At 38.0% G+C, this 257,045-nt stretch overlaps 10 protein-coding genes, 4 long non-coding RNA genes and 3 pseudogenes across 36 annotated transcripts in view; 9 read left to right on the top strand and 8 right to left on the bottom strand.

The window, feature by feature from the left end:
• Window positions 1-18,739: 18,739 nt before the first annotated feature.
• Window positions 18,740-20,220, top strand: LOC148935994 (uncharacterized). Its single transcript, XR_016139919.1, has 3 exons — window positions 18,740-19,560; window positions 19,650-19,799; window positions 19,971-20,220. It is a non-coding gene; the product is annotated as an uncharacterized LOC148935994 (long non-coding RNA).
• An 18,135-nt stretch (window positions 20,221-38,355) lies between these two features.
• Window positions 38,356-47,201, top strand: LOC148935993 (uncharacterized). Its single transcript, XR_016139831.1, has 2 exons — window positions 38,356-38,479; window positions 45,517-47,201. It is a non-coding gene; the product is annotated as an uncharacterized LOC148935993 (long non-coding RNA).
• Window positions 47,202-48,980: 1,779 nt separating this feature from the next.
• Window positions 48,981-67,749, top strand: nonC (serine/threonine-protein kinase Smg1). Of its 4 annotated transcripts, none has more exons than XM_089079398.1 (16): window positions 48,981-49,073; window positions 50,246-50,528; window positions 50,621-50,835; window positions 50,932-51,184; window positions 51,314-51,443; window positions 51,514-52,852; window positions 52,954-53,110; window positions 53,222-53,750; window positions 53,879-54,066; window positions 54,147-58,076; window positions 58,233-58,506; window positions 61,558-61,820; window positions 62,072-62,348; window positions 62,445-64,356; window positions 64,529-65,512; window positions 65,596-67,749. In XM_089079398.1, exons 2-16 carry the CDS (start codon window positions 50,305-50,307, stop codon window positions 65,778-65,780), a joined length of 10,860 nt encoding a protein of 3,619 aa, XP_088935524.1. In that variant the 5' UTR covers window positions 48,981-49,073; window positions 50,246-50,304; the 3' UTR covers window positions 65,781-67,749. The 4 variants fall into 4 exon arrangements, with proteins under 4 accessions (XP_088935524.1, XP_088935525.1, XP_088935523.1 ...); XM_089079399.1 differs by lacking the exon at window positions 48,981-49,073 and adding an exon at window positions 49,142-49,203; XM_089079397.1 differs by lacking the exon at window positions 48,981-49,073 and adding an exon at window positions 49,210-49,402.
• LOC105428589 (methanethiol oxidase) lies at window positions 58,619-75,579 on the bottom strand. Of its 6 annotated transcripts, none has more exons than XM_089079408.1 (9): window positions 74,909-75,579; window positions 70,075-70,235; window positions 69,813-69,992; window positions 69,425-69,728; window positions 69,099-69,359; window positions 68,600-68,936; window positions 68,363-68,485; window positions 59,404-59,566; window positions 58,619-59,283 (listed from the first exon to the last, which is right to left on the bottom strand). In XM_089079408.1, the coding sequence occupies exons 2-9, from the start codon at window positions 70,189-70,191 to the stop codon at window positions 58,942-58,944; spliced, it is 1,827 nt and encodes a 608-aa protein (XP_088935534.1). In that variant the 5' UTR covers window positions 70,192-70,235; window positions 74,909-75,579; the 3' UTR covers window positions 58,619-58,941. The 6 variants fall into 6 exon arrangements, with proteins under 6 accessions (XP_088935534.1, XP_088935533.1, XP_088935532.1 ...); XM_089079407.1 differs by lacking the exon at window positions 74,909-75,579 and adding an exon at window positions 73,343-73,485; XM_089079406.1 differs by lacking the exon at window positions 74,909-75,579 and adding an exon at window positions 70,521-72,305.
• On the bottom strand, window positions 74,264-79,483 carry LOC105428591 (sodium-coupled monocarboxylate transporter 2-like). Of its 3 annotated transcripts, XM_011640983.3 has the most exons (8): window positions 79,045-79,483; window positions 78,516-78,861; window positions 78,072-78,226; window positions 77,822-77,962; window positions 77,138-77,246; window positions 76,809-77,030; window positions 76,211-76,707; window positions 74,264-75,935 (listed from the first exon to the last, which is right to left on the bottom strand). In XM_011640983.3, exons 1-8 carry the CDS (start codon window positions 79,266-79,268, stop codon window positions 75,839-75,841), a joined length of 1,791 nt encoding a protein of 596 aa, XP_011639285.2. In that variant the 5' UTR covers window positions 79,269-79,483; the 3' UTR covers window positions 74,264-75,838. The 3 variants fall into 3 exon arrangements, with proteins under 3 accessions (XP_011639285.2, XP_011639284.2, XP_088935538.1); XM_011640982.3 differs by having other exon boundaries at window positions 74,264-76,707; XM_089079412.1 differs by lacking the exon at window positions 76,211-76,707.
• A 213-nt stretch (window positions 79,484-79,696) lies between these two features.
• On the bottom strand, window positions 79,697-109,782 carry LOC105428592 (uncharacterized). 7 transcript variants are annotated; one of them, XM_089079401.1, is made up of 6 exons: window positions 90,568-90,666; window positions 82,871-83,064; window positions 82,607-82,757; window positions 82,302-82,533; window positions 81,771-82,166; window positions 79,697-81,289 (listed from the first exon to the last, which is right to left on the bottom strand). In XM_089079401.1, the coding sequence occupies exons 2-6, from the start codon at window positions 83,034-83,036 to the stop codon at window positions 80,267-80,269; spliced, it is 1,968 nt and encodes a 655-aa protein (XP_088935527.1). In that variant the 5' UTR covers window positions 83,037-83,064; window positions 90,568-90,666; the 3' UTR covers window positions 79,697-80,266. The 7 variants fall into 7 exon arrangements, with proteins under 7 accessions (XP_088935527.1, XP_088935531.1, XP_088935529.1 ...); XM_089079405.1 differs by lacking the exons at window positions 82,871-83,064; window positions 90,568-90,666 and adding an exon at window positions 108,899-109,782; XM_089079403.1 differs by lacking the exon at window positions 82,871-83,064 and having other exon boundaries at window positions 90,508-90,666.
• Window positions 106,882-108,823, bottom strand: LOC148935992 (uncharacterized). Its single transcript, XM_089080468.1, has 2 exons — window positions 108,502-108,823; window positions 106,882-108,201 (listed from the first exon to the last, which is right to left on the bottom strand). The coding sequence occupies exons 1-2, from the start codon at window positions 108,800-108,802 to the stop codon at window positions 107,846-107,848; spliced, it is 657 nt and encodes a 218-aa protein (XP_088936594.1). The 5' UTR covers window positions 108,803-108,823; the 3' UTR covers window positions 106,882-107,845.
• Window positions 109,783-110,386: 604 nt separating the features above from the next.
• LOC148935991 (uncharacterized) lies at window positions 110,387-135,799 on the bottom strand. Of its 2 annotated transcripts, XM_089079418.1 has the most exons (6): window positions 133,663-135,799; window positions 133,106-133,258; window positions 126,629-127,022; window positions 111,771-112,009; window positions 111,519-111,710; window positions 110,547-110,668 (listed from the first exon to the last, which is right to left on the bottom strand). In XM_089079418.1, exons 3-6 carry the CDS (start codon window positions 126,644-126,646, stop codon window positions 110,632-110,634), a joined length of 486 nt encoding a protein of 161 aa, XP_088935544.1. In that variant the 5' UTR covers window positions 126,647-127,022; window positions 133,106-133,258; window positions 133,663-135,799; the 3' UTR covers window positions 110,547-110,631. The 2 variants fall into 2 exon arrangements, with proteins under 2 accessions (XP_088935543.1, XP_088935544.1); XM_089079417.1 differs by lacking the exons at window positions 126,629-127,022; window positions 133,106-133,258; window positions 133,663-135,799 and having other exon boundaries at window positions 110,387-110,668; window positions 111,771-111,901.
• LOC105428611 (uncharacterized) lies at window positions 114,564-189,868 on the top strand. Of its 3 annotated transcripts, none has more exons than XR_016139821.1 (4): window positions 114,564-115,392; window positions 126,056-126,129; window positions 189,346-189,559; window positions 189,730-189,868. XR_016139821.1 is itself a non-coding variant. In XM_089079414.1 (4 exons), the coding sequence occupies exon 1, from the start codon at window positions 122,717-122,719 to the stop codon at window positions 123,335-123,337; it is 621 nt and encodes a 206-aa protein (XP_088935540.1). In that variant the 5' UTR covers window positions 121,848-122,716; the 3' UTR covers window positions 123,338-123,928; window positions 126,056-126,129; window positions 189,346-189,559; window positions 189,730-189,868. The 3 variants fall into 3 exon arrangements, 1 of the variants encoding a protein (XP_088935540.1); XR_016139822.1 differs by lacking the exon at window positions 114,564-115,392 and adding an exon at window positions 119,230-121,812; XM_089079414.1 differs by lacking the exon at window positions 114,564-115,392 and adding an exon at window positions 121,848-123,928.
• Window positions 189,869-191,739: 1,871 nt separating this feature from the next.
• Window positions 191,740-194,059, bottom strand: LOC105428594 (uncharacterized; annotated as a pseudogene). The gene is made up of 5 exons (XR_003096766.2): window positions 194,012-194,059; window positions 193,032-193,128; window positions 192,171-192,699; window positions 191,976-192,091; window positions 191,740-191,894 (listed from the first exon to the last, which is right to left on the bottom strand). The product of XR_003096766.2 is annotated as an uncharacterized LOC105428594 (transcript).
• UQCR-C2 (Ubiquinol-cytochrome c reductase core protein 2) lies at window positions 194,016-196,559 on the top strand. 2 transcript variants are annotated; one of them, XM_011640990.3, is made up of 7 exons: window positions 194,016-194,165; window positions 194,591-194,671; window positions 194,805-194,996; window positions 195,076-195,292; window positions 195,368-195,799; window positions 195,939-196,160; window positions 196,288-196,559. In XM_011640990.3, exons 2-7 carry the CDS (start codon window positions 194,601-194,603, stop codon window positions 196,372-196,374), a joined length of 1,221 nt encoding a protein of 406 aa, XP_011639292.2. In that variant the 5' UTR covers window positions 194,016-194,165; window positions 194,591-194,600; the 3' UTR covers window positions 196,375-196,559. The 2 variants fall into 2 exon arrangements, with proteins under 2 accessions (XP_011639292.2, XP_011639291.2); XM_011640989.3 differs by having other exon boundaries at window positions 194,591-194,730.
• A 412-nt stretch (window positions 196,560-196,971) lies between these two features.
• Window positions 196,972-199,708, bottom strand: LOC105428612 (nucleolar protein 11). The gene is made up of 4 exons (XM_089079411.1): window positions 199,272-199,708; window positions 198,443-198,974; window positions 197,342-198,372; window positions 196,972-197,109 (listed from the first exon to the last, which is right to left on the bottom strand). The coding sequence occupies exons 1-4, from the start codon at window positions 199,401-199,403 to the stop codon at window positions 196,981-196,983; spliced, it is 1,824 nt and encodes a 607-aa protein (XP_088935537.1). The 5' UTR covers window positions 199,404-199,708; the 3' UTR covers window positions 196,972-196,980.
• Window positions 199,132-206,777, top strand: LOC148935990 (uncharacterized). Its single transcript, XR_016139826.1, has 4 exons — window positions 199,132-199,255; window positions 205,449-205,544; window positions 205,603-206,393; window positions 206,655-206,777. It is a non-coding gene; the product is annotated as an uncharacterized LOC148935990 (long non-coding RNA).
• On the bottom strand, window positions 206,387-209,155 carry LOC148935989 (uncharacterized). The gene is made up of 3 exons (XR_016139825.1): window positions 207,843-209,155; window positions 207,336-207,476; window positions 206,387-207,243 (listed from the first exon to the last, which is right to left on the bottom strand). It is a non-coding gene; the product is annotated as an uncharacterized LOC148935989 (long non-coding RNA).
• A 20,250-nt stretch (window positions 209,156-229,405) lies between these two features.
• LOC105428599 (uncharacterized) overlaps window positions 229,406-257,045 on the top strand; it is a 70,664-nt pseudogene continuing 43,024 nt past the window's right edge. Inside the window, exons 1-3 of the transcript XR_016139987.1 lie at window positions 229,406-230,508; window positions 230,582-230,822; window positions 248,878-249,009. The product of XR_016139987.1 is annotated as an uncharacterized LOC105428599 (transcript). The remainder of the gene's footprint in view (window positions 230,509-230,581; window positions 230,823-248,877; window positions 249,010-257,045) is intronic.
• Window positions 230,822-236,511, top strand: LOC148935988 (uncharacterized; annotated as a pseudogene).
• On the top strand, window positions 234,020-245,385 carry LOC148935987 (uncharacterized). The gene is made up of 3 exons (XM_089080317.1): window positions 234,020-234,041; window positions 238,502-238,672; window positions 244,678-245,385. Exons 1-3 carry the CDS (start codon window positions 234,020-234,022, stop codon window positions 245,292-245,294), a joined length of 810 nt encoding a protein of 269 aa, XP_088936443.1. The 3' UTR covers window positions 245,295-245,385.

Raw genomic sequence — 257,045 nt, 5'->3', positions numbered from 1 at the left:
AAAAATTCAAATTAAAAATAAAAATAAAAATTAAAAAATTAAAAAATAACTAAAAACACAAACGTCGTTTCGACCTTATGTTAGGTCTTCTTCAGTGCAGTATTATGTATATATATGACCCGTTTATTTAACCCGTAATAAAAGAAAAATATTAGAAAGAAATAAAATGGCACCATTTTAAAAATTTTATTTTCCGATTTTTTCGAAATTTTTTTATCTTTAAAGTGTAAAATAAATAATAATAAACATTTTGACTTTAGTGTGGGTCAGACGATAGCCATATGCTTTAAGAATCTTTTTGGTTTTTTTGTTTCAGATGAGCAGAACAGCTGCAATCATGGGCACTGTGCAGCAGCTTATTTTTTTCACGATCTCACAAAAACTATTATACAGGGCTTATTTTTTGCAATATTACAATAAAAAAATTCTGAAAGATACTTGAAATGTGTACTAATATGTAACAGAAATCCTGATTTGAATAGACCTTATGAATTTTTCAGAAAAAATTCATGAAGATAGCCTAAAAATCAAGCTTCTAGAATCCTCCCTTAAGTCCCGGTCTACAATAAGTGATTTAAGCACAGTTTAACCAGTTATGACAGTAGCCGAAATGCTGAAAAGGGTATAAAATTCCAGTGCGCATGCGCCAAAAATTTAATCCACAATATGGCCACAGTTTGACTGTGATATGGCTGTGTTTACTAATTATCGAGAAGAAGTATCGTAAATTATTAAAATGAATGGATATACTTGCGCTGTAAAAAGTTGCAAGAACAATACAGCTAGAAATAAGAGAATTAATTTTTTCAAATTTCCAATATATATATATATATATATATATATATATATATATATACATTGTGGCGGTCACTGCCACTCCGGCCCATCAACAAGCGCGCCGGCGCGCGCCGCCGCGCGCTGCCGCGCGCCGACATTGTGGGCCCGCGCACGGGAGTAATCCACGCGCTCGCCGCGAGATGGCCAACCGCTCGAATATCCATTCGCGCGCGGAATTCGTTCCCGCCGTTATATAAGAGCGGCCAGCACCACTGCTCAGCATTACCACCTCAACGCACTGGAGCCCGCGCACAGCTTAAGCTAGCACTGAGGCCTGACCGCTTGCGGTCATTATACGGCCTTTTGTAAGGCCGGCGTTACCGACCACTATAGATAGTATTCCCCCCTCAATGGCCGCGCACGCCATCCAGGACTTCCTCTACCCTACGACGCGGCCGCGCACGCCGTGCCTCTTCTCGTCTGAGTTCTCTTCAGCAGCCGTATACGCCGTTGGACGTGACTCTTGGTACACCCGCCAAAAAGCGACCGACCGCGCCGCTTTTCCCGTCACCGGAGGAGCGCCGCCCCGGGACCAGGACTTCGTCACCACGTCGGGACCGTCTCTTCACCGCCGACTTCGTGGCCGCATCCGCCCGTGCCCGAGCAATCTGCTGGCAGCCATCACCGCGGGGAGACTTACCCCCGCTGCCACCAAGGCCAACGCCGAGCGGACATTTCACCGGCCAGGAGGACTGCGAGACACCTCGGCATCAACGCATCCCGGACCATCGGCGACTCCGCGCCGGCCAGAGCCCGCGTCGCCTGCAGTAAGGGGCAACCAACGCCCCCCGGCCTCCAGGGAAGAGCAATTGGTGGCACTATTTGGCGCCCTTTCAACATCGTCTTCCTCAGCGGACAGCCACACGTCAGGGCTAGCACGGACACCGCTCGGCTCCGCGGACCTGTCCGCCTACGCCGGGCCATTCCCTAAGCTTTCCGGCCCGCAGGGGCCCGCTCAGCGAGCCGTCAACACCATTGCGGACAAGGATCTCACCGCAGATTGCGGCGCATCACCGCCCGCCTACTCCAAGCTTTCCCGGGCAGCGTCCAGAGGACTCCAGACATCCGTGGCGCCTCAACCCACTCGATCTCGGAAGCATCGTCGCAGGGACGCCGGGACCACCGACCGACCTCCTACAGCATCACTACGCAAACGGAAGCCCCGCAGCACGGTGAAAGCTTGCTGCCCACTCGCGCCAGGTCCACGCATCACGGTGGGGCTGGTGCTCGCGAGAGGCGAGCACAGCGCCTCCGCGAAGGGCCACGCGATTCCTCCACACCGGGCCGCACGCCAACCACCCGAGGGACGCAAATCCCCGCGTCACGCCCGTGACATATCTATTCTCTTTTTGTAGTTATCCGTAGAAAGAAAATATACAATGATTCTTTAAACATCGCCTCCTTTGGATCTTGGGAACCTGCACGACAATCTCCATTCCCCTCACACTTGCCTCCATTTTTCCGCTTCGCCTGAACGTGGACTGACGGGAGCTTGCAGAGAGGAACATCGAGCCTGTTTCGTCAAATCCACTCACAAACAACCAAACAACCACATTTGGACCGACCCACAACATAAAATAATATTAATAAATTTTATCTTTCAAGATCTTTTGGAAATTTGAAATATATATATATATATTTTGAAATATATATATATATATATATATATATATATATATACGAGGGTCGTTCGATAAGTCAGGTAAATTTTTGCGAGATAGCGCCACAATGAACTGTATAGTATATGATCAGAAAGTAACACTATTCAAACTGCCTCATATCAAGTTTCAACCAAAAGCGACACTTAGTTTACATGTGATAAACGTTGGAAGTGAGCATGGCAGCAATTGTCGTAAAATGGAGAAAGACGAATTCCGTGCAGTGATTAAACATTTTTATTTAAAGAAATGGATGTCTGCGCAGATTAAAGCCGAATTGGATGAAGTTCACGGATAATCTGCACCAGCATTGAAGACCGTTTATTTTTGGATTAATGAATTCAAAAGGGGCCGAACATCAACCAAAGATGAAGCGCGTCCCGAACGTCCAGTTGAAGTCACTACGCCAGAAATGATTGAAAAAATCCATTGTATCGTCATGGAAGATCGCCGAATGAAGGTGCGTGACATAGCCGAGATTGTAGGCATCTCAGTAGATAGGATGCATAGTATCCTGCACAAAGAATTAGAAATGAAAAAACTTTGTGCATGATGAGTGCCGCGATTGCTGACCATCGATCAAAAACGCATGTGAAAAGACATTTCGCAGCAGTGTTTGTCGATGCTTAAGCGCAAGCCACAAGATTTTTGGCGTCGATTCGTGACCGTAGACGAGACTTGGATCTATCACTATACACTCGAGTCAAAACAGCAGTGGACAACGCCTAAATGTGCGCCGAAGAAGACAAAGACTGTTTTGTCGGCCGGGAAGATAATAGCCATTGGGATTCCCAAGGAATCATCTTCATTGACTACTTACAGAAGGAACTCAAACAGTCACAGGAGCATATTATTCTACAGTTCTCAGTGACTCGTTTGTACGAAGAGCTGAAAACAAAACGGGCGAGATTGGCGCGCAAAAAAGTCATCTTTCACCATGACAACTCCGACTCACACCTTCACAGTCGTAATGGCAAAATTGCATGAATTAAGATCGAATTGCTGCCCCATCCATCCTATTCTCCTGATTTGGCCTCTTGTGACTTCTTTCTATTCCCAAACCTCAAAATCTGGCTTGGGAGAAAGAAATTTTCGTCCGATGAGGAAGTCATCGCTACTGTGGATGTGCATTTTGAAAGCCTCGAGACTTCCTACTTTTTTATATATATATGTGTGTGTGTGTGTGTGTGTGTGTGTGTGTGTGTGTGTGTGTGTGTGTGTGTGTGTGTCAAGTTGCGCGGCAGAATTTGGTGAGACATATCGCGGCGTTCATGATTCTTAGAAATTCGGCATTGTTTCGCGGATGTCGCTACCGATCAGACAATAACTCCAAATTCGCCGAGGCATTCTCCCCTTTCTCGGAGTTGGGAAACAATCCACGTGCCGAGCAGATGTCTCCGAAACACTTTCACACTCGGCGTTTGTTTAGGCCTGTTCTACAATGCGTTGTGTGTCGATGTCGTGAGTCGTGGACCGTAAAAATAGGCCAATCACAATCAAATATTCTTCCCACATTCGTCTGTAATTGGTGCATTCTTACGGCTTACGATTCACAACACCGACAGACGATGTTTTATAGAACAGGAATTAGATGGATCTATTCTTTTGTATTTCACCGTCTAGAGTATTTGTTATATCTCTACAAGAGGCTTGTACTTTCTTTTGTGTGAGTTATTCACGATTTTCCGAGCAAAAGACGTAACAGTAACTTTTAAGAGAAGAATGCTACAGGACGATTGCTTCCGTTATATTCTTGTTCTAAACTTGCCTCAACAGCTATGTCGGATTTGATAAACGTTAAAGGTGCAGACTCGATGGGATGAGATAACAATGTGGCTTGCGATAAGTCTTCTTTACAGTTCTCAAAAGTTTGTGTGGCTTCGTGAGTCTAGTGGTTGATTATTCCTTATTTTATTATCCTTGAGGTATCCGAGGTAGCACTGTTTGATTCTTAGCGGCATTCTTTAAGTGTCTGCGATAGTAATTCATCTCAAAAATTCATCATTCTCAAAAATCTTCGCAACTATAAAAGCCATATCAAACTACCGATTATGCAACTATGGTTACCGATTGACGATTCTATTTCAGCCAATCACAATGTAGCAGGTCCTAGTTACGATCAATGATTGATAATAATAGAATCATCAATCGGCAACCATAGCCGGACAATCACTAGTCTGATATGACCTTTATATTGTTTTAGCCTGGAGAATTCCATGATAGCTTTCACTTTTTGCTGTGACAGTTTAATTACTTCTGGGAAGATTAAATAACCAAGGAATTCGATTTCTGAGACGCCAAAAATACACTTCACGGATTGATAGTTGACCGGCTTTTTGCAGTCTTGTGAAGACTTCACGTAAATGTTATTCTTCTTCGTCTCTCGACGCGACAAGAATATCATCTATATAACAAAAACAAAATTCTAGATTTTGCAGGACCTTGTTCATTAACCTTTAAAAGGTTTGAGCTGCATTTCTCAACCACAAGGCCACAAACTCGGAGAGCCAAAAGGGGTAATCACTGCGGATTTCTGTATGTTCTCTTCAGATTGGAACTTAATAGTAGGCTTTAGTTAAGTCAATAGAAGAAAATACTTTCTTATCATTTAATCCGCACGTAAAATCATGGATATGAGATAAGACGTATCGATCATGTGTTGTAACAGCATTTAATCCCCTATAATCACCGCACGGCCTCCATTGACTTTTTTGTTTCTTGGGGACTATGTGAAGAGATGAGGCCCATGAGGGCTACTCGATGGACGGCATATTCCGGCTTTGATGAGATGAATTCAGCCTTCGCTATCTTGAGTTTTTCAGGTGGCAATCTTCTGGGGCGACTCGCTACTGATGGGTTTGTTACTATATGGTGATGTATTCTATATGGCTGTATTTTCGGTTGTTGTATTGGCTTCGTTAGGCCTGGAAATTCGTTGAGAATTGTGTGCCAAATAAGAAGGAAGGGTGTGCGTCACGGCGGGACCCGACCACGAATCAGTCGTGAAAACTCGTAATTATTTTGCGAAAAAATACCTCAACCAGGAATCGAACCTGGATCTCCTGCTTACCGGGCAGGCATCTTATCCTTTCGATTACAGAGACATGTGATGATATTTATCGCAAATAACGTGTTTAGAATAACACATCAACAATAATACACATATACATATATCACAATATATATATATATATATACATATATGTTCTCTCAAATCCTCACGACCGATACTCCACAGAGATGGTCCTAGTCGATGGATGCAGGTTGGATTGCAGCGGTGACACCTTCCAATGCCATTGACAAATATTTGATATTTGAAATTAGGATTGATGGTTTGAATGGTGATTTGTTTCGTCCAGCACCGTACTCCTAAAATGGTACAAGTGATGCTAACAATACAATTAGTGATGCTGCCTACTAGACGTTTACCTTTTATATCCACCAGTAACTCATAATGCTCTAGCAAATCTGCGCCTATTATGGAATGAGTAATCTTGGCTATACAGAAAGACCACTTAAAAGAGCGGCGGAGACCTAAATTCAGTAAGTAGTTTCTCTCCATAAGTGTTTGTGGTAGATCCGTTTGTTGCGTACAGAAAAGTCGTTGATGCAGTACCTTTTTGACAAATTGTTTTGGCAGCAACGATATATCCGCCTCGTATCAATTAAGAACTTTAAACCTGAATTTTTGTCAGTAACATGGAGTTCCTCCAGCATCCTATTGTGAGTTTAGAATCCGTCGTTCAGGGCTACGGACGACGGTCGTTCTAGTTTTTCGATCTTGTCAAATTGTTTTTCGTGCATCGCAGAGTGGAACACATTTCGAACGTCATCACCGAAACGTCGATGATAATAGCATTGTTGTCGCTTGTGCTTCGTGGCTCGACTGCGTGAACGGCGACGATTGTTCTGTCTATTTGTTGAATGGCTTTTCTTGTTTATTTCAGAGACTAGAAAAATTAACTCGCTTACCTATTTTGTGAGTTTTTGTATAGCGTCCTCTTGCCCGGAAGCAATAGCGGTGACTTCTGCATGCCAGGTGTGCTCTAAAGCCTTATCTGCACATTCTGCAAGTTTCTCTAAGCTGACATTATCAAAAATAATGAGTAATTCTTGTATTCTCATTGATAAGCGTTGCAATCATAGCGTACGTAATAAATTTTCCGACACGTTCGAGCCCGCTAAGGTCTTCATTTCTCTCAACAAATTGGATGATTCTTTGTCATCTAGTTCTAATCCTTTTAATAACTTGTGTAATTGTTTTTCTTCAGAGTTAAATCTATTAATGAGCGCTTGTTTTAGATGTAAGTATTTATCTTGCGCGGATGGTGATTCGAGGATATCTGATACTGTAATCATCGTTTTGTTCGTCCAAATGTCGAATAATTGCACTATAACAAATATCATCTGACCTAACGCCGTGAATTCGCTTTCGAGCTGTACGAACACAGGGTCGGGCGATTTTTTCAAAAGGTTGGCAGTCTTACGTTCCTGAATTCTGAAGCGTGAGCTTGCCCACGCGAGATTATATTTAAAGGAGGCGGCGGTGACGGCGTCGCCATATTTTCGATGTTAAACGTTGAGCTTCCGCTTTTTTCACTACGAGGTACTTTCAGAACCTTGCTGTGTCGCGCCTTTTTCGGTGTATGAATCAAAGACATGTTACAATCGTTACCAATATGTAGCGGTTACGTGATTTTATGAATTGAATGTACTCGTGACCTTTTTATAATGTTGCGAGGCAATCTACTTAATGTGACTCGACCTTGTAACATGCTGCATCCCAAGGATTCTGACTAATCCAAGAATTATTAATTAAGAAATTAAAATAAATAATTAAAATAATAAGAAATAATGCGCGCTCGTACCGATTGCAACTGATGTGCAATTCGGCAAGGGCGCTGATTCCGATAACAACGTGTCGAAACGCTGACGTACCAAACAACGTTTCGATACGAGGCGCTGAGGCGTAACAGCAATAAAAAAATGACGAGAGCAATCAAGCTAGGCTCAGAATTAGAGGCACGGACGTACGAGTACCGACGCGTAGAAGTAGTGCGCGCATAGGAATACTAAGAAAGTGTGATAGTTCTCAGATGATTCGTTAATAACGAACACCAAGTATTAAAATAAAGATCGTTTATTCAACAATCAAGTGACTTCTTCTCCCCCCTTCCTCATCTTCCTCTGATTGCGCCCGGAGCGGCACAACAAATTGATGGCAGCGGTGGGATTCTGAGTGCCGGAACTGGAGGAAGTAGTCATCACATCCCTCTCGAGACGTCCTGGAATCTGAAAGAAAAAAAGAACAAAATTGAGAGCAAGTATCGCGCCATCCAGCAAGGACATCCGGTAGAACAGCCAGCGAGCGTATCAGCGACATCGGAGAAGGCGCCGACCTACCGCAATAAGCGAGCACGCGTTACAGCATGCGAGTAGCGACCGTAAGTCATAGACAACAAAAGCGAATACGCAATAGATATTAAGAAGAGCGATAAAATAGATATCGAACAAAGAGACCAATCGAACATTTGCCAAGAGAAACGCGTCGTAGTTATATGGTAATACAGGCCGTACATTTAATCCGCGTCCTCCGAGCCCCGCGCAGGCGGAAAATACATGCGATCCACGCGATAACGTGACTTAAACGTCGTGACTTAAACGATTATTATTACGATAATTTAGAAAATCAAACGGAGTTACTTCCTAATATCGTAATCGAGCGCATGTACGCTTAGCGACATTGATAACAGCGTACTATCGAGTAGCGAGAGACACGACGATAACTTACTACACCCGACAGACGCGAGTTTTGATGTAACGATACGAACGCAAGCAACCGCGGAGAATTTTCGCTGATCGTCCTACAATAGCAACGTATTCGATCCGACTAAATTCCATACTACTTCGCGAGACGCAAGCTGGATAGAAATGGCAAATTAGTCGTCAGGCACGCCGTTATGATCGATCGCAGAAGAACGACAAGTAACTAACATAGAGTTAGATGATGAAGCAAGGGAAATGAAAGCCACTCTAAATCAACCATACTGGAACGATCCTCACCAACCAAAGAAATATCGCAAGACTCATGTGACATAATGTTAACCAAAATACTAGAGGATATGCGAATGCTACAAAGCCGTACAAAACAGCTAGAAATGACAATCGGGAATTACAATCGGGATATTGACGAAGAATAAGGAATCAAACGGAGATAGTATATGGACATACGATGAACGACGTCCGGAATTCGCGAGATTTCGTGAACTCGTACATGAGATTAAAAGAAGTCCGCCATATGATTCCGGAGTTCGACGGAATTTTACACAAGCTACCGGAATTCCTAAGCGCGGCATCATATCCCATAAAAAACACGAATTCAAGAGAGGAAAGCACGTTACTAGAAGAGATATTATATACAAAATTAAAAGGAAAGGCCATGATCGATTTCCAAACGCGAGATATACGCGACTTTGCAATTAAAGCAAGAACTGGAAGTGTACTATCTTAACAAAAAGAACACTACATTTGCAGTTAGAATTCAATACACTGAAACAAAAGCCGGGAGAATCGGCAAGATTGTTTAGATTATGCTCAGATAAATTAGCTATGGAATTGTATGAATCCATGATCGAAGAACGACAAGGCAAAACAGAAGCAAAGAGGGCGATCTTAGAAATTATACAACAACAGGCCCTATATAACTAAAAATTAGGATTACAAGATGATATAAAACTGTTAGTGCGTGTGCAACATTATATGACATTGCAAGACGCCATAGCCGGCGCAAGCGCGGAGGAAAAATTTAAGGGATCAACAGGAAATTTTAGGCGTCCGAAAGCGAATATACTCCATCCACTTATTCGCGAGAATAGATTACAGCAATTGCTCACAAATGTGGAAAAACAGGACACTACGGCCGAGATTGCCGAACGAATAAATATACGAGTCGATTCCCCCTATTGCAGTCAGACAGGCAGCCGCGTATAAATACAATGAATAAATATTACACGCACTGCAAGAAAGCAGGACATAATTGTGCAGAATGTTGGGTACTTCACGGCAAAACCGAAAAAGGGACCACTCGCCAAATCAAAAATAATAACGCGAATAAAATACAATGATAAAAATGGGAAAGATAATGGGGGGAAAGATAAATCGTAAAAAGAGAGCACTGACTCAGCGTCAAGCAGCAGTAGCAGTGATGAAAGCGACAGATCGAAGGCCAGGGCTACACGCGCAGCCGGAAAGTATCAAATTACACAAGTAACACGAAGAGAAGCAACGGGCTAGAATTGATAACACTACTAATAAAAGAAGCAAAAAAAGGGGAAAGCAACTTTTTTGCTAGACATCGGTGCTACCCTCACCTTAATGAAAATTGGAAATTTCAAAAGCGAAACTCCAGTGCGTGAGAAACGCATTGCGGCGTGATGGGACATAAGATTCACGTTAGGAAAAGTAAAACTAATTATAAAAATAGGAAAAGAAAAAATTCGCCACTCAGTATACGTAGTCAGAGACGATTTCCTCATGGATTACGAGGGAATATTTGGAATTGATTTCCTAGCCAAAGAAAAGGCAAGATGCGACGGGAAAAAGATACTAAGTATTGGCAAAACAAATTTGAAATTGCAACCATATCAAAAAGTATTGCTGAAATCACGCAGCGAAACAATAATCGAGGCATTTATCAATAGAAATCAGGGGGGATAATAAGACAAAAGCAACCGAAGTCAGGAGTATTTATCGGATGCTGCCTGGTGGATCCCAAGCAATTCACTCATTGTTCTATAAGCATAATAAATACGATAGAAGAATCTGTTGAAATAAGCACATCAATGGACACATCATAAACTTAGAAGAGATAGAAACACAGAGCGCTGAAATGCTCAACACGGTGAAAAAAGACACCGAGACGAATAGACGAAAGGAGAAAACGAATACGAGAACACTTACGAACAGATCACCTGAACATTGAAGAGAAAAAAACGTTGAAACAAATATGTGATGATTATTGCGATATATTTTATTTGGAAGGTGACTCATTCTCGCATACAACCGCGGTGCAACATGAGATCACCACGCGCGCAGATAGCACACCGATCCGACCGTACCACCTGCCCGAGAAGCACAAGGTAGAAGTGAATAAGCAGGTAAAGAAAATTCTCAAGGAAAAAATTATCCGTCCAAGCATAAGTCAGTGGAACGCGCCAATATTGGTCGTCCCGAAGAAGGCCGATGCGTCCGAAATATCTAAACTACGCATTGTCGTAGATTTCCGGAAACTAAATAATTTAACGATAGGAGACTCGTTCCCTTTATCGAATATCATGGACATCCTCAATCAATTCGAGAATGCGAAATACTTCTCGACGCTAGATCTCGTGTCGGATTACCATCAAATAGCGATGCACAACAAAGATAAAAGCAAAACGGCTTTCTCCACGCCGTATGGACATTACGAGTTTAATCGAATGTCCTTCGGGCGTGTCGTCCAAATATACAAGGAATCTGATGCCCTGCATTCCCGCTAACACCGAATTCATTAATCGCTGAAACGTGGCGGGCGCATTAAAAATGGAAAATTGGAAGAATACTTAAATTGGAAGAATACGATTATAAAGTAGTACATAAGGCCGGTAAAGGCAATGCTGATGCGCTTAGCAGAAATCCGATCACGCTCGGCACACAGATAAATAACGTCGAGCGCGACAAGGAAGAGCGCGAATACAATAAGGAGGAAAAAGAACAGATAATGTAGAAGGGAGGGTGTGCGTCACGACGGGACCCGACCACGAACCAGTCGTGAAAACTCGTAATTATTTTGCGAAAAAATACCACCTCAGCCAGGAATCGAACCTGGATCTCCTGCTTACCGGGCAGGTATCTTATCCTTTCGACTACCGAGGCATGTGATGATATTTATCGCAAATAACGTGTTTAGAATAATAAATGTCAACAATACAATGATACATATATATATACATATATTACAATATACATATATACATGTATTTTTTCGAATCCCCACGACCGGTACTCCAGAGAGATGATGGTCCTATTCTCTCGATGGATGCAGGTCGGACTGCAGCGGCGACACCCTCCAACGCCATTGGCAATATACAAATAATCCTCCTGGAGCATGACAGGAGAGATTGCATCAAGCATGGCTCGAGCCTCCGACCGTCAAGCGGAGGCTCTCGTTATCTCTCTCGAGTTAAAGGAGTTGTTCCTTCAAAAATCTCCGCTCGGCGCCTCCGCCAGTCCCAGCATCCGTCTCCAAGGCCCTGATATACAGGACCTCGGAGGCGGCCAGCACCTGCGTCGTGGCATTCCATAGGGACTTGACGCAAGTGCCCTTCAAATTTTTGGAGGTCTGCGCGATCTTCCTTATCACCTCCACCTTTCCGAATCTGCCTCCTCATGGAAGCGGTGGAGTCACCTCGCCACTTGCTCGCGAGGGCCTTCTCTGACGCCTCGGTACCATCGAGCCTCTTCCCGGGCTCCGGGTGGGTCTGAAGGTCGAGAGCCGCCTCAATTGCGGTTTCCTCCTTCTCGTCCCGCCTTTTGCTCCTCCTCTCCGCCAGCTTCTCGGCTGTAAACTGACCGGCGTGGGCGGAGTTCTTAGGTAGGCGACCCCTTCCATCCTTTTTTTTCTTTTTGGGGAGGTGAGGGGTCGATGGCGCCGACAAACCCACGGAACTTGTCTCGCCGATTACCTCGATATTGGGGTCCTCTCCCCCTGATAGCGGCTCCTCAGCCACCTTCTTGGCTTCCCCCCCCCCCAATTGAGGCGTGCGACGTCCGTGACGCTCTCGACTTCGCCGACGGGGACCGCGATTGCATGTTCGCGTCCCCGTCTTTGTCCCGGGCCCTCGTCCTAGAGCGGGGGCCAGACTTGCGGGCCGATACCGGCGTCGGCGGCGGGACCAATTTCCCCTGCGATGTTTGCAGGGGCGGGGGTGGGTCGTCCCCTGCCCCCCTTAAGCGGAGAGTCTCCGCGTCTGGGGTCATCCTGAGCCCAGCCTCTAGAGCATTGGGATCCTCCCGTTTCCCTATTACCGCCTTAAAAGGGCGGCTGCCCTCTTCAGCAGTAGTTATTTCCACTATAGGGCCCGCTGACAACCCTGAGTTTCGCCCGTCATCAGATGACGACGCGGGGGGAGCCGGGACTTGGGGTTCATGTTAGCACAACCTAGCACAGAGCACAACCTAGCACAATCGAGAAAATTTAAAAAATCGCAAAGTGGAGGCCTAGCCTAAAATATCGTTTTTTTCATTTTTTATGACATTTTTTACATTACGGTTTTAAAATTCGAGCACAATGTAGTACAAACCTAGCACAATTCAGCACAACTCTCAAAATAAGTTATTTGTAAAGTGGGGAGCTAACTTCTAATAGGTATGTATGGGCATCGAGTAAACCTACCTACAGCATTGATGGCACTGCCGAAACCATACTACACGTATGATAACTACACGCAAGAATTAAAGGAACGACTCCGAGCCACACAGAAACTGGTGAAGGGACATATCCGGGAGGCGAAACAAAAGGCAAAGAACTATGCCGGTAAAAATATTAATAGCAAAACTTCAAGATAGGAGATAAAGTCTTCTTGCACGACGAAGCAGTGCGTCGAGGACGATCGAAGAAATTGGAAGCACCATGAATAGGTCCGTACCAAGTAATCGAAAAAATTTCAGATGTGAATTATAGAATCAAACAAAAATGAAAAATCGTGATTGTACACGCGAACCGACTCAAACTATTTATTGAAAATTAGAAAACGGTCGCACACGACGGAACAATCGCGAAGGAAGTTAGAAGAAGCATTAGTAGAAGCGAAAATATAATAGGGTTAATAAATAAAATTAAAAACATACCAGTTGCGGCGACGCAGCACACGCACAACTCACCGTAGCGGCACAGACGCGGATCCCCAGGGGGTCGCGGGGGTATCGCTTTTCGGTCCATCCCGTGGACCTCGTGTCAGCCGCCATTTGCTGGGCTGCCAGCAGCTATGAGGCACGCACGCATTCATAACACACGACGGGAGTATCCCGTTTGCACATAGCATAACGCATGTTTAAAAAAACTTTTGCTACTATAGTATATTACTACTAGATTAGATACAAGCTAAAACTTTACGTAGCCACATGCAACAACAGACTGAATCAAACAATTTATTATATACACTTCACACAGAAAATGCACGGGTAGGATTTATCAAAAAACAATCCGATGCTCTTCGCAGGACGCTCTTCGCGCGGAGGAATATAAATAACACGATTCCCGCCGAACAGATAATGAAGAACCGCTTCATTTCAAGGAACTCATACCGAGATTATAATAAATCATACTGTACTACATGCACATGCAAAAGAAAAGGGAAGAGAGAGAGAAAAGAAAGAAAAAATGTATAAGCGACACACGAGAAATAAAAATTATCATAATATTACGATGGCAACACCTCCACATGTCGTACCCCGGTAGTGTCACAAACGATGACCAAAATCCGATCCAGCGGCTAACGAATCATCGACTAACCCAGGACTCCCGTCGGGAGGTACGTGTGCCTTGTCCCATGGAATACACATTTCGTCGCACCACATCGTTCATATCACGCGCGCGGAACCGCAACGCGACTCGAAGCCAATAGGCGCGATCGCGACGCGCACAGGACGTATAGAAACGGGTACATCCGTTACAGCACGTACAAAACGTGGCGATAATAAATGAATAACAGCCCGGCGTGAAAGCTACTGATGAACTAGCATGCACCAAGTAGCATAAGGAAAAAAAATTAAATAGAATAAGGAAGTGTAATCCCTGATCTTTCAGGATGTTGGCCATTCATTGGCAATTATACAGCGCCGATGCTGACTCCACAACATCGTACGTGCTGAAAAAAATTTCACAACAGGCATTTATTTCGAAAAAACAGGTTAATGAACCAGGTACAAACGACCTCGAAATTAGTAATCACTGGACATCAATGCGGTGAAGAGAAAAGAACGCAACAGATGGAAAATTATATAGATCAAACCAGCGAGCGATGCAAGAGCATCATTGGACCCGTCCAGTTTACGTGTTAAAACATAATGCAAATAATGCAAAAGGACAATTCAAAATTAACACAGCTGCTAACGCGACTGAGAACTATCTATTACACTAGAGATAGCAAACGAGGACTAATAAACGCGATTGGCGCAATAAGCAAAACGTTATTCGGCACCATGGATGCCGAGGACGAAAAACATCTCAATGAACGATACAAATGCTGCAAGAAAACCAACAGACCTTATAACACGCGATGAAAATGCAAATCAAAATTATCAACGCCACAATAGGGCACATGGACGAAAACTTATTATTACTGCGGAAGATAATGACGGACTTGACAAAAGACGTAGAAAACACAATCGACTATTTGTCACTGACCAAAGACGGGATAGTACACACGTGACTATTACCGTTGGAAAAAATTGTAACAGAGCTGCGAGAAGCAGCGACCCAATTGATCGAGGGCTTACATTTTCCGTTTACAATACGGGTGAAAAACTGGCGTATGATCCAAAAATATATAACGATAAGCGCATTATAAATTGGACATTTACACGATTATTCGTTTCTCGATAATTGCGTTTTCCACATTTAAACTAATAAAAACTAATAAAAACTGTCACTACCGGTACGCAACCACGGTACTTTCATTTATAAAAATTCACCCGTTAGTAGCGATAGATAAGGAAAATTATCATTAAATATTACCAGACGAAAACAAATTACAAGTCATATATACAAGACGGACAGCTGTACACATGCGAACGAGATTTTCTTGTCTACCATATTAGCACGAACGCACCATGCGAGGTGCAAGTCTATGTAAACGCACCAGGCCAACTCAAAAACTGCGAACAGCGATGCATAGCATCTAATACATCCTTGTGGATAACATTAATGAAATCAGCATGGCTCAATGATAACAAATCAAAAAATAAATATCCAGTGCGATAAGTCACCGGAACAACGATTAGAGTTAAGCGGCACGGGAAAAATTAATGGAAAATTTAAACTAACAACATCCGAAGTAACGTTAGTAACACAGCGACAACTGCCTTGAAGTCGACTAAAAAAAGTCGACAATTAGTCGGCAAATACTCATTTGTGCTGTGTGGGTAGAGATACTACATCTTTTACAACGTATTAGAGAATTTGATCTACTTTTTTTAAATATTATTAACATTTCCTCCATTGCATCAGAGTCACCACCAGATTCACCGCTATTTGATTCCATTATATGTGTAATATTATTAATTATAAAAACTTTTCCCATTTTCTTATATTATTATATGACAGCGTTATATGCAGTTGTATGCAGTACTGTTCAAATTTACTGCTACTTGATTCTATTATACGTGCAATATTATTGATTATAAAAATTTTTTCCATTTTCTTATATTATTAGAGACCCTTTAGTAAGACTCTGGCGATCACATATCTTTTCAATATTTTGATTTTGAAACGTTTTGATTGTTCCGCCATTTTTTTTCTAATGACGTAATGTCACGTGACATTGATCATAGCGATCATGAGCTTATTTTCGGCGTTTTTTTTTTCTTTTGTTTTTATTATAAAAAGAAAAAAATAAGGGAGAAATTATATATTCTACAAGGTTTTTTGAATGTAATTGCCGAACATAAATCTTCAAAGCATTGTAATCATTCTCAAGATTGTAAACTACTCTCGGAATTTCCTACTCAGTCAAATGTTGATATGTCATACATATCTCAAAAAGTAGAAGAATTAAATTATATAGAAAATAGCGTTTTATATATAGCGTTTTATAGTATCGCTGGTTACATAATAACGAGTATTAAAAATGTGACGCGGTCACCTCGCTCGACGCTCGGATCGGCTCGTTGGTGTCCGGGTTCGAGAGGAGGGGAGACTCAAGCGTACGCGAGCACAAGTGGCGGTGAAAAGATCGTTTATTGGTAGAAAAGTAGATACAGAGTAGGGCAGAGCCGAGTGCTGTCGCAGTGTCGCTGATAGCAAAGCGGAGACGCAACCGATTGGCGTAAGGCGATGAGATGTGCAGGACGGGTGCGGCGTGCGGCCGACAACGGTTTATTTACGCGGCGCGATTACCACTACGGATCTTAGAATTACTGATTTATAACTAGCGGTCTTAATCTCTATCGCATGCACTTATGAGCTAATGTCAGGCGGGACAGTTAGGTATTGCGGGCAGGACTGAGTGCCACGTCGAGCCCTGCCTTCGCAACGGAAACCGGCGAAACCCGATGGAGCTGAGCGAAACCTCAGCCCGTGGAGCGGTGACAGGAGTCGGCGAAACCTGACAGAACTGAGTGTAACCTCAGCCCGTGGACCGGTGACAGGAGTCGGCGAAACCCGACAGAGCTAAGTAAAACCTCAGCCCGTGGAGCGGTGACAGGAGTCGGCGAAACCCGACAGAGCTGAGTGAAACCTCAGCCCGAAGGTAGAGAAAGCTGGTGAAATCCGGCAGAGCCAAGTGAAACCTTGGCCCCGAGAGATAGTAGGTACTGATTAGGTCGGTATCGGGAGTCGGATTGCAAGATGGGATTTGGTCCCGATGTCTCGGCCGGCCGGGCTTATATACCTAGCCGGCGTTCCCCACTGCGCGCCGTCGGTCCGGTGGCGGGGAGTCGGTATCGCGTGGGGGCACCGCGAGCGAGATAGCGTGAGCGAGACGGCGCATGCGACCTACAGGCAAGCGAATGCGATAGCGCAAGTGGTGTACGTGCAAGCGGGATGGGTAGTGCAGGATAGTAAGCCAAGCGTTTATATATATGTATATATTTATGTATATGTATGTATATATATATATATATGTATGTATGTATGTATGCTCGTAACGGCCCTGCCGTTACAAAAAAAAATACACAAAAAAAAATACACTTTGTGAGCAATGTATTAATAGTATAGGTTCTACAAATCGAAATTTTTCATAACATGCAAAATTAGTACGATTAAGAAGTTACAAGATAAAAAAGATAACACTTTATTTTTTGTTACTAATCAAACATTCGAAATATTAAAAAAAATTGGAATATAGTGTTACGACCGAGCGGTGTTCCGTTCGACGCTATCCTCATAAGATTTCCAAAGATCGCTTTCCTGAAGATCGTTATGAGGGTAGCATCGAGCGGAACACTGCTCGGTCGTAACAATATATTCAGAAAATACCAAAAATCTATTTGCAATAATAAGAAGTTTTTAGTTAATAAATTTTAGTTAATAAATTTCTTAATATTTTAAGTAATAGTCACATCTTGCAATATCATAATTTAAATACAAAAATAGCAAACAGATTTGCAGTTTATAGATTAAGGATATCTAATAAAAAAAGAATTATTAAATATAAATATTATGACAGTAAGTCAATGGCAATGCATAATGCAATAAATTAAAATAAACTATTAAACTTATTTATTTATTTAATTTCTTCCTTGTTCATTCAATAATAAGAGTATCATTTTGCACTTATCATTGGTTACATGTTACATCACTGTTACAAAAATATAATTACTGGATAATATAATACTAGAAATTACTTATTTTGAATATTAAAAGCACTAAATAATATTGCTTTTAATAGTTCAAATTGAGTAATTAATCACTACTTTTCAGCATTCGATTTCTATAAAAACGTATGTTACATATCTAAAAATAATTTTGTTAAGATTTTATTAAAAAAAAAATTGTGTCACAATCTACAAAAAATAGAATCTGCCTGAATAATGTTCGAACCGACATGTTTTGTAAGTTTTTCTGAAGTTATGTATGTTCCATCATTTCATACGCGCTAAAGCTACCCCCTCTTAAATTAGAGAAAAATGGCAGACCAATCAAAACACAACACTTCAAAATCGAGTTTCTGATGGCCAGACTCTTACTAAAGGGTCTCTAATATTATTATATGACAGCGTCATCTGTAGTTGTACGCAATACTGTTCAATCCTGTTCCGTTTCCACAATTTCACATTACAGCGAATACAGTGAACTAATGAAAACGGAACGCTTGCATAGCACACTATGACGTCATGCTGGCAGTACTGCCAGTGAATTACGGAAGCCAGTAGCTGCATTTGAAATAATAATCATAAAGCTATAAGTGAAGGTATGTGGCATTGGCCGCAGTGAGATTCGAATCTAAGTCCTCAGGTGTCTAAGACTGGCGCGCTACCACTGCGCTATGCGGGTCATGGTGCTTTTCGTGGATGCTAGATATTAGTTGTGTGAACGGGGGACCGCCACAGGACTCCCCCCTTAGTGGACAAGCTTCGATTTTTCTTCTCTTTTGATGTTACCCGTTGCCCGGTGTGTTACTGCCCAGGGAGATGCGCGATGTGAGGAGGGCACGATTGTCGCTGTGACTCAGTTGTGCGCTATGGTTGCTCCTCCATTGCATGGGCTAGCCGATTTGGATATCGACAGTGACGTTGTGAGCGAACCTTAAAAGTTGAGGTGTCCAGTGATTGGCTGTCTTTATCGATTGGCGATCAGTTGGGCTGGCCGTATGGATGTCGACAGGGAGATGTGCAAACCTCGGCAAGTCCAGTGCGTCCGATGATTAGCCATGGAGAGTCATGTCGAAAGTAGCGAATTTCATTCAAAACCCTAGATACAAACTTTCTGAATATGATTTATTTCTGACACTTGAAGCCAACGGAATGTCTGGCATTCCTAAAAGAGGAGTATTGATGATAATTTATTTTTGAAGAAAAATAATCTTTCTCCATCGAATTTTACTTCTACTCATCTAATCGATAAAAAAACGTCGCAGAAACTACAGAATCCTTCCACTTGTTACCAAACCACCAAAGAACTTTTGATTCGCAAAGTTTGCAGATCTGGAAGAGTCCCAAGAAAACGATTTCGAACCTCCCAGAAACTTGAAATAATAATTGTTACACTACAATGTTTTAAAACTATAACATTAAATATGTTATAAATTTCAGGAACATTTTTCTCATAGATGTAATAAATATTGATACAGAAGATTTTCCAATAAATGTGAGTTATGATATATAATATTTCTTTTTTATATGATATATTTATTTCTTGCAAAAGTAGTACCTAAATAAAAATATTTTCCATTTCAGATATCCTCTAATGTACTTACTTCTATAGAAAATATACAAGAATATACAAAAAGATATACAAGAAGAAACTTCAGAACAAGCATCAGTCAATATCAATAAAAAAGTAACAAGAGATATTCTGAGATATTCAAGAGATATTCTATTCTTCAGGTAATTATTAATTAAGACGCATTAAAACTCTTTGTTACGTGATATTAACAATATTTTATTCGACTTTTCGACATTTTATTATTGAAAAGAACTAATATTAATATTATTAAATTAATATTATTAAACTAATATTATTATATTAACATAATATTATTAAATTAATTTTTTCAGATATTAGCAGCAAGAAAATGAAGCAGAACGTAAAACACTTATTTGAACAGCATACTTCGGATTACTGCAATATTCAGGAGTGAATGTTAAAATTGAAAGAAAAAAAATTAACCATAAGCAAAGAAGAGTTGGAATTTAAAAAAAAGCTCATAAAGAACATATAGAACTTTTGATATCATTGATTAAGAAGGTGGATGAATTAATGAATATTATTCGCACATCCATTCGCTCCGCAATATTTAGAATAATAAAATACACATAAAGTTCTTTTTACATAAATATAAATATATGTAGGAAAAGAATTTAGTTTAAGAAATTTTTTCCATTAAGAAATAAATGTTCACAATAGTTTATTTGAAACGATACAATTATATAAAATTTTTACAAAATGATCGTTTCGAGAATAAGTTATGTACAAGAAATAGTCATAAGTTACGTACAAGAAATAGTTGCGCTCGCGAATCTGTCTACAGTCTAATAAATTTGTATTTCGTTAGTGTCGGTCCACAATAGGTGATTTAAGCTTTAAGAAGTAAGAAATTGACCAATTATAATCGAATATGAAAAGAATACTCGACTATGATTAGTCAATTTCTTACGGCTTAAAGATTAAATACTTATTGTGGACCGACACTTACGCGGCAAAATAACGTTGATTTTAGTCTCTCTGAGTATTGTTCGTCACTCGTATATATATAAAACTCTTTAGTCTCGGATTATTCGGCACTCGTATATAGTCTCTGTATCGTGAACTCTTTGACTCATGTCGTTTTCAATTCGTGAACTCTTTCTCTTAACTCAATTGTACTCTTAGTGTCAGTCCACAATAGGTGATTTAAGCTTTAAGAAGTAAGAAATTGACCAATTATAATCTAATATGAAAAGAATAATCGACTATGATTGGTCAATTTCTTACGGCTTAAAGATTAAATACTTATTGTGGACCGACACTTATGTGGCTCAATGTGGACTCTTTCTCTCGGGATCTTCGCGACGTGCTACGACACCTCGGATTCTCTCGAACGCGATCTCGATCGCATCGATATGATCGACTATCGGTCCGGTACTCGGCACCCTTCATTCTTCCTACATATATTTTCTTATTTTCTTACAATAGTGTTTATTATTTCTTATATAGATAAGATATTTGTCATACAATTTTCATTATACAATTCTTAATTAAGTGTTAATTAATTGGTAAAATATCATTGGATCACTCGATTTCGAGTTTGTTCTTCACGTTCTTTGTTAATATCATCATATGCTATCGATGGTACAATATCTAATTCATCCAGGAATTTCATCACAAAGAATTCCCCATCTGATTGCCATATTATGTAGAACAAGCATTGACGATAAGAGCTATGACAGAAAATATTTCATATAAACATATATATATTGCAACAAATATTAAATGAAAGAGTAACTTTAAACTTATATTAAGAATAATATTAAAACAAAATAAAAGTTAATTATAAAAAATCATAAAATAATAAAATTAAAGAGTAAGATTATATTTACCAGTGAATTGTGGAATATAATGTAAAACTCGTTCCTTCCTTAAGCAACGCCAACGACCTTTTAAAATACCGAAATATTATTTTATAGCCACACGAGTCCGGATATGATGCTCTGTGTATCTTACACCTGCAATTTTTTCTACTTGATTTAACTTTGGTGTCAGCAAAAAAGGTAGAAGAGGATGTGCTGAATTATTTGAAATGTGCAATATTTTTAATCGCTGTGTCAACTTTTGCTAAATAGATACAGAATTAAAAAAGAAGAAAATTATAAATACTTAAAGAAACAATAAACATAAATCAATATGTAAAAATACAAATAATCTTAGCTTTTATTCCTTGTGTGATTTTATATACATTTTTAAGTTCACTACACTATGCACTAATTAAATTTTTAATCTTAAAATATCCCTAAGATAAACGAGAAAAATAATAAACAGTACGTAGTTATAAACGAAAGTCTAGAAATTATTTATTGAATCCAAAAATAGGCGTTCAAGATTTTGTTCGACAGTACATACCACGATGTTTTCTATTGTCTGTACAACTAACACGATCCAAAATATATTTATATTTATATATTTATATATTTATATTTATATATTTATATTTATATATTTATATTTATACATTTATTTATTTACTTATTTATTTACTTAGAAGCCAGCAATTTATTTCACCCTCTCTGTATCTTTGTTCTAAATAAGCAAATATTCTTGATCGTAGTACTCGAGTATCATGTGTTCGATCACCATTATTTACGGCAAGAATTTCGCAGTTGGAATCACAAATTTGAAATTACACATTTATTAATAAAATTAATAAAGTTAATATTAATAAAGTTAATAATTTATTATTATATTATTGTTTATTTTCTATATTTCAGCATCACAGAATACTTATATACTTACAAGTACAACACATTTAACAAATGTAACTTTTTTATGTAATATAACTTTCTATTTATATATAAATAATTTATAAATAAATATTCCCTCTAAGCTTCAAGTGGAAAAATGGCAATATGTGTTCTATCGATTGCTCCAATTACTCCAGGAAAACCATCGTTTCTGAAAAATTTGAAAAAAAATTATTTTAATATATTTATTTTAATATATTTAATATATTTATTTTTTTTCCTACTAATTAAAATTTATATTAAATGTTATATAAAACAAATAGTACATTTACAATATAAAATGATATAAATAATTTATAATGTAAAAGAAATAGTATATCTGTAAGCTAAACATCAATATATCTATACCATATAAACCTAACTAGAAGTTAATATTTATTCCATCTCCTAATAATACAGGACATCCTCAGGATGATCCTGCATAAATCTTAAATGTCCCGGAACATATGTAGGACATGTTTAGGACATTACATTAGACAAAAATTTCTGGACGCCCTATGAGCTAGCAAATAAGCGCCTTATTACAACCTGGAGACGTCCTCGGGACGTCTTCCTCTTAGTCTTAAGCTATCCTGAGGACTTTCTTAGGATGACTTTAGGATGATTTCAGGATAACTTCAGAATATCCCACAAGCATCCTTAGGGACGTCCTGAAAAAGTCTTAAACATATCCGTCCGTAATCCTGTAGATATCTATAATGTAACCAATATTGATTCAGAATATGTTATTATGGTATTTTCAGAATACATTTCAAGACTGTGTCAGGACAATGTCAAGCTTATTAACAATTATTTGTTAAAAATGCGTTATATGTATATATATTGTGACGTGCGCCTTGAGACCGCCCGTCACAAGGGTTAACTAATCCAATTCGGGACATTTCTGGTTCCTGCGTTCACCCGTTAGAAGAGCGAGAGTACAGGCGAGCTACGCGAGCAACGCGAGCTGCGTGTGTAATTGCGCGAATTTCCTTGTCTTTTTTTACTGCCGTTTCGAGTTTAACTTCCGCAGTACTAGATTAAAGCGACGAGATTGACGGCTGCCGCGAGATTTGTATATCACCGCTTGTCACGACGACTGGATATGCAGAGGACACCGCCACCGGTTGCAAGGAACTATCAAGTCATATCGTCCTAAATAGTTGCCGAATTTCTCTCTTTCTCTCTCTCTCTCTCTCTCTGCATACCAATTCCCGTATTGTAGTGCGACATTTTCAGGAGTCAAGAGACTGACCCATACGCGGGGATCGAAGGGCGAGCGAGAGGGAGGCGCCACTTAGGCGCGAAATAGCGAAGAGACCCCACACAGAGGAAGGTGAGCTGAAGGAGAGCACGAGGACGAGTACTCGAACCGGGAGAGACAGCCACCTCTCACCGGAAGGATCGATGTACCGGGAAAGGATCTTCGGAAGTCGTAGGCTCAGCCGAATAAAGGATCGCCGCTTTCGAATCTCGCGAAGTCAGCGGAACATGGGCCATCTAGGATCCGCGCCAAAATCTCAAGGATCTAGCGACTGAGCGCGCCGCGGCGCTGATCGATACGCAGAGAGGGGATGACGACCACCACGGTTCGCGAGGGCAAGGCACTTTCTATTTGGTAGTGACGGTGTGGATGTAGGAGCCAGTGGCCGCGAGTAGTGTCGGTCCACAATAGGTGATTTAAGCTTTAAGAAGTAAGAAATTGACCAATTATAATCGAATATGAAAAGAATACTCGACTATGATTGGTTAATTTCTTACGGCTTAAAGATGAAATACTTATTGTGGACCGACACTAACGAGGAGAGATATCGAGACGAAAGAACGAGGAAAAGGGTTGCTGTCTGGTGAGGCGAACATTCTGATTGTAAAGCCATTGATTTCGCCCGCGGAGGTATCGCGGGGCTAATTCGAAGAAACTTTCGTGAGGAAGCGTTCCTCGCAGTCGCGACAGTATTGCGTCACCACCATTATTCGTCCGGCGAGCCGACCGCGTGTCTTCCTCGAGATATGATTTTGAATCGTTTATAATATCTTTTCTCGTCCTCGTCAACCGCGGAAAGTCAATTTAAATGTAGTACTTGTATAGTTTGTATCTGGTTGCCGCGCGTATGGTTCTGTAAGAGTGAGACAGAATATATCCGCGTGGAAACTCTCTCGTTGTAACAGTTTAACGTATTTATGGTGAGTTTGATTGTCGCCGGCAAAAGCACGATCGAATCTGCAATATTGTTGCAGCGCATTTCCTTTAAGTAGGATATCGTATCGTCATTATATTCTGCTCAGTGTGTGATTTTCATAGGACAAAAATTTTGCTGTTGCGAGATTCAAGAAACTATAAAGAAGCCGTAATGTCGCGGGCGCAAGGATTGATGGGTATAATAAACCGGACCGAAAAAATAAAAGCTGTTCTCGCGTTAAAATAATCAATCTTTGTGTGTGATTTTGATTCCTGCTCTCTCTCGTGCCCCGTTCCGTGACCTCTCCCTCTATCAATTATAACTAAGCGGTCGGATTATTGTTTTCTGCGAATCCGGATTTTATTGCACAACATCCAGCTGCGATTTTCGAGCAAGTAAGTGGCACGTGCTCGTGCCTGGCGCCCAATCTTCCGTAAGTTGCGAGAGATCGTCCTCAGGGGCGACGGTCACAATATAATATATATATATATATATTATATATCATATATATATATTATATATATATTATATATATCATCTTTTATTATATATATATAAAGGGATAAAAATAAGAAGGGAGGGTGTGCGTCACGGCGGGGCCCGATCACGAACCAGTCGTGAAAACTCGTAATTATTTTGCGAAAAAATACCACCTCAGCCAGGAATCGAACCTGAATCTCCTGCTTACCGGGCAGGCATCTTATCCTTTCGACTACCGAGGCATGTGATGATATTTATCGCAAATAACGTGTTTAGAATAACACGTCAACAATACAATGATACACATATATATATATATATATATATATTACAATATACATATATACATGTATTCTATCGAATCCCCACGACCGGTACTTCAGAGAGATGATGGTCCTATTCTCTCGAAGATGATGGTCCTATTCTCTCGAAATATATATATATTGAAAATATATATATATATATCGAAAATATATATATATATATATATTAGGTGTACAAAAAAAGTTCTGAGTTTTAGATTTCATACAACTGAAATAACAATTTAAATTTTATATATCTTCCCGCCCTTTTGCGGTTTTAAAGCATCGACATTTGGCCTTCTAAAATGCCATACGGTTTGGCGTTTGATGCACATAACCTCAAAAATCAGTAGTGTTCACGATGGCAATAATAAAAGAGCATATTCGATTTTCCATCCACTTCGCGTTTCATCTGAAGAAAAATGCTGCTGAAGCCACTGCAATGATTTGTGTTGCATATGAAGAGAACGCTGTAAGTCATACTACATGTAAAAGATGATATAAAAAATTTCGCCAAGGAGATTTCAGTCTTGAAGATGAACCGCGTGCTGGACGCCCTCAAAAGATTGAAACGGACGAATTGCAAACACTGCTGGATATAAACTCTGCGCAAACTGAAAAGGCAGAACAGCTTGGCGTTACGCAGCAAACCATTTCCGTATGTTTACATACGATGGGAAAGGTTCAGAAGGAAGGCAGATGAGTTCCGCATGAATTGTGAAGACAACAAAAATCGTCGGTGTGACATTGCACTCACTTTGCTTTCAAAGTTTCGGAAAAAAGATTTTCTGCACAAAATCATTACAGGCGATGAAAAGTGGATTCTTTATGATAATTCTAAACGTAGAAAATCATGGGTTGACCCTGATCAACCTTCGACATCGCCAAAGCTCAATATCCACACCAAGAAAATTTTGCTCTGTATCTGGTGGGATTGGAAAGGTATGTTGTATTACGAGTTGTTACAACCGGGTGAAATAATCACGGCAGACCGCTACCAACAACAATTGACCAATTTGAGCGATTCATTAGAAGAAAAGAGGCCATTTACTGGCCAAGGACATCGTAAAGTGATCCTGCTTCATGACAATGCTCGACCACATGTTACGAAAACGACTCAGGACTATATCTTTGCGTTAGGCTGGGAACTTCTCCCGCACGCGGCGTATAGCCCAGACATGGCGCCTTCCGATTACTACCTATTCCGATCGCTGCAGCATCATTTGGTTGATACACATTTCGTGAGATTTGAAGAGATACGAAAATGCATTGATGACTTTATCGCTTCGATCGTATGAGCCGGTGAACTTCTATCGTCAAGGAATTCGCAAGCTATCTGAAAGATGGCAAAAGGTCGTTGATGTAAACGGGGAATATTTCGCTGATTAATATTTTTTTGTTTGTTTTTGAATAAAGATTGAATTTTACAAAAAAAAGAACTTTTTGTACACCTAATATATATATAAATATAAAATTTCTTTAAAAACTAATTAATTATAAATATAAATATATATATAAATTATATAAATTAATTATAAATATAAATATATATAAATTATCTTTAAAAAATATTATTTACGTTAAAGAATTTATAGTTTATGTTATATATATGTATACACAGAACAAAACCCTCCAGTAGATGTCCATTAGACGTCGGTCATGGATATTCGAAATATCCATTAGACGGCTATTAAATTTCCAGACGTCTACAAGAAATCTACAGTGGTAGTCTATGAAATTTCTATTAGACGTCTTCCATAGACGTCTGTTAAATGTTAGATAAATCGCTAATAGAGAGTCCATGGAGTCTCGATAGACGATCCACACGGAACAAAAACCTTTAATAGATGTTCATTAGAGATCCACCATTGTAGTGAAGTATTGAAGTTTGTAACTTCCATTAAATGTCCATGAACCCTCCAGAAGACCTCTACAGAAAAAGTTAATAAAAAGAATTTTTTATGATGCTGAACGAAAATATTTCTTTGAAGAAACGAAGCGCATATACATATGTAACGTGCAATGGAACTAATGAAATCTTTTTTTATCTTGTAAATGGCGGTAACGTTATATAATTTTTCCGAGGGACCCATCCTTGTAGTATACAGTCGAGCTTGTTTCACCTACGTGATCGGCTGAAATCAGATACTAGAACAAAGTATAATTAAACTTAGAATTTTGATGTAAAAATATGACAGATCTTCGATCAGTAAATATTATCACATTGTCATAAGATTCAAATAGTCTCAATGTCAATATCCTGATAGCGTGTTTAATTTTTGTAAATAATTCAATTATATACATAAAGAAAAATGATATGTTATATGTTATATGGATTTTTAATATCATGTTCCATGTGAGTAGTTTATAAATTTACGTATATATTCTATTTACTTATTTATATTTATTGATTGTATTAAATTGATTTTATATGTGAGATATTTCTCTTATTCGACAATATATGTTTTCTTGTGTTTGGTATAATTATTTATATACAATTAAATACGAATAAATAAGATATATGCAATAAATTTTTAATTTATTTATAAGTATATATTCTCAATTTTTATCATAAAGTAATCATCTACAAAGGATCTAAAACATCCAATTAAGCTCTGATCTATGGAAGTTTCATCGTGTATCATTAAAACATCTGTAATTCATCCATACAATCTCCATCCATACCTCCATCAGACATCTAATGGAGATTTGGTAGAGCTCCATTAGAGCTCCATCATGGAGATAGTATATTAGGTCTCATTAGAGATTTATCTGACTTTCACCAGTTGGAGATAGATGTAATGGAGGCCGTGGAGGTTATGTGGATCTCTAATGGATGTCATGTTCCGTGTGGGACCATCCACCATGAAGGTTCGCTGGATGGCTGATAGACGTTCCAGGTGGAATCCTAGAGCATCGTCCACCGTGAAGGTTCGCTGGTTAATGGATGTCCACAGTGGAATCTTAGAAGACTGTCTACCGTGGAGGTTCGCTAGACGGCTAATGGACGTCTGTCTGACTTCCATCGTGGATAGATCGTTCGATGGAAGTTTAATGGAACCATGGAGGTTTAATGAACGTCCACTGGAGGTTATGTTCTATGTGGGTATTTTATTTCATATGTTCAAAATAAGAATTTTTATGTTTTGTATAATTAACGAGTTATAATTAATAAAGCTTGATTCATTTATGTATAACGCATTTTTAATAAATAATTGTTGATAATCCTGACATTCTTGACACAGTCCTGAAACGTCCCAGATAGCCAAGTATGATATAGTATATGAGCGAACTAATGCATTGCATGTGTTGCTATATATTTGCTAATATTGAAATAGAACACGTAACGAATACAACAATATGCCTTATGGATGCAATCAGTTGACGAAATTTTAAGAGCAAACAGTCAGCAATAGTAGTATGTTATGTTATCAGCAATATATTGTAACGCGGTCATCTTGCTCGGATCGGCTCGTCGGTGTTCGAGAGGAGGGGAGATTCAAGCTTACGCGAATACAGGTTGCAGCGAAAAGATCGTTTATTTAGATAAAGATAGATACAGAGTGCAGGGCCGGGAGATGTCGCAATGTCGCTGGTAGCAAAACGGAGACGCAAAGCGATTAGCGCAAGGCGACGAGAGGCGCAAGACAGGTGCAGCGTGCGGTCGACAACGGTTTACACGCGATTACGGTGCGGTTACAACAAAAGAACTTAGAGTTACCGGCTTATGACTAGCGAACTTAATCTCTATTGTGTGGTATTTACATGCACTTATAAGTTAATGTCAGGTTAGACAGCTAAGTATTGCGGGTAGGGCCGAGTGTCACATCGAGTCCTACCTTAGCAACAGAACCGACGAAACCCGGTGGAGCTGAGCGAAACCTCTCAGCCTGCGGAGTGGTGACAGAAGTTAGCGAAACCCGACTAGGCTGAGCGAAACCTCAGCTCTAAGATAGAGAAAGTCGGTGAAACCCGGCAGAGCCAAGCGAAACCTTGGCTCTAAGATGCCTGCCCGGTAAGCAGGAGATCCAGGTTCGATTCCTGGCTGAGGTGGTATTTTTTCGCAAAATAATTACGAGTTTTCACGACTGGTTCGTGGTCGGGCCCCGCCGTGACGCACACCCTCCCTTCTTATTTGGGAGGGATTTTAAGGATTTTTTGGTTGTCCGGTGCGTGGCCCTTTATACGCGTCCGTGGAATGTCTGGAACGCGGCGCGCGTTGTTTTTGCGATTTTTTTTTTTCGGTATGATTTGTTAGGCCGGTGGCGCCCTCGGTCATGGTCCGCGTGTTTCGGGTGTGCGGATACTCACGATCGGTAATCGCGACTTTACTGACTGATCGATCCGGGGCTGGTTATTTGGCGATTTGTTTCAGGTGTGCCTTGAGGTCTTGCACATGGACATGTCGGTGCCAGCGTCCGCGGGCATCCCCGTGGGTAGATCGACGGTGACGGGCGAGATGATCCTCCGAATAAGGGCCCTACGAATTTCGGAGCCAGCTTGGCGTTGAACGCCTTGGCCTTGTCGGACAGGACGTGGTTTCTCTTCCACACCAATTCTCCGACAATTCTTCTCCGACTTTTGGCTTCCATTTCCGCCGACGCAGGTTATAATCCCGTTCCTGATGTTGGAAGGCACGAGTCAAGCTCACCCTCATGAGCTCGTACGTCTCTTGCAACCGTCGGTGCGTTGTCTCTGGCGCCGGAGTGTTTCCCGGACGCCGTCGATCCTCTGGGTAAGGTCTGGCGAGTTCCCTACCATGGTTGAGGTAGGCAGGGGTGTGCCCAGTGCTCTCGCTTCAGATCGTGTTAAAGACATATTGGAGGGCGGTGATGTGCTCATCCCACGTCTTCTGCCTCCGGTCCACGTATTGAGCGATCATGGTCTTAATAGTCCGGTTGGCCTGCTCGACCGGATTACACTGCGACGAGTATGGCGGCGCGGTGCGATGTTGGATGCCGAAGGCGGTCAGCAACTTCCCTAGCTGCATGGAATTTAGTTGCGTCCCGTTGTCTGATATTATCCGCTGCGGGTACCCATGGCGGTACACGACCTGGTCGGTGAAGGCCCTGGTGACATCTGCTGCAGTGGTCTTCCGCAATGGCGTGACCTCAAGCCACTTCGTAAATCGGTCCCGTGAGAAGCCATGTGTGTGTCCGTGGTTGGAGCGGGGTAGCGCCCGATTAGGTTGATGGAGACCTACTGTCATAGCGCGGTGACCGGAGTAGTGTGAAGGGTCCCGGTGAGTCGCTGTTGTGACACCTTGTGGGCCAGACAGTTTGCACAGGTGCAGACGTACCGTGCGATTTTCCGGAGCGTCCCCGGCCAGTAGTACTGCTGTGCGATGCGAGCCATGGTTTTGGCGGTCTCCAAGTGTCCGGATGCGGAGTCGTCGTGCCATCGTTTGAGCAGGGCAGCGCGTTCGGGTATCGGCACGCATCGTTTCCATTCCGCGTCGGTGGACATCTCCCGGAAGTCCAGGTTGTGGAGGATGTGCCGGTACAGGAGTCCGTCTCGGTATCTGGTAATCGGGCCGGTCAGCTGGCCGGGTCTGGACGTCTCGGCTGAGAGGGCTCCGGATATCACGGGCAGGGCGGTGTTTGTCATGCTGCGGCGACCTCGGGTTGGCCATCTGATTCTGGGTGCCTCGTCGGTATTCGATCTCAAAATCATGCTGTTATAGTTCGAACAGCCAGCGGGCAAGCCGACCCGACGGGACTTCCAGGCGTTGGAGCCACCGGAGGGACTGGTGGTCGGTGAGCACGGTGAACTGGTATCCCTCCTAGTAGCCCCGCATCCGGCAGATCCTCCAGACTACGGTGAGGCATTCCAGTTCAGTGGCTGTAGTTCTGCTCGGCGGAGTTTAACGTGCGGCTGGCGTATGCGATGACCCGTTCTTCTTCGGCCAGTCGTTGCGTTAGGGACGGCGCCTAATTCGTGTGTGTTGGCGTCTGTCTGCAGGATGAAAGGCAGTTCGAAGTTGGGGCACGCGAGTACCGGAGGTTAGAGCGTCCTTGAGGCGTTGGAAGATCTTGTTCTCGACGGCGGTCCAGGCTCAGCGGACGTTTTTGTGGATCAGGTGTTAGAGGGGCGGTTGAAGTCCGCAATAAAGCATCGATATCACGATGCCAAGCCTAGGAACTGGCGAACTTGCCGGAGGTTGATGGGTGCTGGCGATGGCACTCACCTTTGCGGGGTCAGTGCGGATTCCGCGGTGGTCAATCAGGTGACCCAAGTATCGAAGGCTGTCTTGGCAAAAGTGGCACTTGTCGGCGTTGAGTCGGAGATTGGCGGCTCGCAGGCGCCGGAAAACCTCGACTAGGTGTTCCAAGTGCCTCTTGAAGGTCGGGCTGGCTACGATGATGTCCATACACGAGGACATTGGGTTCGAGTTTTGGCCCCAAGATGGAGTCCTTGGAGGCGTTGGAACGTGGCAGGAGCCGAATGCAGACCGAACGGCATTGTTCGGAATTGCATGAGTTCCCTCCCCGGCACGGTGAACGCGATGACTGGTCTGCTTTCGGATGCCAGCGGGACTTGCCAGTACCCGTTCTTACGATCCAACGTGGTGAGGTATTTGACCATGCAGCTTATCGAGCGTAACCGCAATATGCGGCAAGGGATAGGCGTCCTTTTGTGTGACGTCATTCAATTTCCGGAAGTCGATGTAGAACCGATACATGCCGTCCTTCTTTTTTACGAGCATCACCGGGGAACTCCAGGGATAACTCGATTACGCCGGCCTCTTCCAACTTGCGGACTATTATCTGGCCTGCATGGTCGGATTACGCGGTCGGTACCGCTGCTTAATTGGCTGGTCGGTCGTTAGACGGATCCCGTGCTCGAGGCGATCGGTCGGGCCGCGTACAGTCTTGAAGGCTAGCTCCCGATGGAGAAACTCTCGTAGTCGCTGGTCTTCGTCTGCGGTGCATGGCGTCAGCCCGGCCGAAATCTCTCCTACCACGGGCTGGTCGCTGGTATTAGTGATCGAGGATGCGGGGAGGGCGACCCCGAGTTTAGTCCAGAGATCGATGCCGATTAGGATCGGCCCGCTGAGATTCGGCATGACTTGGAACGTGTGGATCACGGTGCGGTTGGTAATGGTGATCGGTAGGTCTATTGTGTATGTATGATTGGGACCGTGGTGCCGTCGGCCAAATTGATCTGCTGGGCTACTGGGTACACCCCCAAGGGGAGTGGCCGCAGTATCGGGCTCGTTTTGCAATGGCGGGACTCACGAACGAGACCTCGGAGCTGGAGTCGAGCCCACAGATGCCGATCGAATTGGATCTTTAGATGCGGCCTAAAGGCGTAAACTTTATGAGGTTCTGATTCGGGACAGGCGGCGGCCGCTGGTTCCCCGGCCCGGGTGCCGTTTTCTGCCGGGGGGTGGCAGTCTCGGGTGAACACGCCATCCTTGCCACAGTGAGAGCAGAACTTGCGCGGTGGTCTCTTACAATCGAGGCGGATGTGGCCTCGTTGCTTGCACCGCCAACAGCATTCTTCTCTGTTGTAGGCGGCGGTAGCGATCGGCGAGCTAGGTACGCTTCAGGTCGATGGTTGTTCCTCCTTCTGCCGACGGAGGACCCTTTCGTGCTCGGCTGCCCTGGCGCTTAACTCCGCGATGCTGGTGGCTTCTGTTGATCGGATGTATAGCTAGTAACTGGAGTTCAAGTTGTTGTATAGCAAACGATCTTTTTCCTGTGGCGAATAGCCCCCGCAGCGCGCCTCATCATGGCCAGCAGGTCCGTACTGCGCGTACTGATCGAAGAACTCTCCCAGTCTTTGCCTTTGGGCTTGGGCATCTTGATCTCGGGTGGGAGGTACTTTAACCGGAAGACGATGCAGAAGTCCCAGATGGTCCAGTCCTCGTAGTTGTTGCGATAACAAGGAATTTCCGCGCAACATCTCTGGTAGCCCTAGGAGGAACAACTCGTCGGCATAGCGGTAGGATCGCCTCAGCTCCTCTAGTCGTTCAAGGAATGCGAACGGGTCTTTGCGATCGAAGCAGAGGCTCCATTTGCGGATTCGATCTAGGATCGCGGTGGGGTCGGGTAGCGTTGGCTCGACGCGGTCAGAAGTTGGTTCGAGTAGTTTCGGCGTCGCTTTTTTCTCAGTTGGCATGGCGGCGGTGTCTTGTTCGAGGAACAGCTCCGGGTCACAAATTGATGCAGTTGTTGTCGCAACGTGTCAATATTATCGGTACTATCGAGGCCATGGGTGATTCGAAAGGAGAGGAGACTCAAGCTTATGCGAACATAGGCAGCGAAAAGATAGTTTATTTAGAAAAAGATAAATACAGAGTGCAGGGCCGGGAGATGTCGCAGTGTCACTGGTAGCAAAGACGGTAAGCGAAGACGCAAGGCGGCGAGAGGCGCAAGACAGATGCGACAACGGTTTATTTACACGCGACTACAGCGCGGTTACAACGAAAGAACTTAGAGCTACCGGTTTATGACTAACGGACTTAATCTTTATCGCGTGGTATTTGCATGCACTTACAAGTCTTACAAGTTAATGTCAGGTTAGGACGGCTAGGTATTGCGGACAGGACCGAGTGTCACGTCGAGCCCTGCCTTAGCAGGAAACCGGCAAAACCCGGTGAGCGAAATCTCAACCCGCGAAGTGGTAACAGGAGTTGGCGAAATCCGACAGAGCTAAGCGAAATCTTAGACCGAGGAGTGGTGACAGGAATTGGCGAAATCCGACTGGGCTGAGCGAAACCTCAAGATAGAGAAAGCCGGTGAAACCCGGCAGAGCCAAGCGAAACCTTGGCCCCGAGGTAATAGATACTGGTCAGGTCGTGTCAGGAGTTGGATCGCAGGATGGGATCTAGTCCCGATGTCTCGGCCAGACTTATATACGGATGGCGTTCCCCACTGTGCGCCATCGGCCCGGTGGTAGGGAGTCGGTATCGCGTGGGAGCACCACGAGCGAGATAGCGTGAGCGACGTACATGCAAGCGAGATAGCGCGAGCGGTGTGCGTGCAAGCAGGATAGATAGCGTAGGATGAATAAGCCATGTGTATATCTATATATATATATTTACTCTACAAATAGTAACGGCCCTGCCGTTACAATATCAACAACATGTCACCAATAAATGATTAATCATTTTATCTTGAGCATTATGATGAAAACATGACGGCAACAAAACATATATAATGATTTTCATCCGCTGTCACATATATGTGACATCGGATCATCATATGTGATAATCACATCAAACATGAAAATTTATAATTGTAGTTCAATGCTAACAAAGTATTGATAATATGAAATGTCACATAAGATCACACGTTTATGGCAACTTTTCAGCAAAAAGACATATAGTTTTCCAGATTTATATACAAGTTGTAAATATTAATTTCTAATTATACTTACAAATATACATATATTAACCTATACATATATTAAATAACTGATGTATGTATATTTCTACTTTATATTAATCATATTACACATAATATAGTAAAATAAAATAGAAATATAATAATAAATAAAAATTAACAACATTCCCTGATTAATTAATACAATTTTGATTAAATGATAATATAGTTATATTAGAAATGTTTTTGAAACAGTTTGCTGTCTTGAAATCTGTTTAAAAATTTCTTCTGATATAATTTTATTGTCATTTTGTTAAAAAATGCAATTTCTGGACACACGTTGTTGTTTCAAAAATAATAAGTTTATATATTCTCTATTATTTCTTGAACATTGTCAGTGTTGTTTCGAAATATTTACAATGCACAACTCTGGTAAAAATTATGGACAAAAATCGGACAGAAATGGATATGATTTCTATCAGCTAAATTGTAAGCTGTTGATTTTGTCTGTATAAAAAAATGTAAAATAAATTGTAAAATAAACAGCTAACAGAAACCGATAAAAATCTTGTCTGTTCTGTCCGATTCTGTCCGCCATTTTTATCAGAGAAACTGGCACAGAACATTTAGTATATTATCAGCATATGCAGCATTCGTTATTTGGCATATGTTGCCGTTATGTTGTTGTTATGCTATTGAGTGTGGATAGCATACCGATGATGAGTTGTTTTCAAGTTGTCGCCAATTTGCTATCAACATGTTAGTAATTGCGGATGACAAATTGACAATACAAGTTGTCGTTAAGTTGTGAATAGTAGATTGATGCTGACATATTGTCATCGATTTGTTATTATTAAAATTATCATTCCATTGAGTTCAATGCGACAGACATAATGCTGTCTCACCTTGTCCCGAGTTTGTTTAAATTAGTTGTTGCGACTTTCGACTATATGAGCAAATTTGAAATCTGCGATATTTTAAAAATATCATAATATCATGATAACATAGTAACATTCTGGTTCAAGTAGTAAGATGACGCCATTATGACGATAATTTAAGGTCATTTTTCGACATTCGTCATCAGTGTACTAAATAATGATGTAAAATAATGTAACATTTGTCATGAAATATTATCGACATAAATATTATCGTCATTCAATTATCATTTTTTAGATCTTTTTAATAAATAAATAATGAAACATTATTAATTATTATCTTTCTTAATTAACTATAATATATAAATGAGAAAAATATTTCCCATATTTAATACAATTATTAACAAATTCATAAACAAATAAGCAAAATATATACAACAATTTTCATAAGGAAAATGATTCTCATTAAACATAATATAGGTTCACGGTTTTATATATGTAATTAAATTATCTACAAGAATTACATGTGCAATCGAAATTTTAAAATTGAGATTATTTATGCAATATATAATAGTAACATTCATTAACCAGATTTATCATATTTTAAGCCGAAATCCTGTACTCACTTATAACTCACTTGTAAATCACTTATGTCTTTATCTCAGTAACAGGTTTCATCCCAATACAGAGGTTAAGCGATATCAAGCAGGATCTCCAAGTGGATGGACCAGTTTTAGAAACATGCGGTAATAGGAGATAAAAGAGGTTTCATTAATTTCTCTCATTTTTTTTATTTTTTTATTTTTTTCCACTTATTTTCCGTAAGGGATATCACGTATATTATAGATTTTCAATACTAGCAGTCAATATCGGAACACGATCGTTTTCAGGATGTCCCTAAAGTCATTCTGAAGTCATTCTAAAGTCGTCTTAAGAAAGTCCTCAGGATAGCCTGAGGCTGAGTGAAGGACGTCCTGAAGACGTCTCGAGGATGTAATGAGGCGCTCATTTGCTAGTCCACAGGACGTCCTGTTTACGTTTCAGGATCATAATAGGTAGTCCTCAGGATATCTGGCTCATTTAATAAGACATCCTGAGGACATTCTGAGAACGTTCTTGTGTTATTAGAATCTTTACATATATACATACATATATCATAGAATTAGTAATTATTACCCTTGTTTGATTCTTTGAATTCTATCAGTAGTTACAGGAAAACGAATCCAATTATTCAAAACACAATTCAGTGCATTAACAGTTGCATGAAGAGAATGTCTTAGTGATGTTTGTGACATACATGTTAAAAATTCCTGCCTAACACTTCTTTGATGAGATCCTGTTGCAATGAAGTTTAACGATACCAATATTTAAATAAAATAACATAGTGTGAATTAAAAAGGTTAAAAAAATCATTAAGAATTTAATGGTGTTACACAAATGGAAAATTTTTAATTTATTGTACCTGCAATTCATGAGCTATCGCAGTTTTTCGTGATATCTGAAACATAAATACTAATTCTTCAATCAACATACAACATGTATCTTTCGTCAGTCTAACAAAGGGATGACGATGATTTCGGAAAAACTTATATATGTTAAAGTACTCTACTAAAAGAGTATTTGAGTAAAAGGATAGGACGTAACATTTAATTATTTTCGAGAAAAATTGATTTAAAGTTTATTGTGTTTCTTATATACCGACTGCGTAAAAGCCATCGCCGAAATCGAGTAGTTCGGGCGCTCGGCCCTCTACTATCAATCTGTCGACCCGAGTTCCATTCCTGCCTATTATACTTTTTTTTAAATCTAGAAAATATTTATTTATTATATCATTATGTTAAATATGTATGTATATTATTATATAAAATATAATAAAATTATTATTACTGGCAGCTGGTGGTAATTTAGGAGAATCATCATTTTCCAATAATGCTAGTCCAAAAGTTTGTATCAATTGTTTAAAAGTATTTCTTTAAATACGAAAATGTAATAATTTAAAATGTACAATAATAAAATAATATCAAAATATTATTATAAATATAAGATAATATAAATAAAAGTTATAATAATGCAGTTTTATTATTATCTGTTAAAGAAAAACATCAAGAGAATAGGACCATCATCTCTCTAGAGTATCGGTCGTGAGAATTCGAGAGAATACATGTATATATGTATATTGTAATATACGTATATATGTGTATCATTGTATTGTTGATGTTATTTTAAACACGTTACTTGCGATAAATATCATCACATGCCTCGATCGAAAGGATAAGATGTCTGCTCGGTAAGCAGGAGATCCAGGTTCGATTCCTGGTTGAGGCGATATTTTTTCGCAAAATAATTACAATTTTTCACGACTGGTTTGTGGTCGGGCCCGCCGTGACGCACACTCTCCCTTCTTATTTGGGAGATTATTTGGGGATTTCTTACATCGATAAAAAAAACATCTTCAAAGAAATTATTGATTTTTAGATATTGTTCTGAAAGATATCTATTAGATTCGGAAAAAATTAACGGAGACCGACTGGATTTGAACTCGGGATCCCTCGTCTACCAATCCGACACTTAGTCTGCACGACCACGACGGCTCCTCTCTGTTAGCTGTTTATATTCCGAATCTCTTTCATGACCGCTTACGGTCGTCTAATTCTTACAGTTCGGCCATTCTGGTATTACATTCGTCCCGAATGTACCGAGTCTTCCTCTATCGGACTTTTATCCGAAACTTGGAGCTTCTGCTCCCGACTTTCGATCACTTTCTTGAACGACCGACACGACTCCTTTGGAGTACTACTCCACGACTTTTTTCCCGTTCATTTCTCTTGAACGACCGACAACGACTTTGGAGTACTACCCCCGACTTTTTCCGTTCACTCCTGAACGATCGACTTGTCAGGTAACATAGGCTGAATCTTCTCTGAGGTAACATAGGCTGAATCCCACTTCTGAGATTGAAAGATATCTATTAGATTCGGAAAAAATTAACGGAGACCGACTGGATTTGAACTCGGGATCCCTCGTTTACCAATCCGACACTTAGTCTGCACGACCACGACGGCTCCTCTCTGTTAGCTGTTTATATTCCGAATCTCTTTCATGACCGCTTACGGTCGTCTAATTCTTACAGTTCTCTGGCGTGCTATTTCCCAATCAAACTCGTCATTATTAATCTCTTCATCGTTAAAAAAAAAATATTCCATTATTAATAACATATCCATTTGTTATATTCTGCAAAGCTATATATAAAATAATTAAATTTTGCTGTAAAAAAATAATGTAAGAAGACTAAGAAGACCAAGAAGATTAAAAAAAAATAGATAAACAAAAGTATTATTGGACATTGGATTTCTATAAAATAAAAACGTGTGTTAAGTTAATTTACTATAAAAAGATCACATGTAACATGTAAAATTACAAAAAATGATAAAAATTTGGGTCTTGCAAAAATATGCGTTGCACATTTAACTTGATGTTTTTATTTTCATAACTATTTTTTATTTAACAATTTTTTAATAAGATATTTTTATTAACTTTGCGCGATTTTGCACTTTTTCAATATAACTTCAAGCTTTGAAATAGATTATTTTCACAGAAAGAAATGTTTAGTACAAAAAAATATTACAATATATAAATTCCAATTTATTATGAACTTTATTTTATATTTCGTAAAATTATTTAATATTTTATATAAAAAAAATAAAAAAAGAATTACTTTTCAACAAAAATGTTTTTATGCTTCGTTGGTTCACAATGACTGATCCGATCAATGCTGAGACAGAGATCATTGATCCGGATGGATGGCGCCCGATTGCCCACTGTCGATTGGCCAATTTAAAATAAAATTATTTGATTGGTTGATCCGGTAGAAAATCTCCAGGCATTGGTCACTGTAAGTGGCTGTGTCCAATTGCAATGTGGTCAAACAGGACGCTCTCATCCGGATTAGTGGAAAATTTAGAGAGTCTATGAGTGCCACTGCTTTGTCCGATCAGAGATCTGATCATTTGTCGTAAACCTCCAGAGTGCTTACGATAATCCAAGTTCGAGTTAGTTCCACTAGGACCAAAAAATAATACACATATCCATCTAGTATCTTCATAAGTCATAACAATTCAACTCAACTCAACGCTGTCTTATATTTCTTGAGTTGAGTTAGCTGTGATTAGCTGGTAGAAGATATCGAAGCTATTATAAGTAATATAATATATTTATATACTTATATATTGTCTTATATTCTCCGAGTTGAATTAGTTAGTTTATTTACGCAAGCAAATCTGATTTTAAGAAAAAAATGTCTACTGCAGATATATTTACGAAAGAAGAAAATAATGTTGGTATGTGCCTCTTTAATAAACATAATTATATATAAGTTTATTATTATATATAAGTTTTAATTAAATATTAAGATATTACAATAATTTAATTTTGTTAATAATGATAATGTTTGATAACATTTTGTTAATTATGTGATAATAATGCTAAATAGGATAAATAATTAAAATTATAAATATTTTAAATTTGCAAAATTACTTTATTTATAATATTTTCGATATCTTCTACCAGCTAATCACAATTAACTCAACTTAAGGAATATAAGGTATCCCTATGAAAAAGAAAATAACGGAAGGGATAGTAACGGAAAGGAAATATGGTGGGGGGCTAATCAATCAGAATGATTCCGTTTTTTCATGGCCCCATGGTAAACATTTTACGAAACAGATTTATTATGGAATACGTGAATACGTGATTTAACCTGTTATCGGATACATCGTTGGACGGCTTGTAAAGCCACTTTAACCGTTCTCTTCACTCGAGAAGACATCGAAAAAAAAAAAACAATCGTATCCTAAACAGCGTTGAGTCATGATTCATGAAGATACTAAATGGTTATGTGTATTATATTTTTTAATCCTAATGAAACTAACTCGACTTGGATAGAGACTATAATCAGAGATTGGTCACGAAAAAGCAACTTTTGATTGGTCCGCCATCTTTTGGCTATTTCTATTTATTGCCAAATACATTAACTACATTAATCTTAAATTGTAATATTATACTTTAAAAACATAAGCGTTTTAAAGGTAATAAAATATGTATATTTAAACTTTATTTTATATAATTATATTACCAATAATTATATATCAATTTATTAATTTATTATATATATCCTTTAATTTTAACGATTTTAAATTTATTTATTTATTTTTTCCCGCTATTTATCTTTTTCAGCATAAGAGCAAAAATTAATATAATACTATTATACTACTGTTACACTATAATATTTTTAACTTTTTGATACACAATTGTCAAAACGATCCTCTGTGAAATCAATACAATGAATACAATGACAGCTATTCACAAAGTTAGCACAGCGAGAGAAAAGCAGAAAAGCGTCAACAATAAACTTGGAGAAAATTTCGAGAGATGCAAGTATCGATATCATGCTTTTTTTTAGAAAGGATTATTATACATATTTATTATTATAATTATTATTTATTATTATTATTATAAACAAACTTTATTACAATATAAAATAAAATTTAAGTAAAAAAATGAACATCCACCCATTTTTTTATATTGATTATAATTAATTATTTATGACTATATTTTGCAATTTTAGTATCTCTATTATTTAATAATATATTATCACGCTTTCCACGTTTTTAACACATTCACAATATACTTAAATCAATGCACATGCAAAGTAAAAAATATTGCTTGGTTAGAGTGAGATGATGTATATTTCTTTCTTTCTCATAGGATTTAGCCAAACTTGCGGATCAGAAGCTCTGATTGACGGATCAAAGTCGTGGCCAGTTTCTGATTATAGTGTCTCTAGAACTTGGATTATCGTAAGCACCAATAAATAGAGGAGTTAGCGGTCTGGTGTATTCGTTTATGCAGTCACTATCGCAAATGTCGTTCGTTTACTCCGTTTGCGAAGTGACTGCAGCGCAGTTCGTCGTTCGTTTATGCAGGGATGTATCTCATCTGTGCAGCTATCTCGGAAGTCCTACTTTGGATACTCTGCTTTCAGTACTGCGTAACAAACACCAAAATAAATTTTATTAAAATAAGAAGCGAAAAGGGTCAGAAACAAATAAATGATTCAAATAAAATAAGAATAATAAGATATAATTAAAATAAAAATAAAGTAAAATAAAAAAATAAGAATAATAAAATATAATTCACAAAAAATTAATATCTAACTTTTAAATAAAATTCATAGATTAAATATTTTTTATAATATCCATTATTTATATCAATTAAATTTAATATCAATAAAATATCTTTTATATAATAAAAAAATTTTATTATATTTTAATTATTCGAATATAAATTTATGTATAAAATTGTCTCTTTATTTATCATTCAATCAATTGGCTCAATTTCTATTGGAAGATACGATCCGTGCAGTTATTCACGCAATTATCCGTTCGGTAAATTTCGATTACGTAACAAGTAGATGAGAAAGCAGTGGATGCATAAAACACTGCGTAAATGAATGCACCTGTCTAGTATATAGTACAAATGTCTATGGGTGAATTTCCACTGAGCGCGTCATGCGTTGCGTCATCCATTGCGTTAGTGTCGGTCCACAATAAGTATTTAATCTTTAAGCCGTAAGAAATTGACTAATCATAGTCGAGTATTCTTTTCATATTCGATTGGTCAATTTCTTACTTCTTAAAGCTTAAATCACCTATTGTGGACCGACACTTACGATGCGACAAGAGATAAACTAAGTGTCTGTCCACAATAGGTGATTTAAGCTTTAAGAAGTAAGAAATTGACCAATCGAATATGAAAAGAATACTCGACTATGATTAGTCAATTTCTTACGACTTAAAGATTAAATACTTATTGTGGACCGACACTTAAAGATAACATCGTTCACATTAAATGCGTCGCCGCCGCCGCATCGCTGCAAATCAATGCAACACATGAGCGAGCACTAACCTAATATCAAAGTAAAATCATGCATAAACATAACCTCTCTATTTCTATATATATATATATATATATTAATTATATATATATATATTAATTATATATATATATTAATATATATTAATTTGTGCGAGATACTTTGTGCGAAATAAATATCTTAAGATTGGAAGCACCTTAAAAATGTATATATATATATATATATATATATATTGTATATATATATATATATATATATATACAAATATATTATGAAATAAATAATAGAAGGGCAAATGAGAATCAGCGCAATTTACATTCCTTATTACAAATTGAAAAATATGACATATATTTCGACTCTAGTTTGAGTCATCCTCCGTGTATACAAAAATGAAAAATAAAATAAAAATATAAAAATATGGATAAGATGCCGTGTTCATCCGACATGCTCACTAATGTTGATTTCGTTGAATTATGATCATCATCCTTAAGTGTCGGTCCACAATAAGTGATTTAAGCTTTAAGACGTAAGAAATTGACCAATTATAATCGAATATGAAACGAATAATCGATTATGATTGGTCAATTTCTTACGACTTAAAGATTAAATACTTATTGTGGACCGACACTAAAGAGATAGAGCAGTCTTTAAGGGTTGTCGATTATCGGATGGACACGGCTCACACACCGAACAAAGCACGCGCAGGAGTGCAGCACGGTTCGTACTGAGCAGCACATCAACAACGCATCCGTGTGTCTCGAGCTCAAGGCAGTGACTGAACGCAGTGATTCTACGAGTCAACAGCTTGTCATCAAAACAAAGCCAAGATTACAGCCTGCTCAAGACCGAAATGTATGCGTGGTGTAAGAATTCAGTATCCGAATAATCCTGTGAATTCAAGCAATTATTCTTGTCTCTTAATAAAAAGCATCTCTGAAATTAATCGTTTTTGCAAGTTACGTTCACAGTCTAATACTTTCACACCGTTCCAGTCAAATTCATGATCGCAATCTAATTTATGTTCGGTAATGACTGAATGTGTGTTCGTGTTCCTATATGACTCTGGTGTTCATACAATCTTGTTTTTAATTGTCTCATTGTTTGTCCGACATAGCACGCATCGCAGTTGCTGCAGCAGATCTTGTACACTACATTCCTTTTGGACCGCTGATAGAGCGTTCTTATGAATCCTGATCATGCCTCTCAACTTGTTCATACTAAAGGTTAACTAACGTTCATACGCAGGTTTTACGTTAAAATCATCGACAATTTTTTTGAGTTTAATCGCAATTTTCGGAATAAAGGTTAAAGTGATTATTTGTTCCATTGTTCCATGTATTGTATTTGTTGTATTGTTCCATTTTGTTCCTTGTGATTGCGCTGTTGCATTCGACATTCTTGATTTATTTTCTTGCCTGAATAACATTTTTAATCTCGAATGGATATTATCAAAGATAAAGTTGAGAGGGTAATCATTCAATAACAGAGTCTTAATCACTAAATTCAAGTTTTTTTGGTGGTGTTTCGGATGGAATAATAAGAACGCTCTATCGACGAGTCCAGCAATAGTGCCTCTTTTTTGGGCGAGAGGGTGCTGGAAATGAAAATTGAGGTACCTTTCCGAGAAAGTGGGTTTATGAAATCAATCAATCTCGATGTTCTTATTAACAACTTTCAAGGTCAAGTCGAGAAAATTCAATTCGCTCCCCCTCACTTCAGCAGTGAATTGCAACCAAGGATGGTACGAGTTGAACCTTCCAAGCATCTCATCAATCAATCGGGAAGGAATGGCTATTGCAATGTCATCAAAATAGAAATCTATAGAAAAAAGGCAAATGCGCCCTGACATCTTCAAGCACGCTCCAAATCTCTTAATACTAAATCGGCTATGATTGGAAACAATGGGGAATCCATGAGTGTTCCAAAGGTTTGCTTGTAGATTACATTGTCAAACATAAAAAAGATAGAATTTAGGACAAACGAGACTGCATTTAAAATTTCGTCCTTAGGAATGTCGCAATGCTTCGAGATGTCTCCCCAGTGCTTTGCAATATTGTCGATTGATAAATCGATAAGAACATGGTGAACAAAGAGACTGCATCAAAAGACACAAGTGTATGGTCGTCATTCAATTGCATGCCAGACAACTCATTGGCCAGTTTAAAATTATTTTCTGTTACATTTTCATTACATGTGTTGAAGGCTTTGAGATACTTTTTGACAGGAGTTTGTTGAAGAAGGATGCCAAGTTGTACAGAGGACTATCAATCGACAAGACAATAATTCGGAGGGCGCATCCCTGTTTATGTATTTTTGGGAGCCCGTAAGCTCTGGGGAGAATCCCGTCAGTACAGTAGAGGTGCTTATATAAAGTCGGATATGTAATTAGAATTCTTTCAGGTTTTCAGAATATCCCGCAACTTGTCAGTAATAGCCTTCGTAGAATCTTTCGTGATCACGCTATAATGTAGAAAATAGTTTTAAACTGGCCAATGAGTTGTCTGGCATGCAATTGAATGACGACCATACACTTGTGTCTTTTGATGCAGTCTCTTTGTTCACCAATGTTCCTATCGATTTATCAATCGACAATATTGCAAAGCTGGGGAGACATCTCGAAGCATTGCGACATCCCTAAGGACGAAATTTTAAATGCAGTCTCGTTTGTCCTAAATTCTGAAAGATATCTATTAGATTCGGAAAAAATTAACGGAGACCGACTGGATTTGAACTCGGGATCCCTCGTCTACCAATCCGACACTTAGTCTGCACGACCACGACGGCTCCTCTCTGCTAGCTGTTTATATTCCGAATCTCTTTCATAACCGCTTACGGTCGTCTAATTCTTACAGTTCGGTCATTCTGGTATTACATTCGTCCCGAATGTACCGAGTCTTCCTCTATCGGATTTTTATCCGAAACTTGGAGCTTCTGCTCCCGACCTCGATCACTTCTTGAACGACAGACACGACTCCTTTGGAGTACTACTCCACGACTTTTTCCGTTCACTCCTGAACGATCGACTTGTCAGGTAACATAGGCTGAATCTTCTCTGAGGTAACATAGGCTGAATCTCACTTCTGAGATTGAAAGATATCTATTAGATTCGGAAAAAATTAACGGAGACCGACTGGATTTGAACTCGGGATCTCTCGTCTACCAATCCGACACTTAGTCTGCATGACCACGACGGCTCCTCTCTGTTAGCTGTTTATATTCCGAATCTCTTTCATGACCGCTTACGGTCGTCTAATTCTTACAATTCTATCTTTTTTATGTTTGACAATGTAATCTACAAGCAAACCTTTGGAACACTCATGGATTCCCCATTATTTCCGATCATAGCCGATTTAGTATTAAGAGATTTGGAGCGTGCTTGAAGATGTCAGGGCGCATTTGCCTTTTTTCTATAGATATGTTGATGACATTGCAATAGCCATTCCTTCTCGATTGATTGATGAGATGCTTGGAAGATTCAAGTCGTACCACTCTTGGTTGCAATTCACTGCTGAGGTGGGGAGGAGCGAATTGAATTTTCTCGACTTGACCTTAAAAGTTGTTAATAAGAACATCGAGATTGATTGGTTTCATAAATCCACATTCTCGAGAAGGTACCTCAATTTTCATTTCCAGCACCCTCTCGCCCAAAAAAGAGGCACTATTGCTGGACTCGTTGATAGAGCGTTCTTATTGTCCCACCCGAAACCACCAAAAAAACTTGAATTTAGTGATTAAGACTCTGTTATTGAATGATTTCCCTCTCAACTTTATCTTTGATAATATCCATTCGAGATTAAAAATGTTATTTAGGCAAGAAAATAAATCAAGAATGTCGAATGCAACAGCGCAATCACAAGGAACAAAATGGTTCATTTTATCCTTTGTTCTGGAAATTGACTAAACTCAAAAAAATTGTCGATGATTTTAACGCAAAACCCGCGTACTTTAGTATGAACAAATTGAGAGGCATGATCAGGGTTCATAAGAATGCTCTACCAGCGTTCCAAAAGGAATGTAGTGTACAAGATCTGCTGCGGCAACTGCGATGCGTGCTACGTCGGACAAACAATGAGATTAAAAACAAGACTGCATGAACACCAGAGTCATATACGTAGGAACACGAACACACATTCAGTCATTACCGAACATAGATTGAATTGTGATCATGATTTTGATTAGAACGGTATAAAAGTATTAGATTGTAGAACGTAATTTGCAGAAACGGCTGATCAGAGATGCTTTTTATTGAAAGACAGAATAATTGTTTGAATTCACAATCTGATACTGAATTCTTGCATCACGCAAACGTTTCTGTCTTGAGCAGACTGTAATCCGGCTTTGTTTTGTTGACAAGTTGTTGACTTGTAGAGTCACCACGTTCAGTCACTGCCTGAAGCTCTAGGCATGTGGATGTGTTGTTGGTGTGCTGCTCGGTGCGAACCGCGCCGCATTCCTGCGCGTGCTTTGTTCGGTTGTGTGAACCGTGTCTATCCGATTATTGACAATCCTTAAAAACTGTCCTATCTCTTTAAGGATGACATGACGATGCGATCATAATAATTCGAATTAGCGAAATTAACGTTAGTGAACACGTCAGATGAACACGGTATTTGTATCTTTATTTTTTGTATACACTGAGGATGACTCAAATTAGAGTCGAAACGTATGTTATATATTTTTAAACTGTAATAAAGAATGTAAATTGCGCACCATAAACAGCGCTGATTCTCATTGCCCTTTTATTACATCGTATTTAATATCGAGAATCATCTCATTAATATTCAATTTTGATTACTGTCAAAAACAAAGATAATTTAATTTTTCCTTTGGATGTCATAAAAATAACACAATGCTCTGAAGCAATTATTCGATCAAATTATAATATAATTTGCACTAGAAAAAATATTAAAACAATTGTGACTATGAAAGTGTTTAACGATGTTTGTCATACAGAGTTTAATAACAGCGCATTGACAGAACACATTTTGCAACAAGATGTTTGACATCATAAAACGCAACTTATTAAAAGCATAATTGTAATTTACGTTAATTTGTGTTTATTCCACGAGGCTAAGTGCGCTACCGATTCAATACACAAAAAATTATATTAGATGTAAGTTTACAAAATTGATTTATTTTAAACATCAATAAAAATTATTTTCTTAATGGTATATATTAATATTTATTTAATGTATTAATATTTATTTCACTATTACATCCCTATACAATATCATTTATGACAGTTCTTGTCACCTATTGTTCTTTACATCACACTATATATTGCTTGCCTATAGTATCTGTCAATTTTGCATGCGCAGAAAGGACGAGTATCACTCGTATATCTTTCTCTCTCGCACATACTTTGGACACACTTTTGGTGCCAATATTCCCTCTCCATGTCTATATACTCAAAGCGCGTGACGCACTCAGTGAGAATTCATCCTATGTGCTGTCCTCACTAGGAGGTCGATCATGTAACTTTTCCTCTAAGTGTCGGTCCACAATAAGTGATTTAAGCTTTAAAAAGTAAGAAATTGATCAATTATAATCGAATATGAAAAGAATAATCGACTATGTTTGGTCAATTTCTTAAAGATTAAATACTTATTGTGGACTGACTAAAGCGGAAACGTAAAAAGTGAAAAATTTCACGTGAACTTACGATCATGTACAATTTTGCGAGATCATGTAACTCTCAAACGTGAAAATATGAAATTTTTCATGTGAACTTTTTCGCCATGTACCTTAGTGGCGGAAAAGCGGAAATCTAGGGAATTAATAAATATGTTTCGGAATTACAGAAGATTAAGGCTGTTAGAATTAAGTGTATGTAGTACATATACAATTGGTTATTAAAAGATGTATATAATACTGTACCAATAAAATAATTTTCATTAGCTATAAAACCTATGAAAAATAATTTTCATTAGCTATAAAACCTATGAAAAATAATTTTCATTAGCTATAAAACCTATGAAAACTATGTTTCATGATTTCACTTTCCACGCATCCAAGCTACATATATAATCACATATGTGAAAAGTTTCACGTGAAATGTCAAGGTGTGAAAAATGAAAAATAAAAAGTGAAAAAGTGAAAAGTGAAAAATTTCACATAAAGTTACATGATTGACCCCCAGGAAGTCAATAATGATATAGAACCTATAAAACCTATAAAATCTATAAAACTATGTTTCATCAATCATGTTTCATAGGTTTTATAGCTAATGAAAATTATTTTATTGGTACAGTATTATATACATCTTTTAATAATCAATTGTATATGTACTACGTACACTTAATCCTAAGTGTCGGTCCACAATAAGTATTTAATTTTTAAGCCGTAAGAAATTGACCAATTATAATCGAATATGAAAAGAATAATCGACTAATTGGTCAATTTCTTACTTTTTAAAGCTTAAATCACCTATTGTGGACCGACACTTACGCAGCCCTAATCTTCTCTAATTCTGAAGCATATTTATTAATTCCCTAGATTTCCGCCTTTCCGCCACCAAGGTACATGGCGAAAAAGTTCACGTTTTCACGTTTGAGAGAGTTACATGATCCCGCAAAATCATACATGATCGTAAGTTCATGTGAAACTTTTCACTTTTCACGTTTCCGCCCTAGGGGAAAAGTTACATGATCGACCCCCAGTCCCAATGCAGAGGAAAAAAATAAACCTATGGTAGCGTGTACTCTCCAATGATCTAGAGGTATAAAAATTTAAGGCAGTGAACACTGAATGTGTCCTCTTATAACCTCCAAATTAGCATTTTTGCACTTACAATCTATCTTTCGTGAGGCGATACGATACGAAGCGACAAATTTACTGGCTTTGTTCGGATTCTGCGCAACTGAACGCTTATTTACGTGAGATTTGTTCGAGATTTATCCGAGATTTGCCCCAAATTGGTGAGGAGTGATCTAAAGTAAGCTTAGATACGTTTTTTGCTAAAAGTTTCAGGAATGTGGAGCGTAACATTATCAACAACAGATGCTGCGTGTGTGAAAGATGCGTCAATATCAGGAAAAACGCGACTAATGTTCTTTAAATTTTGTCATGACCCGAACTAGCAGTGTCCCACGTGGTTTCATAGGATTTGCGATTTTTACAAAATTTGACAATAACAGCTAAATCGAGCACGTAATCTTAATAGCTACAAAAAAAGAAAAGTTGAAATTAATGATACCTAACAATGTTTTTCTGTTGCCGTAATCTTCTCTTAGATAATTAAAGAATGCTTGTTTAATTTTGCTAAAAGGTTGAAACAGCATCGAATGTATCAAGTAGAAAGTGTTTGGAATTGTATTGTTTTTCGATTGAACTTAACATCCAATACAGATATATATTTTGTGTGTGTGTGTGTGTGTTTATGTAATTTGTGTATGCATACTCACACATACACACTCAGTTGATTTTTGGATCATAATTTTTGATCATTCTATGTAATTGTTTTATACATACATTATTCCAATTTATTGATAAATACAATAGAATTCTTAATATAAAAAAGTATGTCATGTTTTATTATGTATAAGATAAACTTTTGTGTTTAATAAACAAAAATTTAAACTTATATATAATTGTGGAAATAATTTCAAGATAATTATGTGAGATAAAAAGTATATTTATTTATATTTTTAAGTATATATATATATATTTATGTTTCTGTACTGATCATTGAATTTCAAAATTTTTGTTCAATGGTTCAATCATATATCTTTGACAGTTGTATAATTGAGAATCTTTTTCAGATAATCACAAGTTACATCTATAAAGTGTGGGTCATGCAGACCACTTGCAGAGTAATGTAATGAATAGCTGTGGGAACTCTAATACTAGCACGAGGCTACGTGGTTCACGCACTGAGACTCAAGACGAGTCTACAAATCAAGGAGGAGAAATAGAAAAAGAAGACAGTAGCGTGATAAGTGGTTACAGTATAAATGACCTTAAAGTACCACAAAACACTTTGGTCATTTGTCAACGAAACTCCAACTATTCTTCAGATCACAGTTTTGCTAGATTTAAGCCAAGGTTTTTTCTCTTTTCTTTTGTCTCCCAATTTTATTATGATTATATTTTATAGATTAAAAAAATTAATTTGTCATAAAATACATATGTGATAGTGCTGGTCCAAGAAATGAATTTCGAATGGCGCGTGGTAGCAGTTCTGCAGACCGCGCAAGAGGTGGAGCACGTGGTGGGAGAGCTTTTAAAAAGACACTCAGTGAATCAAATTCAGAGTCCAACTATCACTCCACATCTAGACCCAAGTTTCAAGAATCGTTGAAAAATTATGAGAATGCGCAAGGCAAATACTATGATGATAAAAGAGTAAATGGTAATTTATTATATGCGTTTTTCTGGATGTGCTTACTCGTAGGAAAATATTTGTTGTGCATGAATTTTACTTTTTAAAGAAACTCACTTGTTTCAGAGGACTCAAGAATTTCCAAGCTGTTGCGGCGACTGTATCGCGAGGATGACTGTGATCATTTCATGGTGCTTTGTAGACAAGTACAGGAAGGTATCATTGCACCTGAGAATCAACGATATTTACGACGAAACTTGGAAACTACCTGTGAGAGTCTCTTAGATCTTTTGCGTTCTGGTCCCAGTCAAGAGGCAAAGCAACAGGCTGCAAAATGTTTGAGTCAAATCGGATATGTAATAGAACAAGATTTTAAAAGGTATATGTAATCGAGCAACGCGCGAATATTATGAAGGTTATGTTTTGATCTTTACATGTTTTTGTAATTAATATGTAGTAGTGTTTGTAATAGTGCTCAAAATTACAAAATTTGTTTACTTTTTTTTAGATATATGGACTGGATCTTCAGTAAATATTCATTGGAACATAGAGATGATGTGAAATGTTTATTAATGAAGTCACTCATCGAGATACTCAAGATGGATTCCATGTTACTCAAATTGAAGGAATTCTCTGTGGTAAATAATACTTGACTCTTTTGTTTCTAGTATAATGATGAATATTAATCATAATGTGTTTGTATTATAGCCAATGATGTCTCAATTACAATCAATATTAGAAAATGTTGATAGAGCAGATTTATTGGTATCTACTGTGGATGCTATTTTACTCATCATAGATTCCTATCCCGAAACGTTCACGAATCATTTTCGTGATACTGTGGATATACTTGTGGGTTGGCACATCGATTTTACACAACAAAAGTCAGTTGTCGCTTACGCGAGTCGGTGTTTACAAAAATTACATTCATTTTGGATAGCGGATCTGCAGTTTTCTCTGACATTATTAGGCCAATTTCTGGAGGATATGGAAAGTTATGACGAAGAATTGAACTCACCTGAGTCTGGTCGGACTTCGCCCGGTGATGACGGATTCCCGACACCGAGAGAGTGTATTCTGCGAATCACGTCATTAATATCCGTTTTTAACACAGTAACAAAGAGCATAGCCGAGCACTTAAATCCAAACCTTACACCAAACGTGCAGTGGTCTTTCCTAATGAATTGTCTATCAAAGATGCTCAAGACCGTTGTCAAAGCGATCGAATTGGAAGAAGATAATGATACTTGGCCCAAAATATCTAACAACATGGAGAATTTAATTAAATGTGTGAAAAACATGAGCTCGTCGCAACAACACGTTGAAATGCTTTCCAAACATTTCAATAAAGACGAGATTACCGAGGAAAATCTCATCAAGATGATGAAGTCATTGATCTTAAATAAAAAAAATGATAAGAAAAATTCCAAGATAATTTATGATAAAGGAAATGTTCTGTCCAAGGAGAAAGGACAGCTGTTAATAAATGCAATGCTATCGATGGAACCGAAAATTAAATCGATTGAAAATTTGTCGGAAGAAAAGGAAGAATTGATTATAATTGCGAATGAATGCGCCTTTCTGCTCCTTGGTTATCTTCAAAGTCGCGTCGCGAAGAATCATGAGCTTCTCTATAAATTCATCAATCTTCAATTACAGAGAGTCAATATTTTTTGGGACGATACTATTATTTCAATGTTAACTATTATATCAAAAATAATAAAAGAAGTATCTGCGAATTTGCCATTGGAATTGGTGCACACGTTGCTTGGCAAGAGTTCGATGCTGCTAAAATTAAGATTCCGAAATTCTGTACTCATTCAAAATGCGAGTTTGGGAGTATATCATAGTCTTCTAAGTTTAAAGAACATTCCGTTATTACAGGAATCTTACCGCTATATATTGGCGGATTTGGAGATCGCTTATAGACTCATACTACCAGACATGGATAACTTGGTTACTGATAATCCATTGAACGATTTAACATACACGAAAAACGATGTTGAGATTGTAGTTACATTCATATTACGCGCACTTTCGGATATAGGTAAGTGAATATACGTTACCAATGTATTTTAAAACGGGCAATTAATGTGTTCTCTCTTTTTTTCTTTCTTCCCTCTTTTCTTTTTCTTTTTTTTTTTTCAGCAAACGCAAGTAATTCGATTATCGGAATGTGGGCTTTGAAGCCCAGTATATTAGAACTTCTCGCTGTTAAATTAAAACCATATGACACTACGCTGTCCACAGCGAGTCCATTTTTGCAATACAATATCCTATATTTGTTGTACGCGCATTGCTCTAGGTATGATAAAATCTTTCAATAATTGTATAACGGTATATAACTTAATATATCAATATATGTATAAATTTAACATATATCATATATATGTTTATGCATATTTGTTAACAATAGGTACAATCACTTCGTTCCAAGTTCCAATTTAATAACAGATAGCACTGCTTGTCGTCCGATGGATATGTTTCCCGGCACTTTGGATGTACCAACTACATCACCAGCTAGTGGTCATTTATCTATAATTCTCAATCTGATAGCCAAAACATACAACAAGAATGCGCCTGTATACACTGTACTTCTTTTGTCCAATTGGTTGCAAGAGATTTACATACAGTCTGAAAAATATATCGGGATTTTGAGCGAAACTCAGGAGTGCCAGAGTATCATTGCAAGTTTAATCAGTTGCGGTGCTACGACTAACGATGGTATTGCGAGCGCGGTATGCAATCTTTTCAAAACGTTAATGACTGCGAAGAACGTGGTATGGAAGCAAGAGACTTATTCGAGTATCGTAGATTTAGTGACATTGCATTTGACCTCGTGCAATAAAACGATTCGCGAAAAGTATGGCGCGCTGCTAATGTGTATGCCCATTGACATTGTTATATCAAAATTGAACAAGCAATATTTATTCTCAGATACCAAGGTAAGTGCTATCTTTATGAATAAAATAGCATGCAAGCTTATAGATGTAATACCGTATACTGAATGTATTACTGTACTACTGAGTTTTTTCGTTTCATTTTCAAACTTGAATATTATATTATGTCGCAGAAGATACGAGAGATCGAGATCTATTCGACAGAATCGCTGATACTCGCTCAAAGATTACACATGAGAGGTAATAACAACGGGGAATTGCTAGCACAACATTTCAAAACGTACATGGCATTTCTATTGCAAGAACATTATCTCGACGCGTCTGGATTGTCGGAGATATTTACATTATGCTGGCCAGCTGTGTAAGTATCTTTCACTCTTCAAAATTATTTTGAAATAATGTACCGTGACAATTATGTGAAACGCATGTTTTTGTACACAGACCGGAAAACGGGACTACGGCGAGGATGTATGATTTGGCATTAGCAAATTGTTCGTTTCTGTTCTTCTGGAGTGGTTTCGAGGCAGCGCAACACTGCGTACTCAACAAGCTTCGCACTTCTTTAGGGAAACCGCAAGAAACGTTCACTTCGATCGAGAGTGCCCTGAAGATTTTAGCTCGCGAAATATCAAGCCATAATACCGTAGACATAATGAAAAAGGAGAAAGAAACGCAGGGATTAGATCGCATTTTGCACGAGCATACGCGAGTGCGGCTTTTTGTCGAATTTTTGGAACATCTGGAGAGAGTAATTCATAATGCGGCTGATGGTTGCGCGATGGCGCTTTTACCACTATCGAAGCCGGTCAGAACCTTCTTTCATACAAACAAATCAACCTGCAAAGAATGGCTGAATCGCATACGATTAGCCTTATGTGTGGTTTCGTTACATTCGGGCTTGGCGACGAGCGCGTTACGAAATGGTCAGAGATTGCTGGAGGACTTGAGTAATGCTGATAACACGCAAGGCATAGAGTTTGAGAGGGCAACGCTATGGACAGCACAGGCGATGGTCGCGCTTGGCGAAGCGGAAGCATTGCAGGGGCTCTATGTATACACCAAGAGCAAAGAGAGATCGTTCCCGTGGCTGAAAGCTGCAATGGAAGAGGCTGCTGGACGTTACGAATCAGCAACGGGTGCCTATAAACAGATCATCGACGAGCACGTTCACGCTAAAATAAATGATGATGAAAACGGCCGAGCCACGAGACTTGAAAGCGATAACCAAGTGCTAGGCTTCTGCATACAAAGACTTTCCAACTGTTACAAAGCTTTGAGCGATTGGTTCGGTTTGGTCAATTGGAAGTCGCAGGAGACTGATATGCTGGCACAAGACAGTTATGCTATCCTGAAAAGACAAATCACGGAAAATATCGTATCGCAGCAAGCGGATTGTCTAAAAAAATTCGAGGAGGGCGAATTGATCTCCTTGGACGAATTAATGAATTGGAATCTGTTAAACGAAGAAAACAAAAGTAATTGGAGTTGCGCGAAGACGCTGGCCGAGTGCAGTAACAGTTTGATAAACGTTGCACTGAGGATTCGTATTAACGAACTTGACGATTCGATTAACGACTCGTTCGATAACATTATCGAAAGATGTCAGAAGGTCGCAGCTAAAATGATGCAGGACGGCTTGCGAAATGTGCCATCCGAATATCTCAGCGATGCTATACTGCTTCAATATTCCGCGACGGGATTGAAGAATTTGCTACGCGGCAAGAAGAACAAGAACGTTTTCGAGTTATATAAGACTGATAAAATTAATAATATCAACTCGAACATTTTAACGCAAGTTTTGTGGTGGTCCGAGTATCTAGATCAAGCATGTAACAGTACCTCTACGGAAGTGGACAGCCTACGATTGCACATCATCAGAACAGCCAGGAAGGAAGGTAATTTTAATTTGGCGAAACGAGAGATGGTCAAGTACTTGAAATCGGAGCGGGACTTGATTCAATTAAAGAATCCGACCGTTTGCACCTTTACTGAGATCACAAATAGTATGCTAAACGGGCTTGTTCATGTAAAATGGACCAAGAATAGTATGCGCGCATTCAAGGAATTATCCAAGCTATTATACGACATGGAGGATACAAACAAGGCTTTAAAGATGTGCTGCGCGACCGCGCTGGGAATCTCGCAAGCAATCATTAGCGGCGAGCAATCCACTGATTTACGGGAGATGGGAACTAAACTTTTGCTTACCCTGGGTAAGTGGATACAGCAGGACTCGAACGTGAATGAAAATCCTCAGTTGGAAGAGTTGCTCAGATTCGAAGCCATGCATAACGACGGTTTGATGGATAAGTTGTTCGGCGAAACGATCGATCTGATTCCGACATCCGACATGATAATAGGCAAATTAATGCAACTCGGCGTGAATCAATGTCCGGACCTGTCGCGCGCTTGGTCCAGCTTCGCCGCTTGGTGTTACAAGTGGGGGCGGAAGATCGTGGACAACTCCAACTCTGGTCAATTGACAGACACAGATCGAATGAATATACAGTCGCTATTGCCAATGGACATAGCTGAAACCGATCTCAACGTTATTTTCTCTATATTGAGCCAGAATAAAACTATACCCGAGGACGAGGGCGACATCGACACGAATGATGTTAATACATCAGACATGATAGAAAATCAGTTGAGGAACGTACCGTTCTTAAGTCACGCTAGCAACGAACATCTCGGCATGCTGGTCGATATCTGGCGACAGGCCCAGAAGAGAATCTACTCGTATTATGAGCTTTCGGCGAACGCGTACTTCAAGTTTTTGCAATTGGCGAATAATGACAGCAACGAATGCGACACTATCACGGCGACGTTGAGACTGTTGCGACTCGTAGTGAAGCACGCTTTGGAATTGCAAAACGTACTTGAGGCTGGTCTCTCGACGACACCGACCGCGCCGTGGAAGGAGATTATACCGCAATTGTTTTCGAGACTCAGCCATCCCGAGGCCTATGTAAGGACTCAGGTATCCGAGCTGTTGTGCCGAGTGGCGGAGAATTCACCGCATTTGATTACGTTCCCTGCCGTGGTGGGCGCGGTATCAGGTCAGAAAAAGATTTATGATAAGATCGTTTACGAGAAACCCGATGACAAAGACGGCTCGCAGAACGATGTAGACATGAACATCGCCGCCATGGAGGAGCAGGAGCGAAAAGAGAACGAAGAGGAGGAGGATGACGAGGAGGAGATGGCAGAGGAGGAAGAGGACGAGGAGGAAGAGACGACAGCGGAAGTCACCATGTACAACGATGAGCACGAAAGTTTCATGGATTCTTATTTTTCACAGTTGGTTGACTGTCTCTCGAGTCGTATCCAGGATTCGGTGGTTCAAGTGAAGGTACTGGTAAGGGAACTCAGGCGAATCACGTTGCTGTGGGACGAACTGTGGTTGGCGACATTGTGTCAACATCACACGGAGATTACCAAACGATTCGAGCAATTAGAAATCGAGATTCAACGGGTGCAGGATAATATCTGGCTTACAGTTGAAGAAAAGGAGAAATTGATCGCGGAAAAACATAGGATCATTCTGAAGCCGATTATATTTATACTAGAGAATTTATTATCTATGACGTTCGTACCTGCCGAGACGCCGCATGAGAAAAACTTTCAAGAGAAATTTGGTGCTTCGATAGAGGAGGTGATAAATCGACTCAACAATCCCAAGAATCCGGCCAAACCTCAGATAGCCAATTTAGCGTTGAAGCACCTGGAGACCAAGTTAGCGCAACGTGTGCATCGACGAGCCGCTTATTCTCTATCAATGACGGACATTAGTCCTATCTTGGCCAATTTCAGAGACACTTGTATCGCCATGCCGGGCGTTGCGGCCGTCGATAACAAGATCGTCACCATCATGTCGGTCGACAATAATGTTCAAATTTTACCGACGAAAACAAAGCCCAAAAAGTTGATATTCCATGGTTCCGATGGTCACGTTTATACGTATCTGTTTAAGGGGCTCGAGGATTTGCATTTGGATGAAAGGATAATGCAATTCTTGAGCATATGTAACACTATGATGTCGAAGAATAGCGATACCAAGCTCTATAGGGCGCGACATTACTCAGTGATTCCGCTGGGTCCTAGATCAGGTCTCATTCAGTGGGTCGATGGCGTCACGCCACTATTTATACTTTACAAGCGATGGCAGCAGCGTGAATGCGCCGTGATCAGTAAGACCGGTGGAGGCAACTCTGCGATTATGCGACCATCGGAATTGTTCTACAATAAGTTGACGCCGTTGCTAAAGGAGTATGGGATCGGTTTGGAGAACCGAAAAGAGTGGCCTATTCACGTGCTGAAAAAAGTATTGGAGGAATTAATGAGGGAAACTCCGAAGGATCTATTAGCCAAGTTAGTTGCAAATATCAACTATTAGAAGCGTTGGTGCACTTTTCACTCAGACTGCACTTTTTCAATTCTTTCTCTTTCCTTTTTGTTCTTTTTTTATATCTCTGTTTTTCTTTATAGTAGTTTCAATAGTAGTATTTTTAATTTTCTTTTTTGCAGAGAAATCTGGTGCAATAGTATCAATGCTGGTAGCTGGTGGCAAGCTACAAAAAATTATTCCTATTCCGTTGCGGTAATGTCCATTATTGGCTACATTATAGGTTTAGGCGATAGACACTTGGACAATGTTCTCGTCGATCTTAACACTGGCGAAGTTGTGCACATCGATTACAATGTCTGTTTCGAAAAAGGAAAAACTCTGCGAGTCCCGGAGAAGGTGCCGTTTCGGATGACGCCGAACATCAAAACAGCTCTAGGTGTAACCGGTGTCGAGGTGAGTTTCTTGATAAAGGAACGAGAATTTTTTTCAATAAGATGAAGGAATAACGGATGATTTATAATTATTGGACGGTATCTTTTGATTCTAAATTTCATTGAAATCCCAATATTGCTTAAAAATCGCTTCGGAGATTTATTTGCATCTTACTCAGAACTTTTTAATTTTGACCACCAGATGAATGCTTTTCGTGATTGCAATTTTTTATAATGTGTACATTTTGCTTGCAACTTTTTTATTTCAATATTTTTATTTCTTAGAATTAGAAAAAAATGTTTCCAGTTTTTTTTATATACACATGCACATGTACACAATTTGGAAAAAATGAAATATCTTATAATTTTATTCTCTAGTAAATAGTTTTTAACTGAACACGATAGATTTACAAAATTATATGTTTTACTCTATTTTCTTCTGCGTTAGATTGCGTGGTTAGAGATTGGACGAATATCCGTGCAAATTGTTGTGGTGATTATTCTCTGAATCTGTCTGGTCTTTAAGTTCACGTTGTTTCTCCAAATATATTTTAAAGCTCGAATTGAAATTGTCATTAGGCGATTTAAAGTGCAAAATCTTTTGAAAAGCCTTACGAAAGTTGGTATTTTTCCATGCGTATATGAAAGGATTCATCCCGCTGTTGGCGATAGCCAATGCGAACGTAGATTTATACCATATCATTATTGAATGTGTTTTCCAACCAAAAGTTCGCAGGCAAGCTATGACGAAATAGGGGAACCAGCAAATAGAAAAGCAGCCTAGTATCAGCAGCACCACCTACAAAAATCAATATTATTCGTTACTCGATGATTACTTCAATTTCATCGAGTAATGCTTTCAACCCGCTACATACATTATCATTTAATATCATTTAATATTAAAAAAAAAAAGTTATACCTGTACGCTTTTGCGATCGTTTTTCTCAACAAGATTCGGAACAACATTAAGATTCATGCGACGCGCATGCATATGCGCTTCTTTCCAAATTTTCCAATACAAGAGAAACATTGTTATCCAACTGAGAAAAAACGATGGCATTTGTATAGCCACTATGTAGAATCTAACAAAATAACATCATTTATAATATTACAGTCGTGTCTGAAACTGCTTTGAAATAATAAGCATCGATCGAAGAATAACGAACGTTTAACGAATGTGGCAATTATATCGATATGAAATAATAACTAATTAACTAATTAACTAATTAACTAACAACAACAACAACAACAACAACAATAATAATAATAATAATAATAATAATAATCGTTACGCGACTATATTGCACAAAATTTTATTGTAAAATTTTATTTTATTATTAATTTAATTTCTCAATATCGAAATATTGGAGTATAATGGATTATTGTTCATCAGATTGATTATCGGGAACCGGGAATGGGATTGACGAATAGATATTCGGTAATCGAGTAGGATAGTGATAGATGCAGTACCTCGGCAAAACCGTTTCCAATTCGCACACATCCGAGGTGTCGAAGCAATTCCAATATATCGGAATCGACGACACGCCCATGGTGCATATCCAAGCGACGACTATGACCAGTAACACGCGTTTTCTCGTCACGTATCTGTTATAGCTCAACGGATGCACGATAGCGACGTATCGATCTATGGCGATCACTATGAGATTGTATATACTCCCGCCGCATGCCAAGCTGATCATCACGAAGCGCGAGATGCATATCGGTTTGTTGTGATGCAACGTTTTATCCACATAAAATGCCAAATGATACGGTAGCGTTACGCCCACCAATAGATCCGATACCGCTAAGTTTAAAATAAAATAATTTGAAACGATGTTTCGGAGCCTTCGAGCCCACGCGATAGCCAATATCGTTAGAACATTTCCCAAAACGATCGCAATGAACAAGAAGCAATCCATTAAGATCCAAAACACGTGATTACTTTCTTCACCATCAGCGATGTTTGCTTTCAACGAATCGGCCGATACACTCGACGCATTTATATTTGTATCAGCAATGTTGCTCTCTTTCAAATACATAGTTCTGAAAAGGAACTCTTTGAAGCTATAAATATATATATTGAATCTCGAACCGTACATGCGTGTGTACTTATGTAGTATTATGTAGGATTATGTAATCTGAAAATGTCAAGTCTCGACTCGACACGTTAGACGAATTGGAAGAGTTGGGGTATTCTCGAATCAAAGCTCTCGATTAGAGTTTGTCTTGACATGGTCAAATGTGTCGCAATTAAATAATGCACGTTAAATTACTTCAGGATCTGGAGATCTCGTATGAATACATCCATCTGAGAATATATATTTGTAGCACTCGATACTACTTATCGATGGCTATCCGTCTTATGAGAATGTCTCTTTACTCTTAGTTGCGCGCTGTGTAAAGCTGCCATGTAAAACCATGAGAAGAAAGTTTACACAAAGTCTAAATTGCGTACGAAAACGAATATGAAAATGATCAGTTAGCTAATACGCGTATATGTGTATGACTAGGCACTTACCTTTCGTACACGCGTATACACAGACATACACGGAGAGAAACGGGTTTTCGATGATGTTCTACGAAACGTCAAGATACACATCCCGACGTAAACTTCTATGATGTTCTACGAAACGTCGGAAACAAATTAACTTTTTCGACAATCTTTCATTACGAGAAGTAAAACGAGAAGTGATTCACCTCAAGTTCCTTTCCTTCACTTTTTGAGAAAGAGCAAGTTTATTTTATTAATGGCACAACTCATTCGCGATCAGCTGTGCTATTTTTCTCGATAAGAGCGATGCAGATCGATACGAAACGATTTGACAGACACGGCTCGTCGCTACCCGTTTGATCGGGAGTGCTTTTACTTATCTACTCCTCTTGTGGTTCCCTTGGCAAAGAATCGCCACAATTATCAGCTGCTATCAGCTTCGTTCCTAATCGAAAAAGGTTGATGAGAGCCCAAACGAATGCACAATCATGAGTGACGGGTATTTGCGCTTGTTACATTTTTCCAGACGTGAACGGTATATAATGAATGGCATATAATGGAAATCGCTATTTATGTGTTCAGGGTATATTTAGGTTCGCCTCCGAGCATACTTTGAGAGTGATGCGTAGAGGCCGCGAAACGCTCCTGACCTTGCTGGAGGCGTTTGTCTACGATCCATTGGTGGATTGGAGGGCGGGCGCGGATACTAGCATAGCGAGTTATGGCGCTTGCCAAGCCAGAGCGAGATGCACCGGCGTCGGAAGAAAACAATTGGAGCAGGAACTGACACGTGCGATGTTTGCAGTAAGAACGGCGGAGATGCGTGCCGAATGGCTGGCCAATCGGTGAGGGAACGACAATAGGAAACAAACTACTTTCTTAATTTTTCATATTTCGCACTTTAACATATAGAATAATATTTCCATTGTTTACAATATCTACATTCTTTCTCTTTCTCTTCGTTCCTTTTCTTCTCTTTCTTCTCAAGAAAAACTACTATTATTCAGATGATTATCTTTCCAATTATCACTCTTAGTTATTAATCTATATATATGCTTGTTTATATCAACTCACCTTTCGTGGGGTAAAATTGCAGAGACGAATTGGTTAAAACCTTGCCGTTGCTTTGCCATCACTTGAACAGTTGGATCGAAGCGACCGAAGCATCGCGTCAGTGTCAAGATTTATTGCAGGATCGACATCAGCAACTCGCTTTAGTGAAGGAGGCGCAAGCGATGGGTCGGAATCACGCTTTGTATTCGGTAGTGAAGCGATTCAATTCGTTTAAACGAGCGCGAGACTCTCACGAAAAAGCAAGAGCCGGCTTAAAGGAAAAGATAGAAGAATGCGAGAAACAAATTAGCATGCATAACGTAAGTCTGCTCGAGTGCTGAGTTCAAAACTGAATCATCGAAGCATTCGAGCTACATCAGTTTGACACTTTTTTGATATTTTGATTGCAATTTTAGATCGCGCTTGCCGCGGTGCGAGGACCTCAATTAGGACAATGGCTGGCAGAGTTGGGAGCTCTGACTAATCAACAAGATCACGTAGTATTTGATCTTGTGAAGGAGTTCCTGCAAAATGCTGGACAAAGTCAGATGATATTGCAGTGTGAGCAGTCAGAGAACGAGCTGACGCAATTGGCTAGCGATCAGGCTTTTTCCATAAGCAAATGTTTAGAACTGTTGAGCCAGTATTCTGCCATCTGCAGTTTGTATCCTCTCAGCATTCTGTCGCAACATCGTACTGTGCTTTATCACACTTGGGCAAACAAACTGTTAACTTCGGGTACTGTCGAGGTCTGTCACGAGGTCATGGCGCAATTTGAGGCGAATCTAAATCCAATCAATCCCAACAATCCGCAGGTTCAGCAGATAATAACTTTCTCGTATCAGATGGAAGCGATCTTGAACGAGTATAGCGAGAGATACAAGAAAGCTTATGAGAGAACGGTGTCCGAAGGCTTGCCAGAGGCTAGCAACAGGATTGAAAAAGCCTATACGGAGTCCAAGGTTCAAATTACAGGATTTCTGCGACGAGAAAAGGGCGCGGAGAGAGCACTTGAATGCGTCACCATCACCGCGTTGTGTGCCTTGAACAAGCGATATCTGATGATGGAAGGCGCTGCCAAATGCGCCGGAGATTGCTTGGTGGATCTTACCTCTCGTGAGGGAGATTGGTTTCTCGATGAAATGCGTCTGATGTCGTCATTGATCGCCGAGTTGATAATACTGATACCGGAGAGTCACAAGACTAATAACGATCCTAAGATCGCGCTAACCCTCAAGTGTCTCAAAAGCGCCGATTGTATCTATAAGGGTCTACAGGAGCTTAACTACAATTTCCAAACCATTATATTGCCAGAAGCGATGAAGACTATCGTCACGGAGGAACCAAGTGTTATGCGAATGATAAGCGAGCTCGGTGAAATTGTAATAATGACCGGAATACCGCTCAGTGATATTCTGGCGCAGCTCGAGATACACCTCCGATTCACCGTGATGGAAATGGAGAGTCCGCATGCGGTAGTACAGAGCGTAGTGGCTGACATGAGATTACGATTCGAGGCATTGCTATCCCGACAGACGGAAGTTCAAGATTCCAATCAGGAAGAGACTTTAACACCGGGCCAGATGTTGTTGATGGGTTTCAACGGTTTGTTTGAAAAGTTGCAAATGGAAGGTAATTCCCTGGTGGCTATCCTGAGCTCCTTAGATGTACCAATAAATTGGAAAAAAATTGATCAGATACGCGAGGCCAAGGAAATGTCGGCGCCCATATTCAATAAAGCAACTCGACAAGTTCTCCAGGATATATTCTTGATAAAAAGATTGCACACTATACAAGAGTTTTTCATGATGTGTAGGGATATCGCTACCGCGTTCAAAGGCGGACTGGCTAACGTTTACGATGATGAACAGCTCAACAAACCTGTCCGAATGTTTACGGCCGATTACGTCTCGAGGCAATTGCTCGGAGTGACGTCACAGACCGTGGCGGTCGCCCTGTGTTTTCTGCTGCAGCGAATGGGTCTGAATGTAACCACCGAAATCGAACAAAGAGACATCGGAGCAGAAAGCAAGGTCTCGTTGGAGGAGCTATGCCGAAAAATAGTAGATTTGTGCTTGAAAAGAGGATTATTCTCAGGTTCGGTCTTGGCGCAAGCGGGCGCATTGAGCAGCACTTTAGAAAGCGCGTGGCGTCGGAAACAAACTGCTAGATTGGCGCAGCAGAGCGCCGAAGTAGCCAGAGTCAGTTTTCAAAGACTTCAACTTCAGCAGACGGCTTATCATTGGTTACACGAGGACATCCTAATGATGAGGCCCAATATGAATCCAATGAATCCAATGAGTCCGATGCATCCAATGAATCGTTTAAGTGAGTCCTTTAAGCCGTTTATTTACTATACTTACACGATATTTCTGTATTGATATATTCTCAAGTCAAAATACGAATCAAGATTATGTTTTATGTTTTAAAGCATTACCTATCTATTAGTTTTAATGAAACTTGAAATAACAATCTTCTAATTGCTTTTTTTTTTCTTTAGATCGCTCTACTTTCATGTTAGAGTTACGAAAAAAGGCAGCGAAACTGTCCAACTTGCAGTCGCGAGTTTGTGAAGCGCGCGAACAACAACAGAATCTTATCTCGAGCGCTATACAACGTCTCAAGTGGGCTGCCGGCGCCAATCCAGCACTAGGCGAAGTTATGTCCGCGTTCGATAACGCTGTCTTGTCATCGTGTGACAAGTTATCTAGGCAGCACAATCTAGCCGCGATGGTGGTAAGCGCGTGTAATTCAATATTACACTACGAGGCCCTGAGAACCAGGACATCAGAGAGTGTGACGCACGATGCCAATCTAGTCAAATTGATCAAACACTGGGAGGAGAGTTGCATGCTGACGATCAACTTGAATATTACTGTTACCATGATAGAGGAGAGCCTCGTGCAGCTGTTACAACTGGAAAACAACGTGGACGCCGCATGGTTGAAACAGGCCGAAAAAATCGTGTCCGAGGCAATAATCGACACTCAGAAGAAGCTACAGGAGAAACAAGAGGCTCTTTTCACGGCAGAAGACTATTTGAGAGAGCGAGTTATGAATTTGCAAAACGTACTCGCCGAACATCACCGACTGATGTCGGAGGTTAGAGCGTTACTAAAGACAATGGCTAAACAGGAGAATATTGACGGTTTGCAAGATTTTTTATCCGCTTATCGGTCCTTTACGGAAAACATATCGACGGTGGTGAAGGAATTGGAAGCTGAGAATTTCGATTCGACTCACGGCATGGTGATCAAGAACGAATTGGAAGTGATGACAATTAAAGTGCCCAGACTGTACAATCGATTGCTGGAATTTGCAAACGAGCGTAATCTGAATCCGATCAAGGGCACGGAGAAACTGGCGGATAATCTGCCGAAGAAGAGAAGGAAGAGGAAGAAGGGTAAGCTGATGCGACAAAACAGTGTATGTTTGAGTCCGAGAAAGGGGGCACCATTGGTCAGAGACCCGACCACGGGCAAGGGTAAGTAGTCTTCGATCCATCCTCTTATCGATACCTTCGCGATTTCCAAAGATCGTTCATAATTCTTATTTATCTTTTTTTAGCTGTGCAAGAGAGAAATGCTTACGCGCTGAACGTGTGGCGTCGCGTGCGCATGAAACTCGAAGGCCGTGATCCGCAACCGTCACGCAAATACACCACGGCCGAACAGGTGGAATACGTGATACGTGAAGCGCAGAGCAACGATAATTTGGCCTTGTTGTATGAGGGCTGGACACCGTGGGTCTGAACGAACGACGGTTGGCGCTCACGCGCCTCAATGGCTCGACATTCGTCTCACACGGTACTCAAATTCGTACCGTCGTACCTGCGTCGCCCTACGTTGCCGTAGGAGGCAAAACACTCCGCTCGAAACCAGGTGGTGGAGTATTTGGCAAAAACATCCGGGAAACAAGTCGGTTTCTCAGCTTGATTGCGGATCGATCTCTCCGACGCGACAACTGGAAACCTATTATGCCGAGTGCCGATTCTACAGTTGTCTCAAAAATGAGATTGATGCATCTGTGATCTGTTATACTTAACGATTCTTTTTTCCTCCCTCTCCTCTCTCTCCCTTTTCCTTCCCCTCCCCCCCTCTCTCTGCCTGTCTCTTCTTTGAAAGTAAACGAGAACAGATATACGGTATCGAGCACAGATAAATAGTATTCTTTTTGAAGGTCACAAATTTTTGAGAGAAACATAGAATCGGCCACGTATCTTTACCACGCTAATGGTGTAGTCGCGAGAAGTTCGGCTGACGATATTAACAGGAAGTCCGATGACGATGATAAGTCTCGATAACGGTCGTAGCGACGATTACGCTATCAATATTCATTATGTAATGGTTAATACGAGCTTTACCATCGTGTAATGCTATCGCGTCAAAGAAAGAACGCCTGACCTTTTAATCGAGATATGTGGATCAGTGTTTATGCCGATGTAACGTTGCATAATTCTCGATATATGGTGTACATGAGCACACTTGACCATTAATTCAGAATTCGAAATTACATAAAAACAGCATTATTTTTAAACCGAGATAAAAAGACAAAATTATAAAAAGAAAAGGATCCAATTTAACGAGATTAGAATAATCTATTGTTATTGAGTTGTAATTAAGGTTTTTGCTAGTTTACTGTAGCCATCTTGAATCGCATGATGTCAGAAATGAGAAAATACACGAAATGGAAATTCTTGCAAGACACAGCATAGTGGATGTGTTTTTTGATAAAATAATGTTTGTAGTCGATGAAAACGGGTTTTTAACATATACCGAAGCGAAATATAAGTTTTTAATATATTTTAATATATTTTACGAGCCTGTTTTGTCGAACGCAAACGTTATTTTATCAAAAAATATTCGTGTTGCGCTATATCTCGCAAAAAGTATGTTTTCTCGCCACTCATAACTCGCCACGGTTTGAGATGGTGCAGTGGGCTAGCTGGGACCTTGCCAAACCATCTCCAAACTCAAGGCATACGTACCCGTGTGTGCGACCGTACGTATGTATATGTATTAAAAAAAAAAATTTTGCGGAGCGATCGGAATTTATTATCGATCAATGGGACAAAATCATTTTTGCAGTAGGTACACGCATGGCTTTGACAATTTGTCGCGTCTACTTGGTGTTTCAGTTTTACTATTAATATCGGACAATCCGGGCAAAAGAAGAAAGATTTATCAGCCTTGTAGCCAACATTGACACTCGATGTTGTCCTCGCTACTCTCTGGCGTTGCATACTTCGCCCAATCATTTCTTTAAATATCCACATAATCGCGTTAATATTTTTTCACATATTGCAAAAATAATAACAAAGACTCGTTTCTTTTAAATGTTTATCGCTAATTTTGAAATTGTATGCGGCCATTATAAATTTAGTTTAATGTAACTCTTTGGATACTATACACGTGCAGACGCGATATAAAACTTTATTACGGGAACAAGAATAAAATCGATTAACATGGTTCTTAGTGGAAATGCAACGAATTTTCTTTTACGTCGCCACGCAATTTTTGAATAATTTCTAATAGAACATTTCGACAAACTTTGCACAACGAAAGATCACAACTTTGGCGTAAAACAGATTTTATTTGTAGAATAAAAAAAAAAAGATTATCATTCATCATGTAACATTATGTATTTCCATACAATATAAAATCTCTATATTACTTGATTGCAATGCTGGAATTATAAGACTACCATGGAAACAAACGAGAATATTCTGTAAGTATTCTATATTAATTTACCCATCATTCATTTATTTATCCCAATGAAGGAATATTTACGAATAATTTTCTATATACAAAAGGTCTACGAATTTCACTGGAGAAAGGAAGTCATAAAAAATTATGATATAAAAACATGCTGCATCGCTATTCTTGCAAGTATTAAAGTGTCATTAACTCCACATCCAATCCGATCATGAAATTTAGAGTTTCTCCGGTAACCATATATCGGAAGTACAATCTCCACCAGGATATCTATACAAAGATTAATGTGACACGATAAAATTGCTGGCGGTAATAATGCAACAAGCTCTATATCTAAATGAACAATTAATGGATTAAGAGAAATTTATGATAATTTAATTTGCAAAAGCAAATGTATCCTTATCGAGGTTAAAAACTAAAATCGAAATTAGAAAAAGGAAAAAAGAAAGTCAAGAATTAAAAACCTTACGAAATCATCATTGGATAATATAAATTCCGAGAAATTAATTTCTTTTGATTCATTAATTTTTCTAGTAAATTTAAATAAAGTTCTCTTTCATCGATGCGGTAAACTGCAATACATAATTATTGGTAAAAATATCTGGTGGAATATTTCTCACCTCATCTCATGGGCTAACAAAATATCGGTCTTATCGGCGCCGAAATCAACGAGGAATTGATGGTCGAGCTTCATGCCGCCCTTCTCGATGTCGACATCAAGCTTCACCATCGTCGATCCATATCTAAATAGCGCGCCAAGTGTCATCACATTGTTTAAACAAGAATAAAATTTGTAAAGATTTCATATTATATTTAGGAAAAAAAAAAGAAAGGACAAAGAGAAAGATTGCACCTACTTAAAAAGATCGGGATAAAACTGCTTGTCCCACGGTTTAAAGATCGATGTAGTCACGTATAAACGACGTCCGTCTAAACTTAGTTGCAACATTTGCGGAGCACCATACAATCTACGTCCCTTCACGTAGACGGGGTCGGGCTGACGGTCGGTAGTGTCCTCATCTTGCGTTACTCGTATCTGCGAATCGCTCAGTATCGATCCTCCTAGAAAAACTTGACCCGTCAATTTCGGGTTCCTCGTATCAGAGATATCGTATTGTCTGACGTCGCCGTGTAACCAGTTGGATAGATACAGATACTTATCGTCAAGACTGAGCAGAATATCTGTGATCATGCCTGAAGGATGAAAAAAGAAGCGTAAGAGAAAATAGAAGGAAGGAGTCAACAAGCTATTGTCGCAAAAGACGTCGCGATCGCACGAGTTTCTATCGACAATCGTATGTCCGAGTAGTTGCAAAATCTCATTGAAATTTTCAAGGACAACAAAATTCACGATACCTGACATTTGAGGTGCGATCCATCCCTCGATTTTTTTTGACGGTATCTGAATCACCTTTTCGACCTTCCACAAGTTATCATCCGTCTTATAAAATCGGTAAACGTTGGACGTAACCGCACAACCCACGAATCCTTCGGCTGCCATGGGATTATGAAGAAATCTTATTTCAAGAGGCGCGATTCCATCGTCTCCCAGATGGATAGTCTGTTTCAACTTTCGTTCGTTCCACGAATAAACGTTCAAGTTTCTGCCATAGATATCTGCAAATTGCAACTAAGTCACTGCCCCCCCCAAAAAAAATTTCGATTCTTTGACAAATATTTACCAGGATCGTAAACGTCCTTTATAATGAATCCTTTTTTAAAGACACGAGGTGCACCCCATTCCGTAGCGATAAGTGCATCATGGTACGGTTGGTACCAAAAGTCGTATCCGAAAGCTGCTTTTTTATGACCTTTCGTCCAGGTACCTTTCGCTTGTAGAGTCTCCGCATCGACGCAGAAAAATTCGCCCAATCCGTCGCCATTAAGATTTCCCATTGTGGAGATCATTATCTCACCAGTTGGCAAGCAATGCGAAGTATGTGGTGTGGATATTCCGTACTTACGCATCTCCTCCGGTTCCAGAACCTTACAAAATAGAATATCGCATATATCTTTATATATCATATTTGTCTGTATCCTCGCAAAGAGGACTTCATTCACACGTGGTACCTTTTTGATCTTGGGCATTCTTTCCTCACTTGTATCAATCAGATATATCCGATCTGACATCAGACAGGGCAACACCAGGATATCGCGTTTGCGCGACGATCCGTGACAGCTGCTACAGATGTTCCAGCCAGAATGATGTAACTCGTCACCGATCGCTAACATTCTTAGCTTGTGTATTATCTGCATTTCCAAATTTTGTTTCTGAATTTCTTTTTCCGAGAATTTTCACTTAATTTACAAATGCAATTTTTACGTAGAGTACCTGACAGTATGTGGGACTGTCGGGATCGACATCCACGGTGCAAAGGACATCGGCTTTCTGGGGATCTGTGTGTATGCCAATGACGTATAGAAGCTTTTCGCGTGGTCCTTCGAGCATCGCCGCTTTCGGACTTCTGTAACCCGGCCCACAGCCAGAATACGCTACGACAAAAATCATTTTCAAGGGTTAAAATCATGCGATAGATTATGAATTATACAGTGATGATCTCGCCCGAGCATCGCAACTAGGAGAGCCACTGTAAATCTAGAATGAGATCTCTTTATTAGTCTTTCTCTCTCTTTTTTTCATCTCTCTCTCTCTCTCTCTCTCTCTCATTTAATCAAAGTAGAATGATGATTTTGGTATCCAGTGATTGTAGCACTCAGTGATTGTTGCGCTAATTAAATACTATTGATAATCGAATCTATAATATTGCGAGACAGTACCTTTGTTTTCCGCCATCGCGTGATACACCATTCAACAAACTCGAGAGCTACGACTGATTGCTCTCGACCAACTCGGAACTTGACGAAGCGTACAGTTATGTACAGTTTTGATCAAAAACGGGAGAGGGGGATATCGTGTAGCGTTTGTCCTTGAATGCGTGCGTTTTTTAAACTTTGAGTCATAAATAAGCGCAAGATGGAATCGCTCATGACGGAATTGACGCATAGATCCGTTTCACCGATTGAGCAAACCGATTGGGAAAACGAACTGAAATCTTGGGAAGTCATGTTAAACTTGGGTCGAATGATAAGATATAACTACAATTGAAAGAAAAGAAATCAAAATTGCAGCCGAATTATTCGAAAGCAAACATCGTCGAAAAAGAAACACTTTTTATTATTGCAATGCGCGACGAGAGATGATACAAAATGATTTTATTGTCGTCGTGCGCTGATAAGAGATGATTCTATTAAAGAGATGATTTTATATCAAAAGATGATGTAACGCGTGCGACGATGCTATCTCGGGAGCATATAACTATAAGGTAGACTTAACTATACCTAACTATACGTTACGTTACAGTATAGATGACTAAATATACTTGTTTAAATCCACAGTTAAAAAAAGTCGATTCAGTTATCCAGATGTGACGAAAAACGTTCATCTCTCTTTTAATTCAATTCTTTTTGTTTACCTATTATTGTTTTATGAAGAGTTTGAACTTTTTTATGTTATCAGAGACTTGTCTTTTGGATCGATAACTGGTTGTTCAACGATTATACAGGAGAGAGATGAAGCAGACACATACCTATACACAAGATACACATAAATGATTTATTTGCATCTTTTTCCAAGAGAATTATAAAAATAATTACACGTACAAGATCTTTGCGAGAAAAAGATTGTATTTATCTCGCGAATGTGTGTGTGTGTGTGTGTGTGTGTGTGTGGGTGTGTGGGTGGGTGGGGGTGAGTGGGTGGGTGGGTGGGGGTGGGGGTGTGTGCGTGCGCGCGCGTGCGTGCGTGCGCGCGCGCGCGCGGTGTGTGTAGGTGGGTGAGTGAGTGTGTGTGCGCGCGCGCGTGCAACATACATTAAGTGAAAATGTATGTACATATAAAGTAAGGAGAACGCGATATGTCGAATCATGACGCTGATCTGTTTATAATTTATTGATAACACTCAAACAAAGTATATACAAGTATATTATATTACATTTATGTATGTCATACACTAAAGCACTAATGTATCGATCCACCCATATATCATCCATCCATATATAAAAATTCTCAAATTTGTAAAAATGTTTTAAGAATAGACTTTTTGACAAATTTTTTAAACTGATAAATGAATTTACTTTTCAATAATATCTGTATCGTATTAATATGAATCTTTTGATAAAGAGAAATCAGCGAAAAACATTTCTCCGCGAATCTGAACAGCCTGTATATATTTTATATGCGAGCAACTTATAATGCGAATACTTGATACATGTAAATTTGCATTTAACACATGACATTCCGTAACAGAACGTTAATAATAATGTCGTATAACGTTCTACACAATAAAAACTCATACACAATATTTGAATTTAAGTAATATTCGCTTAAATTCGATTCAAATTGTATGATTTTACGGACAATCTATTCTCTCCCTTTTTTCTCTTCTCCTCTATATACATACATACATACATACATACATACATACATACATACATACATACATACATACATACATACATACATACATACATACATACATACATACATACATACATACATACATACATACATACATACATACATACATACATACATACATACATACATACATACATACATACATACATACATACATACATACATACATACATACATACATACATACATACATACATACATACATACATACATACATACATACATACATACATACATACATACATACATACATACATACATACATACATACATACATACATACATACATACATACATACATACATACATACATACATACATACATACATACATACATACATACATACATACATACATACATACATACATACATACATACATACATACATACATACATACATACATACATACATACATACATACATACATACATACATACATACATACATACATACATACATACATACATACATACATACATACATACATACATTTGTAATAACAATACCATTGGCACGATATTACTCATCGATCGCATTTATACTTCATATTCTAATATTCTAGATCTGAAACAACAATTACTATTTGTAAGCGTTCCAGTATGATCGCGAATTCATTAATTGGCCCCATTTTGAACATCTGATTTCTGAAATAGGATGATCGACCTATCGCATTCTCTATTCGTTAAAAATAAACTCTATAATCTATGATATGTTCCACCCGCAATGTGCATTTTTGCAATAGAAATCCTATAGCTTACGAATGATTGCCTTATCAAAACGAGATTAATATATCGTTCTTATCTATTATTTTATTAAATCGATACGATTAGATGTATATCGATTACAAATTATTGGTAATTACGAATTGATGGTAAGCTTAGCAGTTGTAATACACACGGTAGAAGGAATTATCGTACGTGCGCCCAAGCGTATTCTTAAAACAAATTCAAGTATTTATATATATACTTTGTTGATATTGAGAAAAATATTCTCATTAAATTTCTCATTAAATATAAAGCGTAGATTAAACGTAATTAATACATAATTTGGTGGTACATATTGATCTAGTGCTTTCGGCATCTTCGACGAATTATATCCGACGAATTTCTCGAATCGCTCACCGATGATAGTGCGATACGACGAATCGTCGTTTTCTTCTTCTTATCGATTTCCCGCTGGACGCTCGCATATGTCTGTGTTTCTCGTCGAGCAAAGCGCACACCAAGAAGTTCTCCCGGTGGAGCGCGATCAGCCGCGATAAGCGATTCCGCGCGATTCCCGTCTGCGTGGCAATGTCATCGAAGCCGCTGTCAAGTCGATTCAAATGGCCGCTAACATTAGCGATCATGTCGAGGAGCAAACTGTCCCGCCTGCGCGTCTCCAGTATGAGCTTCCTGCTGAATAGGAAGGTCGTTACGCCAACAATCATCAACACTGTTAGCCCCAACAAACTTTTTTGCATCGACGGCACGATCATTTCCAACAAATATCTAAATACATCTTTCGCTCTCTCTCATTGCATCATGTCTCTGATATCGTTTTCGAGATACAAGATACAAAGTCGAGATCTAATTGTCGTCGATCGTCGAAGGAAAGAATAAAATCGTTGGCGATGACGACTACTTTGCACTCGTCACTGCTCCGCGCGAATAATATTGAAAGAAAGCTGCGATTTAATGCTGAAAACAATTTCGATAGGACGAAACTCGCTGGAAACTCAAGGATGTAGGCGTTTAACGACATTTTCATTCAATAACGATCATCATTTAACGACAGAGAGAAACAAATTGTTCTTTGTTGTCACGTCGATGGAGCGAGTCTCGACATTTTTGGATAAATATGAACATCTTCTCCATTCTTTTTCATTCAATTGGATGGTCCTTCACGTTAAGAATCAGATGAGAGATTCAAACAATGATGAAGTTAACTGAGATTAAAACATGTATGTATACACTGATACGACTCATATAATAACCGATGTGCTTTTTTCATTAGCATCGGCCAAACTGAAGACTACTTCTCTTTCTCATTCTCTCTCTCTCTCTCTCTCTCTCTCTCTCTCTCTCTCTCTCTCTCTCTCTCTCTGTTAGGGTGCTCTCGGTTTCTGTTCTTTTTTCGGCACGGGCGCCTACGGTTTTTATCTATTATTAAAGGCGAGGCGCGGCTGTACGCACGGCTGTGCTTCGGCATGCCACCCGTTTTGTCTCTGCCGACTTGCCGATCAAACAACGAAACAAAATTCCACGAACAAAATTCCACGATCAAACCTGTTTGAGCGGATTTCCTCTTCACCGTATTGCATCTATTCAAACAACGATGATTGATAAAACTTTTATGTATCATCGATCTTCCGCGAATGATTATCCATAATATGTCACGTTCGCATTAAAAGTATGACCAGATGTGCGCGTTCAGTGAAATTGTATGAGGCCTTTGGTGCAATTATCTATACCGTAAAAAGATTGAAAGACCGTGTGCAAATCGTGATTCATGATTCATTCTAAATAGATTCGCGATGATTTATTTACATCATTCACTTTTGCATGTCTAACAACGTACGAAAAGAATAATGAGCTTTCCGTGATGTACGACGATTATCGTAACAGCTCCTATTTAGGATCCTCATTTATATAATAGATGGATAGATGAACTATAATCTCTGTGACAGATTAACGCCTGTTATAAACCTTTTATTATGAATATCCCACGTATATGATAAGAATTTTTAGCCTTCGGCCTTTGGTACTCAGTAGCAATCTTTGATGTGTCGATCGCGCATTGACATTTCCGGTGACCGATGGTCCATCACTTGGAGATATTGGCGACGTCACAAGATGAAATGTCATCCGGTCGTAGGAGCGATTAAAAAGCCGCGATTGAAGGACAGCTGTGAGGATGTTGTCAAGCGTATCGGCACTCGTACTTGTTGGACGATGCGAGGTCAGGTCGAGGACACTTGCTATTCGTGAGAATACTCGCCCCACGTGTAGGCGCGGCCATCCTATCTGTGAGAATACGCGGCCATCCCCGAGCAACTCCGATCAACATCTTCAGGGACGTAACTTTCCGTTCACCGTCCAGTAGTTTAATTTAAATTGTTGTGTATCGCGTAACTATCGCTTTCCGCGATTAATCTTTTAATTGTCTTCGATTCCGATCCTTTCGACAGCTGAAACATTTGTTGTAAAAACAACGATCAATTGTTCGGGTATTTTTTTCAATGTCGAGCAAAATTTAACAGTGACGAGACCTCTTGGTCTACTGAAAAACGATCAAAGACATTTCTCATAGCACTCGATCTTTGTTTCCCGTTTCCCAGAAAGTTTCCGGAAAGAACACTGTAACAGTCAATGTTTCATAACGGACGCTGGAAACGGTACTGAGAGATCGAAAAACAACCGCGATCTGGCATGTGTGGCACTAAGATGATTGGCGCATGCGTCTGTTAATCAATAAGAGACACCCCTTGTGTCCAACCATCAGATCCGACTTGGAAACATCGTTGGCGATACGGCGCGGAAATACTTCCGGAATGAAAAAATTATTATTTATTCAATTCAATTATTATCCCTCGAGTTGATCCTATTCCTTTCCAGCTTGCTCATCGATTTAAATAATTACGAATCAAGATTACTTGATTTTTTCCGGCGTAAGCTATCAAGCGGTAGCACATTTCTTAGTGAAACTTCAGCATACCCACGAGAAGGGAGAAATCTGTAAACACAAAGTTTGAAGTTAAACCACAAAAGATGGAAATTGCCACAAAGAGATTCATGTTGATATCCTGATAAGAGTATTGAGAGTGATGATTTTATGCACGCGTATAACAAGTGACATCCTTAAGAGAGAAAGATAGTGATGGAAAAGATTATAATACATTACAATGAAAGACAGACCGAGATTTAACATTCTTTATCTCCTTTAATCGAAAAATTCGAAAATTCGAAAAATAAATATTTCTAAATATCAGGTGTCGTATCATATTGTACCTTTTCATCATCGGCGCAATATGATCGGGATCTACGTTCTCGAGATCCATGCCAAAAACGTAACTCGCGATAGTGCCGATGACAACAACGATCATTGCTCCTATCAAAGTATAATATACGAAGGATATTTGAAACAGTATCATAGGCTCTTCGCCAGAGTCCATCCAAGTAGGCGTTATCGCGGTCGAAAGAGTCTCGTTCAACGGATATGGGCAACCATCCACCGACGTGGGTAACGAATCGTATTTAATTTTGTCGTGTATGGTGTGCCATTGAGTGCCTCCTACCAGCCAAAGCATGACTATCAGACCGAAACAACCGCCAAACAATACGCCTTTTGCGTTGGCCCAGGGTACTAATATTCCTAGCAGGAAAAGGCCCAAGGAAGGTCCGTCGGTCACACCACGCATACTCAGAGCTATTTGGAAGACAGGCCCTAGCCGCTCGACCAGAAACACCAGACCAACCGAAATCGCGCCGGTTATCACAACGATGCTCTAGGGAATGTCCATTAATTGAATTCCTTAAATTCTTAATTTTTTTAAAAAAAATCCTTCCCTTAGGAGAACATAAAAGATTATATTAATCGATCGCTTACCTTCATAATGTTGGCGGCCATAACTTCCTTTCTCGGACTATCTGGGATCAACGGATTTATAAAATCCTCGTAAATGGTGCCGGACATGGTATTTAAGCTAGCGCTCATAGTCGCAAGCGCAGCGCTCACCAAGCCCGCTAGAAATAATCCTGGAAGTCCTGGCAAATGTCCAGCAACATCCATTACGTAATACGGTAGAGTCTGATCGGTGCGGCTAATCGACTGCTCGAATAAAAAGATTTAGATATAATTTTCTACGATTAAGACATCACAATTTTATGTAATGTGATACTCGTTGAACCGTATAATTTGTGAATCATATGTCGTACCTTGGTCAGGAGAGGATCACAATCGTAATATTTGGCGAACATGATTAATCCGGTGAACACGGTAATTAGTTTGACGATTATCATTCCTATTGCAGTAATCGCAATGCTGCTGTATTTGCAATAAAGAAAAACTATTAAACGCATTGCTCCTAAATTCATAAGATTTTCTAAACCAGAGACGAATCTTTTTATCTGATTTGCCATTATAGAGATTCGAAATTTAGTATGCCATTCTGCTACAGAATTAAGCGGAAAAAAATACAAAAGAGACCGCAATTTCATATTTTCTTACTCCAGTCTTACATCTTTGTTATGTGACAAAAATACAGTAATGATAATACAGCCTAACGTTTTTAATACACAAATGAACAAAGTGAACGCAGCCAGAGAGTATAATTAAAAAATAAATGGATAAATGAATAAATGGAAAAATAATTTGGAGTTACTATTTTACCGTATAGTTTTAGTTTTTTTGAATTTTTTTCTCATAGCATATGCTATTTTAAGCAGCTCTAGTGGCACGCATGTCGCGAATTAATCATTTCTCTAAAGAGATGAATAGCGCGGAATGACATGGAATAAAATTGGTAACTAAAAAAATTTGTCATGAGTTTTCTCATGACGATTATGGACAGATTATGGCAAATCGCATTTGGATAATGAAGTCGAAAAAGATTAACTTACTACTTAGCGTCGATTTCTCTAGGCACTGAGAGAAATCGTTGCACTGCGCCTGGATGAATACCGAGATGTCCGAGCCACGTTATCGTCATACCTATAGCCATACCCCAAAAAGTGTTTCTCGCCAACGGGCTCGGATTCATACTATAAAAAAAAAGATATTTTTAAGATTCAATATGATAATATAAATGATACGATAATATAAAACAAAATAAAAAGGAAATTGAGATTTTTGCTTGAGTTTTTATTTTACTCGAAGAAAATGAGACGGCCGCCTTCACCGGAAATCCTCCACACTTTCTCAATGCTGCCGACGGACAGTATCCCCAGTATAAGAACTGTAAAAAGCCCGCCGACGGTTATGGAAAATTGTACGGTATCCGACCATACTACTGCCTTTAGACCACCCTACGTACGAAAATGAAAAATACAAGAAATATAAAATTTCGAAATTTAGAATTGTTCATGTACGCGAAGAGGTTCAGAATGTAGAGAACACAGATTTTGTAATCAAGTGTCAAACGTAAATAATTCGTAACGAGTCGTAAAATATTCCTTTATTTCCTCTTTAAAACGCTGTCACTTGATAATGTTTATAATTATCGATGTTTATAATTATCGAAGTTAAGATTAATTTAAGTGATTTTTCATTAGTAATCGTAATTTCAAGAGTTGATCGCGCGAAGTAAGTACTTACAATGCTGGTATAAATGATGCACACGATACAGAGTATCGGCGTTATCGCGTGAACACTCAGGTTGCTGACTTGTGCAAAAGCAATGGCAGGTACGTAGATGACGATAGGCAGGTACATGAAGAGCGAAATGGTGAATAGCACCGAGGAGAGGATTCTGACCGATCTGGCGAATCTGACTTCAAGATATTCGAAGGTACTAGTTAGCTGCAACTTGTAGAACACAGGCAGAAAGACGTAGGAGGTGATGACGGCGGTGAGAATCGACGTTATCACGCACGCGGCGTATTGAGTCCCGTGACGAAAGACTTCCGCGGGGATGCCCAGCAAGGTGATACCCGAGATATGACTAAACGGTAAATTTTCGCGTTAAATTATAATTTATATAATTTATATTCGAAAAGAATAAAGACAAAGAAAACTCTAAAAAATGTATGGATTAAGAAAAGACGGTTTCGTTAGTCGATTTTGATTTTAGACAGACTCGAATTGATTCGACTCTTTGATTCAAAGAAAATGAGGAGTCACTGACCTTGCTACGATGCTCATCGCGACAGGAAAACATCCCATTCGTTTACCACCTAGAAAATATTCCGTTGGGTTGTTCTGCTTGCTAAAGAAGCCAAAATACACGCCGATGAGAATGCTAACAAACAGCAAAAAGCAGAAGAGCGAGTAATCGAGCCATCCGAATATGAAGCGATTCAAGTTTTCCGTTTGGTTGAACGAAACGCCAGTAGCTAGAGGATTCTCCATCGTTTTTCTTTCGTTTGATCGAAAGTGAATCCCTCGCAACGATTTATCCTGTTTCTAAATACCGAGCCGGTAATGCGATACACGATAGATATAGCTCTTTCCGTCTCTTCGCGTCCGTTACCCCTGGCCCGTTTCATCTGGCGTAAGAAACGAGGAATAAAACGCAATCTGGGGTTGCTGACTTGCAAATATGTCGACATGTGTTATAATTCCACCGTGAGAGAGATTAATTTATAACCGGCACGTACGCGCGTGTGCACGGGACTCGATGACGTAGCATCTTGTTTAATGATTTTGGCATAATTGAGATTGGAATAAACGAAAGAAAGTGACGAGAGTGGTGAACCGCATTGAGAGATAAATTCACACGACAAGTTCACACGGTACGAGATCGAGAAGACGGATGCATCATCGAAGGATCAAAAGGATTTAGTTGTTATATCAATGTAGTTAAGTTTATTAAATTACAGCTAATAGTAATTTGCGTTTATCATTTCAATTTTAATACAGAATAGCGAAATAGTGCAAACTTGAAGTTTACAATCGTATATCAATACTCATGGTAATCGTGGCAATCGCGTATCGGTACTCGGGGTCCATTGTATTCATCGAGCGCAATCTCATCGATCTATCGCTCAATCGTATATCTTTCATTCAAGATCAGTATGTATAACGAAAGATGACGACCGATTTAATCGCGCCACTCTGCGCGAAAAATTCTTGTCGTGATCTTTTGATCTTTTACTTTATTTACACATATACAAGTTTACGATTTCCTACGGAAATTTTCAAGAGAAAACGAAATGTTTCGAAACGAAAGAATCTTAGAATGTTAAACACTGTGTGTGTGTGTGTGTGTGTGTGTGTGTGTGTGTGTGTGTGCGCGCGCGCGCGCGCGCGTGTGTGTGTGTATACACATCAAACCTCTTTTTCAAACTCTGAATAAAAAAGATAACATTTCGCTTGACAAAGATAACATTTCGCGATTACGCCTGATATCACCATATAAGGTAATAGCACAGTAAGATTCGCAGTAAAAGAAACCAAATAGAAATCCGATTCGTCAACGCTGAAGAGAATAATCCAAAGCGAAGACTGACGCTTTTTTGTAGATGCGCTCGTAGAATGGAATTGTGGGGTGGAATCTGACTACATTGTCGTAGAGAAGCCTCCCACGTCGTATCGTCTCCCAACAGCAGAATGTATTGACCGTTCCAATTAATGGCTAGTTTGGCCCGCAATCCCAATGTCGAAGGCGCTTCGATAGCACGAGGAACACAATTTCTTGGCCAGACGGTAATTGACACCCCGAATCGATCGGCGTTACAACGAGTGGAGACTGCGATGTTTCCAGGAATCAAAATACTCTCGACAATGTGCAAATCCAGCTCTGTGACACCGGAAAGAGTGCTCCAGACGGGGAACGGTTTTCTAGTAGTAATCTCGTACGTCTGATGACCTCGCAACATCGCCGCGAATCTCAATTGTATTATGGATTGCTCGTCGCGCAAGAGCCGATGAACGCTATCGTTTAGCGATCTTCTCTGTCTTTGTACCTGTTTATTCGTTGTTTCTGTAACAGATGACTTTTCGTCTCTCAGTTTGCTCGTGACGTACAAGTTGTCTCGATCGAGATTTATGTTTCGGATAGTGCGAGTATCCGGCGAAGCGATCAGGCTTCTTTCGAACAAGGAAAAGTGGCCCTGGAAAGTCTCTCGATCGATCTCTTCGTGATGCCTCTGTCTTCCGGCTCGCTGGATATAACTTCCGGCCGCGGTTATCGCGTATAGAAACATCGTACATCGTGGATCATCGTAATAATCCCATCGACCGGTCCACAATTTATCTCCCGAGTGTATCTGAAATTGACGTTTGAGCCAGATGCCGCCCTCAGAGTTTTCGCATCTCTCGCTGTGCCAGTAACCGCCGATCAACGCGGGTAGAGCCGCTGCTTGGTGAAGAAGAGGCGGACTGAATTCGGTGCTTCGAGACACGCCGTTGCATATCGGGCAATCTCTCGCCTGCATTTAACGTAACATCGGCATTAACAACGCTTTCATGCTCTCGCCCAAAATAAGAAGGGAGGGTGTGCGTCACGGCATAGTCGGGCCCCGCCCGACTACAAACCAGTCGTGAAAATTCATAATTATTATTTTTGCGAAAAATATTACCTCAGTCAGGTATCGAACCTGGATCTCCTGTTTACCGGGCAGGCATCTTATCCTTTCGACACCACAGAGGCATGTGATGATATTTATCGCAATAATGTGTTTAAAACAACACGTTAACAATCAAATATTGCTTTTTTTACATATTGTGAAATACGTGAATGCAATATGTATTTATTAGTTTTGCGCGAAAGATATGCTTTTTTCATTCTCCAAAACAGAATTGCGTTCTGCAGAGTTCGCAAGCAAGAGTTTTATTTGAAACAGTATTAACAGCGTTATACTGCGATTCGAAATTGTAATGACAAATTCAAAAAAGTCCGGGCAAACGTACCGTGTCGGCGCGAACCATCGCTGTCGACTGCAACGAGGTCGGCTTATAATTCCAGCGAGAGTGAAGATTGGATGGGGAACTGGCTAGAAAAAGTTGAAATTGCGAAAGTGATCTGTGATATCGATTGCTGGGAGACAAGCTTTCCAACGACCTTTTCTGCACGCTGAGTAATCTCAATTCGGCAAATTCGATCCCAAAAAATTCTAAGCAGTTTGTACCGAACCGCCTCTTCATGTATGAGTGAGCCTGTAAGGAATTATAGATCGGGCCTTGCCACTGCGGCGTCGCTGAACGTTGTCGCGACTGTTGCTCATAGATCACTTGAGGCACGTAAGAACGCCATCTCGGTTGGGGACCGCAAGTCAGATTCAATCTATGCCCAAACTTATGAGCGACCTGTGAAATAAATTTTCAGTTAATTAATTTTTAACATTTCTATTACTTGGACATCTTACGACAAATCGAGATTCTGTTCGTTTACTTTTTCTCGACGCTTGAGTAAACACTATCCATTAATTTTTAAATAGATACCTGTCGATTTAAAGGTATGATGCTAATAACGTCCACGTGAAATCTTGTTTCGGTAGCTCCAGAAACAATGGCCGACGGTCTTAGCAACTTGATAGAACCCCGAATTATGACAGTATGCGTCGCTATGCTGCATGACTCTTCGGCGTAGTGATAACGTAACAGAAAAAATGTGCCGTTCTTGAAAAATGTATATTTTCTGATTATATACTCCGCGCTAGCTCGCATTTCACATCTGCAACAAAAAGTCATATCCATTCGATTTAAATCACTCATAATAATGAAATCTGTGGAAAATGAGGGATTACTCTTGAGACAGCCATGTGAAATACAATCTGGAAGGGCTATCGTCCACGATTGTCGCGCGATCTTCCTGTTCGATCTTCTTGATGGCCATTTCACATTGCGCCAACGAATTTACAGGCTCCGGATCTTTGGCTAAGGTTTGACTCATTCTCACTGTAAAACAAATAATTCGTTAATATGTGAGAAAGAGAGTAAGTGTGAGAAAGAGAAATGAATAGAGAGCGGAAATGTTTCTTTATGAAACGAGGTGAATAACCAAGAGATACCTCGATCGAAAACTCGCTGATACACACGAACACACCGGTAGACACGCCAGATAAAAGGAAGACCATCTGCCGTGTGAGTTTGCTCAAGCTTTAGGAACCAAACAGGCAATGGGACGAAAGACGAATGTGTCTCATTTATATTGCATTTGCAAATGCATTTTCCCATCGATAAAAGAAGAGTTTGAATCTTCTACCTGGATATTATGATCGATATTTTCCATCAATACGTCATCAAGAAACCAATCGATTTTGCAATTCTCTTGCGGTTCTCTGTGAGATCTCCAAATTTGATAATTTTGGAATCCCTACGTGAAGGATCGGATCACGTCACATGACAAAGATCGATTAGATTATTTTACTGACAACTGACGTGAAGAATCAGTCAGGTGTCTCAAATACATTCGTATCTTGTTCTCAAATCAAGATATGAATTCTTGATGCATTTGTTCAGGACTACATTCGTGATACAAAAGAGGAGAATAGGCAAACACGAATTTAGATGTAAATGTGAAACGTGCCATTATATATGTTTCTCTACTTTATCATACTGAATAATGTTTTTTAAAAGAAAAGAGAACTCTCTTTATTTTATGCCTATACTCTTTAACTAATAATAAAAAGGAATGACTAAAATGTTTAATTCAATACAATTCGATAACATTTAAATTTATTTCCAAGACGCGCGGCGCGTCAAGAGTAAACTTGTAATTACGTAATTAATATACATAGCCGATCAAAGATGTGATATAATTGTTAATATACTTTTCTACACTCACAATTAACAATATAATTGTTACAATACATACAATTATATTGTTAATTGTGAGAAAAGTGAGTCAAAGAAACAGTTTGGTATGTTCTCACAACTATTTAATATTCGATCGACGTATGGCATCTCTCTCTTCATCCTTTCTTCGTTCCTTTATGATTGTTGTAATTGATATTCCAGCTGTGCGTTGGAACTTGGACAGTGATTGATAATACAATAGTGAATCCGACAATGACAACCATGTACAAATGCAACGCAACCCTTCCCAATACGTAACAATTCAAACTTCTTTTTTTTTTTGTTAAAAGAATTCAGGAAATGGATAATTGAATTGAGAAATTTGTTGTTTCTCTATTAAATTTCATTTTAAATTAAAATTAAGTTTGAAAAAAAAGCGCGAAAAGAAGCTTTTATCTAAATGAAAATGTTTCATGTAGCAAACGTACAAAGTATTTCAACTGATATGACATATCACAAAACTATATAGTATTTGATTTTTATTTGACAAATATGATGTTGCTACTAATATGAAGATTTCAAGTTCAATGTAAACATACGTGAAAATAATTGTGTGAAAATAATTTCATTAGAACTTGTTTCTCAAAATGAAATAATTTTAATCCATATTAAATCTAAAGCTATATTATCGCTGCATCTCTACTAGGCGCTTTTACTCTACTGGCGCACACGTGTGATTCATGTGCTTTTACCTCAAGCACATGTGCAATTTTCTCTTTTCGAAATATTCTTTTCCTTTCTCTACAATGTTTCTCTACAATTTTTTCTCTGTATATGTATAATAAAACAACATTTACACAAATCGCGATATTTGCAATAAATAGAGGCAAATTTCTATAAATTTGTTTCTAGAAAAAAATATTACAGTCGTCGCGGGAGTTTATGACAAATCGAATCATTTAAGGCAGAAAAATCGGAAATACTCGGTACTCGTAGTTTATTATTGTTCGATTACAAACTCATTCAAATTCGCGCTCAAACTTTTTTCTTCTTTTTTTCTACCTCTCTCTCTCTCTCTCTCGATTGCATTTCACACGCACGTCACATTTGATGGATAAATACTTACTCATCGACAGAATAACGATGACGACAGGTAATGCCATTGTAATAATCATTTTTTTTTCGTCTTGCTATGTCAATCACCGTGCGACGATCGAGTCGAGAATTAAGAACCAAGAATTAAGAACCGAGAACATGCGTATTCGACCACACGCGCATCCTCGAAGGATTCGTTCTTTGGCGACCTACCCCAAGATGCTTATATAGTCTCATCCCCACTTTGATGACTTCCATAGTTGGACTCGGCCGAGTCCCAATCATATCCAGCGGGGGACCGATGCGCACGAGGGAGAAATTAAATATATTCTCTCTTTTCCTATCTTTTCCCCTGCTTTCTCGAAATATCGAACCGAACCCTGCTGCGAGGGTTTCATATGTTTCGTAGATTTGTACATTCTGACTCGATGGTAGATGGTAAAATACACTCAGATGGCCCACCGAATTCCGCCTAGCGCCAGAATGAATGAAACTTTTGGGAATATCTATATAAATCGTGTCATTTGCGCCGGCTTGCGTCTTGGAACACAGGACGCGCATCAACATTCGACGGCAGGTTGCCCCGATCGACTGAAAAAGATCAGCGAGAGCTGAGGAATACATAAACGTATATTCCACAGTGTTTTATATCGATATAGAGATATTGTATAATCCAACGGATGAATCGCGTCTAAGAATAAAGGAAAATTCGTATTAATGCGTATCGACTCTCGAATATGATTCATGTCATAAGAATTTACCTTGTACTGATTCAATTTTTGTAAAAGCCTCTTCATTCATACTTTTGGCATATAACAAGTGATGAACAACGGCGTAACAACGGATGAAACAAATTATTTAAATATTAAATTGACTTGCGATGCAAGAATACTCAATATAAGAGTTTATTTTTCAAGTATCATTTAATATTTCAATCATCATTTCATTTAAATTTGAAAGATGAGGACCGGACATAAAAATAGACATAGAAAACTTTAAACTCTTGCAACACTTCCTAACTAAAACTAAAAATTACTATATATCAAAGAGAAACAAGAGAGATGCCATGAATATATAATATAATCTCATCTCTGTTGATATCGGACGAGTAAAAAATTAGTTAAATAGTTTGATTCGACCGATTGGTACGTATGTATATACAGTCCGTCAAATAAGAATATGGTCGACTTTACTCATAGTTGGTAAAAGATATGGTTCTAAATCTTTCATAAGTCAATAGATAGAAACTTTATCCACGATGCACTGTCAAGAAAAATTCAGTTGTCGTTGATTTCTTGTAAAAAAAAACACGTTAAGGCAGGAAAATAACGATCCTAAAATCGCAACAAGCTCTGTACCGAGTGGAAGAAGCATCATTACATTGGGTTGGTCATCGCAGACGCCCGATGCAAATCCTATCGAAAACGTGTGGGCATACATTAAGTATAAGCTTCGTGGAAAACGCATGTACACTTCGAAGAAATTATCTCGCGAGATTCATCAAATTTGAAGATCCTTGCCGCTAAAATACGCCATCAATTTGATCAAAAATGTTTCGGAGATGTCAAGCAATTATTAACGCCGGTGATGACTGGACGTATTATTATTAACATAATTGCATCTTTATCCTGATCGAGTACATATCAAATGCATATATGTATTTGAAAATTTTTTTAATAATTTTTTTTATAAATTAATCCGATCACGCTCTTATTTGACTGTAGGTGCAAGCATGCGATAGAAAAGTCGTTTGAAAATTCATAATGTTTGAAAAAGCAAAAGAACGAGAGAATGTGAATTGCAAGTCGTCAGTCGCGAGCTGCGGTCAATTGGCAGATTACACATATGAATTAAAATGAAATTAAGCGAAACGTTGCGTATTCCATAGAGAAACTTCGCGTTTCATGGTTTCGACACAACAAATCGTTCCACTGCGCAATATAACAGGGAGGTACGAGAATAAAACATCCCGTTTTCTTATGCATTGTTTGCGCTGACTGTTTTTCCGATTTTTATATTTCTTTATCGACCGTTCACGGCACGCACCAGGCAACGCGCGCAGGCATGCACAGGGATCATCGACACAATTGAGTCGTTTGCAGTAGTCTCGAGATGGCCGTGAAAATTTACAATCAGATACAATCAGGTACGATAGGTGGTCAGACATCTGCACAAAACTCGCATCTGCTTTCTGCAAAATCTGCAATTACTAACAATCAACGCTGAACGTTTCATAATTCGATATTTTGCCAAATATATACACACATCGTGTGCCTATCCTCGCGAGTTTTCCTTCTTTAATCAATTTTTGTCTTTTTGCGCTATCTTTTATTTATTCTTCATTTTCAGTGGAAAAGATAAAAATAAAATTGAAGCAGTTTAAGACAATCTTTCCTTTTCTCTCTTTTGGTTTCGACACCAGCCATGATGTATGGATCTCATGTACACCGATGTATGCACAGGCACACGTAAGGCCGGTATTCGTAGTCCAGTCTTGTATTTAAGAACGTCTTAAGTAAGCTTATACGATCACCTTATTGGTTGAAATGTAATTTTAAGACGATCTTAAATATAAGAACTAACTATATAAATATCGTCCGTACATACGTTATACATACATGTACATATATATAAAATGATACAGAATTTTTCTACCCAGTTTTATCAGCTCTACCTGCACACAGAAGTGATATAACCGATCCCGGACACCCTGTATATATATATATATATATATATATATATATAAATATATAAAAGTATAAATATATATATATAAAAGTATTTTATATATATATATATATTAGTCAAAATATTTTTTATGCTTCCAAAATAATTATGAGTTATTTAAGAATTTTTTAATTTTAAAGCAATAATAAAATATTCAAAATATTTGTAACATTACTTATATAATTTTGACATTCTTAAAATCATTTTATTCATTCATTAAACAATATTAACATTTTATAAACAATTTTTATTGTTTTTAAACAATTTGCAAATGTTTTAAACAATTTTTAAACTATCAAACTATCAAAGAATATATATCAAATAAATTAATGTATTTTAAACAATTTTCGACTAATTAATTAAATTAAATACAAAGCAGAGTAATGAGAAACGCTTTGACACGATGCAAATGTCTGAAGTGCCGTGCGCTGTTGTGCCGAACCTGATCGCGCGAATTCTGTTCCATTCGTTAACTTCAATAGCTCACAGTTCAAATTCTATTCATCGGATCGCTTTTTGACACAGAGCTTTTCGTCTCAGAATTTCAGGGAGAATACGTTGACAACGGGCGATATGTTGACAATGGTTCTGGGATATCCTGTATATAACAAACTACAATGCGAAACATGACATTTTCTCGGCAAGCAAGATTTTGGTTGCTAAAGTTTTTTATATGAAATAAATTCAATTAATTATATCACCAACTACCTCAATTAATTATATCACCAACTATTCCGCTTTGGTTTAACAGATTTTCAACGTAGTGGCTCTATAATAATTAGATAATCAAAATTTTTGATATCAATTATTAAAATCCCTTATTATCCCCCTCCCTCCCATCGGAAATATATATTGCGAAAAATATGACCTCAGTCAGGGATCCTGAGATGGCCTGCTACACACACACACACACACACACACGCACGCACGCACGCACGCACGCACGCACGCACGCACGCACGCACGCACGCACGCACGCACGCACGCACGCACGCACGCACGCACGCACGCACGCACGCACGCACGCACGCACGCACGCACGCACGCACGCACATACCAATAACATAATGTTCATCCACGCATGAAATGAAATATACATCCATGCTCTTAATAATATAAGATTTCGTATATTTATTCTTGTCCTAATATATTGAACTCACGTAGCACAATAGCGCTTGCAAAGCGCTCTGAAATCGCTATTGATAATGCACTTCTAAAAACTGTTGTCAATTTTGCATTTTTTTCGCGGTTAAATAACTCGATGAATTTCGTTTCACATTGTTATAAAAATGATTTCTAAGTCGTGAAAGTTGCTTGAAGACGTATAATTTGTTTCAAAAAAACTTAAAAATACTTGCTCCAATCATCCCCCGTAACACAGCAGCGCATGCAAAGCACTTTAAAAGCACTATTGAATTTTCAATATTGCTGTTTTGCATAGCTGTGTTATATGAAATGCTTAAAAAGCGCTTTAAAAGCGCAAGATCTTTAGTCAGTATTTCCCAGTGAAAACGATTTACTCAAAATGATGTCAATATGATGTCAAAACTGTTGTTTGTCGTCATGGTGTCAAGGAAATAATTCAATATGATGAAAAATTGAGCCTATGTAGATTGAGGTTATGCAGGATAGAACATTATAGAAAAAAACATGGAAATGAATATTTAAATTAGTTAGTTTAAATTAATTCTAGTATTATTAGAAAAAACTCAATCAATACCACGTTGACATCAAAATGACGGCATTATGATGAGATAATTTATTTTGCTTGGTTATTTTATTAAAACATATTCTCGATGTTATTTCGTAATGTGTATTGTTATTTCTACATTTTTTAAATGTTTAGGTCTTAATTGCGTTTATTGCGTTTTATTACTGAAGATTTTGTGCAGCATGTAGCTGATGTTAAGTTTGAATTTACGTGCGTAGTTCACATTACGTTCGGTACAAAAAACAATTTCACAACTTTTAAGAATCTTCTACTATGATTTTGGTTTATACATTTAGAACTGAGGATCTAAGGACAAGGACCAATCATATTAAAGAATTGTATAATATTTGCTAAGCTGTTTTTCCTATTGAAAGCGGCCATTGTTATCTGCTAACAAAACGTGCAATATATAATGTAATTTTAAGTGTTTAAAAAGTGTTATAAACGCAAAAGCAGGAAACATGGATAAAAGACCAGTAAGTATATATTGTAGTATTTAATCGTATTTGCTTATTTCGTATATTTATTTGACCCGTAATCTATTGTAAGTAATTAAAGTTAAATTAGGTTAACCGGTGTTTCTCAGTGAATATGACATTGTTATTTAATTTATTATAGATTATTATAGGTTGTGTTTCAACATTCAATGCGAATACTGAAAATCTATAGTATATATAATATAAAGTAGTTTATTATATAACACATTATAGAACATATTATAGAAATATATATATATATATATATATATATATATATATATATATATATATATACACACACATACATACATATATATACAATATAAATTTTTAGTGTATTGAATATTGAAAACACAGTTTATAATAATTAATAATAAATTGAACAACAATTTCATTTCATCTTGTAAATACTGCTTAACGTAATTTAACTTCAATCACTTACAATAGTGAACTCACAATGCCAGATAAATATGCGATATGTGTAGCTAATATGTGCAGCAAATGTACAGAGCGTACATAAGATATGACCTCATTCAAATTCATCTTCTACAGGAATAAATTCAAGACTAATATACATATCTATTAATGTAGATTAATTTTAATATTGGTTTAACTTTCTTTTGTCTTTTTTTTTAATTCTAAGAAAAAAAGATAAAAAATAAATTAAATTGAGATTAAAGTTAACCTACATTAGTAGAAATAAATATTAGCTTTATTCCTGTACAGAATAATTGTTTAATCAAATTGACATCAAAGGGACATAATGACAACATAATGACAGTCAGAATCACTATCAAGGTATGATATGCTTTGCAGTCATGTAGCCGTCATTTTGCCATCATTTTAATCACTCTTTTACATTATATTTCTGATCAATTTGATGACACATTGACATTACTTTTGACTAAGTTGTTTTCACTGAATTGTAATCTGTTATATTTAGTATTGTTTTAAGTACGGTCTTAAAATGTTTTATAAACCAATTATCAGAGCTATATTAATATCTTCAGATATTATTTAAGACAATTATTGAAATGAGACTATATAAATGGACTATATAAATATCCGATGGCGTTTTGACAGAAAGAAACGAGCCACTGCGCATGCGCAATGCGATCATGCGTGATGTGCGATTAGCCAATGTGTCGAGCACGTGTGTATCGATCCTGCTCATGCTCGACAATGCTCGACATTGCCTTTTTTTTTTTTACATTAGTGCAAATTGATATTTTTTGATGGATAACCGCAAGTATTGAATTGGTTTTATACATAAGGACAATATTTCATATTTCGTAAAAAGTGTTTCGATGAAAAGCTTATATTCATATCAGAGGTTATTTTTCGAATGCATGTGTTTTTATATCATTGATGATTGCCAAGTTTATTCGTCTCTCACTTCCAATTTCGATGAAATTAGGATTAATTTTAGAAATTAGAATTTTATAATCGTATCAATTATGATTTTCTGTGTCATTATGTTTAGTCGATGACAAGATCCTAATCTTGAATAGTAAAAACTGTAATGTTTAATATTTTGGTTCGCGGAACAGAGTAACATTTTTTTGCCAGATTCTTTCATACATATGAAATTCCCTTTCATTCTTGCTGTATCTTAAAATACATTTGATCTATTCTTAATGAACATAATTTTATTACAAACTAAATCCTATTAGTATTTATTAATTTTTATGCATAATATAGTATTTTTAATCCTTTTTTCAAATGCATGTGCCAAATAATATGAAGGCAATTTTTCAAGATCAAGAGTGACAGGATCTATCAATATGTGACTTAGGAACAATGCGAAAAAAAGATAATTTTACCAAACCCCCTTATTATTCGTTATTAAATAATATAATATTTTTATTATTATAAAGTATGACAATAAATATACAAGATATATAAAATAGATATAAAAGTCTAAATTTTGATACAAAAGTAGATATAAAAGATATATAAGATATATAAAGATATAAAGATATATAATAACAAATATAAAAAATATATTATTTACAACTATTTCAGCTTTTCATATCAAAATCCTAAGTATCTACAGAATACTATAGAAAAAAATGTGTTATAAGCACATTCTAAACGCGTACGACCAACATAACATAAACGCAGTCTTACAGCATTCTTACCACATTTTATTTTTCAAATATTATATGATAGAACCACAGCACATGATGTAATATTGTACAACAGACATAAGTTTACATTATTATACCATGTGTTGTAACTATATCATATAATATATTTGAAAGATAAAGTGCTGTAAAAATGCTGTAAAACTGTATTTATACTGTACTGGTCGTACGCGCTTATAACACACTCATAACGCATTTTTTAATAGATTCTAAGCGTGTTCACAGCGCTATAAAACGGCATTTACTCTGCGCTGGTTAAACGCGCCTTTTTTTAATGGATTTTGAATGCGCTTTTAAAACGCTTTAAAGCGTTAACATGCTTTTAAAGTGTTAAAAAAGCGCTGAATTCCTGCACCTGCATTTGTGCTTTTTTAGCGTCTTTCAGGTACTGTTGTGTTACGTGGGAATCCTATGTATTGAAATAGTATCTGAGATAAAAATGAAGATTAGGGGACCGCCCTTCAATGGCCTTGACCTTGACATATGTTGTCATGACTCTGAGTGACCTTCAAAAAGTTTTATCCGTCGGACGTCCTTCGTTAAAAAGTTATAATCTTAAAAGTTAATTAATATTAATATTAATATTATTATTATTAATTAATATTAGAAGGGCAATATATATATAAATATAATCAAGCATATAATCGGACATGTCACTTCACATGGCACTCCGTACAACTTTCTTCTCACATAGAAAATTCCACAAACAATCAAAATTGTACGTCATATTAATAAATTCATGCAAATGCATATTACAATATGTAATTATCTTACATGTATTAAAGTTTTTTAAGTGCCTGACTGGCTAATATATATTGTTGGTATGATGGTAATATCAATACGATACTGATGGTGATCGTAACACTACTGATCTGTGAAAATCGTTACTGTAATATCTGTAAACAGGGTATCTGTAAGCGTACAATAACAAACATGTCCTTCAACATTGAATTGTAACTGTTGTTTATTTCTATCGACATTTTTCACAGATCGGTAGTACCGGTAGTTTGATATTCAAACTTATATATTTTTTCTATATGGTTTGGAATTTAATTTTTATCAGTGTATCAACATATAGATTTGAATTGAATCCGTGCAGAAAGTTGTAAACCCATGTGGAACCCTGTTTTGTGTTAAAAAGTGTATGCGTGAATCAGTATGTTCTGCCCGCCCTTCGGGGGGCTTCACTACCGAAAGGAATAACCTAACTCAATCCTTATCACTGTAATAAGGGTTGGGTTAGGTTATTCCTTTCGGTAGTGGAATTCTCCCGTAGGGGGAGCGGAACATACTGATTCCACGCATACACTTTTTAACACAAAACAGGATTCCACATGGGTTTACAACTTTCTACGCAAAGTTGAACTTAAATGTATACGTCAAGCGACGGCTAGAATCTTTTGATTGTTACTCAGAATGATGACCTTGACAATATATGTCAACGTCATTGAAATCCGTGAAGCCCAACTTATGCAGTTTTATTTTTATTTCATATGTTTGACTATATCTTATTGCTCTTCTAATATTAATTAACTTTTTATGATTGTAACCTTTTAAGAAAGGACGTCCGACGGATAAAACTTTTTGAAGATCATTTAGAGTCATGATCTTGACAACATATGTCAAGGTCAAGGCCATTGGAGAGTGGTCCCCTAATCTTCATTTTTATCGGTAAAATATCTCTTTCTATAGAGAAAATAGAATTTTGTAATTCAACATAATTACAATGTAACGGCAGGGCCGTTACGTGTATAAAATATATATATATATATATATATATATATATATATATATATATATATAGACGCTTGGCTTATTATCCTGCACTACCTATCCCGCTTGCACGTACACCGCTCGCGCTATCGCACTTGCTTGCCTGTAGGCCGCACGCGCCGTCTCGCTCATGTTATCTCTCACGGTGCCCCACGCGACTCCCCACCACCGACCGACGGCACGCAGTGGGGAACGCCGGCCGGGTATATAAGCTCGGCCGGCCGAGACATCAGGACCAGATCCCATTCTGTGATCCGACTCCTGACACCGACCTGACCAGTATCTACTACCTCTCGAGGCCAAGGTTTCGCTTGGCTTTGTCAGGTTTCACCGGCTTTCTCTACCTTCGGGCTAAGGTTTCACTCAGCTCTATCGGGTTTCACCGACTCCTGTCACCACTCCTCGGGCTGAGGTTTCGCTCAGCTCCACCGGGTTTCGCCGGTTTCCGTTGCGAAGACAGGGCTCGACGTGGCACTCAGCCCTGCCCGCAATACCTAGCCGTCCCGCCTGACATTAGCTCGTAAGTGCATGCGAGTAAGGCTAGTTATAAGTCGGTAATTTGACGATCTTTAGTTGTAACCGCGCTGTAGTGATTAAGCCGTCATTGATCGCACGCCGCACCTGTCTAGCGCTTTGCGTCAACCGCTTTGCGTCTCCGCTTTGCATCTCGCCTCCTGCTGCTGCCAACTACATTGCGACATCTCCTGGCCCTGTATCTATCTTTCGCTAAATAAACTATCTTTTTCACGTCAATCTGTGTTCTCGTAAGCTTGAGTCTCCCCTCCTCTCGAACCCGGACACCGACGAGCCGATCCGAGCGTCGAGCGAGGTGACCGCGTCACAACAATGTACTTTCAGACGTACTTCGCGCCTGTACTTCACGCTCAACAGTTTGCACGCAATTCGATATCTACATGTCACAAAGTCGATTAGATGTTTCGGTAATTTATCTCATAGGGTAAAAAGCTGCTTTATCCATTCTGATTTATCCTACATATACAATCCTGTATATACGATCACTATAAAATTACCTTTTTAAAAAAAGATAAAAAAACGGTAAATCTGCAGCCTCTATAACGCCCCTCCTCACCGATTTTCTCGTAATTTTGTAAATTTGTATATTTTTAAGCGTAGAATATATTCTGAGAAGCAAAATCGTCGCTCAAGTTCCGTTTTTTAAATTTAATTTTAAAGTTTTTTGATATTGGTAAAACAAAAAATGATAATTTAATAATATAATGTGACTGCGCATGCTTATATAGTCAATTTTTCTATGCATGCTTATTAAAAGTTAAACAAATATTCTCTGCTTTAATTAATTGAAAACACATTTATGAATTTAATGATAAATTAATTGTAAAATGAGATATTTGACTGAACAAATTAATAATAATTCTTTGCTGTTCAAGACGTAGTTGGTAATGCTAATACATGTCAAAATTTATTCATAAAATGTTTTGGGATCGCAATTTGACGGATCATAATCGGATGATATTAGTTAATTTTTCATAGTTACACTTCAATTTCTGAAAAAGTTTTACACAACATTTTATCTTTTACTTTGAAACAAGCATATATAAAAACTCGAAAACACTCAATCAAAGACAAATTTTCTTATCTAAATCATAAGGTAATATTAACCTTTATTGACATTTATTAATTCAATTATAAAATATTTTATAAAATATTTATTAAATATTTTTTTATTTTTAGGAATACAGGTAAAATTTATAGGAATTTGGATAACAACGTAGCCGTGTTTACATTTATAGTGTATATTTTAAAGAAATGTTAGATTGAACTTTAATATAAAAAATAACAAAAAAGTAAAATTCATTACTATAACTATGTTTTTAACTGTGTTTTTAATTAATTAAAACTATTAATTAAAACAGAGACTATTTGTTTAGTTTTTAGGAATAATATTTATTGATGGAGGATATAATTCATTAATTATTTTAAAAAACTATAACTTCTCAGTAAAAATAACTTAGTCAAAGTGATGTCAATGTGTCATCAAATTGATCAGAAACATGTCAAAAAGAGTGATTAAAATGATGGCAAAATGATGGCTACATGACTGCAAAACGTCCCATACCTTGATAGTGATTCTGATTGTGTTGGTTGTGATTATGATGTCTGTTTGATGTGAATTTGATTAAACAATTATTCTGTACAAGAATAAAGCTAATATTCATTTCTACTAATGTAGATTAATTTTAATCTCAATTTAATTTATTTTTACCTTTTTTTAATTCTTAGAACTAAAAAAAAAGATAAAAAGAAATCAATATTAAAATTAATCTACATTAATAGAAATGTACATTCTTGAATTTGTTTCTGTAGAAGATGAATTTACTTTTTAGATATAAAAATAAATGAGTATAAATTGAGAAGGAATACAGAATAAAATAAAGACAAAAATATATTAGATTCACACTCGCACGCACGCACGCACGCACGCACGCACGCACGCACGCACGCACGCACGCACGCACGCACGCACACGCGCGCGCGCGCACGCACAATGACAGTAGTTATCGCTTATATAAAACGCGAATTAGTAAACTATTAGAAAAATCTTAATGAACCTTTTATATGAAAGCAATTTAAGTTTTTTATGTAAGAATACTATAATTGCATTCTGTTAGTCTATATAGATTTTCAGTACTAGCAATTACTAACGGAATACAGTTATAATATTCTCACAAGAAGCTATTTAATGCCATTAAATATATATAATCTGTGTAGAGTTTTTTATATTTCTCTCTTTTAAAGTTCTCTCATTTTTTCTTTTAACGCAATCCTTTGAGATTAGATATAGGTCATATCTTGTGTACGCTCTGTACATTTGCGGCACATATTAGCTACACATATCGCATATTTATCTGGCATTGTGAGTTCACTATTGTAAGTGATTGAAGTTAAATTACGTTAAGCAGTATTTACAAGATGAAATGAAATTGTTGTTCAATTTATTATTAATTATTATAGACTGTGTTTTCAATATTCAATACAAACACTAAAAATGTATATTGTATATATATGTATATATGTATATATATATATATATATATATATATATATATATATATTGTCGCGAGCGCCGAGAACGCAATCACGCTCACTGCTGACAAAGCGGATTGCGGCAAGCGATACTTTATCCGACGAATTATTATTTCACCAAGCGATAGCGATTACCAACGCTACCGTGCTAATCGCGCAAATATTGTGTAATCGTTCCACGTGAAGCAACTGCTAACCGGGTTGCGCGGCCCTTACGCGGAAAACCGCCGCGCGACCCAGAAATATACCGCGAACGCTGACGAACATGTTGATGACACGGCAAGGACCGGCCGCCTGGAATAGGATAAAAACGGGAGACCGATATTAGGAGAGGACTCGTCGAGATCCGCCGTGCCGTCACGTCTGTCGCGGTCCGAATTAAAAAGGACAATCTGTATCAAGTGTTAATAAAGTTTATTTAGTATCGAACAAAGTGGTGAGTGCCTCTTTCCCGCCGACTCCTTGATCGATCCCCGAAACGACCCGCACAACATCTCTGGTGGCAGCGGTGGGATCGTTTCGCAGTTACATCCAGTCATCTGGAAGGAACAAACGATCGGAATTCGTCGGAAGGAAAAGGTCGGAAAAGAAGTCGACATCCCTGCGGCGAGAAAGAGCCGGTAGAGCCACAACGCAGAGCATATCAGTGACACCGGAGAAGCCACGACCTACCGCAACAACCAGCGCCACGTCACAAACATGCGAATTGCGAGCGTAATGTAATTCATAGAAAATTAAGGCAAGTGCATTAGATAGCGAGAGAAGCGTGTAGGTAGATGTCGAACGAGGGAGTTAACCAAATTCCTGCCCAAAGAAACACGTCGTGGTTATACAGTGCGTCAGCCAACCGAGCGCTCAGCCCGAGCCCTCCGAGTCTCGAGCAGACGGAAAATTCACGCGATCCGCGCGATAACGTACGCCGCGATTTAAGTAATTATTATTCCGACGATAGTCTGACGAGTCAACCGGAATTACATCCGAACATTGTAATTGAACGCGTGTTTTCACTTAGTGACATAGATAATAGCCTACTACCGAGTGAGAGACGCGACGACGCTCTATTACAACCAACAGACGCAAGATCTGACCATAGCGACGGCATGAACGCAAGTAACCCTAGCCGCGGAGAATTCTCATTGACATCTTACGATAGTAGTGTGTTCGATCCAACCGAATTTTACACCGCCTCACGAAACATAAATCCAGCGGAAATAGCAAATCAACCCGGGCACACCGTTAAAATCGATCGCGGAAGAACAACAAGTAGTAAACAAAAAATTGGACGACGAAGTAAAAAGGATGAGAGCCACTTTAAGCCAGGCACACTGGAAATCTGACCCGGCGGAATCTTCGCACGACACGCGAGATGCAATGTTGGTCGAGTTGATAGAAGGCATGCGAGCACTACAGGGCCGCATAAGCCAACTAGAAGTCGTTAATTACGATCGGAGTGCAGAAAATGACGAACCGATAGAAATGACATACGGGCGTACACGGGACGATGTCCGAAATTCGCGAGATCCCGCACTACGTTTATGAAACTAAAAGAAGCCCGCGATATGATTCCGGAGATGGACGGATCATCGCGGAACCAAGTTCAAAAATTTTTAAACGCAAGCACGTACGCGATGAGCGAAATAAATCCTGCCGACGAAAAATCATTATTAAAAGCGATCTTGTGCACGAAACTAACAGGGAAAGCCATGCACGATTTCCAAACAAGGGATATACGCACGTTCATGCAACTGAAGCGCGAGATCGAGATGTGTTATTTGGCAAAGCGTAGCACTACGCACATTCAGCGAGAGTTTAATATAACCCGTCAAAAACCCGGGGAAAGCTCGCGAGAATACGGACTCCGCGTTGACAAACTAGCAATGGAACTCTATCAATCTATGATAGAAGGACGCGAGCACACCGCGGAGCAACGAAAGGCAATCCTAGATACGATACAAGAATTAGCCCTAGAAAATTTCCAACTAGGATTACGTGACGAGATACAAACAATAGTACGATCCAGGAACTATACGAATTTAACAGCCGCGATGCTAGGCGCGACAGCCGAAGAAAAATTAAAAGGTAGCCAACCTATAAAAATGTACAATAACGAGAAAGCTAGAAGCAACCAAGAACAGTATCGAAACCGCAATCAAAAACTGGAGTGCCACAAATGCGGAAGGCTAGGACATTTGGCGCGCGACTGTCGTTCAAGCCGATACACAAATATCCGTTACCGCGAGCCGAACGACCGGCGAACGTAAATAATATCGAGAAATACTGCTCGTACTGCAAAAAGGCCATAAGCGCGACGAATGCTCGTCATTGAACGGCCGCCCGAGAAAGGGGTAGCCGAGACGCACGAGACAGGATAATGAAAAAAGGCGACAAATAAATACCGCTGTAATAATGAGAAAGAATAAGCAGCAAAGGGGGAGCGATGATCTATCGTTCATAAGCAGTGGCGACGACGAAGAAGAAGAGAAACCGAGAACAAAGATAACGCGAACCGTACGCGAGCATCAAGTGACACAGGTGAATACGCCTCACACAAACGCCACGTTAGACTTGATTACCCTGCCGATGCGAGAGACAAAAAAGGGAAAAACAAGTTTCCTCCTCAATACAGGCGCTACTTTGACATTAATAAAAGTAGGAAATCTAAAAGGAAACACACTAATGCGCGAAGAGCGTTTAGCCCTAACCGGAGTTACGGGTCACAAGATACACACACTCGGAAAGATAAGAGCAACGATAACGCTAGGAAACCGAGAGATACGGCACACTATGTATGTGGTAAGAGATGACTTCCCAATAAATTATGAAGGGATACTGGGACTAGACTTTTTGAATAAACAGCAAGCGAAATGCGATCATGGGAAAAAACAAGTCCGTATTGGCAACACAACTTTCAAACTCTACCCGTACAAGAAAACTATGTTAACGCCTCGCAGTGAAACCATAATTCAGGCAGTAACCGATCGGAATAGCATTGGAATAGTAAATGCAGTCGAAACCAAATCCGGAGTTTTCATAGGAAATTGTTTGGTCATACCAGAAGAAAACGTATGTCCAATAAGTGTGATAAATACCACGGGAGAATCCGTGGAGATAACAACGCCGCTAGTTACGGTGGACGAGATAAAGACAAAAGACGCCGCACACATGTATACCATGGAGGTGTCAAGTAACGAAACAAGCGACGAGCCCATTCAAGCTCGTAAAGAAAAATTGCACAGACAAATGCGAACCGAGCATTTAAATAAAGAGGAAAAGAAAACCTTGCACCAGATTTGCGAAGATTTCTGTGATATCTTCCACCTAGAAAACGACCGCCTATCGTACACTAACGCACATGAAATAAATACGCGAGCAGATAGCGCGCCGGTGAATGTCCGACCATATAGATTACCAGAGAAGCACAAGGCAGAAATAAATAAACAGATAGCGAAAATGCTGGGCGACGAGATAATCCGTCCCACCACGAGTGGAACGCACCCTTACTAGTAGTACCAAAGAAATTAGACGCATCTGGAGAGCGAAAACTATGAATAGTTGTGGATTTTCGGAAATTGAATGACTTAACAATTGGCGATTCTTTCCCGCTCCCGAATATCACTGACATACTAGACCAACTAGGAAACGCGAAATACTTTACAACATTGAATTTAGCATCGGGATACCATCAAATCCCCATGCATGAGGAACACAAACAGCATTCTCCACACCTTACGGGCACTACGAATTTAATAGAATGCTTTTTGGATTAAAAAATGCGCCTGCAACATTCCAGAGACTTATGAATTCCATACTAACCGGATTACAAGGTCTCAAATGCCTAGTCTATCTAGATGACATCGTAATATATGGACCAAATTTGAAAGAGCATAACAAAAGACTAATTGAAGTATTCAAAAAATTAAGAGACTACAATCTGAAACTTCAACCGAATAAATGTGAATTCTTAAGAAAGGAAGTGACATACTTAGGACACATTATCTCCGAAAACGGTATAATACCGGATCCTGCGAAAATAACGGCCGTAGCAAACTTTCCAATACCAAAACGGGCAAAAGATGTGCAATCCTTCATAGGATTAGCCGGGTATTATAGAAGATTTCATCGAGAATTTTTCGAAGATAGCAAAACCACTGACAAAACTAACAAAAAAGGATGAGAAGTTCGCTTGGACAGCAGAACAACAGAACGCATTCGAAATTAAAAGAAAAGTTAACGACCACACCAGTTCTAGCTTACCCAGACTTCACTAAACAATTTATAGTAACGACAGACGCATCCGAATACGCCATCGGAGCAGTATTAGTCGCAAGGGCCAGTAGGCCAAGACCGACCATACGCAAGCAGAATTCTGAATAAAGCGGAACAAAACTATAATACAACGGAGAAAAAATTGCTAGCCATAGTATGGGCCGTCAAACACTTTCGACCGTACCTCTATGGAACAAAATTTCAAATAATTACAGACCACAAGCCATTGATCTGGCTATTTAGTATAACAGACCCTGGTTCACGATTAATCAGATGGAGGCTCAAATTAGAAGAGTACGACTATGAGGTGATACACAAGGCAGGTAAAGGCAATACAAATGCTGACGCGCTCAGCAGAAATCCGATCGCGCCTGACACACAGATAAACAGCATCGAGCGTGAGGGAAGAACGTGAATATAACAAAGAAGACAAGGAGAAAATAATGTACGAATATCATAATGCCCTTCTCGGAGGACATCAAGGCGTAACACGTACCGTAAATCGAATACGACTAATGCACAACTGGCACGGACTAATACGAGATGTGGAAGAATACATCGCCAAATGTGAATATTGCCAGAAAAACAAACTAAGCAAGAAAACCAAAATGCCTCTAGTACTGACCGACACGGCAGAAAGACCGTTTCAAAAATGCGCCCTGGACATCGTAGGACCACGGTCACCATGAAAGGAAATAAATACCTACTAACATTTCAAGACGACTTAACAAAATTTAGTAAAGCAATACCGATATCAGACCAGGAAGCAAACACGATTGCCAAAGAGTTCACCACAAAAATAATATGCGAATTCGGAATACCGGAGACAGTACTGACAGATCAAGGAACGAACTTCGTCAGTGAAATGTTCAAGAATGTATGCACCCTCTTAAAAATAACGAAAATTCAAACAACCGCGTACCATCCTGAAAGCAACGGAGCCCTGGAGAGATCGCACAGGACTCTGATCGAATACTTAAGGCACTATATAAACGAGGATCAAACCAACTGGGATGAATGGATCCCATACGCGATGTTCACGTACAATACGACACCGCATACAGCAACGGGCTATACACCGTTCGAATTGATGTACGGGCACCGAGCAACATTACCTACGGCCCTGGCAACGCCGCCGAAACCATATTATACATACGATAACTACGCGCAAGAACTAAGAGAACGACTCAGAGCCACACAGAAAGTAGCAAAAGAACATATTCGCGAAACAAAACAAAAGGCAAAAAACTATGCAGATAAAAATACGAATACTAAAACCTTCAAAGTAGGAGATAAGGTCCTCCTGCATGACGAAGCAGTGCGCAGAGGACGATCGAAGAAATTGGAAGCACCATGGATAGGTCCATATCAAATAATCGAGAAAACGATTATCAATGCATTGATTAGCCTACCTCTGATGTTAATTACAAAATTAAACAGAAACGAAAAATTACGACGGTGCACGCGAACCGACTCAAACTATTCATCGAAGATTAGCAAACAACGCATACGAATAATTACCCGCAAAAAGCAAAAAGCAAAAGCAGTAAAATAAAGACATTAATAATAAAGACAGCATAAATTAGAGTTAGTAAAAAGAAAAAACTTGTCCCTAAACTTGCAGGATGCTCCTTATGTGGAGAGGAGCAGTACAAGCGACACCTGATTCTCGACATGCTATTGACTGGGAATTGTTCTCGCACCAGCCAGGAATCTACTACGAGGAAATCGGTCAGCTGAGACAGGCTGAATCGGCATGGAAATTAGTGATAAAACTGAGCGCAAAAGAATTGGAGATCAGACATCAGCAATTGCAAGATTATATGGAGGAAACCGCAATACAGTGCCGAAAAGTAATAGACAACGCCCAGTTAGGTTGCCGAAACATTATGAGGATAATAGAAAGAAAAAACACCAAACTGATCACGCTATTGACACAAGTAGAAACGCTATACAAAACGACTGACAAACGACGAGGACTGCTAGATGCGGTCGGGTCGGTCAGCAAAATATTATTCGGAACGATGGACGCCGACGATCAGAAACTAATAGACGAGCAACTGCAAACGTTACGAACAAACGGCAAGGTACTGCAGCACGCAGTAGCAAATCAAATAAAAGTAATCAACGCCACAATAGCGCACTTGGACGAATTAGAAAATACTCTAAATTATAATGAAAATCTGATAATGAGTGCGACAAAACGACTAGAACAACGGTTGACCGAGTCCACACTACAGGCAGATGTAGACGAACACTTACTAATCCTGACAACGATAATGAACGATTTAACGAAGGACACGGAAAATGTAATAGACTACCTGACATACGGGAAAAACGGAATGATACCGACACGACTACTACCCATCAATATAATAACAGCCCTCAAAGAAGCGGCTCCACAATTAACCATGGGATTACACTTTCCTTTTAAAATCCAGATTGAGCACTGGCAGACCATACATACATACATCACTTTTAGCGCGTATTCAGATGGTCCATACATACACAATCTTGCAATTTCCGGTAGTAGCATACCCTACATTTAAACTAGTTAAAGCAATACCGTTACCAGTACACAATCATGCGAATGTATTCGCCTACATAAAAATAAACCATTCCTTGCTAGCTATAGATAAAGAGAATCACCACTACAAATTACTAGAGGAAGTAGAGTTAGAACGCTGTATACGAGAAACAAACACATACACATGCGAACAGAACTTCGCGACATATTATGCGGAAACAGCACCATGCGAGGTGCAAATATATACACATACACCGGGACAGCTCAATTACTGCGAAAAGAACCATATGATATCTAACACACCGTTGTGGATAGCATTGACGGAAGAGCAAGCGTGGCTCTACTCCACGGCACACAAGCAAGAAATTAGCATTAAGTGCGAAAAGCAAATAGAAGAGAAAATTATATTAGAAGAAACCGGAAAAATAAAACTAAAAGATAATTGCAAACTAATCACACCAAACGTAATATTAAAAGCACGAAAAATTGAGGGAATAAAATATATCCAAAACTACCTCCCCGAATACAATATAACATTAGAAATAAAAAATAAAGACACCGATAAGAATAAGCTAGAGAAAACCGACACGTTACGACAAATAATTAAGAACCCCGTAGATTTAACCAAGTTAAGCATAAGTCTAGAAGAAATAAGAGAAAGAGCTATCTAGAAGATAGCGATTATAACTTACTCAAAAATAAATACACTGTATACTCTATGGGAACAGACACCTGCGTAGTAATAATAACTATAATAGGATTAATAACATGGCGCACAAACAAAAACAAAAATAAAAAGCAAAAGAAAAGCGAGACCGCACAGAGGCGCCGCGACGATATGTTATATTAGTCATAAGCACACGATTATATTACAGTTACGCGTCAACATATGTAAACTAACAAATAAGATCACCTTCCATCGAAGGGGGGGAGGGATGCCGCGAGCGCCGAGAACGCAATCACGCTCACCGCTGACAAAGCGGATTGCGGCAAGCGATACTTTATCCGACGAATTATTATTTTACCAAGCGATAGCGATTACCAACGCTACCGTGCTAATCGCGCAAATATTGTGTAATCGTTCCACGTGAAGCAACTGCTAACCGGGTTGCGCGGCCCTTACGCGGAAAACCGCCGCGCGACCCAGAAATATACCGCGAACGCTGACGAACATGTTGATGACACGGAAAGGACCGGTCGCCTGGAATAGGATAAAAACGGGAGACCGATACCAGGAGAGGACTCGTCGAGATCCGCCGTGCCGTCACGTCTGTCGCAGTCCGAATTAAAAAGGACAATCTGTATCAAGTGTTAATAAAGTTTATTTAGTATCGAACAAAGTGGTGAGTGCCTCTTTCCCGCCGACTCCTTGATCGATCCCCGAAACGACCCGCACAACAATATATATATATATATATATATATATATATATATATATATATATATATATATATATACGAGGGTAGTCTGAAAAGTTTTGAGCCTTAACATGAAGATGACGTTACTCATCAAAACCATTCTAGTACTAATAGTATATGCTTTGAAAGATTTTTGTGAAAATTTCAACCATTTTGGACGCTCAGTTGTTGTTTGATAGTTGTTTGTGTCATTCGATGTCAGTGTTTTTGTAAAAATGAAAAAAATTAAATATCGTGCCGTGATTAAATTCTTACATTTGAAAGGCAATACGCCTGCGCAAATTAAAATCGAGTTGGACGCTTTACGGGGACTCTGCCCCATTATTTGCCACCGTAAAAAGATGGGCAGCTGAATTTAAACGTGGTCGTACCAGCTTGGCTGATGATGAGCGTTCGGGACGGCCAAAAACTGTGACCACCGCTGATAACATCGAAAATGTTCACCAAATGGTACTGAACGATCGTCGAATCAAGGTTAGAGAGATAGCAGAGGCTATGAGCATATCGAAAGAACGCGTTTGTCATATATTTACCGAAGAATTGGATATGCCCAAGCTATCCGCGCGTTGAGTGCTCACCGCGCTTGCTCACTTTGGACCAAAAACGAATTCGAATGAACATTTCCAAGGCCCTGTTGGAGCGGTTCAAGCGAAACGAGTCAGATTTTTTGTGTCGATTCATAACTGTAGATGAAACTTGGATCCACCACTACAGTCCAGAGACAAAAGAACAGTCAAAACAATGGATTGGGAACAAAGGGTGAAACCTGCTCCGAAAAAGGTGAAGATGGTTCCATCAGCTGGAAAGTTAAGGCGACTGTTTTTTGGGATAGTCACGGAATTGTGTATATCGACTATCTTGAAAAAGGTAAAACAATAACGGGAGCGAATATTTACGCATCATTATTTGATAAACTGAAGGCAGAAATTGCAAAAAAATGGCCGCATTTGAAGAAGAAGAAAGTGCTGTTCCATCAAGACAATGCACCTGCTTACACCTCGGCCGTCGCCATGACCAAAATTCACAAACTGCACTTCGAATTGGTTAACCACCCACCGTATTCACCAGATCTGGCCCCCAGCGACTTTTTCCTGTTTTCTAAGCTTAAAGTTTCGCTTGGAGGACAAAGATTTTCATCGAACGAGGTCATCGCATACGTAAACGCTTATTTTGCGGAGCAAGACGCCAACTACTATTTGGAGGGGTTAAAGAGGTTAGAGTATCGATGGGAAAAGTGAATCGACTTAAAAGGAGATTATGTTGAAAAATAAAACTATATTTGACCGAAAAAATACTTATTTCTATGTTAGGCTCAAAACTTTTCAGACTACTCTCGTATATATATATATATATATATATATATATATATATATATTTCTATATAAATTATTTCTAATAAACTACTTTATATTATATATACTATAAATTTTTAGTATTCGCATTGAATGTTGAAACACAACCTGTAATAATCTATAATAAATTAAACAACAATGTCACATTCACTGAGAAACACCGGTTAACCTAATTTAACTTTAATTACTTACAATAGATTGCGGGTCAAATAAATATGCGATAAGCAAATACGATTAAATACTACAATATATACTTACTGGTCTTTTATCCATGTTTCCTGCTTTTGCGTTTATAACACTTTTTAAACACGTAAAACTACATTATATTGCACGTTTTGTTAGCAGATAACAATGGTCGCTTTCAATAGGAAAAATAGCTTAGCAAATATTATACAATTCTTTAATATGATTGGTTCTTGTCCTTAGATCCTCACAGTTCTAAATGTATAAACCAAAATCATAGTAGAAGATTCTTAAAAGTCGTGAAATTGTTTTTTGTACCGAACGTAATGTGAATTAATGTAATGTGTAATGTGAATTACGCACGTAAATTCAAACTCAACATTAGCTGCATACTGCACAAAATCTTCAGTAATATCATAATAAAACGCAATAAACGCAATTATGACCTAAACATTTAAAAAATGTAGAAATAACAATATACAATATACAATATACAATATACAATATATACATTACGAAATAATATCGAGAATATGTTTTAATAAAATAACCAAGCAAAACAAATTATCTCATCATAATGCCGTCATTTGATGTCAACGTGACATTGATTGAGTTTTTCCTAATAATACTAGAATTATAATCTAAATATTTATTTTCATGTTTTTTCTATAAGGTTCTATCCTGCATAACCTCAATCTACATAGTATCAATTTTTCATTATATTGAATTATTTCGTTGACATCATGACGAAAAACAACAGTTTTGACCTCATATTGACATCGTTTTGACTAACAAGGAGATGATCCCGATTGTAAAATTCCAAATGGGATGAGCCATAATCAATTTGAAGGAAGAGATTGGATGTAGTAATACGGTAAAATGATCTTCTTCTTCTTATTCCTAAAAATGGCCGAGGCTACCGGATGGTGACCAATACAGGCCACGAGTTCGGAGTGAGAAGGGAGAAAGTCTCCTCTGTTGGTTGCTATGGTATATCACGGTGCCGGTGGGGAGGGGGAGATTTAGCCGACAGCGCTATCGGAAATGGGTTACATATTAGAGGGAGGTTTAAACGAGTTTAGAGCGAGAGATTGGCGGCTTTAAAGAAAGCAATAAACGGCACAATTTGGGGGGAGGATCGTGGATTAATGGCAGGATGTCTGTGGGGATGTGCCTTAGGAGTTCCGGGAGATATTCAAATAGGGGACTTGCGCCCCCGCGAGTATCGGGACAGTGGAAGATTGAGTGATTAATGTCTTATTTTGGAGCTCCACAGGGGCAAGTGCTATGCGCTATAATATTTGTCCTGGCCAAGCTGTAATTTAAATTATAATGATTGCTTCTAATGCGGTTATGGATACGACAGAGCTGCGTGAGAGTCAATGTTTATTGAACTAAGATTTGATTATAGAGTGAAAGAGCTGAGAGTACAAGGAGCCTTTAGAGCGAGCCTGTAAGTCAAGGTAGCATGCAAAACTCTGATGAAATGCTTCATTCGAGCGGCCTAGAAGATTTGTATAGAGAAGCTTAAGATTGTATTTTGTACTGTAATTGCTGCTTGTTTGACGTAGAAGTCTGCTCTTTCGTTGCCATAGATTCCTCGGTGCGCCGGAATCCAATATAGGTTGACTTCCAATCTCTTTTCTTGTGCTTCGAGGTATGCTTTCTTAATGCGAAGGATTATGTAATTTGAGTTATTATTGTATTTGGGTGAGCGTAAGGCTTCTAATATGCTGTCGGAGACAAAGTCTTTTTGATCTTTGCCTGTGAGAATCAGAAGGAGTATTTGGAGGATTGCCCATGCCTCGGCCGCAAAGATGGATGTTTCTGGGGGAGGGGGGTCTCTGGATGAGAGTGATGCTTATTTGTGGGGAGTATATGCCCACACCCACATCCTGTTCAGAGGAGCCCTTTGAGCCATCGTTGAAATAAAAGAAGGAGCAGTGGTAGAATTGTCGAACTTAATTGTTGAATTCTGCGTTGATGATAATAGGCATGGACTATTGACAGAGAATCGATTGTTGAATATTGGATGTAGGTGCTGGATACCTTATGTTGGAACAGACATTCTGGTGGAATCGTGGACTTGTAGAAAATAGCAATCCTGTATGACGAAGGCTTTGAAGAGAGAAGATTTCTTAAGCAAGAAGATTCGTTATGAGATGTTGACGGAATTGTACAACTTGATGAAATAATTCAGAACAGGGTTTTTCCTGAGAGCGAAGGATCTAATTATGTATCTGGCTGCGACGAGCTTGAATCTATTATGCAAGAGGGGCTCCCTAGCTTCTGCTAAGAGTATGTTGATGGGAGTGGAGTTACGAAGACCGAGGGCTGTTCTGATCATTTTGTTTTGTAATCTCGTTAACTTAATGAAGAATGAGTTCATATTATTCCAAGAGAAAAACTGGGAACCGTATTTGATGGAGCTTCTGAAAATTACTCTATATAAAGTTAACATCGATGGAGTGTGCTCTCCAATGTGTGTAGGCCAGGAATGAGAGAATGTTTACGATTTGTCGGCCTCTGTTTATAAGTGAAATGAGGTGTGACTTACCGTCAAGCTTAGAGTCGAGCAGGACTCCCAGGAACTTAATGCTTTGTACTTCTTGGATGACTGATCCACACAAGTGGATGGAGTGTGCGGTGGGGTGTGTCTTTTCCTGGAAAATTGTGAATTTTGATTTAGAGAAGGACGTGTCCAAGCCTCTTGAAAGTAGGAATTTATCGACTTGGTCGATGGCTTCTTCCAGCGTGGTTAAAGCGTTTGGCAGAAATTTGTTTGTTGTGAAAATGGCGACGTCATCGGCGTATTGAACTAGTTGGGCTTCGGTGCTGATGTGGATAGTTAATTTCCTTAGGTAGATGTTGAAGAGAAGGGGACTTAGGATCGAATCCCGTGGAGTTCCTTGATGAGATTGTATATGAAATTGCAGATGTGGGATGGGATATTTAATTCTAGGAGGTTTTCGTAAAGGATGTTGGGGATGACGTTGTCGAAGGCGCTTGTAATGTCCAAAAAGACGCACGGGGTGTATGCATTCGTCATGAATCTAGAAAGGATGTTGTTAGTGAAAATGGTTAGGTTGTCGGCGCATGATCTAGAGGATCTGAACTCGAACTGTGTATCCGACAAGCTTAAGTTTGTCTCAACGTGCCAGCGCAGCCTCGAATATGATTATATGATTCTTTCTAAGATTTTTAGTAAGCAAGAGAGGAGGGCGAATCCTTGTGCCTCCGGGTTTTGGAATAAGGATTACTAGGAAAGCCTCCACGAAGTGAGGAGTTGTCAGCTAGGAATCCGTTAAAACAGTGTACAAGAGCTGAGGCGAAGCAGTCCAGGAGATTGGAGATGATAGGATAGTTTAATTGGTCTAATCCTGGGGCGGAACGGGTTTTGAAATTAGATACGGCAAGTTTGAATTCCTTAATGATAATGGGGTCTAGAAGGATTTTCGAAGTCGGAATCAGAGTGTATGGGAAGGGGGAAGGAGGAGGCGGCGGGAGCAAACAGGAAGAGGAACAGAGTTTGAAGATCATGTCATGGATTGTTGGACGAGGAATGATTAAGAGGGACGGAGAAACAGGGGACGTTGCATCGCTTGAATGACTTAATAAGATTCCACAATTTAAAAGTAGGAGTTTTTGAATCAAAGGAGGAGCAGAAGATTTTCCACCCTGAGGATTTGTTTGTTCTCAAGGTTCTTTTGCAAAAGCTGCAAGGGCTGAAGCGCGCTTAAAAGTGAGGAAGTTTTCAAAGGAAGAATTGTGTCGGTAATCCACCACGGCCATCCGTCGTGAAGACACGGCGTCATCGCACTCCTCGTTCCACCACGGGGGAAGATGCTCCCGGAGGAGGGGTATTCAACCGAGCCGAGAGGGGCGGGACTTGGTAGAGAAGAGTTGTGAGATGCTGTCTTTAATGACGTCAATTATAAGGTTGTAGGTCTCCACCGGTGGCATGGAGTATGTATAGGCGAGGTCGTGTTCTTTGGATTGAAGGTTGTATTTGAGAATGTCTAATTCCTGGGCATTGAGACTGATTTTAGGCAAATTTTTGACTGCGTTTGCATGGAATATTGAGGGCGAGACTGATAAAGAAGTAATCGCTACCTCGAGGAAGTATGGAGTATTGAGTAAAGTGTGCCAACATGGCAGAACAAATTGCCAGGTCGAGTACAGAGGAAATCATGTGGGGGAGAGGGGGGGAGATAGTCGTGGATGTTTTTGTGTTTAGGATGTTGAGGTCCAAGGATTCTAGGCACCGGTTTATGTCCTCCGTCAATCCGATCAATCCGTCAGGCGGGATGATGGGCGTTGAAATCGCCTATAAAGATTGAAAATTTAACCAGAAAGCTGTGATCAAAAATTTTTTGAATAATGGAAGGAGAGGTGTGTTGATTGGGATGTTTGTATACATATTGATTATTATTAGATTGGTCCAAATAAATTTGATCCAAATAAATTTGGATTATTTGGCTTTCTAGGAAGGGATGTTGTATGGTGGAAGAATCCAGAGGAGAGAATTTAATGCCGTTTTTTTGACTAGAGTGAGAATTCCACGTTGACTCGGATTCGAGGCATCGGTCCTAAGACAATGAGTGTTTCTTGGAGCAAGCGATAAGCGGGTTTTCATGTGTCAGCAGGCATTGAGGTTCCTCCCATTTGCCGCGAAGATCACGGCAATTCCAAGAGATGACCTTGAGACTGGGGAAGGGATGTTTATAGGGGGAGCCGTTGTTTGAGGTGGGGGAGTTGGAGGAGAGGAGAGAAGAGCTGGTGTGGCCGAAGGGAGAGGTGAGGGATGTAGGAGTTGAGGGGAGATGAGAGTGGGGGATTGGGAAGGAAGGCGTAAGGACCCAAGCGGGCCAGCAGGAGATAGAGAATGCGATATAGAGAGTCAAGGTCTTGAAAAGAAATGGGGAAATGTGACGGAGGGGAGGAGAAGGAAGAGCTTGAACGTCATTTTCAGGGGTGGATGAGGATGAGTTTAAAAGGGGTGTATGGAAAGGGGAGTGGAAGCGGAGAGGGGGGAAAGAGAAGGGGCGGAAAAGGGAAGAGAGAGAGGGTTGTCTGCTGTTGGGGGCCAAGAGAAGGTCAGAGTGTTCCTTTGGTAGGAGCATGCGGGGGATGTATCGGGGAAGAGGAAATTGGTAGAGGGGGAAAAGGAGGTTTACCTTTGCGTGAAGAAGGATTTTCCCCAGAGCGGTGTAGCCAGTTGGATGAGCCGGAGGGGCTTGTTGAGAGGGAGGCTGGGTTTGATGGTCGAGGCTGAGCTGATATAGAGCGATGAACAGGCGCGCGGGCTGTGTCTGCGTAACTGAATGCGCCGGCAACGGGGGAATAGGCTGATAATTCTGGAAGAAAATCTGAATTAGGAAGAGTTGGGAAGTTCTTGGTGAATTCTCCATTGAGAGCGAATCTGTTACCTTGTGAACGAGAAATTCTTTTTTTTGCATCCCGTAATGAAATGTTTTCCTTGGCTGTCAACGTCTGAGCAGATCGGTGTTCGATGATAATAGGACAAGAGCGATGACCAAGTGTGACCTTTGCAGATGAGGCAGCGTGGTGGATTTTCTTTTTCGGGACATCTTTCCTCTTCTGAATATTTTGAGCCGCCGCAGTATAAACATCGAGCGGCTTGCAGGACTTGGATACATGATCGATCCTGAAGCAGTTGTAGCAAGTATAAGTTTTCGGTATGTATGGGGACATCCCATATTTAACTTTGTAAATGTAAATGAAGTTGGGTAGGCTGCGAAGCGAATTTAATACAAATTGAGCGTGACGGGACAAAGTTAGACAGGTTGTTATCTGGGTCTTTCACTCTTCTGTTGAGGCGGTTGGCGCTGATGATGAGTTTAAAACATTTTAATTTTTAATTCTTAATTTTTAATTCTTAATTTTTAATTTTTAAATTTTAATTTTTAATTTTTTGCTTGGTACACGTCAAAGTTGGCATCCAAACGCGAAATTTTTTATAATGTCAGTTATGTTTTCCTTCAGATATTCACAACATGAAATGTATTTGTAAAAATAATAATTCATTTATAAAATGTTCATGGTGTATGTTCTACTTGTGTTTTAAATGTTTTTTCATTGATTTTCATCCACAAAATTCTACGGCAATGTCAACTTTTTACAAAAAATAATTATACGGCAATGTCATACATATACAAAATTTTATAATAAATAATTAAAATGTTTTAAACTCTTGTTATTTATCATTATTCGATTTATAACGAAAATTGTGCAACAATTAATATTTTAGCTTAAAAAAAGTAAATTAAAAAAATTTTTAAAATATAACATTACTTAAAAAAAAAATTTAACACCGCGGGGATTCAAACTTGCGTCGAATGGATGAAAAAAAAGCCGCGCATCTCAGGCTACTCAGCTACGCCACTTTCCTACTTATCGCTGTACGGTTCCAGTATTTATTCCACAGCTGATCGGACGCCCAACTTTATTTGTAATTTTCTCAGAAACTAAAGTCCATTTACATAAACCATTTTACTGTGTTACTATACTTTATTTCTTCCTTCGAATAAGCTATGGCTTATTCCATTTGACATTTTACAAACAGGATCATCTCCTTGTAAGTTGTTTTCACTGGGTTCATTATAAATTTGTCATTTAATTCATAAATAACAATCAGAGATCATTAATAAAATATTCGTTGAAAAATTGGCTATATAATGAGTATGCAATCATCCCTAATAGCACATGATATCATTCGAATATTCCACACTCGTATTGAAAGTACGTATACCAGAGAACATTCATATGACATCTTGATAGTATATCATTTCTCGTATATTCTTAAGCTCATCTTCAGAATATACCAAATATACCCTATCAGCACATGATCTCATACGAATATTCTGTATTTATACTGAATGTATTGTGATCGTACCGAAGATACTTAGATTATTCATATAAAATCTGTGTAGAATATAATTTGTCGTATCCCAAGTAGCAAGATGACATCATTATGACGATAATTTAAGATTATTTTTCGTCGTTCGACGTCAGTGTACTAAATAATGACGTAAAATAAACGTAACATTTTACGAAATATTATCGTTATAAATATATTGTCATTTAATCGTCATTTTTAATAAATAAATAATAAAAAAACATTATTAATTATTATCTTTCTTAATTAACTGTAATATATAAATACTATCTTTTTTAATTAATCATAATATATAAATAAAAAAAATATTTCCTATATTTAATACAATTATTGACAAATTCATAAACAAACAAAATATATTCAACAATTTATAAATTTTCATAATAAAAATGATTCTCATTAAACACAATAGGTTCACGCATCTATATATGTAATTAAATTATCTATAGGAATTACTCTAATAGCACATGATATCATTAGAATATTCTATACTGAATACTTATACTGAAAGTACTGTGGTACTCATACGTACTATTAGCTAATATACTAGAACATTCATATGACATCTTGATAGTACATCATTTCTCGTATATTCTTAAGCTCATCTTCAGAATATACCAAATATATCCTAGCAGCATATGATACGAATATTCTGTATTTATACTGAATTTATACTGAAAATACTATAATCATACCGAACTAAGATTATTTGTATAAAATCTATGTATCTCAAGTAGTAAGATGATATCATTATGACAATGATTTAAGGTCATTTTTTGTCAGTGTACTGATATACGTGTAAAAAAACATAAAATAAACATAACATAACATAACATTTGTCACGAAATATTATCATAAATATATTGTCATTTAATTATCATTTTTAAGTCATTTTTAATGAATAAATAATGAAATAACATTATTAATTACTATCTTTCTTAATTAACTATAATATATAAATAAGAAAAATATTTCCCATATTTAATACAATTAACAAATTCATATAAAAGTAAACAAAATATATACAACAATTTATAAACAATATTCATAATAAAAATTATTCTCATTAAAAATAATGTAGATTCACGGCTCTGTATATGTAATTTAATTATTTACAAGAATTACATATGCAATCGAGGTTTTAAAAGTAAGACTATTTATATGACAACATAGTAGCATTCATTAACCGGATCGTTATTTTTAAGTCATTTTTAATAAATAAATAATGAAATAACATTATTAATTACTATCTTTCTTTAATTAACTAATTAACTAAATATAATATATAAATAAGAAAAATATTTCGCATATTTAATACAATTATTAACAAATTCATAAACAAGTAAACAAAATATATATAACAATTTATAAACAATTTTCATAAGAAAAATGATTCTCATTAAATATAATATATTCACGGCTTTATATATGTAATTAATTATCTACAAGAATTACATATGCAACCGAGATTTTAAAATTGAGACTGTTTATACGACAATATCATAATATTTATTAAACATATCTATCATATTTTATGCCAAAATTCTGAATTCACTTATATCATCATTTGAGTAGCAGGTTTCATCTCAACGTAGAAGTGAAGCAGCATCGAGCTAGGATTCCAAGTTGGATGGGTGGTCATTTTAGAAACACGCGATGGTACCAAAATAAAAGATATTTCATCACTTTTTCTTATTTTTTTAAAATTTTTTCATTTTTTTCACTTATTTTCCGTAAGGGGTGTCACGTATATTATAGATTTTCAGTACTAGCAATCAATATCGGAACGCAATCATAATCTACTGAAAACTTCCCGTTTTCATCCTTTCCTAATACTATCATCATTCGTAGCGAATATTCGCGGCGAAATTCTATGGAAGGTGTTACCCCGGACATAGCAACGTACTTAGAACGTACTTAGTCGATCGCAGTACGTATGAGAATATTCTGAGATGATCGCAATATACGCATTGCAATCTTCTCAGAACATACTCAGAACATACGCGTGCTGTTAGGACTTATGTCAAAATTCCGTGTTCACTTATATCATTATTTCAGGTTTCATCTCATTATAGAAGTTAAGCAGCATCGAGCAGGATCCCAAGTAAGAGTGACCCCAAGAATGACCCCAAGTAAGGGTGACCGTTTTAAAAACATACAAGATAAAATAGGTTGAATTACTTTCTCTCATTTTTTTTTTCATTTTTTTTACTTATTTTCTGTAAGAGGTGTCACATATATTATAGATTTTCATGATCTATATGGTTGTCTGGGATACACTTATGCATGTCTTACATGATATATTGTTTTTATTAGGTACAAAAAAGTTCTGAGCTTTTTTTGTAAAATTCGATCTTTATTCAAAAATAAACAAAAAATTATTAATCAAGCGAAATAATCCATTTGCATCAACAATCTTTCGGGTAGCTTGCGAATTCCTTGACGATAGAAGTTCACCGGCTTCGAAGTGATAAAGTCATCAATGCATTTTCGTATCTCTTCAAATCTCACGAAATGTGTATCAGCCAAATGATGCTGCAGCGACCGGAATAGGTAGTAATCGGAAGGCGCCATGTCTGGGCTATACGCCGCGTGCGGGAGAAGTTCCCAGCCTAACGCAAAGATATGGTCCTGAGTCGCTTTCGCAACATGTGGTCGAGCATTGTCATGAAGCAAGATCACTTTACGACGTCCAGTAAATCGCCTCTTTTCTTCTAATGCATCGCTCAAATTGGTCAATTGTTGTTGGTAGCGGTCTGCCGTGATTGTTTCACCCGATTGTAACAACTCGTAATACAACACACCTTTCCAATCCCATTAGATATAGAGCAAAACCTTCTTGGCGTGGATATTAGACTTTGGCGTCGATGTCGAAGATTGACCAGGGTTAACCCATGATTTCCTACGTTTAGGGTTATCATAAAGAATCCACTTTTTATCGTCTGTAATGATTTTGTGCAGAAAATATTTTTTCCGGAACCTTGAAAGCAAAGTGAGTGTAGTGTCACGCCGACGATTTTTGTTGTCTTCGGACAATTCATGCCGAACCCATCTGCCTTCCTTCTGAACCTTTGCCATCGTTCCCATGTAAACGTACGGAAATGGTTGCTGCGTAACGCCAAGCTGTTCTGCAAGCTCCTTTTCAGTTTGCGCAGAGTTTATATCCAGCAGTGCTCGCAATTCGTCCGTTTTAATCTTTTGAGGGCGTCCAGCACGCGGTTCATCTTCAAGACTGAAATCTCCTTGGCGAAATTTTTGATACCATCTTTTACATGTAGTATGATTTACAGCGTTCTCTCCATATGCAGCACAAATCATTGCAATGGCTTCAGCAGCATTTTTCTTCAGATGAAACGCAAAGTGGATGGAAAATCGAATATGGTCTTTTGTTATTGTCATCGTGAACACTACTGATTTTTGAGATTATGTGCATCAAACGCCAAACCGTGTGGTATTTTAGAAGGCCAAATGTCAACGTTTTAAAACCGCAAAAGGGCGGGAAGATATATAAAATTTAAATTGTTATTTCGGTTGTATGAAATCTAATTTTCCGTAGAAATTCCGTCTCAATCACAAACTTCGTAAAACGTAAACCTTAGATAACGGAGAACGATAAACAATAGAACAACTTTTATCGAATACATAAAATCAATCGTTTTACAATATTTAAAGAACACGTCTGAAATGCATCGAAACTATAAATAGAAGGAATGCCGAGAAGGAGTAAATAAAATAAAGTGTGTTACAAAAAATATCTACGCAATGCAAAAACAAACGCGCGTCTCTAATTTTTCTAGTTACTTGCTCATATTGTCGATGATTGTATTAATTTTGATCAATGCTAAAGAATTGTCTTTAATTCTTCAACACATTTATATATTAGGTGTACAAAAAAGTTCTGAGCTTTAGATTTCATACAACCGAAATAACAATTTAAATTTTATATATCTTCCCGCCCTTTTGCGGTTTTAAAGCGTTGACATTTGGCCTTCTAAAATGCAATACAGTTTGGTGTTTGATGCACATGACCTCAAAAATCAGTAGTGTTCACGATGGCAATAATAAAAGAGCATATTCGATTTTCCATCCATTTCGCGTTCCATCTGAAGAAAAATGCTGAAGCCACTGCAATGATTTGTGCTGCATATAGAGAGAACGCTGTAAGTCATACTACATGTAAAAGATGATATCAAAAATTTCGCCAAGGAGATTTCAGTCTTGAAGATGAACCGCGTGCTGGACGCCCTCAAAAGATTGAAATGGACGAATTGCAAACACTGCTGGATATAAACTCTGCGCAAACTGAAAAGGAGCTTGCAGAACAGCTTGGCGTTACGCAGCAAACCATTTCCGTATGTTTACATGGGAACGATGGGAAAGGTTCAGAAGGAAGGCAGATGGGTTCTGCATGAATTGTCCGAAGACAATAAAAATCGTCAGCGTGACACTGCACTCACTTTGCTTTCAAGGTTCCGGAAAAAATATTTTCTGCACAAAATCATTACAGACGATGAAAAGTGGATTCTTTATGATAACCCTAAACGTAGAAAATCATGGGTTGACCCTGGTCAACCTTCGACATCGATGCCAAAACCCAATATCCACGCCAAGAAGGTTTTGCTCTGTATCTGGTGGGATTGGAAAGGTGTGTTGTATTACGAGTTATTACAACCGGATGAAACAATTACGGCAGACCGCTACCAACAATAATTGACCGATTTGAGCGATGCATTAGAAGAAAAGAGGCGATTTACTGACCAAGGACGTCGTAAAGTGATCTTGCTTTATGATAATGCTCGACCACATGTTGCGAAAGCGACTCAGGACCATATCTTTGCGTTAGGCTGGGAACTTCTTCCGCACGCGGCGTATAGCCCAGAAATGGTACCTTCCGATTATTACCTATTCCGGTCGCTGCAGCATCATTTGGCTGATACACATTTCGTGAGATTTGAAGAGATACGAAAATGCATTGATGACTTTATCGCTTCGAAGCCGATGAGCTTCTATCATCAAGGAATTCGCAAGCTACCCGAAAGATGACAAAAGGTCATTGATGCAAACGGGGAATATTTCGCTGATTAATATTTTTTTGTTTGTTTTTGAATAAAAATTGAATTTTACAAAAAAAAGCTCAGAACTTTTTTGTATACCTAATACATAAAATTTATTTTTACACGACACAACAGTTTTGACAATCATTGGCGTTATATATTATTTTATTATATAATCTCGAAAACGCTAAATTTACTTTTATTATTTTATAAAATTACTATCGATTTCGAAATCTTGCTACAAGTTTAATTAAACTAAAGCTAGAAAGTTTAATTAAACTATAATTCAATATTATTCACAGTTTTGCAAAAAAGTTGTTGTACACAAAATTTAAAGAAAAATGTTCAACAAATACGATCACAGATAAACAAAATTACTTTTGATGTCATGACAAAATTATAAAATCATGTAATATTTTTGATACTTTTTCACATATTATATTTCTGTATTTATTGTTTTTTACTTATAGTACGTAGAAGCGAACTAAACGAATATGAAAAATAATAATAGAGTAGTTAATTCCTTGACAAGCATCTTGCTAAATTTCTATATGAAATAAATTCAATTAATTATATTATCAATCACGTGCCACTACTTTTAGCAGTCTTACAACGTAGCGGTTCTATAATAATTCGATAATTAAATATTTTTTATATCGATTAAAATCCCTTGTATTATTCTCCCCATGGGAAAAATATTACCTCAGGAATCGAACCTGAAACCTGAAACCTGAAGGACAATAAAAGGGATTATAATTGATATAAAAAATATTTGATCATTGAATTATTATAGAACCACTACGTTGTAAGATTGCTAAAAATAGTAGCACGTAGTTGGTAATATAATTAATTAAATTTATTTCATACTGTAAAATATAATGTGTGTCCTCGCGCTCACGCCATTCACATATTCAATATGTGAAAGAGGAGATCCAACTTTTAGTCTGTTTGTAATTCTGAACAGAATCTTCTCGTTTATTCTAGAAAACAATCTATTTGAATATAATATTAGAAAAGTATAACTTTCTTACAGAAGGTGAATAATAATAAAAGAAGATACGCGTATACAGAGTTACCAATTTATAACTAGGAATGTAAGCAATGGTTTAGCTAGATATTGTGTTTCCAACACTTTCTCTCAATATCAGCTAAACTTTCTGAGCGTCAGTTAACAAAAAAAGAAATTACATTTTTAGTTTTAGACTTTCCCTTAGTTTAATAAACACTGTTTTAGATAACGCCTTTGTCAATATGTCTGCCTTTTGCTCTGTAGTGGGAACATATTATACATTACATTAACAATAACATTCTTCTACACTAGTTCTCTTACATAGTTATATTTAACATCGATGTGCTTTAGTTTTTGATGTTTCCATTTATTTAGTAAATGGATACAGGATTATCCTCAAATAATATTACAGATTTATCCGTGATTTGTTCTAACTCAATTAATAGGTTTTGAGTCCATACTACTTCTGTAGCTACATTGGCAAGAGCTACGTACTCTGCCTCGATGATAAGGCTACCGTAGGCTGTTTTTTTGTAATCCAGCACACTGGAGTTCCAAATACTTCAATTAAAAAGTCAGTTGTCGATTTGCGATCATTGTCACCAATCTAATCGGCATCCGCATAGGCTGTTAGTCCACTGTTTCGTTCTAAAGAGAAATGCATGTCAATCATTCCTCTTAAATACCGAAGACTACGCTTCAATCTTCGCCAGTTTTCCGTAGGTTTTTTCTGAAATCGGCTATAATGATTAACTGGTATGCTGATATCCGATCGTGTTCCAAACATTAAGTATATCAGACACCCGATCTACTCTCTGTAAAGTTTCAGTTTACTACGTTTGCATTTTCATTTGTTTGTGTTGTAGATGGTTTTGCCTCTATAGAAGTTTGACAGGATTTGCATTCATTCATTCCAAAACGTTCTAGTAGCTTTTTCGTATATTTTGATTGATCAAGATACATTCCGTTATTGTCTTTTCTTATTCTAATGTCAAGAAATCATTCAAAGGACCTAACTCTTTCATTGAAAAACGATTCATTAACTTAGTTTTTAATTCCTTCATCTTTGACTGACTTTACTCGAAATAATTATGTTGTCAACATACAATAAATATGAGCAAACATTAGTTTCAGATTCAAAGAACAGACATTTATCATATTCAGATTGAGTAAATATACTCCTATACTCTTTATGTAATTTACAAACTCAGCACTCCAGGCTCTTAGGGATTGCTTCAGACCATACAACGTTTTGTTAAGTTTATATACTTTTGAAGTACCATCGTGACATCCATCCGGTTGCTTCATAAATATTTCCTCTTTGAGTTAATCATGTAAAAATTGCGTTTTTCACATCCATTTGCTCTGCGAGCAATTTTCGATAATTTATAACTAATAGCAGACTCCGCACTGTCGTTATTCTGGTTACTGGAGCGTATTGTTACGTCCGGTGGACTTTACAATTCTTCTCTCTTTTCGGAGCGAGCTCCGATACAGCATAAAAAATCATGCTGAAGAGTAAACTAAAATAATTTTTACGAGCTCAAGCTCTGTGGACGCCAGTCTGCCAAACACATGAACCTCAGACTGTTGAGGGCTCGCTTTTCGAACTAACCAATAAACTATAAAACCCGATTGAATTGCAACTAAAATAATACTTGACAGCCATATGTCGAACGCAAAGAAACCCTTAGTGCACTGGTGACGACGAAAAATCATAAATTGTCAAAGTAGGTATCTGTTTTCTTTCATGGCAGGCTCCGTACTCGAATAGCCGCCTTCGTGGCGTCAGTTATTTAATCCGCTCATTCGGCCACAAATATTTAGATAATGCCATATGTTAATAAAGGCTCAGACTCACTACCTATTCACTAACTATTCTCCCTAAAAATTCTCCCCATCAATCAGACTCTTATCAATCAGACTCTTTTTTCAAAATTCTAGAATTTCTAGAACTATGATAAGCCAACTCTCCCCACATCTCTAATGACTCGCTAATTCCTATTCATTAAAGACCTGCGAGATACTCCTAATTTCGAACCCCACCCCGCGATAGCTTTTTATTAAGATCCTCCTTGGAGGAAACACACTTTGTACTTACTTTTTGATCAACAGTCTTCACGCGTTTTGATCCGTCAGTTTTTTTTTCGAGCAATCTTAAATCTTTTACGGACATACGTGTGCACTCACCTTCATTTCGCATTCGCTTTTACTCTCAGTTTAGCTTTGTCGATTCTCTCCGAAACAATCGCAGATTTAGTTATTAAAACTTTAATATACGGGTAAATTAAAATAAACCAGTAACTTCTTTTAATCATTATTTTATTATATTCGAGCGGGAGTGTTCCTTTTGTGCGCCCATGCTTTTTCTATTTTCCTGTGAGACTTCAGGAGCACCCTGTGGAGAACCGCTGACCGCTGGTCCCAACTCCTCCGCTTGTCTCTAGCCGATCCACCTGCAACAACATTTCTTTGTAATCATCGCAGTAGTAAGTCACATGGATTAATATGATCTACCCATCACCACTTAAATATCGATCGTTTCCCCCTTGCTCCCCTCTTACCTTTCTGAGCTTACCGTGCTTAAGATTTAACACTTTTACACTTATATAAATGTTTATGTAAATTATTCTATTCTTTTTTTTTATTTATTTATATTATAAAAACCGGGCATGAGCCTAAATATTTTAACGTAGAGTCTTACTCCGAACTGCCATGTCGACGACCTCCGCATTTTTGTAACACCCGCGTACTACTACACTTACATGCAATTTTATTCTTTTCCACTCTCATCCACCCATTCGAAATGATATTAACCATTATTTACCGAGTAATCACTATGTGTACAATTTCTCCTTTATGTTAAGTATTCTGTGTTTTAATTTTGTATTTTGTTTACATTAATTAATTAAATGTTTACTTTAACAATAAATTAATTTATTCATTCGTAATTTAACCCTCTCGTCACGCTCGTTTCCGTCCGCTTTCGGGGATCGCATATGGTTCTATCCCAGGCAAAAAAGATTAAATTCTCTTGCCTAAATTAACGGATCGACGGACGTACGTAGTCGGAGTCATAGCGTCTTTTTCAAGACGTTGACCTGTACGGTGCGTTCGACTCACAGGCACGCTCCAGAGCGGTCACCTGCGAGAAGATTCGGTGTGTCCTTCCTTGCCCCATCCCTTCCTTAAGTAATACTACTGTGATCAAATATAAACGAGATTTTTAAATTTAAATTGCTCGGGTTTATCGATTCTGACAAATATTTTTTTGATTAAGTTGGTAGTACTGTCTTTGACATCTGTGTGAAATTTCATGTCATTCTCTTCATTTGTTTAATAGTGAACGCTCGTTTTTATGAATATCTAAAAGTATTTTTTTCGATTTTTACGATGTGTGATTCTGTTGGGCAAAGAAATTGTATTTTATTTTGTTTGCGGAATGAAATTTCTGCTACTGAAACGTTCAGAATGTTGCAGAAGGCTTTTAGTGACCTATCAAGACCAAGAGTATTTGACTGGTATAAAATGTTGAATAAAATGTTGAAAGATGATCGAGAAAGCGTAGAAAACGAACCACATCAAAAACAACCAAAAACATTAACTGATGAACAACACGTGAAGCAAATCAAGGATTTGGTGCTCCAAAATCATCGATTGACAATTAGAGAACTTGCCGATACTTTAAACATTTCATTTGGATCAGTTCAGACCAAGAGGCCAGATTTATGGACAGACAACTCATGGTTTTTGCACCACGATAATGCGCCATCTCACACTGCACTGATTCTTCGTGACCATTTCGCCAAAAACTCGACCCATATCGTTCCACAACCACCGTATTCGCCTGATTTAGCATCGTGTGACTTCTGGCTATTCAGTAAACTCAAAAGACCGCTCCGGGGACATCGTTTTGAAACGATTGAGGAGATACAAGCCGAAACGAAGAAGGTATTGAAGGCCATTCCGGAAGAAGAGTTTTCAGTGTGTTTCAAGGAAAAAGCGTTGGCATAAGTGTATTGCATCGGGAGGGGATTATTTTAAAGGCAACGAATTTGATTTTGAAGAATAAATAAAGATTTTTCCCTCTATAACAAAAATCTCGTTTATATTTGATCACAGTACTATTTCCGGGATCTGGACGTAATAGTATGTTTCCGTATAATCAAGACCTTTTCATTGTGAGTATCCCTTCACTACAAGTCTTGCCTTGTAGCGAATATTTCCATAATCATCTTGCTTGATTCGAAATACCCACTTATTGTCAATTGCCTTTTTGTTATCCAGCAATTTCGTTAGAGTCCAAGTTTCATTTGTGCGTATTGCTTGTAATTCCTCTTCAATGGCTTTGTATCAGTGTTCCTTATCATATCTAGTTTTAATGTCATTATAACTTTGAAGTACATCATCTATGTAACTTTCAGCTGACAGTGCTAATACACAATAGTCGGATAAATATGCGGGCGGTTTCTTTTTTCGATGACTTCTTTGTATTCCATCTTCACTTGATTGAACGTTTTCGACGATTTCATCTTGATCTTCTTCAACAGTTTGACTATTTTCTTCTGGTTCCTTATCTTCACTGCTTCGAACAATTGTTTCCACGTAAGTCGGTTCAAATTCGAATTTCATTTCATTGAACATGATATCTCGGCCATATATAATACAATCTTGTTTTCTTCTGGATATCATAATTTGTATCCATTTGTACAATAGCTAATCATAAAGCATTTTATAGAACGCGAGCCAAATTTTTCTCTATTTAATTCCTTAGGCATATGCAAATATGCGACACAACCCAATACTTTTAACTTTGTAAGGTTTGGCTTGATTTCGTACCAAAGTTCAACTGGGACTTTGTTGTCTAAAGCATCTGTACGACTCCGATTAATAAGATATGCTGCGGTCCGAATGGCATCAGTCCAAAAATGTTTGCCTAATTTGCAATTTAAAATTAAGCATCTAACGCATTCAATAATGGTTCATTCTTTCCGTTACACTATTCTGTTGCGAAGTATAACGAATCGTGTATTCTATTTTAATACCTTTTTTTTCGTACTCATTCGTAAATTCTGTCGAAATATACTCCCGGCCGTTGTCGCAGCGTAGTCTACTAATTCATAAATTGAAATGAGCCATTGCTTCGAACTTTTTGAAATGATAAAAAAACCTCACTTTTCTTTTCCAATGGATATACGGCTATGAAGTGAATATAATCGTCTATGAATGTTAAGACGTATCTTTTTCCGTCATAGGATTCGGTATTAATAGGTCCAAAAAGATCGCTGTGTATTAACTCTAATAGTCGCTTAGCATGTATTCTTGTTTGACTATGTGGTAATTTTGTCTGTTTTCCCTCAATGCATATATTAGGTGTACAAAAAAGTTCTGAGCTTTAGATTTCATACAACCGAAATAACAATTTAAATTTTATATATCTTCCCGTCCTTTTGCGGTTTTAAAGCGTTGACATTTGGCCTTCTAAAATGCCATACGATTTGGCGTTTGATGCACATAACTTCAAACATCAGTAGTGTTCACGATGGCAATAACAAAAGAGCATATTCGATTTTCCATTCACTTCACCTTTCATCTGAAGAAAAATGCTGCTGAAGTCACTGCAATGATTTGTGCTGCATATGAAGAGAATGCTATAAGTTATACTACATGTAAAAGATGGTATCAAAAATTTCGCCAAGGAGATTTCAGTCTTGAAGCTGAACCGCGTGCTGGACGCCCTCAAAAGATTGAAACGGACGAATTGCAAGCACTGCTGGATATAAACTCTGCGCAAATTGAAAAGAAGTTTGCAGAACAGCTTGGCATTACGCAGCAAACCATTTCCGTACGTTTACATGGGAACGATGGGAAAGGTTCAGAAGGAAGGCAGATGGGTTCTGCATGAATTGTCCGAAGACAACAAAAATCGTCGGCGTGACACTGCACTTACTTTGCTTTCAAAGTTCCAGAAAAAAGATTTTCTGCACAAAATCATTACAGACGATGAAAAGTGGATTCTTTATGATAACCCTAAACGTAGAAAATCATGGGTTGACCCTGGTCAACCTTCGACATCGATGCCAAAACCCAATATCCACGCCAAGAAGGTTTTGCTCTGTATCTGGTGAGATTGGAAAGATGTGTTGTATTATGAGTTGTTACAACTGGATGAAACAATTACGGCAGACCGCTACCAACAACAATTGACCAATTTGAGCGATGCATTAGAAGAAAAGAGGCGATTTACTGGCCAAGGACGTTGTAAAGTGATCTTGCTTCATGACAATGCTCGACCACATGTTGCGAAAGCGACTCAGGACCATATCTTTGCGTTAGGCTGGGAACTTCTCCCGCACGCGGCGTATAGCCCAGACATGGTGCCTTCCGATTATTACCTATTCCGATCGCTGCAGCATCATATGGCTGATACACATTTTGTGAGATTTGAAGAGATACGAAAATGCATTGATGACTTTATCGCTTCGAAGCCGATGAGCTTCTATCGTCAAGGAATTCGCAAGCTACCCGAAAGATGGCAAAAGGTCGTTGATGCAAACGGGGAATATTTCGCTGATTAATATTTTTTTATTTGTTTTTGAATAAAGATTGAATTTTACAAAAAAAAGCTCAGAACTTTTTTGTACACCTAATACTACATAAGTGCTGCTGTGGTGGATTCTCTTATTTCAAGTCCTTCCACCATATTAATCATCCTTTTAATGTCTTTTATAGCTTACGTGTCCCGATCGTTGATGCCATAGGCCAAGATTACAAGCTACCAGTCACTTGTCGTAGGCAAAAAATGTGTGAGTATTAGTTCATAAATTCGCCGATTTCGAATAGCTTCTACACTACATTATCTTTTGCGATTGTATCTTTTCCTTTTTCAAACAATATTCTATAACCTTTAATTTTTAATTTAGGAACAGATAAGAGAATATCCAGTCTTGTGTTTTTTATAATTTGAAGATGACGTTGTAAACGCTGTCTGTAATAGCGTATTCGACCGACTTGTTTTATTTCCGCTCTTCCTTTTTGTCTCTTCATCTAACAACCGATTCTTAATGAAGCTCAAAGTCAGATTTTCTGTCGATAGTGTTTCGAGAGCTATTACCATATCATGCTCTGGTGACATTGTTAACAGGAGGTGGCAAACAATATCGAGTTCTTCCATTATGGCACCAGTGGACTTCAATTCGCGTACGAGTTGCTCAAATTTAAAAAAATGTGAAGACAACGTTTCTACATTTGACTTGAATTTCATAGACAGTAATTTTTTACGTAACAATAATTGACTGGCCATACCTCGTCTCTCGAATACATTTGATAATTCTTGTCAGACTGCAAACGTAGGCATCTTTGGCATATTCTAGATGGCTGTTTGAAATCTTCTGTATAATCTCTGAGATCTGCATTTTAGATCCTTCTTCCTCACTTTCTTCCTTCTAAACGCTCATGAACAGTTTGCGTTTCTCTTTGAACAGATTGAGCGATGGCCTCATTGAGTATTGAGCGTTACGCATATTCGAGCAAATTAAGCTCTTCCAGGAATAACTCATTCGGAACTTCCAATTGTTGTAGTTCGTTCCATCAAATAAAGGGATTCTGTATCTTTCCTCTTCGTTCTTTCCATGTTGAATATGCAATGCGTTACGATTACTCAGAAATCTTGAAAAAAGTACAACTCTGGACCTATAACCTGTAAAATATAATATGTATCCTTACGTCATTCCTTATGTATTCAATACGTGGAAGAAGAGATCCAACACGCTTTTAGTCTGATTGTAGTTTTGAACAGAATCTTCTCGTTTATTCTAGAAAATAATCTATTTGAGACTACAATAGAAAATACAATAACTCTCTGAAAAAAGGTGGATAATAATAAAATAAGGTACGTGTATATAAAGTTATTAATTTAACTAGGAATATAAGCAATGGCTGGATATTACGTTTCCAACACATATAGAAATTTAGCAACCAAGATCCTGCTTGCCGAGGAATTAACTATTACTCTCTCTGTTATTATTAACATATACTCGGATTACATTAATGTATTGAATATGAAAAAGGTAGAATTAATGAAATGCATCGGATGGAAAACAGTATTAAGTGTATTTCTCGGATTTTAGGTTGATCTCACAATGTGGAACTTAATTGAGGGGTTAGATGTAATAAAAGGATACGCGAATTTCGAGGGATAAGCATTGTCTATCGGGCTAATTTTAGATTGCTCAAATTTCGATTTTGAGAATTGATACTTGTAGAGAATTTTATAGCGCGTCTTTTTGTGGTTAAATCAAATTTGTAACTTTTTTGTTTTCAAGTTAATGAAAAATATAATTTGTAAGATGAAAAAAAATTAATGCATTTTTGTGTTTAACTCGTCATATCTCAATCAAATATGAGTATTTCTTTTTTTAAAACTTTTACAATATAATCTTCAAAATATATTTTGAAATATAGGGCGCATAAAAAGTTCTCAAAACATTTCACAGCCGAATTTTTTAAAATATTCCTCCGAATTCATAGTTTTATTTCTTCGATCGCAAAAGTTATCGTACGAATTTTCGAATTGTCAACTTTTATCTATATTACAATTTTGTTTATTAGTTAAAGAAGTTTTGTGGAGAGTTTCAGATTAAATAATAAAAATGTAAAGTAATCACGGTTTAAATAATAAAATTATAAAGTAATCACGATTTATACATCGATACCATTACATAGCTCGCGGGAGTCCGGACCGTTCGCTGTGAAATGAAGACAGCAATGTTGTTTCTCTGATACTCTGTTTATTAAACAAAGTACTGTATCTTTATTTGTTTTTTCTTTCTTGAATTGTAGACAAAAGAATCATTTTTTTTCTGTTCGTTCAGAAATGCATATTTCGTCTCTTAAAAGTTATATGTTTACCAGTTTTGTTATGTACGTACGTTAAATATTATTTTTATAAAATTAAATTTATTAATAATTTATTAATTTAAAATAATTATTTTAGAAATGACAAATGTAGTGCTCAACCATTAGAAAAGATAGAAAACGAGTCTTACAAGAAGATTTTTGAACAAGAAGTTACGAACACTTCTCAAATTTTCTAAAAGTTTTCTTTTTGATAGCTACATTTGCCATTTCAAAAATAATTACTTTATAAAAATAATATTTAACAAACATATAAACAAAACCGTTTAACATTTAACTGCTTTTAAGAGGCGAAATGTGCATTTTTCAACAAACAGAAAAGAAATGATCTATTCTTTTGTTTACGATTCAAGAAAGAAAAAACAAATGAAGATACAGTAGTTTATTTAATAAACAGAATATCAGAGAAACAGCATTGCTTCATTTCGTGACGAACAGCCGGACTCCCGCGCGCTATGTAATCGTATCGATGTATAAATTGTCATTACTTTATAATGTTTAATGTTTAAAGACTTGAACTTTCCAAAAAACTTACTTAACTAATAAATAAAATTGTAATACAGACAAAAGTTGACAATTCGTACGATAATTTTTGTAATCGAAAGAATAAAACTACGATTTTGGAGAAATGTTTTGAAAAATTCAACATTCGGCTGTGAAATATTTCTAGAAAGAATTTTTTATGCGCCCTATATTTCAAGATATATTTTAAAGATTATACTGTGAAAGATTCAAAAAAAGAAATATTCATATTTGACTGAGATATGACGAGTTAAACACAAAAATGCATTAATTTTTTTTCATCTTACAAATTACATTTTTCATTAATAACTTGAAAACAAAAAAGTTACAAATTTGATTTAACCACAAAAAGACGCGCTATGATATTCTTTACAAGTATCAATCGTCAAAATTGAAATTTAAACGATGTCCAAAATTAGCTCGGTAAACAGTACTTATCTCGCGAAATCCGCGCATGTTCCCTTATTGCATCCACTTCAATTGTTTAAAACATCCTGAACAATGTGACATGAAAAAAGAATTGAAAGATATCAATTATCTTTGGTTAATCTGATGCATTTCATCAGTTATATTTTTCTCGTTCGCTTCGTTAAGTTCGCTTCTATGCTATAATTAAAAAACGATACGGCATATAACACGTGAAAAAGTTTCAAAAAAATTACATAGTTTTATAATTTTATCATAGCATCAATGTTGATTTTGCTTCTCTGTGATCGTATTTGTCGAACATTTTTCTTAAAACTATGTGTACAGCGATTTTTTGGGATACTTATAATCAGAATAATGTTAAATCATTATTTTAATTAAACAACTCTTTAATGTGGCAAGAATCTCAAAATCAATGGTTTTATATTTTGTCATGGAGTATAAAAGCAATTTAAAAAAAATGTAGTTTAAAATGTTACGTGTTTATTTCATAAAATTATGCATCTTTTTTTAAAAAAAATATCGAATCTGTAAAAATTGATATTAGAATATTAATAACTTATTATTAGTTATACAGTTTTAATTAAATTAAACTTTTTGAAATACTTTGTCATTTTGTTGAATCAAAAAAAAAAATTGAAAATTATGATTTTTGAAGACAAGAAACGGAAGAACCACGCGATCAAATTCTGCGATATATTTCATATTATTTTGTTCTCATTGTTAGTAAGAAAAAAATAAAATATTTATTATAATAGTATTCTATATTAACTCTGAATTATTTAGTTATTAAAATACAAATAATTTCTTTGTTAAAACTATTATTTGAGAAAGTATTTGTTAAATTTGTTATAAAAAAAAAATAAAAGAACTACAATTATTAATAATTATAATTTTTGTTAATATCTAAATATTATTAAAAGGAATAATTTGTTTTAACATAAGAAACACTTTTTAAATTAAAAAAATAAACATTAAACAATAAGATTTTTATATTTACATATTTGTACAAAATATATGTCATAATAATTTTACAGAAATATATATACTTCTGTGTGTGTGTGTGTGTGTGTGTGTGTGTGTGTGGTGTGTGGTGTGTGTGTGTGTGTGTGTGTGTGTGTGTGTGTGTATGTGTGTGTGTGTGTGTGTGTGTGTGTGTGTGTGGTGTGTGTGTGTGTGTGTCAGCATACACTGACCGTGAGCCTATATCCATGTACGCTGCACAGTGTCAATTTCGACTACCTTCGGATGGTAGAAGAGAAGAAATAGAAATAGGAATACTATCCTACTCTCTCGCTCGAAGCGCTGCGCGAGGAGAACAGAAATACTATCGTACTCTCTCATCCTCGACGCGATGATCAAGCGTCTGTAAACATTTCTTGATTACCGCTCACTATTGTTGACATATACTGAAAATAATAAGCATATTGATAATGTGAACGAAAATGAAAATTGTTATATATGATCATTGTACTTTATATATAATATTCATTATAATTGTAACGGCAGGGCCGTTACGAATGTACATAGATATATACATATACATACACAAATATATATACACATACATAACAGAGAAACGCTTGGCTTACTATCCTGCACTATCCATCCCGCTTGCACGTGCACCACTCGCGCCATCGCATTCGCTTGCCTGCAAGGCGCACGCGCCGTCTCGCTCACGCTATCTCGCTCGCGATGTCCCCACGCGATACCGACTCCCCGCCACTGGACCGACGGCGCGCAGTGGGGGAACGTCGGCCGGGTATATAAGCCCGGCCGGCCGAGACATCGGGACCAGATCCTATCCTGCGATCCGACTCCTGCTACCGACCTAACCTACTACCTCTCGGGGCCAAGGTTTCACTTGGCTCTGCCGGGTTTCACCGGCTTTCTCTACCTACGGGCTGAGGTTTCACTCAGCTCTGTCGGGTTTCACCGACTCCTGCCACCGCTCCACGGGCTGAGGTTTCGCTCAGCTCTGTCGGGTTTCACCGACTCCTGTCACCGCTCCACGGGCTGAGGTTTCACTCAGCTCTGTCGGGTTTCGCCGACTCCTGTCACCGCTCCACGGGCTGAGGTTTCACTCAGCTCTGTCGGGTTTCACCGACTCCTGTCACCGCTCCACGGGCTGAGGTTTCACTCAGCTCTGTCGGGTTTCACCGACTCCTGTCACCGCTCCACGGGCTGAGGTTTCACTCAGCTCCACCGGGTGTCACCGGTCTCCGTTGCGAAGGCAGGGCTCGACGTGGCACTCGACCCTGCCCGCAATACCTAACCGTCCCGCCTGACACTAGCTAGTAAGTGCATGCGATAGAGATTAAGGCCGCTAGTTATAAGTCCGTAATCCTAAGACCCTAGTGATAATCACGCCGTGTAAATCGACCGTTGCCGACCGCACACCGCACCTGTCCTGCGCATCTCATCGCCTTGCGCCAACCAATTGCGTCTCCGCTTTGCTACCAGCGACACTGCGACAGCATCCGTTCTGCCCTACTCTGTATCTACCTTTCTACCAATAAACGATCTTTTCACCGCCATTTGTGTTCGCGTACGCTTGAGTCTCCCCTCCTCTCGAACCCGGACACCGACGAGCCGATCCGAGCGTCGAGCGAGGCGACCGCGTTACATAATAAAATTTCATTATAATAAAAATTGTTCTATAATTTTATGCTTAAAAATTTTAAATAATGTAATAATGAGAATGTATATGAAATTACTTTATATATAATACATTTTCCATTATTCTCTTAAAAATTCAAAGTTTGCTATGTTTTGAGTAATTAGTTATAAATTTGACAAATTTGTTGCACGCTTAATGAAATAATCAATTTTACGTCTTATTTCATCTTCTCTCTTTTTTTATTTGATGCAAGTGAAAATATATGCTACAACACAAGTATATAACAAACTTGTACAATTGTACAAACTGTACAATTGTACAAACTTGTACAATTTGTAAATAATTATTCAAAACATAGGAAACTTTAAGTTTTTAAAAGAATTTTGAAAGATATATTGTAAAATAATTTTATACATATTCTCATTCATTATATTTAAAATTTTTATACATAAAATTATATAACAGTTATTATAATAAATATTATATGTAAAGTACAATGATCATATATAATGATTTTCGTTCGCATTATCAATATCTGCTTACTCTTTTCAATTCATTCGCTATATGTCAACAATAGTCAGCGGTAATCAAAATACGTCCGAGATGCTCGAGCATCGTATCAAGAGCGAAAGAATATAATATTTTTATTCTCTTTTCATGGCGTGTGAAGCGTGACAGAGTACGATAGTATTTTTATTCTCTTTTCACGGCGCATCGAACGCGATAGAGTACGATAGTATTTCTATTTTTTTTTACTGTCTGAAAAAAGCTGAAATACTGTTTGCACATGTACGTGCCTCATGTTTTATGTGTGTGCTTTGCATTGCTCCACACTTTCGGTCTTTCCATGTACAACGCCGGATTTCTGAAAGCACTGTTGCCATGATTTTAAAATTTGTAAAATTATAGAACAGAACGATGAATGATCGAGTTCTTTTTCATTCGTTACGAGAAGAGGATAGAGATACTATTGTATTCTCTCGCGCTCGACGCGCTGCGAGAAGAGGATAAAGATATTATCGTACTCTCTCGTCCTCGATGCGCTATCAGGAGACACGGCAGTATCTCAGGTGTCAAGTCAACTGAACACTATCGTGACTTTACGCGAGTCGGCGAGATGCGAATATCGCGAATATGAATATAAATTATCGAATCTGAATAACGGCTAAACTCAAGTTCTAAGTAGGCTTGATCGATAGCTTGAATTCGACTTGCATAATAAAAGTATTTTTATTTTTTTGCGTGTCTCACAAGCAGAGATATTACTACGCAAAGTAGTCCGATTTGGAAATTTGTACCTTAAGAAACATCGTCATTATCGTTGTCGCTCAGTTCTCATCTACAGTTGCAATTTCTGTCACGGAGGCATCACTGTCCAATGTATACGCACCGGCGGGAATAGTGTCTGTGCGCTCGGCGCGCGGCCGCTACACATACATACGCTGCTAGATCTTGATTGAAATAATAACAAAAAATGACAAATTTTTTAAAAAAGTAATGACAAGATTTAAGGAATATATTGTTACTTTAAATAGTTTTATTTTTTTTATCCAGCGCCAAGTTTTTTTACATAAAAATTTTTTTATTTAAATTAAATTTTTTTCATTTTGTACTATTACCTCTTTAATTCTTTGTAATTAAATTTTCCATTCGATTAAAATATACATGTATTTAAAAATTCTTTACAGAAGGATATGCCAGAATATTATGTATACTGTTATAGCCCGGATTGGGGTACAAGATTGTAATTAGGGAAAGTCAGGTTTGCCGAGCCTTAAGAGTTAGAATTCCGAGCAGAATCGTAGGTTCTTCTGGTAGGAAGGTTCTTCTGGTCAATTCTGGTATTATTACTCACTTTTGTTAAATAGCTGATTTATTGGTACGACTTCTTGACAATGTTTCGTGTGAATCTCACTATTACTGATAATGACTAGCCGTGACGAAGTACAACTGCCCTGTTACGTATTGTGACTGCCCGCTCTCGATGATTTAGCGGCCGTTTTTATAGTTTTTATTCTAGTAGTGTCGCGTTATAATTCTAAATCGGACTATATATGGTCAAAACGGCGCGCTCTCGCAAATTCCTCGTTCGCGCTCTGCTTTGGAATTTGCGGACTTGCTTTTGCATGCTTGCATTTTCGGCCGCCGTTTCCGTAGCATCGGCTATTCCGAGATTTGAGAATGATCGTGAGGATAAAATATAATATGATAAGTAGCAAAAATAATGTAAGAATTCGGGCTACAACACTCCTCCCTTGCCGGGAAAGAAAAACGGAGTTTTTCGCATTACAATTCTTCGACCCGATACATTTATAAAATTTTAAAATCGTGAACTTTCGTTTCTTTTGCGCAGTTTGCTATTTTTATTTACATTTTTTACTTTCTTTTTTCTTATAATTACACTTATTATTCCTATTACAATTATAATTATTAATATTCTGCTGAAACTAACGGGGTAAAATGTACGTTTTGGAACACATTCGACTCCTCATTTAGTTGCTTATTTAATTCATCTATTTTTGTACTTAATCTTGTTAATTCTAATTCTAAACTTGTTAATTCTAATTCTAAACTTGTTAATTCTAATCTCTTTTATTATCGGTTGCAGTTTTGTTTTTTTTTGTGAGCTGTTTTGCATCTTTGATGTCTTTCGATATTAACGTTAAATGTATTCCGATAAATGTGTTTGTACATTACGGTCGCTATTTGTCGTTGCGTGACTATCGTTATTTCCGGCGTCGTTAGTTTACAATTGCCGTTTAATTTTACTTTACCTGTACCATTTATTTCTAGTTTTCTTGCTTCCGACTTATCACATTGAATTTCTATTTTTTTGGTTTACTTGTGCGGAATTTAGCCATACTTGTGATTCCATTAGCGTTAACCATAATGAGCTCGAAAATTATATGTCCTTGTTCGCAATTCTGGAGCTGTTCGGGCACGTTTATATAAATTTGCACTTCGCATGACGCGTCCGTACCTATGTGATAGACGGGAAAATTTTGTTCGCACATGTAAGTTTGATCGTTTTGCACGCATTTAGTTCACGCTCTTCCAATAATATATAATTATGGTTTTCTTTATCTACTGCTATTAAGGCATGATTTACTTGTATGAATGAAAAGATATTCGCGTGTTCGCGTATCGGGAACGGTATTGATTTTATTAATTTGAATGTCGGCAAAACGATTACTGGAAATCGAAAGATCGTGTAGATCTGTTGTGCCGCTCCGAGCGCAACTCGGGAGTGCGTGTCGGAAGAGGGGAAGGGGGAGCCACAACCACACGTTGATTATTAAATAAAATACTTTATTTAACCGACTTGGGTGTTCGCTAATTTCGAGTCACTCACCACTGTCGTATCACACTTCCTTACGATCCTACGCGTCGGTACATCCGCGCTTCTGATTCTAAGCCCGCGCCTAATACTCTCGTCGCTCTTTTATCAGTCCGCTGTTACGCAGTCTCGGCGCGTTCTCGTGTCGAAACATTGTTTGGTGCGTCAGCGTTTCGATACGTGTTGTCGGAGTCAGCGTCTTTGCCGAATTGCACATCGGTTGCAATCGACGCGTTCGCACATTATTCTTTATTATTTTTTAATTCATATTTTAATTACATAATTCTTGGGTTAATCAGAATCCTTGAGATTCTGACTAGTCGGCGATGTCGCGAAGTCGGGTTGCTTTATTTAGGTTGCCTCGCAACATATCTATTTTATCGTAGTACGCGTTTATAATCACATATTTCTGGATAGTGTGCCAATTTCCTATACTAATTTTAAATGGAAAATGTTGTCTTTTCGTTAGCTGTGTCGCGGCTTCTCGCAATTCTCTTATGATATTCTCGAGCGATAATAGGCGGGTTTTATTCCGTTTTTTGCTAATGATAGATAGCCAAATATAGTGTTCTCGATCATCTTTGATCAGGTCCGTTATTATCGTCTTTAGTATTAGTAAATTTTCATCCATATCCTCTCGCTGCGTGTACTTTGCTAATTACAATTCAATTCGCGCTGTTACATTTTTTAGCCAATCTTCATTATAACTTATGGTTTTTTCTAATCCATCTATGTAGCCTATTGTGGCATTGATAATTTTTATCTGTTTTCTTACAGCATGTTTTAAGATTTGTTGGTTGTTTTGCAATAACTGCATTTGCTTGTCTATGTGTAGCGCGTCATCGATATCCATCCGGTACCAAATAATGTTTTGCTCATCGTACTAATCGCATTTAATAATCTTCTTTTGCTATCAGAGGCTTTATATATGCTTTGTAAGCATGCTAATAGTGTCGTTAGTTTCTCGTTGTCCCTATGCAGAACTTGCAGAATATTTTGGCAAGTAAATCTGATTGGTCCAATAATACTTTTACATCGCTGGTCCGTCTGTTCTAAGTAATCTTGTAATTGCTGTGCTCGTATTCCTAGAGCGGTGATATCTAATTTGATAACTAACTTCCATGTAGTTTGTACCTGATTCATAAATCCGATTTCCTCGAAATATATTCCAGGATGATGGAAAAAACTTTTTATTTCAAATAATCGTTTTCTCCTGGATTTCTTCAGTGCCTATGATGACCCATAAAGTTATTCTGGAATTATAATAAGGCTTCTTAAAAATTTTATTGCCGTTGTAGCGTCGGGACTGACGCGTATATTTTTGACGAGATATGATTACTCCTATTTCGTTCTTCACTATATCTCTTCTTAGACTCTGGTGTCTATCTTTTGACTTCGGGATATCCTTTTCAAGTTAGCACCTGCTTATTCGCTCTTTTTATTATATTAATGTTAATTGTTTCCCGTGGATTGTTGCTAACGGGTGCTTATGTCTCCTCGCGACGCTAGTTTCATTTTCGATAATTCGCCCGTGTGCGACGTCGCGAGTTAAATGAGGAGGGAATAGTAAATAATTTATTGGACACAGACATTTTTGACGCAGATACGATATCCTATGTTTCGAATAGTGTGCTAGGAGTGCTATTATATCTCAGGATTCTGGGGAAGAAAATATTTGGCACGAATATTTCGCTATGTTTCGCGGAAGTTTCCTTCACGGAAATGTGACGGTTTGGTGCGTTACGACGTTGAACGCGGTGAACCCCGATACCACCAAGTTTTTTGCCCACAGATCCTTTATGGACATCGGGGAGGATTCTGAGAGTTTTTTTGGTAGTGAAACGGACGATGATGCTCAGTCCGCATGGTCATCGGAGTCTGCTTTTACTACTTCTCCCGGGCTCATTTTTCGGAGGAGGCTATGGTTCCTGGTGAAAATTTATTAATTGATTTTCCGGAGGAGAAAGAGTTTGAAAATCTCTCCTCTCTTAATTAATTCGGAATTAACTCTTCTAGTTACTTCCATAATTACTTTTTCGCTTGTTTTTTGTAGTGTTTTAGTGCAAGTTAGTTTTTTTTGTGTAGTGCGTAAGTTATTCTTAGTGTCTATTTTTGGATATTCTCAGGGTGTTTCCTCGGAACCCTATTTTGATGAGTCTTTTTTATTTCTATTTTTTATTTATTAGTTTTAGTTTTCCGCGAATGCTTTCATTCAATTTGCATGCACGATTATCGTACGGCGGCCCATTTTTATTTTATAATTTATTTCGGACAATTTTTCGATAATTATGTATGGTCCGATCCATTGCGCTTCTAATTTCTTTGAGCGTCCTTATCTAACTGTCTCATCGTACAGTAGAATCTGTTCGCCTATTTGGAATTTTCATCCTCGCGTTTCGGTCGTAGTACTGTTTCGATTTTATTTTTTCTTGTTTTACACATTCTCTCGCTACTTGGTTCGTTGCACGGATCTTCTCTCGTAACTCTTATACGTAATCGTCATACGAATAAGTTATCTTCAGTGATTTGGTCAGGGCTGTCGGTAGTTTCGCTTAGTGTCCGTAAATTAATTCAAATGGTGTGAATCCCGTCGCCGTGTGTGGCGTTGTATTATACGCAAACATTGCATAGGGTAGCCATTCGTCCCAATCTGTTTGATTCTCATTTATGTAATGTCGAAGATATTCTGTCAAAGTTCTGTGTGAGCATTCTAATACTCCATTACTTTCGGGATGATAGGCTGTTGTTTGAATCTTCTCGATCTTCAACAACTTGCATGTATTTTTAAATATTTTACTCATGAAATTCGTGCCTTGATTAGTTAAAATCTTTTCAGGAATCCCGTGTTCGGCAACTATTTTGATGACAAAGGTTTTTGCTATCGTATTTGCTTCTTGATTCTCTATTGGAATCGCTTTACTAAATTTCGTTAAATTATCTTGAAAAGTTAAAATGTATTTGTTTCCGGCGTTCGTAATGGGTAGAACTTCGTTTCTGAGAAATTCGCATTTATTGGATTGCAACTTGAGATTATGGTCTCTCAGTCGTTGCATTACTTCAGTTAGTCGTTTATTGTGTTCGTTCAATGTTGCACCGTATATTACTATATCGTCAAAATAACTAGACATCTGAGTCCTTGAATTCCGGTTAACATTGAATTCATTAGTCGTTGGAATGTCGCAGGTGCGTTTTTAAGTCCGAACGGCATTCTATTAAATTCATAGTGTCCATACGGTAGTAGAAAAAGCCGTTTTATTTTTATGTTCTTCCTTCATAGGAATTTGATGGTATTCAGATGTGAGGTCTAACGTTGAAAAATACTTTGCATTTGCCAGCTGATCTAGGATGTCTGTTATATTTGGTAGTGGAAAAGAATCTTCAATTGTTAGATTTAATGATTGTTTAATGATTGTTTTCGAAAATCCACTACGATGCGTAGTTTTGTTTCCGAGATGTATCCATCTTTTTGGATACTATTAGCAATGGCGCATTGACTCGTACTGTGACATATCATTTCGTCATTTAACATTTTTTTCAACTTGCCGATTTACTTCTGCTTTATGTTTCTCCGGCAATCTATAAGATCGCATTTACAGGCGCGCTATCGCTTTTATTTCATGTGCTTGTCATAGTGTAAGTCAATGAATCGTTCTCTACGTGAAATATGTTGCAGAAGTCAGAGCATATCTGCGTTAATGCCTTCTTTTCCTCGTGATTTAGATGTTCTGTTCGTAGCAATTTTTGTAAGCATTCCTGTGACTGTACAATACGGCCGTCGCTCTCGTATAACGTGAGCATCTCCGCGTCACCCAGCTGCACGGCGTCTAACGTTACACTTGGCATCGTAATTTTAATAGTTTCGGTAGTTGTATTAATTATATTTATTGGGCAGATATAATCATCGGGTTCTATCAGGCGACTACAATAAATACTCTTGGTTTCGTTTCTTCAGGTTTCACTATTTCAATCTGATTTTAACTAAGTAATAGCTTGCACAATGGTTTCACTGGGCGAGGCGTTAGAATATATTTCTGATGAGAATGCAATTTTAGATTTACGCTGCCTATTCGCAATATTTCCTTTGCACGATCGCATTTTGTCGATGTTTCTTTAAAAAATCTATGCCGAGAATTCCTTCGTAAGCGATCGGAAAGTCATCTTTTACCACATACATGATGTGTCTTATTTTCTCATTTCCGAGGATGATCGTAGCTCGAATCTTGCCGAAAGTGTGAACTTTGTGTCCTGTTATGCCGGTGAGAGCTATTTGTATCTCTCGTACTGACGTATTCCCTTTTAAGTTTCCCACTTTAACAAGTGTTAGGGTAACACTCATATCCAATAAGAAATTCATTTTTTCATTTCCTTTATTGGCAAAGTTATCAGATCTAGAGTAATTGACTCTTACCGTGCTGGTTATCTGACCTATTTGATGCTCTCGCGCGGCTCGTTTTGTTCTTATCTTCCTGCTTTTCTTTTCTTCTTCTTCGCTACTACTGAATGACAATTCTGTGTCTTCTTTGCACATTTCGTTTTTTTTTGCTCTTGCCGTAGTATTCACTTGTCCTCTTGCTTCTTTCTCTTGTCTCGGTCGTCTTACTTGTTTTCTCTCTGATCCATTGAGTTTTGAGCATTCCTTTTTATCGTGTCCTGCCTTTTTACAATTTATTATTATAATATTTTTCCATCGCGTTTACGCCGATGGGTTTTTCGGCTCTGAATAAAGAATATCAGTTCGTGTATCTATTAGTTCGACAATCTCGTCTGATATGTCTGATTTTTCCGCATCTTTGGCATTGCGGTAATTTATTTTCGCGGGCGGGTGTGCGTACTGTATTCGCTTTTGCACGGCCAAAATTTTTCATTGGTCCTTTAAATTTCTCGCGCTCGCGCCAGCAATGATGTCTTGCAGCGTTGTGATTGTACCAATAGCTTTATATCATCCAGTAATCCGAGCTGAAAATTGCATAGAATCTGCTATGGTTTTCAAGATCGCTCGTTTACTTTCTATTGTGTTATTTCAACCTTCTATCATGGACTCATATAGCTCCATATCTAGTTTGCCGTATGCAATCTGAATGCTCTTGCCGAGCGTTTTAATTTCATTAGGCATTTGTGCGAATCAGTTTTCGTTATGGTCGAAAACCGTAATTTCTAGTCGACTCATTCGTTCTTGTAGCACGCGAATTCCTTCTAGCAACACGTCTAATATTGATTGTTCGGTTTTGATTGTTCTACCCTTTTGCGCGAGGGGCCTGCCGAAGCTCTAAGACGTTCTATCTCCACGTTTACTTCTGGCGGGTTATTTCTGGTTTCCTAGTTCCCTCGCCACGAGGTGTACATAATTGTCGTTCCGTCATGTTTCTATGCTCGAGGTTGCGCGGAATCGTGTAATATTCTTCCGGATCAAAAATGCTATCGTCGTAAGATGTTAGCGAGAACTCTCTCCGTTGTGAATTTTAGCTCTCGTTTCCTTCAGAACGTCTCGTTCTGGGATGCAGTCTGTATTCGTTCACTGGTTCCGGTATTAGGCTCTTGTCTACGTCGTTGAACGGAAATACTCGCTCAATAACTATGTGTGGATGGAGCACCGACTCAGGTGAACTCTCATCCGAGTGTCGTGTTTTTAAATTTCGACGCACGATATCGCGTACGGCTTCTTGAACTACGCACGGGGGTGACAGGACTTCGCGCTCTTTGTGTTCGCTCGCCGTGTAACCACGATATATTTCTAAGAGGTCGGTTTCTATTCATTTCACCGTCCGACATCAATCGCTTGCTTATATAATTTTTAGTGCGATACGATTTTTTCATTTACTTTTAGTATCGCTGCTAGCTTCATTGTCGCGTGTGTTGTTGTAGGTCGGTGCCTTCTCCGGTATCGCTGATATGCGTTCGCTGCTCTATCAGATGTCCTTGTCGACTGATGTCGATGTATATTGAGCGATGCTGGCTCGCTGCTCTGTTGCCGCTGATAGCTGTTTGTCCTAGGTCGGCACTCAGCTATTCTTTTCGTACTCTTTCGATTGTAGGCTTGTTATTTTCTGACGGGGCCTTCTCCGTCCGCCTGTTTTCTACAGGTCTTGTGATTTAAGAAAGTTTCTCTTCTGCCTGCAGTTTTGGAGCTAATACTGCAGGTCTTATGAAAGTGGTCAGAAAAGTTTTTTCTCTTTTTGCCCGTTTTGTCTGCTAGGGCTTACCTTCGATTTCTGTTGGCTCGATTAGCGATTATCCTCTCAGATTGTATAAATCGTGGGGACAATCCCACCGCTGCTACCAAAATGTTGTAGCCCGGATTGGATTACAAGATTGTAATTAGAGAAAGTCGGGTTCGCCGAGTCTTAGGAGTTAGCGACTCCGAGCAGGATCGTAGGTGGAAGGTTCTTCTGGTCAAATATTATTACTCACTTTTAAATAGCTGATGTATTGGTATGACTTCTTGACAATGTTTCGTGTAAATCTCGCTATTACTGATAACGACACGGTCGTGACGAAGTACAACTGCCCTGTTACATATTGTGACTGTCCGCTCTCGGTGATTTAGCGGCCATTTTTATAGTATTATAGTAGTGTCGCATTATAATTCTAAATCGGACCATGGTCAAAACGGCGCGCTCTCGCAAATTCCTCGTTTGCGCTCTGTTTTGGAATTTGCGGACTTGCTTTTGTATACTTGCATTTTCGACCGGCGTTTCCGTAGCACTGGCTATTCCAAGATTCGAGAATGATCGTAAGGATAAGATATAATATGATAAGTGACAAAAATAATGTAAGAAGTAATTCAGGCTACAACAATATATATATATATATATATATATATATTGAGAATGAAAGCTACTACTTATGTTAGACACATATCATTTGAATTAAATTAGGTTAAACGCAATTTTATGATATCATTTTGAAAAAGAATTAAAGCTACTATCATTTGGGTTTAAGAAAACTTCAATGAGAATACAAAGATACCAATTATTGATTGATTTACATTTTTTAAAAGCAACTCTACATTTACTTTCGAAATAATGGGACTATAACTTGGCGCCACTTTTTTGATATCAAATCTTTTATATAGATGATATACATATTAATTATAATAAGTTAAATGCAATTTTATGATATCATTACTTTTAAAAAAAAATTAAAGCTACTATCATTTGGGTTTTAGAATAAGGAGATTTTAATGGGAATATAAAGATACGAATCATTGATTAATTTATAATTTTTAAAAGCAACTGTACATTTAACTTTCGAGGTAATAAGATATAACTATATCTTAAGACTATAACTTGATGCCACATTTTTGATATCAAATCTTTTTTATATATAATAAATGATATACACATTAGGATTGAATATTAGATTAGGGTTGATTATTTGAATTTAATAAGATTGTGATGTTATGATGTACGATGTTTGAGTGTCTTCAACTTTTTTCGGTTACTGCTTGCTATTGTTGGCATATAGCATATCCATTAAAAAAAAATAAGCAGATATGAATAAATAGCTGAATTGATACGAAAACGAAAGTCCTTATATATGATCACTAAATTTTACATGTAATATTTATTATAATAAGCTGGTATATAACTTTATGTATAAAAATTATAAATAATATAATGAATGAAAATATATATAAAATTATTTTCTTAATACAATTGCGTAATATATATTTCGTTATTCTCTTAAAAATTCGAAATAAATTAAAAGTTTACTATGTTTACTAAGTTAATATTGGGTCTATGCATAATTTTGTAGCGAAAATCGAGTAAATTTCAAACGCAAAATATTTAGCAAAAAAAGCGATTTTAATCAACTAAATATGTTCCATTCTGTTCAATGACTTTCTGCCATCTCTCCACGAGCTTCATTATCTCTTTCATAGAAGTCCTGAGAGTTTTGAGCAAAGAAGTCATCCAAGTGATTTTTAAGGACATCCAGGGAACTAAAGGTTTTGTTATTCAAATTGTTCTGTAGCGCCCGGAACAAGTGATAGTCTGAAGGTATAAGGTCCGGACTATACGGTGGGTGCACCAAAACATCCCATCCAAGCCGCAATGATTTTTACCCGGTCATCAGAGAAACGTGTGGTCTAGCGTTGTTCTGGTGGAACACAACGCCCTTTCTGTTCGCCAATTCGGGCCGTTTCTGATCGATTGCTCGCTTTAATTTGGCCAGTTGTGAACAGTACTTGGTCGAATCAATCGTTTTATTGGGTGGCAGCAGTTCATAATAGACGATTCCTTTCCAGTCCCACCAGATACTGAGCATGATCTTTTTCGAGTGTAATCCAGCTTTTGCGATTATCTGAACAGCCTCTGAGCATTTCGATCATGATCTTTTTCGATTGATATTGTTGTAGACAATCCACTTTTCATCGTCAGTGATCATCCGCTTTAAAAATAGTTCGTTTTGATGGCGTTTAAACAGCGAATCGCAAGCTGAAATTCGGTCCATTAAATTCTTTTCGCTCAGTTCGTGCGGCACCCAAACATCAAGTTTATTTACCAAGCTTCCGTAAATATCTCGAAACAGTTGATTAATCAATGTTGAGATTATGTCCAATCTCTGTAGTCGTTAAATGCCGGTTGAAGTCGATTAAAGCCTTGATTTGATCGACATCAATAGTGACTGGCTGGACTGGACCAGAGCGAGGAGCATCTTGGAGATCAAAATCTCTGCAACGAAATTTCGCAAACCATTTCCGACACACACTTTCGCTTACGGCATTCTCTTCGTACATGACGCATATCTTTTTGTGAGTTTGCGACGCGTTTTTGCCTTTTCGGAAATAAAAAAGCGAAATACACCGAAAATACACATTTTTTCCTTCCATGTTCAAAATATAATTAAACTTCGTATACGTCACGGATCTCGATGAATACTTTCTTAAAATATCGGCACAAATTTTAGCTTTCACTTAATGTACACTTCATATGTTTGACACATGTGCGGAAAAACAACTACAAACGACATCTGTCGGAATTTCACTACGGAATTATGCATAGACCCAATAATAATTACAATGTCGACGAGTTTGTTGCACGACATATAAAATATAAATAATCAATTTAATGTATTAAATTTTTTTATTTAGTATAAGCGAAAATATACATTGGGCTTTGAATACTTGAATGAGAAACTCTTAAATTGTTAAAAATTATCATTATTTTACGAAAATTAAACTATTGTAAGAAAAAAATATCAGAATTCTTATTTAGAAATATAAAGACTTAAATTTATTGGTAGATTGATCCTATTATGATGTATTACATCTATTTATGTAGTTCTTATATTTATAATGAAAACATTATGAAAAACTTATAAATTTATTTAATCGCACTTAAAAATAATGCAAGAAATTTAGCGACGCTTTACAACTAAATAAAAAATTATCTAAATAGATAAGTAGAAGCGTGCTCTAATCGAAATATAATTAAGAAATAATAACGAAAATCTCAATTCTTTTTATATAACTGTGGCGGTACGCCTGGCGATATGCCACAAGCGCACACCTAATATAAGCACCGTAATGCGCGGCACCATCGCTATGCGGCGCAGGAAGATAAGCACTTTCTTGTGACTAAGATTAGGTAACGAGCAGTATATAAAGGGCACGAAAACAAGCCTTCAGCACGTTTCTCACTTCTCGGACTCACTGCTCACTGGGTCTCCGAGAAGACAAGATTGTGCTCTCTGGGCCTCTTGGAGAAGTACACGGCTCTTTTCAGAGCCAACGTACTGGCCTTTTTTGCGGTGTAGAGTGAGCTCTCCGGGCCTCTATACTCTATCGCAGAGTGCGCTCTCCGGGCCTCTGTATTCTATCCCAGAGTGAGCTCTCCGGGCCTCTGTACATTATCACAGAGTGAGCTCTCCGGGTCTCTGTACTCTATCGCAGAATGCGCTCTCCGGGCCTCTGTACCAACGGCTCTTCTCAGAGCCACACCAATAGCCTCCCGCGGTAGTTGCTCTGCCGTGGAAACATCGAAACAAAAAAAAAAGGGTCCACCAACAGTCGCGACCATCACCTCAGCGACCTGGAGAAGCTCTCCTAGACCAGGGTGTCTCCTTCCTAATGTGGAGACTCATTCCTACAGAGTTTTCACAACGGAGACGACGGTCGTCACGCAGACGAGTCCGTGGCTATGCCCCTATTGGCATAAGCCCCCAACGAACGACATCCAAACGAGTCTACAGTCCTCCGTCGCCAACTCGGCCTGCAACTCCGTCACGGCCGATATCTACATCGGACGTTTCCGTGACGCCAACATCTTGTTCACGGACGCCGGGCAGAAAAAGGAGGAGGAAGCGCAGAGGCCACGAGATCCGCGTTCGTCTGAAAGAGCTTGTCGGGATGAATTCCTTCGAGTGATCTCCAACGACAGAGATCCCAGGCTCTTCGAAGCCACAATAAGATCCAGCAAAGATTAAATTGCTGCAAAACACTGACACCAAAAACACCTGTATTATTAGCCTGTATTATTAGCCGTAATAAACATAATTATAAGATATTATAATTCAAAAAAGTGGGAACATTAATCTCCTAACCACAAATTGGTGACTATCCAACGTGAACGGCTAATAGAAAAAGACATGGAGGAAAATCCACAAGCAAACGGACAGGTGTACCGAGTCGCTCTCAAGGCTTCTACTTTCTGGGCTGACGATTATTGGCACATCCGAAGCCAGAAACAAAAATCACATTGACAACAAATACTTCAAACACGGCACTCGGAGTAGTAATCCAACAAGAGGTGAATAACAAGCCGCAACCACTGGCATTTATGTAGCAAAAAAATAAATCAGGCGCAAACAAAGTATAGCCCGTATGACAGAGAACTCTTAGCGATCTATACAGCAGTAAAGCATTTTAGGCACATGCTAGAAGGGCGTAAATTCACAATTTACACTGACCATAAGCCCCTTGATTTATGCTTTCCAACAAGATCCACTACGCAGTTCTCCATGATAAGCGCGCCATCTGGATTTCATAGCTCAGTTCTCCACAGATATCTGGCATGTTTCAGGAAAAGATAACATAGTAGTGGACGCTCTGTCGAGAATTGAGGCAATCCACAAATCACCTGACTTCGAGGAACTAGTAAAGTCACAGGTCAACAATCGAGAATTAAATGATTTGGTAAAGAACGGCAATTCTTCGCTGAAGCTTAAGGCAGTTCAAATACCAGGTTCTACAATGATGTTATACTGTGACACAGTCACATGTCCGTTCGTAACAAAATCTCATCGATGATTAGTTTTCCAAGCATTGCATAGCCTATCACATTCCGAAATAAAGGCTACAACGAAACTAATCAAACAAAGATACGTATGGCCAAATATGCAACGCGACTGTCGAGAATGGGCACGGACATGTTTACAATGCCAGAAAGCTAAGGTATTTAAACATACCGTGACACCAAGAAATTGAATGACACCAGGAAATTTTCTTGAACCCACACAAAGATTTCAACACATACACATCGACATAATGGGACCAATGCCAATATCGTTGGGATATAAATACTATCTAACAATAATTGATAGATTCACAAGATGGCCAGAAGCAATTCCCATCGTGGACATCACAGCAGAAACCGTGACACAACAATTATTCGCAAATTAGATTGCGCGATATGGAACTCCAACATGAATAACCACAGATCAAGGACGACAATTTGAATCCGACATATTCAAAAGGCTAGTGAAGTCAACGGAATCAACTAACTTCCGTACAGCAGCGTATCACCCCGCTGTTAACGGAATGATAGAAAGATTCCATCGACAATTAAAGCCATAAAATGTCACGGAACAGAAGAGTGGGCAGACATATTACCAGTCATCCTAATAGGCATTAGGACAGCATGGAAAGCAGATCTGCAAGCAACCCCGGCAGAAATAGTTTATGGAGAATCGGTCCGATTACCTGGACAATTTCTTAATGAAACAAACAACGAAACAGACAGCACGGACGATTTTGTTTCGAAACTACGAAAAACAGTAAAAAACTTACAACCAAAACTCCGAAGACATGGACAAAGAGCTACATTTATCTATAAAGAACTCTCAACAACACCACAAGTCTTCGTGAGACATGAAGCACCGAAAGGAATGTTACAGCCTCCATACAATGGATCCTACCAAGTATTAAGCAGAGGAGACAAAACATACAAAATTCGCGTGAACGAGCGAAAGGTCAATGTCTCTATAGATAAAACCTGCATACACATTAGAACAGGACGAAACACGAACTACAGCAACAGAGATATCAGAGAAAGGCAACCAAAAAAAAATGGACGCGGAGCGGATGACCAACACGACCACCGGTCCGTTTCTAGCGGCTTTAAAACAACCAAGGGGATTATGTGGCGGTACGCCTAGCGATACACCACAAGCGCACACAATATAAGCACCGTAGTGCACGGCGTCACCGCTATGCGGCGCAGGAAGATAAGCACTTTCTTGTGACTAAGATTAGGTAACGAGCAGTATATAAAGGGCACAAAAACAAGTCCTCAGCACGCTTCTCACTTCTCGGACTGTGCTCACTGGGTCTCCGAGAAGACAAGACTGTGCTCCTCTCGGACTGGGCTTGGAGAAGTACAAACGGCTCTTTTCAGAGCCAACGTAGCCTTTTTGCGGTATAGAGTGAGCTCTCCAGGCCTCTATATTCTATCACAGAGTGAGCTCTCCGGGTCTCTGTACTCTATTGCAGAGTGAGTTCTCCGAGCTTCTGCACACTATCACAGAGTGTGCTCTCCGGGCCTCTGTACCAACGGCTCTTCTCAGAGCCACATCAATAGCCTCTCGCGGTTGCTCTGCCGCGGAGACATCGAAGCAAAAAAAGGGTCTCCATCATTAGTCGCGATCATCACCTCAGCGACCTGGAGAAGCTCTCCTAGATCAGGGTGTCTCCTTCCTAACGTGGAGGCTTATCCCTATAGAGTTTCCACATACAACGGGGACGATGGCCGTCACGCAGACGAGTCCGTGGCTATGCCCCTATTGATATAAGCCTCCAACGAACGACATCCAAACGAGTCTACAGCCTCCATCGCCAACTCGGCTTGCAACTTCGTCACGACCGATATCTACATCGGATGTTTCCGTGACGCCAACATCTTGTCCACGGACGCCGGGCAAAAATAGGAAGAGGAAGTGCAGAGGCCACGAGATCCGCGTTCGTCTCGAGGAGTTTTTCGGGACGAATTCCTCCAACGACAGAGATCCCAGGCTCTTCGAAGCCACAATAAGATCCAACAAAGATTGAATTGCTGCAGACACTAAAAACACCTGTATTATTAGCCGTAATAAACATAATTATAAGATATTATAATTCAAAAAAGTGGGAACATTAATCTCCTAATCACAATAACTATTCAAGATTTTTTATGTAAACTTTTATTGCGATGCAGAAATTAGTTGTTCTGTAAAGAAAAACTTTTATTTAATTTGTACCACCACTCTTTTACTTTGTACTCTTAATAAAAATTTAAATTATATAGAACAATTAATTTTCGCATCGCAATGAAACTTTACATAAATCTTCCAAATTCTCAAAGTACTTATATAAAAAGAGTTATAATTGTTATCATTATTTCTTAATTACATTTCTATTGAAACACATTTCTATTTTATATTTAAGTAATTTTTAATTCAAGTTCTAAACTACCGCAAAACTTTTTGCATTATTTTTAAATGCGATAGGATAATCTCACAATTCTTTCATTATAAATAAAAGCTACAGAATGCTTTGTCTGAAAATAGAATCGACTATTTCTACTTATTTAACTAATTTAATATAGTTTCTTAGTATTTGGCAATTTAAATTATCAATTATCTTTTTAGTAGTACTGACACGTTGACTGTATAATCACATAATTTTGTCCGCAAAATTATTAATTGTATTACATTTCTAAGAGAATTTTGGAATATATATTATGCAATTGTATTACAGAAATAATTTTATATAATTATGTAACGGAGCGCATCCCTCCGCTCCATTCCTCCTCCGAATTTCCCCCGACCGACCATCCGTCGGGGACTGCCGAACAACAGGCGGAGTGCGGCAGTGGCCGCAAAGAGGCAATAATGCCTCCTTTTTAATCTATCAATACGCGAACTCCGAAGCGTCGGAGAATACCACGAAAACATGTATGTTTTTGTGGTATTTCCCTGCACCGCGCCAAGCGTCGCGCCAACAAGCGCTAACGCACTCCGCACCGCGCCACGCACCGTACCACCGAGCGTGAACGCGTCCCGCGCCGCACCGACGCCGCGCCACGCAACCGAGCGAGCGTCCCGCACCGCGCCACGACCGCGTCCACAAGCGCGTAACTACCCCCGCACCGCGCCGTTACCTTCCCATCGAATTCCTTCCCTACCTTTAATCATCCCCCGCTCCTATTCCGTCTAATCCCCAAAAAACCAATTATACCCGATCCTTTTTTCCGCTCCTGGGGAGAAGGATGCTAATCCCGAGATTGACCAATCCGACCGATTCGACCGAAAATACCGAGGTCGATCTCGGGTATAAAAATGCATCGCTCTCCACAGGAAATCACTCCTCGTTTACTCCTGTTCCTAGCTCGTTTTCCGAGAGCCCGTCTCAAGGAAGCGAGCATCCGGTAGCAAGCTTGAGTTTTGTTGGGGCTCTCCCCAACGCGCCAAGTTCGCTTGGCCTGGCCGAAAGCCGTCTCCGTATCTCGCACGGCAAGCCGAGAGTTGCTGGGGTCTCCCCAGCGCGTCGAGTTCGCTCGACTCCGCCGTTTCCGAGATTTCTCTGCCGGGCATCGGGGTTCTCCACCTCTCCGATACCAGGGTGCACCCTGGTCGGCCGAGTATACTCGGCACCGCCACTTTCTTCTCCGCACGCAGCCGGGGCCCTCCCCGGCTGGCCGAGTTCACTCGGCATTCACGCAGACAGACGAGGGGCGCACCCCCCGTCAGCCGAGCCCTCTCGGCAGGGAACGGGCATACCCGATCTAAACGGTCCGATGACCTCGCGAATATCCACCCTTGTGACAACAGCCGCGACACGCGTGCATGTTTCAATCAACGCCGATTTAAAGGCCCGCGACGAACACGTGCGACACCGTCGCCGCCGCGCGCGCCCCGCACCTCCGAACTGCGCGATCAGTATCGCGCCGACCGTCCGAGCGATATCTCATTTTGTATCCACGCGCTATCCGCGCGCCGTCTCGCCCGTCCACGGCCACGAACATTGACGCGAAGATTCGGTGCATTCCATCGCACCACTGTTAATTGAATAAAGTATCGTTATTTGTTATAATTATCGCCTAACAATTTAATGACAACTTTCTGTCTCCAACGTCCTCACTTCCCCTCCTGGCAACCGATTGACCGCTCTCCGCGCGGGAAAGCGAGACCGTTTTAATTATTTTATCTAATATTTTTATTTATAAATTCTAATATTCTTATTTTATTACATTATTACACTTCTTCGGCATATATTTATATAACAACCTACACGGAACATGACGTCCATTGGAGGTCTACATAACCTCCACAGCCTCCATGCGACATCTATCTCCATGGAAATCAAATGGATCTCTAATGGAGACACATGTTACTTCCATGATGGAGTTCCAATGAAGTTTTATTAAACCTCCATTAGATGTCCTCCATGTAGATATCTCATGGAGGTTCTATGAATGAATTACGGATATTTAATGGAACTTTCATGGTTCATATATAGAGCTTAATTAGAGATTTTAGACCAAATGATTATTTTATGATAAAAATTAAGAATATATACTTATAAATAAATTTAAAAATTTATTTATGAATATATATTCTTAATTTTAGCTATTGCATATGTCTTATTTAATTGTATATAAATGATTATACCAAACATAAAAAACATATTTCGAACAAAATAAATATCACATGTATTTAATATGATCAACAAATATATAAACGAACAAATAAAATATATAAATTTATAAACATTTTTCATATATTATATATATATAATATATATAATAGAAATTTATAAATAATAAATATATTATATATATATATATATATATATATATATATATACATAGTAAGCACTTTCTGTTATAAAAGGCTTGAATTTGATATGTAATTTAACATAAAGTACAAAATATCTCATAATAAAAATTAGAGTAAAGAAATAGGATAATGGAAATAGCGCGGTAAACAATGCGCAATTAACTTAATTCTTCATTTATTTTTGAATATTCAAACGTTTCGACTCTAATGATTGAATCATCTTCAGTGATACACCGTTGAGAATTGCCTCGCTGTCCAATGATAAAGAGAAATTGAGACAATAGAGACTATAAACAATTTTAAAAAAAATATCAAAAAAAAATTCCAAAATATACAGATGACACTGAGAAATAGAATCATACTTATAATTAACAATACGTCCTCGTTTACCTCACAAAAAAATGAAATAAACATTTATTGCAATTATACAAGAATCAACGGTATTTATAACAGAATCCTAATATAATATTCATCAGGGCGGATAAGAATAACGTTAGCTTTAGATAAAAGTCAGTAGCTTTAGATAAAAACAATTACATTTTAAAAATAAATGAATTTTTAAATGATTCTAATACTTACATTAAGATTAAAAAAGATCCTATCAAAATTATCATTAAAGAGTTGTGTGATTTATTTAAGAAGTGGAAGTCTTCGTCGTTTATATCTGACAGTATGTTCAATCGATTGAAATGTAATGATTGTGTATTGCCCAGATCATACGGCCTTCCAAAAATTCATAAACAAGGGTGTCTGTTTAGAATCATCGTGTCTTGCATCGATAGTTCCCTTTATGCAATGGCATCAGCCCTTAACAAACTATTAATGAGGAGCATTCCTAAATCACAGTCCTGTTAACACAGTATTGATAACAGTTTCCAATTGGTTAAAGAACTTTCGGATCGTCAAATTAACGACGATTATTCTTTGGTTTCATTGGACGTAGTAGCATTATTTACGAATTTTACGAATGTTCCTCTAGACCATGGATAGCATTTCCAAACGCTGGGATGATATAGCGAGAAATTGCAACATCCCTAAAGAGGAATTCTTGAAAGCTGTCTCTCTTTTGTATTTGTTCTTTTGTATTCTACTTATTTTTGACAAACAAATTTACAGACAAACATTTGGGTTACCGATAGGTTCTCCGTTGTCGCTGATCATAGCAGACCTAGTTATGAGAGATCTGAAGGAGAAAGCAATCGAGAGATTGGGGATAGTCCTACCATTTTATTATTGATAAGTGGACGATGTCGCATTGGCTATTCTACCCAACATGGTTAACGAAACTTTTCGTTCATATTCTTTCCACCCTAGATTGCAATTCACAGTTAAAATGAGCGATCGGGAGCGATCGTTGAACTTCTTGGAGGTTACCATGAAAATTGATAGCGGCATCGTTCATTTTGATTGGTATCATAAATCTACCTTCTCAAGGAGATTTTTGAATTTTCTATCACAACATCCTCTATCTCAAAAAGGGGAGTGCTGTACGGTCTAGTGGATAGAGCTCTTTCATTATCGAATTCGAAATCCATCAGAAAAATCTCAAATTGATTTTGTCGATTCTTTTAAACAACGACTATCCCTTTCATTCTCGATTGCATCTCGCACAGACTCAAATTTCATTTTTATAAACGATATGACACACAAACATGTATATCTACTAGTGAAAATGAATTGGTGGACAATAACAGAAAGACTATATGGTTCACGATACCTTTTAATCCGTTAACGATTGACAAATTCAGGACTATAGTTAACGATCTTGATGCTAAACTAACTTTCTTCAGTATGAATAAATTAAATAGATTCATACGTGCTCACAAAGATAAGATCTCATTAGACACAAAGAAAAATGTGGTATATAAGATAGAATGCAATAGTTGCAATAAATGTTATGTAAGACAAACAAAGAGATAATTTAAAATAAGAATAAATGAGCATCGTAGTCATATTCGAAGGAATACGATTCCAGATCAGTGATTACAAATCATAGATTAAAAAACAATCATAACTTTTCCTGGGACAAAGTGAAAATTTTATATGTCGAACATGACTATGATAAGATTGATTTCTGAGATGCTGTTCATTAAATTACACGAAAGCAATACAATAAATTTACAAACGGATATAGAGAGGTTCTACATCATGCCTATGTTTCTGTTCTCAACAAATTATAAATGTTTTGCGACTTTTTATTATTTTGTATTTTTATTTTATATTTGGTTTTACCATTTCTCACTACTTGACTGTCTTTTGATTTGTGCGTTTTAATCTTAATTTATCAATTCTAATTTTCATTTTTAATTCTATACAACTTTTGTAAATTTGACCACGTATTATATACGGCTTGATTCTGTTGTGATAAATCATATAGCAAATACTTATTCCAATTACATTATATAATTCTAGATTTTTATACCAGCATTTTATCGCCATTCAGGGACATGAATAAATTGTTTTCCTCACGCGATTTAATAACCGAAGTGGGCGACAAACAATTTGCTGTACTATGGTAGAGTTCGGCCTTTCAATTCTCAACGGTGTATTACTGAAGATGGCTCAATCATTAGAGCCAAAACGTTTGATTATTCAAGAATAAATGAATTTAATTAATTACAATGCGCAAATTAATTTAATTGTTTATCGCGTATTGTTTATCGCGCTATTCCCATTGCCCTATTTCTTTAATTTTTATTATTTATTATTAACTAAGAATCGTGTTATTATTAACTAATATTAATAAAATATCTCAATTAATAAACTATTTTCATTTCTTGGTAACTATATTTTAATTCTTTTATGCATAGAATAATGAAATGAATTAATTGGTGTAAAAAAACGACATATTACAGTGCATCAAAGAACTTTTTGTTGGCTTTACAGATTGTAAAATCCTTTCAGGCAATTAAAATACGCACAAAAAGAATGTGCGCGATGTTTGATTTAACAAGAAAATATAAGTATTTACTTAATTTCGGCTCAACTTGATATTATACTTGAGATTATATACGTTTGTGTTCACGCTATGCTGTTTCCTTGATATAAAAGTTTTACAGTTTCGTATGTGCAAAATGATATAGTCCCGTTCGGATTACTTTAAAGAATAATACTGAGCTTGTGAAATTACAGTCCATACTCTAACAAAAAAGATTCATGCATCAACAATATGCATATAATCATTTCTCATTTCGACGACATCGTTTGTTTTTCTTTTTGTGTACTCATCCTTGTCTTTCATCAGAATTCAGCGGATCATCAGACTGATAAGTCAGAGTGATGTCTCATGGATGCGGAATGTGCGCAATGCGAAATTGGCGGAACGCTCGTGATCCGACAAACGTCCCGTCAATTATGTTCTGCTGAAATGTATTTTCTATGTATGTCCCATGGAGTGGAAGTCGCGGAAGCGCAATTGTCGCCTGTCAATCGCAATATCTTTCACCTAGAACCTTCTATTATGTCTATCAGAATCAGTTGTTTATACCGATCACTTAATACGCATACTAACTAGTAATTTTCTATTAAATTATTTTAATTTTGGTCATACATGCAAACATATATATAATACATATGTATTTCATTAATCATTTTGATGCATATTGTACCAATATAGTACACGTCCATTCTTTAAATGCCCTAATAGCACTCGTCTATTCTGAAAATGTTCTCAGGATATCATATAAGTATATTTGAGATATTCTCCGAACATTCGAAATACATACTATACTGTGGAATATACTTAGATCGTTACTACCGCTCACTAACCTAATCCGTAGTATGTACTAGAGAATATCCCGCAATATGGCCATAGGATGAAAATGGTTTAAAAACAGTACATCATGTAGGGCAGGGGTCGGCAAGTGAGTACTGCTCGCGGGCGCTCAATGCCCGCGGGCAACAGTCGAGCGCGCTGGGGCTAGCGTTAGGCGGCTAGACGTAATAAGGTGAGGAGAGGGGATAGCAGGAACGTCTGTTCGTTGAACGTGCTATTCAAGGAGTAAAAAAATATTGTGTTGCACAAATTCAGATCCAGAATTAGCATAAATTAGTAACTATCTATATTTTAAGTAAACCATTCTTACAATAATATTAAATAAGCAACTCTTATAACATTTAATCAATATTTGATTCATATTCAGTTTTCCGATACTATATATGATATATCAGGTGTTATCGTTTTGGCACAACTAAAACGAATTATTGTATTTAAATGTGAATCTGTTAACTGTTCGCGTAATCGCGATTTATTTAATTTCATAATAGAAAATAATTGTTCACATGAATATGTAAATAGATAAGCAAGGGAGGTCCTAGCCCCCTCAGGGCGTCAAGAGGGGTGAGTGAGGGAAGGGGGTCGTAGAATCCCCAGGGGGTTCGTATCCGGAGGAATATCTTCCTGAGTCGGTAAGAATGGTTTTTTTTCTCCAGGGGGGTTCGTATCCGGGGGGAGAGAAGGTGGATCCATGATTTTCTTTCCCCAGGGGGTTCGTATTCGGAGGAGAGAAGGTGGATCCCTCTGGCGGTCATCGGGGTAGGTTTATCCTCCTCGGTCGGTAAGGCGATCGCGGGGTTTCCCCGGGTCGGTTTCCCTCGTCTTCGACGTCGCCCTAGCGTTTTCCGCGCGGTCTAGCGCTTTCCGCGTAACCCCGGGCGGGTCTAGCGCTTTCCGCGTAACCGCTCGAGCGCGTCTTCGATGCCGTCCTAGCGTTTTCCGCAGAGGGATTTAGCGCATCCTGTTTCGCGGGATGCCGCGGTTTGTTACGTTGCCTTAGCGTTTTTCGCGGGGGTGTGGTGCTTCCCGCGTCTGGGTGTTTTCCGCGGGGTCTAGCGCGTCCTGTTTTGCAAGATGCTGCGGTTTGTTACGTCGCCTTCGGCGTATCCATGTCTAGTCTGTTTTTTATAATGTTGCGATTTGACGTCATCGAGGTGATTCGCGTCTGAGCGTTTTCCGCGAGATCTAGCGCGTCTTGTTTTGCAGGATGCTGTGATTTGTTACGTCGCTTCAGCGTTTTCCGCGGGGTCTAGCGCTTTCCTCGTCTGGACGTTTTCCGCGGGGTTTAGCGCGTCCTGTTTGCGGTTTAACGTTTTAGAGTATTTAACTAGGAATATCGACGATATATTGTTAGTTTGCGAGATGGAGAGTCAGTCTAATGTTCTGGAAAGTCAGTCTAATGTTGAGATGGTAGAACGGGAGAAACGCGCGATGATGATGGAACGTGAGAAACGGCCTACGATCGAGCGGGAAGAGGAGGACGAGATATCGGCGGAGGCCGAGAGCGACGCGATCGACTCGCTCGAGTTGATGAGCGCGATGTGGACGTTTATGTATTCGACGGCGTGTAATTTGCGGCTGATGATGGCGTTTCTGTCTAAACATCTGGCGCTTCGTCGAGGAACGGAGCCGATCGCACGTATACGCGAGGCCGAGCGTATGAGGAACGCTATATGTATCGTCACCGACGTGTGGAGTCGGAAGGGTCCGTGGAACTTATACTGTTCTGGGGAGAGCATGGTTCGTTTGGTCGAGAGTTCCGCGACGCCGGACGAGCGCGCGTCGCTTATGGAGATCGAGATAAGGAGGGAGGCTTCCCCGAGTTGGATACGAGATTACTGGGAGTATCTGGCGCGTTTGAAAACGACGAAGGGGGATCTCGACGACGAGTACGAGAAGTATCTTGCGCGTCTAAATACGGCGAGGAGGAATGATGAGAGTTATGACAGTGGTTTAGATGCGTTGTTCGCGTCCCTATCTGGAGACAAGGAGGAGGCTGACTGATTCGTTCAGTACGTGACGAAGTTGAAGGATGGACGACAGCTCGAGGCGAGATCTCCGGGTGAGAAGGGGACCGATTGCGAATTGGTTTGAATGTATGTGTATAACGTCAAGGATATAGTCAAGAAGAAGAGACGCAACTGGTGGAAATACGCGAAATTGAGAGTTCAATTTTTGAACTCTGCGTCGGATCGGAAGAAGGAATTGATGTGACAGTTGATAGATCGAGTTGCCGATGATCTGGGGAGAGTGCCCGGAGTGCGCGGGGAAGCGAGAAGCGTCGAGTGCGACAGCGAGTAGGGATGTATCGCTATGATGCTCGCGCGTATTATCGCCAGAGGCATCGATTGTAGTGAAGAGCGCGAATTTGCGCGAGTATATGCCTATATAAAAGAGTATATACTAATATGTCTATGTAAAAGAGTATATATTAATATGTATACTAATTACTGATATGAATATATGTATAAGAATATGTACACGAATATGTATACGAATATATGTGTAAGAGTATGTGTACAAATATGATGCCAAATAATAAAAACAACGAATATATGTACGAGATATGCTGAAATAAAGAAAAAAAAGAACAATGCGAATCATCATTAATACGCATCGTTGTTGCGATGATTAACTAACCGCGAGAGACGGAGTTTTTTTTCCTCGTTCGTTTGCATATCGCGGAGACGAGAGGCGGATCAGCGACGCGCCGGAAGTCTTCAATTAGTGATATCGAAGGTGACGTAATATTATCGGGAACGTATGAGAGACGAGAGTGGGAGTCGCGCGAGGAGGAAATTATCGTAGGAGTATTAATAACGAGGGAATATTTTATTAGGAATGTAAATGTTGTGCGATGCGTCATTTTCGCGCTCGCTACGCGTAATTACAGGAAGTCTGACCGCAACGGCGATAGAAGATTAGTCTATCGTTTATTTCATCGTTCTTTATTTGTTTCTATTCTATCGCTATTCTATCGTTGTTATGCTTTTACTTTTTGTTCTTTATTATATACTTTTAATGATATTGCGTATGAGATCTTTAGTGAGATCGTCATTTGTTGGCGTATAATCGCGCTACGAGAAATCTTATATTTAGGCTTGTTCGACGAGAATAATCTCGCTATCGCACAATAGAGAATAGAAATTAAGCGGTTGAAATTTCCGATTCGCGACTTAGATCGATTCATCGCGTTGGTCTCCGCCCTCTCGCGACCGATGGCAATATCGATCGTGCGGTTCGTGCTCGTATTTCAATCGGCGACGCGCAGTGGGATCGCCGTGATCGCGTGCGCGATAGCCGTTATCGCGACGATTCGCGACTCCGCCGCCGATAGCGACTTCGCCACCGATAGCTACGAGGAGGCGCTTCGGTTTTTGCAACCGGATATCTGGACGGCGATAACATGCAAATGATATCCGATAACGCGACGTTGGCTCTGAGACACGCGATTGCGCTTTTCCAGGAGTATTACTGTATACCTAGTGATGGCGTTCTTAATGAAGCTATAACATTGGAACAGATGCGTAAACCGCGATGCGGCGTCAAAGATATATCGAGTGACTTGGACAAGTCTCCGAGGAAATGGGCGAAGACGCATCTCGCTTGGAACTTTCATCTGGCGAGCGAGAGCATTCTACGAATCACCGAGGTCGCATTCGAGATGTGGGCTGCGAATTCGTCGCTGACGTTCGAGCGCGATTCGATGAATCCCGATATCGTGATATCGTTTCGGAAGGGTTTTCACACGTTCGTAGATCCTCGACATCAAGGTAGCCGAATATGTCCGTTGCTGGACAGACCAGGAAACGTTAGCTCACGCTTTTTTACCATCGTCCGAAGTGTCGGAGGTGTGCACGTGGATAACGCGGAGAAGTGACACATCGAGCTGACCGCTAATCCTGACGATGCGATTCATCTGCTACATACGTTGATGCACGAGATCGGCCACGCGTTAGGATTACATCACAGCCCTCAGAAAAATGCGATAATGTTCGCCTTTGTCCCCTCTAAGATTTTTCCCGTGCGAATGAGCGAAGCGGATTTTCTCGCTATTCAGAATTTATACGGTTTAAGAAATAAGAGCGAAATTGTGAGACCAGTGACGACGACCGTAGCGATGACCACGATCGCCACGCGCGACTCGGGGGATTCCGCGGATCTGTGCGCGTTGCGACGAGTCGACGCGGTGTTGGTGTTAGAAAATAGAATGTACGTGGCGTATCGACGCCACTTATGGTCGGTCGACTTAAATGGAAAATCTTACGGCAGGTCGTTGTTACTGACGGACTATCTGCGTTTTCTTCCCGATAATTTTACGCGTTTGGCGGGTGCGTATCGACGACCTTCGGGCCAACTCGTATTGTTCGTAGACGATACGGTTTACATGGCAGAATATCCGAGTTTCGAGCTAGTACCGGGTTGGCCGAGGAAACTGAGGGATATGAATCTTCCTCCTAACGCAAAAATCAACGTTGTAGTTAATACTAACGCGGGACGAATGTTCGCGATTTACAACGATGAGATCGTGGCCGAGATCGACAACTGCTCGATGACAGCCGTCAGACATAACTCGTTGCATGCGATATTTCCGGGGATTCCACCCGCTGTAACGTTCGCCATTCGATACATCGACAGTAATCTGTACTTTCTCGTTACCATAAACGACAGTTCTTCAAGTACAACGAATTTACCAGAAGTGTAATTATGGCCGGTAAATTCGACTCGGAGATTTTTGGTATCGTGTGTCCAAGGGACGGACTGTTAGAGCAATTGCGCGCTCTTTTGAAAAGACTCGCTCAGATGAGGAACGTATTTTCGAGCGAGGACGATTTAGAAGAGGAGAGGGAGGAGGAAGAGGCACGGAAATTTTCGTATAGTGTATAGAACGAAGGATACGAAACGTTTACGAACAGTATCGCGCGATCTCTTCGATCGTAAAGATGTACGATATCGAGTACTCGCAAGATTCCGAGACGTGTCGAGTCGACGAGAGCGACGACGCGAGGAGAAGGAAGAGGACGCTCGTCGATAGGCCGATCGCGTCGAGTTATAACAACGCCGGTTATACGAATAATCCAGTTAGAATTCTAGAACGAAAATATCCCTTGACTAAGACGGGATACAAGTTTCTCAATGTATGTGTCACTCTTGAACGTTCCTCGCGCGTGAATATTATCCTGGGAGATAGTCATGGCAAGGAGGTCTCGATGTCGCCCGATACATGGAGGCAGCTTGTTGAGCAACGACATGTTCTCTCGAAGTATCTGCAGAGTATCAACGGAGAACTGTCCTTTCCAGCCCCGTCGCGTATTGGAAATATGACCGTGCATTTCGGAAAAATCAATAACTTGACGATATTACGCCTGGAAACGTCCGCGACTCGCTTAGCCATGTCGAAGGAAACAGTGAATAACATGTTCGAGCTCGAGCATTGTGTCAGCCGACTCGTTATCTCGTTGACCAAGATATTAGAAAAAATCGATGCGAAATTAACGTATTTCAAGGATATCGCGTTCACCGCTAAAGATACGGAAAATATCTCGAGAGTCATACGCGATAGCAATGCCTTCGATCGTAACGACATTATTGATTGCGAACTCGTTGCTCTGTACTTTGGGATGTAAGATTGAGATAAAATAAAGTGAGATATATTGTAAAAAATGTTTTTGTTATTTGTATTTCCCCAAGCATGTATATAAGTGTAGCAAGCGATAAAAGAATTCGATTATAGTATAAGCAATGAATCTGATTATAACATATAAGCACTGAATCTGATATATAATAGTTTAAAACAATCTAATATATGATACAATAATTGAAAACAATCTGATATATGATATATAAGTCGTTAACGCGATATTACAATTCGGTGATACATTCCTGTCGTTTCGACTACCAGTCGTACAGTTTGCACACGTTCTCCATAGCGCAATGGGCATGCCACGTCCAACGGATTGCCGCGCGCCAATCGCTTCTCGAGATGAGTGCCGGGCCTGCAAAATTGATACTCAGGAATATGTAGTTCGAAGGAAAGCGCGTTTATCGCCATATCGAGTAATCCCGTGCCGTTAAGCATTCGTTACAATTCTTGATAAGAGGCGCAGGACCGTCTATATGCGATCGTTGCCACGGACGATTATAATGCTCCAGACACACGCGACAACGTTGCACCTCGGGGTCCGCTCTCAGATGATCGGGTAATCTGTTCCACAGTAGCTCCACGTATCTGTCGAAATCGCGCACGAGAACGAACTTCGGGATAAGTCGCAACTGTTCGACGGATAGATTGAGAATATCGCGTTTGTCCGTCAATAGAGGAAACATATCGATCACTGTGCGCGATAGAATCGCCGTCGAGTATAAGTGGAGCGATTATCGGTCGTGTCTCCTCGAAGCGAGCGCGTAAATGCGATTCGTTCGACGGTCGCCGGCTATAGGAGTGCCCAATCTCGACGTAAGGCTCGACGAATCTCGGGCGACGCGATCGGGAGGGCCCTCTACTACCGAATACAATACATTGCATCATTTGCGGCCCCTCCAACTGCGGTAAAACGAACGTGTTGATAAGCATGCTCGAAAGTCTGCACGGCGCGCGCTTCGAGAACGTGTACGTCTACTCGAAATCCCTGTAACAACCGAAGTATCGATACCTGGCGGAGCTGTTCAAGTCGATGGACGAGATCGGCTATCGCGTTCTCGAACAATAGCGACATCGTACCACCAAGCGAGGCGCTTCCCGATTTAATATTCGTGTTCGACGATGTGGCCTGTGACAAGCAGAACGCGATCAAGGAATATTTCGCCGTGAGTCGACACTCGAACGTCGATTGTTTCTATCTTCGTCAGACATACGCTAAAATTCCGAAACACCTGATACGCGACAACGCGAATCTCTTGATTCTGTTTAAGCAGGATGGCACTAATCTAAAGCACGTTTACAATGAGCACGTGAACATGGATATGTTGTATGAGAATTTTTACGCCTTGTGTCGCGCGTGTTGGAAACGCAAATACGGTTTCGTAGTTAAGGACAGCACGTTCAGGAACGGTAGATACAGACGAGGATTTAACGATTTCGCCGTGGTGTAGAGCGATCAGTTGTCTACGAGGATGGACGTTGACGCTGTTGCGAGTATGGACGTTGACGCTGCGGCTGGTACGAACGTTGCTCGGCGGGAAAAAACGGCGCGAGAGATCGCGAAGACTCAGAACTCTATACGTAAAAACTACAGAGAGTTAAAGACCGATGAGATAGAAGCGGAAATCGCGCTGCAGAAGCGACTCAAGCCGATCGTTCAACCGTTGAAACGAATCGTCGCGCGAGACGAGTCGACCGAGGGACTCGACCCGATCGCGTTCGTCGGCGCTAAGAGGAAACGCGAGACCGACGACGACGACGAGCCGCCGAGACCGACGAAGAGACGCCTCTCGACGAGATCGTCATTGATCGCGACGGTGAGTCCTGCGACTAGAAACGAATCGGAAGAATCGATTTCGAACGCGCAATGGGGACCGTTAGGTCGCAAATATATGGGCGCGCTTCTAAGCGGGGACAGACAGAGCGAGATCGATCACGTTTACGGGGTATATTTCGACTTCGACGGCTCGATGCTTGGCGACAGGCGATTCGACGTGGCCGCCGATGACAGCGTGATCGTGGGCGACACGCGATATCCGGGTACCCCGAGCTTACACGAATTGATCTTCAAGAGACTTCCTGACGACGCCATGTACATGGAGAATGACAAGCAAACGTACAAGAGTGTACTGTTGACTACGAACGCCTATCGGTGTGACCACAACGTGCTTATGCCCATTCTAGGAAACAAAGGTTTCAAGTATATCATTGCGCCACTATTGCTCGATAGAGACAAAATTGGCGCTGGTACTGGTAAAGCGAGAAAAAAGGGATCGACTCTGTTCCATCCGCTATGCGGGTGAAAGACAAAGGAATCGAATACGTTCACTGGGATCCCAACGAACTAGTCGATTGCTCGATGCCTCTCGACGAGCTGGTAACGACGCTCACGACAACGAGATTTTATCGATACTCAAGGAGTTTCGCGAGATCGACGCGATTGAGTAAAACGCGGCGCGCTCTCGTGGCGACCGGTATTCCCGTTATGTTGATGAACAAGTTCAGAAGACTGCTGAAGTCGTTCGGCGGAGGCAACAGAGCACGCTCGCGACCGTCGATTGATTCCTTACGTCGTTATGTGCGTAACAACGCGCTCTGTCTAAGTGACGATTACTACGACGCAAGAGACAGAACCATACGGCGTTTAGCCACATCTAGAACCGATACCGACGCCGAGGAAGAGCTACGTGGACAACGCGTTTCAAGACGCAGAAACGAGGATCTCCGAGACGAGCGAATTCTCGGCGAGCACTCGAACGTTGCTGTCGGAGATGAACGAGAGCATGGTCAGATCGATCGGCGAATTGGAGGAATCTATGGCGCGCGTAGCCAGATTGTTTCTCAAATACGATACGCAGATCGCCGAGATTACGAGCAGATTATCGCGCGCGATAGATTCGTCACCCGCGAGGGCATGATGTCCGTGAACAAATTCGGGAAGTCTCTGGAGAGGCAGCGCGACGTTGACGATCGTTCGACGATCGCATCCCTGCGGGCGTACGTGCGTCGCAGCGTGCTCTGCCTGAATCCGGACGACTACGACGTCAACAGACGCAAGATACGCCATTTGGATACGCTAATCGACGATGTCGACGCAACGACCAAGGGTTATGTCCGAACGACTGTTGAGACGCTCGGCGACGCTCAAGAGAAACGAACGCAGACCCTAGAGGAATCACTGCGAAATCTAGAGAAATCCCTGCGAAACGAGCTCGACGCGTCGTCGACGAGGCGCGAGAGAATATCGACGAACGTGGAGAATCTCGCGCGTAGTGACAGATTTGACGAGGATCGCGAGAGAACTGACGAACAAAGCGGTAACGAGAGAAACGCTGGACAAGATGCTAGCCTCGTTGAACGTGGATAAAATAGTGACTAGAGAAACGATAAACGAATTACTAGTCGCATTAAAAATGGATATTCCAAATACCATGAAACACGCGATTAACGTTTGGAATGAGGAACAGGAGCGAATGCGCGAAGCGACGAGCACGAATAAAATCAACGCGAATTACGCCTCGTAAATCAGCGATGAGCGTCGAGAAGAGGAGACTCGTCGAGGAGCTTCACGCGTCCGCGCGAAGAAACTTTCCGCGTCGCCAAGTCGTGATGCGCGGTTACGACGACCTGTGGCAGGCCGATGTCGTCAAGATGCGTCCGACAAAACAAAGGCTACAATTACGTGATGACGGTCATCGATGTGTTGAGCAAGTACGTGTGGGCTGTGCCGCTGAAGAGCAAGAGCGGAAGCGAGGTAACCGCGGCGTTGTCCAAGATATTTCGCGACGATGCTCGACATCCGTGAAATCTACAAACGGACAAGGGCAAGGAAGCGGTTACTGATAGGTACGATATACGTTACTATTCGACGTATTCAGTGATGAAGGCGGCGGTTGTGGAGCGATTTAATCGCACGCTCAAGAACAACATGTGGAAGCTCTTCACGCTCAACATCGTACAGATGACTCGACCGCGCTTAATCTCGGAGTATAACAACCGCGCGTATCAAACAATCGGAATGCGACCGGTGGACGTAACTCCCGCCATTGCCAAGAGACTCTTCTCCACGGTATACAGTCAGTTGAAGATCGCAGCCCCCGCAAGATTCAAAGTGAACGATCCGGTACGCATCAGCAAGTTCAAAACGATTTTCGAGAAGGGATATACGCCTAACTGGACAACCGAGATTTTTTGAATCGCTAAGGTGCAACGCACGAATCCCGTGACGTATCTGCTGAAAGACTATCGTAAAGAGCCAATAGCCGGAAGATTTTACGAACACGAGTTACTGCGAGTTTCCAATCCCAATATCTATCTCGTAGAGAAAGTACTACAGAAAGAACGATAGAGTTTTCGTCAAATGATTAGGAATGGACAATATACACAACTCTTGGATTCATAAAATCGGCTGTATTATAATGAATAAAGAGTGTACAGTATTACTTATTCTACATTGGTAAAAGTTTTATACTACATTAGTATCTAATAACGTTATCTTATAATGACCCCACGGTAATGTATTGGTGAAGTCAAGTATTAAGTATTGCTTGTCGTCGTGAGGACTCAAAGCTAGCTTTAGTTCGGACACGGTGTAAACCTCGTGCAACATTGAGCGTACGCACGCTTGATGTCTCGATTGCTGCGACGATTCATTCAAGCAACGCGCGAAATCCTCAAACGTTATCGTTTTCGCGACGGTATTCCTCTTGACGCCTTTTATTCTCTTCGTATCGTCCTTTCCCAAAACTCTCAGAGCGTACATCTTCGCCCTGAGTCCTATGAACTCCGTCATGATCGCTTCGTTGTTCTCGTCCTTCATTAAACCGAGAATTGAGAACCTTCTTGTTCGCGCGCGGTATATCGTACGCGTTGTCGTTGGGGTAATCGCTGATGTCAAATCTCGCGATATCTCGCTTCATATTCTCGTAAACGTTCCGACATTCCAGAAAATATATCAAGCTATCGGTATTCGTGTACATGATTTTGCATTTAGAGCGATAAAGCGGCATCATATAATCGTAATGAAAATCGCATCTTGGATATCTCTAGAATGCATATCGACGTAGATTGATTTGTTAAATTGAACCTCGAGTTTGCGTAATTCTATAGCCATGAGATTCTCATCGAAGACGCTCCTACTGTAAAAATTCGGTTTCGCGATCAGCGCCTCCGCGCCATATCTTCCGTCCCAACGCGTCACGAGTCTCACGTCTACGTAATCGCGCACGTTCTCCATTGTTTTACCGAAAACCGTTATTCATCAGCTTATACAGATTCCTCTCGAACTCGTTGCTCGCACGAGTTCTCCGTTCCGTATTGAGCTCGATGTACGCGCGCAGCCAAGGAGACTGCGCGAACCGCAACGCGCGATAGACCTTCGTCACGCGTAAACCGTGTCGCACGCATTGCTGAAGATTGCGATAGTGCGTCACGTAACGCGACTTGTCGTAGAGCGTGGTGAGTAGCTTTTCGTTTCGATTTCTCGGCGATCTCTCGTGCGTCGGGCAGAACGGAAGATCCGCGTAATCGTCGTGAAGATATCGCGGATACTCGAGATCGACTTCTAGCATATAACCGATATCGGAGTCAGGTAACACGAACATAACATCGAGACTCTCGACCCACCGAAATTCCGCATACGGTAAGGGTTCGCACCTAGCCGTAGAGATTGTTCACATCGTAGTACATGAGATATGACGACGGCTGAGACGAGTCGTATGACGATTTATATTGGTTATTAGCTCGCCCGTATTTGTTCGAGCATTGGCTCAAACCGCCGCGTATACTGCGTTCTACGAACATCACCATATCGATATCGGTAAGCAGATCGAATCGAACGTTCGTGTATTTCAACATAGCGTCCCACGTATATCCCGGTAATGTGAAATAATGCGCTGGATCCAAATCGTAACTTTCCATACAGGTATCCCGAAAATTTTCAAAAACATCCGCCAAGAGAAGCACATCTGTTTTCAAATATAGATCGCTGTATTCGCCGAGAGTTCTGACATGAAAACGCTGCCATACCCTTCGCGCGTGTTCGTAATCGCTAACACTCACAGTTTCGTCAGTTAAAGAACTGTGAAAGGCTTCGATCGTAACTCGGTCACTAACAGTTCAACGCTATCGATGTACTCGTACGGAAATACGCCCTTGCGCGTGAGCAACTCGAAATCCTCCGCGACGAGATCAGAAAATTCGAATCGCGCGATCCTCAATTTTTCCCGATCTAGATACGAAGCTACTTTTTCTAAACTAGTATTGAGAAATTTAAACGAATCCACGAAACGTAGCTTCACACAATTTTTCCATTTTCCGTACGCTGAATCGTTGACGATTTTCGAAAACGCGATGTAATTCTCCTTAGTTAACGGTAACAAATCGACTCTATCCTCGAAAGCGTTCGCTACATCCTTGATAATGAAATGTGCGTCGTAACCAGATAGATTGTGAAAAAAACAAGAATAACGAACGCTTTCTGATAGTTCAAATTGCAGCTCGCGTGCGCGGGTCCTCTATACCGTCCGGTAAGATGACAGTGATCGCGCACGCGAATATCGTACGACCCAAAGCTTCTTCCGCACACGTGACAATTTGTCGCCTTATGAAAAGCGCTCCGCTCGTTCGGCGTGAGCTCCGACATCGGTACGCTCGCGCACAGAACTTTCTTCACGCGACACGCGAGAGTGTGCAGCTCCTCGACAAACCACGAGACGCAGTCGTCGCCTCGGCAAGATCTATACGCGGATACGATTCCATTGTACGTGCTACGCAAATAATATCCCACGTTAAACGCCTTGTGGTATTGATAGGCGAATCTATCATCGAGATTCCCAGTGAACCATTGATCTCCCTTTTCTAAAACGCACTCCAGATCGGCATACACGACGAATCGTAGTCTCTCCTTTCTGTCGTGATTGTGAAAAGAGAGCAACTTGTCGTCCTCGCTCGGAAGAATAACGGCGTAGTCGTTCGCTCTTCTGCACTCGACGCTATGCGCGACCAATTTCTCGTTCGAGTAAAAATAATGTAGACATCTGAAAAAATACAATTTATAATTAATACAAAATTTATCTCGTGACGAGCATAATCTCTCTCTTACGCTTACCGGTCGCATATGTATTTTTTTTTCCTAATGCTTGTTTATTTGCGACGTTAACAGTCGAAACAGATGCTTTATCCGAAGTGACCGACGTTATCGCCGCGCCGCTCGTTCGACAGATAGAGCAAATTTACGTGCGTAGACTTCTTGTTCCCCATGAGCGACAAGGGAACGATCATGATACCGTTCCTCTCCCTTTTCTCTCGAATGGCAAATACGTTGATAGACAAATCATTAAGACGTTCGAATCTAGTGATGTTTCGTAGTGTCATAGGAAAGTCAATACTATCGAAATTCAGCACCAACGAATAGTGAGGATACGACGACGGTCTATCCGAGTGTAGATCGGCCATCACCGCCCACGCGAAGCATGCGTTGTCGTTTGAACATACGTTAATCACGGCTCTCTTATATCTTATTTTCGGAGGAAGTGACATCCAACATCCAGCGTGCATAGGATTACACTTGTTCACATTGATCATCAAATTTAATATCCGAAGTAACGCCCAACCGCTGTCGCGTTCCTGAAATTCTTCCAGTGACGTCAGAACAACATTTATAACGTCTCCGTCATACCATTCTCGTAGATACCGAATAGCTGACGATTCCTTGTGCGAATGCTCTTAACAGCGCTCTTATTATTCGCGACGAACTCCCCGTGAAACACGGTATTGACCTTTAAACACGCGTGCATATCGAGATCGACCCGTACTCGCTCGAGCACCGTGGCCCTCGCAGCCTCGAGAAACCGTCGGGGTTCGACGTACTCGATGTTTACCACAGCACCCGTTCGTACGCGATTCGCGAAGGCCGTCTCGATATCCACCCATTCGAATTCTTTCGAACCGTCATATCTTGCACCCAAGTAACCAAAACGTCGACTCAAAGCGAATCTCGCACCCTCCAACTGCGCTACTCGAGAGACCAGAGAATTTATCGTTCCGGTAACCGTAGGACTCTATTCTCACATCTATCTCTCAAGACCTCGAGACACTCGATATACTCCCGTTCCCAAACGCGATAGGCGCACATCCCTTCAACTCCCGCCACGCGTTCGAGAAGATCGCGACTCTTCTTCATATTGCAACCTCCCACACACTGTTATTCCAACCGTCCGTAGAAACGACGAATTTAACGTCTCAAAATTTTCTCTCTCTCGTTGTTCTCTCGTAGATCATCGCTCTGTCGCTCAGAGCGAGCAACGTTTCGATCCACAGTTTTTCTCGCGGGCTCTCCGTACCGATCTCCCGTCGCAAGTGATACGTGGCAGCGAACATCTTTTCTCACCACGATCCACTCCTCGTCGTTGCCAGGCACGATAGTCTCGTAACACTCTAGACTATCGTCACTCTCGATAATCAACTCGCAACGATCGTCGTCGAGATGCGTCACATTACGATCGAACGCGCGTAAAAGCGGATCGTCGCTTTCGCTTAAAGACGAACTACCATTAAGCGCGACTTCTTCCATATACGTTTCTTAACAATGGAAAAAACTGCCTCTCACGACTAGATATATACTCCGAGGCAGCGTCGAAAACGCGACAACCGCGACATTCTGAAATGACAAAACGCGCGCCTTCTCGTCGCCGTGAAAACAGGATGCGCTAAACCCCGTGGAAAACGCCTAGACATAGAACGCGCCTAACGGCAGCATCCTACAAATAATTCTTTCCTCTTTTTACGTTCCTGATAAAATAATACAATAATAAAATAATACAATAATAAAAATAATACAATAATAAGATAATACAATAATAAGGTAATACAATAATAAGGTAATACAATACTAAGATAATACAATAATAAAAATAATACAATAATAAGATAATACAATAATAAGATACAACAATAAAGTAATAAAATATTCTCTTATCATTATTAACACTCCTACGACGATTCCCTCCTCGCGCGACCCCCATCTCTCTCATATATTCCCGATACCATTGCCCTTGATATCGCAAATTGAATCTCTCGTTATTATTAACACTCGTACGATGATTTCCTCCTCCCACCTCTCGTCTCTCATACGTTCCCGATAATATAACGTCACCCTCGGTATCGCAAATTGAAGACTTCCGACGCGTTGCCCGATCCGCCTCTCGTCTCCGCGATATGCAAACGAACGAGAAAAAAAACTCCGTCTCTCGCGGTTAGTCTTAATCTCATACATATTCATATATACAATCCATAATTATATTACGATTATAATACATAATTATATGCACGCACACTTAGTTGCGCTAATTGATGCCAACGCGCTCTCTTCTTTTTCTCTCTTCCTCGTACGCGGCTGACGAAACGGTACCGCTTTTCCTCCAATACTTGCGATGAGCGCAAAAAAACATTTCGTCGTCATCGTTGTCGTTAAATACGTTGTAATAGCCGCTTTCATGAAAGTTCACCATGTACTCCTGTCGTATGCTAATCTCAATCGATTTCTTCTTTTCGTAGAGTACTTCCAGTAAAAGATTATATGCCATCCCTCGATAGTAATGACATACACACGCCTCTATTAACCTCTTTTTAGTGAAATTTCACGCTGAGGCGGAAATCGACAACCGCGTCTCTTTAACTGATTAGAAATTGGAGTGTATTGTCCTCTCACGACGTACTCCGTCACATTGATCGATGGATATGCCGTCATGTTTTGCAATGGAGAAGATGTTAGGTCATCCAGCGAATGGCACCAACATATCATCGTCGTTGATCATTCGTGTCTCGCACAGCTGGCACCGATTCGCTACTTTGACGGTTCTCGCCATCGTAAACACGACGACAAGTATCATTCAAAAGAATCACCTCGACGACGCGTCAAACCGCAACGTTCTACAAAACAGGACGAGCGGCACGCGTTATATCCTCATAGAAGACGCCTAGACATAGAACATGCCTAAGGCGACGTAACAAACCGCAGCATCCTGCAAACGACGCCTAGACACGGACACGCCTAAGGCGACGTAACAAACCGCAGCATTCCGCAAAACAGGACGCGCTAGACCCCCCCGCGGAAAACGCTAGGGCGGCGTCGAAGACGCACCCAAGGTTACATGGGAAACGCTAGACCGCGCGGAAAACGCTAGGGCGGCATCGAAGACGTGCTCGGGATTACGCGGAAAGCGCTAGACCCGCCCGGGGTTACGCGGAAAGCGCTAGACCGCGTGGAAAACGCTAGGGCGGCGAAGACGCGTCCGGGGTTACGCGGGAAGCGCTAGACCCTGCGGACAACGCTAGGGTGGCGTCAAAGACGGGGGAAACCGACCCGGGAAAACCCCGCGACTGCCTTACCGACCGAGGAGGATAAACCTACTCCGACGACCGCCAGAAGGATCCATCTTCTCTTCCCCGGATACGAACCCCCTGGGGAAAGAAAACCATCCTTACCGACTCAGGAGGATATTCCTCCGAATACAAACCCCCTGGGGATTCTACGACCTCCCCTCCTCCCCTCACCCCCCTTGACGCCCCGACGGGGCTAGACCCTCCTTGCTTATCTACTTATGTAGAACCAAACATACTCATTATTTTTGCAGCACGAGCATGTAGTCAAGGAAAACGTTCTTGAGATATATATGAACAAAATTATACAATGTCAGTAATTGTATCAAACGATTTTTTAAGAGCAGTGTCATTTTAAATCTATTAATTCTAATTGTATATCTGCGGGAACAATATTAATATCAACAGTAAAAGTTATGTTATAAAAATAAGTAAGTCTTCTTCTAAAACATTTCCCTATATCGACAATCGAATTCATTATATAATAATTGAAGTGAATTTATATATTCTTCATATTGCTTATCTTGAATGTGCATGGCAACAGATAATAAATTTGAAAAATGCAACAACTGTCGAGATTGAAATTGATTGATCCATAAATTAAGTTTCATTTTAAAAGATCTAATTTGATCAAACATATGAATAATTAATTTATCTTTGCCTTGTAGAGAGTAATTTAATGTATTTAAATGATTAGTGATATCCGCAAGAAAGGCAAGATTGGCAATCCAGGAAGGCTGTGATAGTTCAGGCACAGACTTATCTTTCATTTCTAAAAATATAATTATTTCTTCGCGTAAATGAAAGAAACGCTGAAAAGTTTTACCTCGACTAAGCCATTGTGTTTTGCAAAAATAGGAGATGTCGATATAATCTGACTCTAAAGAAGATAAAAATTCGCGAAATTGACGATGATTCAATCCAGTAGTTCTAATAAAATTTACAACTTTGATTACAATTTTCATTACTTCGTCATACTTTAAAGATTTTGTACATAATGCCTCTTGATGGATGATATAATGGATCGAATGTATTTCTTGTTTTGATTGTGCTAGTTTAGACTTTAAACGTCCTACGAAACCCATATTGTGTCCAATCATTTCTGCAGCCAAGTACCATCAGTAGCAACTTAATTTAAGAAGTTAATTTATCCCAAGATAGATTTATGTTTTCTATTGCTTCTTCAACGCTAAACAATATATCTTCTCCAGTCGTAGTACCTTTCAGAAGTATTATATTTAAAAGTTCCTCAGTAATAGAGAGATTGCTATCCACATCACGAATAAAAATTGCCAATTGTGCAGTATCAACGATATCAGTACTCTCGTCGAGAGCTAATGAAAAAGCAAAAAAATTGTTTGCTTTTAGTACCAATTGTCGCTCGAGATCTTCAGCTAATTTTTCAATGCGACGTACTACAGTTCGAGAAGAGAGACTAATTGATTTAAATTTATTAATATCATTAAGATATATTGTTTCTGCGGCAATTTCTAAACATTGTTTGACAAATGGACCAATGCTAAATGGACGTGATTCACGTGCAATAAGATAAGCAATTTTGTAACTGGCATACAATGCAGGCTTACTTAATTCCAATTCTTCTTCCTGTATTAGAATAATATCTTTATTAAATAATGTACCTGATAAAAAATTTTTTATGTAAAAACACATATATATATATATATATATTTATATATATTTATATATATTTATATGTTTATACATATATATGTTCATTCATTACATATTTATATACATATATGTTCTTATACGAAAAATTTTTTACTGGGTATAATTAAATATAATGAATTAAATTAAAACTGACTACAGTAAAAAACGCATATTTTATATTATAATAGTATGTATATTATGAAAATTACTTTATTGTTGGAAACAGCTGATTTTAAATCGTGCAAAAGTTTAAATTCGTTCCGATCCTTCTATCTTGTCATAAGTGGCTCCATGTTTTGTGTTATAATGTCTTCCGACATTATATTTCTTTGAATTCATAATGGTTCTACAGATCAAACATTGCGCTTGATTATCATGCTTCATTATGAACCACTTCTCTTCCCATGAAGAACTGTCCGAACTTGAACTTAAGATTCTTTTCCTTTGATTATCCATTACAAACGTTAAATTATAAGATTGCAAATGTGTCTGACTGTTCTAGACAAGAGACAATTTGATTATACTCTTGCTTAGTTATTGTTTTTCTTTTATTTTGAGCGTTTAGCAGATTAATATTAGCAGATGTTTATTTTGAAATTGTTGGAAGTTTTCTTCGCAAAAAAAGGATTATTCTTCTGGATTTAAAAATATAATTTTAAAGCGCTAAGTTAAACGTAATATATGTATTCATAATTTTATGGTTGTAAGTTTATTTTAATACATTGTTATTGTTTATATTATTGTTTTATTTTCTTTGTTATATTTAAATTTTCGTTAAACATATTTAAATGTATTAATTATATAATTTTTAATTTAGCACAAATTTTGACAACTTACAATATTTAAAAATAGAGATAAGCATTTTAATTAAAATTTTCCTATAATGAATGCTTATTATTATTATTAGGACAATCAAAACATGCTAGAGCATATTTCTTTATTTGACTAATAAAAAAATTAACTAGATATAAGTTGAATTCATAAGAATTTATGCATTTTAAGTTCTATATATATTACAATATATTTTTGCATATTTCATCTTTAAATGGTTTTTTATAACAGTTAAACTGTTATAAAAAAATTTTATGTTGTTACAAAGATTCAAGTACTAGTAGTTTAAGACTACACTATCGTTCATATATACATGCAACGCTATTTTTGTAAGTGTGAAATGCGGAACTTTCCTATCCCAAGGTGTGTTAGAATGTTAAATATGCTCCTGAGATGTGCACAACAGACGAGCGCTCGCGAGCGCTTGCGGGCGCCCGTGCTTAATTTCAGCGTTTTGCCGACCCCTGATGTAGGGCATGCATAAGGGTATCTCAGACAGCCATATAGATCGTGAAAATCTATAATATACGACACTTCTTACGGAAAATAAGTGAAAAAAATCCCATCAGACACAAAGAAAAAAAAATGAGAGAAAGTCATAAAACATTTTTTATCTTGTATCATTACATGTTTCTAAAACGGTCACCCCATCTTACTTGGGATCCTGCTCGATGCTGCTTGACTTCTATAATGGGATAAAACTTGCAACTGAAATGATGATATAAGTGAACACGGAATTTTGACATAAAATATGATAGATCCGGTTAATGAATGTTACTACCTTAATAGCATATGATATCATTCGAATATTCTACACTTGTACTGAAAGTACTATCATACGTACTATTGCCTAATATATTAGAAAACATTCATATGACATCTTGATGGTATATCATTTCTCGTATATTCTTAAGCCCATTTTCAGAATATACCGAATATACTTTAACAGTATATGATATCATACGAATATTCTGTATTTATACTGAATGACGATGATTCGAAGTCATTTTTCGTCATTCAACGTCAGTGTACTAAATAATGACGTAAAATAAACGTAACCTTTGTCGCGAAATATTATCGTCATAAATATATCATTTAATCATCATTTTTAAGTCATTTTAAATAAATAAATAATAAAATAACATTATTTAATTACTATCTTATTATATAATTACTATCTTTTTTAATTAACTATAATATATAAATAAAAAAAATATTTGTCATATTTAATACAATTATTAACAAATTCATAAACAAGTAAACAAAATATATACAACAATTTGTAAACAATTTTCATAAGAAAAATAATTCTCATTACACATAATATAGGTTTACGGCTCTAAATATGTAATTAAATAAATGTAATTATTTACTTAAGAATTACATATGCAATCGAAATTTTAAAATTGAGATCATTTATATGATAATATAGTAACATTCATTAACTGAATCTATCATATTTTATGTCAAATTTCCGTGTTTACTTATATCATCATTTCAGTTGCAGGTTTCATCCCATTATAGAAGTTAAGCAGCATCGAGCAGGATTCCCAGAAGGATGGGTGACCGTTTTAGAAACATGCTAATGATACAAAATAAAAAATGTTTCATTACTTTCTTTCATTTTTTTCATTTTTTTCACTTATTTTCCGTAAAAAGTGTCATGTATATTATAGATTTTCACGATCTATATAGCTGTTTGGGATACTCTTATGCATGCCCTACGTGATATACTGTTTTTAAATCATTTTCCTATGGCCATACTGCGGGTATTCTCCAGTACATACTTAGATTAGTGAACGGATAATAACGGTCTAAGTATATTCCACAGTATATCGTAGTACGTATTTCAAATGTTCGGAGAATATCTCGAATATACTTGTATGTATCCCGTGGAACGTTCTCAGAATAGACGAGTGCTATTAGAGAAAATATTTTTCAACGATTTTGGTCGTAACGGTTTAGGAGCTCTGCTGAAGGATTGGTGAGGAAACCTTTGAAGACAGTTTCAATCCATTTTGATATGGTTCCATCTGCAAAAGAATGGTTGAAATAGTGCAAAAGAATGGTTGTATTCTCAGTTAAAAGAATGTAAATGCATACAGTACATACTACAATTAATTATGGAGGCAACTTTCAACAGCAGTGAGTCAAAAGTCACCATATTTTTTCGTATTTATTTTAAAATGGTATACAGGACAGTTGATGTTTTAAATATTTAAATAATATAATGAATTGAGAATGAACAAATTTTTCATTGTAATGTATGCAATTTTCTCCAATTCTTGCAGCCAAGCTTCACGCATAATTTGGTTTTTCGGCAATTAAAAAAAACTTATACGTTTACCGCTACATTTATCAGAACTGCTGTTGCAATCACTTATTATACAATACTGCATCATTTTATAGTATTAGGCTGATAGCAGAGAACATAAGTGTTTACATTTATCGTCCACATTTACTTGTCCACGTGCAAAACGGAGTAATGTGTACACAGAAACAGATAGAAAGAGAAACCGCTCGAAGAAAATGCAACAAGGACAGATCCAGCATACCAATTTGATAACGCTAAACTACTTTTACTTTTCACAGTTGGTAGCATTTTCCTATTATAGACGGCTCAGAGCGAAAGTAGGCGTGGTTTGGTCAAACTATACATACCATGTATTCCTTCCACCATGATATCACATGCAAAGTATAAGTGAGACAAGGACGCAATCATATAATCTTACAATCATATAATCTTTCTTTGTCAAGCTATCAGTATATTATCACTGAAATTTCACCATATATAAATCTAGTAATATCCGTTAAAACGTTTTTTCTCTTCGGAAAAGCTATTGCCTAATGAAATTGCCTTTTTTAAAAATATTTCTTGTATAACTATATAGGTCACTATAGAGCCGGACTTTGCGTTTTGGCTCTCAAAAATAATAAATAATAAATAAATAAATTTATAATAAATAAAGGCTAACCGCACCCATCCGCGAAGAGCTACACGATCTGCACGTTATGTTAAATTTTATTTCGATCTTTTTTCCAAAAAATGGCTCTATAGCGACAGTAGGTATACTAGGCAGGTTCTAACTCAGAAGCGTTGAGGAGGGTGCGGGTGTGCGGAGGGGGGGACAATGGGCGCGGAGAGACAAGGGAGAGGGAATGGTAAGAGTGGGGGGTAGTGAAGAAAGACGAAACGAGATGAGATAAACAAATAGGATAAGATAGCAAGGCGATATAAACAAATAGGATAAGATAGCAAGGCGATATAAACAAAATGGATAAACGGCGGCGAAGATGATATAAAAAAATTGCGTGTGGACAGGGCGCGTGGACATGATGTCAGGGGGGGGGGTCGCCGCCGTGTCCATCGCCGCCGCTTCGCCCGCCGCAGCCGCCGCCGCCGCCCGCCGTCGCCGCTTCGTCCGCCGCAGCCGCCGCCGCCATGTTCTTTCTCTATACTTACCATTTATGCGTCTGTCTCCCTTCCTCCAGACCCTTTTCTCTCTGTACTTACCACCGTGCCATATTCTTTCTCTATACCTCTCTATACCTATCATCTTCTATCTCTTTCTCTCACCCGGGTTGCGGGTATCTCTTATTTTTTTACGAATCTGATTTTTTTGGAATTATTTTATGATGAGAAGAAAGGAATGAAAGAAATACATGTTTTTGCATATTAGATATGTTTATATTTTTAAACAAATTGAATACATTTTCATTTAAACGTGAAAATTTTTTTTCACATTTTTTTTCTTACACACTAAAAACTAAAGCTAACAGCTCGCAATCGACGAGTTGATGTCGAATGTATCGCAATCGCGTATCGCATTCGGCACTTCTTCGGGATCTGTTACAACAGACGTGATGTTGGAGAATCGCGTATACTTGGCATCAATCGTGTCGACGAATCTGACGAGTCGAATGTCACATCGACACATCCGTCCAGATCAAACATATGGTGCAGGGTTGATTCGATCATCGTTATGCATACGTTCAAAGTTCAAGACGTATGAGTGTAACGTTGTTCATCTGGTAAACTCTGACGGTTAACGGTCCGACGCTTATAAAATTATCTTTGTAATCGTTTCGCAGCAATTTAGATATTCCATCACTGCTCGTAGAGTCCTGTCCATGTTTCGAGAGATAGTATAAGTTCCTGTCCCCGATAATCTCCCAGAGCGATCTCCACGTAGCTCGGTGGACTAATGTTGATTCCAATTTCCAGAAATTTGTAGCCCGTGGCTGTCAAAGTGTAACGTCTGCTCAGTAGGCGCACAGCATAACGCTCCACCGAATTGCTGTGTAATATAAAAGAAATTAAATATATAATATTAAAAAAAGAAAAAAGTAAAATATGGAAACTTACGCGTTACGTTCCTTCGTCTATTTTTCGCCATCGTACGGTGCGCTGCTTCCTTTGGCGGAATACATTGCGTGTTGTTCGTACAAACGAATGATGGAGGAGCGGAGTATATTGCGTTTATACATACAAATGAATGATGAAGAACTGATTGCATCCGCGTAAATTTTTGACACAGCATTAACCCCCCTCCCCCCACCCCTTCCCCTTCTACCCTTTTTGCTAGGAATTTCAACTATCGTTGCAACCAAACATGTCGCGACTTGTTCGCACCCGCTAAAAGAAGCATTGATAACATGTTTCAAAGAAAAGGTAATGATACAATTTTTTCTAGGAAGAGCCCGCGAAAAGATAGCTCTTCGTAGAAATCGATACATGTCGCGGTGTGTTAAGAGAAGCGCCGATACTCCGGCTGCTATAAACAAATTGCGAATCGGGGAGACCTATGATGGCTTTGTTCGTGGAAATCGATGTACGTGTCGCGGCGTGTTAAGAGAAGCGCCGATACTCCGGCTGCTATAAACAAATGGGGGAGATGATGATGTTCCGATTTAGACAAAGGGACAAAGAAATTGTCGATAATATATAATGGGTCATGGAGGATCACAGTAGATGGAAGTCAAATGTGTGTGAAAAAAATAGTTGACGGTGAAAATGGATAATGTGTTAAATGTGGAGAAAATGTGTTTAATATGGATGAGGAAGACTTTATATAGTTGACGAAGTATTTGGAAATGAAGAAGAAATGGAGATTGACAATATTGACATTGATATTGAAAACGAAGAGCACGCATTGTCTGACGATAGCAATTACGTAAGTGATCAAAGTGATGACCTTACGGATTACGCAGAAAAAATTGTTACCCGTTCGGAACTCCTTGCGTTGAATAATAATAAAAAGTATTATTCAATACAATTTTATTATTCGATGGGTGGTGCACTAACTCTATGTGCCGAATGCATGGTTCGTCTGGCGGACACTGACATTGGAGTATTGTATGCCGTTAGGAAGCACGAGATAGATACGCTCAATGCGCTAAATAGTCGATTTTGCTCCAATTGCCAACAGTCCTGTTATTTGTGTGATAATGCCATGCAACATGTGCCCAATTTGTACAAATTGAAAAAAGACAACAAGTCATATGCAAGTGCTCCGTGGAAGAGTGTGATGTGATATAAAAACAATATGGAAAGATCATTGGAAGAATTAACAAGTTCTCCGTTATGGGACTCAATCTCTCATCTACCAATGAACGTGGCGGTGTATTTTATAAAGAGACACTATACCCCAACTCTCCATTTCCCGATTCCTCGTCCAAAAGTTAAGGGACGCTACAATTCAACTCTTTGCTTCTCTGCTCCTTCTGAGAGAGCGGAAATAATTCTGGAGGCGTGCACATATTATCATTATAGAGGACACGCATACAATATATTACTACCCCTCTCGCGGCAAAAAGTAGCAGAGATAATTCCAAGAAGCGAAGATAATCATATATGGTTGTTCTATCCCCATCAACTGTCTTGTATTTGCTCACGCGTATTGATTCGTCTACTTTGAATTTTGCTGGACCTGCGATCTTTATCGCGCTGTATACTGTATCCAAGAGTCTTTTGGCAATCGCGGGAGTTATGTCAACGGGTCGCATGCCAATAATGCGATGCTTGCGCGCGTTGTAATCTGACACGAGACGCGGTAGCGCGTCGACCCACTTGTAAGTGCCGTTGAGCGTAAACATCTTCCACATGTTCTTAAGCGTGCGATTGAATCGTTCGACGATCGACAACGCCTTCAACAACGTGTACGTGGAATAATGATTAATGTTGTGTTTTTTCAAAAGTTTCTGCACATCGACGTTGTAAAACTCCTTCCCCATATCCGTTTGCAAGTTTTTCCGACATCTTCCGCTCTCTCGAACTATCTTAGTGATAGCATTAACCGTCTCGTTTCTGGCCTTGCTCTTGAGCGATACGGCCCAGGCGTGCTTGCTCAGCGCATCGATGACCGTGAGTATGTAGTGATGGCCTCTGTTGAACCTCGAGTACGGGCGCATCACGACGATATCAGCCTGCCACAGATCGTATCCCGAATTATGACACGTCTTCGTGGAAAATTTCTTCTCGCTGGAGCGTGCAATTCCTCAACGAGTTGTCGTTTCTCGGAATTAACATTTTTTTTCATCACGTCCATCGAATTTTGACGATCTCATATCTCGACGATATTTACTATGTGTACATACGATATAATACGCTTTGTGTTTTTCCTCACTGATGTCAATCGACTGGTTCGTTTCATCGATACACGATTAATTTATAATAATGCCTGCTTCGCGAAGTTCCTTGATGATTGACAACATCTCGTTGTCGTGAGCGTTGTTACCAGCTCGGCGTAAAACGTCGAACAATCGGAGTCGATCCACCAGCTCGTTGAGATCGTCCCAATACACGTAATCGATCTTGTTGTCATTTAACTTCATTGCGATTGGTACATTGCTCACGCCTGCACCCTTTTTGCCGCTACTTCCATATGTAGATACGAGCGGAGCGAGATGTTAATATACTTGGATCCCCTATTGCCCTTATGGGCGCTGTGACCACATCTATGAGCATTTGTTGTTAACAATATACTTTTATATGTTTGTTTGTCATCCTCGGTAAAAACTGCGTCATCGGGAAGTCTCTTGAAGATCAATTCGTACAATCCTGGTATACCATTGTATCTCACATTGTCTATGATTATGGAGTCATTTTTGTCAACGTCAAATTTCTTGTCACCAAGCATCGCACCACTGTTTTTATCGAAATAAACACCGTATACGCGATCAAATGTATCGTTTTTGCCATTATCATCGAGGAGAGGGCTTACGTACTTTTGCCACAATGGTCCCAGTTATGCAACGCCTCTCGATCTTGTTGCGTTTGCAGAGTCCGTTTGATGATGATTTGTTTGATGATTTATTTCGAATGACTCACTGACGTTCACTGACGTTCACTGACGTTTCGAAAACATCTTCCTTTTGCAGGAACAGCGGTGGGTTTTTCGATGGTTGTATCGGTGTAGACTCGAACACGAGTGAATCTGACGAGGCTTTCAATTCTTTCGTTGTACGTCGTTTTTTAGATTGCGGCATTAATTTCAACCATTCAACATCCGTCCAATATGAATCCTTGTCAGTAGTAGTAATATCGTCATCGCTGTCTTCACGTTTTTGTTTTTTCTTAATACCGAGATCCTTTGCTTCTTTTTCAATCGATTGAGATTCCTCGGTTTTTTTCAACAATCTGTTTTAGAGGTTTGACGATGGGCTTTCTCCAATACTGTATCTTCAGCTATTTTATCAATTTTTAAAGCGCGATATTTTTTGCGAATCGAATCGCTCGTTTTCGCAATCTGCTTTGCTATTGTCTCGCGATCTTTGAGATTATTCATGTTGCCCAGTTGACATATCGACATCGATTAACCACGTTACGGTACCGCAAACGTATTAAATTCCTTTCTGTATCGTCCATTGATAAGCGGACTGTCCTTATCTGTCACTAGGAATCCGTACTCGCGCTGTCAACAATCGCGGCATAACGCACAGAATTCATCGTATGACATGTCGGTATTCACGTGATCGTTGTAAACATGTTTCAAGTTAGTACCATCCTGTTTGAACAGAATTAGCAGGTTCGCATTGTCGCGTATCAGATGTTTAGGTATCTTCGCGTACGTCTGACAGAGATAGAAGCAATCAACGTTTGAGTGGCGGCCTATCGAAAAGTATTCTTTCACAGCATCTTGCTTATCGCACGCAACGTCGTCGAAGACGAAGATCGAATTGGGACGTGCCTCGCTCGGTGACGTCACTGTTGTTGGAGAACGTAAAGTAGCCGATTTCTTCTATCGATGTTAGTAAATTTTCCAAGTATCGATATTTCGATTGTTGCAGCGATTTCGAGTATACGTACACGTTCTCGAAACGTACACCGTGCGGACTCTCGAGCAAGCTTATGAGAACGTTAGTTTTACCACAATTCGATAGCTCATAAATGATGGCGCGTATAGTACTCGGTAAAATTTCACCGGGCTTGCACTCCGTCGCGATGTCTCCCATCATTCGCGCTCTCTCGTCACAGTTCGCGACGCGTATCGTCAGCGGTTGCCGTACAAATTTCATGTTCGCACTGCGTTATCTAGGCTTCGATCGAACGTCTATTTATAGGCGCGCAAAACCACGAACCGCTCAGTAGTAAAAATGTATCTCGCGCTGTCGCATCCCTCCGATATTTGGGATTTGAGCGCTGAGCAGTTGCAATATATACCGAAGATCGTACTGTTACGTGTGTGCGGTAATTATATCGATCACGTGTGGGACAAGCTTCCGGAGTATATAAAGACGAATTTGGTTATAAATAGGTTCAAACCTATCGTCGCTGCGTCGAGCATTATAATCAATCGTGGGATCGAGATTATATAGATCTCGGTCCTGCACCGAAGATAAAGGATTGTAGCGCATGTCAGCAGCAACGTTGAACAAAAGCTATGGTGGAGGTCTGCTCAATCGAGCAATAAACGCTCTTCCTTTCGAGTTACATATTCCCGGCTATCAGTTTTGCGGTCCGGGTACTCGGCTAAAGAAACGATTAGCCAGAGGTGAAACGGACATAAATCCATTGGACGACATTGTGTATTCTCAAAGCAACGATCTCGCAAATAGACACGCGGCGGACAAGGTACTCGCCGATAAAGCCCTAGAACGCGTCATCTCGAGAGATTCGACTCTGGGCGAGAGAGCTATCGCTGCAGCCGTTTGGACAGCGATGAAAGCCAAGACCAAGATCGGTATGGGTATGAAGGCGAAGACGAGGAAAAAGCCTGCCAAAAAAAAGAAACGAATATTTCCGACGGCAAAACGAGGCGACATGTTACCGATTCTGCCTGTTGGGCGCGCTCGGATCTTTGATCGGCGGAGCGGCCAGCGTGGCGAAAGCGGTAAACGACAGGAAAGTCGCGCGACGTCAGCTCGAGGAATTGCAACGTCACAATCGCGCGATGGAAACGCGCGGCCAGGGATTGTATCTCGCCCCGTACAAATACGGACAAGGACTGTATCTCGCTCCGTACAAACACGGACGAGGAGTAACAGCGAAAAAAGAAAAAAAAATGTCAAAAAGACGATAAAATACCTACGGGCGTAACCACCAATGTACAATTGCATCAGCTGGCGAGACGTATGCGTGTACTTCAGAGGTGTTTTCATGCGTAACGCGTTACCGATTAGCGGCGCGCGTCGAAACGAAAACGGTATCGTAAATCTGGACAGGTCCCGATACTCATTGGGTAGCGTACGCAAAGAGAAACAATCGTGTTGTGTTGACAATTGATAATCTTCGACCGCCCTAGGAACTGGTGCGATATTTCGGAGACGATGCTACGAGTATAGAGTATAGAGTATAGAGTATAATCGAACGTCCTATCAGACGTACGATCAGAGCGTCTGCGGACAGCTGTGCTTGTGGTTTCTTCTCCAAAACGGTCGACATGCATGAATTTAAAAAGTCCGACAAAATGTCGCGACGTCTCAGTATTCGTCGAACGTTTTTTCCATCATGTCGCTTACGCTTACGCTGAGCAGGAAGAGCAGCGTTCTCGCGGCAAACTACTCTCCAGCCATAGATTTAAGCGATGACTACGAGCTTGGTCTAACACATTTGGAGACTTATCACACGATACCGAATGTAAACGTTTCGAACAACAAATTTTATTTTGGCAAAGACGACACAGAAATTACGATTCCCGAGGGGTCGTACGAATTGCAATAAATGAATTTTTGAGATGTGAGATTTTACGGAAAAGACCGCGATGCGACGCGCCCCCCGATGGCAATACCGCGCACGGTGATGACGAAATTGGAAAATACCCGATAGTGCTCCGCGCAAATTACAACATGATGAAGTGCGAGATTAAATGCGTCTACAGAATAAACTTTAACAAGCCGAACAACAATGAATTGCTGCTGGGTTTCTCATCGAAGCGTACACTGCAACCGTGAAAATGGCACGAATCGGACGTGTCGATCAACATAATGAATGTAAACATTATCCGTGTAGAGTGCAACGTGACCGCGGATGCGTATAGCAACGACAAAAGTGTGCACACGATACATGAATTTTCGCCGAGCGTGCCACCAGGATATAAGATATCGGAAAGGCCGATGCAGATCATTTACCTGCCAATCATCATACGGAGCATTACGGAGCTAACGATACGCATTGTTGACCAGAACGGACGATTGCTTGATTTCAGAGGAGAAGAAATCACTGTCAGATTGCACGTACGCCGGCGACAGCAATAACGCGAGCGTGAGATGCTCGTGTTAAATGCGAAGTATACGCAGAGAGAGATAACGCATCTTTTACAAAGAAAACACCGATCGACAATACTCGCTCATCCAGCTGCGTTAAGAAGAGGAAGAAACTCAACGCGTCGAACGTTAAATTTTTACAAGCTTTAGGATTCGCGGTGCGCAACTGTTGAGATGACCGATATCCTAAACATCGAAGACGAGCCAATCTTTGACGATCGTATCGTCAAGATTAAGACTCATGCGTACAACCCGTTCGCCAATACAACGTTCGGGTACAGCGATGAGATAAGAATACCTATACAGCAACAGGATCTGACACATTGCCGTATGAAAGCTTTTTGTATGTCGAGGGAAAATTAATGAAGAACAGAGTTATCGAGGGATCTGATGTGGTGTTGGGAAATAATTTTGTCGCGTTCCTGTTCGATGAGATTCAATACGAGCTTGATGATGTGGAGATTGATTGTAACAGAAACATGGGCGTAACTAGCACGCTCAAACACTATGTAACGACGTCATCCGACAAAAGCGTGATTCTGAGGAATGCCAGTTGGGATGCGCATACTAGCGCGGATGGATATTTTAATTTTTGCGTACCTCTCTACGCACTGTTGGGATTTTGCGAAGATTACAGACGCGTGGTAATCAACGCTCGTCACGATCTTGATAAGATCGCGCAACGACAACAATTGTCTGATGGGAAATTCGGCGTTGGATTCCCGTGGTCGACTTATTCAAGATACAATGGCGAATACCGCACATGTTATTGAGCGAGATAAAAAAATTATCGATGTTGCGCACTTTGGAAAGCGGACGATACTTGAGTATGGCTTTTCGCTTGTGGGATCTGTACGAGTTTCAGCTATTACAGCGTACAACCAAGTATTCGTGGGCCATCAAGACCGCTACTCAGCTCAAGAAATCACGATACGTTATCTTCGCTCTGCAAGCAGGTCGCAAAAATGTCATGGCTGAGGACATGAGCCGATTCGATGACTGCAACTTGACCAACGTGAAACTCTATCTGAACTCGGAATGTTATCCGTACGACGATATGAATTTTGATTTCGACAAAAACAGATGGTCCGTGTTGTACGAAACGTACGCGCGTTTCTGCAAGAGTTATTATGGATACGAGTATCTCGAGCCGAGTCTCACTGTCACATCTTTTCTTTTCTACATAACGGTCCATTCGTAATCATCGATTGTTCTCGACAAAACGAATCGGTCAAGAGTGCAACCGTGAGATTGGAATTTGAGACTAAGGAGAACGTATCGATGAATACCACTGCGTACTGTCTCATTATACATGATCGCGTGGTTCACTACAATCCGTTGACCAATGTTGTACGCAAGATCATCTAAGAGCATCGCTGGCATATGAGAGAGAGAGAGAGAGAGAGAGAGAGAGAGAGAGAGAGACAATAAAATCTACGATACATCAAAATCGACCGCAGTCTCGAAAAATTGCTCGTCATGGTCGCGCCAACGTTCATAGACCTGCAAGGTTTCCTCATTGGAGGAGAATTTGTTGTAAAAGAGTTTGCCGCTCTCAGAAAACGGACCGTTCTTTCTCACTACATTTTCGCAAGCCCTATACCATGGCATTTCCTCGCAAGTGCCGACAAATCTCGCGCACGCTGGGTGATACGTCATCACCATAGACTGCGATGGGACGACGGAACGATTTCATACAGCAAAGCTAAGAGTTTGATTACAAAGGCTGTGCATGGAACGGAACAAGACGACGATGACGACGACAATGACGACGACGACGACGACGACGACGATGACAGCGATGCTGTCGTATATGTCAAAGGACATGAAAAACGACAATGCTGTGGAACTTGCTTCTGGACGATGAGCGAGAGCGCGTGTGCATCAAAATCAATTCTGGATGCTGATTACAAAGACGTAGATCGTAGACGTATTCTCTAAACAATCTGGATGCTGATAATACTATGCGATGCGGATATCACTATACTAATTGCGCATTACAAAATGTATTCAAATTATTTAATTGGTGGTCAGATAACCATGAATAAAATAAATATGATATACGAATTATGTTTTTTTATTCTTTTTCCCCGCCATCCAAAACACAAATTGCTAAAACATATTTTTATACTCTTCTGTAAAAAAATCTTCTTTTTACAACACATATAAACATATATATAAACACATGTAATTCAAAAAAATCAAAAATCATTACGGATACGAAAAGAGTCTGGAGAAAGGGAGAGAGATGCATAAATGGTAAGTATAGAGAAAGAACATGGCATCGGGCGGCGGCGGCTGCGGCGGGCGAAGTGGTGGCGATGGACGCGGCGGCGGCTCCCCCCCCCTGACGTCATGTCCACGCGCCCTGTCCACACGCAATTTTTTTATATCATCTTCGCCACCCGTTCATTTTGTTTATATCGCCTTGCTGTCTTATCCTATTTGTTTATATCGCCTTACTATTTTATCCTATTTGTTTATCTCACCTCGTTTCGTCTTTCTTCACTACCCTCCCACTCCTACCATTCCCCCTCCCTTGCCCTCCCCGCGCCCACCGTTTCCCCCCGCACACCCGCACCCCCCTCAATGCTTCAGAGTTAGAATCCGCCTAGTATACTTACTGGCGACTTGCTAATGATTCTACTGATTACTAATATCACGATTTTTACATGATTCTCTTTGTATTTTAATAACGCTTTAGCGAATCCGTAATTCGCAGCCAGCCGTGAGAGGTCTCCACGGTGTCTCCTGCCGACCCTTAAGTGCTGATTTGAGATTCAACTATGAATACCGCCCTATATCGTCAAATCGAATGAATTCGACGATTACTTGTTGCCATGATGTAAAAAGAAAGGTGTACCATTGCGCATAGCAGTGGCAACACGATGAGCGAAGCCAATGAAATTTGGGTCAAAATACACTCGCGCTATTCGAACACAAAATAATTATATATGGTTACATGTACTTAAAATTCAGATATTTAAAAAAAAATAGTATAAAAATATTTAAATAATATAAACGTAGTACAAAAATTCCTTTGTAATAAGAGAAATAATTGGATATGCACCAATTTCACCAGAAAAACATATTTCAACTTATTTCCCGTATGGAAACTATTAAGAACTGTTGAGAATTATTCAGATTTCTACAGTTACCATTCAATTTCTGTAGTAATTTGAGTAGTAATGGCGACTATGTGTATGAATAGTAATTGAATAGTAACTGCAACTATTGGCGAATAGTTCTGAAAACCAATTATTGGCGTCTAGACGCAGTTATTCAATTACTATTCATGCATGTAATCGCCAATAGTTACTACTCAAGTTACTATAGAAATTGAATGATAAATTGAATGGTATAGAAATCTGAATAGTTCTCAATAGTTCTCAATAGTTCCTTTCCATACGGGAGTGTGTTCAAGAATAGTATTCGAGAAGTTTCATTGTTATTTAAAACGGAGCATCCTATGTATATTCTTATATAACTTTATATATTCTTATATATATATATCTTATATATATATATATATATATATATATATATATATATACACATATATATATATATTATGTATTATATTATATTATATATATATATATATATATAAATTAATATATATAAAAATACATAGGATGCCCTGTTTTAAATGACAATGAAATTTCTCGAATACTGTAAAGAATACAAAAGAAAATTTTAGATAAAAATTGTACAGTCTGAAGGGAAACAAATAACAGTAAAATTAATTTTTGAGAAAAATTGATTTTACGGTCATATGAAAGTCATTGCCATTTTTTAAAATGAAATTATGATTTTTTTACGTAATATAATTTTTTCGATTATTTTATATTATAAAAGTGTTAAGATAACATTGTCGAAAAATTAATAATTTACGAGATATTTTACACTCTATTTTGACATATTGCCATATAAAATATAAAATAATCTTGTAAATTACACTTTTTCTTAATCTTGATACTTTTGCACTAAATAATGAGAGAAATCAATTGGTGTAAGGAAAATGCTGTTGCTTTTTAAAAAAAACATGTAATTGCATATTACGAATTACATAATTCTTTTTTAAAAACAACTATATATTTTCTATGCACTAATTTATTTATCTTATTTTATGCATAAAAGCATTAAGATATAATAGCAAAAACTGAATAGTTTATGAGATATTTTATATTTTATGTTGAAATGTGCAAGAATAAAGTGTAAAATTATTATTTTTTTGACAATTTTATCTTAATACTTTTATATGCAGAATAATCGGAGAAATCATGTATTGATTTTTTTCGAAAATTAATTTGTACCATTATTTGTCTCCCTTCAAAACGTATATTTTTTATTTCAAACATTTTTCCGTTTTTCTTCAATAATTTTCGAAAAATTTCAATCCGTCATTTAAAATAAGACATCCTGTACATACATCATAACATTATTTTTAAAAATACAATAAAAAGATTACTAATCAGAGTATCCGCGTTTTATACAGAGTAACTGGCATATCATTCAATACAAATGTCAGATTTCCACGATTTTTCACGAAAATCGCGAATTAATAATTATAATATTTATTTGTTCCAATAGAATAGCAAACTACTCATGATTCTAATAGTAAAGAATAGTAAATCCTTATAATTACTATTCGCTCTATATTTATTCTAATAGTAATGAATAGTAAGTGCCTACAGTTACTATTCGTTCTAATAGTAAACTACTTATATTTCTAATAGTAATGAATAGTAAATGAATAGTAACTATTCATCCAATAGTAAACTATTCATGTTTCCAATAGTAATGTCCCATAATACTACACAAAATTTCAATAATTCTTAATAATTCCTTTCCATTTCCGGGTTGTGGTATCTTGGTTACGAAAGCGCAGGATATCGTGACGTAGCGGATCGATTTGATATTACAATGAGTACACTGTATGAACTTTTAACAAGGGTAACAAACTTTTTAATGCAGCTTGCTCCATATATTATAAGATTTTTTACATTACAAAAAAAAAGAAGAAACTATATATATTTTCTTAGAGAAGTTTCCTGGAATTATTGGTATAATTTACTTTTGTGTTTTATATAACTTTTTTGTGCAAATGTCATATACAAATTACATATGTATGCCAAACTTAAAATTAAATTTGTGTGTGTAGATGCTGTGGATGGCATGCACATCCAAATCGATAAACCAACATAAGATCAAGATTCATACATTAAGGAAAAAATATTTTTCAATTCATATGTAAAATGTAGTGGACCACAAAATGAAATTTTTAGATGTGTTCATTGGATATCCCGGATCTGTACACGATGCAAGAGTTTTTCGGGAATCTCATTTATACGAATATCTTCAGGATATTTGTTTAAGTTAGTAATATTTACAATATTGTTATATATAATTATTTTAGTACTTAATAATATTTATTAAATATTTAAGTATTTTAATTTTTTATTTATTTTTATTTGTTTTATATGAAATTACATTAAAAAATTATATAAAAATACTTATGTAAATAAAATATTTTAAAATATTTTAGGAGGCTCATATAGTTGGAGACAGTGCTTATCCTTGTTCGGAATACTTAATGGTCCCATATAAAGATAACGGACATTTAACACGAGCGCAGAGACATTTTAATAATCGATTGAGTTCATGCCGTGTAGTAGTTAAAAATGCTTTCGGCATTTTGAAACAACAATTTAGATAATTATATCATTTTAAACTTCGAAATATTGTACGTATAGTGCAAATATACATGCTTGTTGTGTTTTACATAATTTAGCAAGGCGAAATAGAATTATTAGACTTTCTGCATGAAGATAATTATCCTAATCCAGAAGCCGAGATTATTAGAAATAATAATGATGAAATTATCCCTGGGAATGAATGTGGCCGCATTTTACGAGATGAGTTATGTCGCCAATTAATTGCTCGAGATATATAAATATGTTTTATATGTCAAACAGAGAAATTATAATGAAAATACTTTTATTTTATTACTATATTTTTTATCATTATTTTATTTTATTACTATAATTTTATATTTCGTATTATATATTTATTTGCATATATATTAGCATGTAATATCTTTGAAATAAAACTATTTTACTATTTTTCATAAATTTATTTATTTTATATTATATATAAAAAATATGTTTTATACATATTCATCACAAAAGTGTTGAAAGTCATAATATAATTAATTAGTGTAATATTACAAACATTTTTCTTATGAAGGATAAATCTCTCTTCAAAAAAGTTTTTTAATTGAATTGTATTGCTTTATTTTTACTTAAACTTAATAGGAACGGTAGCACTTGCCATGTATATTAGTTCTAATAATACAAATACTTTTTTTAGTAACAAACATAAACTTTCTAAACAAAAAAATATCTGTACTATTAAAATATTTGTATTATTAAGAATAAAAAAAACTTAATATTTAAAAACTTTAAAATATTATAAGTATTTTTCAGAAATTAAAGTTAATTATTAAAAATCAACTGTTGTGGCCTGAATTACTTCTTACATATTACATATTATATATTGTGTGTATATATATATATATATATATATATATATATATATATCTTCATTATTTTTTATCCTCACAATCATTCTCGAATCTCAGAATAGCCAGTGCTATGGAAACGTCGGCCGGAAATGCAAGCATGCAAAAGCAAAAGTCTGTAAATTCCAAAGCAGAGCGCAAACGAGGAATTTGCGAGAGTGCACCGTTTTGACCATATATGGTCCGTTTTAGAATTATAACGCGACGAAACGCGACACTATTCGAATACTATAAAAACAGTCGCTAAATCATCGAGAGGGGGCAGTCACAATACGTAACAGAGCAGTTGTACTTTGACACGGCCAATCGTTATTAATAATAGCGAAATTCACACGAAACATTCAAAAAGCCGTACCAATAAATCAGCTATTTGACAAAAGTGAGTAATAATATTTGACCAGCACCACCTACGATCCTGCTCGGAGTTTTAACTCCTAAGGCTCGACGAACCCGAGTTTCCCTAAATACAATTTTGTAACCCAATCCGGGCTACAACATAACATAACTAAACATATTCCTTTAATATTACATATATTAACTCAGACTTTACACTTAGACTGAAACTAAATAAAATACAACAAGTAACAAGATATTTAATAAAATATAGAAATAAAACAAAAAAATATTAAAAATATAAAAATACAGAAATAAGCGATCTCCATATTTTTTGTGTTAATGGATAAACATATATAAATTAAACATCTATACTGTATGAAAATGTAGCAATTTGTTCGACTTTTTGCAATTTCTCTAAGAACTTTAATGTTTTCATCTCTTTTAGCATTCAATATAACCCATTGTTTCTTTGCAGAATGGACAATCTTACAGAATGGAAAATCTTCTTGAATTTTCTTAATATTTTTAAATTCTTCTAGAATCTGCATTCGTATGCTTTCATTATGTTGTCTTTCATTACTTCTTTCAGAAATATATGTATCTAAAATAGCTTGATATTTATTTATATATATGAACTCATTGTAGTTTGTCATATTCTATTTTTATTAATTTTGTAGTTTATTTGTTTTTACAGTTTGTACACTTTCAACAGGCGCAAGAATATTTGATGGACCAGAATTGTTTTCAAAGTCTTCATTTCAAGTCTTTCATTGTCATCAATTACGTTATTCATTCTATGTAAAAAATAACAGTATCATAAATAAATTTAGCTGTATATATGCACAGTTTGTTATTATATTCTACATTATACTTACACAGCATTATTTTCCTTATTGAAATCTAGTTAAATCCTCTAAGTACCAAACCGTTTCTTCCTAATATAGCAAGTGGTTAAATGCTATGTTTTTCTCCTAATAAATCTGTTAACTCACTGTAATTAAAGAGAATATTAGTATCATTCGTAATATTATACATAAATTTATTCTTTTGTAATATATAATATTATTTACTTTTATAAGTACGCTTCATATTTATAAGTCTTTCTTGCTCTGCCGGTCATTTTATTATTACTAATATTCTAATTTTATATTCTATTTTTGTATAAACGTTCCAACGACTTAATTTTACTTTCCACTTGTAACAGGGTAATTACTATGACCTATTTCTTGTGCAATTTGTTTCCAAAATTTTATAATTTTTTATTTTTCTTGTATTTACAAGATTTTTTTTAGATTTATAAGTGTCTAACAGTTTTGTTGATGTATCGTTCCAAAACCACGAAGTTGTATTTATAGCAGTTTTATTTTGATTATTTTGATCAATTCTGATCATTCTCATCATTTTGATCATTTTTATAATTTTGATCATTACGATCATTTTGATCATTTTGAATATTTTCATCATTTTGATTTTGTGTATTATTACATATTTCTCTTCTTTTAGAAAGGACTACACAAATTTCAGTTCTATCAAGAATAAAGATTAAAGTATCCGAAGAAAAATTTATATCTCTCTTCGGAAATTTTAACTGTTTTCCATCTAAGTAAAAAATATTAAAAGATATATTTACTCGCTTATAAAAATGTTAGCGCGCTTTTTTGTCATTTTATCCTTGTTTTACGTCTATTGAACGATAAAGATAAAACGATGAAAAAGTGCGCTAACATTTCTAAGCATACTCTGAGAGAATATGGGCCATAATTTAAGGATATCAATTTATATAAGATGTTTTATTTAACTAGGCCACTCAAAATAACTTGTTAATTTTTAAAGATATATAAAAACAGAAGAGAATTGAGTTAAATTTGACATTCTGTATATTATTATATAGCAAAGTTATATAAATAATTTGTTAAAAATACTTGTAATACCTTTAATTGTGCAATTTACACATCCATTTGAATCCATTTTTATTTTTCCAAAAGAGTCCAGTTGTAAAAAGCCACGTAATTGCACAATATCTGCTGCCTTTTAATATTACTTTTTTATAAATATATAATAATTCTGAAAACAAATGTTATAAAAAGTTACGTATAAAAGAATGTGTATACACTTGTTCGTTAAATAATTAGTTTGGATTTCACGGAGTAAAAAAATGAAATAAAAAAATTCGCACGAAAGAAACATTCACTGAATTGCATGCAAGTCAATAATTTATTATACATTTAATACGGTTCACAAAAAAAAACGTAATATACACGGATCGAACTACTTATCGAATTACACTATTTAAATTTGCAAACGCGAAGCGATCATGATGAATGATTTTGCGCAAGCAATGATAATTCTTTACGAGGCAAGCAACCTCGTAAAACACTGTGATTTAATAGAGCAAGCAATCTTTGAGAGCAAGCAACTCTATGAATTTTGATTAACGCCGATACTGATTCTGTTTTAATGATAAGTTCAGACAGACGACGCGGTTGTCTCGGCAATCTTTTTATATCGCAAAAGTTCTAGATTGTTCCTTTCACAACGACTCCGGAACTTGCGAAGGAAGGAAAAGAATCTAGAATTATAATTTTCGTTAAATTAAATAATTATTATTGTTTATAAGTCAAAAAGACAATAGCTGCTGTCAAGTGCTAATTGATTTCTTGACTTGGAATCTGTCGCCGCGATTCGATGCGCGAGAGCACGTGTACTCGCGCGCAAATTGGCGCGCGTTGCTCTTTTCAGTCTTCAGCCACTTTGCACTTTTTACTTTTTTTCAAGACCAAGTACAAAAAGTGTTGCCAGAAATGTAACTGCACTGGCAAAACAAACAGCGGTTACATTATGTCCGATAACAAAAACAAGTTAGTGTACACTTAGTGCAAAAGTACAAAAAGTGCATGCAATACGAACAAACTTTATGACTCGTTGCCTCGTAGACTAATGGCGTCGTGATCACCGCCATTCTATGTCGTCTACATCTGTTTGATCTGTTCCGCTCTTCATCTGTACAGAAAGCCCGAGAAATGGCTTGTTCCGTCGTACGGTCGGCAATTCTTCGCAATTCTACGGTATAGCTTAGTCTTATATATAGTAGAGATGATTATTATGCGCTTTTTTTTTAAAGTTACTGTATATTATGTCGCCCTTTGTAATTGCCTAAGTGTTATGTAAACCATCAGAAGACAGTGTGTTAATGCATTTTTTGAATAACTCCAATAATTTTCACAGTTGGATATAAGAGATGGCAGACAAGAAATGGCTATATATAAATTTTACTTTGATAGAATTGAAATTTCCCATTTGTAATCTCCATTTTGATATACTTTATGATTATGCGTTTGTAATTTAATTTCATCTATATTGTCAGTCTTAAGATATATCATCATCCATTTCCCATGAATAATAAGAACACTACAGTGTAGAATTAATTTTCAATTTGTATATTGATATTGCAATAAAGAGTATGCTTTTTTGATACCTCGTATTGTTGCAGGTAAGGCATTATGCAGCTGCTGCAGCTGCTCAATGCTCCAGCACTACAATTCCAGAGCTTCAAGTGTTGTCGAGTAATAAGGTGACGGTTACTGCACTTGATAACAACAATCCTGTTACTCAAATATCAGTTATCTTTCGGTATGAAATTGATCATACAAATTGATTCAATACAACAAAATAATTTCTTTTTTCTTGTCCTTTTTAATATCTAGAGCTGGCTCACGTAACGAGACATATGATACACAAGGTACTGCACATCATCTTCGAATTGCCGCTGGCCTGAGTACTTGCAGATCAACTTGCTTTGGAATAACTAGGAATATTCAACAACTTGGTGGGAATTTAACTGTTACTACTGATCGTGAAAGCATCGCTTATACATTACAAATAACAAGGAATAATTTGTAAGTAATTACTTTATATCAAGAGATCTATATATCTCGAATAATTCCCAACATTTATATTTATATTGTGTCGCAATAGGGATAGAGCTTTGACTTTTCTAGAAGATGTCGCCACGCAACAAGTGTTTAAACCATGGGAAATATCCGATCAATTGCCTAGGTTGCGCTATGAATTATCCATGATACCAGAAACAACCCGTATAATGGAATTGTTGCACAAGGCAGCTTACCACAATGGATTAGGTTATTCTCTATACTCGCCAAAGAGACAACTTGGAAAAATTGGTACAGAGACTGTACGTATGTAATGACATCTTGTTCCTTGCACAAAAGAGAGAGAAACAGAAAAATTTATTTTTTTTCCTTTATAGCTGCAACATTTCGTCAATACTTGGTTTACTGGCTCCAAGTGTGCAGTTGTAGCGACGGGAGTGTCGCTATCAGATATGACTCAATTCGCTTCGAATCTAAAAATGAGCTCGGAAGATAACACTATGGAACCTACCAAATATTATGGAGGAGAACTTCGCAAAGAACGATCCTCCGAACTGTCTACCGTAGCTGTAGCTGTTGAAGCGGTGAGTTTAGATAAGGAGAAGGATGCCCTCGCTTGCGCCGTATTGCAAAGAGCAATCAGTTCCGGTCCCCGTGTAAAATGGGGCTCTTCCGTATCTCCGCTGCACAAAGCAGCCTCTGGAGTAGCGAGTACCGATCAATTTGCTCTTTCGGCATTCAACGCTTCTTACAGCGATTCCGGACTGTTTGGTTTTATTCTGTCCTCGGTACCAGCTGTCGCCGGTTCTGTAAGTTTCCTTGTTCAAAAACAAGTATATAACGAAATTACTCTCACATATATTACCGAGATTAACTCTCATATATATCATGCACATGCGTGAAACTGAACAACATAGTTACGTCCCGTAATTATGTTTTACTTTGTAGGTAACGAAAGCTGCTGCCGCGTATCTAAGATCACCTAAGCTTTCCGATGCTGACATCGCTCGTGGTAAGATCATATTAAAGGCAGAGATATTATATGCTGCGGATAATGACGCCACGTTTTTAGAAAATATGAGACAGCAAGCAATTTTTAAGGGACGCGTGTACAAACCGTCTGATTTCGTTGCAAAAGTAGACAAAATAACTGCGACTGAAGTTAAATCGGTATGTAGATTTCTCTTTTTTTAATATCATCGTATGCTCTTGCTGTTTTAATATCGCGAAATAATTTTTATATACATACATACAAAAGTTGCATATTATTAAAACAACCATTTGTCTATTATTTCAGATTGCCGGAAAATTTGCTAGTGGAAAATTATCTATGGCTGCAATCGGTGATTTATGCACCGTTCCATATGTCGACGAATTGAAGTAAATATGACGATAAAAGTTTGAATAGTACTCTGTTCATTGCAAGGCTTCAAGTTGTAAATCTTTTGTCGAGTTCATCAGAGAGTAGAATATACTTATATATATTAATAATATATATATTAATATATATTAAATATATTAATAAAGTATTAATATTAATAAAGTATAAAATAAAAAAATAAAAGAAAATATCTCGCTGTAGTTTGCACAATTGAATATCTCTCTTGAGTTTCATTTAGCAACAATATTGAGAAGAAATGAAGAACAAAACAAAAAAGAAAAGAATACGGTAAAAATTACAATATTGAAATTCATGTTGAATACTCTCTCAATAATGGTGATGTCTACATTCGTGTTCATGTCTACGCGACACATAAAATTAATAGAAAGTTTTACACACACACACACACGCGCGCGCGTGTGTGTGTGTGTGTGTGTGTGTGTGTGTGTGTGTGTGTAAATAAAACTTTCTATTTTGTGTGCGTGTAGACATGAACACGAATGTAGACATCACAATTATTGAGGTGTGTGTGCGCGCGTGTGTGTGTAAAATACATATTCGATAATCTACATTAAATATGAGAGAAGATAGATACATGCATTTGCTAATTTAATAAAGTTTTATTTCTTCTATAGAGTAGAATTTATTATGTTTTCTCGAAGAAGATCGTAATGATTTTCCATTACTGGTCCTGTCTATCATAGGTCTCAAATTCACAAGATCTTGCAAAAATTGAAACTGAAAAAGAAAAAAAATAATGTTCATCAAATAGAGAAGACAATGGCTGCGTTCAGCAGAGAAAGCAACTTTGCAATTGTAAAAATCTTTGATATGATTGATTTTTGTCATTAGATCAAATGTGTAAACCGATCATATTAAAGAATTTTACAACAGTTTCAAAGCTGTTTTTTCTGCTGAATGCAGCCATTGAGGGACTATACGCGCGCGTAAATAACCTTTTCACACTTACATGTTCCTCTAGAACAGAATTGAGTCGATTAAAAAGTTCTAAAACGTGTGTGTCTTGTGACAATAAATAATGCTGATAATGAGAATCGAGAAGCATACAGGACCATTCGTATAGCTGCTGGTCGCTCAGGTGCGAATTATCATCAGGCGAATCCGTTTTGTCGTTCAATTTACACATTAAATATTTCAACAGTTTAAGTACCTGGTCGAAAGTTAAACCAGTCTTCAGACGAGGTAACAGAGAAACGCTGGAATAGCTGATACTAAATACTTTGTCGAGAAAATTATTTCTCAAATAGAGATCGACTTTCGACGTGATATCGGTTGTGCCGTTTTGCACAGTAACGAATACTTTGTCCGAAGTCTCGAGGGCAAACACCAAAAGATCCACCAGTAATTTCTCTGGCAAATCTTGAAATGTGTCGAGACATCCACAGATGGACGCGACGTCTCCAGACTCCATTAATAATGGGATTAATGTCTCCTGTATCGCGGCATCATTCCATCCTTCGTTTAAATAAACGCAGATCTGTTTCGAGATATTAGAAGGTATTCGACCTATAGATGCATTCCTCACGCGCGTTTGATTCTTGTCCCATTGAGCCACTGTCGCTTCCTGTATCACGATAATATCATCCGCGTCACTTTCTGCGTTGACATTTTTGAAGCGTAAAGACGAGCCCAACATAGTGGCGATTCTTTGTGGCGCGAGGTGATAAGGCGCGACAGCCAAATGTCTGTTTGCCGCGAGCAATAATTTGTCCTCTACCTTCCAAAGCTTGGCATCATTAGTATAAAGTTTTAGTTTTTGCACCGCTTGCGCCGACTTGAATTGTACATTATATATCATGAGAATCGCTCCTTCGTCTGCGACGTCAGCACCGTAAATCGCTATAATTGTCTCATTCAAGTATGTCATAACGACGGGATACTTTGTATTGATATTGGTAATTACAATGATGAATTTGGTGGATTCCATGTTGGTAGAAGATATCCCTGTCAAGAAGTGACTGTACAATCCGCCATGTGACCCTGAAACAATTACACCACATTATTATACATGATCTCTTTCTTGAAAAGTAAAATGCAGTGTCTTACATACATAAAGTTAACAGATAAGCATCATTCTTATGATGTATTATAACGTGTCCCATAAGATCTTCGGCTCTTCGTTTCAATTCTATTCTCCTGATAGTATTAGTTTTCTCTAAATAGGTAATGTCCTCTAACCCAACTACTATACAGTTGTAGACCTCTTCCACTTTTGTCAAGTAGAACAAACTTGTCTTTCCATTTAAATGTATCAATTGACAATCCAATAATTTTTCCTTGGTCTTAATTATACCCTTACTTGTCCAAGTCTTCCTGTTGTCAATCGCCCATTCGAGAGAAGCCGTAGCTCCATTTTGCTGTACCAAAATAGGCGACGAGTTACCATTCGGCAGAATAGCGTAAAGCGAGGATTGAAACTTGTATCCCTTCACATTGTTCAAATTTGCCTCCTCTTCCGACCATAGGCGTATCTTCCTCTCGTTGAAGGCAGCAATATAACATTGCTTGGATCTATCATAGATCACTTGCGTCGTTAATCTTTCTTTGCTGGACCAGCTACTGATTTGCTTCAAGTCTTGCAGCTAAAAAAATATATATATATATATATATATATATATATATATACATATATATTATGTATGTATGTATATATGTATATAATATGTATATATATATATATATATACATAATGTGTATGTATGTATATATATATATATAATATATATATAATTGTGTGTGTGTGTGTGTGTGTGTGTGTGTGTGTGTGTGTGTGTGTGTGTGTGTGTGTACAGTTGCGGATACGTCAAGGCTAGGTTAAGCCAGGCCATATCATGCCATATCATGCCATGTCAAACCAGGCCAGGTCAGAAATAACTAACCTTGTATCGTATCACAATGTTTCTGCCAAGAGTCACTACTGCACAACCCGGTTCCTTGTCCTTCTCAACACCCAGTAAACTCTGCTGATCGATGAGTGGACAGAGTGTGTAGTACGAACAAAGTTTCGCCATTCTCGTAACATGAGTAGATTATCTTTTCGGGATTTATATCGCTTTTTCTTCTTTTTTAATGATTGTGGCTTTCTTACGGTTGTGCCAACACAGGACACGATTCATACGCAAAATAGACACAAAATGTTACATACGAGCAGTAATCGAAAATATATAATAAACAATAACGAAAAATGCGTGATGATCCAATACAAAAATTAGCGTGAATGAACACATCCAACTTAGACGAGCTTCGCTCTAGCCGCTAGCTCATGGTGGAAGGAATGCATAGTATCCGCAGTTCGACAGTGTCTCTTTCTAATATCTACGCTTTCCGTCTATTGATTGCTTGTAGGCAATAGCTACCAACTATGAAACGCGAATATATATATATATATATATATATATATTTCGCGCCAAGAAGTTGGTATGCTGAATCTCTCCTTATTTCATACACTTTATAATGCATCATAATTTCTCTTTTTAACCTTCATGATTTTTGTCTTAAATATTGAATAAAAAATTAAATAAACAATGACAGTGTTGATAACCAATATAGAATAATTTATAATCTCTATTGGAAGGATTTTCAGCCAAATGATCATTCTTTCGAATTTTTATGATATGCATGAGAAAAATGATTACAGATTACATAAATATTTTGATACTTTGTAAATAATAATAATAAATCTTAAAATACTATATATGTAATAATTATAAAAATTACAATAAACTTTTTTTTATGACATTTTAAAGTTTTTTTTTCTAAAACAGCATGACTCTGATGAGCATCTAAATAGTATTTCGGAGTTTATGTATTTTTTGGCCATTTTGCTGCTGAAGAATAAAGGAAATTTGCATTAAAAAAAAACAAAAATAGCAAACATTTATGCAATATTTATAAAAGTATTAACAGTAACTTGAAACATAGTACAAAATAAAAAATAAAGTACTGAAAGATATCTATTAAATTCGGAAAAAATTAACGGAGACCGATTGGATTTGAATTCAGGATCCCTCGTCTACCAATCCGACACTTAGTCTGCATGACCACGACGGCTCTTTGTTATCTCTTTATATTCCAAATCTTTCATGACCGCTTACGGTCGTCTAATTCTTACAGTACAAAATACAAAGTACAAGAATATAGAAAAACAAATAAGATTTATTATACAGATTTATTATAAAATATATACAGCGTTTCTATAATTTTTATTTAATTGTGCTCGAAATAATTTTTTTCATTTTTTTCTTTTTTTTTTTTGTATCATTTATCAACCATCTGTTTATCTCTCGAACTTTTATATAGTGCGAGTTTTTACCGCTACATTTATCAGAATCGCTGTTGCAATCATTCACTATACAATACTATACCATTTTATAGTATTAGGCTGATGGCAGAAAACGAGACGAAGCGTTTACCCGTAGACCTTATAAATATGGACTGGCAATTGCTATAGGTTCTCTTATAGCAATTGCTATAAGAAACAGTGTCCGCGGGAAGTTAGACAGAGAGACGCACTTTTTGATACTTCTTTCTCTTAAGATGTCCGAAAATATGTATTGCGAATTCGAAGCATATGGCGGATTAATATAATAATATGATCGAAAATAATAAATGTTGATGAAGAGTAAAGAATGAAAGATTTTATAGTCAAACATATAAAATGCAATAAAATAAAAAAAATAAAGAAAGAGTTTTAAAATAAACGATATATAATTCTATATCGAAGTTTTTATTTTTTATGGTAATGTAAAGTAATAAATGTATGGTAATGTGTTTTATAGTTTTATCTGTAAAATAATAAAAAAAGAGTAAAATAAGAATTACAATTTATTTAATGAATCATGCATTGCTGCATATTTAAATTTTAGTTTTATATATAGTTTCTAATATAGTTTTATTTTATATACATGATACACAATACACTCGTTTTTTAAATAATGAAATTATAGAAGATTAATTTTCTTCTTAAAAATGCGAGTTTTTGGAAAAATATGATAGTTATAATTATATTTTGAACAATAAATGTTTTGAGACTAATAATAAATGGTTTTCTATAAATAGGCGATTCGTGTTGTTTATACTTATTGCACTTAAGCTTCTTGTTCTTTTTTTTTCCATTGCTCAAATATATCTATTTTACTTTAAATATTGAAAATTCTAAGCAACGCGAACCTAATGTTCTAATGTAATAAAATCTGTTTAAAAAATGGATAATAGAATGTAAATTTTTTTTTTAATTTCAAATGAAACAATTAAATAACTTTTTTTCTAAGAATTATTATATATTAAGAATATGATAATATGATAATTGAATTGAATTTATAATTTAAAGCTCTCAAAATTTATAAAATTTATTTATTTATCTGTAAAATAAAAAAATTTCACAAATGCTTCTACAATTATTAAAGTATGCTTAATATATGTTACTTTACAATAAGTCCTGCTTCATTATTACTTACGAATGAAAAGAAACACTATTTTCTGCAGAATAACTTATTCTGCAAATAACATACTTTCGAACCATTATTTCTTTTTAGAAATATAATGTGATATTCCTATCGATATTTCGCAAATACGATACTCTGCAAATAACGTACAAATAATGTCCAACTTTCCTTTAACTTGCATAATTATACATCAATAAGAATGCATTAATGTATAGTATATGTCAAGTATGCGCAAAACGTATTTTCAGACACTTGGAAAAAGAGAGACATTTCTCTCTCCAATCTCTCGCAGACATAATCATATCTGTATTACCAATCCATACATATAAGATCTATGTGTTTAACGTAAACGTAGGTTAAGGGTCGACTGACAGCGTGGAGACTTCTCGCGACCGGCTGTGAATTACGGATTCGCTAATACATTATTATGGCCAAAATACATAGGGAATCATAAAAAAATCGTAATATTCGTAATCAGTAGAATCATTAGCAAGTCGCGACAGAGCCACTTTTTGAAAAAAAGATCAAAATTAAATTTTAAGTAACGTGCAGATCGTGTAGCTCCTCGCGGGTCAGGTGCAGTTAGTAGTCTGTAGTCTATTTGTTTATTATAAATTTTTGAAAGTCAAAATGCAAAATCTGGCTCTGTCGCCTTGCATAATTATATAAGGAATATATCAAAAAAAGTTTCATGAATAATATAGCTTCTTCAAAGAGAAAAAATATTTTAGCGGATATTATCAGATTTATATATATGGGGATATTCAGTAATAACATACTAGTAGCTTGACAAGGAAACCAGTTTTGATGATTTCTTTGTCTCACACAAGCTCGCCAATAATAAAAGCAAACAAATTTTAATGAATCAATAATCAATTCAATTAAATAAACGATTCTATATATATATATATATATATATATATATATATATATAGAATCGTTTATTTAATTGAATTGATATATATATATATATATATATCCTTACTGCATAATATACCGCGATCATTCTGTGAACGAAGATCCGCCATCTTATTTCAAGGCGCCGCCGTTTTTGTGAAGAGGAACCAGGAACCTATCGTAATTGGTTAAATATTGAATCTACAGCGGAAATTTCTGAACATTCTTTTATTGACAAAAATAAAACATTATTGATATAATTTATGTATATGAATCTTTGCTTTGTTATACACTTTGTATATGTATAACGTCTATGTAGCTACAAATATCAATATACCCCGCACATAGATATGACTGAGAGATTGAAAGAACTAGATTGAAAGAAAATGTGAGACAAAAAGTTAGATAGAAAAATAGACAAAATGTAAGATAGAGGAACAAAGATAGTAATAGTTATTATCTGACATCTCTCAGCAATTGTACACATAGTATGTCGCATTATGAAATTATCGAATAAGATGTATATAAACATATTAGAATAAACATGCCCGTGTCTTGTATACAGGATGAGGCAGCTAACTTGCAGACTTCTAAGAACTTGTAAATTATATAAAAAATTGTTATATATAAAAGTTGTATGATTTCGAGGGGGTCATTGCATAGAGTACAAATTTTTTTATAAATAAAGACATTTAAAAAAAAATTAAGAATTTCAGAATTAAGAATTTCAGAATTAATTTCATTTTTTAGATGAAAATATATTTTATTCTTATATATAATATGATGTCTCTTGTTATTCTGGATATAAAAATATTAAAATACAAATATCGAAAAATCAATAGTTTATGAGATATTTTATATTTTAATTTCATATATTCTGATATACAATAAAACATTTCACAAACTATTCATTTTCTTTATAACTGTACCTTAATACTTTTATGCATAAAATAATGAGACAAACCAATTGGTTAGGAAGATACACAATTGCTTTAAAAAAGAATTACGCTATAGGCAAAATGTAAGTACATATTTCTTTTAGCTTTCTTTACATCAATCAATTTGTCTCTTTATTGAATGCATAAAAGTATTAAGATACAATTATAAAAAAATATGTAAAAATATGTGAGACTAAAGTATAAAATATCTCTTAAACTAGTGATTTTTTGACATTTGTATTTTAATACTTTTATATTCAAAATAACTAGAGCAATCATATTATATAATAAAAAATATATAATTTTATTTAAGAAAACGATGTCGAATTCAAATTTTTTAAATGCAGCCACTTGTAAAAAAAATGTATACATTATATAATGACTCTCTCAAAATTATACAACTTTTATATATAATACTTTTTCCTACAACTTATAATTTACAAGTTTTTCGAAATGTGCAAGTTAGATCTGCCACCCTATTTTGCATTCCTTCATCCTGTTTACTATTATTCTATTACTATTATTTATTATTTATTAGACATTTTGAAACATACATATAAATTTTAGATATAAGTATATATATATATATATATATATATATATATATATATATAAAAGGGTGTTTCATTTTATAGTCAATTATCTCGCGAATCGATGATTTTATTGAAAAATTTTTCGAATAAAAGTTGCATGACTTGAAGAGGAATACATGGAAATGTAAACTTGACCTTGTTAAAATCAGGTTAAGGTCATTAATGTTTTTTATGTACGTTTTTCTCTGTTTTAACCTACGTCTACGTTTATGATAAACGTAAACGCTTATGTCTCATTCTCTGCCATCAGTCTTACAACAAATTTTCCGAATGTCTCGCGAACGAAAGTAACACGTGCAAAACGGAGTAGTGTGTACACAAGGAAACAGATAGAAAAAGAAACCGCTCGAAAAAGTGCGTGAAACAAGGACAGTAGATCCATCATACAAATTTCATAATGCTAAACTACTTTTACTTTTCACAGTTGGTAGTATTTTCCTATTATAGACGGCTCAGAGCAAAAGTAGCATAGTTTGGCCAAACTGCACACACCATGTATTCCTTTCACCATGTATTAGCTGAGAATAAAGAGCAAATGAGAGAGGACTAAGTTTGCTAGCCTCATCTACTACCTGACACTGGCCGAATCTCCGAGTAGAGATTTGAGAAGTGTTTAAGCCGAAATCACACAGAACATATATTAAGAGAAATGAAAGCTTTCTATAAGATGGACAACAAAAGATGAAACATTGCTATTTGGTGGTGGAGTGCGAATTAAAGTAAATTATAGAGTTCACAGGTTTCATCTCATATATACATATAATCGGGTGGGACTCGTTTGACCACGTTTCAATTGATCACTAGCCACTCATAGCGTTTGAACAGAGGAAAACCTTTAGGCACTGGCCACTGTGGTCAATCGCAACGTAGTCAAACGGGATGCTCCCCATGTAATCTTTTTAATATCGAAATTTGAAATAAATATTAAATGGTAATTAGATGATTAAATAGATATAAAAAATTAATAAAGACAGACAAAAATAAACACTATATATAAAATGACATATTTATTAGCAAAAAACTGCACAAATACAATATATTTGTACCAATATTTATCTGTACTTATGAATAGAGATACCATGCTTCGTATACTTATCACAATATATGCATCACAATAATATCACAGAAATTATCTTACATATTGTATGTTGTATTATATATTAGCATATTACTTGTTTATGTAGTTGAGCTTCTCCTACCCACATAACCTCGAGTGGACGTCCATCGAATCTCCATGACTCCATTAAATTTCCATCGAATGTCTATCTCCACGATGGAAGGTGAGGTCCAATCGGACACATTGCCGATTGGTCGATTAAATAAAAAAATTTTTGATAGGTGGCTCACTAGAAAATTCCTAGGCATCAGCTGAGTGATGTGTCATTGAATATGCACATCTGGGATGTTCCCGATGGAAGTCATATAGATATTCATTAGAGATCCAGGGAACCTCCACAGTGGACTGTATTCTAGGATTCCATCGTGGTCAAGACGTTCAGCGAACCTCCACGATGGATGATGTTTTAGGATTCTACCGTAGACGTCCATTAGCCATCCAGCGAACTCCCATGATGGACGATGCTCTAGGATTCCATCGTGGAATCCATAAGCCGTCCAGCGAATCTTCACGGTGGATGGTTCTCTAGAATTCTACCGTGAACGTTCATTAGCCGTTCAGCGAACCTTCAGTTCGGTGGGTGGACCCACACGGAACATGACATCCATTAGAGGTCCACACAACCTCCATGGTCTCCATGCAATATTTATCTTCATGGTGAAAGTCAGATAAATCTCTAATAGAGATCTATACTATCTCCATGATGGAGCTCTAATAGAGCTCTACCAAATCTTCATTAGACGTCTTATGACGGTTGAATGAATTACAGATGTTTCATGAAACTTTCAAGGATCATATACAGAGCTTAATTGGAGGTTTTAGATCCTTTGTAGATGATTACTTTATGATAAAAATTGAGAATATATACTTGCAAATAAATTAAAAATTTATTGCATATATCTTATTTATTCGTATTTGATTGTATATAAATGATTATATTAAACACAAGAAAACATATAATATAAACATGTCGAATAAGAGAAATATCTCATTGATCGTATTTAATAAATGAGTAAGTAGAATATATACGTAAATTTATAAACACTACTTACATGGAAAATGATACTAAAAATCTATATAACATATAATCTTCATACTTTTACATATATAATTAAATTATTTACAAAAATTGCACACGCTATCAGGATATTGACATTGAGACTATTTAAATCTTATGACAATGTGATAACATTTACTGATCGGAAATCTGTCATATTTTTACATCAAAATTCTAAATTTAATTATACTATTGTTCTATCGTATCTGATTTCAGCCGATCAGAGATGAAGCGAGCTCGACCGTGTATATTACAAGGATAGGACCCTCGAAAAAATTATGTGACGTTACCGACATTTACAAGATAAAAAAAGATTTCATTAGTTCCATTGCACGTTACGTATGTATGTGCGCTTTATTCCTTCAAAGAAATAATTTTGTTCAGCATTATAAAAATTCTTTTTATTAACTTTTTCTGTAGAAATCTTTTGGAGGGTTTATGGATGTCTAATGGAAGTTACAAACCTTCACGGTGGACAACCTTCATGTCTCTAATGGACATCTATTAGAGATTTTTGTTCCGTGTGTGTCATCTACCAAGGTTCCATGAATCTTCTAGCGATCTACTTAATGTCTAACAGATGTCTATGGAAGATGTCTAATAGAGGTCTCATAGACTTTCACGAAGCAAAACTGTGGACTTTTTATGGATGTCTACTGGAAGTCTAATGAATGTTTCGAATACCTATTAGATCGACGTCTAATGGACATCTACTGGAGGGTTTTGTTCTATGTAGATATACATTGGATGTTCCATGTAATTGCATATGTGTAAGTTCCATAGTGTATGTTCTGGAAAATACGTTCTGGAAAAATAAAATATAAAAAATTATAACACAAGATTTATCGATTAAAATATATAAATTTATAAATTTGATTATTTTTTGCTCGTATTTGCCTTTGAGTATAAGACATGGAGGAGGAATTGCCTATATTTCCTATAAATCGAAAATGTGTGTCCAAAATATGTGCGAGAGAGAAAGACAAGTGATACTCGTCATCTGCGCATGTGTCAAAATCGTAAGCAATAGCTTATTCACTGAAATTGATGAGAAACAATTATCTGCTGATATATTTAACTATAATTATTTATCAACATTAACAGTACTCAGTTCATATGTCGACGACGTATTTAAATATATCAGTGGATTTGTTGTAAGAAAGTTATTAGAACATATTTGTCACATTTGTGCAACTTTTGTCACTGCAAAATCGACTGACTCAATTTTGATTATTGTAAAAACAAAGATAATTTAATTTTTCCTTTGGATGATGTCATAAAAATAACACAATGCTCTGAAGCAATTATTCGATCAAATTATAATATAATTTGCACTAGAAAAAATATTAAGATTGTAACGGCAGAGCCGTTACTTGTAAGGAAAATATATATTCATATATACACCTGGCTTATTTATCCTGCGCTGCCTATCCTGCTTGCACGCACACCGCTCGCGCTATTCCACTCGCTTGCCTGTACACCACACGCGCCGTCTCGCTTACGCTATCGCTCATGGTATCCCACGTGATACCGACTCCCCGGACCGACGGCGCACAGTGGGGAACGCCGTATATAAGCCCGGCCGGCCGAGACATCGGGACCAGATCCCATCCTGCGATCCGACTTCTGACACCGACCTGACCAGTACTTACTACCTCTCGGGGCCAAGGTTTCTTGGCTCTGCCGGGTTTCACCGATTTTCTCTACCTTTGGCTGAGGTTTCGCTCAGCTCTGTCGGGTTTCGCCGACTCCTGTCACCACGCTTCGGGTTAAGGTTTCGCATAGCTCTGTCGGATTTCGCCGATTCCTGTCACCACGCCTCGGGCTAAGGTTTCGCTTAGCTCTGTCGGGTTTCGCCGGTTTCCGTTGCGAAGGCAAGGCTCGACGTGACACTCGGCCCTGCCCGCAATACCTCGCCGTCCAACCTGATATTAGCTTGTAAGTGCATGCGATACAGATTAAGTCCGTTAGTTATAAGTCGGTAGCTCTAAGTTCTTTAGTTGTAACCGCCATAGTCACGTGTAAGTAAACCGTTGTCGACCGCACGCTGCACCTGTCTTGCGCTTCTCGCCGCCAACCGTTTGCGTCTTCGCTTTGCGTCTCCGTTTTGCTACCAGCGACACTGCAACATCACCCGGCCCTGCACTACTCTGTATCTATCTTTCTACTAATAAACGATCTTTTCGCTGCAACCTGTGTTCGCGTACGCTCGAGTCTCCCCTCCTCTCGAACCCGGACACCGACGAATCGATTCGAGCGTCGAGCGAGGTGACCGCGTTACAAGACAATTGTGACTATGAAAGTGTTTAATGATGTTTGTCATTCAGTGTTTAATGACAGCGCAATGACAGAACACATTTTGCAGCAAGATGTTTAACACCCATAAAACACAACTTATTAAAAGCATAATTATAATTTACGTTAATTTACGTTTGTTCCATGAGACAAAATGCGCTACCGATTCAATATACAAAGATTATATTAAGATTATATTAAGTTTACAACATTGATTCATTTTAAAAATCAATAAAAATTATTTTCTTGTGTTATAATGGTATACATTAATATTTATTTAACATTTCACTATTACATCCCTATATAATATCATTTATGATTTTGTCACCTCAGATCACCTATTGCTCTTCATCACACTATATATTGCTTGCCTATAGTATCTGTCAATTTCGACGCATGTGCAGAAAAAACTAATACTCGTATATCTTTCTCTCTCGCACATATTTTGGACATACTTTCGGTGCCAATCATAGACCTTATATGAACTGATAATACAAATATGATTATGTCCGTGGGAGGTTGGAGAGAGAAACATCTCCCTTTTTCTAAAAGTGTCCGGAAATACGTTTTGCGCATGCTTGACATATACTATACATTAATGCATTTTTATTGGTATATACTTATAGTAAGTTAAAGGAAAGTTTGAAGTTATTTGTACGTTATTTGCGGAGTATTGTATTTGCGAAATATTGATAGGAATATCACATTATATTTAAAAAAGAAATAATGATTCGAAAGTGTGTTATTTGTAGAGGAAGTTATTCTGCAGAAAATAGTTGTTTATTTCATTCGTAAGTAGTAATGAAGCAGAATTATTATAAAGTATATTAAACATATATTAAATATACTTTAATAATTGTAGAAGTATTTGTGAAATTTTTTTATTTTACAAATAAATAAATTAATTTTATAAATTTTGAGAGTTTTAAATTATAAATTCAATTCAATTATCATATTCTTAATAAATAATAATTCTTAGAAAAAAAATTATTTGTTTCATTTGAAATTAAAAAAAAAAATTTCATTCTATTCACATTCTATTACCCACTTTTTTAACAGATTTTATTACATTAGAACATTAGGTTCGCGTAGTTTAGAATTTTCAATATTTAAAGCAGAATAAATATATTTGTGAGCAATGGAAAAAAAAAGAACAAGAAGCTTGAAAATACACACACTGGAATGCAAATACACACACGCACACACATACGTACGCGCGCGCGCGCGCGGATATATTTTCAGACATCACGATATGTCTTTGACAGAATGCAATGATTGGAATTAAAAATAAATTTATATTATAAATTTATAATTCATCATTATTTCGTATATCGTATAACAAACAACTTTTCTTTAGATTGACATAACATAGAGAAAAATTATCGTATCTGCGTAAAAGCGTTTTAAGGGAAAATTTCGAACACGCTTTTTACCGCAATGCTAATTTAATATTATTATTTTAGATTAGACAGTACAATTAACTGCACAAAAGGTTAAACATTCGTGCCTATGTTTAATGAGACAAGTAGTCTCCAATGAAGTTACGATACCATTCAGCTGGCAGGGTGCCAAAGGAAAAGAAAATTTTTCAAAGTTACATTTGTGTCAAATAATTTTAAGTAAGTACATAATAAGTACCTAATAAGTACCTAATAAGAAATGAAGAATTAAAAAACTTTTTTCTTTTTTATTAGAAAATGTCAAAATTCTTTCCGAATTTGAATGTTTGTAAATATTAATACCATTAATTTGTTATTTTTATAAGAAATTTGAAAAAAACAGAATTGTAATAATAATATTAACCTCTCAATTGTGCGTCAAATTTATATAAGTGTATTAAAAATAAAATTAATTATTATTTCTTAATTTAAATCACATTATGTATCAAATTTGTGATAAAAAATAAAAATATTTTTTTTATTCGATAAGAAATGAAGTAATTTGAAAATTTGTTTTTGCGGGAGTTTTAAGAAACGTGCATGTACTAGCTTGGTACGCATTATTGATATGAAGATAATTTAATAGAATATTATTAATTAGTACGCGTATCAAATGATTGGTGTAAATTAGGCAATAATTCGTCAAAATATAAAATCAATGTCAGACAAAGCAAATGTATGTATTATACAATTGTGTATGTATGTACAATTTTACAATCATCGCAAACATTTTGTCGTCAATTGCGAACAACATTAAAAGCTGTAAAAAAATAAATATATCTATCCACATTTTCAAATTTGTTATATTATACATTTTCTTATTTTGCCTAACATATTGGATCCATTATTTAAAATTTTGCAATTTTGATATTCATAATTATAGCGACTTTCAAAATTTCTAAGTACACAATTTTATATAAATCATTCATTCATATTTATATTCATATGAATAATTAGCTTTGTTGTCGTTATTTTGAATGTTGCAATTTTGATATCGGAATTCGTCATCGAATTCATATCAAAGTTCCTAACAAGAGAAGTATCAGAAGTGTCCCTCCCTCCGATTTTAATGAACTTCGAGTATGTTAAAATATGGACAAAAATAAGAGACACATATTTCTTTTATCTGCATTCTCAAACATTAAGGAGGTGAAACCACCACTTAAAAAAAATTGATTTTTTTCTGAATAAATATTGTCCAACCGTTAAAGATATCAAAAAAAGTTTTAAACAAATGTTTTAGGCTGCAGGTGCATCTTAAAACGACGTATTCGAATTTTTTACAAATGTTATATTTTCGAGCCTTCCCACCTTCTCCCCCTAATTTTCAAAAATTTTTAAATTTTTATAAGGAATGAATTCAAGAGCATTTTACATTACATTTATTGCTGAATACATTGGTATATAATGAAATCATTTTCCGAAATCGCATTTCTGGGAAATGAGTGTGTGGCGGTCACTGCCACTCCGGCCCATCAACAAGCGCGCCGACATTGTAGGCCCGCGCACGGGAGTGATCCACGCGCTCGCCACGAGATGGCCAACCGCTCGATCATTCACTCGTGCGCGGAATACGTTCGTGGCGCTATATAAGAGCGGCCAGCACCACAGCTTAAGCAAGCACTGAGGACTGACTGCTTGCGGTTATTATACGGCCTTTTTGTAAGGCCGGCGTTACTGACCACTATTGGTCGTATTCCCCCCTCAGTGGCCGCGCACGCCATCGAGGACTTCCTCTATCTTACGACGCGGCCGCGCACGCCGTGCCTCCTCTCGCCTGAGTTCTCTTCAGCGGCCGTACACGCCGTTGGACGTGACTCTTGGTATACCCGCCAAAAAGCGACCGATCGCGCCGCTTTTCCCGTCAGCGGAGGAGCGCCACACCGCAGGGATGCCACCGGAGCACGCCGCTCCGGGACCAGGACTTCATCGCCACGTCGGGACCGCCTCTTCACCGCCGCAGACTTCGTAACCGTGTCCGCCCGTGCCCGAGCAACCTGCTGACAGCCATCACCGCGGGGAGACCTACCCCCGCTGCCGCCAGGATCAGCGCCGAGCGGACATCTCACCGGCCAGGAGGACTGCGAGACACCCCGGATCATCGGCGACTCCGCGCCGGCCAGAGCCTGCGTCGCCTGCAGAGAGGGGCAACCGACGCCCCCCGGCCTCCAGGGAAGAGCAGTTGGTGGCATTATTTGGCGCCCTCTCGACATTGTCTTCTTCAGCGGACAGTCATACGTCAGGGCCAGCACCGCGGACACCGCTGCGTCCGAGCTCAGCTCCGCGGACCTGCTCGCCTACACCGGGCCGTTCCATAAGCTTCCCGGCCCGCAGGGGCCCGCTCAGCGAGCCATCAACACCACTGCGGACGAGGATCTCACCGCAGATTGCGGCGCATCACCGCCCGCCTACTCCAAGCTTTCCGGGGCAGCGTCCAGAGGATTCCAGGCATCCGTAGCACCTCATCCCACTCGATCTCGGAAGCATAGTCGCACGGATGCCCCGACGGGACCACCGACCGGCCTCCTACAACATCACCACGCAGACAGAGGCCCCGCAGCATGGTGGAAGCTTGCTGCCTACCCGTGCTAGGTCCATGTACCACGGCGGGGCTGGTACTCGCGAGAGGCGAGCACAACGCCTCCGCGAAGAGCCACGCGAGTTCTCCACACCGGGTCGCACGCCAACCACCCGAGGGACGCAAACCCCCGCGTCACGCCCGTGACATATCTATTCTCTTTTTGTAATTATACGTAGAAAGAAAATATACAATGATTCTTTAAACATCGCCTTCTTTGGATCTTGGAAACCTGCACGACAACCTCCATTCTCCTCTCACACCTGCCGTCATTTTCCGCTTCGCCCGAACGTGGACTGACGGGAGCTTGCAGAGAGGAACATCGAGTCTGTTTCGTCAAATCCACTCATACATCACAACCAAGCAACCACACAACCCACATTGGTAACCCACAAGTGAAAAATACCTCTATACACCCGCCTATACTCCATACGTATTCGTCTCATACAGCGTTGACGGCGCGGGACAACGTTAAAAGTGAATATGACGCAGTTCGTCAGTACAACAATAATTATTAAAATATAAGCTTTTTAGTGCTTTTTTAATACTATACTATACTATTTTATACTTTTTTAATACTTGTTTTATACTTTTCAAATACTTTTTGTTATAATAATAATCATCAGAGCAAAATTGTATCAGACAGCTCGTATAAATTAACAAGAGGAAAGAGAGGCCAGTGAACAAGCGAAAACGAAGTGATGTGATCAAAACAAATTCGAGTAAACAATATTTATTGTAAAAATAACAATTAGCAGAGTTACTTTCAATATAAATTTGATATTATTCATTTCGGCTTCGCGGAGCCTTCTTCAGCAATTTTTTTTAACAAAAGCGATAAAAAACGAAGGGAAATTGTAAATGTATAAAAACTGATTCGGTAAAATTATAGAACGCGCCATTTAGATTCAAGCGCAAACAGATAAAAGATTATAAAAATGTAAATAATATAATGTTACGTCCAAATCCCAGGATTTCCTTATTCAAAAAGTGAAGAGTTTAAAATTATTTAAAATTATTTAAAAAATTGAAATTTAGGAAGGAATAGAGAAAGGTTAACGGAAGGACGTACAAGCAATCTCTCGTTCCTCACGCGGTAGGCGATCATAACGAGTCGCTCACGTGTAAAGGTTCCCGAAATGGGATCAACGTCACGTTGCGACGCTCCCTCGAGAACGTTGATCCGTTAATTCGAGTCAAGAGATTCAATCCTTCTAACTCGGGATCGAACCTTGTGCGATCTTCGGTGGCTAGAATGGTCGAGGTCTTAATTTAAGTAAAAAACACAAATTTTATTCTTAACATCAAATTTTAATTAAACAAATAAAACAAATACAACATTATGTAATTTTACAAACAAATCAGAGTAAAAGTTTATTGGAAGTTACATTAAAAAAAAATAATAATAATAACTTATGATTAACGTTTTAAGAACGAATGTAGTTTCTTAACATTGTGTGTGTGTGTGTGTGTGTGTGTGTGTGTGTGTGTGTGTGTGTGTGTGTGTGTGTGTGTGTGTGTGTGTGTGTGTGTGTGTGTGTGTGTGTGTGTGTGTGTGTGTGTGTGGTTGGGGATAGAGGGGAAGAAGGAAGATGTGTGCGGCTAAGCTCTTGGATTTTAATAGTCGTAGGAGAGAACATTTTATAAAAGAATCGGACAGGGACTAGAAAAAGACCTCTAGGGATATATATAGGGATGATGTCATCGGAGCGGTTTATGGTTAGAAAATTTCGGAATTCAATTAGGTTAACGGATTCGGAGCCTATGGTAACAGTTTCCGGATGGAGAGTCTCGGTGGTTATTGGGGAACTCGGATAAGATGTCTTGGAACGTGAGTTCTTCCCCGAAGAATACCGATGGTACCGGTGGAACTTTTTCAATGAATTCCACGCTCGACGTGAAACTCGCTGGTGAAGGTGAGGTGGCGATGGAACGCGAAAGTGAGGGAGAGGTTTCTCCCTCACTTGGATGGATAGGGGACGGAGTGCGAGGCATTGAGACTCGCGAGGGTGAAGGAGAGGTTCTTCGGGGAACAGGGGAGTGTGAGGTGTTGAGATTTGCGATGGTGACGGGGAAGAGACGCGGGTCGTAAGTTCTTCTGATGGAGAAGCGCGAGATCTGTCCTCGGACGACGGTAAGATTCCGAAGGACCGAAGATTCCGACGCTCTGTTTGATGACTTCTTGGTAAACCTGATCTAACAGGGTTCGCGCCCGCTGTCTAGTTTCCTCCTTAGATGCCTCACGGTTTTGTGATTAACTCTTAGGTTATTCACTATCAAATTTTTAGGGAATGTTAAGTCTGGGTTGCGAAGATACCGCGGAAAGAAACCGAAAAAGGAAATGAATAATTTGACTTACTTTTGGATGTGTTGTGGTGATGGTCCGCACTCGTCCGCCGGAACATACTCACTCGGATTAAAATTGTGAAATGAAAAAAAGATGTTCTAGAACACTGGCGAGGTTCCAGGGAGCACTGTGAGAGTTCAGAATGGCAGAGAGAGAGAGAGAGAGCTCCAGTCGGAGTTATCATTTCTATAGGATTTTTGGAGGAATAGGGAGGTTCTAGGGAGTATTCCTTACACCTAATCAAATTTTTTGGATTTTAATGGCCGTTTAGCGTATTAAAATTAATTTATCTGCTAGGATAGTACATATCCCGAAAAATACTTCTCGGCTTTTCCGGATTGGTTAAATTAAGTCTCTGCCCCGAGTTGGGGGAAAGATAAATTTTCGGTTTTGCAAATAAGATAGAAAAAGGTTTACGGCTTTCGTTACGTGATGGAATTTTGACCATTTATTAATCTGTTATAAATTCGCTAGATAAATTTAACAAAGATAAATTTTTATCTTTATTAGGCTTTCCCGTTTTGTCGGCGCCGAGATTATTTGTTTAAGGGAAATAAGAATAGGTATATTAGGCTGATTCTAACCCAGGGGTTCCGAGCGGGGTGCGGATGTGCGGGGTAACTCGGTGACGTGGGGAAGGAGAGGGGGTAATTAGTAGGCACGGGGAAGGGAGAATGCTTTGTCGATGGTCCTTTGGAATTATTTTTGAGAGGGGAGGGGGATTTTTTTTTGTTTAGGAAGAGCTGCTAGAAAAGATATTTTTTGTAGAAATTGACGTAGGAAAAGAAAGGGAAAAAAAGCGCCGATACTCCGGCTACTATGTACCTAAATAAATTGCGATTCGGAAGATTTATAATGATGTCTCGATTTAGAAAAAATAGCATTGACGACTATACGTATCGCAGCATGTTAAGAGAAGCGCCAATAATCCAGCTGCTATAAACAAATGTACATGTTGCAACGAATTAATTTCGAACAATCTCGAAAAATCCATTATTCAATGAAAATAATGTATTAGTCGGTAAATGGATTCTTTTTTTCTCTTAATTTTTTCCTAATAATAAATATTGAAACGTGCTCGTTCCTGTTTGATCAAGTCCAAGTTTTCACATAGGAGCCAAATAAATTTTGGCAGCGACACGGAATGGAAACGATAAAAATAAATACATTACCTCTTTTTTTATCGATGTTACATCGATAAATAATATTTCATCATAAATATCAAGTTTCTTTTTTATGTTGAAAAAAACTATTTCCGGATATCGATTGATATTATTCCAACTGTTACTTTCAAGTTATGCTATCTCTAAAAAAGAGTCATCAAATCCTTTCTATTGAATCTTCTTATCGGAGAAAAAATTGGAGGTGAAAAAACGGGGAAATTTGAGCTGCTATAAAAAATCAAAATTGCGACTTGGAAAACCTATGACCCATGCTTCGAGTTCGACAAAGGGACAACGAAATTACAGACGATATATATAAGTAAATCCTTGGGCACGCGGAATCACAGTAGATCTCGGAAGTCTCGAAACGAATATCGATCGCGATATTGTGTGAGAAAAATAGTTGACGGTGCGAATATTGTAATAGAAAATGTGATAAATATGGACGTGGAAGACATCGCGAATATAGTGGACGTATGGGGAGACGAAGAAGAAATGGAGATTAATGTTGAAAATATTGACATTGATATTGAAGATGAAGATGATGAGCACGCGTTGTCTGACGACAGTGATTGTAAGTGATCAGAGAAGCTAACGGATTATGCAGAGAAAATTGTTACGCGTTCGGAAGTCCTTGTACTGAATAGTAATAGAAAACATTGTACAATACAATTTTACTATTCGACGGGTGGTGCTCTAATTGTATATGCCGAATGCATGATTCGTCTGACATACGGACACTGACATTGGAATAATATATGCTATTAGGGAAGCATGATAAATACTCTTGATGCGTTAAACGGTTGATTTTGTTCTAATTGCAGTCCATATATATAACAATGCTATGTAACATATGCCCAATTTGCATCGCGTAAAAAAGACGATAGACAAAAGACGATTGTGAACGAGTCACGTGCAAATGCAAGTGATCCGTGAGACGTAATATAATTTATAAAAAATGGACCTCGAGCGAGTGGAACCTCAAGTTGCTGGAAGGTAGTGCCAGGTTGCTACTTTGGTGGAGTGTTTTGCGTGGCTGCAACGATGTGACGAGTGCATCGAGCAGCTCGAAGAACTCAGTCGTGTAATATACACATCTATTTTTATATTTGTTTACAATAAATGAATTAAATCACATTGTTTTTGTGTCCAAGAATTATGTGACCTATCAAATCCCAGCGACTTGACGTAAATCTTGTCTCCTTTCCTATGCAGTATTTTCTCCACGAGATACACGTCCGGATGAGTCGCGCGATGCAACTACTCGTAGAACGCTCCAGCGACGAATTATCCGCGATAATCTTCGAGTAGATTATGGGATTAATACTGTACTTTAATGATCTTAAACACCTCGGTCGATCAATTGGCGTGTAACCTTTTTTGAAAGCTGTCTTATACTTGCTCACGCGTACCGAATCACCTACTTTAAATTTTGCCGGACCTGCGATCTTTATCGCGCTATACACCACTATATACCGTGCCCAAGAGTTTTTTAACGATCGCGGGAGTTACGTCAATGGGTCGCAATAGTGCGATGTTTGCGCGCGTTGTAATCTGACACGAGATGCGGCAGCGTCGACCTACTTGTAAGTACCATTGAGTGTAAACATCTTCCACATGTCGTTTTTAAGTATGCGATTGAACCGTTCGACGATCGATGCCTTCAATATCGAATACGTGGAATAATGATTAATGCTATATTTTTTCAAGAGTTTCTGCACATCGGCATTGTAAAACTCCTTCCTCATATCCGTTTGCAAGTTCTCGGGCATCTTCCGTTCTCTCGAATTATCTCGGCGTTAGCCGTCTCACTTCCGATCTTGCTCTTGAGCGGTACGGCCCAGGTACTTGCTCAACGCATCGATGACGGTGAGTATGTAGTAGTGATGACCTCTGTTGAAACTCGAATATGAGCGTATCTGGACGATATCAGCTTGCCACAGATCGTCGTATCCCCGAATTATGACACGTCTTCGTGGAAAATTTCTTCTGGTCGAAGCGTACAATTCCTCGACGAGTCATCGTCTTACGGAGTTAATATTTTTTTCACATCTATCGGATTTTGACAATCTCATGTTTCGACGATGTTTGATATTAATGTGTATAAATAAGATATATTACAATTAAGGTTTTTTTTTCTCACTGACGTCAGACTAACTCGTTTCGTCGACACGCGATTTAATTTATAATAATGCCGTAAAATTTCTCGATGATCGGCAGCATCTCGTTGTCATGAGCGTTGTGACCAGCTCGAAGCGTCGAGCAATCGGAGTCGATCCATCAGTTCGTTGGGATCGACCCAATGCACGTAATCGATCTTGTTGTTATTTAACTTCGTACTTCGTATATTATCCATGTCTGCACCCTTTTTACTGCTTCTTTATATGTAGATACGAGCAGAGCGATGATGTTAATGTACCTGTATCCCTTGTTGCCCATGATAGGATTATGGGCGTTGTAACTACGTCTATGAGCATTCGTTGTTAACAGTATATTTTTATATGTTTGTTTGTCATCTTCGGTAAATATAACTTCATCGGAAAGTCTCTTGAAGATCAATTCGTATAATCCTGATGTATCATTGTATCTCACATTGTTTATGATTATGGAATCATTTTTGTCAACATCAAACTTTTTGTCACTGAGCATCGTACCACTTTTGTCGAAATAGATATCGTACACATTATCGATCGCTTTATCTATGTCGTCACCGAGAAGAAGGCCCACGTACTTTCGTCCCAATGGTCCTAGCTGACCATGAATCGTCTCACGACTTCCATGCGTTTGCAGACTCTGTGATGGTTGTTTCGAATGACGGTTCACTAACGTCTTTTGTTTAAAAAATATTTTCATTTCGCACGAATAGCGGTATTTTCGATGATTCTTTAGATAGTTCTTTTGGTAGTTCTCGATGTAGAATCGAACGTGAATGAATCTGACGCGGTGTTCAATTGTTTTGTACGCTTTTTAGGTTGCGATAATTTCAACCATCCAATATTCGTCCAATACGAATCTCTGTTAGTAGTAGTATCGTCATAGTCATCATCATCGCTGTCTTCATGTTTCTTTTTTTTCTTAATCTGATATCCTTTGCAACATTGGCTTCTTTTTTAATTGGATGTGTTTCCTCGACAATCTATTTTATCGATTCGACGATGGGCTTGAAGCGTCTCTCCAACGCTATATCTTCATCTATTTTATCAATTTTCAAAGCGCGATATTTTTTGCGAATTGAATCGCTCGCAATCTGTTTCGCAATCTGTTTCGCTATTTCTCGCGATCTTTGATGTTATTCATGTTGACGTATCGACATCGACTAACCATATTATGGTACCGCGAACGTGTTAAACGAACGTTTCTTTTTTGTACCGCTCGTTGACAAGCGGATTGTCCTTGTCTATCACTAGGAATCCGTACTCGCGCCGCCAACAATCGCGGCATACACGTGCAGAATTCATCATACGACATGTCAGTATTCACATGATCGTTGTAAACATGTTCTAAGTTGGTACCATCTTGTTTAAATAGAATCAGCAGGTTCGCATTGTTGCGTATCAGATGTTTATGTTCGCATACGTCTGACAGAGATAGAAGCAGTCGATGTTCGAGTGGCGACCCATCGAGAAATATTCTTTCATCACATCTTGTTTATCACATGCAATGTCGTCAAAGACGAAAATCGAATTGGGACGTGCCTTGCTCGGAATGATGTCACTGTTGTTGGAAAACGTAAAATAGCCGATTTCGTCGACTGATGCCAACAAAGTTTCGAAATATCGATATTTTGGTTGTTGCAACGACTTCGAGTATACGTACACGTTCTCGAAACGTACACCGTGTAGACTCTCAAGCAAACTTATGAAAACATTGGTTTCACCGCAATTCGACGGACCGCAAATAATCGCGCGTATAGTACTCGGTAGCATTTCATCATGCTTGCGCTTCGTCATGATGTCTCCCATCATACGCGCTTTCTTGTCGTAGTTCACGACGTGTATCGTCTGCGGGTACCATACGAATTTCATGTTCACATTGCGTTATCTAGGCTTCGATTGAACGATTATTTATAAGCACGCGAAACCGCGATTCGCTCAGTAGCAAAAATTTCGCGCTATCGCATCTATTTGATATTTGGGATTTGCATGCTGAACAATTGCAATATATCGAAGATCATATTGTTACACATGTATGGCGACTATATCAATCACATACATATATGTGAAACAAGCTTCTGGAGCATATAAAGGCGAATTTGGAGGTTCAAACCTATCGTTGCTATCGAGCATTATAACTAATCGTAGCAATGCATGCATGTAGACGGTCCCGCACTGAAGATAAAGGATTGTAACATATGTCAGCAACGTCGAGCGAAGGTCTACTCAATCGAGCGATAAACGCGCTTCCTTTCGAGTTACATATTCCCGGCTATCAGTTTTGCGGTCCGAGTACTTGGTTGAAAAAGTGATTAGCCAGAGATGAAACGGACATAAATCCATTGGACGCGGCGTGCCGTGAACACGACATTGCGTATTCTCGGAGCAATGATCTCCGATTAACACGCGGCAGATAAGATACTCGCCGATAAAGCCCTAGGACGCGTAATCGCGAGAGATTCGACTCTGGGCGAAAAAGCTGCCGCTACAGCCGTTTGGGCAGCGATGAAAGCGACCAAGATCGGCATGGGTATGAAAGCGAAGATAAGGAAAAAGCCAACAAAAAGAAACGAACACTTCCGAAACGAGGCGATATATTATCGATTCTGCCAATGTTGGGCGCGCTCGGCTCCATGATTGGCGGAGTGGCCAGCGTGGCGAAAGCGGTAAACGACAAGAAAGTCATGTAACGTCAGCTCGAGGAACTACAACAATCGCGCGATGGAAACGCGCGGACAGGGACTGTATCTCGCTCCGTACAAAGGCGGATGGACGAGGTGTAATAGCGAAAAAAAAAGAAAAAGACGCCAAAGAGACAATAAAAATACAATAAAATATATGTGTAACTACCAACGTACAATTGGACCAGCTGGCGAAACGTATGCACGTACCATACTTCAGAGGCGGATAACATTTTTCAGATAGAGTTTTACATTGATCAAGTTGCAGTCGTCGAATCGGTTCGTGTCCACGGCCATGACGTTCTTTCGGCCTGTTTGCAAAGCGAAGATGACATATCACGACTTCTCGAGCTGAGTAGCGGGCCCACGAATGCTTGGTTGTACGCTGGTTCCGCTAACAGCGGAAACTCGTATAGATCCCACGAGCGAAAAGCCATGCTCAAGTATCGTCCGCTTTCCAAAGTGCGCAGCATCGATAGTTTTATTATCTTGTTCAATAACACGTGCGGCATTCGCCATTGTATCTTGATTAAATCGATCACGGGATCCGACGCCGAATTTCCCATCAGGCAATTGTTGTTGTTACGCGATCATATTAAGATCAATTCGTGACGAGCGTTGATTACCATGCGTCTGTAATCCTCGCAGAATCCCAACAGTGCGAGGTACGCAACAATAGAGAGGTACGCAAAAGTTAAAATATCCATCCGCGTTAGTACGCGCATCCCAGCCAGCATTCCTCAGAATCACGCTTCTCTCGTCGTTACGTAGTGTTTGAGCGCGCTAGTTATGCCCACGTTTCTGTTACAATCAATCTCCACGCCATCGAATCTCATCGAACATGAACGTAACAAAATTATTTCCCAACATCACATTAGATCCGTTGACAACTTTGTTCTTCGTTAGTTTTCTCTCGACATATAGAAAGCTTTCGTACGGCAATGTGTATAGATCCTGTTGCTGTATGGGTATTCTAATCTCATCGCTGTACCCGAACGTTGTATTGGCGAATGGGTTGTACGTATGAATCTCAATCTTGACGATGCGATCGTCGAAGATTGGCTCGTCTTCGATGTTTAGGATGTCAGTCATCTCACAAGTTGCGCACTGCGAATCCTAATGCTTGTAAAAATTTAACGTTCGACGCGTTGAGTTTCTTCCTCTTCTTGATGCAACCGAATGAACGAGTATTGTCGATCGGTGTTTTCTTTGTAAAAGATGCGTTATCTCTCTGCGCGTGCTTCACTTCGTTCAACACGAACATCCCAAATATCGTGCGTTATCACTGTCACCGTCGTACGTGCAAGCTGACAGTAAGCTCTTCTCCTCTGAAATCGAGCAATCGTCCGTTCTAGTCAACAATGCGTATCATTAGCTCCGTAATGCTCCGATGACTGGCAAGTAAATGATCTGCATCGGCCTTTCCGATATCTTATATCCTGGCGGCACGCTCGGCGAAAATTCGTGTATCGTGTGCACACTTTTGTCGTTGCTGTACGCGCCCGCGTCACGTTGCACTCTACACGGATAATGTTTACATTTATTATGTTGATTGATTACGAGCTTGGTCTAACAATTTTGAAGACTTATCACATGATATCGAATGTAAACGCTTCGAACAACAAATTTTATTTTGACAAAGACGATGCAGAAATTACGATTCCCGAGGGGTTGTACGAACTGCAAGCCATAAATGAATTTTTGAAAATCCGATTTGCCGATGCCACCTTCGCAGTTGCAATATACGCTCCGATGAGAAACCAAGCAGCGATCCAATGTTATTGGGCTTGTTAAAGTTTATGTAGTCGCATTTAATCTCACACCTCATCGTGTTGTAATTTACGCGGAGCACTATCGGATATTCCCCAATCTCATCATCATCGGCATTACCATCGGACGTGTCGCGTCGCGGACGTTTCCGTAAAATCTCACGTTTCAAAAATTTATTTATGACTTGCAATTCGTACGACCCCTCGGGAATCGTAATTTCTGCGTCGTCTTTGTCAAAATAAAATTTGTTGTTCGTTTACATTCGGTATCGTGTGATAAGTCTCCAAAATTATCAGACCAAGCTCGTAGTCATCGTCGCTCAAATCTATGGCTGAAAAGTAGTTTGACGCAAAAAGCATTCAACGAATATTGAGACGTCACGGCATTTTGTCGGACTTTATAAATTCATGCGCGTCGACCGTTTGGAGAAACCACAGACACAACTGTCCGCAGACGCTCTGATAGGACGTTCGATTGTACTCTATCATAACACTGTCTCCGAAATATCGTACCAGTTCCTTGAGCGGTTGAAGATTACCGAAACTGTCGAAATATATGACACGATCGTTTCTCTTTGCGTACGTTACCCAATGAGTGCCGGGACCTATCATGTCATCCAGATTTACGATACCGCTCTCTTTTTGACGCGCGCCGGTAATGCGTCACGCATGAAAATGATATGAATCTGGATTTCGACAAAAACAGATCAGTCTGTGTTGTACGAAACGTACGCGCAAGGGCTACTACGGATACATATCTCGAGTCAAGTCTTACCCTCACGTCTTTTCTACGTAACGGTCCATTCGTAATCATCGATTGTTCTCGACAAAACGGTCAAGAGCGCAACCGTGGATGTGAGATTGGAATTTGAGACTAAGAAGAACGTACCGATGAATACCACCGCGTACTGTCTCATTATACACAATCGCGTGGTTCAGTACAATCCGTTGACCAATGTTGTACGCAAGATCACCTAAAAGCATCGCTGGCACATGAGAGAGAGAGAGAGAGAGAGAGAGAGAGAGAGAGAGAGAGAGAGAGAGAGAATAAAATCTACGATACATCGAAATCGACCGCAGTCTTCTTCTCGACAACAGTCATATCTGTGCCAATATTTGTAGACCTGCAAGATTTCCTCGTTGAAGGACAGTTTGTCGTAAGAGTTTGCTGCTCTCAAAGAACGGACCGTTTTTCTCATTACATTTTCGCAAACCCTATACCGTGGCATTTCCTGGCAAGTGCCGACAAGTCTCGCGCCCGCTGGGTGATACGTCATCACAATAGACTGCGATGGAACGACGGAATGATTCCGTATAGCGAAGCTAAGAGTTTGATTACGAAAGCTATGCATAATACAAAAGAAGATGACGATGACGACGACGACGATGCTATCATATATGTCAAGGAACACGAAAAACAAAAATGGTTGCGGAACTTGCTTCTGGATGATAAGCGAGAGCGCGAGTACATCGAGACCTGGATACGGACGCAAACATAGATTCTTTGAACAATCTAGACGCTGATAATTCTATACGATGTGGATATCACTATACTAATTGCGCGTTACAAAATGTATTTAAATTGTTTAATTGATGGGCAGATAACATATTAAATAAACATATATAACATATATATAATATGTTTTCTTTTATTCCTTTTTCCTGTTATTACGTTGATGATTACTTAATATTTCAATGATCCTATACATTTTTTCAATGTAACGTTCGATCGACTCATCGATGACAAAGAAATTGCGTTATGACTTAAGCGTGAAACTTTTTATTCACATTTTCTTTTTTAAATGGCACTTTACATATTTTTTTTATAGCTGATTAGGTTTTTTCTTGAAATAAAAATTTTACAATTAATTGATAATGACGCAATCCTTTGTTTTCTTTCTACTTATGATCACTATAACTCGCTATATGCTATCTGCAATTGTACGATCCTTTGTTTTTTTCTTAGCTAACACGCCTGTTCACGAAATACTACCATAATAGAGTATTGCCATTCAGCGAGGTCATTGGATTTTTTGTCCACTTCATCTTTCAAAAGAGGGGATTAACGCTCTGCCCCGTCCAAATTTACCGCGGGTGCGATCAGTCCTCCGTTATTCGTTTGTACGAACGAACCATAGGCAATGTACTCTGCCAAAGGAAGCAGCGCTGTACGATAGTGAAACGAAGAAGGAACGTAAGTAGTAACGCGTAAGTTCGACATCTTCTTTTTTTCTTTTTGCAACATTACGCAATATTATGTACTTAATTTCTGTTACACAGCATTTCGATGGAGCCTCGTACGGTGCGCTTACTGAGCAGACGTTACAACCTGATAGCTACGAGCTTCAAGTTTCTGGAAATTGGAATCAATGTTGATCCACTAAGCTACGTGGAGATCGCTCTAGCAGATCATCGAAGACAGGAGATACTATTTCTTGAAAGGATTCCATGAGCAGCAATGAAATATCTACAAATTGCTACGAAACAATTACAAAGACAATTTTATAAGCGTCGGACCGTTAACGGTCTGAGTTTGCATGATGAACGACGTTACACTCGTACGTCTTGAATCTTCAATCGTACGCATTATGATGGTCGAATCGACGCTACGCCGTATGTTTAATCTCGCCGAATGTATTGATGTAACCTTCAATCAACTAGACAGTCTCGTCGATACGATCGATAAAAAGTATATGCGATTCTCCATTGTGTCTTATAACAAATCTCGAGGAGGTACCATACGTGATACGCGATAGCGATATCTTCGAGAGGTATCAACTCGAATTGCATCAGTCGATTGCGAACTGTTAGCTTTAGTTTTTATGAAAAAGTATGTATGAAAAAAAAAAACGATGTAACAAAAATGTGAATAAAAACGTTTTCACGCTAAAAAATATGATTTGATTTCAATCAAAACAAACTTATTTCCTATCTTAAAATAAAATAATATTCCGGTTATGATAGGATATTATTTGGTAGAACATTAATAAAAAAAGGGTAATATCTTTTTTTTTCTTACTGAATTCATTTCATTTTCTATAGTTCATTTTTTATAATTTCCCATTTTCCACGTTGCCGCCAAAATTTATTGCTTCCTACGTAAATTTGGACTTGGCCAAATAAAAATGAGCACGTTTCAGTATTTATTACTAAAAAAAAAAAAACAAGAAAAAAATTAAGAGAGGAGAAGTGTCTTGTCGCGAGCGCCAAGAACGCAATCGCGCTCATCGCTGACGGATTGCGGCAAGCGTACGATACTCATCCGAATATCATTACTTGCTAATCAATACCGACTGCTAAACTGCAATCGTGCATTTATTTTGTGACTGCTTCACGTAAAGTAATTGCCAATCGGATTGCGCGGCTTTTACGCGGAAAGCTGCCGCGCGACCCGAAAATATACCGCGAACGCTGACGAGCATGTTACTCATACATGTCACTATACTGCAAGTACCGATCGCAGGGAAGAGGATAAAAACGGAAGACTGATGCAGGAAGAGGACTTGTAAAAAGTCGTTGCATTGCCGTCACGTCGATCGCGGTCCGAATTAATAAGTGTAAAATATATAGTTTAATAAAGTTTATTCAAAAGCAACGACGAATGTCGTGAATTACACGAAGAACCTCAGCCAACCCCTCGGTCGACCCTTCTCCGAAACGACTCGCACAACAGTTCATTTACCGATTAATACATTATTTTCATTGAATAACGGATTTTTCGAGATTGTTCGAAATTAACACGTTGCGACACGTACATTTATTTATAGCAGCCGGAATATCGGCGCTTTTTTTTCTTTTCTTTTCCTACGTCAAGTTCTACAAAAAATATTTTTTCTAGCAGCTTTTTCTAGACAAAAAAAGACTCTCTCCCCCCTTAAAAGTACATTCCAAAGGATCGATAAAGTATTCTCCCTTTTCCATGCCTACCAGTTACCCCGTCTCCTTTACCCCCGCGTCATTGAGTTACCCCGCACATCCGCACCCCGCTCGGAGCCCCTGAGTTAGAATCGGCCTAGTATACCTACTAATAAGCAATATAGTTTTTCATCAAGAAACGAATCCTTCGAGATTGTTCGAGATCTTTCAAAATTGTTCAAAATTGTTCGAAAGAAAGGAATTGTAGAGTACGTAGGACGTAACAAGAATGAAATTAAGAGTTAACAGTCAGACGCATAAGTTTTTATGCATTTAAAATTCCCCTTCATTTTTTATCGTTTTTGTTAAGAAAAATTGCTGAAGAAGGCGTGAAACGTACAATATCAAATTTATATTGAAGGTGACACTATTAATTATTGTTTTTACAATGAATGTTGTTTACTTGAATTTGTTTTTGTAACATTATTTTGTTTTCATTCGTTCATTGGCCTCTTTTTCCTCTTATTAATAATAAACATAATCATAATCTTAATAATGATAGTGGGTTTGTTAAACAATATTCAAATAGTTTTGATGATATATAAAAAAATGTATGCAGTACCGTGGACAATTAAAAACAAATTACAAATAAAAAAATGATTATTTTTATAAAATATCGTTCATTTAATTTTGGTCGTACGGCAGCTATTGCCGTGCTAGCTATTGCAATGTTATAAATATATTTTATTGATCAACATTTATATTTCGTGTTATAATATCTTATTATCGCAACTCTACGCAAGAAATAGATTTGTGGAGATGTAGTTTTATTGGCATACATTGTTTACATAAACATCGGATGAAATTTTATAAAATAAAAATTTCGAAATCTTTGTTTCACTCTTTCAATTCTTCTTGAATTTGTCTTACTATTTTTTCAAAATTCAACTGCTTTTCTTTATTCTATCGAGATATTATTGACATTACATAACATCTTTTTACATTGTATATGTAATTTTCTTCGTCGTCAGTAAGTTCTATTTTTTTCTGCATCTGGTATATCAAATTTGAAAATCCAATGATTCTTCCTCTTCCATTTTATGTTAATTATTTAAATAAATTTCTTATTTAAATAGCTAATTTATAATGAATTTAATGTATCTTTGTAATAACTATTTTATAAAAAATTTGTTGAACAAGAAGGAATAATAATCTTGTATAATATATAGATTATGTATTACTGTGTCTAAAAATCTTTAAAAAATATTATCAAAATTAATAAATTGTGATGCTCCAACAAAGGCTTTTAGTCTGAATGTAAAAACTTTCTCAGGATATTCTAATTGTACAAAGTGCCATGTAGAAGATGATTTAAAAAAAATAGAGTATGTTTTCTGGAAAACGATGCAAAAAAGCGAACAGTTGAAGATTTCAGATGAATGATTGTTATCATTTAGGACGCAGTATTTTGGTGGATATTCCTAATTTAAGTTTAGTAACAAATGTAGTGTTGGACTATTTGCATGTCTGTCTCAGTACAATGCAAAAAATGCTACATAATATAGTTAATGGCGATTTGTAAGTTCATCTTCCATACATCAAAATTGAACAAATATTTCATCGGATGATCGAAATCAGATCGAATATATCCGTGGAATTTGTTAGAAGATCAAGGTCACAAAATATCTTGCATGGAAAGAAACCAAATCTCGTAAATTTTTATTATATACTAGTCCCGTTGTGCTCGAATCAATATTTAATCTAAGTTTATATCACCACTTCATCAGTCTTAGCGTTGCAGAATTGTGTAGTCCAATCTTATCTAAACAATACATTGATTATGCACAACAACTATTGGAACATTTCATTGAAAGTTTTAAAATTCTATATGACGAACATAAAGTTTCGTATAATGTGAATATCTTATTTATATGCTTGATAACGTTAAAAACTTTGATACTTGATTCCCTCAGTGCATTTAAATTTGAAAATTTTATGCAATATTTGTGCGAAAAAACTTGTGCGAAAATCACATAAATCTTTGCAACAATTAAATCATCGCTATGTAGAATTAAAAAATATTTTATGTGCACCTGGTATATACAAAAAGCAACGCATTACATCGGGAGTACGTAATTGGTACACAAACGGCATTCTTGTTGATGATTGCAAATCCGCAATATAAAGAAGTTATGTTTAAAGAATATGTATTGCGATCTAATGATCAAGCAAACGGCTGTTGTGGATTACAGCAAGGAAATATCGTCTTAATTGAAAATATAGTCTTCAATACCACAATACATGAATTCGTCATTGGCAAAGAGATGAAAGAAGAGAAGATTTTTTAAAAATTCCTTGCTCATCATCTGTTAGGCATATATAGTTCACAAATTATCTAAGAGGTGATGGCGTATATTCGATATTTGCCAAAAATTTGTACATTTGCCTTATGTACATATAAATTATATTATATTTCCATTCCATACTGACGATTAATTTTTTCTGTTATTAAAATATTATTGATATATATTCGTATATATATCAAGTTGCGCAGCAGAATTTGGCGAGATATCGCGGTGTTCGCGATTCTTAGAAATTCGGCATTGTTTCGCGGATGTCGCTACCAATCAGATAATAGCTCCAAATTCGCCGAGGCATCCCCTCCCTCTTTCGGGATTGGGAGATGATCCACGAGCAGGTGCCTCCGGAGCACTTTCGCACCCGGCGTCTGTTTAGACGGATCTATTCTTTTGTATTCACCGTTTAGAGTATTAAAATTAGTTATATCTCCGCAAGAAGCTTGTACTCTTTTTTTGTGTGCCCCTGAGTTATCCATGATTTTTCGAGCAAAAGACATAACAGTGGCGACGAGGACGGGATCCTTTCTTAATTGTAGAGTAGTGTAAACTCGGCACGTGAAAAGGAAAAAAAAAGATTTTTTTTCTTTCCTCCTTGAGGTGGAACTCCTGTGTGAAACCGTTCGAGAAACTTTGAGAGTGCTACGTGGTAAATGGCAAGTAAAGCGCAATGATATTGGATGTAAGGAAGAAAGCAAATTAAATAGAAGATGTCAACTCCAGGTTCAGATGGACAAAGCCCTATCGGGAATGACTTCAGTGTCGAAAATGGCAATAGCAAATCCGTTACAAGTGGACACTTTTGAACCGGGACAACAACCATTGGCAAGATAGTTGCAGCGATTGAAAGATTCATTTCGAGTGTTTCAAATTCGAGAGGAGGCAGATCGAGTAGCCTATTCCATTTTTTATTGTATTCCATGGGTGTTGAGGTTTTTGGAATTCTCTCGAACCGACAAGATCCGGTGGATCCATACACAATATAATACATTAATAGAAAAACTAAAGGAGTTTTACGCGCCGGAGCCCTTAGAAATTGCGGAGCCTTATATATACCGGAAGCGAATGCAATGTCCGGAGAAGAGCGCCCAGGAATATATGGCGGCTCTGCAGAAATTATCTTTACACTGTAAATTTGGAGAATTTTTGCAAACGGAATTAAGAAACCAATTCATGTTTGGACTGAAAAATCAGCGAATCTAATCGAGGCTGCTGGAAATAGCGAATATTACGCGGGAATCTGCGTTGAAAATTGCGTGCGGAATGAAGCTGGCGGAGAAGAGGATCAATAAATTGAAGGAAGAAAACCTAACAGAAGCAGCTATTGATTTTGTGGAAACTGGAGCAAAACAAAAGAGGACGAAGGGTCGCGAAGAAAAGAAAGGAGCCAAGGGCGAATCAAGGAGCGAAGAAGGAATCTTCATTTTTCAATCGTTCAAATCCCTCTAAAAATAATTATACGAATAAACGTTCTCATTATAAAACTAATAATATTGTATGCTTTAGGTGCAAACACGTGCATTTGGCGAGCAGTTGTATCCTTCGGAGCGTAAAGTGCAAAAAATGTGGAGGTTTTGGCCATCTTCAAAAAATTTATAAAAAGAAAGGCCAGATGAATATGTTGGAAGAAATTTGTCAAGTGCATGAACAGGAGCATCTCGAGCATCGAGCGAAATTTACGGTATTCCTGCGCATAGAGAATCAAGACGTAATGTTTGATGTTAATTGTGGTTCGGCGGACACCTTGGTGAGCGAAAATAAATTTGAAAAATTTATTTTCAAATTTAACCCTGTACAGAACGGATTTAAAATTACAATCGAACTATAAGCAAAATTTTATGCCACTGGGTTACGTTAAGGTTAAAGTGAAAGATTTAGATAACGTTAAAATATTAAATATGTATATTGTGAAATATGATAGAGATCCATTGCTGAGCAGAGAATGGATAAATCAATTGAAGTTATTAAAAGTTAAAGAGAGAATGAATATGATAGATGCATCTAGTCAAAAAAGAGTAGGAGAACTATTAAAAAAATATAGTAATGTAGTAACCGAAACAGCACGCATGTTTAAAAGACGTCTAAAAAATGTCTTATAAGAGACGTCTTTAAGACTTTAGGAAAAGACGTCATAAATACGTTTTTTGGACTTGTCTTAAAGATGTCTTGAAAAAGACCTTCTTTTAAAGACGTTTTTAAGACTATAGAAAGACGTCTTTTTGATGTTTTAAAGACATCTTTTCTAAGACATATGTTTCATAACCTTAATCTGTCATCAATATAACCTCTAAAAATTTTAAATGACACTTCCAAACATAATTATTTACATTATTTATTGAGTGGAATAAATGACATGACCATTTCGATATAATGTAACCTGTAAAAATATTGGCAATTAGTTTATCTAGTACTCCAATATTTTATTCACACACTCAGATTTATAATCTTTCTCGACGTTTATATCACTACATCCCTCTATCTACCTACAATTCCTTTTTCACTAGACAATGAGGACCACTGCTTTCCTTTTTTACCAATCAACATGACAAACTAAACAAGAAATTTGATAATCTATTGACGAAACACAGAGTTAAAAAGAATGACACAAAACCAATCCATTACTTCTACAGTCACTCCACTCACTCACATCCCTTTGCTGGAGGACGTCGTTTTTATTTTAAACCACTAATTTTTCCAACAGACACACAGAATCTGGACTTGGAGATCATGATCGATTCACACACGTTCAAGCAGAATGAACAGCATCCTTTGTTAAACATTAATAAAAAATAGTTTGTCAACCTATCCTCCACTCCTGTGCCCACTGACGTACAGAGTCTCTTATAATTGGGTGACAATTTTAGTCTTTCTATCAATAATAGAGAAAAACTGATCACAGAATTCATAAAAAACATCGAGAGCAACCTTATGAAACTCCCTATAATATCACAAACGGCCATTAGAAACCGCTCAGTTAACATCATTAACAGTCTACCTAATTATTCGATCCCTAAATGTGAAGTTAACACACATTTAAAAGATCTCGTTTCTACTATTAGAGATTTCCTACAACATAATAACAATATCATTATCACCCGTGCGGATAAGGGAAACATTACTGTAGCTTTGGACAAAGATGTGTACTTCAGAAAAATTGAAGAACTTCTAAATGATAATAACACTTATTCTGTCGTTAAAAAAGATCCAACAAAAAAGCTCACTTCTTGCCTGCGAGATTTATTAAAGAGGTGGAAGGATTCCGAGTTTTTTCTAGCCTCTACCTACAGACATTTACTGTGTAGTGATGGGATTTTACCGAGAGCTTACGAACTTCCTTACGAAGATCCATAAACTCAACTGTCCTTTCCGACTCATTGTTTTTTCCCTTAACAATCCTTTATATAAATTAGCCACTTTCATCCATTGCATCATGCTCAAAGGCTTTCCTGTTGCACATAGCCACATCAATAATAGTTTCGAATTGGTCAAAAGACTTTCTGACGTACACATCGATAATGACTCCTCTTTGGTTTCCTTAGATGTCATTTCGCTGTTTATCAATGTGCCAATTGCATTGGCCATTGAAAGTGTCTCTGCTAGATGGAATTACATTGCTGATAATTGTTCCATTTCCAAATTCGAATTTATCACGGCAGTCAGATTCATATTAAACTCTACTTATTTCACCTTCAACGCAGTGTTTTACCAACAGACATTTGGCATACCCATAAGATTCCCCCTCTCACCCTCTCTTCATTGCAGACATAGTACTGCAAAACTTGGAAACTAGAGCTCTCAAATTCTTGCCTTTCACCCCTCCATTTTTCGTTAGGTATGTGAATTGCTTTGGCAGCCCCTTCTGATCTTCTCAATCATATTCTGAACATGTTTAATTCTTTCCACCCTCGTTTACAATTCACAATGGAAATCGGTGTGAGACATAGGCTCAATTTTCTAGACGTTACCATAATCTTAGCCGATAATCAGTTGACTTTCGACTGGTACCATAAACCAACATTCTCGGGGAGATATTTACATTTCCTCTCTAATCATTCTCTATGCCAAAAAAGAGGCACAGCCATTGGCTTAATTGATAGAGTTATTTTATTATCATATCCGACTTTCTACCGGAAAAAGTTAAATTTTGTGGTTGAGATTTTATTGGACAATGGCTATCCACTAGATTTAGTATTTCAGGTCCTACACGAAAGAATACGAGATAGAAGTTGGAATTACAGAGACAAAAGCTTGATAAATCGGTATATCAATGATTTAATATCTACACGATATTTTTAATGACAAAATTGATTTTTGATTAAAGTAGATAAATCAAAGTTGTGTAACTATTATATCAACGATGTATCAATTTATTAAGTAATTCCAAATTCTGCATCGTATTCTTTCTCTTGTCAATATTTTCGGTATAATTCCGTATAATTAATTTTTATGCCATTATAGAATGTCCAAAAAATTCTAAATAATAGTGTTAGAAAGAAAAAAAATGTCATTTGTATGTCTAAAAATTGTCATTTATAAAGAGAAATAAGACGTCTTTAAGACATCCCAAAGACATCATAAATCGGGTCATAAGACGTCTTAAAGACGTCTTAAAGACCTTTTCTTTATAATTTAATAAGACGTCTTATGATATTAAAGACATCTTTTAGACGTCTTTAAGACGTCGTAATGTTCTCTGAGGGGGAGGGGGAACAAGGTTTATGTTAAATGGTTGGGATTTGATGATTCACACAATTCATGGGTACACAAAAATAACGTGTTCTAAAATAAATTTAATATAAGTTTCTTTATACATATATTATAATTTATTATAGAAGTAAATTAATTTTTATTTACGATATATAAATATATATAAATATATTATATAAAACAAATGAGTTTTTTATTTACAAGATATGTATTATAATAGTATTTTATAATGTCCCCATGGCTGTGTCGGTAGAGTCGGGTACAATGTATCGCTTATCATCGTACGGACTTAAAGCAATTTTTGTTTCGGATATCATATATACTTTACGCAATTTTGATCTTATATAAAACTGCTGTCGCGTCATTTCAGTCTCATCTCGCAAACACTGTGTGTAATCATCGAATGTTATCGATTTTGTTACTACATTATTCTTGATATCTTTGATTTTTTTTATATCATTTTTTCCATCGACATGAAAGGTGTACATTTTTGTTCTAAGCTCTACGAATTCGGTCATAATTGCACCATTGTTTTCGTCCTTCATCAAATCTAGTATCTTTTTATTAGCGAGTGGAATACCGTATACATTATCATCCACATAACCACTCGTGTCGAATCTTTTAATATCACATTTCATGATATCGTATACGTCGTCGCACTTGATGTGATAAATTAAACTATCGGTATCCGTATACATTATTTTATATTTCTCGTTATACAGCGGTGACATGTAATCGTAATGAAATTCATACAAACACGTCTTTGTCGAGGATGCACATACCTATAAATTGATTTGTCGAACTTTATCTCGAGTTTACTCAATTCGATCGCAACCAAGTTCTCTGAAAAAACACTTCGACTGTGAAAATTTAGTTTCGCGATCATTGCCTCCGCGCCATATCTTTCCTCCCATTTTATTAAAAGTTTAACATTGACGTTGCATTCTCCATGATTTTGCCAAATACCGTTGTTCATTAATTTGTATAAATTTTTTTCGAAATCATTTTTAGCGAAGAGAACATTATGACCTCTTAAAGACGTCTTAAATATTGTAAGACGTCTTATAAAACTATAACATTATGACGTCTTAAAGACGTCTTAAATATTGTAAGACGTCTTATAAAACTATAAAAAAGACGTCTTTAAGACGTCTTTAAGATGTGATCCGATTTATGACATCTTTGGAACATCTTATAGACGTCTTATTTTTCAAATTATGACGACTTTTAGACACCCTATTTTTTAATTTATGATGTCTTAAAAATATCTTTTAGATGTTTTATTTTTGTATTTATGATATCTTTAAATAGTCTTATATAAGTCGTTTCAATATATTTATTTATATTTAATTACACGCATAAATAAAGTTTTTGGATTATTTATATTTTGGATATTTTATTTTTATTATTTTACATAATTTATTATTAATTACATATAATTTCTTTTTAAAACAATTTAATAAAAAATTTAATATATTTAATTAATTTTTTTTGGGAGTAATTTATTCGGTCCCCAGCATGTCGAAGCCACTCCTGTACGACTTTTTGAATCTCGTGAATGTCCGTTTTTCTGTAGTTGACACATAATCTGTAACAATAATAAAATAACTTTTATTATATTACTTGATACATATTTCATATTTTAATTAGAAGAAAGGAAATTAATCTCAAGTTTAGTCTAATCAGTTTAGTCTAAAGTTTATTCTAATCAGTCAAATTTCAATCTAATTTTCATCCTAATCCATATAGTCTAATACGAGCTTTACGAATATTCTATGATTAGTTCTATATACTCAATATATAATAGTTCTATATACACAGTTGTTAGATAATTTTTATATTATTAGATCTTATGTTTATACAGTTATGTAAATTCATGTGCGATAATCTTAAGATCAATGACACAAAGCTCCGGTAAAACATTTTTTATGCAGAAACATATATAAATATGTATAAAAATATATAAATGTATAAAAATATATAAATATATATAAATATGCAGAATTATATACGAAATATGTCCATATATGTTTATATTAATTTTTTTTTAAATTCCTGTTTAATATAAGAAAAATAATACTACTAATAAAAAAAGATAAAAAATAATTAAAAGAATAATTTTCGCATTATTTTTTTTTATAAAAAGTTAAGTTTGAAGAAATGAGAAAACATTGTTCATATAATTATATATATATATTTTTAATCATAAATATATATAATTATATATTATATATGAGCATTGTGGACTAAGACTAATTGAACAGGATCTTAAAACGACTTAAGACAACATAAGAATTAACTAAATAAATGCCGATCTATGATTAATATAAAATCATTAAAACGTAAGAAATATATAATTTATGTTACGTATACTATAGAAATCTTTATACAGGATTTATACTGTGCCTGACCTTTTAATGTCTCGACGATTTAATATCCAATAGGAGATTTCATTTTATAGAGTTCTTAGATAGTAATACTTTTGCTCCCAAAAAATTATTCTATTGAATACTCTATTGTTACATTGGATTATACATTGAATTCCGGACGCTATGTGAAAAGCTCATCCTATATGCAGAAGTCATTACTATTTATATATTTTTTAAATCAATTACCTATAATAATGTCAGCAAATGCTGTATCCTTTACGCCAATAGATTCTTTTCGGCTAGTCCATGATAATCTTTGGCAAAATAAATCAGTCAAAATAAATTTTATTGTATTTCTTGTTTTGTGTGCATAGAATTTTTCTCCGATACTAGCAATTTTATTTTTCTGTAACAAAAATCACATATACATATTTATGTATGTATGTTTATATGTGTGTGTGTGTGTGTGTGTGTGTGTGTGTGTGTGTGTGTGTGTGTGTGTGTGTACATATATATATATAATTACTATATAATTAGTTATTATATTTATAATAACAACTAACTTGTAAGATTTTTTAATACAATTAATTTATTCGTTATTTCAATCCGTGAGAAAGAATAAAAAGCAATTATATCAAATATTACAACAATTGCAAAGTTGGATTAGATTCAGAAACACCTAATGTATCATTTTATCTTTGTTGTTCATTAAAAAAAAGGATAAAATGATATCTGAGTGTCATTTCTGAACGCCCTTGTCACAGTATAAGTAGATAAAGTAGCTTCACTCTGTTTCATAGATCTTATAGATATGGACTGGCAATTGTTATAGTTTCTGCATAAGAAACAGTGTCCGCGGAAGATTAGACAGAAAAACATACTTTTTGATACTTCTTTCTCTTAAGATATCCGGAAATATGTATTGTGCATGAGTTCGAAGCATATGGCGGATTAATATAATAATATGATCAAAAACAATAAATGTTGATGAAGAGTAAAGAATGAAAGACTTCATAGTCAAACAATAAAATAAAAAAAATATATAAAAAAAGTGAAAAAACATATTAGATAAAACTTTTAGATTAATTTGTGGAAAGAGTTTTAAAATAAACGATATGTAATTCTATATCGAAGTTTTTATTTTTTATGGTAATTCTGTAAAATAATAAAAAAAGAGTAAAATAAGAATTACAATATTTAATGAATCATGCATGACATACTTGTTGGTTTTTTATAAATAGGCGGTTCGTGTTGTTTATACTTATTGCACTTAAGCTTCTTGTTCTTTTTTTTCCATTGCTCACAAATATATCTATTCTGTTTTAAACTTTGAAAATTCTAAGCAACGCGAACCTAATGTTCTAATGTAATAAAATCTGTTAAAAAAGGGTAATAGAATGTAAATTTTTTAATTTCACATGAAACAATTAAATAACTTTTTTCTAAGAATTATTATATATTAAGAATATGATAATTGAATTGAATTTATAATTTAAAGCTCTCAAAATTTATAAAATTAATTTATTTATTTGTAAAATAAAAAAATTTTACAAAAGCTTCTACAATTATTAAAGTATGCTTAATATATGTTACTTTACAATAAGTCCTGCTTTATTATTACTTACGAATGAAAAAAAACACTATTTTCTGCAGAATAACTCACTCTGCAAATAATATACTTTCGAACCATTATTTCTTTTTAGAAATATAATGTGATATTCCTATCGATATTCCACAAATACGATACTCTGCAAATAACGTACAAATAAACTTAAACTTTCCTTTAACTTGCATAAGTATACACCAATAAGAATGCATTAATGTATAGTATATGTCAAGCATGTGCAAAACGTATTTCCGGACACTTTTAAAAAAAGAGAGACGTTTCTCTCTCCAATCTCCCGCGGACATAATCATATCTGTATTACCAGTCCATACATATAAGGTCTATGCTCTGCTCAATTTCCGTGAAATAATTGTTACTCGCGCATGACGGAAATGCACACTCAACAATATGGCGGTTCAAAAAAATTGTGTATGACCTTAGTATAATCGTAGTATAATCACAGTAAATTTACATAAACATGAATAAAAGAAGTGGATATCGAGTTATTTAATAATTATGAAAGTACAAGTACTGAACGAAGGAAAAAAGAAAGTATTTAGATTTCCAAAAGATACAAAAAGGTATTATTCATTGTATTGTTTAAACCGTAATATTTATTTTAACATAATTAAAAAGTTAGATCTAGTTTACATTTCTTGTTTACATTTCTTACTTATGAAAAATGAATTAATTTATACTCTGCTGATTTATAACTATATAATTTGAAAAAAACATGAACATAAGAAAAATGGTACTTAAGGTCAAAATCATGGATCAGAGCCTGTCATAGAGACGACTTATTGTTAAAAACACCCACTGAATTATATAATAATTATAGAGTGTGCAAATTGCACTTTAAGAAGAATATGTTTCTCAATTTCGAACAAACAAGATTGCAGCCACATGTTATTCCAAGTTCTACTTGATAAGCGATAATAAGTTTGTTTACACTAATAAAATAATTTTACATATACTAAATCAACATATTTGAAATTTCTAATTATAGATAATGAAGAAATTGAAAATATTAATATAATAGAATCTGAAAAAATAACTGAAGTAAATACAATTAATCTTTTATGTATATATTTTATATTATTTATTTTATGTTTGACAAAATTATATATTTTGTTAATAATAGAAGGTGCTTATTAAATTATAAATAAAAGATCAGGATCATAAAAGCGAAAATCAGTATGTCAAAAACTTTCGTATATAATTAGTGAAAATAAATACATAAATTAATATAAGAATCTAATAAACAAATGTCGTTTCGATCCCTAATATAGGGATCGAAACGACATTTGTTTATTAAATTCGTTTATTAATGTTGTTTATTAGATTCTTATATTAATTTATGTATTTATTTTCACTAATTATATACGAAAGTTTTTGACATACTGATTTTCGCTTTTATGCTCCTGATCTTTTATTTATAATTTAATAAGTACCTTCTATTATTAATAAAATATATAATTCATCCTCAGTGTGATAGAAATTGAAATTGGTCGAAAAATAAGACTTAAAAACATAATAATCCTAACGCGTCAAAAAAAGAAAAAAAGCTTCACACATTAATTATTTAACTAGATATATTCCATAGGTGAAAATTATATAAAGCGATGTTAAGAAACATGGTTATATATTAAAATTGTATAAAAACAAAAGTTACGCAGCATATGACGGAGTCATCGATGGTGAAAAGAGTCGGAAACACAAATCTTTGCCTTGCGGTCCGATAAATTGTCGTTAAGATCAATATTGCGTCAAAGCATCTATGTGAGTGTATCGTGGCGAATCTCCAAGTAAAGATACCATGCTTGAACACCATGCGACGTCACAATTAAAAAATCGAAAGTTAGTCCTAAATAGTAAAATCAAAAAAAGGAAAAAACTAATCAAAGTTGACCAACATCAAAAAATAACCAAATATGGATAGCAATAACGTATTAAAAATAGAATGTGATAATAAAGATGACTAGAACTAAGCCAAGCAAAATAAAATACATACTTGGAAACAGCCAGTGGCGCAAGTTGAATAATCGGAAATTATAATATGATATAATATAACAAACAATAATGTGGTTAAATACTGAAAGTCTGTGTAGGAACAAGATCAAAACCGATCTTATACAAAATAAAAGCTGAATAGCATGATAAGGAGGATGTAATGTTAAGAAGGAGGAGGTTTGTGGGGGGAGGATGGTAAATTGTGGATAGGGAAGTAACAATTAGATAAAAGATCCGTGTCATTTTGCTTATTTAGGCTATGAGATTGTTTTTTAATATGAATCATTTCCGAAACTATTCTTTTGTTTCAGGACGGTTCTTTGTTCAAAATTTTAATATTATTCCAATTAAACTCGTGACGCGATTCTCTTCTATGCATTGAAATGACCAAAGGAGAATTGTTGCCTTTGTTAATATCTCGGAAATATTCATTAATTCTTGTTTTAAGTAGTCTTTTTTGTCTGGCCAACATAAGTCGCATCGCAATCTTTGCAACTAATTTCATATACCACTTCAGGGCATGCTATCGGATCTAGTGTGTCTTTGCCTATTTTGATAAATGTGCTGAGAGAATTAGTTATTGAATAAGTTAGTTGAAGATTGAATCTATTGGTTATTGTTGAAAATTTCTCAGATACGTTTTTGACGTAAGGAACTGAGAAGAATGGTTTGCAAGGAGTGTTTTCGGAACTGTTAATAGTATCCACAGCGGAATCAACGTTTAAACTCTGTAATTTTCTATGTGATAAATATTTAATTCGATTATTTATTATTTACTCAGTTTTTATTTTGTACAAGGTCGGTCTTGGTCTTATTCCTACTCGACTTTCAGTATTTAATCACATTTATTGTTTGTTATATTATAATATATCATATTATAATTTCCGATTATTCAACTTGCGCCACTGGCTGTCTCCAAGTATTTTATTTTGCTTGGCTTCTAGGCATCTTTATTATCATCTTTATTATCACATTCTATTTTTAATACGTTATTGCCATCCATGTTCGGTTACTTTTTGATGTTGGTAATCAACTTTGATTAGTTTTTTCCTTTTTTTGATTTTACTATTTAGGACCAACTTTCGATTTTTTAATTGTGACGTCGCATGGTGTTCAAGCATGATATCTTTACTTGGAGATTCGCCACGATACACTCACATAGATGCTTCGACGCAATATCGATCTCAACGACAATTTATCGGACCGCAAGGCAAAGATTTGTGTTTCCGACTCTTTTCACCATCAATGACTCCGCCATATGCAGCGTAACTTTTGTCTTTATACAATTTTAATACATAACCATGTTTCTTAACATCGCTTTATATAACTTTCACCTATGGAATACACCTAGTTAGATAATTAATGTGCGAAGTTTTTTCTCTTTTTTTGACGCGTATCGTTAGGATTATTATGTTTTTAAGTCTTGTTTTTTGATCAATTTCAATTTCTATCACACTGAGGATGACTTAATATAGGAATCGAAACGACGTTTGTTTATTAAATTTGTTTATTAATGTTGTTTATTAGATTCTTATATTAATTTATGTATTTATTTTCACTAATTATATACAAAGGTTTTTGACACATATTTGATTTTCGCTTTTATGCCCCTGATCTTTTATTTATATATTTTGTATTATTTAAATTTAAAATATCAAAAGAATATTAAAGTAAAGCATATTTTATTTTTAGAAGAAGATATAACACAAAATGAAATAAGTGAAGTATTATTAGACATAGAGCCATCAATATCAATGTTATCTTCGATTGAAACACAAACAGAAATAACATATTCATCTTCAGTAAGAACACAAACATCATTATCATTATCTACAAATTCTCCAAGGAAGATTCATCTGTATCGAAATATACTATGGTGTTGGGTGGTATAATGAGGATATGTTGTACCATCGCGTCTCGGGAGGAGACGGAGACTTGATGTGCGAGAAACGAGCGAGTGTGTGTGTGTGTGTGTGTGTGTGTGTGTGCGTGCGTGCGTGCGTGCGTGCGTGCGTGCGTGCGTGCGTGCGTGCGTGCGTGCGTGCGTGCGTGCGTGCGTGCGTGCGTGCGTGCGTGCGTGCGTGCGTGCGTGCGTGCGTGCGTGCGTGCGTGCGTGCGTGCGTGCGTGCGTGCGTGCGTGCGTGCGTGCGTGCGTGCGTGCGTGCGTGCGTGCGTGCGTGCGTGCGTGCGTGCGTGCGTGCGTGCGTGCGTGCGTGCGTGTGTGTGTGTGTGTGTGTGTGTGTGTGTGTGTGTGTGTGTGTGTGTGCGATCTGTCATACTGCGTCGCCCGCGATTGGCTGAACAGGCTGATGATAGCTGGTAACTTTTCTTGAGGATGATGTCCTCGACCAGCTATGTGGCAGGTCAATGGTCGCCAACGGTGCAGACATTGGTGCCAAGCAAAGCGGAAAGTTAAGCAGCCAATTGTCGCTGTTTCGCAGGTAGCGCAAGCTGAAGGACGTGCGAGATATGAAGGTTGCATGCACTAATCAAGGAACTGCACAGTTAATCAAAAACCATGATATATATTCTATACGATAAGGCAGATACAGAAAGTTTAGTTAACGGGATTGCGTTTGAGTCCCGCGAGAAAAGCGGGTGCGTTTAGCGCAGGGATCGGCAAGTGGGCACTGCTTGCGGGCGCCCGCGGGTAACAGTCGAGTGCGCTGGGACTAGCGTTAGGCGCAATAAAGTGAGGAGAGGGGATAGCAGGAACGTCTGTTCATTGACCGTGCTGTTCAAGGAGTAAAAAAATATTGTGTTGCACAAATTCAGACCCAGAATTAGCATAAATTAATAACTATCTATATTTTAAATAAACAATTCCTACAATATATATTCTTACAATAATATTAAATAAATTCTTATAACATTTAATTAGTATTTGATTCATAATTTTCCGATATTATATACGATATATCAGGTATTATCGTTTTGACAACTTAAACGAATTATTGCAAAATTCAAATGTAAATTTGTTAATTGTTCGCGTAATCGTGTAATTTATTTAATTTCATAATAAAAAATAATTGTTCACATGAATATGTTGAACCGAACATACTCATTATTTTTTGCAGCACAAGCATGTAGTCAAGGAAAACGTTCTTGAGATATATATGAATAAAATTTTATGATGTTAGTCATTGTATAAAAACGATTTTTAAGAGCAGTGTCACATTTTAAATCTATTGATTTTAATTGTATATCTGCGGGAATAATATTAATATCAACAGCAAAAGGTGTCATAAAAATAAATAAGTTTTCTTCTAAAACATGTATTTCCCTAAACCGACAATCAAATTCATTATGTAATAATTGAAGTGAATTTATATATTCTTCATTTCTATTGCTTATCTTGAATGTACATGTAACAGATAATAAAGTTGAAAAATGCAACAACTGTGTCGAGATTGAAATTGATTGATCCATAAATTAATTTTCATTTGGAAATGCGGAACTTTATCCCAAGGTACTAAAAATATTAGATACGCTCTTGAGATGTGCACAACAGGCAGGCACTCGCGGGCACTTGCGACGCCCGTGCCCAATTTCAGCATTTTGCCGACCCCTGGTCTAGCGTGTCCATTTCTGCGAGCAGGCGCGCAAGCGTATGCTATCCTGAAGCCGTTCGCAGCGCCTTTCCCGGACCCCGGCTCCTCCTCGTTGTGGCCGAGCAGTGCGTATCCGCGGAATAGCGTGAGCCGGCGGCAGGCCCTCGGTCCGCGTAAAAGCGGCAAGAGTCGCGGTGGCCGGTTGTGGACGTGGCCGAGCTCGATGGCGCAGAGGCACCACGGCCTTTCTTGAATGGTGCCGAGCTCCAGAGAGCTACCCGGAGTGGGTGGTCGCTCGGGCGTTGTCGGCTCCTCCTATGGAGTCGACGGTCTCGGCGGGCTATCCTCCTGTGGAGTCGGCGGTCGCGGCGGGCTATCCTCCGGGGAGAAAGCTGACCCAAAAAGGTTTAAGAGCCGCTGTTTGAACCGGCGAGAAAAGCGCCTGGTTCGCCGTCCGAGAGGTTGTCCCTCTGCGTCCGCGCGTGCCGGAGGAGGCACGTAATCAGGCGGCGGCGTAGATGGCCGCGAGGTAGGCGGCGACGGACATCGCGGTGCGGGTGACTGCCGGGCGCCAGGCAGCGTCGGTCGCCCTGTAATGGAGTAGACGAGTCATCGCGATTGGCCTCTAAAGAGGACGCACGCCTGCGGAGATCCGCATGCTGCACGGCATCTTCTCGAGACGGCTGAAATCGGCGCGACGGAGGCCGCGACTCTAATCAGGTCGCCCGGACACGGGCGAATTGGACGGCGTCTCTGGCCGCGAGAATCTTTCCCGGACGTGGTGTCTGCGGCATTCACGACCGCGTAGAAAGGTCGCGGCGATAACTGCCGTGAAGGAAGGATTGCCCAGAGAAAAGACGAATTGGACGGCTTTCACGGCCGTCAGAGAGATGCGCCCGGAGGAAAGGACGGGTTGGTGTGACGGCTTTCACGGCCGTCAGTGGTGCGTCCGGAACGAATGGATTGGAATGGCGGCTTTCACGGCCGTCAGTGATACGTTCGGAGATAAGGACGAATTGGTGTGGCGGCTTTAATGGCCGCCAGAAAGATGCGTCCGGACACAGGACGGATTACCGCGGCATTTACTGCCGCGGGGAATACGGCCAAAGATCGGTCGATTTTTCCTAGCAGAAAAAAACTGTCGTATAGTAGAGCTTGAGGCCAGCTGGCCTCCAGAGCTCGGAGGGCGTCGCAGTACAATTCTTAGCCTTTAACAGGCTGGAGGCGACTGAGGCGAAGAGCGGTGCTGAGTGCCGCTCTTATATAGCCCCGATGGGGCGTTTTGAACATGAAAAAGTAATTCCCCGATTCTCCATCTAGTGGCAGGCCACTAATGCTGCGCGAACCACTGTGCTGCGCGGGGCTGCGCGCGACGGTGTGTCGTGGTGCGGTCGCGTGGCAGTGACGCCACAATACAAAAATATAAAAAGCAAATAGCTGCTTTGGAATTAACAAGTCATCAAAAAGATAAGGAAGAAGATATTAATATATTATTCATACAGCTGGATAAATTTTATCCGAAAAAAATGTCGGATTTCTTGAAACAGCAAGCACATTTATTACAAAAAAAGGCAAAAGGTAGAAGATATACTGCTGCATTCAAACAGTATTGCTTATCTTTATATTTTTCTAGTCCAAAAGCGTACATAGATTTAATAAATAAGTCATTTTGTCTACCTAGCTGTAGTACTTTGCAGCGATTTACTAGAAAGTGTTACATAGATGCAGGATTGCAAGATAACATATTTGAATTGTTAAAAGTGAAGACTGATACATTTGAAAGCATTAACAAATATTGTGTAATTTGTATCGATGAGATGTCCTTAAAAGCATATTTATTTTATAATATATCGAGAGATAGAGTAATAAGATTTGAAACAAAGAATTTAAATTCAGATAATTCTACATCGTTACCAGCTTGTAATGTAGCAATTATGATGGTTAAAGATATTTGTGAGTCATGGAAACAATCTTAGTTATTTTTTTTTTACATTCTACAATCAGGCATCAAATTTAACAGAAATAGTTAAAGAAGCAGTACGGAAATTAAAAACTATTAGGTGTACAAAAAAGTTCTGCTTTAGATTTCATACAACCGAAATAACAATTTAAATTTTATATATCTTCCCGCCCTTTTGCGGTTTTAAAGCGTTGACATTTGGCCTTCTAAAATGCCATACGGTTTAGCGTTTGATGCACATAACCTCAAAAATAAGTAGTGTTCACGATAACAAAAGAGAATATTCGATTTTCCATCCACTTCGCGTTTCATCTGAAGAAAAATGCTGCTGAAGCCACTGCAATGATTTATGCTGCATATGGAGAGAACGCTGTAAGTCATACTACATGTAAAAGATGGTATCAAAAATTTCGCCAAGGAGATTTCAATCTTGAAGATGAACCGCGTGCTGGACGCCCTCAAAAAATTGAAACGGACGAATTGCAAGCACTGCTGGATATAAATCTGCGCAAATTGAAAAGGAGCTTGCAGAACAGCTTGGCGTTACGCAGCAAACCATTTCCGTACGTTTATATACGATGGGAAAGGTTCAGAAGGAAGGCAGATGGGTTCCGCATGAATTGTCCGAAGACAACAAAAATCGTCGGCGTGACACTGCACTCACTTTGCTTTCAAAGTTCCGGAAAAAAGATTTTCTGCACAAAATCATTACAGTACGATAAAAAGGGATTCTTTATGATAACTCTAAACGTAGAAAATCATGGATTGACCCTGGTCAACCTTCGACATCGACGCCAAGAAGATTTTGCTCTGTATCTGGTGGGATTGGAAAGGTGTGTTGTATTACGAGTTGTTACAACCGGGTGAAACAATCACGGCAGACCGCTATCAACAACAATTGACCAATTTGAGCGATGCATTAGAAGAAAAGAGGCCATTTACTGGCCAAGGACGTCATAAAGTAATCTTGCTTCATGACAATGCTCGACCACATGTTGCGAAAGCAACTCAGGACCATATCTTTGCGTTAGGCTGGGAACTTCTCCCACACGCGGCGTATAGCTCAGACATGGCGCCTTCCGATTACTACCTATTCCGGTCGCTGCAGCATCATTTGGCTGATACACATTTCGTGAGATTTGAAGAGATACGAAAATGCATTGATGACTTTATTGCTTCGAAGCCGATGAGCTTCTATCGTCAAGGAATTCGCAAGCTACCCGAAAGATGGCAAAAGGTCGTTGATGCAAATGGGGAATATTTCGCTGATTAATATTTTTTGTTTAATATTTGTTAATATTTTTGTTTGTTAATATTTTTTGAATAAAAATTGAATTTTACAAAAAAAAAGCTCAGAACTTTTTTGTACACCTAATATATAACATGTTAAACAGAAAAGAAAAATGATTACCTCAAAGAAAAACTACATTTTAATTCTTTTGGTCCTGGCATATGTTTAGAACTGTCATTTAGTACTTTCATAGGTTATATTGATAACAGGGAGGTTACAGGAACATTTTGACAGATCGAGGTTATGGAGCAAGTCTTAAAAAAAGATGTCTTTAAGACTGTATCAAAAAGACATCTTTCTGACGTTTTTTGCTACAGTCTTAAAGACGTCTTTTTTTAAGACTTGTTCCATAACCTCAATCTGTCATCAGCAAAAGATATATGTTCTGTACCTTTGTTATCCTTTGTTATCAATGTAATCTCTGAAAGTTCTAAACGACAATTTTAAGTATATGTTTAAAATTATCATTTTTAGAAGTTATATTGACAATAGAAGTTACGGAACATATGTCTTAATAATGGCAGATTGAGGTGATGGATCATGTCTTAAAAAAAGATGTCTTTAAGACTTTACCAAAAATCGTCAGAAGACGTCTTTTTGATACAGTCTTAAAGATCTTTAAGATCTTTTTAAAGATGTCTCTGAGACGTGTCCAAAAGACATATTTATGACGTCTTTTGGTAAAGTTTTAAAGACGTCTCTTATAAGACGTCTTTTAGATATCTTTTAGACATGCGTGCTGTCTGGGGAGTGTTCTAAATTTCGTATTGAGTTTGATATATTCCCGGAGCCATGGAGATTGCGAAAATTGCAATATGCGATGTATTTTTGTAACGCGAAAACCGTGACGAGTACATTGCTGTAGATTGCGATAATATATGATGTAACGCTTCTTATCGTACAAAATTGCGAGAAATTTATTCTGTCGCTTACCGGGTGATTTATCGCGCGTCGGACAAAACGGTAAGTTAATGTGCGCGTCGTGAAGATGTTGCGGATACTCCAAGTCTATATCGAGAATGTAACCGATAAGCGAATTCTGTGGTGTTGCGTTTACGTTAAAATTGGATACGTCGATGATCCATCGAAAATTTGCATAAGGCAATGGTTGACATATTGCCCAACCGTACAAGTTGTTAACATCAAAGTACTTAAGGTATGACGATGGATCATATGACTGCGTGTACTTGTTGTTGGCTCACGCGTATCGGTTGGAACATTGACTTAGATCACCGCGTATACCGCGTTTGATGATCATGATCATGTCAATGTCGATGAGCAGTTCGAAATTGACGCGAGTATGCTTCAACATTGCGTCCCACGTAAAACCCGGTAGGATATAACAGTATGCAGGATCGAGTCCATAACTCGCGATGCAACTATCACGAAAATTTTCAAAGATATCAGCAACAACAAGACGTCAATCTCGAGATATAGATCGCTGTATTTGCCGAGCGTTGGGATGGAGAACTGCTGCCATACATTGCCGGCGTGTGCGTAATCATTCTCGGACATGGTGTCACCTGTCAATGAACTGTAAAATGATTCGCGTGATGGTAAACACAATTCCTCCAACTTTTTGACGCAGTCAATGTACTCGTACAGAAAGATGCCTTTTCGCGTCAGTAAATTAAAATCTTACGTCGATAAATTTTGAAACTCACTTGTATTCGTAGCTTATCTTTACTCAGTAAGGATGTCAATTTGTCGAGACTGGTATTGAGAAATTTGAATGAATCAATAAATCGTAATTTAACACAACTTTTCTGATTATTTTTATTTTCCGTATCTTTGACATTTTTTGTAAACGAAATGTATTTTTCTTTTGTTATCAGAAGTAATTCTATTTCTTGTCCTTCATATACCATAGCTATTTCCGTAATGATAAAATGCGCGTCATAGCCAGATAAATTGTAAAAATTACGGGAATGCAATGCGAGTTTTTGTAATTTAAATTACAATTTGAATGCGCGGGACCTTTAAATCGACCGGTTAGATGGCAATGATTGCGTACTCGCGTGTCATCTGGAGCGAATGATTTTTTGCACACATGACAGTACGTAGCATTATTAAAATTTTCCCAATCTTCTCGCGTAAAATCTGCCAATAGGGATATTAGCGGACAAAATAGTCTTTACGCGATGCACTAAACTTCTGAATTTCTCGGAATCCTTATTGCGACGAAACCGATATGTGGATAACGAGTTATCGTACGAACAGCGTACATAATATCTTATGCTAAATATCCGATGGTGCTAGTACACGTAGCTCGATGTTTTGGGATGACCATTTTCTGTTTTTTTTTCAGGATGCATTCCAAGTCCGCGTACATGACAAACGGGACTCGTTCCTTCCTATTATAATTGTTGAAACTCAGCCACTTGTTGTCCTCGCTCGGTAATCTGATGGCACAGTCGTTCATCTCTTTGCAGTCTATGATGTGAGCCTCCAATTTTTTACTCATGTTAAAATAGTGTAAACATCTGCCAGAAACATAATTATTTTAGTTTTTTTAAAACGAGTATTAATTAAATATTAAAATATTAATATAAAGTATTAATTAAAATATTTCTCAACTTGTTAAAATATGTAGACTACTGGTCACAAAAAAATTTCCTGTGTTCTTTTTTGTTGAATTGCGAGCCTATGAGGCGGGACAGATTCTTGATCCACGCGAAATGTCCCGCGTTGTTCCGTGGATCCTGCACGTCCCGCGGATCCTGCAACGGATCGTACAACAGATTGACATGCTTTTCCTTCTTCGTATTGGTAAGACGTATCGGCAGGGTCGAGAATTCTTTCTTCTTTTCGATGCAGCATACATTTATGGATATGTTGTTGAGAAATTCAAACTTTTTAAACAAATAGATAATAAATGGCTTCCATTGGCAGACTGGGTCTTCGTGTCAAATAATTTTTACTTTTCTGAATTTTAAGACAATGCTTATCGCGAACTACGTGTCGTTAATTCAACAATCTTGCAACGTAGCCTACTCAAAGCTAAATCTAAATTTACCCCTTCCCTATTAAATCGATAATCAAATTTGAAATCGATTATCCCCGATTGAAAATTATTTTATTACGAAAAATATTATCCCAGGCAGGAATCGATCGCTCATTTAACGCACGAGTGTCTTATCCATTCGACCACTGAGGCATGTGGTAATATTTATCGTAATAAGCGGATAAATAATTTTTGAAAGAAGTTAAGTTTTTAATTTGGTCCAACGTCATCGGAAACTCAATGTTTTGAAGATTGAATATACCGATGTATAATGTGGATACGAGGATTCTCATTCTGTGTTTCTTTCAGTTGGATGCAGAGCCGCGACCACGCAAAACACGCATTGTTGATTACGCTCTCATAATTTCCCGCGGTAACTGGATGTAACATCTCGCGTGCAGAAGATTGTGCTTGTTTATATTAACAGTCAAATTGAGTATACGCGACAATGCCTACCTGCTATCGCGGTCCTGAAATTCTTTCAGGGATGCCAAGGTAGGCTCAATAACGCGCAACTCGTATCACTCGTGTAAATTGGATGAACGAAAGAGTTCACAGTTTCTCATGTTGACACTTTTGTTTACACGTTTGTCATTCGCAACAAATTCACCGTTAAACACTGTATTCATCTTGATATTGTTATGTTTCTGCATGATACTTTACACACGCTCAAACACAATGCTCCTTGCATCCTTGAGAAATTGGCGAGGTTCGATGTACTTCGTATTAATGACCGCACCAGTCAAAACACAGCTTTCAAACGCCGTATCAATCTCGCGCCATTTGAGGCCTGCGCTGTCCAGCACTCGCGGTCACGAATCATTGGCATACCGAATCTTTCAAACTTTCGAGTCGTGCTATCAATGATTGTCTAATACTAATCGATAATTGCGGGCGCTTAATTCGACCATGCTCTACTAGACTCGGTATACTTGTTGCATCGTTGTTCTCACGCAACGTATTCTTCTCTCGAATTCAATCGGATAGATTGTTCCAAAAGAACATGTGCGGTTTGCTCCATATTAATTATCTTCTTTGATGTATAACTCTCAACTTATAATTCGGCTAATGACAGAACGTGTCACAGTCTTTTCATTATATCTTACCAATGATTGTATCTTCTTTACAATATTTCATGTGGTATCTAATTTCAGAGTGTATCAAATGATGTATAAAAGATTTTATTCTTGATTTATGTGAAAATGCAACAATTGCGTTTTTAACACGATGATCTCATCGCGAAAAACATCAATTGTTCTTAAAAAATATATATTTCGTACTGTTGATCTATGTGGATTTGCAAATTTGTAATTTTAATACGTGAGGTAATCTCATTGTGACATGATAAAGATATTTACGCGAAATTCATCGCAGCAGCCATATATTGGCATTAATATTACTACAAATATTGCAATGTCTACAGTTACATCATATATCGAATGATGTACGAAAACGTGCCTAAAGTAGATTTATTCTGTATAATCTCATCGCAACCGCCGTTCATCTGCGCTTATGCAAAAATGCAAAATTGCAATTTTAATGAGAATTATATTTCACATCTCGCGTCGCTACTCGCGTAGTAGACCGTCGAAAAAAAAATAGAAGGGTATATAAATTAAAAATTAAAAAAATTAAATTAAATTAAAAAAAGCTTCAATAATCATTATTGCATTAATCGCTCTGTGAAAGACGAGCTTCAATAATCATTATTGCATTAATCGCTCTGTGAAAGATGAACAGTCTATACCTCTATAAAAAGAAACAGTTCTTGAAAATGTACAAGGGAAACTCTGTAAATTATTACACTTCGATTCAACAGAATGAGGCGTGTAAAAAACAGTAAGTTTTATTAACATAAATCTTTCTTATACATTTTATATATTTTAATATATTAATAGCTCACTTATATGTATTCTTTTCCTTACAGTATATCTTCTCATAATTCATCATCATCTTTGGAACCTTGTACATCTCGTATCTTGGGAAGAAGATTTGTCTTAACATCCATAGCTTATAAATATTTCGATATCGAATCAATATGGAACCTGTATCCTATGTGGAATTACGGAATTGATAATCGAGACAATCAAATATTGTACTTATGTAATGTGGAAATCCCTCATTGAGAAACGTGAATATCGAGCAGCTTGTGCAATTGCTCTTTCACCATTGTCAATTCATGATCTAGTTACAGAACTCGTTCAAATGCGAAATACAAATATTATAAAGTTGACATTGCGCGATACATGTTTGTACATAAAGTCGTCAACTGTATTCTTTCTATTCGAACTTGAACATTGCGTCGAACATGTATTACTGGCTCTATGAGAATATATATGGTGTGAGGGAAAAATTTAAACAATTTATAAACTTTTTGCAGTGGAATTGTATCAAATAAATATACACAGATAAATATACTGCAATAAAAACCTTGCACGAGAGCGACATTTTTGACAAATCTTCGATTATAGATTGTGAATTATTAGCATACGCTATAGATAATATTGTACACTATGCCTTACATGACCAATAAATGTATATTACGATATTATTCGTTTATTCTTCATTCTTTTCTTCATTCTTTTTTTCAATTCAGCGTCAGCGGTTTCAGGTTGCGTTGCGATAGCGGGGAAGTCCCAGTTGCGCACAAAATAAGTCGGACACAGCAGGTTGAATGGATCGGACACAGATCCAAACGGATACAGACACAATAAGGAACGGACATAAGGTGATTGAAATCGGACACGAAAATCGGATTATGAAAACAACACAAAATTATATTTGTAACAAAATGAAAAGGTCAGCGAAAACTTCACACCCAATCCTTGCGTTGGGGTCTTTGTTAATCTTTCTAGGATCTATCATTTCAGTATATTCAGATAGACTCATCAATTTAGTAAGGCGAAAGATTGCATCTTCGAATATAATAACACTTTTATTTTTAATATTTTTTTAGCGCTATATCGAGTCGCTATGACAGATTTCCTAATCAAAAAAGTGATCAACTTTAATGCTTAATATCTCAGTTCGCGAGACAGACTGTCGCGTTTTTTTGCCAGATTCTTTTATCTATTTATCTATTTAACTATCCATGCATCCATTTCCTACTGTGTCCGATTTCAACCACGTTGTGTCCGTTTCTTATTGTGTCCGTTTGGACCTATGTCCGATCCTGTTGTGTCCGATTTATTCTGTGCGCAATTAGGACTCACTCGCGATAGCGAATCGCGTGCCGATGTATGTCGCGAATAATAATAATATCAACTATAATAATAAATTTAAATTACTAAGTAATATTTTATAATATTTTTTAAAAATCTTCTTTGGAAAAATAATTAATATTAAAAATTAAAATTACAAAAAAATATTAAGACGAAACGAAATACCTTGGTGGAAAGAGAGAGAATGTATAATATAAGAAAAGAGGATAAAAAATGGTAAGAGAAAGTACATGGCGTCGGTAAGCGGCGGCGGCGGCGGCGGCGGCAGCAGCGAGCGGCGGGCGGCGGGCCCCGCACTGTGTGACATTATGCCGAGGACCTCTCGCTTTGTGGACTCTATATCTAGTGACGCACCTTCCCCTTCCCTTGCCCCGCGGACCCCGCACCCATCGCTTATGGAGTGTTCCTCACAGGAATGCCATTTCATGTACGATTGCAGTCACGCTGCAGCACGTAGAGGGGATAGACTGGCACACTAGCGCGAGCGCTCGTCCGTGTACGCTTCGCGCTTCGGCCAGCTTCAAGCGGTAGAGAAGGAGTACCGACAACTGTTGTCTTCTTCTTTCTCGAGAAATGCTGTACCGCTGATTTGAAGCTGGCGTCTCATGACATGATACGAATTAATCATGCGAGATGCGATGCCATTGTCGATTATTTTTACACTTTTACATTTATTTACATTTATTTTATTAAGTTAACATTATTACAATATATTTTTTTCATACATAAATAAAAATTAAAATTTGTAAATACAAAAATCCAATATGCTCTTTGCCAATATATACGCTTTTTATTTGCAAAAAGTAATTATTATATTAAAAAAAATTTATTGTGGTCTTATAAAGATATTTAGATATAGCTATTAAAAACTGAATAAATATATAAATAAATATATAAATATATAAATAAACAATATATATATTATATATATTTATATTTTATATATATATATATATATATATATACCAATAAATATATAAAATAAATGTTAGATATATTATTATATAAAAGGGAGTTGCTGAATATAAAAAGGCTATATAGCTTTTATGATATTAATAAATAATAGATAATAATAAAACTAATAACTGATATGAATATATCAATCGCAAAAAGAAATTCAAATTATGTTAACACTCTTATCTTTTCATTATTGTTATTAGTTTTTAAATGTTTAATGCTTCTTTGATAAATTTTTATTAAAAGAAATATTAATTATTCTTTTTAGTAATAATTTATCAAAGAAGCATTAAACATTTAACAATAAATAACAATAATGAAAAGGTAAGAGTGCTGACATAATTCATTTAAATTTATTTTTGCGATTGATATATTCTTTTTCATATCAACTATTAGTTTTACTATTATCAATTATATTTATTAAATAAATTTAATAATATTAATATATTCTTTATAATTGTGAATATATATATATATATATATATATATATATATATATATATTCACAATAAAAAAATCTAAAATTAAATATTATATATTAAATATAATTAATTAGAGGAACTTGTTGTGTAAATTGATAATCCACGATAGGATAAACAATATAGGATGAACCTGTTTATAAATTTATATATTGTTGTTTTAAAATTATATTATTAGATTAATAATTAAAAAATTTTTGATATTACATTTAAATTCAAATCAAAATGTAGTTTAGACAGGGTTTAAAATGAGTTACAGTTTAGTAGATTATTCGAATATTAATTTTTAATAATTAATTGAGGAAGAATTTAATTAAATTTAGTATAATTTTATTAATTGATAATAGATTTATAATGTGTACAAATTGCCCGTCATTCTCATTAATACATGAGTGAGAGAAGTCGTAACAGTAGTAAATATATTGGAAAATGTATTTAGATAAAATTTCATTTAAGGAATTTATTGGAATAATACTGTTAAATTTAAGAAAAACTTAGTTTTAATTCTAAATGTAAAAATTAATTATTTTGAGGATAATGTAAATTATTTATTGGTAAATAAAATTATATTTGTTTGGGAATTAGTTATAGTAATAAATGAAGAAATAATTTTTTATAATTATAAAGTTAAGTAATGTAAATGAAAAAGTTTTAATGTAAGGAAGATAATTTTATTTATTTTACCTTTTTGTATCAGGAATTAATAAATTATGTTTTTATTTATAAAAATATTCTCGAATTTAGAATGGCTAGGAAGAATATAATAATTAATGTAAAATAATTATTATTAATAACTTTTTAGAGAAGAGATTTTAGTCAATTTTAAAGATATCTAGTTTTTTTTGAATAAATTTAATTTTTATTTGGTTGTATGAATATGGGACAATAAATTTTAATTATGTTGTGGAATAAAATAAATTTTAATTAATTTATTTTATTAAGTTTAAAACGGTCTCGCTTTCCCGCGCGGAGAGCGGTCAGTCGGTTGCCAGGAGGGGAAGCGAGGACGTTGGAGACAGAAAGTTGTTATTAAGTTGTTAGGCGATAATTATAAGAAATAACGATGCTTTATTCAACTAACAGTGGTGCGATGGAATGCACCGAATCTTCGCGTCAATGTTCGTGGCCGTGGACGGGCGAAATGGCGTGCAGATAGCGCGTGGATACAAAATAAGATATCGCTCTGGCGGTCGGCGCGATACTGGTCGCGGCGCGCAGTTCGATGGCGCGGGGCGCGCGCGGCGGCGGCGGTGTCGCACGTGTTCGTCGCGGACCTTTAAATCGGCGTTGATTGAAAACGTGCATGCGTGTCGCGGGTATTGTCGCGAGGGTGGATATTCGCGAGGTCGTCGGATCGTTTAGATCGGAGAACGGGTATGCCCGTTCCCTGTCGAGAGGGCTCGGCTGACGGGGGGTGCGCCCCTCGTCTATCTGCGTGAATGCCGAGTGAACTCGGCCGGGGAGGGCTCCAGCTGTGTGCGGAAAAGAAAGTGGCGGTGCCGAGTGTACTCGGCCGACCAGGGTGTACCCTGGTGCTCGGAGAGGGAGTATCGGGGAGAACCCCGATGCTCGGCGAAGAAAACTTGGAAATGGCGGAGTCGGATCGAGCGAACTCGACGCGCTGGGGAGACCCCAGCAACTCTCGACTTGCCGTGCGAGATACGGAGACGGCTTTCAGCCAGGCCAAGCGAACTTGGCGCGTTGGGGAGGGCCCCAACAAAACTCAGGCTTGCTACCGGGATGCTCGCTTCCTTGAGACGGGCTCTCGGAAAACGAGCTAGGAACAGGAGTCAACGAGGAGTGATTTCCTGTGGAGAGCGATGCCTTTTTATATCCGAGATCGACCTCGGTATTTTCGATCGGATCGGTCGGATTGGTCGATCTCGGGGTTAGCATCCCTCTCCCCAGGAGCGGAAAAAAGGATCGGGTATAATTGGTTTTTTTGGGGATTAGACGGAATAGGAGCGGGGGATGATTAAAGGTAGGGAAGGAATTCGGTGGGAAGGTAACAGCGCGGTGCGGAGGTGGTTACGCGCTTGTGGACGCGGTCGTGGCGCGGTGCGGGACGCTCGCTCGGTTGCGTGGCGCGGGGTCGGTGCGGCGCGGGACGCGTGGTACGGTGCGTGGCGCGGTGCGGAGGAGTTAGCGCTTTTTGGCGCGACGCGTGGCGCGGTGCGAGGAAATACCACGAAAACATACATGTTTTCGTGGTATTCTCCGACGCTTCGGAGTTCGCGTATTGTGACTTTAAAAAAGGAGGCATTACTGCCTCTTGCGGCCACTGCCGCACTCCGCCTGATGTTCGGCGGTCCCCGACGGATGGTCGGTCGGGGGAAAATCGGAGGAGGCCTGGAGCGGAGAGATGAGCTCCGTTACAAGTTTTTACGATTTCAATGAACTGTTTAATGAATTGTAAATTATTTTAAATAATAAAATGTTTGTATTTTTATATTTTTTATACCCAAATAAGAAGGGAGGGTGTGCGTCACGGCGGGGCCCGACCACGAACCAGTCGTGAAAACTCGTAATTATTTTGCGAAAAAATACCACCTCAGCCTCGAACCTGGATCTCCTGCTTACCGAGCAGGCATCTTATCCTTTCGACTACCGAGGCATGTGATGATATTTATCGCAAATAACGTGTTTAGAATAACACGTCAACAATACAATGATACACATACACACATATATATATATATATATATATATATATATATATATATGTATTACAATATACATATATTCTTTCGAATTCCCACGACCGGTACTAAAAAAATATAATTTATATAAAAATTATAATTTATATAAAAATATA

This window comes from Pogonomyrmex barbatus, unplaced genomic scaffold (assembly GCF_055798465.1).
Source record: "Pogonomyrmex barbatus isolate J1 unplaced genomic scaffold, ASM5579846v1 scaffold3, whole genome shotgun sequence".
Classification (NCBI taxonomy): Eukaryota; Metazoa; Arthropoda; class Insecta; order Hymenoptera; family Formicidae; genus Pogonomyrmex; species Pogonomyrmex barbatus.
The sequence above is the reverse complement of the archived record's forward strand: the minus strand, read 5'-3'. Positions and strand labels throughout refer to the sequence as shown.

What these genes read in the sequence shown, in the direction of transcription:
- UQCR-C2 (XM_011640989.3), top strand. Translation starts at nt 194,121, where the DNA reads ATGGCTTGTTCCGTCGTACGGTCGGCAATTCTTCGCAATTCTACG. An exon ending in CAAATATCAGTTATCTTTCG is followed by an intron (nt 194,731 to 194,804) that starts GTATGAAATTGA and finishes TTTAATATCTAG; the next exon opens with AGCTGGCTCACGTAACGAGA. An exon ending in CAAATAACAAGGAATAATTT is followed by an intron (nt 194,997 to 195,075) that starts GTAAGTAATTAC and finishes GTGTCGCAATAG; the next exon opens with GGATAGAGCTTTGACTTTTC.
- nonC (XM_089079398.1), top strand. Translation starts at nt 50,305, where the DNA reads ATGAATAGCTGTGGGAACTCTAATACTAGCACGAGGCTACGTGGTTCA. An exon ending in ACGCGCACTTTCGGATATAG is followed by an intron (nt 52,853 to 52,953) that starts GTAAGTGAATAT and finishes TTTTTTTTTCAG; the next exon opens with CAAACGCAAGTAATTCGATT. An exon ending in GCCGAATGGCTGGCCAATCG is followed by an intron (nt 61,821 to 62,071) that starts GTGAGGGAACGA and finishes GTAAAATTGCAG; the next exon opens with AGACGAATTGGTTAAAACCT.
- LOC105428592 (XM_089079401.1), bottom strand. Translation starts at nt 83,036, where the DNA reads ATGGGAAAATGCATTTGCAAATGCAATATAAATGAGACACATTCGTCT. An exon ending in TCAGCGAGTTTTCGATCGAG is followed by an intron (nt 82,758 to 82,870) that starts GTATCTCTTGGT and finishes TTTGTTTTACAG; the next exon opens with TGAGAATGAGTCAAACCTTA. An exon ending in TCATACCTTTAAATCGACAG is followed by an intron (nt 82,167 to 82,301) that starts GTATCTATTTAA and finishes TTTATTTCACAG; the next exon opens with GTCGCTCATAAGTTTGGGCA.
- LOC148935987 (XM_089080317.1), top strand. Translation starts at nt 234,020, where the DNA reads ATGGCTGTGTCGGTAGAGTCGG. An exon ending in GGCTGTGTCGGTAGAGTCGG is followed by an intron (nt 234,042 to 238,501) that starts GTACAATGTATC and finishes CATGAACATAAG; the next exon opens with AAAAATGGTACTTAAGGTCA. An exon ending in GCAGCCACATGTTATTCCAA is followed by an intron (nt 238,673 to 244,677) that starts GTTCTACTTGAT and finishes ACTGTGCTGCGC; the next exon opens with GGGGCTGCGCGCGACGGTGT.
- LOC105428612 (XM_089079411.1), bottom strand. Translation starts at nt 199,403, where the DNA reads ATGGCGAAACTTTGTTCGTACTACACACTCTGTCCACTCATCGATCAG. An exon ending in ACATTGTGATACGATACAAG is followed by an intron (nt 198,975 to 199,271) that starts GTTAGTTATTTC and finishes ATATTTTTTTAG; the next exon opens with CTGCAAGACTTGAAGCAAAT. An exon ending in TGCTTATCTGTTAACTTTAT is followed by an intron (nt 198,373 to 198,442) that starts GTATGTAAGACA and finishes TAATTGTTTCAG; the next exon opens with GGTCACATGGCGGATTGTAC.
- LOC148935991 (XM_089079417.1), bottom strand. Translation starts at nt 111,800, where the DNA reads ATGCAAAAAAAAGAATTTCTCGTTCACAAG. An exon ending in AAGAATTTCTCGTTCACAAG is followed by an intron (nt 111,711 to 111,770) that starts GTAACAGATTCG and finishes TTCCTAATTCAG; the next exon opens with ATTTTCTTCCAGAATTATCA. An exon ending in AAATCCTTCTTCACGCAAAG is followed by an intron (nt 110,669 to 111,518) that starts GTAAACCTCCTT and finishes CAATCTTTATAG; the next exon opens with GCGATTTCAACGCCCATCAT.
- LOC105428589 (XM_089079406.1), bottom strand. Translation starts at nt 70,551, where the DNA reads ATGGTGTATCACGCGATGGCGGAAAACAAAG. An exon ending in GAATGCCCAAGATCAAAAAG is followed by an intron (nt 69,729 to 69,812) that starts GTACCACGTGTG and finishes CTATTTTGTAAG; the next exon opens with GTTCTGGAACCGGAGGAGAT. An exon ending in GATCGCACCTCAAATGTCAG is followed by an intron (nt 68,937 to 69,098) that starts GTATCGTGAATT and finishes TTCATCCTTCAG; the next exon opens with GCATGATCACAGATATTCTG.
- LOC148935992 (XM_089080468.1), bottom strand. Translation starts at nt 108,802, where the DNA reads ATGTTAACTTTATATAGAGTAATTTTCAGAAGCTCCATCAAATACGGT. An exon ending in GTACAATTCCGTCAACATCT is followed by an intron (nt 108,202 to 108,501) that starts CATAACGAATCT and finishes CCCACAAATAAG; the next exon opens with CATCACTCTCATCCAGAGAC.
- LOC105428591 (XM_011640982.3), bottom strand. Translation starts at nt 79,268, where the DNA reads ATGGAGAATCCTCTAGCTACTGGCGTTTCGTTCAACCAAACGGAAAAC. An exon ending in GGCCGTCTCATTTTCTTCGA is followed by an intron (nt 77,963 to 78,071) that starts GTAAAATAAAAA and finishes TTTTTTTTATAG; the next exon opens with TATGAATCCGAGCCCGTTGG. An exon ending in AGAGAAATCGACGCTAAGTA is followed by an intron (nt 77,247 to 77,821) that starts GTAAGTTAATCT and finishes TTGCAAATACAG; the next exon opens with CAGCATTGCGATTACTGCAA.
- LOC105428611 (XM_089079414.1), top strand. Translation starts at nt 122,717, where the DNA reads ATGTGTGATTCTGTTGGGCAAAGAAATTGTATTTTATTTTGTTTGCGG.